This window comes from Mus musculus, chromosome 4 (genome assembly GCF_000001635.26).
Source record: "Mus musculus strain C57BL/6J chromosome 4, GRCm38.p6 C57BL/6J".
Classification (NCBI taxonomy): Eukaryota; Metazoa; Chordata; class Mammalia; order Rodentia; family Muridae; genus Mus; species Mus musculus.
In genome coordinates this window covers 79436578-79724935 of record NC_000070.6, presented here as the reverse complement: position 1 = coordinate 79724935, position 288358 = coordinate 79436578, and positions in this window count along the sequence as shown.

Sequence of the window (288358 nt, the reverse complement as noted above, 5' to 3'; positions counted from 1 at the left end):
ATATAGACGGTACAACTCTGTAGGCTGAGAGCACAGGTAGATAGAATGAAATACAAAAATATTATGGCCAGCTAATTCTGATAGAATTTTCTCCTTCCTCTTTTGACTACTCTTTGTATTTGATTCTCAAACACTTTCTTCAAGCCATGATGTACTTATTTGAAACTTTTGAAATCAAGTCCCAGGATATGTCTACCCATTGAAACTGCTTGTGTGGTATTTGTTACATTAGTAAATATAAATAAATAAATAAATAAATAAATAAATATGAATAGCTTATTTTTCAACTTGATTGGATTAGAAGTTGCGTGCACAATTTTGTACAGATCATTTTTGGTGTGTCTGTGCAAGAGTTGTTTAGGTATTTGTAGGAAAGTGAATGATAGGAAAAGTTCAATCTTGCATGTAGGGCTCTCTGTCCAATAGGCTTAGGTCACAGAAGAGAATGTAGAGAGAAAAATGCACATTTGTATACACACTTGAACTTTTATGAGTGGGTGTGTTTTTGGTATTGTTATAATCCATTGACACTCCACTCCAGTTTCTCTATCCAGTTGAATGGAGTCTTATGTAAGGAACTCTCCAGGGAGCACACATGCGTTCAGCTTTAAGCAGTGATTCATCACTGATGCAATTAAACAGAGGATTCTAGCTTCTTAGAGTCAGCAGCTGCTAGTTTCTTCAATACTATAACCTGCAGATTGGCCATTTGGGGCCTATCAAAATTCTGGTTGTATAAGCAATCTAATTAATCCTGGCTTATAAAGATGCATGAATCCTTATTGGTTGTTCTTTTTAAAAGAGCCTTGAATAATTTAACACATGCATTAAATACCTTCATAATGTTATACAATTATTATCACTACCTATTTTCATCTTTTTAAATGGAAACTATTATATGTATACCCTTTTCCTCTCTTCCAATTCATTGACAATCAAAATGTTTAATGTGTTACTTATTTTGTTTACTCTAACTACCACATGAATGTAAAGTTCTCAGCAAGTCATGGCATAGGAAAAATGTTTCTATCTGATTAAGAATTAATATCCATATTGATATGATTAAGCAATATTCATTGCCTTTAAAACAAACATGTCTTCTGTGACTATTATGGTTAGATTGATGTGATCTCTGTTACTTTCTCTGTAATTTAAGAATGTTTGGAGCATAGTTATGTTACTTAGAGTGATCACTGGTTGCTTGACACTTTAAACACCAAAGTTAAAGACAGCCTTTTTTCATCTGTTTTGATCATGTTGTACCTTATACTTAGAAAATGTTATTAGAATGTCATATGTCTTTGTACTCATCCTTGTGGTGATTTCTCTTTGATTTCATCATGACCATATATGGAAGATTTGTTGTTCACTGGGATTCACTTATGCATTATTTTATCTTCAGCTCTCTGAGTTTTGCATCAATTGTTTTTTGCTCCTGAGATTCACAATGTGTCAGATAACAGAATTCTGTTGTGGACTGGTACACCCAAATCTGAAACAGAAGTCTTATCACTATATTATTCTCAGGTAGATTCTAGTAGAAATGATTTGACCTCTGTCTTAAACAACTATACTGTGTGTGTTAGTGTAATCACACCATTTGAGATGAGATTTATGAACTTACCACTATGCCCTGTGTTCCTGTAAGCAAGTGGCACTTCAGTATCAGAAAGTGTGCTTGCTATACATTGCTTTGAGATAATATCTATGACAATCAATTTATGAAGAAGAAATATTCAAGTCTAATTACAATTTTAATTCTAAGTACCATAGAATTTTATGCCTGTATCAGGGACAGCCCAAAAATATGCTCAATTTATAGATAAAAGGGAATAAGTGTATTGTAGAGGAGATAATGCAGAAGAATAAAACAAGGGAGAAATAAGTGTACTATTTCTAGAAGATTGACCATTGGACTCCAGTTTACAGTTCCTACCATCTCACATTTTGTAGGTATTACATCCTAGACCATGACTATATCACAGGAAACATTGGAAGTTTCCTATGGTACAAATTATAATAGCAGATTTTATTACAAAAAAATGTAAAAAATTGTACTCATTTCTGCCCAGTACCTGTGAGTTATGAGTAAAGGACAGGAGTTATTTCAAGTGTCAGGCTTGGCTATTTTATCAGAATTTTTTCTAGATGAAAAACTACAATGTTCTTTAATAAAAAAGGCTCTTCTTTCTTTCTTTCTTTCTTTCTTTCTTTCTTTCTTTCTTTCTTTCTTTCTTTCTTCGATAGTTTTGCAAAACAGAATAGACATGAGTGGAAACCAAATGATTCAGTGCAGAGCATTTGCCATAAAGAAGGCATCCTAATGACCAAGCGCATTAGTGCTGTCTGTATTTTACTTGAATTTCCATAGAAAATGTATTTGGGATAAATTTATATCAATTAATAAGAATTTGCAAAACCTAATAAACATGGAAAAAGAATTTAGGACTGTATACATTTTACATTTTGGGGATGTGTTGGTCATTTTAATTTATTTTCTTGCATTTCTTTCATTAAATGTGTATTATTTGAAGTACTTGTGGAAGTAAACCATGAATACTGATGATATCAACTTCTCCAAGTACTGCTAGTGACTGAGGCCCATCTCCCCCCACATGCTGTGCTTCTTTATATTTATCCAGTTTAATTGGTACTGCACAAGTGCACACAGATAGGTAGCCATTCACTGAAGTTTGGTAATCTAAAAGTGCTATGTCCACAAATTGATTCTTCCTCCCAAAATAGCTTTCTCTGTGAATAATTTTACCTATAGCCATGTGTCCTCCACATGTAACCCTCCTCAAACCAACCTAGAATCTTAATTGTCTTGATCTTGTACAGATCCTGTGAAAGTAACCTCTCTCCTTGTTAGCTGATATATGTGACAGCCAAGCCATGTCCATGGTTCAGCACTGCACAGCTCTAGCCCTGTCTCCAAGCTCTTATCTCCTTCTTCCACCGTTTTCAATAGGTTCCATATACCTGGAAATGTGGGGGCTAATGTAGATGACACATTTGCAGCTGAGTCATTTATACTCAGAACTTTGACCAGTTACCAAAATCCTCTGTATAAAGCTTACTGGCCAAAGCACATACATTTATGAATACAAATATAAATATTTCAATGACAGTTTGATATCTTTACCATTTAGTCAAACAATGGTAGTCTACAGCCCCACCCATCACACATCTTCCCAGTCTATGTTCTCCCTAATCATGGGCATTTGATCAGGTTTACAGTGGAAGTATGACTCCTTCTGATAATCAATCAGAAAGCTAATATACATTCCCATAACTTCCAGACCTCTATTGAAATAGTGCTCTAACTTTTGCAAGTAGATCAGTACTAGATGAGATCCTTGATTCGTTTTCTGCTCTAGAAGCCTTGATCACACCTTCTGGTACTACATCAGCATCCATAGAGACATATGTTTTGGCTAAGTTCAATATTTGTTTCTTCACATTCTGAATCAAAAGTGAGTGGTGTCTTCAACACCAACACCATGTCATCCAACTAATGGATAACACAAGAGCAATACAAATATTCTGTTGTTTTGAGTATCTCTGGGGACTTCCTAGGAAATAGCTTGTAGGGGATGGTCCATAGCTTGTGCTGAGATTTTTGTTTAACAATTCATTCTTACTGATAGTAACGTGTCCACATGTATAGTGTGCTTATTTTCAAAACCTCTTTTAAAAAAAAAATATTTTTCCCTTCCAGTCTGAGCAGCACCGGAGTAGCTAGGGCGCACAGGCGGCTGACTACAGCCAGCTACCCACAACACCCGCCAAGCGATCTTCAGACTTCTGGTGAGTCCCAGGACTCCGCGGAGGGCAGCCTGTAGACAACCAGCCACCTTCGGGGCCAGAGGACAGGTATCCGCAGGCCTGGGAGGCTTCTGCCTCAGGTTTCCTCGGTAGTCATCTCGGTTCCAGGACTCCTCTGCGGGCAGTCTGCAGGTGAGAGTGAGGAATACAGAGGCTAGCAGCTTCTGGGACAGGCGAGAGCTTCTGAGGCAGCGCCATTTTCGGCTCCAGACAACCAGCCACCTTCGGGGCCAGAGGACAGGTGTCCGCCTGGCCCGAAAGGCTTCTGCCTCAGGTTCCGCGGGAGCCATCTCAGTTCCAGGACTCCACGGCGGGCAGTCTGCCGACAACCAGACACCTTTGGGGCCAGAGGACAGGTGTCCGCCGGCCTGGGAGGCTTCTGCCTCAGGTCTCATGGGAGCCATCTCGGTTCTGGGACTCTGTGATGGGCAGTCTGCAGGTGAGAGTGAGGAATACAGAGACTAGCAGCTTCTGGGACAGGCGAGAGCTTCTGAGGTGGCGCCATTTTCGGCTCCAGACAACCAGCCACCTTTGGGGCCAGAGGACAGGTGTCCGCCCGGCCTAGGGGGCTTCTGCCTCAGGTTCCGCGGGAGCCATCTTGGTTCCTGGACTCTGCAGCGGGCAGTCTGCAGGTGAGAGTGTGGACTACAGAGGCTAGCAGCTTCTGGGACAGGCGAGAGCCACAGAGCTTCTGAGGTGGTGCCATTTTCTGCTCCAGACAACCAGCCACCTTTGGGGCCAGAGGACAGGTGTCCGCCTGGCCCAAGAGGCCTCTGCGGAAAGTAGTCTACACAGGTGAGAGTGTGGACTACTGAAACAACTGCATCTGTGACAGGCCAAAGCAACACAGCTTCTGGGAAAGATCCTGTTTTGGGCCTTCATCTTCGGCCAGGAGGAGGTCCAAAGGCCAGATAACTGTGCACCCTCCCTGAAAGAGGAGAGCTTGCCTGCAGAGACTGCTCTGACCACTGAAACTCAGAGGAGAGAGCCAGTCTCCCAGGTCTGCTGATAGTGGGTAACAAAATCACCAGAGAAATAATCTCTAAACAGAGACAACTATAACAACTAACTCCAGAAATTACCAGAAGGCGAAAGGTAAACGTAAGAATCTTACTAACAGAAAACAGGACCACTCACCATCATCAGAACGCAGCACTCCCACTTTGCCCAGTCCAGGGCACCCCAACACACCCGAAAAGCTAGACATGGATTTAAAAGCATATATCATGATGATGGTAGAGGACATCAAGAAGGACTTAAATAACTCACTAAAAGAAATACAGGAGAACACTGCTAAACAGGTAGAAGACATTAAAGAGGAAGTACAAAAATCCCTTAAAGAATTGCAGGAAAACACAACCAAACAGGTAGAAGACATTAAAGAGGAAGCACAAAAATCGCTTAAAGAATTGCAGGAAAACACAACCAAACCGGTGATGGAATTGAATAAAACCATCCAAGACCTAAAAAGGGAAGTAGACACAATAAAGAAAACCCAAATTGAGGCAATGCTGAGATAGACCCTAGGAAAGAAATCTGGAACCATAGATGTGAGAATCAGCAATAGAATACAAGAGATGGAAGAGAGAATCGCAGGTGCAGAAGACTCCATAGAGAACATTGGCACAACAATCAAAGAAAATGGAAAATGCAAAAAGATCCTAACTCAAAACATCCAGGAAATCCAGGACACAATGCGAAGACCAAACCTGTGAATAATAGGAAGGGATGAGAATGAAGATTTTCAACTCAAAGGACCAGCAAACATCTTCAACAAAATTATAGAAGAAAACTTCCCAAATTTAAAGAAAGTGATGCCCATGAACATACAAGAAGCCTACAGAACTCCAAATAGACTGGACCAGAAAAGAAATTCCTCCGGACACATAATAATCAGAACAACAAATGCACTAAATAAAGAAAGAATACTAAAAGCAGTAAGGGAAAAAGGTCAAGTAACATATAAAGGCAGGCCTATCAGAATTACACCTGACTTCTCACCAGAGACTATAAAAGCCAGAAGAGCCTGGACAGATGTTATACAGACGCTAAGAGAACACAAATTCCAGCCCAGGCTACTATACCCGTCCAAACTTTCAATTACCATAGATGGAGAAACCAAAGTATTCCACGACAAAACCAAATTCACACATTATCTTTCCACGAATCCAGCCCTTCAAAGGATAATAAGAGGAAAAAAAAAAAAAACAGTATGAGGACAGAAACCACGCCCTAGAAAAAGCAAGAAGATAATCCTTCAACAAACCTAAAAGAAGACAGCCACAAGAACAAATTGCCAAATTTAACAACAAAAATAATGGGAAGCAACAACTACTTTTCCTTAATATCTCTGAATATCAATGGACTCAACTCCCCAATAAAAAGATATAGACTAACAAACTGGCTACATAAACAAGACCCAACGTTTTGCTGCCTACAGGAAACTCATCTCAGGGAAAAAGACAGACACTACCTCAGAGTAAAAGGCTGGAAAACAATTTTCCAAGCAAATGGAGTGAAGAAACAAGCGGGAGTAGCCATTCTAATATCTAACAAAATCGACTTCCAACCCAAAGTTATCAAAAAAGACAAGGAGAGGCACTTCATACTCATCAAAGGTAAAATCTTCCAAGAGGAACTCTCAATTCTGAATATCTATGCTCCAAATACAAGGGCAGCCACATTCATTAAAGAAACTTTAGTAAAGCTCAAAGCACACATTGCACCTCACACAATAATAGTGGGAGATTTCAACACACCACTTTCACCAATAGACAAATCAGGGAAACAGAAACTAAACAGGGACACAGTGAAACTAACAGAAGTGATGAAATAAATGGACTTAACAGATATCTTCAGAACATTTTATCCTAAAACAAAAGGATATACCTTCTTCTCAGCACCTCATGGTACCTTCACCAAAATTGACCACATAATTGGTCACAAAACAGGCCTCAACATATACAAAAATATTGAAATAGTCGCATGCATCCTATCAGATCACCATGGACTAAGGCTGATCTTCAATAACAAAATAAATAATAGAAAGCTAACATTCACGTGGAAACTGAACAACACTCTTCTCAATGACACCTCGGTCAAGGAAGGAATAAAGAAAGAAATTAAGGACTTTTTGGAGTTTAATGAAAATGAAACCACAACATACCCAAACTTATGGGACACAATGAAAGCATTCCTAAGAGGAAAACTCATAGCTCAGAGTGCCTCCAAAAAGAAACTAGAGACAGCACACATTAGCAGTTTGACAACACACCTAAAAGCTCTAGAACAAAAGGAAGCAAATTCATTCAAGAGGAGTAGAAGGCAGGAAATAATCAAACTCAGGGGTGAAATCAACCAAGTGGAAACAAGAAGAACTATTCAAAGAATCAACCAATCAAGGAGCTGGTTCTTTGAGAAAATCAACAAGATAGATAAACCCTTAGCCAGACTCACTAGAGGGCACAGGGAAAGCATCCTACTTAACAAAATCAGAAATGAAAAGGGAAACATAACAACAGATCCTGAAGAAATCCAAAACACCATCAGATCCTTCTACAAAAGGCTATACTCAACAAAACTGGAAAACCTGGATGAAATGGACAAGTTTCTAGACAGATACCAGGTACCAAAGCTAAATCAAGATCAGGTTAATGATCTAAACGGTCCTATATCCCCTAAAGAAATAGAAGCAGTTATTAATAGTCTCCCCACCAAAAAATGCCCAAGACCAGATGGGTTTAGTGCAGAGTTCTATAAGACCTTCAAAGAAGATCTAATCCCAGTTCTTCACAAACTATTCCACAAAATAGAAACAGAAGGTACTCTACCCAACTCATTCTATGAAGCCACAATTACTCTGATACCTAAACCACAAAAAGACCCAACAAAGATAGAGAACTTCAGACCAATTTCCCTTATGACTATCGATGCAAAAATCCTCAATAAAGTTCTTGCTAACCAAATCCAGGAACACATCAAAACAATCATCCATCCTGACCAAGTAGGTTTCATCCCAGGGATGCAGAGATGATTCAATATATGGAAATCCCTCAACGCAATCCAGTATATAAACAAACTCAAAGACAAAAACCATGTGATTATCTCGTTAGATGCAGAGAAAACATTTGACACAATCCAACACCCATTCATGATAAAAGTCTTGGAAAGATCAGGAATTCAGGCCCATACCTAAACATAATAAAAGCAATCTACAGCAAACCAGTAGCCAACATCAAAGTAAATGGTGAGAAGCTGGAAGCAATCCCACAAAAATCAGGGACTAGACAAGGCTGTCCACTCTCTCCCTACCTATTCAACATTGTACTTGAAGTCCTAGCCAGAGCAATTAGACAACAAAAGGAGATCAAGGGGAAACAAATTGGAAAGGAAGAAGTCAAAATATCACTCTTTTCAGATGATATGATATTATATATAAGTGACCCTAAAAATTCCACCAGAGAACTCCTAAGCCTGATAAACAGCTTCAGTGAAGTAGCTGGATATAAAATTAACTCAAAGAAGTCAATGGCCTTTCTCTACACAAAGAATAAACAGGCTGAGAAAGAAGTTAGGGAAACAACACCCTTCTCAATAGTCACAAATAATATAAAATACCTTGGCATGACTTTAACTAAGGAAGAGAAAGATCTGTATGATAAGAACTTCAAGTCTCTGAAGAAAGAAATTAAAGAAGATCAGAGAAGATGAAAAGATCTCCCATGCTCATGGATTGACAGGATCAATATAGTAAAAATGGGTATTTTGCCAAAAGCAATCTACAGATTCAATGCAATCCCCATCAAAATTCCAACTCAATTCTTCAACAAATTAGAAAGGGCAATCTGCAAATTCATCTGGAATAACAAAAAACCTAGGATAGCAAAAACTCTTCTCAAGGATAAAAGAACCTCTGGTGGAATCACCATGCCTGACCTAAAGCTGTACTACAGAGCAATTGTGATAAAAACTGCATGGTACTGGTATAGTGACAGACAAGTAGACCAATGGAATAGAATTGAAGACCCAGAAATGAACCCACACACCTATGGTCACTTGATCTTTGACAAGGGAGCTAAAACCATCCAGTGGAAAAAAGACAACATTTTCAACAAATGGTGCTGGCACAACTTGTTGTTATCATGTAGAAGAATTCCAATCGATCCATTCCTATCTCCTTGTACTAAGGTCAAATCTAAGTGGATCAAGGAACTTCACTTAAAACCAGAGACACTGAAACTTATAGAGGAGAAAGTGGGGAAAAGCCTCAAAGATATGGGCACAGGGGAAAAATTCCTGAATAGAACAGCAATGGCTTGTGCTGTAAGATCGAGAATCGATAAATGCATAAAATTGCAAATCTTCTGCAAAGCAAAAGACACTGTCAATAAGACAAAAAGACCACCAACAGATTGGGAAAGGATCTTTACATATCCAAAATCGGATAGGGCACTAATATCCAATATATAAAAAGAACTCAAGAAGGTGGGCTCCAGAAAATCGAATAACCCCATTAAAAATGCGGCTCTGAGCTGAACAAATAATTCTCACCTGAGGAATACCGAATGGCAGAGAAGCACCTGAAAAAATGTTCAACATCCCTAATCATCAGGGAAATGCAAATCAAAACAACCCTGAGATTCCACCTCACACCAGTCAGAATGGCTAAGATCAAAAATTCAGGTGACAGCAGATGCTGGCGAGGATGTGGAGAAAGAGGAACACTCCTCCATTGTTGGTGGGATTGCAAGCTTGTACAATCACTCTGGAAATCAGTCTGGCGGTTCCTCAGAAAATTGGACATAGTACTACTGGAGGATCCCGCAATACCTCTCCTGGGCATATAACCAGAAGATGTCCCAACCGGTAAGAAGGACACATGCTCCACTATGTTCATAGCAGCCTTATTTATAATAGCCAGAAGCTGGAAAGAACCCAGATGCCCCTCAACAGAGTAATGGATACAGAAAATGTGGTACATTTACACAATGGAATACTACTCAGCTATTTAAAAAAATGAATTTATGAAATTCCTAGGCAAATGGATGGACCTGGAGGGTATCATCCTGAGTGAGGTAACCCAATCACAAAGGAACTCGCACAATATGTACTCACTGATAAGTGGATATTAGCCCAGAAACTTTGGATCCACAAGATATAAGATACAATTTGTTAATCTCATGAAACTCAAGAAGAAGGAAGACCAAAGTGTGGACACTTTGCCCCTTCCTAGAAATGGGAACAAAACACCCATGGAAGGAGTTACAGAGACAAAATTTGGAGCTGCGAGGAAAGGATGGACCATCTAGTGATTGCCATATCCAGGGATCCATCCAATAATCAGCTTCCAAACGCTGACACCATTGCATACACTAGCAAGATTTTGCTGAAAGGACCCAGATATAGCTGTGTCTTGTGAGACTATGCCAGGGCCTAGCAAACACAGAAGTGGATGCTCACAGTCAGCTAGTGGATGGGTCACACGGCCTCCAATGGAAGAGCTAGAGAAAGTACCCAAGGAGCTAAGGGGAACTGCAACCCTATAGGTGGAACAACAATATGAACTAACCAGTACCCTGGAGCTCTTGTCTCTAGCTGCATATGTATCAAAAGATGGCCTAGTTGGCCATCACTGGAAAGAGAGGCCCTTTGGACTTACAAACTTTATATGCCCCAGTACAGGGGAACACCAGGGCCAAAAAAGGGGGGGGGAGTGGGAGGGTAGGGGATCGGGGGGGGGTGAGTATGGGGGATTTTTGGGATATCATTGGAAATGTAAACGAGGAAAATACCTAATAAAAAAAATAAATTAAAAAATATATATTTTTATTATAGTCCAGTCATCCACCCTTTCCTGGTCCCCTTTCCCACAATTCCTCATCCTATTACCCCTTCCCCCTGTTGGATGTCTCTCCCCACGCCCTTGTTATCAGGTGTCCACACTCCATGGGGCCTCAAGAGGGTTAGAGGCATCTTCTCACACTAAGGCCAGACCCAGCAGTCCTTTGCTATATATGTGTCATGGGCCTCTGACCAGCTCCTGTATGCTGCCTAGTTGATGGCTCATTGAATAAGACATTTCAGGGGTCTGGGTTAGTTGAGACTGCAAGTCTTCCAATGGGGTTGCCCTTCTCATCAGCTTTTGACAGTCTTACCTTAATTCAGTCACAGGGGTCCACGACTTCAGTTTATTTATTGGGTATAAGTATCAGCTTCTGATTCAGTAAGCTGCTAGGTTGGCCTCTCAGAGGACAGCCATGCTAGGCTCCTGTCTGTAAGCACAACATAGCATCAGTTACAGTGTCAAGCCTTGGAGCCTTCCCTTCAGATGGATCACAAGTTGGGCCTGGACCTCCTTTCCTAAATCTCCTCTCCGTTTTTGTCCTTTCAGACAGGAACAATTTTGAGTCATAGTTTTTGACTGTGGGATGGCAACCACGTTCCTCCACTTAATGCCTTGTCTTTCCACTGGAAGTGGACACTACAAATTTCCTTTCCCCACTATTGGGCATTTCATCTAAGGTCCTTCCATTTGAGTCATAAGAATCTCTCACCTCCCAAGTGTCTGGTACTTTCTAGAGGGTCCCCCAACTCACACTCTCTGGGGTTGCAAATTTCAATTCATTCTTCTGTCCCTCAGGGCTCCTCTCCTGTCACCCTTGGACTCCCCATACCTGATTATGTTTTCCTTTCCCCCTTCCCTTCTCCTTTACCACCCATTTCCCTCCCTCACTCTGTCTCTAGTGATAATTTTCTTCTCCCTCCCAAGTGGGATTAATCATCCTCTCTTAGGCCCTTTTGCTTCTTGAGTTCCATGGATTATATTGTAGGTATTCTCTCCTTTTTGGCTAATATCCACTGATTAGTGAATGCATAACATACAAGTTCTTTGGGGTCTGAATTACATTACTCAGGATGATATTTTCCAGTTACATTCATTTGCCAGCAAAACTCACAATGTACTTTTTTCTTAATATTTGAGTAATATTTCATTGTGTAAATGAACCACATTTTCTGTATCCATTCTTCATTTGAGGGACATCTGTGATTATCATTCTGATTTTAATAAGATAGAGCATCTCAAATTAGCTATAATTTGAGCAGTCTTGATATCTAAACAAAAAACAATTTAAAATGTTTATTTGCCATTTATATTTTCTTTTATGAGAACTTGTTTTTGTCTTACCATTTATTGATTGATAATTTGGGTATTTTCTATGATCAGGTTTTACAATTATTTATGTATATTAGGTATTGATTCCCTGTCTAAAATATAGCTGGTAAATATTGAATTGGGTAAATTGCTTGCTTACTTTACTGATAGTTTCCTTTGAAATGCAGAAATATTTGACAAGGGTAACAAAGAACTAAACTGGAAAAATAAACAGATTATTTAATTCTTGGTGCTTGAAAATCCAAATTGCCATGGGCAGAAAAATAAAATTTAAATGAGTATCTCTCACATTACCAAAAAGTTAAACTAAATATATTTTATGGATCAATGTATTTTTTTTACAATCTTTAAATATGGAATTGAAATCATTATTTAAACATGTACCCAAGATAATTATATCATTCCAGAGCTGTAATTATCATAATTGACACATTAACACATTATTCTTATCAAAACCAATGGAAGATATTCAGAATAGAATAACCTATTCCTTTCCCTGATTTCTTTGATTTTCAAATATTGATGCTTCCAGTATTCTGAAAATCTAATTGTTTAGCTTTTTCTCATTTACTCATGAATTTAAGAGGCACCGATATATTGGGATATATGTAGCTTATACCACTCATGATGAAACTTCAGAGATTAAGGGATATTATTGTGCACATACTCCTTTTTCCATCAAGCTCTCATTTCATCCCCACAGCAAACTATTTAGATTTATGGATTATTATTTGTTACCATCCTCCAATAAAATAGTTGATTGGCAAACAACAGAAACACTTGTCCACTTATTCTACAAAATCATTTTACAGTCAAGTTGTAGGCTGACTTGATTAATCCTGAGGGCCAGCAGAAACAATCTATCCTATGTCTCTGCCATAGTAATTTCTGACTTGCTAGAACAATGTTATCTGAGTACTCTGTATTTGCTTCCTTCCTTCAGTCAAACAAGAATAGAAGACTTTCTGTGACCATGATATGAGGTACTTCAAGATACTTTTGATGTCTGCTCCTATCCTCCCTGAAGCTCCAAAATTGACTTGTTCCATTAGTTTAGTTCTCCATTTCTGCTGCTGACAGAGCTGACATTGTTTTTTTGTTGTTGTTTTGTTTGTTTGTTTGTTTTTGTGTGTGTATGTGGGTAGATCTTTTCAAAATCTTACTGTATCTCTGTGAGAGTTTTTACAATGATGTTCATCCCTGTTTCTGTGCTTAAACAGGATAGTTTAGTTGGACTTTGTATAATTATTTTCTGTTATACACTGTGTAATATTGTTCACTAATTCACTGTTTATTGTTTAATTTACTTTTTAGTAGACACACTGCTTTAAATAAACTAACATCCTCTATACTGTGTGGCTTTTTGATTCATTCATAGTTTGAACTATTAGAGTGAATTGCACTATATATCTTTCAAATTGTAACTAAAAAGAGATTTAATGATTCATAAAAATAAAATTATATAACCAACACTTTCTGTATTAGAATACAAAAAAATATCCTTAGTCATATTTTTCTACAGATACTTTACAACCAAGCCCCCATGCAACTAATTAAACATATTATTATCTAAATTTAGAATCTCTTATGGTAACTCATGAAATAAATAGATTTTTAGGGAAACAGTGAGAGTTACAGGATTTGCATAGATAAATAGTTTAATTTTCAATAATTTTTAGGAGTCATTTGTTATATAAAATTAAATAATAAAAACTGTGACAAATACCTCTATTTTTCTCCCACAACAAACCCAGTTTCTAAAAAATCCTTTGATATCCAGTTTCCATATCGATTATTATTCATTATACTTTCTATGTTGAATTTTCTAACCCTACAAGGCAAATTTCCAATAGACCTTAACATGTTTTCCCTTTCATTTAAGAGGGATAAATGCTCCAGCATGCATGCTGATGGAAATTAATTTCATTTAAATGCTCTCAGGCTAGCTCTCTGCAAGTGTAAATACTCCTACTGCATATTTTGTTGCCAAAGGTTTTTTATCACTAGCAGGGACTCTGACTAGATTATGAGAAAGTACCAAAGCACTAATGAAAAAAAAAAGTAATCTCCTTTCTCTATCACATTATCCAAAGTATCAGCCACACCATCACATTAACAAGAAAATCTATCCACTTTCCAGGAAGGTTTCCTACATAGTGTTGTACTAATGTCAAGTGATGGAAAGATGATCACATCTAATGAGCAAGATTAAGTCCCAGAACAGGTTTGTGAATGATGATTAGTCTTGTGCACACAGCAGGGAATTCATAACTGGAAAGTGAATCCTGAGGCAGCCTTGAAGTCTCTTTCCAAGATACATATAAAATAAGCAATAGATACACTATTTTAACAGTTTAGCCAACTTTCCATTACATCAATAATCTTATTCAATATTTTATATGCTTAATACATAACATTTAGAATTTGAATTTAAAATTTGCCTAAATATCCCACTGATAAATAACTTACACAATGTAGGATACTATAGTTTTCTTGTGAAATTTTAAGAGTTTTATCAAGTGTGTGGATCTGTATAGCCACCATTCTATTTGATGTATAGAAGGAATTTCATAGAGACATCTTATAATGAATCCTGTGTCCCTCTAGCCTACAGTTACACAGAATAGTGATGACCAGTTTCTTTGTTTGTACTTTTTCACTGTTTTATGTAAATGGATGATTATGTACTCTTTTCAACCTGGGCTTTTATATTAGCAGAGCTTTTAAAAAAATTGAGAAAATATTTATTTGAATGAAAATGTCTATTATATCTATTATACTTATTAAAGAAGTATTTCTATAATCACAACCTGATTATAGACACCAATTGAATATAAACACAAATTCTCTTTTGAAATTTATGGCTCTTTTAAATATGGCTTCCAGGAACATTTGGAAATGTATTTTAGAATAGAAAAATATATTCTTTATTGGAGAAATACTAACTAATAAAATTTGTAGCTCATTTAATTTTAAACTTTTGTGACACGAAAAAACATTCTCCAAAAGAAAATCAGCAACTTGTAGCTTAGGTTATTTATATAACTATAACTATGAAACTATAATTATAACTATAGATATATACATGTGCAGGTATATCATAAATACATAGATATAAACATATCAAGCACTTTAAAATGTTAGCCAATCTGGACTGTGTCTACTAGTATTTTTATACACTTGTAATGGTGCTGGTCATTGCTTAATGAGCTTCCTTTGATTTTATTTTATTTTATTTTATTTTATTTTATTTTATTTTATTTTATTTTATTTTTGGCAAATGCTTCAGATCACAATGGCCTAAGGCTGGACTTCAATAACAGCAAAAACAACAGAAAGTCCACATACACATGGTAAATGAACAACTCTCTACTCAATGATAACTGAAAGAAATTAAAGATTTCCAAGAATTTAATGAAAATATTGACACATCATACCTAAACTTATGGGACTAAATGAAATCAGTGCTAAAGGAAATTGCATAGCACTGATTTCCCAGGTAAGGAAACTGGAGAGATCTTACACCAAAAATAGTGCTTATGAATATCTATGCAAAAATACTCAATAAAATTCTTCCAACCCGCATCCAAGAAGACATCAAAACATCATTCATAATGACCAAGTAGGCTTCATCCCAGTGATGCAAGGTTGGTTCAATATAAAAAAATCCATTAATGTAATCCACTATATAAACAAACTCAGAGGATTAAAAAAAATCACATAATCACCTCCTTAGATGCAGAAAAAGCATTTGACAAAACACAACACCCTTTCATGTTAAAATATTGTAGAGATGAAGACTCCAAGGTCCATACATAAACATAATAAAAGCAATACAAAGCAAACCAACAGTCAATATCAAATTAAATAGAAAGATAGTTGAAGAAATCCTACTAAAAACTGGGAAAAGACAAGGATGACCACTCTCACCCTATTTACTCATTATAGTACCCGAAGTGCTAGCTAGAACAATGCCACAACAAAAAGAGATCAGGGGGATAAAAATAGGCAAAGAAGAAATAAAAGTGTCACTGGCTATAAAATTAACTCAAATAAATCAGTAGTCTTCCTCTATACAAATGATAAACAGTCTGAGAAAGAAATTGGAGAAACAATTCCTTTCACAATAGCCACTAATATTATAAAATATCTTGGGGTAACTCTAACTGAACAAGTGAAAGACCTATATGAGAATAAATTCAAGTTTCTCAAGAAAAAAATCAAAGAAGATCTCTGAAAATGGAGTGATCTCCCATGATCAAGGATTGGAAGAATTAACATAGTAAAAATGGCCATCCTACCAAAGGCAATCTATAGATTCAATTCCTATCAAAATCCCAACAAAATTTTTCAAAGACATGGAGAGAGTAATTCCCAAATTCATCTGGAAATGAATTAAAAAATCCAGAATAGAGACAACAATTCTTAGCAATAAAAGAACAGCTGGAGGAATCACCATCCCTGACCTCACACTTTATTACAGAGCAATAGTGACAAAAACTGCACGATATTGGTATACAGACAGATACTTTGATCACTGGAATAGAATTGAAGACCCAGAAATAATACCACACACTTATAGAAACTTGATCTTTGACAAAGATGCCAAAAATATACAATGGAAAAAATAAAGCATCTTCAGCCAATGGTGCTGCTATAACTGGATATCTCTATGTAGAAAAATGAAAATAGACCAATATTTTTCACCTTGCACAAAGCACAAGTCCAAGTGAGTCAAGGACCTCAACATGAAACTAGTTACACTGAATCTAATAGAAGAGAAAGTAGGAAAGAACCTTGAACTCTTGGCACAGGGGAAATTTTCCTAAACAGAATTCCAATGGCTCATGCTCTATGATCAAGAATTGATAAATGGGACCTCATGAAAGTGAAATGTTTCTGTAAGTCAAAGGACGTAGCCAATAAGTCAAATCCACAAACTACAAATTTTTAAGATGTTTTCACCAACCCCATATCTGATAGAGGGTTAATATTCAAAATACATAAGGACCTCAAGAAGCTAATCACCAAAAAAAAAAAAAAAAAAAAAAAAAAAATCAAGCAACACAATCAAAAAATGTGGTATAGAACTAAACCTATAATTCATAACAGAGGAATCTTAAATGACTGAAAAGCAACTAAAGAATTGTTCAAAGTCCTTAGAGGTCAGAGAAATGCAAACTAAATGACCCTGAGTTCTACCCTACACCAATCAGAATGACTAAGAACAAAACCTCAGATGACAACACATGTTGGCAAGGATGTGGAGAAAGAGGAACAGTCATCCAATGCAGTGGGATTGCAAACAGGTACAAGTACTCTGGAAATCTGCCTGGAGATTCCTCAGAATATTGGGAATATATCTATCTGAAGACCCAGCAATGCCACTCTTTGGAGTATACCCAAAAGATGTCCCATAATGCCACAGGAGGAAAGGTCCCACTAAGTTTATAGCAGCCTTATTTTTGATAGCCAGCAGCTGCAAACAACCCAGGTGTCCCAGGACAGAAGAATGGATACAGAAAATTGTTTCATTTACACAGTGGAATACTACTCAGCTTTTAAGAATGAGCACATCCTGAGCTTTGTAGGCAAATGGATGGTACTAGAGCATATCATCCTGAGTGAGGTAAGTCAGAGTCAAAAGGACATGCATGGTATGTACTCAGTAATAAGAGGGTATTAGGGGAAAAAAAAGACAAAATACCCAAAATACAGAACTCAAAATGGTCAACATGCTAAAGGGCTCAAGCGAATGTGCTTCAGTGCCATTTTGGAGGGAGAAGAAAATAATCAAAAATTGGGAGGGAGGGAGGAACCTCAGAGGGAAAGTGGACAGGGGTTGGGTGTTGGAGAGGGGAATTTGATATTGTATTGCGTAAGGCAAAAGAACTGAAGCCCTGAAAGCCAGCCGAAAGAATGAAAACAGGCAACCTTGAGAAGTAGGGTGTTGGGGGAACCCTCCGGAATTTACCAGAGATCTGGGGAGTGAGAGACTCTCAGCACTAAAGGGAGGGGTCATAGGTGAAATGCCGCACAATAGGGAGAGAAAATTTATAGAGCCCACCTCCAGCAGAAAGACAGGGCTTCAAATGATGGAGGATGTTGCCATCCCACAGTCAGTCAAAACTGTCATCCATAATTGTTCCTTTCTTAAAGAACTACAGGGATGGAAATGTAGAGGAGCTTGAGGAAAAGAAGGTTCAGTTACAGGCCCAAAGTGGGATCCAGCTCAAGAGGAGATCCCAAGGCCTGACACTATTTCTGAGGCTATGGAGCCTTCACAAAAAGGGCATGACTGCCTTCCAAAAGAACCAACAAGCACCTGAAAGATTTAGATTTACACCCAACTTATGAAGAGAAGCAGCTAACCACTGTGGTTGAATTATGGAAGGCTGAAAGAAGCTGAGGAGGAGGGCAATCCTGTAGGAGGACCAGCACTCTCAACTAGTCTGGTCCCCCGAGATTTCACAAACACTGGACCACCAAACAGGCAGCATACACTAGCTGATATGAGGACCACCAACACATATACAGCAGAGGACTTCCGTGTCTGTATTCATTCAGAGATGATGCACCTAACTTTCAATAGACTGGAGGCCCCAGGAAGTTTAGAGGTCAGGTGGGGTGGAGGGTGATGGGTAGGGGCAATTTTGTTGAGACAGGGGCGTGGGGAAGAGGTATGGAATTTGGAACAGTTAGAGGGTTGACCGGGAGATGGGGAATAAAATCTGGAGTGTTAAAAAATAAATGAATAAATAAATTAATTAAAAATTTTAATTTGGATTGTTATATTTTTCTGTGTTTTTAAGAGGTCTTTATTTTCATTATGAATTATAGGAATGGCTTTCTATAATATGTAATACTGAAAGTGGGCTCGACCAGTGCCTGACAAATACAGAGGTGGATGCTTGCAGCCTACCATTGGACTGAGCACAGGGTCCCAAATGAAGGAACTAGAGAAAAGACCCAAGGAGCTGAAGGAAATTGTAGCCCCATAGGAGGACAAACAATATGAACTAACTAGTACTACTAGAGCTCCCAGGGACTAAACCACCAGTCAAAGAGTACACATGATGGGACTCATTGTTCAAGCTGCATATGTAGCTGAGGATGGCATAGTCGGTCATCAATGTGGAGAGAGGCACTTTGTCCTGTGAAGGCTCTATGCCCCAGTGTAGAGGATTGGCAGGGAAGTAAGCAGGAGTGAGTGGGTTGGTAAGCAGGGGGAGGTGGACGGGATTGAAGGTTTTCAGAGGGGAAACCAGGAAGGGGATACATTTGAAATGTAAATAAAAAATATCAAATCAATCAATCAATCAATCAGTCAATCAATCAATCGATAAAATTATAAAGTGTACTTAAAAAATACTGGAAATGTAATTGGATTTGTATTGAACCTGTATAATACTTTTGCTGGTATGCTATTTTCTACAGTATTGAGTTTACCAAACTATGAGCATATGATGTTTTTATATCATCTCCTGCCTTCATTTTTTGCCATGACTGTTGAAATTGTTATAATAATTATCATCTTCCTTGTATAGATTTGTCCTAAAATAACTTATTACTATTATGAGGCCATTGTGGGTTGGTTTTATTTACTTGATGTTTTTCCCCAGTATGATTGAAATTGGGGTATAGGGGAGCTAAATATTTTATATTATAATTTTCCTATATGTTTTGGAAATGCTTATTAATTAAAAGTATTTTCTCTTGAAATCTTTATGTTCTCTTATATAGAGAATTGCCCTTTTGAAACTATTATAATTGACTTTTTCATCCCTATATATGTGGAAGAAATATAAACTTTTGTCTTGATTATTATTTCAATGAAATATGTAAATGTTTCCTTTTTCTACAGTGTTTATTGTTATGTTGTAGACAGACTTAATTTTACTGTTTTGTTCCTTTTATTCTGAGTTTTAAGTACTTTTTTATCATGTGGAAATGTTGAATTATATGTATCTTGTTCCTGAGTTCATATGTGATATATTTATATATGTTCATTTGTATGTGATGATTGTGGGATAACAATTTATCTTATTTCAAGTTGTGTTAGAGAGAAATAGTAATATAAAAGGAAGTGACTGGCACAAAATTGACATGAAAACTGATGCTAAAGAATAAAATATATATACATAAGCTCCCACGAGAATAATCTGTCATTGGACAAGATACTGGAACCGCAGCTCCATTTCCCTCTCTTTCCCTGCTTCCTGGATGGTATGAGTCGTAAAAATCCTGGAATTGTAAGACAAGCCAACTCCTGTCCCCAAAATGTTTCATGTTAATAGTATTTTATTCTAGCACCATAAATAAAACTTTCATATGCCATTAATTATTTTTTTCTAACAGCAAATCAGACAAGCACACAGCATCAAGAGTTATTTCTTAATATGCATTTTAGCATACAGTAACAAGCATATTGATAATCCAGGTCAGTTTTATGTTAGTCTCCACTTTTGCTTTGGATCCTAAATAATTTTTAAGTTCTACTTTTAGTTGTCTAGTGTAAGAGAAGTCATCTTTTCTATGTTTTCTTCTGCTGACACCACAGGGTACGAGAAACAACCTGAAGTCACTGATGAAGTAATTCTGTAGTCTGAAAATAGATATGATGCTGCCTATTGTTACTGCTTAAAAGGTTTTGCATCATCCACTTTCACCAGTTGTCTAGTTTTTAACACGAGCATGGCAATTTTAATACCAAAGTCTTTGTTATATCTAGAAGTGGGAAGAATACAATACTTTTTTAAAATAAATAAGTTCATAATGATCCATTTCTAAATTTAAATACAGATGGTGATACAACATTGAAATCTGATGACTTGAAGGTGTCACTTTGTGTTTATTTAATGGAACATTTTCATCTTTATTTATATCACTGTGGGGTATTTTTTTCTCAGTTTGATTCCAATTATAATTTTGATGATAGCATCTTATAATTGTTTATTAAGTTTTTGCATCCTACGGGACACTGATATTTAGAACAGTCTCTTTTTTTATTATTTCAAGTAATAAACACCAAGCTTCCTGGTTTAAAATCAAATAACATATTTGATGTAAATAAGATATGTCTAATAGCACTACATAAGACTTAGTTGGTAGGTCTAAATTTTGAGCTGAAGACAGTTTCACAAATTTTCAACTCAGTATTCGTTTTCCATCTTGTGGATAGATTCAAAATTTGCATAGCGTTTACAAGTCAGAGATTCCAACAAGTCATTCTGCTCAAAGAGCCCCTGCTGTCTAGATTTGACCACCTATCTCAGCAAACAAATTAATGATGAGCAGTGGTGAAATGCAAGAAAATGGGATTGAATCAATTCACACTTTGTATAAGAACAGCAAAGTGTGTTTATTAACTTCCTTTGTTCTTGGAGTGCTGATGTGATATTAAGGTTTAAATAGAGGAAAGACTGAGGCAGGTAGGTAAGAGCTTCCATAATGAAGTGGTCCTGATCAAATTGTTATCTGGGTTTCTTCTCTGGCTCTACAAAGTAGTCTGAAGTTGATTTCTTTCTTTTAGTTATTCTTTTAAGATATATTCTTCTCTCGTATACTACATCCTGCCTCCAGTTTCCCCTTCCTCGACTCTTCCCAGTCCCCTTCCCTACTCTACTTTGCTCTCTCCTCCAGATCATGTGCTTCCATAAGATACAATTTGCAAAGCACATGAAACTCAAGAAGAATGAAGACTTTTGTCCCTTCTTAGAATTGGGAACAAAACACCCATGGAAGGAGTTACAGAGACAAAGTTTGGAGCTGAGACAAAAGGATGGACTATCTAGGGACTGCCATATCCAGGGATCCATCCCATAATCAGCCTCCAAATGCTGACACCATTGCATACACTAGCAAGATTTTGCTGAAAGGACCCTGATATAGCTGTCTCTTGTGAGACTATGCTAGGGCCTAGCAAACACGAAGTGGATGCTCACAGTCAGCTATTGAATGGACCACAGGGCCCCCAATGGAGGAACTAGAGAACTACCCTATAGGTAGATAGGTGGAACAACAATATGAACTAACCAGTCGTCGCCCCACCCCCACCCCCCGGAGCTCGTGTCTCTAGCTGCATATGTATCAGAAGATGGCCTAGTAGGCCATCAGTGAAAAGAGAGGTCCATTGGTCGTGCAAACTTTATCTGCCTCAGTACAGGGGAACGCCAGGGCCAAGAAGTGGGAGTGGGTGGGTAGGAGAGTTGGTGGGGGGGGGGGAGGTATGGGGGACTTTTAGGATAGCACTGGAAATGTAAATTAAGAAAATACCTAATAAAAATAAAATTAAATTAAAAAAAGAAAAGGAAAGGAAAGGAAAGAAAAGAAGAAAAGAAAAGAAAAGAAAAGAAAAGAAAAGAAAAGAAAAGAAAAGAAAAGAAAAGAAAAGAAAAGAAAAGAAAAGAGCAGACCTCCTAGGGATGTTAAGGGAACAGGGTATAACCAGGAGCTAACTGAGACAAATGCAGATACTTACAACATCCCACCATTGGAGAAATTCAGGAGCCCCTACGGAAAAATTAGGGGAAGGTTTGAAGGGGATGGCAACCTCATAGGAAGACCAGCAGTCTCAACTAGCCTAGACCCCTAGGAGCTCCTAGAGACTGAGCCACCAACCAGAGAGTATACTCAGGCTGGTCCAAGGCCTCTGGTGTCTAAAGAGTAGAAGACTGCCTGGTCTGGCCTCAGTGGGAGAAAATGTTCCTAATCAGTAGAAACTTGAGGGCACAGGAAAGGGAGATGTATGTGCCATGTCAGGGGAGGCAGAGAGGGAGGGAACTCTCTTGGAGGCAAGGGAGAGGGTGAATTGGATAAGGAACTGTGGGAGGAGGGACCACCATTTCAGGGAGGCAATGTGTAGAATATAAATAAATAAAATAATTAATTAAAATAAATAAATAAATACATAAATAAAAAGAAAGTACAAGACTAGGTAGAAATTCTCCTATTAAGACTGGATAAGACAACCTAGTAGATGGAAAAGGATCTCAACAGAAAATGAGCCAGAGACATCTCCCATTCCCAATGTTAGGAGTCTCAAGTTACTTGATGGCTCTGAAGAGAGCTTCACAGCTTTGGACAATTGCCCTATATGGAATGTGATCTGTCCAGGAAGGTTCACTGCTTCCTTGAATCCAAAGGAATTTCAGGTTCACTACAATCACTGAAGAGTTTCATGCACACTTCAGGAATCTTAAATACTGTACCAAAATAGACTGACAGTAATATATCTCAGTACATCTAAACTTTGTACCTTTATTCTTAAAGGGAAACGAGTTTGGTTATATACCAGATATTCAACTTGCAATCATATAAAGACAACTGATACTATACATTTCTGTTGAAAAATATTAGTAGATATGATTTTCAGAATACTGAGTAGCATTAGTTGAGTCCTTATTTGACAAATGTGGAGTTAGCTAACTTATAATGCAATATCAAAATCAGTGTGGAAAGGCTTCCAATCTTATATTTCATGATTTATGTTCCTGAAAAATAACAGTTTACATACAAGGACAGATGTTTCTACTCTATGCAGTTATTGATTATCTCTGCAACTCAAACAGCATGAACTGATTGCCATTTTCTTTATATAATGGATTCAAGGATATGGCTTTCTTTTATTTTTAAGGGAAATTTCAAATAAAATACAAATGTAGCTTAGCCTACAACATTACTATTCTAGGTTTAAAAAAAAAACAAAATAAAGCCTACATTTTGTGCCTCAAAATAGTATATATTTTCACAATAATAAAATGTAATTATATTTAATCAGAAAATTTCACATTTCTAAGTGTGCCATTATTCTTTTCAATTGAAATGTATTAAAATGTTACATTATTATTGTAGTCCAAAGCCACAACATCTTGTTTGGTAACATTAGTAACTATTTATTTACAGAAATGACAATGGTATTCTCTGGATGAGGAAGATTATTTATTTAGAATTTTGTATCTAATAAATTCTGTGTATAGACAAGTTAATAAAGATTTTACATAGACAGAGGGCCCACTCTACCACACAGATATTTAGAGATTATTTACTTAAAGAGTAGATAGTCTATTAATGCAACATTGTACAAATTTCACAACATTTACAGTAATGACCCAATATTGTATGTAGATGTGATTTTATTCACTATCAGATATTTTACTTTATTGGAAAAAATACTCTTCAATGTATTTCCATAAACATCATTCTATATAGAGAATTCTCTAAAATTTTTTCTTCTGAAATAAATTTGAAATCTATTTTCACAAACATGAAGCAGTTGCTTCCAATCAACTGACACTGCAGCCATGGCAATTGAAGTAGGAGATGTTTCCTAGTGGATGCATTCTTTAGGATGAAGAAAAGCAATCTGAGACACAGCATCTCACTGTGTACTTTGAAATGAAGCAAAATGTGAAACCGATGTTAAATAGCATTGGAACAGGCCACATACAAAATTGTCTAATGGATGTAGAAAGTTCCTAAAGTTAAAAATGCAAGTGAATTTTAGAACTCACTGCAGACTGCTTGAAGCATAGATAAATAATTAGTCTCACTTAGATTTTTCATTTTGTTTTGCCTTAAGGTATATGTGCATGCATTTTACAAGGCAGGATGTATACATATTTGTAAAAAGTTCTAAAGATTTAGGATGATGCTATTGAATCCAAATGTAATACAGCTATGTGACAAACATAATTATTGTGCCATCCATTGAGATTAATGCAATTTTATTACACTAAAATGCAAATTTTAGAGACAAAGGTTTGTTTATAATTACAAAATACTTGTGTTAGTTGATCATTAAATTTGGGCATACTATCTATAGAATATTATTAATGCAAATATTTTATGCCTTACTCATCAGAGAAACAACTATATTCATAACATAAAGTTATTACCATTATCTATGTGATCATATACAGCCTGCCATGAGAGCATGTGGCAACATTTTAAAATTCCCAGTTACCCAAAAATCAGTGGTCCTTCATGAGAAAAACCCTGTGTCTTAACTTGCACATTTTATTTAGTCTGGGTTAAATTTTAGCCAGCCACTTTCCTTCTGTGGAAACAAATACGCTAAGATCTATAACACCATCCCTATATCTTTCTATATTATACTGATAAGGAAATGTAAAATTTTTATCAGCATGAATTGATGATGAAGAACTTTTACCTATTAAATCTTAAAAACATAATTGCACAAGCAATACTTACACAACGACAATATATAAGCAGAAAATTTCCCAAGACCCCATGTCTCGATAGTTAGCTCTAAGAAATCCATGAAAGAGACTCAGTCTTCTCCAGGATTGAGGCCCTTGATAGTTTAGTGAATACTAAGTGCTCATCCCTAAACACATACACATATGAGACACAAAATGGGATTAGCATGTTATATTTACACACACACACACACACACACACACACACACATGAATATGCATACATACATATGCACATTTAAAATAATTTAAAAATAAGAGAGAATAAGATCATGAGAGTGATAGGGAGTTAGGGAACTAGGAAAGAGATGAGAGAAAGTGTGGGCTGGAAATTGAATAAATATATAAAATATATAAAACTCATCTATAAAATTCTCAAAATAAAATAATAAATGCTTTATATTTTAAAGAATTAGTTGATGACCCCCATTCCATCTTCATTGGTATGAAGAGTATACCTGTTTAAGTAGAAAAAATATCTTATGGCAAACAGGACCCTGAGTTTTTTCTATGAGATGTTGTACCCTGACAATTTTTTCCTGTGGACCCATGACTGGGGTATCTAAGGTAAGCTGTGTAGTGACAGTAGGATCTGTAGATGGACTAGCAAAAAGTCAATTATTCTTCTGTTTTTACTATTTTGTCTTTTCCAAAATTTTTATAGCATTCAATAGTATACTGTTAATTTATAATAAAAATTTACCAAATTTTCTCTAATATACAGTCGTATATGAAACAACTGTTAGAGTATTCATGTCTATTTTGAAAACTAGATATAAAAATATTATCATCAATTTATATTGATAATACATATACTTGTCTTTTAATTGAAAATATTTTTAGTAAAATTTAGGACTGAATGATTTTATGCTTGGACTCACATGTTTGTTTTATCAGTGATACATATAGTGCAAACGTCAAATATGTGTGAAAATTGTGTGTGTAACAATAAGTATTCATGACCATTTGTAGAGAAACATAAGAGAAAAATGTTATAGATTTAAAATGAAAAGAAAATAATCATATAAGCAAATTACTACAAATCTGTGTTGTATCATTACAAACAAAATACTTTGCTTAGTACTGGATTCTATTATCCCAATTCTCATATGTAAATAAAACTCAAGATAATTTACCTCCTATTTAACATTATATTTCTTCTGACTTTATATTTAACATAAGTATTACAAATATGGCAGACAATATGTACAGCAAAAAAAATCTTATATTTTTGCCATGTTTGCTTGCTTAAATATTTCTGTAAGTTAATAAACTCCATATGTTTTCCAGACTGACAAATTATCTATAATGTTCATAAAGAACTTCAAAAATACACATAAATGATTGTTCTGGGCAAACTAAGAGAAAATGAACTTCAGTTTAATGATCATTTTTGTAGTAATTACTATTAAACTTTCTGGATCTGAATTCATCTCAAGGGTAATGTTTTATTTTTTAACTAGCATCTTTCAAGTCCTGACAAGCCCAGTTTTTATAATGTCATGTTAAAAGAACAACAACAACCAAACATTGTCACTCTTTCTGCCTTAAGAAGAACAAGGTGTGTTAAAATACTGCTGTTTGCATCTATTTATACTCCATGGTTTTCAGAGACTTACATTCCCACACACTGTTAAAAAGTTTTGCGGTGCGATTTGGAATATGAGGCCTATGCGTTTGTGCTGAAGAGATAAATTGTCATGGGCCAGCATGCAGAATCTCAGTCCTCAGTTTAGCTGCATAACACGGTGGCAGTGGAGGTCAGCGGGTTTGAGCAGACATTGGTTTCCACTCTGAGATGAAGAGCCTATCAGAGAGCAAATAACGAAACATCTGCCATGCTGACTAATGGCTTTGCCTACTCAGATCCATCACTGTAGCCAAGTAAGATCTACTATTTACCCAGTGGATAGATAAACTAGAGCTAATATATAGTTTCTAAGCAAATAGATCATTAATTTTGTTAAAATGTGGGAGTAGGGGAGCCTAAATCTTACAAACAGCATTCACTGCCTTCAGAGAAAGGATAAAGCAAGCAGAGGTTTACATAGCAATCATACTTTTTGAAAGCAACAAATCTGCTGTCAGATTTTTATTTCAGTCTGCTCTTTGGAATTGTCACTTACTGTTAAATCTTTCACTGGATTTATTAACATGTTAATTAAAATGGCTGAAGAAGATAAGAATTGATGGACTGAGGAGGCAGAAGATTGCTTTTTTTTTTTTTTTAACATTCATTCCTACAGTGAAAATGATGTCTCTATCAGATTTTATGTTCTTGCTTTTCATGAGCTGAAATTTTTAACTTGCAGACATTGAGTTAATTGCATTTTATTATTACTTGGTTTCTAATTAATTGAAAAGCATGCCATGAAATGACTTCTTAATGGCTTACAAATCTAACATTGGTCACCAGTCAGCATGAAAAAAAAAAAAAAAGATGGCTTAAATGTGTATTGTCATTGGGTATTTTGTAACATAATAAACAGAAATGTCAAGGACATTTTTTAGTTAAATCAAATATAACTAAACAGAATAGAAAAGAGGTTTATTTTCAAATATAACTTAGGCTACATTTCTAATCATCAAATTTGAGTCAAAAATGATTTGTTGAAAGTACAGAAAAGAAATCTTAATAGAACTAATGTGTTTAAGTGGACAGAAAATTAGAAGTAATGTTGCCTTATGACAAAATAGCAAATTTAAAAATCATTTTGGTCACAGATATGCAATTAAGATTTAAAATTTATCATATATTAATTTAATATGATATGTTTAAAGTATTTGATAAAAAGGAATGTTAGTAAATGTTTAAATGTGCTTAGCTGATATTAGAATGAATGATTTTGTTCAAAATCTTTTAAAGAGTTCAGAATATATCTTAGTACAGAGTACTTGTGTAAGTATAAGTTTCACAGGTCAAAACTTCAAGAGAGAAATATTTAAATATAAATAATATCATATATAAAATACTAACATATTTAAGTGAAAGTGAAAGTTTATATTGAACAATGAGGGATTCTGTCATTAATAAACATGTACAGGTAAAGATAAAATTCTAGCCCTTACCTTTTGTACACAATAAGTGTAATTGTTCTATCTAGCTCCATTCTATATTGGAATACATTATAAATAAAACATCCGCTGAATCTTGGACATTCATGACATCACACTTTTGGCATTATCTGAAATGTTATTATGCAGAGTTAAAAAGAACAATAAATTTCAGTTTTACTGAAGGAGATATGGGTAAGAAAAACAACTTAAAAGTAATCATCCACCCTAATGAATTGCTATGTTGTAGTAAAGACAGGGAGAATGGCTTTCTATTTCCAACGTTATGGGTTTCTTATATCCAGAACACATTCATAAGTTCAGACATTTTATGTTGATAGCTTGCTGGCTTGTTAAAAATATCTGAGTTTCAATATCTTAGTAATAAGTCATGCTTAAATAGTTCACTGTATTTCAACTTCTTACTGAGTGAATACAAGCAATATGGATGGCAATGAGTACTTGTATCTCTGAATATCAAACTGATGTCTTATCATGAGAATGTGCACTAATTTCTCTTTTATGAATTTGTCCCTGAGAGTTCCATAAGTTTCTATTTTAATTATAAAGACTTGAGTATTCTAGGAAGAAAAGAGGCAGCTAGACAGCAATGAGAATTTTTGGCAACTTACTATAACTGACTTTATAATTGCAGTATGATTCGTTAAGATATTCAGGTAAAATGAGTGAAATCATGGTTGTAGTATTTTGTATCTATTGAATGATCAGTCCACATTCTGAAAACACAGCTTATTTCTTCATTTTTAAAGAATGTATATATTCTTTTTTTTTTTAAAGAAACCCTTTCAAGCATCCACAAGACATTCTAAGTCCTGTATTTCCAAACCAGAACTCAGGATGAATGCTCACATTTCACAGAAGTCTTCTCTCAACATCATGGAACTATGACTTTCATATACCTTGGGGATAGTGCTTTAACTCAACGTGGTACTAGTTCCGATAATGAACCAGAAACATGTGTTCACACTTCTCAAGGGATAACTGTGAAGGTAACATATTGTGGCAAGGCTACTGTGGCTTCAAAATGTCCCATTATATTGGATGGATGCCATCTCCTGTCAATCTGGCTCCCACCAGAAAGGCACTTCTGTAGTCTGTTTCTCATCTATTTAATAGCTCCTGGGACCTATTTTTTAAATGCCTCTGACAAAAGACTCTAGCTCCAGGCAGAAGGAACTTAATGGGACTGGCTGGAAAATAAGTTTTCCTCAGGAGAAAATCTATTGGGCGAAATCAGGGTTCTTTCTGAGCACTTACGATTTTCACTTTCCTGTGTGCCAGTGTTCCAGCATTCTCTCTGCATATTTAATCTAATTCAAATTCGTTCTGCCTTATTGTATAAACACTAACATAAGAGCCTCAGATTCTCTCATATTCACATCCCATCACATAGTTGGTATTCAGCCGGAGTCCACGCAGATTTGAAGCATCAAGACAATGCATATGACTGAGTGAATGAGCCTGCTCACCTCAGTTTATTGCTCAAAACAGAAAGGGACGGAAATGAACGTGAATGGAAGAGAAGGATGAATGCGGGAGTAGAGTCATCCTGGCTCCAGAGAGCCTTAATAAAGGCTGTTAACATTTATTCCTGCCCAATAAAATTATCCTCTCCAAATGATTATTCAGAAGCTTATTGGCAGGTGTATTGCTTCTAGCTTTACTGATCCTGCAGGGAAACCCACTCTCCCACAGCTGGCTTTGTGACTTGTAACATATATTAAATTGCTTGGTTAGAGGGGAAATCAATTGCTATTTTTACAAAACTTCACAAAACGCTTGCAATCTACAATCTAATCAAAATCTAAAAGCCCCTTGCAGATTAGTTTTATTGGCTGTTCTTATATTGCAGAACTGATGACATTTTTCACAGAAGCTCAACTGCTTCATTTCTTCCAAGTGTAGTGCAGCTTCTTCCTGTATGCACCAAGAGGAAATGAAATTTTGGGATGCTATTTCTGTTTTTCTTGCTTATTTTCTTAATCAAAAATTTAAAAGTTCAATAGGCACCATTATATCTTTGTTCTCTTTTGTTTGGCCACTTTTTGCAAATATTCAGGACAGTGGGCAGGAATAGCATATTGCCAATGATGAAAATAACTGCTCACCACTTCATTGTCACATAAAAGAACATTGACTACTCATTCAGTGAACATGTTTTATTAAATACTTAGAAGCACTAATGAAATAGATTTGAGTTACATGGGAGAAAATTAATCATAGACTTTTATAGAGAGAATGATTTCATCAGGTAATGTGTTTTAACATCAAATACATGCGTGTATATATGGAAAATATTTACATATGATAGTATACAATACCATATAAGTACGACATATAATACATAAATAAGAGCATTGTGTGCCATGTACATTTTCTAAATAAATTTAATAATTCTATCTCCTATTGCACAAACTACCATCTAATGTTTCTACACTGAGTGAATGTATGTGATTGGCAAATTTCCTGTGTTGTTCCTCTAGGATCTTTTCTGTTTTTACTGCTGCAAGTATTACTATCCCCACTACATGGAATTTTAGGAGCAGTGTGTATTCCTAATGTGTTAATGGAAAAGTGTTTTGACATAACTTTAAGGACACTTTAGTATCTTGTTTTTAAGACTGGGTGGTATTCTAAGTAATGGGAGATCCATTACAAAGCTTGGTTCTTATTTTAAATGAGCAGAATCAGAACTTTATTATCCTACATTTCAGCACTAACACTTTATATGAAACTGAATTAGAAATGACTGAAGGAAGTGTAGCCATTGTGACTCCCTATTTCTTTCTATTTGGTATATATAAGCCACACATTCCCCAGCAGGCAAAAAAAAAAAAAAACAAAACAAAACAAAACAAAACAAAAAAAAAAAAAACAAAACACTTCAAACCAAAAATTATTAGATTGTTTAACTATTTGGAAATCTTGTTGTGATAAAGTCCAGGACAGCTTTGAGAACAAGGCTTTCTGGTGGTGCCAGCAGCAGTGACAAATGAGCAGGATGAGAGACAATGTATAAGGACCCGAAAGAGTGTCGTCTTGTCAGGTCTCTTATATGAGCCCAGGTTTAGCTTAGGACTTGTTTTCTTATTACTGCTAAACTACTTATTATTTATGTTTTCTAGCCAATCCTTGCAAAGCAAAAGTACTTTGTTGCATTAAAATATTAAATTAAAATGGAAAAGGATAGTACTAAATGTCAGCTTAGTTAAGGCAGGCAGATTCTGTTTTGAGTGTCCTTTGCAGTAGCTGTGTAGCTTTATTCCCAGTAACCCGTCAGACTCAAAGGGAGGGCTTGTTGGTACACATATTCAAAGCCATTTTACGGGTGCTCTCAGAATATAGCATACCATACCATACAGCACAACAGACATGTGAACGTTAAAACATGTACTTATTTTCTATAACTTAAAAATGTAAATTGTAGAGAACTTAAGTATTTCCAAATAAGCCTAATGACTTCATCAACTAAGCCTTCTGCTACTGAAATCTGTTTCTTTACTGAAAGGTATTTGTGCATGCACCGACTTGGGGAGCTTATTTATTAGAGCACACCTGGTCTGGCCCATGTGATGCAGGAATAGCATGCCTTTGGGCGAAAGAGGCCCAAGAACTTTCATTTAGATTGAATGAATTGCCTTTCCCATAAACACTTTTATCTTCATATGACTTTTTTAAACTAAAATTCTAACCCCAAGGTTTGTGTCTGGAAAACAAAACTAAAGCTTCCGTTGACTGTAATAGAAATATGTGGAGGTTGTTCGGATGCTTTTGATTCTAAATTCATATTCCATGGTGGTTGTTTACTCTGCACATCAATGCGCAGCATTTTTTTCATGAGTGTGTTCATAACTGCAGAGTAGAATACACTCATATAATGTAAGAGACATAGTTCTCTTTTTAAATATGAAGCCCTTCAGTCTAAAAGTTCTCTTAGAAATCCAAGATGATAGAGTCCTCTTAAATCTTTGAAGCACTACATAATTTAATTGTATTTTCTTCAACCAATTAAAACTTTTATATTGTACTGTACTTTAGAGAATCATACAAATCTGGAATACAGGTTCTTTTTAATATTAATCAAAATCATGTGTTTCACATGTTACACATCACATTTAATTTAATGACCAATGAAACGGTTGTAACCATTTTGGCAGATGCTGTGTCTGTGTCATTAGGCATTAAATGAATATTGCTCAGCTAATTTTCCCAATACTATATCACTGTACCTAACATTGTCATTCTCTATGACATCTCATATTTTGAAATCACACCCAAATGGCATTCTCTGTATTCATAAATATGATGACTTATTTCATGGGTGTGAAAATGGTTGATAAGCCACGTTTCACTTCTGGTATTTACTGGCCATGTGAATGTAAGTGTAAGTATGTACCTCATTTATCACAATTTAGGTGACCACAATTTGTATTCTAAACCATTCTACTCTTTTTTTTCCCCATTTTGTTATTCCCAACCAGTCCAAAGTGAGCAAGGATTCTGCAACACACAGATTTCTAATATAATATACTAACCTGCTACAGTCCTCAAAACAACAAGGATTTGTGACCATGAACAAATACCTCTAAAACTAAAAGTCAAATCAATGTGTTTTTTCTTTTAGTTGATTGTCTCAAGTGTTTTGTCAAAGAAACATACAGCTAATACAACTTTATTTTAATTGATAATTTATGCGTACATTGAACGTTGTACACAAATCAGCTTAATTAGAACAAAACAATATAGTAATAAACTAAGAAAATACAGAATATTCTTAATTTTAAGTATACCTTGTTGGCCTTTTAACCACTGCGTTATCTACAGTTTTATGTAGAAAGATATCATGTAAGGGTACGACAGGCTATTCAGAGTTAGATTTAATAAAACGTTTCCATTCTAGGCTCACAATCAACACAAGTGGACTTTGCATTGAAAAAGTCTCACCTCTTAATGGTGCTAACAAATATCATTGACATTTTCCAAGACTTAATTGTGTTTATCCTCTTTAAATGAATGGCTTACAAAGATGGATACCTGCCTATGCATGGTCCACTTGAGATCAGTTATATTTCAATGGACTGCTTGGATATTACAACTAACTTTGTAAGTCATATTTATATAAAAAGGATGGAAAATAGAAAAATGGGAAATGTTCAATTGCCGAAGAAAAACCCTCACAAGCCAAGTTTCAAAAGATACCATATCTTTAAGCAATTAAAAGAAGTAGACTCAGTCAAAGTGTTGACTTGGGAGGGAGTAATTTTATTTTATTCAGAGGAAAAACAAAACAGAACAAAACAAAAATGCATCTTAGTTTCTATTCATTTTGGGGCGAGATTTTATCATTCACTTTTATTTTTATTAATTAATTATTTTATTTCTTTACATGCTAAACGTTAGCCACCTCTTTAGGTTAGAGAAATTTCTTCTATGATTTTGTTGAATACATTTTCTGGCTCTTTGAACTGGGAATCTTCATCATCTTCTATTCCTATTTCTTAGGTTTGATCTTTTCATTCTGCCCCAAATTTCTTGGTTAATTGTTTTATGCATTTTTTTTTTTACACTTTGCTTTTCCTTGATCAATGTATTAATTTCTTCTATGGTATCACCTGAGATTAGCTCTTGTTTCTCTGATATTCTGTTAGTGATTCTTTCATCTGTAGTTCCTGTTCTCCTTCCTATATTTTTTATCTCTAGGGTTGCATCAGTTTGTTTTCTTCATTGGTTATATTTCCCTGTTTTAGTTCTTAGACTGTTTTATTCATTTCCTTCACAAACTTGGTTGTATTTTCCTTTATTTCTTTAGGGATTTCTTTCCTCTCTAAGATCTTCTGTATGCTTGACTGTGTTTTTCTTCATTTCTTTAAGGGAATTACTAATATGCCCTTTAAAGACTTCTGTCATCTTCATGGGATGAGATTTAATGTCATAATCTGGCTCTTCACATGTGTTAGACTATCCAGGGCTTGCTATAGTAGGAGAGCTGAATTCTGATGGTGCCATATTTCATTGGCTTCAGTTGGATATGCTCTTCCTATTACCTTTCACCATCTGATGGTCCCTGGTGTTAACTGGACTGGTTGTCCTGGATAGGAGTAGACATCCCAGGAGACAGGCATTGCTCTGTGTTCCAAGTTAGAGCAGACCTCCTGGTAGACAAGCACAACAGTAGGCTTTTAAGGGCAGGCGCACCCTTTCCTTGAGTGTCCAGTTAGAGGTGCATACCAGGAGGGAGATAAGTCTCTATAGAGCAGAACAGAGCCTAGGTATGCTCAGCTCTGTGGGGTCCCAGGTGGCATGGGGGTTGATGCAGGGAGTGGGTGGGTCTCATCTGTGTCCCTATTAGAGCAAGCATCCAGGGAGACAGGCAGGGGTAGGGAGTGTTGGAGGGAGCAGGGAGGATAAGCTGGTCTGCCAGGAATGCATAATATTTATCTTTTAAGTAGCCTTTAAAGACATTGTTTCACAGTCTTCTTCTTTAATAGTATTTATCAATTACTTAAAAGAGTTATTAACATATTTAAACATTATCATATTACTATTGGTTAACTTGTTTTGACTATTGGTTACTTTTAGATTTGTCTTTCCTTTTATCTATGTTTATTTATGTTTGTGTTAATGGTTGATATTGCATGATATAGCTTCCATGTTCTATAAATATTGTTTAAGCTTTGAATGGGATATATTTTCATGTAGCCCTATGTATCCATTTTACAGTGGTCACAGGTTTCACTTCTGTTTATGTTTTACATTAGTAAGTATTTGCTATTTTTATTCCCTGACACGTTTATTTATTTATTATGCTTGTCTTTTCTCCTCTTTGGATGCTTAATTCTTTCAGTGATTCATTTTCTTTAGCTCAAATAAATATAACAATTTTTGGTCTGTTGTTTTTGCATCATCTAAACTACATGGTAGTGGCCTTTAAAAAATTATAGAAACTAATCCAGTTTTTAAAAGAAATTCTTGGTACAAGTCTTGCTGTTCAAACTCACTTTTGACAGGTCCTTGTTACCACCTATTGACACCTTTTTTATTTGAAATTTTCCTTTGTTTTCAGAAGTTTGGTAATATGTTAAACTATGAGACTCATTTCCTTATAATTTTGTATTCATTTAGTTTGTATTTCTTCATATTTTCCATGTCTGCTGTACAATGTATTTTTTTTCCAGGTTGAAAACCGTTCAGGCCTTCTGTGTTTACATCAATTCTGTTAATCTCTCTGATAACCCTTATGCTATTCTGGGATACAATTTCACATATGTTGAATCTATTTACAAATATATTTCTACCCTCTTTTCAATGTGCTATATCTTTTATTTCACCCTCTTTATAATGTTTCTACTAGTTTTTGAGTTTATTTATCTTGTCTACCCAAGTGTCAAATCTGTAATATATAGTTCCTGGAAATTATCCTTATTTAAGCTTTGTTTTCAGCTTTAGTATTCATAGTTTCCTATTGATTCAACTTTCTCTTACAATTTTCCATATGATCTATTTTATAGGTAGTTGCAATTCTTTTATTTTAACATATTCTTAATTATAATTTTATGTACTTGTCTGGCAACTGTTGTGCATAAATTAGTATTTTCCTGGGTGTTTAACTTTGGCATAAAATATTTTCCTAGCTTTTGTGTTCATCCCTTCCATTACAAAAAACAATTCTCACAGACTCCATGGAGCCTGACCCATCCCAGGTTTCTGGTATGTCCTAGGGAGTGACTCTACCCAAGAATTTTACCAGAAGGGGATATTGAGATGGAAGGGACCACCTACTGTAGTCAGTAGGACTCCACAGTGGAGGGATGAGGAGAGAAACCTGCCTACAAACTTCAACTCAAAATATGCACTGAGTACAAGATGTATAGAGACAAAGACAGAGAAGAACATGAGGGTATAGCTAAACACCTACTGGCACAGCATGAGATCCATCCCATGGGTCTCATACCAGTTCCTGACACTAATGGCATTCTGTTAGCATTACCATCCTCTGAGAAGCTCTATCCAGAAGCTGGACTCAAATATGTCCCTGAATTTGTTGCTTGTTTGTAGATCCTGTTCTGCTAACTGGGCCACCTTGTTAGGCCTCAGTGGGAGAGGATGCACCTAGCTCTGCAGTGACTTGATGTGCTAGGGTGGGTTAATACCCATCTCTGGAGGAATAAAAAAATGAATATATAAATAAATTAATAAAAAATTGATTATTGACACTTTTTTCTTTGTGATTCCAGAGCTTTGGGAATATGGAAGAACACTGAACAGTCTCATAGTCCCAATATTTTTTTACCAGTTGTAGATTTCTATGTTATTAATCAACTACTGTCAAAGGAAACTTCTTTGATCAAGCTTGAAAGATGCACTAATTTATGACTGTAACAAGATATCATTAGGAGATGGTTCAATATATTCATTTAGGAGAGTATTAGTGCTATGTTCTGCTATGACTTATGTAACCACTGGTTCTTGGGCCCAGTAAGAGTAGAAAGTGTGCATCTTATAAATTAAGATGAAACACAATAAAGAGATGGTTGGTTATATCCATGACATTCACACTCATGACTACTGCACAAACAAGAATACTTTGCCAGGCTGGTAATTATTATAGTTCAAGAAATTGCAGATACCAGTAAAAAACATTCTCATAAACAATAGTGAAGTTGCACATATGAATCCACAGAGGTTGTAACATTATTTATAATAATAGAAAAAGGACAAAACAGATACAACTATAGCATATAGACACAAAATTCCATTATAGTTGAGAAGCTGCTGAGAGTTGACCATTTTTAGGAGACAGACAAATAGTTTCCTATACAGGTGTAGTCTTTTGTAGGTCACACTTGCTCAAGTAGTTGCACATTTCCAAGTACACATGAAAAAACACCAAGCAAATATAGAACCCCCCCCCAAAAAAAACCCAAAAAACCCAAATTGGACTTATTGAATTTTCAAAAGTGAAATGACAACATAATTCTGTGTGTATGAAACAGGATGTGATCATTGGGAGGAGAATGAATAAGATCAAAATTAATCGCATACAATTCTCATAGGTTCAATAAAACTGTAATTTTTTTTTTAAAAAAATGAGTTTCAAAGGACCTTTTTCAAATTTCATAATTTCTGAGATATTTAATGTTCTATTTTTAAATCTGCTTTTATTTCTCCTTTAAAACAAATATAAAAAATTTAAGGTGTTATTTTCTAATATGAACTGTCCTCTTTATTTTGGGGGAGTTAGCGAAAATAGCAGCAAAGACATCTGAAAATCCCAGGGAATCATACTATTAACAATTTACAAAACATACAGGATAATACATACAATTCTGTGCATGAATACCCATATATAGTGTTAATGAACTTTTCTTATCTAAGCTAATTGTGCTTCCTCCAAGAGCTAAAGAAAAAAAAATACACCACAAAAAAAAAAACAAATAAGACCAAACAAACAAACAACAAATGAAAAACCCTCCAATATCAGACCAATATCAGATAAGAGCATTCTCTTTTAAGTTGTTGGCTAGGGTTATCCAAAAGACTCCAAACACATAGTTTACTTTTGTTGCTTTGGTTACTCTCTAGAGCAGAAGGGTAAGCAGTTATTTTTAAAGACACCTTAGACTTCAGAAACAGGGACCAGAGATTCTAACCTAAGGAAGACCATACTGCCATTACTTAACTAAACCAACAAAATACCTAATAACAAACTATACACATTTGTTTTTATACTCACAAATGAATATTCTCTTCACTATCATCAGATAAAATTATCTTTGTAACGGAGAGAGACCATTATAGAAAGCTGCAACCAATCAATATGCAGAATTGTAGATCCCAGTTGCAAAGTATAGATCAAGAAAACAAATTCCCACCTAAGGCCCATGAAATATTGTGCCTCAAAGACTGTAAGACCCAGAGGATTAGGGAATTTGCTATGAAATGATATCTTCTAGAATCATCACAGGCTACACCTACATAGTGTTACAGACATTACTACTCATGAGTGCACTGAACAAGGATGATATCAGTGAACATGCCAAATGGGAAAGAGAAATGAACACAAGGCCTCAGCCATACACAAACAATTATGAGCAACCGAGGAAAGCTGGAAAGAGCACAGTTAGTCTTTCCCATGAAAGAGAACATTAATTTGTGGTCCAGTGCCTAATGGTCAATCTTGAATACGTAAATGTGGTTAACACTATAGGAACTGAAAAGGTTATACATAGGAAAACAAATGTATATACATATATGAATGTAATAACAATTAGTGAATAAAGCAGCCATGCTTGCAAAGCATGGTGGGAAGACAAATATGGGAAGGTTTGAGGAAGGGAAGAAAACAGAAATAAATTTAATAAAGTTAACAATCTCAAAAATTTTAAAAAGTGAACAAACAAAACCAAACAGACAAACAAACAGAAATGTCTGGTATTTGACTGTAGTTTTGTCTTGCCACGATGATCTGCTCCTTATTGACAAAAAAGGACCACAGGACATTGCATCAAACATCTGAATAAGTCCATATAAACATTTTCTTTGGTTAAGTGATTTGACCCAATATTATATTGAGATCATGAAGAAGTTTCTATAAGATACAGAAAGGGCATGAAAAAATAAAGAAGGTTTTTTTCAATTCGTGCTAGTAAACGGATATTTAGTTATTTTTCTGTGTTTTCAATAAATATCATGACCAAAGGCAATTTAGGAAATAAATTATACTTTGGCTTACAATTCAGAAGGGGGACGTCCATAACAGTGAGGCAAGTGTGGTAGCCAGTGTGCAGAGTAGAAAGATGAGAGATCCCATCTTTAGCTGTAAACCAGAAACAGAAAACTAGTTAGGAACAAAGGCAATGAACTCTCAAAGCCTGCTTACAATGATGCACTTTCTGTTTCCTCCAGTAAGGCTGGACCACCCACCTTAAACACTAGTTCAGTCTTCCAATACTTGAGTATTTGGGAGACATTTCTAACTCAAAGTTCAGAGAGAGAGAGAGAGAGAGAGAGAGAGACTTCTGATTGTATACATCCTATGTCCATTTAATTTAACATGCACATTTTTAGTCATGCTTAGTTATGGTCTCACACATTTCTAAAAGGAATGCTAGCAGACACTCCTTGTACAATTGTGTCTGAAAGGATTATGTGGAAGATTTGACTTGTCTCATAATGATTGTGGGAATATTAAGTAACATGGAGCCAGAGAAAAGATAAGGACACCTTGAGCATCTAGTCTGTAAGAAGCAGGCTCACAGAGACAAGACTCATACAGTGTACTAAAACTAATCTCATCCCCACTCAGAGGTTACTGCAGTCTGACTTCTACTATACCTCTTCCCTATTCTTAAAAACACTTTGCCCAAATTTTTATTTGTGACAAAAGAGAAGTCACGGTTATGAAATTACATGTATGTGTTTTCCAAACTGTCTACTCTGTCACTGCTCACAACTGTTCACTTTAACATCATTTTCTTTGGATAGTATTCCTTCGTATGTGCAGATGTTTAATATAAAGGAAGCAGAAAACTAGAGTATGTAATACTGTCTTTACCTACTACTGACCTAACTAAATAAATGCTTTTCCCTGTCTTATTCACCTTAGGAAACCTTTTTGCTGAGGTATATATCACTAGTACATGCTTGTTTAGTATACACAGAGACATGGATTACATCTATAGCAGCACAATGGATCAAGCAGTTATTCAATAATAGAAAGAGCACTTATACCATCTGTACTCATTTAAGGCTTTGAAACTCCTGCTCAATATGCACTAGCCATCCCAGTGCTAGGGACCATGCATCTACTGGAAATCTAGACACCCTTTAAGAACCTAGGCAAGCCAACTAGTCTAAACAAAACCCTGAAAATTACAAGACTACAGTTACCTCTCTTGTCAAAAATATTTCCGTTACTGGGGAAAATTGCACTAGTCCCCAAGTGTAGCTTTCCTATGTGGCCCCAGAAACAAAACCCCTATTCTTATAAGAAACAAAAGTCTAGAATTTATCTATTCAAGTGGCATTGCTGTGTTCCACCATAAAAAGAATCTTTACATCTTGTAGAATAAGGATGCAATGCCTATTGTGAAAATTACCATTTCCAAATAGATGAATCCCTACGGTATAAGTCAGTTCTGAGATACAGAATTTCTGAGACAATGTATGCAAACACCACAGCTGCATTTCTAAAAGGTCAAGAAACCCTTATCTGCTTCATCATAGAAGCTTTAAAACCATCACTCAAGACTCAACTGGAAAAAAAAAATACTGTAGTGAGCCTCAGGGCATCCGCAGTTTTGCAAGGACTTTGCTTGTAAAATTCTGTCCTGGCCCTCTTTGGCCCCTGCTGACTTCACTTACTTTCTTACAAACTTACAGATCCATCTTTAAAGCCAGAAACATTTTGTCTAGTATTTTAAGGTAGAAAGTTTTCTTCTCTTTGTAGTTTCCTTTCTTCTAAATTAGAAAGAATTTTCAGAATCTGTATTTCTCCTCATTGAGAGAATTGAGGTCTACTGACACATCCTCATCACCATGTTCTATGGATCAAGGGGAGGCAGGTAAGTAGGTGTCACAAATGAGCTCTTCTCTAAAACAAGGCACACTGTGGTATCTGGAAAAAGGGTGGGGCAAGATATACTTCAAAGAATGTGATGCCGCCATACTAAGGTATATCAAATGAACCAAAGAGCTCTATTTTAAATCATTAAAGGGAGAATTTACAAAACAGTGACATACCCTGTTCCTGGACTTATGCACCTTTTTTTTTTTTTTTTTTTTTTTTTTTGTAGAATCATTTGGCTATCTTTAAGACCATGATTCACCACATATATCCTTTTTTTAAAGGACCGTGACCAGACAGACATCTGTCTTCTGGAACATACAGAACAAAAATTGTACCTCATCATTGTTAGCATAAGCTTCATGTCCATGATTCTCTAAGTCATTTTTACCTGTGCATTACACACAAATTGTTGTCTGACTGTAAGTTATTATTATTATTGTTGTTGTTGTTGTCCACATTCAGAACCAAAAATAAAAAATAAATAAAGCTACACTTATCTCTACTAAGAATTTTTATTTTATTACATATAGCCTGAAACAGAATTTTCTGACTACAAACCAAAGGAAAATAACAAAAAGAATATGTCTACACTAGCAGCTTTGAATTGTTTCCATTGTAGTTTAGCAATAAAGTATCTTATGTGTAATATTGTATTTTTTGGACATATGTAAGTTTTCTTGCTCACAAAACTCAATAAAGGGCTTTTGTCCCTGCCATCTGGCATATGTTTCTACCAAAACCTGATTTAATGTGCTCGCTCCTCTACAGAATCATCATTTTTTAATGCACCCTGAAGCTCACTTTTATAACAAGCTTCATTTCCAGGCTTGTTACATTGAAACTATTCACACCAAAAGTGATAATAGAGAAATAGTAATGTAAATACAAATGAAAAAGAAACAAAATGTGCTTGTTTCTAAATTTTTTCCTAATTGGATTTCCAGATATTTATGAATGTTTCAAGTATTGATTTACATCTGGTATGTAAAGGGTAGATAAGTAGTGATACCCCTGAGAAAAAGTATACTTTAATTGTCTAGTTAATATTTCATCTTACTAAATGCAATCTTTTAAAATACCTGTTTGATCTTAGGTATTACACTGAGTTTTATTATATAGTAAAAGTAAATGTAATTTTGCTTAAATAATAAATAAAAATAGTGAACCTAAAATTTGGACTGATGATATAGTTTAGCAGGTAGAGGTGCTTGCACACAGGCTGGACTACTTGAGCTCAGATACCAGATCCCAAAAGGTGGCAGAAGAGAATCAATTCCTAAGACTTGTCTTTTGAGAGTGCTCTCTCTCTCTCTCTCTCTCTCTCTCTCTCTCTCTCTCTCTCTCTCTCTCTCTCTCTCTCTCTTTCTATTTCTCTGTCTCTCTCTCTGTCTCTGTGTGTGTATGTGTGCATGTGTATTTTATTTGAGTGAATGTGGTTGTACACATAATATTTCACTCATGTGAAGGTCAGTGGACAACTTCCCTTCTTGGTTCTCCTGTTCCACCATGTTTAGGAAAGATCTCTTTTGTTTTATTGTATGTACACCAGATTAGCTAGCCTGGACCTTCTAGGCATTCTTATGTGTCTGTCTTGCATGTTCTTGTGTGAGCTTGAAGATTTGGATGCCATACTGCACATATGCATATTCATATGAATATAGGTATCTGAAGTTGGGTCCTATGTTTGTGCTTCAGGTTATTTTGACAACAGAGTTGTCACACCAGTCTGTTGTATAGATTTGAAAAAGACTGAATAGCCATGATTTTAGGATAATCAATGAACTATAATAAATTCTTTTACATGGAAGTGGGAAAAAGACTAATAAGCTTAATTTGTCATTTTACACATAAATATTGCAGGTATTACATGTTGGTCAGCTCATAATATATCATTTTTCAAGGTTCATTTTTTGTTAAGTTGTTAATTTATTATGAAGAGAGTTGACCACATTCATCTTTTCTGGAGAAAGAACTTCAATATATAAATTTCCTTCTTATACTATGTAGTATTCTGAATCCAGTGTTTGTAAAGTCCTTCTTCTGCCTCTATCTTATATACACATATGGAAGGTGAACAAGTAAAACGTTGTCAATGTGAAATCAAATATTATTCCAGTTGCTCCTTAATATTTATTCAGTGGGCCTTTTGGGGACCATGAAAGGTAGCCTGGTTCCTAGTTGAGCTAAGGCTGAAAATCCCAGAGACCCTGAAGGGACAGTAGGAGTTTCACCTGTTCCCAGGTACCAGACTCCTGTCACTAGCCACAGCCCACCCCCCACCCCCCCATAGATTTGTGGCTATCAGTCATTTAAGGGGAATGATCCAAGCCCCTCTACATGTAGAGAATGTGACCTATAGTCACATAGGCTCAAGTTAGATCTCAATTTTAATGAGGTACCTAAAGGCCTGGAAATTTTAGCCAATAAGCTTTCCTTCTTAGACATTCCTCACTGCAAAATGTATTTAATCTCAGGCTCACACTGAGAACTGGAGTATGGTTTTACTCAACTTTCCACCATGACAATAAATGCCTTAAAACCATGGATTGCCTCTTTTCATCGGGATCCACCATGGGAAGCCTTGGAGAAGGCCTTTGCCTATTGATCTGCTGTCTAATCTCCATAGACAGCCCCTCTGTGCTCCCAGCAATGACTGCAAACAAACCCAAGCCAACTGTCATCAAGCCAAACTCTCCCCATTCCCACCCCAGCCACCCCTGCCAGATCAGACCTTTCCCCTTTTTCCTCTGGACTCATCTAGATCCATCCTGTAGGCTGCCACTTGTTTTTTGTTTTTTGGCTCTTCTACAGCTGCCAGTGGCACTAGGATGCCCAGGATGTGAAAGGTCCAGCCTTGTTACAGGCCTGGGGACCCCTGAGCCAGCTTCACTTGTCCTGCACTTCAGACTTTTCTTTTCCACCCTTGGAGAGGTGTCCGGGGTTGCCCTATGGCCCAACACCTGACCGGCAGCAGCATGGAATAAGAAAAGTCACTTCCTGTGTCTTGGCTCCCTGAGTGGCCATGCCTTGTGGCAGAACAGATGCTGGATCCCCGTAACCCTATAGGCCATTGCCTTGGCCTAAGTGGTAAATCTTGTAGATCATGTAGTTTTATATTCATTATTATGTACTATAAATGCATTTTATCATTTAAAATACATAAAAACTAGAGGAAACGTTGAAATATCCAGATCTGTAGAATACTTTAGGTGTAATCCAAATTCATCTTAATTTTCCTGTCTTCCAATGGTCTTCGAAGTCAGGAAGCATCATACATTGGTAAAACAGAGAATACTCTGGCCTCTTCTTTTTCACCTGTTTCTTTTCTCCAACCTTATACAAATGGGACAAAACTGAAATCTCACAAAGATATTTGAGTGTATTAAAATTTTGGATATCTAATTTCTGTTTCGTATGCATATCTAAATTGGCCCATTTTCACCTTGGCTACGTTTTTATTGAAAAACTTTTTAGTGCTGGAACTTTTCCAGTGATGTCTCTGATAGACTGTGTTCCTGCTGCTTCTAACTTTCTTGCTGACTGCTGGCGTCCAGGGCCACCACTTTCTATCTCATTGGAGATCGTTCATCTTTGTAGCGCAATTCTAAGACCAGGAATAGCAAGGACAAGTGTGCTCTCCTACTTCTTGGCCATATGTGCCTCATAAGGAATATCAATAGTGTCCCTTTCCAAAAATAGTGTTTGGCAGATTCACCTGCAGCTGGTTCAGAGAGCTCACAGTCTTTAGAGTTTTCTGCTTGGCTAGACAAGAACTAAATCCTCTCTCTCTTTCTCTCTCTCTCTCTCTCTCTCTCTCTCTCTCTCTCTCTCTCTCTCTCTCTCTCTCTCTCTCTCTCTCCCCCTCCATTTTTCTAACAACTCCAAGTTCTTAACTACAGTCTTAAGATAACATCAGGAGGCTTCTCTACCCTTTTTAGTAATGGGTGCGGGTTCAGCTCTAAAGTCTTCAGTTGATAGATCATTACATCTATGCCCCCCACGTTGTTGAGGTAATGATCATCCAGCTACCTCAGTTATTATTTTACAACAGCTTATTACACTTTTAGGAAACAAATGCTATCATCTTCATCCATCATTAAATCAATAGCTATTTCCAACATTTACTTTTTTCTAGATGAAATAAGGATATCAATAGTTCCCTGTTCTATATTCAATGGAATATTGACCTTCAATATCCTTTGTAATCTAGCATAGTCCAGCAAACTATTACCAGCTCAGGTGGCTGGTAAAGAATTTGCTCATCTTAAAATGTGTGCTCCAAAGAATTTCCAGACTGTGAATCAGAATTCCTACCTGGTGAACATCTGAGAATCTGAGAAATGATCCAGGGATATGTGCATCTGCTACTTCCTCAAAGCCCTGTTTGCATACTTTCCAATGCTTTCTCATCTCTAATTTAGTGGTTCGTGTGTGGTGATGTGACAAAATTTTCTTCGCTGAATCACCTTTTCCCCTAATAGCCTAAAACAATTCTTCCTCAGGAGATTGTTGCAAATATTTAGGATTTTTAAAAAATTGACTTCAACTTTGGCAAATCTTATTAATGTATTTGAGAGTTATAAAAAGAGTTACATGCAGGGACTACTCCTTTTTAAATTGCAGATATTACATGTATTGTGCTTAAGTATATTTATCTTTTAAATTTTACTTAATGTATGCATTTAAAAATATATTACATAAAGTTTATTTTATTGGGTTTAATTTTTGCTGCCTTATAGACTTTCTTGAGACAAAGTCTCAGGAACTGGATGGCCTGAAGCTCCTACAGAACTCCATGTTTCTGCTCCCAAATGCTAGGATTAAAGGTGAGTACCTCTGATTTTGATGATTTATTGTTGTTGTTGTTGTTAAATTTAGAACAAGTTACTAGGATTGATTTCTGCCTTAACCCCATGTCTAGATTAACTTTTTTTCATGAGTTGTTTTGTTTCCATCTTATACCACCCTTTAGATTTATATTCACTTATTTATTATATTTCCTCTTCAGGAGAACTTATAAAAAAAAAAGTACTCATGTTGTTCACTCAGGACAGTACCGATACTGAGCTTATTTTATTGGAGATAAATCCAAAATCACAGATCATCTATAGACATTTCCTTTTCTCCTTTGAAATAGTCAAAAGTGAATTTCTTTTCTTTTCTTTTCTTTTCTTTTCTTTTCTTTTCTTTTCTTTTCTTTTCTTTTTTATTAGACATTTTCTTTATTTACATTTCAAATGCTATCCCTAAAGTTCCCTATACCCTCCCCCGCCCTGTTCCCCAACCCACCTACACTCACTTCTTGGTCCTGGTGTTCCCCTGTACTGGGGCATATAAAGTTTTCAATATCAAGGGGCCTCTCTTCCTAATGATGGTGGATTAGGCCACCTTCTGCTCCATATGCAGCTAGAGATATGAGCTCTGGGGGTGCTTGTTAGTTCATATTGTTGTTCCACCTATAGAGTTGCAGACCCCTTCAGCTCCTTGGGTGCTTGCTCTACCTTCACCATTGGGGGACCTGTGTTCCATTCTATAGATGACTGTGAGCATCCATCAGCTTATTTTGTTATTTAACATATTTAGTGTTATCTCTAGCAATAGGATAGAAGACCAGGAAATAAATAAAAAAGAATTTCTATCTATCTTGTAGAATACAAGGAGCTTATAATTTTGAAAATTACACAGAGTATCAGAGTTTTAACCCCTGACATTATTTAAAGACTTTCTATACTTGGGAGAATTCACTATGGAGGATGTGTGTGGCAGATATTCTGTAATGCTGACATTCAGAGATTATATCACTGTGTATACACATCTTTAAGTACACAGCATGTACAGTTTCAGTGTTCTCAGCAGAACTTTGCAGGGAATTCTAACAGTGTACCTTCTTCACTCCTCTACCTCTAAACTTCTCCTGAAAGTCTTGTGAGTCACCGAGATATGTTAAAAATTACATCACTATGGGGGACTTTTGGGATAGCATTGGAAATGTAAATGAGGAAAATACCTAATTAAAAAAAAAGAAAAAAATTACATCACTAAATAAGGGTTTGGTCAAGATTTATCTTAAAAAGTCATGGTTGGCACAGGAACTGATTGTTATTTACACAGGTGAGGAGGTGATACAGGCAAGTAAGTCAACAAACTCAGAAGATTGCAGGAGAATTATTTGAGTCTGAGGTCTTGGAGATATAAGAATATCAGTAGAGAGAAGGTAGACTTCTGCAGAGAAATGAAGACCATGGGATCAGGTCACCATCTGTCGCTACCACAGCTATTCTTATTGTTCCCATTTATACAAGGTTTGAAGTATGGTACTCCCTTATATTCTTCAGAAAATCTCCAGGAATACTTTGGTTTTACTGGAACAAAGAATAAGAGAGTACCTGTTTCACTCTGAGGATATATTATTTATGCAATAGAAATTTGACTCATAAAATGTTTAAATAGTTGATATTGGATCAATGAAATGTAGTAAAATACAGTGAACTGCAAATTATATTTTTCAAAAATACTTTGAATATTAGTTAAACAGTTGCCAGTAATTAACTTCTATTTTTCTTTATCTTTCACATCTACAAGCTGAAATGCTAGAGATCTTTGTGATCTACCTAAGAAAGAAATGAGATGAAGACTTCAATTATTCATGTCCATGAACTTGTCTTCTGACTGGAGTGAGTACTTGTTGTTTCATTCTTACAAACAAACATGAACAACATTGTGAGACTACTATCCCTTGATAATATTTAACACTTCGTTGTTTCTTCATTCACTGCAATTGATGCTAAGATTAAATTCAATGTTTTTAAGGCTCTAGAGAGCCTTAGTCAGGCTGTCTTCCAAGAATCTCTTTCTTACATGTACAATCTCTTGCTTTCATATGCACTCTAAAAACTTATGGTGTCAACCTGATCTGTTGAGAAAGCTGCCTGGGCAATATTTGTCTGCTACTAATCCTTCTATAGTCTATAAGAATTTAAAGGGGTAGTATAATTTCTCCCTATGACTACATATCAGATTTTTAATAAACTAAAAAAAAATGGAATTACACTAAAAGAACCATTTTGTCACTGCTAAGGTTTGCTTAGCAGTGAACCGATATAAATGGCAAAGTACTTTTCTATATTACACAACACATAAACACCAGTTTGTAGAAAAGCTAGACAGACAGACAGACAGACACACACACACACACACACACACACACACACACACACATCCATATATATGACATTTGTGTCATTTCCTTTTCTCAACTTTATATTACAGATTAAACATTTTCCAATTTTTAAGCTACTTCTAAATACATAAGTTTATGTTCATTTTTTAAAAAGAATTTGCTCCTTTTGAAGTCATTTACTTACAAATATCCCCTCTAAGTATTTCACCTGCTGTGCACTCCATGTTTCCTTCTAGGTTCATGGAGTTGCTACATCTGCACTGCATTCAAAGATTATGTAGTCACTTGCTGCTGGGTTCTTATTGAAGAAACAATCTTTATGCTGAAATGAGTAAATATGTAGTTTTTTATAAGTGTTTTTTTTTTTTTTTATAGCGAGTTTCCCCAATCTTTTTGAGTTGGGGGACCTTTTATTTATTTAATTTTTTAAATTAAATATAAATTCTACAAAGGTCATTTGAAAGAATGGCTTACTGCATAATTAATTTTTATAGAACAAGTATGACATTTACCTCTATACTCTAGATATATCAGAATTATGAGAGGTATGTGAAAGAAGAATTTGTATAAGCTTCAGGTAACATTTAAGATAAAATAATACAGCTCAAGGAAACGGGAAATCAAATGTTTGAAGTGAGTGTTTCACAAAGTTTATATTCAATTACTAATTTTGTTACATTAGTTCTAGACCCTAATAACTTTTGCCTTTTGTGATATATATCTTAATCTTTGTGTAGGTAGGTACGCACCTGTGTTTTATCTTACGTCAAAACCTTGCCATTGATAACTTATCAGTATAATAAATTACTTGAAGTGTTATAAGTAGCTGGAATGGTAAAGAACACAGAGCACAGTCCTCTCATCCTGATTGTCCAACTCCAATATCGTTTGCTACTGATACTATTAGAAAAGGTGTAATTCCCCATCCCCATAACTGATATTTGCTTTGCTATGCTTTATTTGTTTTTCTTACTTTATTTCTTCTTTCTTTCTCCAAAAAATAATAATTGTGATATAAATAGAGACTTCATTGTGTGTTCATTTGAAACTGCTTTCTTCCAGATAGTGTTTTACATTAGCATAAAATACGTATATAAAGAGAAATCTGTATTGATCTTGACTTTTTAGAGACTTTCTGAAGAAAATTTTGATCCCTCTATCTGGCACCTAGTGGGTCAAGAATAACCTCTACCTTTAGACATGTGGATGAGCTTTCATTCCATCAAAAAATAAAGCATACAAGGGTTGAATTTTCTACATAAATGAAAACTTTTATTTATTTATTTTTGCTTTTTGTATGTAAGAATTTATTTAAAGCTCACTCACTCCCTGTATCATAATACACTGTTCAGAATTTTCTAATCATATTTATTACTGACCTTTATGTTAAAATTATTCTGAAATTTATTCTACTGGTAAATAAATATTTTTGGAAATGTTAACAAAAATATTTAGAAGAATATGAGCAGTGTTCTCCTCTGATTTTAGAATTAGGCTTGAAATAATTTTAAAAATATTATATAGCAGGTGGATATCTGTTTTGCTCAGTCATTGAGGACTTTTTTTGGTAATTTATTTCTGTTTTATGAGTATTGTACAGATATAAAGTAAATGAGATCTGGAGAGATGACTTAGCAGAGAAGAGACCATGTTGTTCATGACTTTTGGTGCGTGAGACTCATGTTACCTGTTCATAACAGTCTGTAACTCCAGTTCCAAAGCACACAACAAGCTTTTCAAGCCTCCAGCAGCACCTGTAGGCATGTGAACATACCTATGCATAGACACATAATAGAAAATAAAAGAAAATTAAAAAAATAAAAATAAGAAATAGACTATCTGGCTTTGGAACATATAAACAGCAGCACAAATTTATGATTATAAATTAATTGATAAAATATTTAAAATTAACTCAAAATAATGCATATTAACTTAACCCTCTTTTTTTCAAACTTGGTATTACTGTTTGAGGAAAACTGTGCAGTCTTTGAATGTCAGAGATTGCTGTTGTACAATGCATTTTATCCTAACATTGTAAATAAAATTAAAAATGATATATTTGTTTACCGTAAACTTACTAAATGCATTCTGGGAAAATGAAAGCCTTTTTAAATTTACACATATGGAGAAATTATTTTGCATTTTTTTCTTTTTTTGAGAGAGAAAGAATGTATTAGAATAATTTCAATGTAGGGACACTAAGTTGTTTATATCCTCAGACTCATCTGTGATACATCACAAACCTCTGTATCTGAAATGATGGATATGCCAACCAAAGGTCCCAAAGAGGTGTTAACATTTATAACTTTTCCTTTCTGTGTAGACATGATTTCTCTGTCTTACTCAGGTTTCATTCTAAATTTGATTTGAACTAAGAATAATATGTCAATATTATCAAAAGTATAAAATAAGTAAGTGTTATTTTTTAATCAAATTGGAAAATAATCAGGAAAACAAGCATAACATCTAGTATACATAAACATTTGATAATCTCTGGAATTGACTACAAGTGTACAAGATGAATTATCTTTGTAGGCAAAATTGAATGGACTTAGGTTTCTAAATGATGAATTTTATAAACACATAACATGCTACTATTAATCTTACAGTCAGAATTAATATAAGCACTAAAATTAAAGTTAATTCATAAACATTTTTAGAACTAGATGATAAAAACCTTAGTATATTAGCTGCTATTATACATTTGTATTTTTAAATCTCATTATTTACTTATTCTTCAAAACAATTCTCCTTGTAAACTTGTAATTTATTTTAAAGATTTATTCATTTATTTTCTGTGTATAAAAGTGTTTTACTTCCATATCTGTGTGTGGACCCATGTTCATGTCTCTTGCTGAGGGAGATTAGAAGGGAGTGTCAGATTTCCCTGAACTGGACATTTGAGTGGTTAAGAAACTATGTTAATGTTGGGAACCAGGAATAAATATATATATGTTGGCATATCCATTTTGGTTGGCATATCCATCATTTCAGATACAGAGATTTGTGATGTATCACAGATGAGTCTGAGGATATAAACAACTTAGTGTCCCTACATTGAAATTATTCTAACACATTCTTTCTCTCTCAAAAAAAGAAAAAAATGCAAAATAATTTCTCCATATGTGTAAATTTTAAAAGGCTTTCATTTTTTCAGAATTTAGTAAGTTTATGGTAAACAAATATATCATTTTTAATTTTATTTACAATGTTAGGATAAAATGCATTGTACAACAGCAATCTCTGACACTCAAAGACAACACAGTTTTCCTCAAACAGTGATACCAAGTTTACAAAAAGAGGATTAAGTAAATATGCATTATTTTGAGTTAAGTTTTAATATTTTATCAATTAATTTATAATTATAAGTATGTGCTGTTGTTTATATATTCCGAAGCCAGATAGTCTATTTTTTATTTTTATTTTTTTAATTTTTCTTTTATTTTCTATTATGTGTCTATGCATAGGTTTGATCACAAGCCTGCAGGTGCTGCTGGAGGCTTGAAGAGCTTGTATGCTTTGGAACTGGAGTTAGAGACTGTTGTGAACAGGTAACATGAGTCTCACGCACCAAAAGTCATGAACAGCATGGTCTCTTGTCTGCTAAGTCATCTCCCCAGATCTCATATATTATATATAGTCATTCTTATTAGATATTTTCTTCATTTTCATTTCAAATGCTAGCCCCAAAGCGCCCTATACACTCCCCACACCCTGCTCCCCAACCCACACACCCCTGCTTCCTGGTCCTGGCACTCCTCTGTACTGGGGCATATGATCTTACTCAGTAGATGAATATATTGATCATTTTACATCTAAATTGAATACATTTAGGTAGAAACTAATTAGAGGTTATAGGTCATTGGGCGCATTAACATGTAGGCTATATTTTGTCCCTAAGCCCTCCCTTCATAGTAAAAAGTAGACACTTTGTTCTAGCACACCTTCCCTTCTGTGATGTTCTCTCTTGTCACAGGCTCACAGCTCTGGGTCAAGCAACTACACAATGAGGTGTCTACCATTATGAGCCTAATGAATAATTTTTTATTTTGCTTATTACCCTTAGGTATTTTGTGGTGGTGAGATCAAGATGACTCATAATTATTTTAAGATAGAATAAATTCATCTAGATATATGAAATAACCTTTTACAACTTGCTAGATTCAGAAGAAGAGTTAAGATAGAGCAGAATGAGCCTATGAACATTTCAGAATTGCAAAGTATTAAACATTGTTTTAAAAATGTATTTAATTGCATTACATTCTCTGCAATTGTAAGTTAAGAATTATCTCTCCAAAGTACTAAATTTTTGACATAAACTCACTAAAAATAGAATAAAATATGTTGTAGCTGGTTTAGAAACTTACTAATTTCTTAAATTAACCATAAGCTATTCAATTTTTCCTTAAAAATATGTCCCATTTTTACTGGTGTCAAAGTTCAATAATTGGGCCTATCAGAGAAAAAATTATTTTCCTAATGGGATGATATTTATGCTTAAACTTACTACATCTGGGATCTAATACATTAGAGACTATTTTCCACTGAGTATCTCTTGCAAAAAGAGGTCATCTACAATGCATTAGGGGCTATGATTTAAATTTCTACTTTCAGTTCCAGAAGTATATGTCTGAAATTTCTGAAGCCTCATTTTCTTTCTGTAAATAAGTAAATATTTCTGACCACTTTGCTTCTGTGAATCCAATCTAAGAGCTTGTAATATCACTGATTCTCAATAGTCATTTTTTGGGGGGAGGGTGTTCATGGAAAATAATATGAAGTAAGAATTTCAGTGTCCTAATATGCAGATTTCCAATCATTCTCATGGCCATCAGGCCATCCCTCCTGCTCCTCCCTACACTCAACCAAGAACACCCCCACTCCTCACCTGATCTCCTTTCCCACCTAGTTCCCTCCATCCTTCTGCCTTACAGAACCATTCTATTCTCCCTTGCAAGTAAGACTCAAGCATCCTTGTTTGTGACCTATGGATGCTTTGAATCTCACTTGGAAGGTGAAATGAAATGGTCTTGAAAAGCAGCTGGAGGAATGGGGGCATTCTATGTTGGGTATAGCTTGAGGCAGGGTAGATGGCTAGATGACTATGAAAATGAATGGAAATCTACAACTGCTGTAGGAAGAGGTAGGAGACAGCTCCACGAAGAAATAGAAACTTGGAAGAGGGGAGGCACCTAAGAATCAATGGGGGTGTCATTAGATATTGAGACTGGGGAGGCCAGGGTGGCAGGATACTCAGAGGGTCTCAAGCACCTGCTCAGAGGAGAATGGGAGGTAGATGGGGGAATGGTTGTGAGAGGGGGTGACTAGGAGGTGACAGTGAGCAGAATATAAAGTGAATTAAAGTGTACCTTCACTTCTTGCTTAGCTTTCAAAATAGCCTTAATTAGTTTTTGATATTTAATAAAGGCTTTATTTTACTATTATGGCCTTACATTTTTGCCTACATTCTATTAAGTATTGCAGAAGGTATCTCAGCTAAAAGTAGATTGTTCAAATCATTTTATCCTAGTAATCATTGACTCATAGCAGAATGACAATTCTGAAAAAAAAAAGCCAATTCTTTGGCTCTTCTAATTTTTAAGATTACATTATAACTAAATATATTCCTCCTTCCCATTTTCCCTCAAAACTCTGAAAATTTCTTCCTTTTTCTCTTTTAAATCCATGACCTGTTTTTCATTAATTGTTGATATATATAATATATATATAATATATATATGTATATATATATTATATATATATATATAATATATATATATATATATATATATATATATATAATATATATATATCTTGTATTTATGTTTTCAGAACTGACCATACATCCTTACATGTGGCCTGTCCGTTGTTTTCATTCATCAAATTAAGTTTAAAAAACACAATGAAAACTCAAGGCTGGGTTTTAAGGTTTCTTCTATAGCACATAAACCATGCATATTTATACTTTATGTTGTTGTTGTTGCTGCTGCTGCTGCTGGTGGTGGTGGTGGTGGTCGGTACAGTATTTTTTAAAACAGGGTATTAGCTTAAATCAGGGACTTGCCTATGATTTCTTTCTATCACAACTGAAGAGGGCTATGCTATCATGCTTACTGCACAAGGAATTGTCTCAAGTCATGAATTTTAAAAAGAACTCCTTCAGAGAGTTGAGAACAGATTTATAACCAGCTGGCGCTAGGCTATATTTGGCATATGGAGCCTAGATTTAGTTATCATCTTCAAAGTACAAGAAAACCATTCTAACAGCATCATTGTGCATGTAACATAAATGACTGGGAATTACTTTAAGCAATCTCCAGGTGACCAGAACCAGGTCAGATGCCATGACAATGTGTTGCAGTTTCTTAATTTTATGTGCTTAAGTTGGTTCTCTCAGATAGTCAAAAGTGTCAGAGCTACAGAGGAAGTCACTGTTTAGTTTAATAGGTATATGTACACCAGGTGGTTTTCTGTATTTTGTGTGCTAGTATAGACACATGCATTTGTTAAAAGAAAATATGGATAAGATGTTAAATATGATCACCAGATTGGTAGGGTTGAATGAGGTGACTGTCTTCCCAGAAACAGAAACCCTCACCTTCCCTGTTCCTTGCTCATGAAGGGACATTCATACTCATGCTTGTTATAAACAAATCATTTATCTGTGTCAGCTCCCGTTTATGACTTTATGTCCCAGCAACTTGTGCTGCAAGAAAAAAAAATCTTCTTTGAGGGAATGTTACATGTTTTGTGTTAATTTTCCAGCACTGCCTACCTCTGTAATTCATACAAGGTACTGTGTTATATTTTTCAGAATTGAAACTTATGTCTACAACTGAACCAGGGGTTAGTTTTCATTGGTTGTCTGTGCATAACAGCAAGGGAAGTAAAAATAGCATGTGTTCCCTATAAAAGGATGAATAGATAATGAAAATATGTTACATTTCAAAATTGATTATAATAATCTTTTAAATAAGACGAAATTAGGAATTTCACAGCTAAATAAATGAGATTGAAAAAAACATTCTCAGTAGACTAACAATGACACATAGAAACATACAGAGTTTGTTGTTTTCATTGAAAAGCTCAACTTGAAATGTCAGATACATGTGTCAAATTTGAATATTAATAAAGGTCAGGAATGTGTAAGGGTTAATGATTGTCGGTTTTCAGGGGACAGAAAATATAACTCACTGGTATTAAAAGAACAATGCAATAAATGTGTTAAATGGTAAAAATGAGCAGGCAGAGCAGGTTACAAAATTGAATATAGGAAGTAATAATTAATATTAAAGGCATGTTGAAAGGAAACATGGAAATCTACTACTCTAGACACTAAATATATGTATGAAGAATTTAAATCAAGTTACTTTGTAACAAGGCAGGGATAACAATGTCACTGCTATATCATAGAGGGTAAAAATTTAAAAGTACAGGGCCAAGAATATTAAAATATCCTAGTGAACATACAAATAATTTCAGAGTAAATATTTTATTATACTGAAAACTTTATGAATAAACATGTTTATTTGCTTCTTAATTTGATATCACCACAAATTATAATTAATAAGGTTAATTTATGTAGATACTTTACTCTTCAGCTCTTTTTTTCTCCTAAATTATTTAAAAATTGGCACTAGGATGTTCAATTTCACTTTCTTTACATTTTACACTTCCTATTATTAAAATTTTGTCTTCGTCTCTACATTCACTGAAATTTGTTAAGTCCCCACCATGATATTCTTTCTGAAAGAGCTGCATATGACACCATGATGCAGCACACTTTAACATTCATATTTTCTTGCCTGATACAAGAATAAGAGTAACGTGTACTTTAAGATCAAGGGAAAATATGGATATTTAAGCTCTGCCTGACAGTTGCAAAAATTAACTTGTCATCCCAGAGTGTTTGTATGGCAGTAACAGAGGCTAAATAAATCCCCAAATAATACCTTTTGACAGATAAGGAGTTAGGGAAGGAAACATACTCTCTTAATATAGACTCCGTAACTTTGCAAACACATCAATAAAAGTTTAAAGGGAACATAAACATTGCTTTCAGTTGTAGCTTGTTGAATCATTTAACAAGGCTGTAGATTTATCATTTATGCGTAACTATTAAGATAATTACCCAACACCAAAGCAGTAAGATGAAGGCAGCATTTTCAAACTTTATCTTAAAGGTGAAAAATGAATAAAATTGACCATTATCAACAATACATTCATTTGCATGACTTTTATTTTAAAAACTTTATAAAGGCACATCTCTTAAGAAATATGATCAATGAGAAAAATATAAGTCAACATGATGTTACATATATATCTACACACAACCCTAGGGGGAAGGATCCAAAGTTAAGCAGCAGAGTCAGATAAAGGCCCTGCTCCATTTATAAGGGGATTAACATGAATACCAACCTACTCATCTGTTATAAATGTGTAGGAGGGTCTTTCCAGGCCCCGAATGCTCTTTGGTTAGTGGTTCAGTCTCTTTGACGCCCTCCCTCAGCCCACTGGTGGTTGGTTCTTCTCTGGGATCTATGACTTATAGACCTGGGGAGCTGGCTACATTTCCAATACCAAGGATGCTTCCTTACCTGTTTAGTGGTACCTTGAGTCCATTAGAGAGCTGTTGTTTGCTCCCAAGACAGATGTGTCAACACTGCACCTTAGAGGATTTTTATTTTTGTGTCTGTCATGCTGGTCATTGTGGTGATTTATAGGCATCTTAGATAGCTGGGAGTACTCGATGCTGCCATTGTTTGAAATGTTGTGTGATGCTTTCTGGCATCATAAAAGAAAGTCCACATGGAGGAGACTTTCAGGTTGGCACTAGCTAAGAAGCCTCTGAACCCTCATTTGAACCACAAGATATCATTAGACATAGGGGTTTCCCTTCCAATTTAGAGAGAGAAAAGAAGGAAAGGCAATAGTAATAACCTATAATATTTTAGATGGTTCTAGGACAACTCTGAACCTCAAATCAGAGAGCTTCTCATGTCTTATTTTGCAATTTTTGTTAGATGGTCTTTGGATATTGGAGGGAATATTATCAACCAAGATTATGGAATTTTACTAAAAATATATTGATGTATATTTATTCATGGAATTATATATATATGTTTTAGGGGATATGAATAATTGCATGATTCCTTATAATTTTTTAGACTTCATCACTATTAAGTTATATCCTTTTCTTTCTATGTATCCTTCAGTGTGTCTACATTTTCCGATTTCCCCAATCAGCTCACCTGTAACCCATCCCACAACCCCACATTTTCAAGAGTCTCTTTTTAGTTTCGTAGTTTTGTAGGTACTCCAGGATATATTCTTACATGTGAAAAATTGGATCTGAGTAATACAATATTGTGTTTTCTAGTTAATTTTCTGCATTCCCCTCACTTGAAATGTTCATGTTTTCATTTTTCTTTACAGATGAATACCACGATATATGTGTACTACATATTCATTATGCATCCATTGGCAGAAAGACACTTAAGTAATTTCCATTTGCTAACTATTGTAAATAATGCAGAAATAGATTTTCTCTCTGGGGTCTCTCTGAGGCTGGTCCACACAGTTAAGTGGAGGCCTCAGAAGGAATAGAGCTTGCTGGACATAGTCCTATGGGGCCCTCATCCTCATCCAGGAGGTAGAGTTGATTCTCAGTCCTCTGTGCACCTTCCCTGCCAGAGAAGAGCTTGCCTCCAGGGAGTTCTCTAATGCCCAGTACTCAGGTAAGATCTTGATTTTTCCATCCAGTGTCTCTCTAAGACAGGTCTGTACAGGAGACCACAGGTAACAGAGCTTCTAGGACAGGGTCCTATGAGCCTACATCTGCAGCCAGGAGTTGGAGCTGTTCTGCAGCTCTCTATACACTGATCTTGCAAGGAGAGAGCTGGTCTCCCAGGAGTGGAAACACAGGCTAACAGACTCACAAGAGGAACAAGCTCCAGCCAGAAACAGCTAGAATATCTAACACCAAAGATTAGCATATGGCAAAAGGCAAATGTAAGAATCTTACCAAAAGAAACCAAGACTACTTGGTATCAACGGAGCCCAGTACAACCACCACAGCAAGTCCTAGATGCACCAAAACACCAGAAAAACAAAATTTGGATTTAAAATCATGCCTCATGATGCTGGTAGAGTATTGTTAAAAGGACATTAATAACTCCCTTAAAGAAATACAGGAGAACACTGCTAAACAGGTAGGAGGCCTTAAAGAGGAAACACACACACACACACACACACACACACACACACAATCTTAAAGAATAAAGGAAAACACAACCAAACAAGTGAAGGAGTTGAGCAAAACCATCAAGGATCTAAAAATGGAAGTAGAAATAATAAAGAAATCACAAAGGGAGACAACTCTGGAGATAGAAATAATAGGAAAGAAGTCAGGAGCCATAGATGCAAGCATCACCAACAGAATACAAGAGATGGAAGAGAGAATCTCAGGTGCAGAAGATTCCATAGAAAGCATGGTTACAACAATCAAAGAAAATACAAAATACAAAAAGATCCTAACTCAAAACATTCAGGATATCCAAGACACAATGAGAAGGCCAAACCTACAGATAATAGGAGAAGATGAGAAAGAAGACTGTCAACTTAAAGGGCTAGTAAATGCCTTCAGCAAAATTAAAAAGGTAAAATTTGCTAACCTAAAGAAAGAAATGCCCATGAACAGAGAAGAAACCTACAGAACTGCAAATAGTTTGACCAGAGAAGAAATTCCTCCCATCACATAATAATCAAAACACAAAATGGACTAAATAAAGACAAAATATTAAAAGCAGTAAGGGAAAACGGTCAAGTAACATATAAAGGCAGATCTATCAGAACTACACCAGACTTCTCACCAGAGACTAAGAAAGCCAGAAGATCCTGGACAGATGTTATACAGACCAAATGAGAACACAAATGCCAACTCATGCTACTATAACCAGCAAAACTGTCAATTACCATAGAAGGAGAAACCAAAGTATTCCATGAAAAAACCAAATTCACACAATATCTTTCCATGAATCCAGCCCTTCAAAGGATAATAAAGGGAGAACACTAACACAAGGAGGGAAACTACACCCTAGAAAAAAGCAAGAAAGTAATCCTTTAACAAAGCTAAAAGAAGACAGCTACAAGAACAGAATCCCAACTTTAGAAACAAAAATTACAGGAAGCAATAATAACTTTTCCTTAATATCTCTTAATATCAATGGATTCAATTCCCCAATAAAATGACCTAGACTACCACATGGGCTATATAAACAGAACCAAACATTCTGCTGCAAACAGGAAACCTACCTCAGAGACAAAGACAGAAACTACCTCAGAGTAAAAGGCTGGAAAACAATTTTCTAAGCAAATGATCGCAAGACACAAGCTGGAGTAGCCACTCTAATATCAAAAAAAAAAAAAAAAAATCAACTTTCCACCTAACGATATCAAAAAAGACAAGAAGGGGCACCTCACACTTATCAAAGGTAACATCTACCAAGAGTAATTCTCAATTCTGAACAACTATGCTGCTAAAGCAAGGGCATCCACATTCATTAAGGAAACTTCAGTAAAGTTCAAAGCACACATAGCACTGCACACAAAAATAGTGGGAGACTTCAACACCCCACTCTCATCAATGTACAGATTGTGGAAACAGAAATTAAACAGAGACACAATTAAACTAACAGAAGTTATAAAACAAATGGATTTAACAGATATCTATAGAATAGTTTATCCTAAAACAAAAGAATATACCTTCTTCTCAGGACTTCATGGTGCCTTTGCCAAGATTGATCATATAATTGGTCACAAAACAGGCCTCAACAGATACAAAAATGTTGAAACTACTGCATGCATCTTATCAGATTACTACAGACTGAGGCTGATTATCAATAACAACATAAACAATAGAAAGCCAACATTCATGTGGAAGCTGAACAACACTCTACTCAATGATACCTTGGTCAAGGAAGAAATAAAAAAAGAAATTAAAGACTTTTTAGAGTTTAGTGGAAATGAAGCCACAACATACCCAAACTTATGGGACACAATAAAAGCAGTCAGGAGAGGAAAACTCATAGATCTGAGTGCCCCCAAAAAGAAATAGGAAAGAGCATACACTAGCAGCTTAACAACACATCTAAAAGTTGTAGAACAAAAGAAAGCAAATTCACCCAAGAGGAGTAGAGAGCAGGAAATAATCAAACTCAGGGCTGAATTCAACCAAGTGGAAGCAAAAGGAACTATACAAAGAATGAACCAAACGAGGAGCTGGTTCTTTGAGAATATCAACAAGATAGATTAACCCCTAGCCAGGGAGAGTATCCTAATTAACAAAATCAGAAATCATAAGGAAGACATAACAATAGAATCTGAGGAAATCCAAAAGATCATCAGATCCTACTTCAAAAGCCTATACTCAACAAAACTGGAAAACCTGGATGAAATGGAATAGTTTATGGACAGATAACAGGTCCTAAAGTTATATCAGGAGAAGATTAATGATCTAAACAGTCTTGTATTCCCTAAAGAAATAGAAATATTCATTAATAGTCTCCCAACTAAAAAAAAAAAAAAAAAAAAAAAAAAAACCAGGACCTGATGGGTTTAGTGCAAAGTTCTATCAGACCTTTAAAGAAGACCAAATACCAATACTTCTCAAACTATTCCACAAAATAGAAGCAGAAGGTACTCAACCCAATTTGTTCTATGAAATCATAATTATTCTGAAACCTAAACCATAAAAAGACTCAACCAAGAAAGTGAACTTCAGACCAATTTCCTTTAGGAATATCATTGAAAAAATACTCAGTTAAATCCTCACAAATGGAATCCAAGAACACATTAAAAAGGCATCCATCATGACCAAGTAGGCTTCATCCCAAGGATGCAGGGATGGTTTAATATACGGAAATCCATCAACGTATATAAACAAAGTCAAAGACAAAAACCACATGATCATCTCGTTAGATGCTGAAAAATCATTTGAAAAAATCAGACACCCATTCATGGTAAAAGGATAGATTAGGAATTTGAGGCCCATACCTAAGCATAATAAATGCAATATACAACAAGCCAGTAGCCAACCTCAAAATAAATGGAGTGAAACTTGAGGTAATCCAACAAAAATTAGGAATTGCACAAGGCTAACCACTCTCTCCCTACCTATCCAATATAATATTTTAAGTCTGAGTCAGAGCAATTCAACAACAAAAGGAGATAGAAGAGATACAAACTATAAAGGACGAAGTCAAAATATCACTGTTTGCAGACGATATGATTATAGATTTATAAGTGACTGCAAAAATTCCATCAGAGAACTTCTAAAGCTGATAGACAACTTCAGTGAAATAGCTGGATATAAAGTTAACTCGAATAAATCAGTAGCTTTTCTCAACACAAAGGATAAACAGGTTGAGAAAGGAATTAGGGAAACAACAAACTTCACAATAGTCACACATAATGAAAAATACATTGGTGTGACTCTAAGGATGTGAAAGTTCTGTATGATAAGAACTTCTAGTCTCTGAAGAAAGATATTAAAGAAGATCTAAGAAGATGGAAAGATCTCCCATGCTCATGGATTGGCAGGATTAATATAGTAAAAATGGCCATCTTGCCAAAAGCAATCTATAGGTTCAATGCAATTCTCATCAAAATTCCAACTCAAATTTTCACAGGGTTATAAAGGGAAATTTTCAAATTCATCTGGAATAACAAAAAAACTAGGATAGCAAAAACTATTCTCAATAATAAAAGAAGATCTGGTAGAATCACCATCCCTGACCTCAAGTAGTACAGAGCAATTGTGATTAAAAACTGCATGGTAATTGTATAGAGACAGACAGGTAGATCAATGGAATAGAATTGAAGACCCAGAAATGAACCCACACACCTATGGTCTTTGACAAAGGAGCTAAAACCATCCAGTAGAAAGAAGACAGAATTTTCAACAAATAGCTCTGGCTTAACTGGCAGATATCATGTAGAAGAATGGGAAATGATCCATTCTTATCTCCAAATACAAAGCTCAAGTCTAAGTGGATCAAGGAACTCCACATAAAACTAGAGACACTGAAACTTATAGAGGAGAAAGTGCAGAAGAGCCTTGAAGACATGAGTACAGGGGTAAATTTTCTGAACAGAACAGCAATTGCATGTGCTGTAAGATCAAGAATCAACAAATGGGACCTGATAACATTGCAAAGCTTCTATAAGGGAAAGGACACCATCACTAAGACAAAATGGCAACCAACAGATTGGAAAAAGATCTTTCCCAAACCTAAACCCAATATGGGGCTAATATTCAATATATATAAAGAACTCAAGAAGTTGGACTCCAGAAAACCAAATAACTCTATAAAAAATGGGGTACAGAGCTAAGCAAAGACTTCTTAACTAAGGAATACCTAATGACTGAGAACCACCTGAAACAATGTTCAACATTCTTAATCATCAGGGAAATGCAATTCAAAACAACCCTGAGATTCCACCTTACACCAGTCAGAATGGCTGTCTCAGGTGACAAGAGATGCTGGTGAGGGTGTGGAGAAAGAGGAACACTCCTCCATTGCTGGTGGGATTGCAAGCTGGTATAACAACTCTGGAAATCAGTTTGGCATTTCCTCAGAAAATTGTACATAGTAGTACTCGAAGATCCAGCAATACCACTCCTGGGCATATACCCAGAAGATGCTCTAACTTGTCATAAGGACACATGCTCTGATATGAATATAGCTGCCTTATTGATAATAGCCAGAATCTGGAAAGACCCAGATATCCCTCAACTGAGGAATGAATACAGAAAATGTAGTACATTTACACAATGGAGTACTATGCAGCCATTGAAAACAATGAATTTATGAAATTCTTAGGCAAATGGATGGCTTTGGAGGATATCATCCTGACTGAGGTAACTCAGTCACAAAAGAACACACATCATATGCACTCACTGATAAATGGATATTAGCCCAGAAGCTCAGAATACCCAAGATACAATTTGCAAAATACATGAAATCAAATAGAAGGAAGACCAACGTTCAGACACTTGATCCTTCTTAGAAGGGGGAACAACATCCCCATGGAAGGAGTGATAGAGACAAAGTTTGGATCAGAAACTGCTCCACCTGGGAATCAATCCCATAAAAAATCACCAAACCTAGACACTATTGAAGATGCCAGCAAGAGCTTGCTCACAGGAGCCTGATATGGTTGTCTCCTGAGAGGCTCTACCAGTGCCTGACTAAGTTGATGCTCACAGTCATCCATTAGATGGAGCACAAGGTCCCCAATGAAGGAGTTAGAGAACGTACCCAAGGAGCTGAAGGTGTTTGCAGCCCCATAGGAGGAACAGAACTAACTAGTAACTTGTAACTAGTAACCCTTGCGCTCCCAGGGACTAAACCACCAATCAAAGAAAACACATGGAGTAACTTGTGGCTCTAGCTGCATATATAGCAGAGGATGGCCTAGTTGACCATCAATGTGAGGAGAGGCCTTTGTCCTTTGAAGGTTCTATGCCCCAGTTTAGGGGAATGCCTGGGCCAGGAAGAGGGAGTGGGTGGTTTAGGGAGTATGGGCAGGGGAGTGAGCATAGGGGATTTTCAAAGGGAAAAACAGGAAAAAGGATAACATTTGAAATGTATATAAGGAAAATATAAAATATCTAATTACAAAATCTGATAAAAATTTAAAAAATACAAACAAACATACAAAAAACAACAACAAAAAAGAATTTTGGATTATTTATCATCTTTGGTCTAATAATAGATTCAATAATCTTCCCTTTTGTTGTATTATTTCTATATCCCCCTGTTTTCTTTTTATCTCTTCTCCTCACTTCCCCCTAACCCTAAATAGGAGAGAAAAAAGGATAGATGATAGAAAAAAATAAAAAAGATGTAGAAAATTACAGCCTCCTATGTTTTATTTCCATCCTGTTCAAGAGTAGTAATCTCTTAGATGATGACAAACATCCATCACTCACTGAATGACTAAAAATCATCTACCTTGTTTTTTTGGGGGGAATGGGGCATCATTCTATTAAAATTGCTTCATGCTGATTTGGGGGCATAGTTTTGTTTTGGGAGTACAAAATAGTTGGGAAAATTGTTAAGTCTCAAGAAAGCTAGCTATATCATTGGCTGTCCAGCAGTATCTATCTGGTATATAAATGCAGGCTTAAATGAAGTCCTGATTGGAACAGTCTGAAGGTAGATTTTGATGAAACACCTATTAAGGCAGTCTTAGGTTGGATCAGGTATGATGCTGAAATAAACATGCTTCAATATCTCAGCATCCCTGAGGGTGAATCTTGTCTTGGCTATTCTTCTGGTTGGTTTTCTCTGGTGAACATATAAACTTCCAAAGGTATAATATATATTTCTGCATTAACATAACTTTAGAATGTACAGTATGTGCAATTCACTTAATTATGATTTTTCTGCTCTTTCTTCAAGGAGATTATGAATTTATCTTTCTTTATAAGATAGTTTGCATTGTATAACCAAATTGTAATTTAATTTTCTATTTATACCATTTGAAAGAATGGCATGATAATTTCTGAAGTTTCTGTAGCCAAAGAGAGTTATTGGTTATGCATATATTAAGTTCTAGCTGAAGACATTTTCCCATCTCAGCCAATATCAGAGCTGTTCTCATTTACGGGGCTCAATGATACAAGTTACCTGTTTTGTTGGTCTTCATGTTTTGTTCCTTTTCTGTAGCCATATCTCCCACTGTCAAATGTATTTTTTATTAAGTTAGAAGAAAACCATAGTTTTTTCTATTCTTTTGAAATAAAAGCAAAATATTCCTCCCAACACCACACTAATATCTTCCCTCTATTCTGAGGCTACCATATACATAGGCTGATTAATTCATCAATCCCTTCTAGATTCAAGCATATTTTAGCACTATATCATTGATATATAAAATCTCAGTTAATAAACATTGTTTAATCTATCTATGAGAGATCTGATATCCTCCTTTCATTCTATGATAAAGTCTTGAGATATCACTCTACAATTGTCTTCTAGAATTATAAGATATAATCTATAATACCCCATCATGTCTATAAAATTTCCATGTTCTAATGGATACATGTGGTAAAGCATCGTAATTTTCAATCTGTAAAGGGATCTCTAAGATAGCCATCCATCTCCAATAAATGTGCAATCTCTGAATAGTTTTTTTTTTTTTTCAGAATTCAAGGCAGAAGCAACTTGGAATTCTGAATATGTATCACTTGTATGATGTATTAACATATGTACATATCTTCATTCTCCAAACTTTATAAAATGAAATATAAAATCAATAGTGTGACATGGCGATAGTATCAAACATAGTTTGTATTCTTAATTCAATACATAATATGGTTATGAGTTGCCATTCTAATTCCTCAAGCCTTTTTGGATTTTATTCATCTGTAAGTACCATTGTTGTTGTTGTTGTTATTGTTGTTGTTGTTACTGTTGTTGCTGTTGCTGCTGTTGTTGCTGTTAGTGTATGTTCCATATCCTCTAATTTCTGTTCTATGGCCTGTTACCTAGCACTAAATCTTTCAATCTTTCTTCTTCTTCTTCTTCTTCTTCTTCTTCTTCTTCTTCTTCTTCTTCTTCTTCTTCTTCTTCTTCTTCTTCTTCTTCTTCTTCTTCTTTTTCTTCTTCTTTTTCTTCTTCTTCTTCTTCTTCTTCTTCTTCTTCTTCTTCTTCTTCTTCTTCTTCTTCTTTTTCTTCTTCTTCTTCTTCTTCTTCTTCTTCTTCTTCTTCTTCTTCTTCTTCTTCTTCTTCTTCTTCTTCTTCTTCTTCTTCTTCTTCTTCTTCTTCTTCTTCTTCTTCTTCTTCTTCTTCTTCTTCTTCTTCTTCTTCTTCTTTTTCTTCTTCTTTTTCTTCTTCTTCTTCTTCTTCTTCTTCTTCTTCTTCTTCTTCTTCTTCTTCTTCTTCTTCTTCTTCTTCTTCTTCTACTTCTTCTTCTTCTTCTTCTTCTTCCTCTTCTTCTTCTTCTTCCTCTTCCTCTTCTTCTTCTTCTTCCTCTTCCTCTTCTTCTTCTTCTTCTTCTTCTTCTTCTTCTTCTTCTTCTTCTTCTTCTTCTTCTTCTTCTTCTTCTTCTTCTTCTTCTTCTACCCCTCTCCCCCTCTTCCTCCTCCTCCCCCTCTATCTCCTCCTCCTCCTCCCCCTCTCCCCCTCTTCTTCCTCCTCCCCCTCTTTCTCCTCCTCCTCCTTCTCCCCCTCTCCCCCTCTTCCTCCTCCTCCCCCTCTTTCTCCTCCTCCTCCTTCTCCCCCTCTCCTCCTCTTCCTCCTCCTCCCCCTCTTTCTCCTCCTCCTCCTTCTCCCCCTCTCCCCCTCTTCCTCCTCCTCCCCCTCTTTCTCCTCCTCTTGCTCCTTCTCTTCCTCTTCTTCTTCCTCCTCTTCCTCAATACTACTACTACCACTACTACTGCTGCTGCTACTGCTGCTACTACTACTACTACTACTACTACTACTACTACTACTACTACTACTACTATTTAGCATCTAAGCACATTTTCAAGCTTATTGTTTTACCTGTTGATTCTTCTCAGGGCCTGGTTTTTGTTGTCTATAACCATTTTAAAAGACCAAGCCTTGTGCCATGACCAACTGGAAAGAATAGGGCAATCTCTCTTGCTGGAGCTGCTGGCAGACTTCTCAGGGGGTATATGCAAGCTGCTGCTGCAGTGGGTGATCCAAAATAAATAAATAAACAAATGTCACTGCCCAGAAAGATGTACCTGGACTTGCATGAGGGACTGATGCATAGATAAGGTATGCTACCAGTGAGCCTGCTGCTCAAAGGCCCAATTTAAGTACCCAACAGCCAGCTACAGCCTTGATTCACAGTAGGGACTCTAAAGGAGTAGCTTTAAGTCTATCTGTAGTTTCCAGTCCTCATTGTTTGCTGGCTCATGTGGCCAGTTGGACTGTAAGCTGCTCTGCTCACAGGGCAATCTGTCAACTGCCATAAGGCAGAGTGCAAAATCATCCTTTCCAGTGGCTTTTCAGGCTCTAAGCCTGGATTCTGTACCCAATGTTCAGTGTGTCATTTGTAACTGTGTCCCTTGCCACCAGCATATAGGGTTCACAAAATAATGACTCTGAGATTTCTAATATGTGAATAAATGCTTAGCCCAATAGCTGTGGCTCTGTTACCTGACTACCTCAAATCTTAATTATCCAGTTATTTTATTCTAATTCATGCCACATGGCTGGTTACTTGGTCATCAGTTTCATATGACTTTTTTCTGTTTGTTGACTCTCTTGTCCATGAACTTCCACTTCCCTACTTTCTGCCCAAGCTAATAGACCAACCAGATTTTGTATTGATAGGAAATGCTTCTGTCCACTACAAAAGATTCTTTCTCCAGAGAGTTACTATTCTTCTCTTCTCTATTTGGGGTTTTGTGTGTGTGTTTTATATTCATGGGCATGTCTTTCTTCAGTCTGGGAAGTGTTTTCTATAGTTGTGTTGAAGACCTGCTTTATTTTATTGAATTGGGACTATTTAATTTTTGTTATATCTGTTTATTTTTGCCTAGATCCTCTAGATTATCTTTGAAGCCTGACATTCTATCTTCTGATTGATCTGTTCAAGTTTTAAGGCTTTTCTTTCTTTTTTTTCACTTTTCCATTTGAATTATTGGAATTTTCACTTTTGCATTCATTTCAGATTGAGTCTTCTTCAGTATTTCTTTTTATTGAAATTAGTTTTTAAGTTCTGCATTATCTTTGCCATTTCCAACATCTTTATGTCCATGTTTTCTTGGGCATGGTTCAGGTATTTATTCTCCTTAAGTTCTGCCTTCTTAATTTAAACAAGCTGTTTGTTTTGTTTAAATTTCTTGAACTCTTTGATCAAGTTTATTACTATTCTCTTAAATTCTGGGTCCAGAGTTGTATCATACTATAGAGACACTTGATCTACCATGTTCACTACTATTCATAAAAGTCAGACACTGAAAGTAGTAGAGAGAAAAAAGGAAAAAAAAAAAAGCAGGGCAGTGGTGGCACATGCCTTTAATCCCAGCACTTGGGAGGCAGAGGCAGGTGGATTTCTAAGTTCAAGGCCAGCCTGGTCTACAGAGTGACTTCCAGGACAGCCAGAGCTATATAGAGAAACCCTGTCTCAAAAAACAAAAGAAAAAAAAAACAAAAAGAGAGAAAGAAAGAGAGAAAGAAAGAGAGAAAGAAAGAAAGAAAGAAAGAAAGAAAGAAAGAAAGAAAGAAAGAAAGAAAGAAAGAAAGGATTGATTCAAGGAAGGATGGAAGAAAGGAAGGAAGGAAGGAAGAAAGAAAGAAAGAAAGAAAGAAAGAAAGAAAGAAAGAAAGAAAGAAAATAGTAGAGATATTTGCCAACAGATAAAGAAAATGAGACAATTGGAGTGATGGAATATCACTTGGTTATTAAAATAATGAAATTCACAAATAAATGGACAATAGTAGCAAAAAGTCATCCCAAGTGAGTTCACCCAGTCACAGAAAGTTAAATACATCCCAAGTAAGTTAGAAGAGTCACAGAAAGTTAAATATGCTATATATTCATTCATGTGTAGAAGTTGTTAAGTCTTTAATAAGAAAGTGATAATTCATATAACCATAGAAGTTAGCTATTTTGTAAGGGTCCTGAAGGGAGGAATGGGTCTTCCTAGTTAGGGGTATAACTAATCAAGTTATCAAACAGAGGGTCTACAATGGAAACTGCTATGTTACTGAAGTCTACGTCAAAGTTACTGGTGGCACTCAGCCAACTGACTGACAGTAATGACGGATCCTGTCCTTTATCATTCAGTTTGAGAAGAATGTATGCATGAGACTATCTGGAGACTCATGAAGCTACACTATGACAAATGAATATCAGATCTAGGTTGGCGATGATGTTAGAATCTGTTTGGCAAGGACCTAAAGGTCAATGCAGGCAAGTTGTGTCCTTGTGGATTCCTAAATGTTGATTGATGCACAAGCAAGGGTGGACCAACAAGGATGGCTCACTTGTACTAGAACGTGGACTGTTTCTGGTTGGTTGGTGCATCAAGGAGAGTGCCAGGTAGACTCATGATGTAGACACTGATAATTATGTGCAGGATCTGGCTGCATAGATACATTGGATCTGGTCTATCTCAATTCTTTAATTATATGTTTATCTTCTTTGGGGACTTTGTTTACCTCTTATAAGGTGGAACAACATTATGAACTAACCAGTACCCCGGAGCTCTTGACTCTAGCTGCATATGTATCAAAAGATGGCCTAGTCGGCCATCACTGGAAAGAGAGGCCCATTGGACACGCAAACTTTATATGCCCCAGTACAGGGGAACGCCAGGGCCAAAAAGGGGGAGTGGGTGGGTAGGGGAGTGGGGGTGGGTGGGTATGGGGGACTTTTGCTATAGCATTGGAAATGTAAATGAGCTAAATACCTAATAAAAAATGGGAAAAAAATAGTGTTTTTTTCTTTTTTCTACTTTTTTCTTTTTAGTTTTATGTCTTTTATGTGTAAGTGCATTTTGCCAGCAAAAATAACTGTGCACTCTTTGTGCCTGGCACCCTCATAGATCAAGAAAAGCCATTGGGTCCCCTTGAATAATAGTTACAAAAGGTTATGTGTTTCCATGTGGGTGCTGAGAATATAGCCTGAGTCCACTTCATGAGCAGCCACTGCTCTTAACCATTGACTCATCTCTCAGGTGTATAAAGTAGTTTACACTATGTGACTGGTTCTTTCAAATTAAGCTATGATTTAAAAAGAAACCTTTATCTCGGTTCATTTTGTATCTGCATAACAGACAAGGATTCCATTCTCCTTAAAATTTTTAATATTCTATGTAGTTCTGAAAATGCTTTGATGAATAAAGACACGAAAAGGAAAAGGTGCTTTAATCTCTCACTATTTTGCCCATGATGTATGACACCTGGGTGAAATGAAAAGAATACTAAATTCCATCATTTTTAATTAAATAACAATTTATAGAGAAAAGTCAAAACAATTTATTGTTAAAAATATTAGACAGGTAAGGATTTTTAGATACTGATGAAGTTTCTCATTCAGAAAACTTGATTCCTTGCATTTCTCTTTCTCTCTCTCTCTCTCTCTCTCTCTCTCTCTCTCTCTCTGTCTCTCTCTCTCTCTGTCTCTCTCTCTCTCTGTGTCTTTCTGTCTCCCTGTCTCTCTGTCTCTCTGTCTCTCTGTCTCTCTGTCTCTCTGTCTCTCTGTCTCTCTCTCCAATGTGTGCGTGCATGCAAATGTACTGTGTGTGTGTGTGTGTGTGTGTGTGTGTGTGTGTGTGTGTGTGTGTATGCACACGTGCATGCGGGTATGTTCATAAGAACAGTTGTGGAAGTCAGCAAATGTGCAAAGTGCTAGTGTATAAGTGTAAATGTGCTAGTGGAGGGCACCATTCCATGTCATCATTCATATTTATCTTTGTTTTTGCCAGAATTCTCACTTACCATGCCAGTTGCTATATAGGCCAATCTGGCTCATGACTAAACCTGGGAGGATCCTCATTTTGTTCCATCTCCCACTTAAGAGGTCAAGAGAGTATTATACCACAATAATTTTGATTGTTTGTTTATTTATTTATTTATTTATTTATTTATTTACTTACATGGTCTGGAAATTAAATTCAGGTCTATGTGAGCACAAGCTAAGCACTTTACTGGCAGTGATATTTTGCCAGTACAAGAAATTATAATTATGCAATTACACATATTACAAAAACACACATCACTTAAGGGAATATAGCAGCTTCAACATTCACCAGAAAGATAATAACTATTTTTGTTAATTCCAGTTAAAGGACCATAGCCATCAAAAGAAGTGGAGATTGTCAAATTCAATAGAAATTACACATACATAACTGAACCTATTAAAATAAATGCAACCACATGCAAACATCATTGTTAAGATACGGGTGTTCTATAAAAGCAAATTACCCTTAGATAAATAGAACTGAAAATAAAGAAAATAAACTCATGAAAAATGACAGCACCATGGAATAATAGAATTTTCCTCTATTGTCAGATGTGAGTATATTGACTTTAAATACAGATCCATTCTCTTTGAAATAGGTATTAGAATCCAACTGAGACAACTGAGAAATATACATACAGGCATACATACATGAATATGCACACACACACACACACACACACACACACACACACACACAAATTTAGAGGAGTTAGCGTATACTAGAGTACCAAAGTATACCCTAAAAATAAGGGAATCCCTACCACTTATCAGTCCCTGACAGGGAAACTAGAGCATATTAATTATAGCTTAAATGTAACATTCTTATGGTCAATTCACCTAGTCCTATAATATAAGAAAATTAAGCATAAAGAAATATTACTACTTGTTTTCTTTAGAGGCTCAAGCCTCTTTGAGTAGTTTCAACTGTTGTTTTGAAGGCTGGAAAAGTTTTACCATTCACTAATTCCACGTTCTGGAAAACATTTTCCAATATACGTTTTGGCTATAAACAATAAAACTTATAATTTTCCGAAACAGGAAGTTAACTAGGAAAAGAGCAATAGACATCTGGGAGCACAAATGAGGACTTAGCAATTTCTAAGCCTTTCTCTCTACCTGTTTGCATCTTTACTTCCTTCCTGAGACCACTTCAAGGCATTCCTAGCTCACTAAATAGTGACGCATTGGACATCGTAATTTTCAGTGTTGAGATAGGGGAAGTATTTTAGGTTTTTTAATCTCTGGAAGGGAATGGTTGTAAGGAATTGTGAGTCATCTCACATGATAGAGAACATTGCAGCGATTAAAATATGCATACATAGTTTCCTCCTCAAGAGGAATTCATGCCTGTTATTGCAGTGGAATTGTGGGCCTTGCATTCTCTCTCAACTTCTCTAGGACAATAATTTGGTAAAATATTTCAAACCTTAAATAAGATTTGGGAGACTTTGGGAATCTTCACTTCTAAACCATTCCATTGTTACCTGTGGTTGCTAATGACATTCTCTAGAAGGAATTTGTTCTTCCATCCAGTACTGCAACTTCTGTAGCTTCTCCTCAAATCACTCCTTTCCCTTTCCCCTGATGTTTTTAAATACAAAAATGAAAGGAAAATGGTTGGGCGACCAGAGTTGATATATCTAGGAGAAGTTGGAGGAAGGGGAAGGTTGACTAAAATGTATTGTATGAAAATTTCAAAAAGCAGCTCAGTTTGTCTGGATTTGTGTATTGTTCATATAAACTACAAGTTATTAGAGTTGCCTCATGTAGAATAATCACTCTCAATGATATGTTCATTTATGAAAATATTTCACAGATCCTACTCTATGTTTCTTTTATTTGTTTTAAGTTCCCTCCACAATATTATGGTAAGCTTTCCTTAAAGTATTCTTGAGACAGGTGACACATAAGAAAGGTACTGAAGAAATGATGAGGAATATTAAGTTGTTAAATGAGAGTTTTTGCTCAATTGATTTTCTTTTCATGCCTGAGCACAGATATTTATATCCTACTGTCTTCTTTAAGTGGAGAGAGGATCGACAGATAAAGGGTGCACATTCATTCCAACTGCCTCTTGTGGTCCTGGGTAGATGAATGTCTATTTCTACCTTGTCTTCCCTGTGATAAACGGAATTTCATGAGTGTGAAACCTTTTCCAGTCTCAGTGCTAGATTGCTGAAATGTAGTTGCTTACTACTTTGAGATTTTCTTTTCCCCCCATTTTATTAAAAGTAGATTCTGTATTATTATATCATGACTATAGTTTCCATAAGTTTAAGCAATAACCACCATATTTAATTTAGAGAAGGCAACCCAACAGACAGAAAGAGTCCCAAGAGCAGGCACACAAATCAGAGAACCACACATACTCATACAGGAGTCCCGTAAACATACTGAGCTGACAGCTATGCTATATACACAGAGGACTTTGTATACAGACCTGTGTAGGCCCTCTGCTTATCATTTCAGTCTCTGTGATTTCATACTAAACTTGCTTCATTGGATCAGAGGGGCTTGTTCACCTGTTGTTCAAAAGCAGAAAATAGAAACTTAGCGGTAGATCTTTGCAATACTTGGATAAATAGGCAGATTGTTGAGTGAGATTCCTCAAGCTGAGACAAGTATAATAATCAAACTTGCAATTTATATAAGCATAAATGTTAAGAATTGAAATGGCATCTTGGTGTATATTTCCATTGATGGGTATGTAGTGTTCTTCCCTATTTCTTTGATTAGTTTTAAAGTGTATTTTATTAAAAACATTAAAATGGGTACACTAGCTATTACGTAGGTCTATTTGCTTGAAATATCTTTTCCCAAGCCTTTAAACTGAGGTAATGTATACCCTTGATATTGAGGTGTATTTCTTGGGTGCAGCAAATGGATGAATTTTTTTTCACCATTTTGGTAGTCTGGAACTTTTTATTGAGGAGTAGAGACCACTGACATTGAGAGATATCAATGACAAAGACTGCCAATTCCTGTTATTTTGTTGTTTTGGTGGTGGTAGTGGTGATAGTGTGTGTGAGAGAGAGAGAGAGACTAAGAGGCCAAGAGAAACAGAAACAGAGAGACAGAGAGACAGGGGGTACTTTTGGTACTTTTATAGGCATCCTTTCCTTTAGGTTAAAATAATTTAATTCTATGATTTAAAAAAATATTTTCTAGGCCTTTGAGCTAGAATTATTCTCCTTCCTCCATTCCTGATATTTTAATTTTGGTCATTCTATAATGTCCCCAAATTTCTGGATGGTCTTTGCCAGGTGTTTTTAGACTTAACACTTTCTGTAAACTTTATTGTTACATTTCTATTGTTTCTTTAATGAGTCAGGTTCTCTCTTGCATCCCCCCCCCCCACCTGCCCCATTGGTGAAACTTGTCTCTGTAGTTCTTATTTGAATTACTAAATATTTCATTTCCATAATTCACTCAGTTTGTGTTTACATTATTGATTCTCTTTTCAATTTTATGTCTTGAGATTTTATTCATTTTCTGAAACTGGTTGTGTCTTCTTGCAGTTTTTTTAAAGATATTTATTCATTTTTTCTTCCATTTTCTGTTTGTTTTCATATTTTTTCAGGGATTTATTTATTCCCTCTGAAGTACTTCTATCATTTTCATATAGCTCGTTTTAAAGTCTGTTTTGTGCATGTTTTATCCATGTTTAAATATTCATGGCCTGCTGTGGAAAGATAATTATTATTGATTGTGTTTTTACTCTACCATCTAGGCATCTGTTTGGGGGATGATTATAAATCTAGGTGCTAATTTCTTGGTTTATCTTTGTTTGATGGGTGTTTCGTTCCTTGGTTTGTATTTCTTTATTGTATTTTTTGAGGCATGTGATGCGTGCAGTGGGGTTGGGGGGCATGTTTTCCTGGCCTATTCAGCTGCTGTGTTTACAGAGAGTTTTTGCTTGTGTTGGAGGCTGGGATGCTGGAATGCATTGAGAAAGAGTAGGTTGGAGAAAGTCTTTGTGTCCTGCTGGGGATAGGTTCTAAATCTAAATGTTTCCTGCCATCAGGCTTGTGAGAAGACTTGGGATAAGACTTGGATTCCAGAGCGGTAGGAGAGCTATGGAACTTCCCCTCCTTGCCCTGGAGGATATATCCTAGGGGTAGCAGGGAGTGCCTGCTTTTGTAGGAAGCTGGGACAATACAGCAAGAAGTGAAGGAAGATTAAAAGGGGAAGATCTGTGGAAACCATCTAATATGGGTACAGGCAGCAGAGAAGTTGGTAGAGATGGTCTCTTGCATCATTAGGGATGTAGTTTCAAGATATCTCTATAGATTTCAGATACATGTCTCTAAATATATATATTGTTTTCTGTGTTGCTGGTTTTTTTAAACTGCCTTAACATTATCTTTGGCATATCAGAAGTTTTTCTTCAAAAAGCATTGTTAGTCATTTATCTATTTTCCTGGTTTTTTTATCCTTAATATTGTTGGAAAAGATCATTCCCTAGTTAAAGGTCATCTAGAAAAATTCCTTTTCTTTTTTTTTTTTTAATTTACGTTCATTTTCAGACCCTGTGATCCAGACTTTTTTGTTTTGTTTTTACAAAATGCATTAGACATCCACATGTATTTCTATCATCCTCTCCCTTCTCTTATTGTTCTTAAGTAATTATTCAAATATTAAAATTATATTTATGAAAACATATGTCCTCTGTAGGTAGGGATATATTTTTGGTATGCTTGTAATGTACGGCAATTGGAAAATACATTCAAGAGAAAGAGGCTGAAGGATCAAGATATGAAACCCATTCTTTGCAAAGTATGCAATTAATTGAGTTGCTTCCTGAAGCCCTCTGTCTCAAAACCAGCAAGCAAATGGCTGTTCTTTGTTCTTTACATTTGTCCTTTTAAATGAGGTTTATTGTAATTGATAAATCTCATATTTAAAGGGCCCCATATGGATCATATTATGGGGCAGAGTTTATTATCATTATCCACAAAGACACAATCTATCATTCCTATTATAATTATTACAGAGGCCATAAGTCTTATTACAATTTGAACTTGAAGTTTATTCTCAGGCTGATGGCTTGATGCTTCTTTAATGGGTGAGAAATTATATAGGTTTCTTCTCCATAAAGTATGAATGCCATCATTATGCATTCTATTTTACAAATTGCAATGTGATTCAAAATTATATTTCTCAAGTAGATTATTTTTCATAAATTGGAAAAAGTTTTGTTTTTCAAAATTATGCTTTAAGAATTTTGACCTTTTGTAATTATAGATTTTAATTTTTATAATTAAGGTAATATTCATATTTTGATATTTAAATGTTTATGATTATTACATTTAGCATGTGACTTTAACAACTGTTCGTCCAAACAAAATTTGGAATTCTATGTGTGTATTCTATTTGGATATTATGTGAATATCATATATTCAAAAATTGTATTGTTGAACCTTCTTACTTTTCATAAATCTGTGTGATGGCTCTTCTCTGTCAAAATCAATTGACTGTTTAAATGTACTTACAAAATACAAGTCTTCGTATTCTTCAACAACCAGATGTTGTCCAACACCACATTGATTATTGTATAATTACAGTGTACTCTAAATCAATTTATATTAATATGGTAACATTTTGAAAGTGGGTTAGGATTGAATTTGGGAGTTAGAAATGAGGCCATATAAAGCAGTTTTGAAATGATATAAAGAAGTAGAGACATGAGCTATTTGCTTCTAAATAAACAACATTACCAAATATAAAAAGTGCTATTGATAGAAGTAATGAAAATCAACTATACTAGAGCCCTTTGTTACTATGATAATTAATGTCTGGAAATACATATTCATTCTAATAGTCAATGGCAAACAGATGCTCTTACAAATTCCCATTGTTTATCTTATATGTCAGGATAGATCTTCAATATTATTTTAATAAGCCATTAGAGATGATAAAGAGAAGATTTTAAAATATCTAAGCAGAGGAATTATTAGTTTATACTTTCCAATGCTACAGTATTTAAGACATCCTGTCAAGTTTACAAATCTAACCTAAGATTACTCCACTTACTTGTAAATTGCAGGCCATAAGGATGACATAACAAAGAATTTGCAGGAGTGGAGTACAAATGCATAGTTGTCGATTTCACTCTATTGCTTTATTTTCAAATTTGGATACATACAACTAATAAGTATTGCATGATAAATGAGGAACAAATTGAAGTGTGACTACAGCATGTGAAAATCTTCAGTGCATGAAACTTTCAACATGACACATCCATATTTGCAATTCATTGCATCCAAAATTTAGTTACTCTGGCAAGCATATTCTAAACAGAAGTTTTAAAGAACTTTAAAAGTTCAGTGAATAAGAGAACAAGCACTCACGATTAATAGAGCATAGTTCCGATATGAATAAAAATGGGTTATAACTATTATTTCATAATTATACACAAATAAAATATACTTCAGTTGGGAAATGTGAAAAAAAGTTTCTTAATATGTTAGGTAGTTTTAATACCTAAAAACATGATCTAGTTAAAAATAAGAAAAATGAATTCACAGGAGTATATTCAGAAACATTTTTGAGAACATTTTTTTCTGAATAAGGAAAGAATGTTTATGTATAAAATTATTTAAATGCAATCCAAATGGGTTACAAAAAATACAAATGCCAATTAGTAGCTTATGGGATTCCTGACAGTGGAAACAGAGGTTGTCTCTGACTCTTTTGTCTATTTGTGAGATACTGTTCTTCCTATTGGCTTGTTGCCAGCAGCCTTGACATGATAGTTTGTGCCTGGCCTTATTGTAGCTTGTTATGCTATGTTTGATTGATCTTCCTGGGAAGACAGCTCTTTTCTGAGGGGAGGCAGAGGAGTGATGGATCTGGAGGAAAAGAAAAGTGGTGGGTGATAGACTGAAGAAAAGGAGAAGGAGGAGAAACCATAATTGGGTTGGATATATGAGAAAAATTTTATAATATATCAATTAACATTTTTAAAAAGAAATTTGATAATATAAAATGTAAATAGTTTAGAAGAAGATACTAGCACTCATCAATAACTCTGTAAATGTTAATTTAACCAGTTAAAAGAGCTATTTTAAAGATATAATAATTGGAACATTTGAAAGACTTTATAATTTGTATATGGCCTATATGCAAGATCGAATTCTTATGACAATGTGAATTATAATGGAATTTTTGGCTGCAATATGAAAATATGTGTCAAATATATTGTGCATAGTCTATGGGAGATAGTCTAGAGGAAGAACTTATATCTGAGGGGATAATTATGAAACTGCCTGAAAAATATATTCAAGAAAGTAAATCTGTTTCAGAATTATTTAAAAATGAAGAAAGACATTAAATTGGTGGGGGGGGATTTAAGGAAGAGGTCCTCTGAAAGATTCAGATGTTTTCCTCTAAATAAGAAATACCAATGACTAGGAAAAATTGTTTTTAAAATGTTCAACATCCAGAACCATCAGGGAAATGATTATTAAAACTAATTTGAGATTGCATCTTATGCAGGATATAATAGGTATCATCAAGTAATCAAATGATAATAAATGCTGTTAAGTGAGAGGAAATAAAATAATTTTACCTGCTGTTTTGGGAGTAGAATCAGAAGCAGCCACTATGGAAATCAGTATGAAAATTCCTCAAAAAATTAGGAAGAGAGTTTTAAATAACCCAGATGTTCAGTCTGGAGTATCCTGAAATTATTCTATTTTCATCCATAAAAATCTTGCTTATATATATATATATATATATATATATATATATATATATATATATATATATATATACTTTATTCACAGTTACTAAGAAAGAAAGCTGCCAGCAATTGATTAGTGAATAATGAACATATGCATTACACGTATACAAAGGACTTTTATCTAGCTACTAAAAATGACTTGTAGAAATCACAAACAAGAAAATGTGATTGAGAAAATTATACTGAATCATGTGTCCAAGAAATGAAAAACAAATGAATTATATACCCCTTCATCTTTGACCTTTATATTTTGTTTCTGGATTTCCTATAAACTCCAAGAAATTAGAAATAGACAACTAGGAGATCAGGACATTAAGGTACTGGCATCAGTAGAACATCAGATGAAAGAAAATATAGAAAAGTTATATTTTGGGTAGTAAGTTATATAGAAGTAGAAGATTGCAAGACATCACAGATCAATGAGTATTAAGGAAGGATGATAACTGAGATAATGAAGTAAAAAAAATTGGCACAGGTACCTAATACCTCATAAGGCATATTTAATTCTTTTTACAATAATTTATTTATGTACTTTAAATCATGATTGCAGAACCCCCATTTTTCTTTTCTCTCAAACACATGCTTACTAAACCCTCCTATTACTCTCTCTCTCCTTCACCTGAAAGAAGGGGAAGTCCCCTTGGGTACCACCCTACCCTGGGACATCAAGTCACTAAACTCAGGACTAAACTCACCATCTCCCAATGTGGCCCAACCAGGCAGCCCAGCTAGAGGAAAGGGATACAATGTCATGGAACAGAGACAAAGTCCCTCTCCAACTGTTATGGAACCCACATGAAGACCAAGCTGCACATCTGCTACAAATATGTATGGTGTCGATGTTCAGCTCCTACATGCTCTTTAGTTGGTGGTTAAATCCCTGTGGGACCCCATGGGCCCAGGCTAGCTGGCTGTGTGTCTTTTTGTACTCTGCTTGACCCCTTTGTCTCACTCATTTCTTTTTTTTTTTTTTTTTTTTTTTACATTTTTTTTCCATTTTTTATTAGGTATTTCGCTCATTTACATTTGCAATGCTATACCAAAAGTCCCCCATAGCCACCCACCCCCTCTCCCCTACCCACCCACTCCCCTTTTATGGCCCTGGCGTTCCCCTGTACTGGGGCATATAAAGTTTTTGTGTCCAATGGGCCTCTCTTTCCAGTGATGGCCGACTAGGCATGCATATGGCATATGCAGCTAGAGTCAAGAGCTCCGGGGTACTGGTTAGTTCATAATGTTGTTCCACCTATAGGGTTGCAGATCCCTTTAGCTTCTTTGGTACTTTCTCTAGCTCCTTCATTGGGGGCCATGTGATCCATCCAATAGCCGACTGTGAGCATCCACTTCTATGTTTGCTAGGCCCAGGCATACTCTGACAAGAGACAGCTATATCAGGGTCCTTTCAGCATAATCTTGCTAGTGTTCTCTCCCTCTCCCACAAGACTCCTTGAGCTCTGCCTGATGTTTGGCTGTGGATCTCTCCTTCTGTTTTCATCTGCTGCTGGGTGAAGCCTCTCAGAAGATAATTATGCTAGGTACTTGTCTGAAAGTATAACAGAGCATCATGAAAAGTGTTTGGGCTTGACTCCCTCACATGGGTTTGTCTCAAGTTGGATCAGTTATTGATTGGCTGTTCCTGCAATCTAAGCTCCAACATTGTCACTGTGCATATTATAGACAAGACAAATTTTAAGTTGAACATTTTCTGGGTGAGTTGAAGCCTCTTTTCCTCCACTGAAAATCTGCATGACTATAATGGGTGGCCACTTCTGTCTCCATAATGCCCACTGTAGAAATATCATCATACTTTTCTCCCATAGTCTCCCTGGAGTTCCCTGCCCTGTCCCATATCTTCAGCTTGTCCAAGAGTTGATCCCCACTGTTTTCCAATCTCTTGCCCAGCCCTCTACAGTTTCCCCTCTCCCCACATCTGATCCCCATTCCAATCTTGATTTCACCCTTTCCCTACCCAGTTCCTTCAATACCCAGTGACTATTTTTTTTTCCCTTCTAAGATTCATACATCATACCTTGAGCCTACATTATTACCCAGTTGCATTGGATCTGTGGATTATAACATGGTTATCATGCACTTTATGGCTAATGTTCACTTCAAGTGAGTATATGGCATACATGTTTTTGTGGGTATGAGTTACTTGACTGATATTATCCAGTTCCATCCATTCACATGCTACTTGACAAATAAGCAAACATAATACAATGGAAAATTCAAAGCATTTTCAACAAATGGTACTTGTCTAACTGGATGTCTGAATGTAGAAGAATACAAATAGATCCATATCTATCACACCTCAAAAATGTCAATGCCAAGAGAATCAAGGACATCAACATGAACCTGGACACCGTAATAGAAGAGAAGTTGAGGACCTCCCCTGAACAGATTGACATGGAAACAAATTTCTGCACAAAACAAAAATAGCTAAAGTTGGACCACAAGAAACTGAACAGTTTTTAAAAGATTAAGAACACCATCAATAGGACAAAATGGCAGCCTGGGGAATCTTTAACAATACTACATCTCATAGCCAAAATATAAAAAAAGAGCTCACAAACTTAGACACCAACAAAACCAACTTAAATCTGGGACACAGAGCTAAACAAAATGCTCAAGAGAGTAGTCTCAAATGACAGAGAAGCATTTGAAGGTATATTCAACATTCTTAGTCACAAAGGGAGGGCAAATTAAAATGATTCTGAAATTCCATCTTACACCTGACAGAATGGCTTAGATCAAAAACTCAAGGGACAGCATATGCTGGTGGAGTATGGAATATTTGGACCATGCCTTCACTGCTGTTGAGAGTTCAAACTTGTATAATCAGTTTTCAAATCAATTTGGTGAATTGAGAAAATTGGGAATAGTACTACCCCCAGGACTTAGCTATTTGACTCCTGGACATATACACAAAATCTGCCCTGTAATACCAGAGGGAAACTTGCTTAACTATGTTCATACCAGCTTCGTTTGTAATAGCCAATAATTGGAAACAACCTAGATGTCACTCAATCAAAAAAATGCATAAAAGAGGCATTATGAATTTTTGTTTTTGTTTTTTCAAGACAGGGTTTCTCTGTGTAGCTCTGGCTGTCTTGGAACTCACTTTGTAGACCAGGCTGACCTCAAACTCAGAAATCTGCCTGCCTCTGCCTCCTGAGTGCTGGGATTAAAGGTGTGCACCACCACACCCAGCTTATGAATTTAATTTTTGAAGTGTTTGAATGAATTGTTTTTTGTGCTTTTATTGAGTTATTTATATATTCTTAATATTAATTTTTCTCGGGTATATAGCTGGCAAAGATTCTGTACAATCAGTGGGATTCTTTTTCTTTTCTTTTTTTTTTTACAGAAATGATGGTTTATTACCTATATAGAAGCTTTCTAATTTTATGCAGTTCCACTTGATAATTGTTGACCTTAATTCCTTCACAAATGTTCTAATTAGAAAGTCTTTGCTACATCTGCATCATTATTAGCACCTTGTATGGCTTCTTCTAGAAACTTTCAGAGTTCCAAATCTTCAGAGAAGAGTATACAACACAAAGTAACTAAAGGACCCAAGAGAGTAAAAGGAGCTCAAGAAGGGGTATGATTAGAAAGGAGAATAGCAGAATATAGATTAAGTAAGAGGAACATTGGGAAAACAGGGAGACAGAGATACTTGGGATAATGGGGTTCAATAAATATAAGGAAATAGGTAGAGAAGAGAGAAAAATAACACCAAGAAAGTTGATAAAGCCTTAATGAATCATATTATTTTACATTTACCCAAATTATATGTAGTACACTCACATATTACATATATTCATATATAATATATAAATATCATTATATGTCTATTGATATATACATTGGTATATAATCTGTTTATATGCATACACACACATATGTGTGTGTGTATAGTATTCCTATATATAATGGAATAACATATATAGAGAGGTAAACAATTACAGTTTTCAGTTTCAATCAGATGTATCTCGGGATCCAATGTATGGTAGATATTGCTGAAATTCGTGGTATTCAAGGTAATGGGAGTCAATAAAATAATTTTCCTCCTTAAGTAATAAACATATACGATTTCCTTAAAGACTCAGTGAGCACCAAAGAAGTAGTAAAAAAAGAATATAAGAGCCAGAATATATAGATAAGAGCAACCACATTCCATCATCTAGAAAAAATATAATAAAGCTATCAAAAATGGAACCCACTGCACTGAATCTACAAAGGATTGGATCTGTAACCAGCCAGACATAAATGGCAGAGAAGCTCTATGAGTCTTTACTACAGAAGTGTTTGTCACTCATAGCTTCAGAAATAAAGCAAATATCACTACTTTTAGCCAATCCAGGCTCGAGTTGATACTTATTGAGAATTGAGAATTCATCTTGGAAGATTTTATGTTTGATGAGTAAGAAGCTCCCTCCTTCTCTTTTTTGATAACTTTGGGTTGGAAGTCGATTTTATTAAATATCAGAATGACTACTCCAGCTTGTTTCTTCTGACTGTTTGCTTGGAAAATTGTTTTCCAGATTTTTACTCTGAGGTAGTGTCTGTCTTTGTCCCTGAGGTGGGTTTCCTGTATGCAGCAAATGTTGGGTCCTGTTTATGTAGTGAGTCTGTTAGTCTATGTCTTTTTGTTGGGGAATTTAGTCCATTGATGCTAAGAGATATTAAGGAAAAGTAATTGTTACTTCTTGTTATTTTTGTTGGTAGAGTTAGTAGTCTGTTCTTGAGGCTATCTTTTTAGGTTTGTTTAAAAAATCGAGTACAGAGCTGAACAAAGAACTGAGAAATACAGAATGGCTGAGAAGCACCTGAAAAAAAATGTCCAATATCCTTAATCATCAGGGAAATGAAAATCAAAACAACCCTGAGATTACACCTCACACCAGTCAGGATAGCTAAGATCAAAAATTCAGGTGATAGCAGATGCTAGCAAGGATGTGGAGAAAGAGGACTACTCCTCTATTGCTGGTGGGATTGCAAGCTGGTACAAACATTCTGGAAATCAGTTTGGTGGTTCCTCAGAAAATTGGACATAGTGCTACCAGAAGATCCAGCAATACCTCTCCTGGGCATATACCCAGAAGATATTCCAACTTGTAATAAGGGCACATGTTCCACTGTGCTCATAGCAGCCTTATTTATAATAGCCAGAAGCTGGAAAAACACAGGTGTCCCTCAACAGAAGCATGGATACAGAAAGTGTGGTACATTTACACAATGGAGTACTACACAAGTACTAAAAACAATGAATTTATGAAATTCTTAGGCAAATGGAGGTATCTGGAGTTGAAAGACCCACAACGTGAGGACTCCCCCCACATTCTGACTCAGGAGAGGCAACACCCCAAATCACTCATGAGAAAAGGTCTTGATACAAACTGCAAGAGGACTTTTATTCAAAGAGCGCTATAGGATCCACAGCCATACACCATGTAGTGTTAGAGGACCATGGGTGCTAAGTAGGTAGGTAAGGGGGGATTTAAAGGAAGAAACCAAAACTGAAGGGGGTGTGGAGGGTGTTGTTGGAAAAATACCAAAAATACCAGTTAAGAGTCGTGAGGAAGTGGGAGTCAAGACAGTTTCAATGAGTCTCTAACAGTAGCACATTTGCATAGCAGGTTCCAGGAGTGGTCAGGGTGGGTCAGCATGACTTTCTTTGAATGAATATTCCTCGAACCCAGGAAGCATGTGGGTGGAGGAATTTTACTATTTGTTTTATGATTAGCATGACTTGGAGCATTGAGTCACAAAGGTCACATTCTCAACCCTGGGCCAAAAGGCCTAGTTTTATGGTTTGTGTGTTATACTTTTTCAGAGTATATCATCCTGAGTGTGGGAACTCAATCACAAAAGAACACACATGATATGCAGTCACTGATAAGGGGATATTAGCAATACCCAAGATACCATTTGCAAAACACGTGAAACTCAAGAAGAAGGAAGACCAAAGTGTGGATACTTCATTCCTTCTTAGAATGGGGAACAAAATACCCATGAATGCAATTACAGAGACAACGTTTGGAGCAGACCCTGAAAGAATGACCATTCAGAGACTGCCCCACTTGGAAATCCACCCCTAAACAACCACCAAACACAGACACTAGGGAGATGGCAGCAAGAGCCTGCTGACAGGAGCCTGATATAGTTGTCTTCTGTGAGGCTCTGCCAGTTCCTTGCAAATACAGAAGTAGATGCTCACTGTCATCCATTTGATGGAGCACAAGGTCCCCAATGAAGGATCTAGAAAAATACCCAGGAAGATGAAGGGGACTGAAGCCCCATAGAAGAAACATCAATATGAACTAACCAGTACCCTCATAGCTCCTTGGAACTACACCACCAATCAAAGAAAACACATGGTGGAACTTGTGGCTCTAGCTATATTTGTAGCAGAGGATGGCCTAGGCGTTCATCAATGGGAGGGGAGGCCTTTGGTTCTGTGAAGGTTCTGGGCCCTAGTATAGGGGAATGCCAGGACAGGAATGCCAGTGGGTGGGTTGGGGAGCAGGAGAGGGGAGAGGTGATAGGGGATTTTAAGAGGGGAAACTAGGAAAAGGGATAACATTGAAAATGTAAATAAAGAAAATATCTAATGAAAATACAAACAATCATCATCAACAACAACAAAACCATTAACCCAAGGATTGGGTTATTTACCAAACCTACATAAAAAAAAAAAAAAAAAAAAAATGGACAAGGGCTACATCCACTCCAGTGAAGTATGCTTGACAGGTTTAGAAACCTGGAAGCAATCCGGAAGCAAAGAGTTTCTCAGAAACGTAGCCTCCTGGAACCTTGGCTTTCCCATAGCATGCACACTCAAAACCTGTACCTCTGTTAGTCTGGTGTATGGATCTGTGTGCTTTCTGTCAGTATTGTTTTGTTATAAGTTCTATTAAGGATTGATTTGGACAGAGTGGATTTTCTTTGCTTTGTGTTAAGAACCAGTGTACCTTGATGGATGTATTCGCCTAGCTTTCTTGTTTATGTTCTGTATTATAAGACTGGTGTTTGCTTTGAGAAAATACATCCAGATATACATCCAGATATGGCAATCCCTTGTTTTCATATTTGTTTGTCATTTCTCGCTAACTCCTTGCTTACTTGTAACCAGAACCCCATTTCCTGCAGATTGAGTACCCAAATGAGGATCATCTGCAGCAAAAAAGGAATTAAATGAGTCACAGGTCAAAACCAAAATTCATGAACATAGAAAAGGACAAGTAGGAAGCATAAGGACATAATTAATTAGGGTAGAATTGAGAAAAGAATGGATACACAGGGAATAGTAATCAAAACATGTTATATAGAGAGTAAAAAATAGTAAATACAAATATCAATAAATACTGCTTTTTATCTCAAATATATAATACATTTCAAAAACTGAAAGGAGTGATGTTGAAAACTTTCTCATAAAGAAATGGTAAATATGGGATAAAACTGACATCTTTAACTTGATTTAAACATTGCATATGTGTACATATATAAAAATAGTGTATGTACATTGTATACTGAGAATCCAAATATGAACACATTTATGTTTTGAGCTTTATTTTTGAATCAATTTATATTAAGAAATCTAAATCATCATGAATTCCATTTTGAAATCCCATGTCATTAGAGTAGGTAGTACGTAGAGTAGAACATAGAATATAGGTGGGGCTGAATAGCCAGTATTGATTTGTCAGCGTCATTTTGCAAGTAGCTGTTTTTTGAGCAATGAATGTTCCCTGAGGTACTGTGTCTCTCCATTTGGAAATGACAATTGATTCCCAAGACCAAACTTTTATGGGCTGCACAATTTAGTAATTGGCATCTAGCTTCTGGGTATTGTTCTTAAAGTCATAAATCATACTTTGTGTTTTATTTATTATTTTTGAGTTTCATAAATATGTCAATCTTTTTTGTCTGCATACTAAATAAAGTTTCATTACTTTATATGTTTATGATGTGGGCATTTGAGAACAGTCTGATAACAGAGAAGAAACTTTTTACTTAATGCAGACAACAACTGAAAATCTGCATAAAACATGTATAGAATATGACAAACTCTCTTGACTAATAAAAGGCTATATTTGCTGTCCTAAAATAATCTTTTAAATATTATGAGAAGCTTTCAGTAATGTGTAGTAAAATTAGAGTAGACACTACAGAGAGATCAAGGATCCATGAAAACTCACTGACAGATCCATATCTTTTATCTAAAAAGCTTGTGTTTAACTCAAGTCCTATAAGAAACAGTACTCCTACACTTCAGCATTCTGAGTGAAGAACATAAACAAAACTTAAACACTGGGGTTAGTTCAGTAAGAAGTAAAACTTCATTAAAATTAATAAAAAGTTGAAGAAATAAGCATTACATGATTCTCTTAATCAACAGAAAAGAAAGTCAATCCATACAGACTTTGAATGCGCTTAACTAAGTGGGACATCTTTGTCAATACCTTACATTACTGTCAGGTTTAACGGAAAATAGATGTTGAAGATGTAGGAATAATGTAAGGGGCAAAGGATGAGTAAAGTCTGTGAAATGAGATTTTTCTGGATATGACATAAGGATCACACTCATGAACCCTTGGCAGCTGAGGTTATCTGTAAAACAACAGAAGAAGATGAAGCCAGTCATAAAGTTGCCACCACTAAGAAGCAATTAGTAGCAGATTGCTGTTGGAGGAGGATAAAATCAGTTTGAGGAGTGTGGCCAATGATAGACTACCTATGCTCCAATCAAAAGTCCCAGCACACATGAAGGAATTAATGACATTGAATGGGTTTAGCTGGTTACAAATCAGAGAGGAAGCAGATACGAACATGAAAAGTTACCATGTGGGGAAGAGCCTGAAAGAAAATGAAGGGGGTGAGGGATGGCAATGATCATAATTTCATAAAATATATAGTTCTAAAGAATAAAAAATGAAGTAAGTTCATGTATGACTTCATTACATAGAATGTGTATTAAGAAAAAGAAAGAAAGAAAGAAAGAAAGAAAGAAAGAAAGAAAGAAAGAAAGAAAGAAAGAAAGAAAGAAAAAAAGAAAGAAAGAAAGAAAGAAAATCCAGCTGGGCAGTGGTGGAGCACGCCTTTAATCCCAGCACTTGGGAGGGAGAAGCAGGTGGATTTCTGAGTTCAAGACCAGCCTGGTCTACAAAGTGAGTTCCAGGAAAGCCTGTCTCAAAAAAAAAAAAAAAAAAAAAAAAAAAAAAAAAAAAAAAAGCAGAAACAACAACAACAAAAAAAGCAAAAACAAAAAGAAAAGAAAAGAAAAGAAAAGAAAAAAAGGAAAATCTAACAAGCAAAATGTATATGAAATCCTACATGTTGCATATTTACACAGTGGAGTATTATTCATCTGATAAAAAGTAATGTAATAAAACTTACTATTACACTTCTTCTTCTAATATTGTGTCTCTTATATGTGTGAATGTGTAAATATGGGCCACTCAGCTGAATATCAGGTAATTTGTTACTTCTCCACCTTGTTAGGACCTGGTCACTTACCAGACTAAGAGCTTATCTGATACTAGCCTGGACAGTCAGCAAGCCTCTGAGAGGCACTATCATTGCCTTTTCATAAATGCTAGAAATATATATATATATATTTCTATATATCTATATATATATTCTTAAAGTGTATTTTAATATTTCAAAAAATTCAGTGTGTGTCTTTGTGTGTGTGTGTGTGTGTGTCTTTGTGTGTATATGCATGCATGTGCACACATTCATGTGCCCACTGGCATATCATAGCACACATGTAGTGATCTGAAGACAACTTGTGTGAGTTGATTCTTTCCTTAAACCATGTGACTCCTGGAGATTAAATTCAGATTTCTGAGTCATACTCAAATGTTTTATCTAAATCATCTTGCTAGCCTCTGATTTTTGTTTTAACAATATTAATTTATAATCTTTAAAACATAATTATACTTAAAGTCACTTGTGCTAGACCCTTAGTTTATTTTCTTAGTGCTTGATACTTAAAACTAATTGTGTGACATTTAAATCAAATTATTTTATACAATAACTTTGGTATTTTATTTGGATTCACAGCCACAGTGATGAAAATTTTAATAACCCAAAATGTACTGTCAAGGAATTTGAACTCTTATGAAACTGAATGCAGAGCAGGCCTTAGAACAGGTGATTTTTCTCAATATGCAAATCCATAAAGGTGAAACTGTGAAAGTGTCCCAGAGACCTTTGTCCAATCTTACTGATTCTTTTATCAAGCTGTGTGGCAGAGTGAATGAAATGTGTTCAAGTGCCACAAAGTGGCAAGTCACAGTAATTACAAAATGAATAATCCAGAAAGTCTAGTCACAGTGTATAACACTTGGTACTTATTGAACAGCATACAAAATTATGAAAAAAAAATGATTCTCCAAAGCATTTAAAATATTAAAGATTAAATACACCATTAATGTTCTCATTTATTTAATTTTTGCACTTCTTTATTTTGCTTTTTGTTTCAGAAAGTCTTAAACTTGTTACACTGCATTTATATTCTGACAAGTTTGATTTTGCCCAAAGATTATCGGTTTCTCTTCTTCATTACTGGTTTCTTTTTATCTTTTTTTCTACAGTTCTTTCTAAGATGTTTATACATAAACTTCCTTTTTTCATGTTCCATATTATTTCTTACTATTTTTATGTATTACCTGACAAAAGAGATATACTCTACTCTACTTCTATACCCTAAATTTGAATGAACTTTACATCATATGAAAAGCTTAAAAATAGCATTTCAATCAAACAAGCAAACATTTGTGTGCCTTGGTTTTAAAACTCATGGTTGGAAAAACAGTAATTTTTATTGACATTTTTACTTTATTTACATTTCAAATGTTATCCCCTTTCCCAGTTCTCACCTGTAAACCCTCCTATCCCATCCCCTCTTCCCATTCTACAATGGTGTTCCAATACCCACCCACCTACTCCAGCCTTCCTGCTCTCGCCCTCCCCTAAACTGGAGCATAGAACCTTCACAGGACCAAGGGCTTCTTCTTCCATTGATGCCCAACAAGGCCATCTGCTGCTACATATGTGGCTGGAACCACGAGTCTTTTCATGTGTACTCTTTGGTTTGTGGATTAGTCCCTGGGAGCTCTGGGGGCAGGGGATCTGGTTAGTTCATAACTCTTCTTTCTATGGAGTTGCAAACCCCTTGTTTTTTATTGTTGCTGCTTTTGCTATGTTTGTCAGAATGATTAAAAATTTAGTAGGTCTTTCATTCATTTTTTTAAATGAGTTATCTCCATTAGTATGATCCAAAATTAATGTCTAGCTATATGATTGAGAATAATTATATACATAATTTTGATTTTCAAATCAGTACTATTTGTGATAAAATGATATATTTTTAATGATATACTTTTTTTTTTTTTATTCTTTAAATGTTATATAATCCAGACTTTGTCCCCATCCCGGTCCAACCTCTGACTGTTCCACACCCTACACCTCTTCACCTTGTCTCCAAGAAGATGTCCCCACCCACACCCACCCCAGACCTCCTGCTCCCTAGGGCCCCATGACTCTCAAGACTTAGGTGCATCTTCTTTGAATAATTCCAGAACCAGCAGTCCTCTGCTGTATATGTGTTGGAGGCCTCTTCTCATTTTTGTAAGTTTTAAGATAAATATTTTCAATTCAAAGTTTTATTTACCACTACAATAGTATTATTAAAGTTCTAGAATACTTTAGGTTTCAATAATGAAGTTTAGAATATGTGCAGACTTTCTGTAACCTAGGGACTATTAAATTTGTGTATGTGTGTTTTATATGGATTTGACTCCATTATTTAATGACATATTTAAGTTCTTTACAGATGTGTCTTTCAGTATATTCAGTTTATTAGTGTATATTTACATTACCTTTGAACAAAAAAATAAGTAATATGTATATTTTAATTTTAATGATACTTAGTATTATAATTTAGATTAAATGAAATACTTTCTATAAATTTTCTAATAATTAAAAATTAAACATCCAATATGTAAAAGATATAAAAATATATTTGCTTTTCCTTTAAACTGTATGTATGATCATAAAACATTTTTACAAGTGAAAATACCCTGACAGTTTGAGTTTAGTACAGTTTTTAAATCCTAAGTTCCTCTTGGCCTAAATTATGTCTACTGATATTTTGATAAAAGAAAAATATCTAGATTTAAAAATCTTTATTTTCATAAGACTGAACTATAGTTCTATGATTACTTTTTATTAAAGGTCTATTTTCAATTATTGAGCATATTGATAATTCCTGAAAGTAACAGTCATACAGTTATAACTTTATTAGGAGAGTATGTCAAAGCAAGTATATTTGCTTACTAATATTGTACTTATTCTTTTTTTTTCCATTTTTTATTAGGTATTTAGCTCATTTACATTTCCAATGCTATACCAAAAGTCCCCCATATCCACCCACCCCCACTCCCCTGCCCACCCACTCACCCTTTTTGGCCCTGGCGTTCCCCTGTACTGGGGCATATAAAGTTTGCAAGTCCAATGGGCCACTCTTTCCAGTGATGGCCGACCAGGCCATCTTTTGATATATATGCAGCTAGAGTCAAGAGCTCCGGGGTACTGGTTAGTTCATAATGTTGTTCCACCTATAGGGTTGCAGATCCCTTTAGCTCCTTGGTTACTTTCTCTAGCTCCTCCATTGGGAGCCCTATGATCCATCCATTAGCTGACTGTGAGCATCCACTTCTGTGTTTGCTAGGCCCCGGCATAGTCTCACAAGAGACAGCTACATCTGGGTCCTTTCAATAAAATCTTGCTAGTGTATGCAATGGTGTCAGCGTTTGGATGCTGATTATGGGGTGGATCCCTGGATATGGCAGTCTCTACATGGTCCATCCTTTCATCTCAGCTCCAAACTTTATCTCTGTAACTCCTTCCATGTGTGTTTTGTTCCCAAATCTAAGGAGGGGCATAGTGTCCACACTTCAGTCTTCATTCTTCTTGAGTTTCATGTGTTTAGGAAATTGTATCTTATATCTTGGGTATCCTAGGTTTCTGGGCTAATATCCACTTATCAGTGGTTACATATTGTGTGAATTCCTTTGTGAATGTGTTACCTCACTCAGGATGATGCCCTCCAGGTCCATCCATTTGGCTAGGAATTTCATAAATTCATTCTTTTTAATAGCTGAGTAGTACTCCATTGTGTAGATGTACCACATTTTCTGTATCCATTCCTCTGTTGAGGGGCATCTAGGTTCTTTCCAGCTTCTGGCTATTATAAATAAGGCTGCTATGAACATAGTGGAGCATGTGTCCTTCTTACCAGTTGGGGCATCTTCTGGATATATGCCCAGGAGAGGTATTGCTGGATCCTCCTGTAGTACTATGTCCAATTTTCTGAGGAACCGCCAGACTGATTTCCAGAGTGGTTGTACAAGCCTTCACTCCCACCAACAATGGAGGAGTGTTCCTCTTTCTCCACATCCACGCCAGCATCTGCTGTCACCTGAATTTTTGATCTTAGCCATTCTGACTGGTGTGAGGTGGAATCTCAGGGTTGTTTTGATTTGCATTTCCCTGATGATTAAGGATGTTGAACATTTTTTCAGGTGCTTCTCTGCCATTCGGTATTCCTCAGGTGAGAATTCTTTGTTCAGTTCTGAGCCCCATTTTTTAATAGGGTTATTTGATTTTCTGAAGTCCACCTTCTTGAGTTCTTTATATATGTTGGATATTAGTCCCCTATCTGATTTAGGATAGGTAAAGATCCTTTCCCAATCTGTTGGTGGTCTTTTTGTCTTATTGATGGTGTCTTTTGCCTTGCAGAAACTTTGGAGTTTCATTAGGTCCCATTTGTCAATTCTCGATCTTACAGCACAAGCCATTGCTGTTCTGTTCAGGAATTTTTCCCCTGTGCCCATATCTTCAAGGCTTTTCCCCACTTTCTCCTCTATAAGTTTCAGTGTCTCTGGTTTTATGTGAAGTTCCTTGATCCACTTAGATTTGACCTTAGTACAAGGAGATAAATATGGATCGATTCACATTCTTCTACACGATAACAACCAGTTGTGCCAGCACCAATTGTTGAAAATGCTGTCTTTCTTCCACTGGATGGTTTTAGCTCCCTTGTCGAAGATCAAGTGACCATAGGTGTGTGGGTTCATTTCTGGGTCTTCAATTCTATTCCATTGGTCTACTTGTCTGTCTCAATACCAGTACCATGCAGTTTTTATCACAATTGCTCTGTAGTAAAGCTTTAGGTCTGGCATGGTGATTCCGCCAGAAGTTCTTTTATCCTCGAGAAGACTTTTTGCTATCCTAGGTTTTTTTGTTATTCCAGACAAATTTGCAAATTGCTCCTTCCAATTCTTTGAAGAACTGAGTTGGAATTTTGATGGGGATTGCATTGAATCTGTAGATTGCTTTTGGCAAGATAGCCATTTTTACAATGTTGATCCTGCCAATCCATGAGCATGGGAGATCTTTCCATCTTCTGAGATCTTCCTTAATTTCTTTCTTCAGAGATTTGAAGTTTTTATCATACAGATCTTTCACTTCCTTAGTTAGAGTCACGCCAAGATATTTTATATTATTTGTGACTATTGAGAAGGGTGTTGTTTCCCTAATTTCTTTCTCAGCCTGTTTATTCTTTGTATAGAGAAAGGCCATTGACTTGTTTGAGTTTATTTTATATCCAGCTACTTCACCGAATCTGTTTATCAGGTTTAGGAGTTCTCTGGTGGAATTTTTAGGGTCACTTATATATACTATCATATCATCTGCAAAAAGTGATATTTTGACTTCCTCTTTTCCAATTTGTATCCCCTTGATCTCCTTTTGTTGTCTAATTGCTCTGGCTAATACTTCAAGTACTATGTTGAAAAGGTAGGGAGAAAGTGGGCAGCCTTGTCTAGTCCCTGAATTTAGTGGGATTGCTTCTAGCTTCTCTCCATTTACTTTGATGTTGGCTACTGGTTTGCTGTAGATTGCTTTTATCATGTTTAGGTATGGGCCTGGAATTCCTGATCTTTCCATAACTTTTATCATGAATGGGTGTTGGATCTTGTCAAATGCTTTTTCTGCATCTAACCAGATGATCATGTGGTTTTTGTCTTTGAGTTTGTTTATATAATGGATTACATTGATGGATTTTCGTATATTAAACCATCCCTGCATCCCTGGAATAAAACCTACTTGGTCAGGATGGATGATTGCTTTAATGTGTTCTTGGATTCGGTTAGCGAGAATTTTATTGAGGATTTTTGCATCAATATTCATAAGAGAAATTGGTCTGAAGTTCTCTATCTTTGTTGGGTCTTTCTGTGGTTTAGGTATCAGAGTAATAGTGGCTTCATAAAATGAGTTGGGTAGAGTACCTTCTACTTCTATTTTGTGAAATAGTTTGTGCAGAACTGGAATTAGATCTTCTTTGAAGGTCTGATAGAACTCTGCACTAAACCCATCTGGTCCTGGGCTTTTTTTGGTTGGGAGACTATTAATAACTGCTTCTATTTCTTTCGGTGATATGGGACTGTTTAGATGATCAACTTGATCCTGATTCAACTTTGGTACCTGGTATCTGTCCAGAAATTTGTCCATTTCGTCCAGGTTTTCCAGTTTTGTTGAGTATAACCTTTTGTAGAAGGATCTGATGGTGTTTTGGATTTCTTCAGGATCTGTTGTTATGTCTCCCTTTTCATTTCTGATTTTGTTAATTAGGATTTTGTCCCTGTTCCCTTTAGTGAGTCTAGCTAAGGGTTTATCTATCTTGTTGATTTTCTCAAAGAACCAACTCCTCGTTTGGTTAATTCTTTGAATAGTTCTTCTTGTTTCCACTTGGTTGATTTCACCCCTGAGTTTGATTATTTCCTGCTGTCTACTCCTCTTCGGTGAATTTGCTTCCTTTTTTTCTAGGGCTTTTAGATGTGTTGTCAAGCTGCTAGTATGTGCTGTCTCCCGTTTCTTCTTGGAGGCACTCAGAGCTATGAGTTTCCCTCTTAGAAATGCTTTCATTGTGTCCCATAGGTTTGGGTACGTTGTGGCTTCATTTTCATTAAACTCTAAAAAGTCTTTAATTTCTTTCTTTATTCCTTCCTTGACCAAGGTATCATTGAGAAGAGTGTTATTCAGTTTCCACGTGAATGTTGGCTTTCCATTATTTATGTTGTTATTGAAGATCAGTCTTAGGCCATGGTGGTCTGATAGGATACATGGGACAATTTCAATATTTTTGTATCTATTGAGGCCTTTTTTGTGACCAATTATATGGTCAATTTTGGAGAAGGTCCCGTGAGGTGCTGAGAAGAAGGTATATCCTTTTGTTTTAGGATAAAATGTTCTGTAGATATCTGTCAGGTCCATTTGTTTCATAACTTCTGTTAGTTTCACTGTGTCCCTGTTTAGTTTCTGTTTCCACGATCTGTCCTTTGAAGAAAGTGGTGTGTTGAAGTCTCCCACTATTATTGTGTGAGGTGCAATGTATGCTTTGAGCTTTACTAAAGTGTCTCTAATGAATGTGGCTGCCCTTGCATTTGGTGAGTAGATATTCAGAATTGAGAGTTCCTCTTGGAGGATTTTACCTTTGATGAGTATGAAGTGTCCCTCCTTGTCTTTTTTGATAACTTTGGGTTGGAAGTCGATTTTATCCGATATTAAAATGGCTACTCCAGCTTGTTTCTTCAGTCCATTTGCTTGGAAAATTGTTTTCCAGCCTTTCACTCTGAGGTAGTGTCTGTCTTTTTCCCTGAGATGGGTTTCCTGTAAGCAGCAGAATGTTGGGTCCTGTTTGTGTAGCCAGTCTGTTAGTCTATGTCTTTTTATTGGGGAATTGAGTCCATTGATATTAAGAGATATTAAGGAAAAGTAATTGTTGCTTCCTTTTATTTTTGTTGTTAGTGTTGGCATTCTGTTCTTGTGGCTCTCTTCTTTTTGGTTTGTTGAATGATTACTTTCTTGGTTGTTCTAGGGCGTGATTTCCGTCCTTGTATTGCTTCTTTTTTGTTATTATCCTCTGAAGGGCTGGATTTGTGGAAAGATATTGTGTGAATTTGTTTTTGTCGTGGAATACTTTGGTTTCTCCATCTATGGTAATTGAGAGTTTGGCTGGGTATAGTAGCCTGGGCTGGCATTTGTGTTCTCTTAGTGTCTGTATAACATCTGTCCAGGCTCTTCTGGCTTTCATAGTCTCTGGTGAAATGTCTGGTGTAATTCTGATAGGCCTTCCTTTATATGTTACTTGACCTTTCTCCCTTACTGCTTTTAATATTCTATCTTTATTTAGTGCATTTGTTGTTCTGATTATTATGTGTCGGGAGGAATTTCTTTTCTGGTCCAGTCTATTTGGAGTTCTGTAGGCTTCTTGTATGATCATGGGCATCTCTTTTTTTATGTTTGGGAAGTTTTCTTCTATTATTTTGTTGAAGATATTAGCTGGCCCTTTAAGTTGAAAATCCTCATTCTCATCAACTCCTATTATCCGTAGGTTTGGTCTTCTCATTGTGTCCTGGATTACCTGGATGTTTTGAGTTAGGATCCTTTTGCATTTTGTATTTTCTTTGACTGTTGTGTCGATGTTCTCTATGGAATCTTCTGCACCTGAGATTCTCTCTTCCATTTCTTGTATTCTGTTGCTGATGCTCGCATCTATGGTTCCAGATCTCTTTCCTAGGGTTTCTATCTCCAGCGTTGTTGCCTCGCTTTGGGTTTTCTTTATTGTGTCTACTTCCCCTTTTAGTTCTAATATGGTTTTGTTCATTTCCATCACCTGTTTGGATGTGTTTTCCTGTTTTTCTTTAATGATTTCTACCTGTTTGTCTGTGTTTTCCTGCTTTTCTTTAAGGGCCTGTAACTCTTTAGCAGTGCTCTCCTGTATTTCTTTAAGTGAGTTATGAAATTCCTTCTTGATGTCCTCTACCATCATCATGAAAAATGTTTTTAAATCTGGGTCTAGATTTTCAGTTGTGTTGGGGTGCCCAGGACTAGGTGGGGTGGGAGTGCTGCGTTCTGATGATGGTGAGTGGTCTTGATTTCTGTTAGTAGGATTCTTACGTTTGCCTTTCGCCATCTGGTAATCTCTGAAGCTAGGTGTTTTAGTTGTCACTGTTAAGAGCTTGTTCTTCAGGTGACTCTGTTAGCCTCTATAAGCATACCTGGAGGGTAGCACTCTCCTTAGTTTCAGTGGGCAGAGTATTCTCTGCAGGCAAGCTCTCTTCTTGCAGGGCAGGTACCCAGATATCTGGTGTTCGAACCAGACTCCTGGCAGAAGTTGTGTTCCACTCACTAGAGGTCTTAGGATCTCATGTGGAATCCTGTGTGGGCCCTTGCGGGTGTCAGGCGACTCCGCTGGCAAGGTAGCCTGGGGCTCGAGTGGAGCGGAAGGGGTTTATGCCCCAGATCAAGCCAGGGTAGCCTGCTTCCCTATGTACTGCAGTCTCAGGTTCCGCGCGATTGGATTGGGGCAGGTGCTGTGTTCCACTCACCAGAGGTCTTAGGATCCCGTGGGGAGTCCCGTGTAGGCCCTTGCGGGTGTTGGGCAAGACTCTGCTGGCAAGGTAGCCCGGGGCTCGAGTCGAGCGGAAGGGACTTGTGCCCCAGATCAAGCCCGGGTAGCCTGCTTCCCTATGTACCGCAGTCTCAGGTTCTTCGAGATTGGATTGGGGCAGGCGCTGTGTTCCACTCACCAGAGGTCTTAGGATTCCCGTGGGGAGTCCCGTGTGGGCCCTTGCGGGTGTTGGACAAGACACTGCTGGCCTACTTATTCTTTTTTATTATTAGATATTTTCTGCATTTAGATTTCAAATGCTATCCCGAAAGTCTGCTATATCCTCTCCCACTCTGCTCCCCAATTCTTTTGTAGAGAAACTTAGTTTTTCTATATCTAATCTTGAGTGATCCAAAAGAGTGGTAAATCCACTTTTCAACCAGGAGATATTTTAGATTGCAACCTTTGCCAAAGACAAATGAAGTCATTTTCTATTTCTATGTTGACCCAACATTTAAGTTTCTGATAGTAGAAAAAAATGAATCAAATAAATAAAATCTCATAATATACAATTCTAAAGTTAATTTTCATAGCATCTCTTTCCACTGTTTTGACTTATATTTATTTCAGACAGAATTGTGATTGCATGTAAACATTTCTTAGCCAATATAATATATTCTGACATTAATTTTGTTAGAGCAAAATCTGATAAAATGTATACTCATTTCCCTCAACTGTAGTATACTTAGAAGTATAATTTTCACTTTGGTAATTCTGTTCCTCTTTACACTTTGGTAATTATGTACCCTTTGGAAAGTGTACATAAACATTCAATTTCATTGTGTGAAAGAAAAGGAAATTGAACGGGAAGTCAAAGGTTTACTCTTCTTTTCCAAATGATGAAAATCAGTGGTGCAACTGCTTGTATGCAAAATTGTTTGTATAAGCTTCAAATGGTGCAGTGAGAACAAATTCAGTGCAGCTGCTTTAGAACTCACTGTGCCTGACTGATGCAAATAAAGTCAATCTTACACAGAATCTTTGACTTTCATCTCATTCCTCTAAAATTTTAAATATCTTCTGAATATAATATTTACAATACTCTGTATTGTTTATGGATCAGAGTTATCTTCTTTAAGATAAAACCATCTTGAAAACCAGTGAATATCATTTTCATACCTCCTACACATAGCTAATATAAGATTTGATAATTCTTATCACATTTGTCAGATATAGTCACTGATTTCATCTTATATACCCTCTTCTCTTCAAATGATAATGCTTTTCCATCAATAGTATATAATTGCTATGATACAACCAGTAAATAGCAGTATAAGCTCTAATGAAGATACAACTAAAGAAGTCTCATTACTAAAAATCAACCTATAAGTAAAGAAATGATATAAAATATGCATTACATCGGGTTTATAATTTAATATGCATCAAACAGAGAAAAATCTCATTTATTTAGCAATTTACAGTAAACAGGTTGCTATCGGGCTACCTGATGGCAGTCCAGTTCTCAATTCATACAGCAAATCCTCTTCCAAGACTACAGCATCTTGGCAGATTTCATTCAGAAGTCCTGAAGTGTTGTAGTTGTATTTCAGGAAACAATATAACAAGTTAAATTGACACTGTCTTTCTTCACCTTTCCTTTCAGATACTGGAGTCAACCTGCTGTCCTTTAAACTCAACATTTCAGGACGGCATCTATTGGATCATAGTCTGTTTGCTTGCTAGGATCTCTCTCTCTCTCTCTCTCTCTCTCTCTCTCTCTCTCTCTCTTTCAGAAATACCAATTAAAATGCATCAAACATTCCATTTTCTGCCCCATAATTATTTTGTTTGCATACATGGAGACCTTTTGGCACCAGAGATGACCAGCGAGGTCATCCACCAAGCCCTTGCCTGCTAGGTTCTTGGGACACAACCAAATGTGGTAAACTACAAGCCACTTGTTCTCCTGTTTTCCAACCCATAATATTTCCTGTGTTCCCTGAGGGCTGCTAGTACCAGGAACATTCAAATGAGACCAATTTCCACCCACCAACCCACCCCCAATCCTCTCCCTGCCTGGTCCCCCTGGGGCAATCCTGGCAAACATGAACTACACCCTGTCCCTTGTGTTCTATTTTCTGTTCCAGAGCTCTAAAGGCATTGCTGGAGGCTTGCCAGCAACAGGGACAACCAGATAAGACCCAGTCCCCAATCCTCTGCTTACCAAATATCCCTAAAGCATACAGCTGTAAAGTATACAAGGTCCCCTGCGCTCCACTTTCAGGCCCAATACTCTGCCTACATTCTTTGAGACCTGCTGGCACAGGGAAAAGCAGATGGTTAAAGGTCTTCATAGTATATATTTAAGTACTAGGTCAATTTGGTATCAGCAGAGCCCAGATATCCTATGACAGCAAGCACTGGATATAAAAACACAGCTATAAGACAAGAAAATGACTTTAAATCTAACACCATGAAGACGATAGAGGCCTTTCATGAGGAACTAAATATGGCATCAAAGAATTATAGGAAAATAAAATCAAACAGGTGAAAAAAATAAATAAGACTGTTTAAGACTTGAAAATGGAAATAGGAGCAATAAAGAAAACACAAACTGAGGGAATCCTATAGATAGAAAATCAAGGTAAGAAACAGAAACTACAGATGCAAGCATCACCAACAGAATACAAGAGATAGTAGAGAAAATATCAAACAGAAAGTATATTATAAAAGGAATTGAAACAAGTAAAAAAAAAATGCTATATTTAAAATGTTTTTGACACAAGCACCAAAGAAATTTGGAACACTATTAAAAGACCAAATCTAAAAATTATAGGAATAGAAGAAGGAGAATATTCCCAACTCAGAAGGCCCAGAAAATACTTTCAACAAAATCCTAGAAGAAAATTTCTCTAACCCAAAGTACAAGATGCCCACAAACATACAGGAAGCTTACAGAACAGGAAATAGATTGAGCTAAAAAAGATTATCCTTCCTTCAAATAATAATCAAAATACTAAATATATAAAACAAAGAAAGAATAATAAAAGGTGCAAGGGTAAAAATGTAACATATAAAGGGAAAACTATCTGAATTACACACAAATTCTCATCAGAGACTTTAAAAGTCAGAAGGTACTACACAGATGCTTTGCAGTTTCTAAATTCCACAGATGTTGGGGGACTTAAATAAGGATAGGTTATTACCCAACAGAAAAGTGTGAGAAAAAGAGTTATTGAAGCTATCAGACCCAATAAAAAAGTTGGCATAGCTACAGTTAATATGTAATAAAATAGATTTCTAAAGAAAATCAGTCAAAAGATATGTAGCAGCATACTTCATGTTAGTCAAAGGAAAAAAAAATCCACCAAGATGCCATCTCAGTTCTGAATTTCTATGCCACAATGCAAAGGTACCATATTTGTAAAATTATCAGACCTAAAGCTTAAATCACACATGGAACTCTGCACACTAATTGTAGGATACTCAACATGCCATTGTCACCAATGAACATGTCATCATGTCAAAAACTAAGAGTATAAACAATAGAACTAACAGACATTATAACTCAAATGGACCTAACATATCTACAGAAGATTTCAACATAACACAAAGAATGTGCCTCCTTATCACCTGGTGAAATCTCCAAAATTTGCCATATACTCAGACACAAAGCATATATCAACAGATACAAGAAAATTTAAATGGATTGAAGCTGGATGACAACAAAAAGAAAAACAACAGAAAGTTTACAAACTCATGGAAACTGAACAAAATTCTACTCCATGACCACTAAGTCAAGGAAGAAATAAACAAAGGAATTAAACTTTCTAAAATTCAATGAAAATGAAGGCATAACATACCCAAACTTATGGGGGCATATGGAAATCTGTACAAAGAGGAATGTTCATAGAACTATGTGTCTTAATAAAGATATTACTTAGATCCCATAAAAACAACTTAGCAGCATACCTGCAATCTCTAGAACAAGCAAATACACCCAAGAGGAATAGATGGCAAGAAACAACTGTACTCAGGGCTGAAATCAATTAAATAGAAACAGAGAAGAACACAAAGAATCAGTGAAACAAAGCAATGTTTCATAGAGAAAAACATCAAGATAGACAAATCTATAGAGAAGCTAACTAAAAGGCAGGGAAAGAATATCCAATTTAATGCAATCAGAAATTAAAAGGGGGACACAAGCACAGACACCAAGTAAATCCACAGAAGCCCTAGGTCTTACTTCAAAAATCTCTAATCCAAAACTTTGAGAATTTAAATGAAATGGATGACAAACAGTCCTAAAATTCCTATGTAAATAAAAGTAGTTGTTAAAAGTGTCCCAACCAAAATAGATAGGTAGATAGATAGATAGATAGATAGATAGATAGATAGATAGATAGTTAAATAGGTAAATAGATAAATAAATAGATAAATAGATAAATAGATAAATAGATAGATAGATAAAAATAGATAAATAGATAGAATAGATAAAAATAGATAGATAGATAAATAGATAAATAGATAAATAGATGGAAGTGTGGACAGAAAGACTGACTGAGAAGCCAAACCCAGGGCCTCAAGATTTTAGTGCCAAATTTCACACAACCATCAAATAAAAGCTAATATCAATATTTCAAAAAATGGAAACAGATGGAAAACTGCCAAGTTCATCTTATGAGTCCACAGACACACTCAAATGTGAACAGCCCAAAGATACAACCAAGAAAGAAAATTGTAGACCAAGCTCCCTTGTGAACTTTGACACAAAAATAATCAATAAAATACTTGCAAACCAAATCCAACAACACATCAAAAACATTTTCCAATGTGATTAAATAGGCTTCATTCTAGAGACACAGAGATCTTCAACATATGGCAATTCATCAAAGTAATCTGACATAATAAAGAACTGAAAGCAAACATATAATAAAGGCAATATACAGAAAGAGGATAACCAACATCATATTAATTGGGTAGAAACATAAAGCAATTTCTAAACTCCTGGATAAGGGAAATATCTCTATGATCCCTGTATATATTCAATATACTACTTGAAATTTTAATTAGAGCAATAAGACAGCTAAAGTGATCAAGGGGATATAAATTGGAAGTGAAAAAAGCAGTGTCTCTATTTGCAGATAATATGATACTATATGTAAGTAACAACAATTTTTTTTTTTTTAATCAGGGAACTCCTAATGTTGACAAACATCTTCAGCAAGGAAGGTGTGTGAGTAATGACGTCCTACTGGCAGTTTGTGGAGAGGAACCCACTGAATTAGAAAAGGTCTGTGTTTTTCAGGGATTTCTCTGGGATCCCTTAGCCCAACAACACAATTGAATGTAACCCAGTTCCCATACAGGAAGCCCCGCATGGTGACATAAGATAACCAGTTGAGACTCTTTCTCATATCTCTCAGTAGTAGAACTTATTAGGATCAGATTTATACATTTTAGGAAGCTTCTTCACTACACTTCTATAACAATATTTTAATGCAAATGATAAATAAGACGTATTGTCTTTACTTCAAAGTATTAAATGGCTAGTAGATAGATACTTGCAAATACATAGCTGTCCTTTGAAAAATCTAACAGAGGGATCATCAGCAAGATTTCTCTCTGTGCCAAAAATAAATAAATAAATAAATGGACTGAAGTTTTAAATAAATAAATAAATAAATGGACTGAAATAAATAAATAAATACTTGTAAGTTTTGTACAAAAGAAAAATGAAAACTTTTAGACTTTCTTTTCTCTAATTTTGGGGAAGCAGGGAAAAAAAACACATTTAGAAGACCAGATTGTTTTGTTTTTCAGTGTTTGTCATTAATGGCTATTCCCTATTACACACAGCCTTACTTAGGGTTAATGTCTGCTGTGAGCAGACATTATGACCAAGGCAACCATTATAAAAATAACAATAATTGGACCTGGCTTACAGATTCAGAGATTCTGTCTATTTTCCTCCAGGCAGGAAAATGGCAGCATATAGTTAGGCATGGTGAAGGAGGAGCTGTGAGTTCTACTTCTTCATCTGAAGGTTGCTAGGACAAGACTGGCTCCTGCTTTCTTAGGAGAAGGGTCTCACTGGACACCTTCATAGTCACACACTTCCTCCAAAAGGGCCACACCTACTCCAACAAGACCAAACCTCCAAATAGTGCCACTTGCTACTGGGCTAAGCATGTTCAAACCATCACAGTCTCAAAATCTTTACTTTTGATTCTTCCCGTGGAAGAAGTATTAAATCTCTGTAATCCCAAAGGACACTGAAACATTTGTGATAACTCAGACTCCAAACCAGAAAAGAAATTCTCTTTCCCTCTGATGTGCTGCTAAGAATTTGTCATGATGGGTTTTCACCTCTTCAGTCATACAAAACAAACACAGCTTCACTGTCTTTATGTTATCTGAGTGGTATTTCCAGAAAGAGCATATGTGACAAAAAATAGTGTAGGGTGAGAAGAATAGTTGCTATTTGATAGGACTGAAGTACAGTACTTTAAGCATAATATCAGGTTACACACTTACAGTAATGGGCTAGGGCACAATCTAAAAGTGCTCTAAGTGACAGGTTTCAGAACCTGAGTATTAAATTCTCTAGCTCAAATAAAAGAAAGTTCTACTTGAACTCTTTGTTTTGTTTTCTTTGGGTTGTTCTATAAATTAAGATGTGAAATCTTTAAAAAAAAAAAAAGCTCAGTAAACATAAAATACAAATTTTAGAAATCAGGTTATCTTATTTTAGTTACAATTAGCCTAATTATATTAATAGTATTTCAACATTGGACAACTTTATATTATAGAAGAATAAACATTTTTTATTCTATGGCAAATGAAATATTTTAATATTTGTTTTTCTATTTATATTTCTTTTTTAATTTGAATTTATATTTTCAGAAAATATTGTATGTGAATATTATGTTATATTTCTCTAGAGTATCAAAATCAATAATTAAAGTATTTATATAGCCCAGAAGCTTAGAATACCCAAAATACTATTCATGGACCACATGAAGCTCAAGAAGAGGGAAGACCAAAGTGTGGACACTTCGGTCCTTCTTAGAAGGGAGATCAATATCCATGGGAGGAGATACAGAGACAAGGTGTGGAGCAGAAACTGAAGAAAAGGCCATTTAGAGACTGTCCAGCTGGGGATACATCCCATATACAGTTACCAAACCCAGGTGCTATTGGATGACAATTGCTTGCTGACAGGAGCCTGATATAGCTGTCTCCTGAGAGGCTCTGCAAGTGCCTGACAAATACAGAAGTGGATGCTCACAGCCAACCATTGGACTGATCACAGGGTCCCCAATGGAGGAGCTAGAGAAAGGACCCATGGAGCTGAAGGGTTTTGTAACCCCAAGGGAGGAACAACAATATGAACAACCAGTACCCTCAGAGCTCCCAGGGAGTAACCCACATTGATGGACCCATGGCTTCAGATGCATGGGTAGCAGAGGATGGCCTTGTGGGACATCAATTAGAGGTGAATCTCTAGGTCCTGTGAATACTCGATGCCCCAGTGTAGGAGAATGCCAGGACAGGGAAACAGGAGTGGGTGGGTTGTTGAGCAGAGGGAGGGTATTTGGGTTGGGTTTTTTTTTTTTTTTTTTTTTTGAGGGGAACAAGGAAAGGGGATAAAATTTGAAATTTAAATAAAGAAATAATTATATATTCATGTATAAATATACACATTCATATATATGTTTATATACATATATTATTCACACAGAGACACAGATATATTCTAACTATTGATTTTGTTGCTCTAGAGAAAACTAATAAATATAAAATATATGTATGGTTGCTTGCTTGGGAGTATATATACACATATTTATACATGTAATTAAAAATATTTCATGTTAAAATGGTAACAACTGTCATCTCACTCTCGACACTCTGAAAGCCATGAAGTTGCTAATCCAGAGCACTGGGTGCTCCTGAAGTCCGAATTTTGACAGAAAACCTAGGATATTCCTGAAGAGCCACTGTTTCTTGTTCAGAAATGAAAGTCCAAATAAGCAGTTTTAGGTATCAGTAGAGAAATAAGCAACAGAAGGAACAGGATCAATCAACTTTTCAACCAAAGGCAGTACAATTCTTCAGGTGGGGCTTCTAGTTCAGGTGCTAGGTGACATTAAAACTAACTATCAAAATACAAGTTTGATTTTTCCACTTAATAAACAAGCATGACACTGTAAAACCACAGTATTTTGCAGGCATGGATAACTACACTTAGCACAATTAAAAACAAAAACAAAAAGTAAAGAATCCAATTTACAAACTATATCCTATATAACATAGCTATATGCCCTAAGACTCATGTTTATTTCATATTTAATATATAGTTCATTTAGAAAGATCTTTCAAATCTTTAAATACTGCAGTGTTTCAAAAACCTTAAATATTTTAACTATAATCTATAAAGACTGAAAATAAAAAACATATTTCAAATATATTATAGTACCAAGAAGTCGCCTTTATTTCAAAATGAAAAGCAAACAAAAATACAAGCTCATTACAAATATAAGAACACACAAATATATGAACAAATATATAATGCATAATCAACAGCAGATTAAACATTGAATTTAGTTGCACCAAATATCAGCATCTAATTGTTGAAATCCAATCTTGTAGTATTCACAGTGCTTGGGTAAAATGTTTTCTGAGTTTGTATAGTCTTTAATTTTTCCCAAACTTAAAGGTCATAACAAATTTTAGCATTTAACCACTCTCATTATGTAATATTACATTACATTATGAATAATGGAATAAAAAAAAATTTCAGTCACCTACTTAAAGTGAACACAATGATATAATTACATATAGGGCAAAATATTTATATAATTAATTCTTGTCCCCATATCTGTTTACATGGACTTAGATATTATTTATAACTATCTTTCTCAACTAAGTATTCTATTTTCCTCTACTATCAGGAAACTATTTTAGTGAGTCAGGACTCACTTTCTTTTACCTGTTGGTGTTACCTGTATTTTAATTACTGAAAGGTTTGTACTTTTAGCATCAATCTTCAGTTAAATTGTTGAAATTTCTCACTGAATTTAATCAAGAACCATGGTAAAACCACAGGTGCCCCCCCCCAAAAAAAGACCTCCTACACTAAAGACATATTTCTACTCACTTAAAGTGTGGAGAAACAGCACATTTTTGCTCTGGTGTTTTCGATCAATCCAAGCTCCTAACATTGTTACCTTTTCCTTAGCCAGTTGACATAGGGCATCATGAGCTGAAAATAGCCAGAAGCAAGTCTTAACTTCAAGTTCGATGAAATGTTTGTTTTGCCTTCTGGCAGATTAATTTCTCCATATGGAATAAAAACTTCTAGGCCTGAAGATCATAAGGTTAAGAGAACAAGAAGCAAGTTTTCTTAGTGTGTCATGAGAGGTAATGATGAATGGTGCATTGCTTATTTTTATCTCTTGATTCCTGGACCCATGATTGTTGGTTATAGGAGACATAGTACCATAAATTGGACAAACATGCAAGTCATACACAACAATCTCAAGAATCTTGACCAGGCTGTTTAAAGTAGGACCACTTAAATATCATTTTAGCAATAATATAGTTAAAAAGTTATTTATCAAGGTATACACATATATTTAATATAAATAATATATTATATTTAATATAAATCATTTAAATATATTTTATATATGTGCATATAAAACTTCTGTTTGATGAAAGATTGCTGCTCTGCTAATCCAACCTCAAGGCTAGGTGCTTAAGATAATCCCAGCTCAAAGTTGGCAACTTGGCCAAATGTCAAACATTCAGTTTTAGTTTTCACAAAGGTACAATAACTGGCCAAGACTTTTCTGACAAGAGAATAGTCTTTCAACTACTACACCCTTTATTTTGTCTTCTAATAGAAGCTTCACAGGTATTCAGAGTAGATTTCCTCTATCCTAAATTTTTCATCTGAGAGTCTCTACGCCCAGGTGATTGTGTTTTTAGAAAGTTGATAGTAAAAATCAACAGTCACCATCCAGAAAACCACAACCAATCAAGATGTAGAATAGTGGAGCTGAAGTACAGGGGAATGCCAGGGCCAAGAAGTGGGAGTGGGGGACTAGGGGAGTTGGGGGGAGGGTTTGGGGGACTTATGGGGTAGCATTGGGAAATGTAAATGAAGAAAATACCTAATTAATAATAATAATAAAAAAGAATAGTGGAGCTGATTTCCAATGGATACATCTACAAAATGCTCTTTCACCTAAGGGTCAAGAATATGTAAAAGCCAATAGATTCGTTTTGTTTGTTTGTTTGTTTGTTTGATTGATTGATTAGAGGGCTTGGGTATTTTTGTTTGTTTGTTTTTGATGTGTGATAGTGTTTTCTAGTGTTATCAGAAGATTCACAATAAAGCCTCAAAAAATATACAAAGAGGAATTGAAAAAATTTAACACCAAAGAACATGCCAAATTGAACAGAGAAAACAAAGCCCAGGAAGCCTTAACCAAACACAAAGCACTATAGGGAACTGAGAAAAGCTTGGAAACAGGAGAGGTGGGCTTCCCTAGGGAAATACAAAGCAATTTGTTGTCCAGTATAATATAGTTATTCCTCTAAATGTGCATGTTATAACTATGTTTTAATATCCAAAATAAAATAAAATAAAATAATGTGGCAATCACATCTCTATTTGCTGAAAAAGAGACATCCTTGAAGAAAGATAAGGACTACTAGAGAAAGACTCTAACTGTAGGACTGAATACATTGCTTAGATTAGCTCTGCTCCTTTCCTTGGATCCACATATCCTAACAAGAATTTTGGAACACTATATATCAAAGACAGAAGTTGTCTCAAAGCAGTTGATTATTTCCTTCCACTAAGTCAGTCCTGAGATCAAGCTCAACAACAAATGTGATTCAGACTGATTCAGAATCATCTTCATTGCCTCCTGCTTGAAATTTCTGTCTAATTTAGATATACTTCTATTTACATTTTCAGTTCCATCAATTAAGTAATATTGCAAGCATTATAAAAAGGACACCTAAAATCATAGAGTATTTAATACATTACATTATTTCCTTGTTATTACTTCTACTTGTCTTACAAAGCAAAACAATAGTTTAGTAATGATTCATGTAAATTTTCTTTATCCTTAAATGAAAACTTGGATTTAACATACTATTTTCAATGTTGTTTGTTAAGAAGTCAGTTTAAAATACTGTGTATTTTAGAAAAACTATAAAAGTTGTTTAAATACGGTAGTGTTTTATTATGGAAATATATATTTTCATTACATAATTAAACCATATGTATGTATGCATGTGTGTGTGTTTGCATGTTTGTATGTGTATATGTGTAAATATGCCAATATGTGGATAATATGTAAATATGCAAACATGTGAATATGCAAATATATAAGTATGTAAAAACATAGGTATGGAAATGTGCAAATTTGCAAATATAAAACTATACACTCATGCAACACCCAGAAAAAGGTTGACTTCCAGAAATCTGACAGGATAAGATCTTAGGAGCATGGTCACTCTAGGATTTCAGGATTCCTAGAGGCAGCATGACTCCTAGAAGCTCTGACACACCCAGGATTTCAGAATCATCACAGGATCCCAGAATCACAGGATCCCAGAATCACAGCATCACAGGAACTCCAACAAGTTCTTATACAACCAGGATCACCGGAGGAACAGGCTCCAGTAAGAGACAGCAAGAGTAGTTAGCACTAGAGATAACCAGATGGTGAGAGATGAGCACTAGAGAATGGACGCAAGGAGCTGAAGGGGTTTGCATCCCCATAGGAGGAACAACAATATGAACTAGCCAGTATCCCCAGAGCTCCAAGGGATTAAGACACCAACCAAAGAGCACACATGGTGGGACTTATGTCTACAGCTGCATATGTAGCAGAGTATGGCCTAGTTGGACAACAATGGGAGAAGAGGTCCTTTATCTTACGAAGGCTCTATGCCCCATTGTGGGTTAATGCCAGGGCCAGGAAGTGGGAGTGTGTGGGTTGGAGAACCAGGGGAGGGGGAAGAGGATAGAGGGAGAGTTTTTGGAGGGGAACCCAGGAAAGGAGATAACATTTGAAATGTAAATAAAGAAAATAAATACTAAATAAAATTTAAAAAGAACACAAGCAAAACAAAAAATAAAAGAAACAAACAAACCAAAAACAAACCAATGCTTCCTGAAAACCTCAGAACCCAGTTTTCCCACCAGACCAAGCCCTAAATACCCTAACATACCTGAAAAGCAAGATCCAGAGCTAAAATACCATCTCATGAAAATGATAGAGGAATTTAAGAAGGACACAACTCACTTAAAGAAGTACAGAAGAACATAGGTAAATAAGTAGAAGCCCTTCAATAGGAAACAAATAAATCTCTTAAAGAAATACAGGAAAACACAATCAAACAGGTAAAGGAATTAAAAAAATATATGGGATAAAAAATGGAAATAGAAACATTAAAGAAAACGCAAAGGGAGACAAACTTGGAGATAAAAAACCTAGGAAAAAGATCAGGAGTGACAAATGAAGAGATAGAAGAGAGAATGTCAGGCATAGAAGATACCCAAGAAGACATTGGCACAACAGTTGAAAAAATACAAAAACTAAAAAGCTTCTAACTCAAAACATTCAAGAAATCCAGGATACAATGAAAAGACCGAAACTAAGAATAATAGGTATAGAAGACAGTAAAGATTTCCAACTCAAAGGGCCAGCTAACATCTTCAATGAAATTATAGAAGAAAACTTTCTCAACCTAAAGAAAGAGATGCTCTTAAACATTCAAAAAGTCAACAGAACACCAAACAGATGAGACCATCAAAGAAATTCCTCCTGTCACATACTAATTAAAACACCAAATGCACAGAACAAAGAAAGCATATTGAAAGAGGTAGAGAAAAAAGGCGAAGTAACATATAAAGGCAGACCCATCAGAATTACAACAGACAGAACAGAGATTCTAAAAGCCAGAGGATCTTGAGCAGGTGTCATACAGAACCTAAGAGAAAAAAATTGCCAGCCCAGACTACTACATTCAGCAAAACTCTCAATTACCTTAGAGGAAGAAACCAAGATATTCCATGACAAAACCAAATGTAAATGCTATCTTTCCACCAATCCAGTCCTACAGAGCATAATAGAAGGAAAACTCCAACAAAATGAGGGAAACTATACTAAGAAAAAGCAAGAAGCTAATCTTCTCACAACAAACTCAAAAGAGAACCACACAAGCATAATTCTACCTCTAACAACAAAAGTAACAGGAAGCAGCAATCACTGGTCCTTAATATCTCTGAACATCAATGGACTCAATTCCCCAATAAAAAGACATAGACTAAATTTCCCAATAAAAAGACATAGGCTGGATATATATACAGAATACAGCATTTTTCTGCATACAGGAAACAAACCTCAGTGACAAAGACATAAACTACCTCAAAGTAAATGGCTGGAAAAAATTTTCCAGGAAAATTGTCCCAAGAAACAAGCTAGAGAAGAAATTCTAGTACCCAATAAAATAGACTTTCTACCAAATGTCATTGAAAAATATGGGGAAAGATACTACATACTCATGAAAGGAAAAATTCACCAAGAGAAGCTCTTAATTCTGAACATCTATGCCTCAAATGCAAGGACAATTACATATTTAAAAGAAACATTACTGGAGGTCAAATTACACATTTAACCTCATACAATAATAGTAGGGGACTTTAACACCCCACTCTTACCAATGAACAGAACATGGAGACAGAATCTCAACAGAGAAACAGTGAAAATGATAGAAATTATGAAACAAATGGAATTAAGAGATATCTATAAAACATTTTTCCTAAAACAAAAGGGATATACCTTCTTCTCAGCACCTCACGGTACCTTCTCCAAAACTGAACATATAATTGGAAAGAAGCTTCAACAGATACAAGAAGATTGAAATAATCTCATGCATCCTATCAGGTCACCACTGGACTTAATAACAGCAGAATTATCAGGAAAGCTACATACACATGGAAGCTGAACAATGATCTACTCAATTATACTTTGGTCAGGGAAGAAATAAAGAAAGAAATTAAAGACATATTAGAATGTAATGAAAATGAAGGCACAGCATATCCAAACTTATGAGGCATAATGAAAGCAGTGCTAACAGGAGAACTCATAGCTCTGAGTACTTCCATAAAAAAACTGGAGAGAAAATACACTAGCAGCTTAATAGCACATCTGAAGCTCTACAGCAAAATGAAGCAAATACATCCAAGTAAACAGCAGGAAATAGTTAAAGTCAGAGCTGAAATCAACTAAGTAAAAACAAAGAGAACTATAAAAAGAGTCAAAAACAAACAAACAAACAAACAAACAAAAAACTAGGGTCTGTTTCTTTGAGAAAAGCCACAAGGTAGATAAATCCTTATCCAGACTAACCAGAGGGCACAGGAACAGTATCCAAATTAACAAAATCAGAAATTAAAATGGAGACATAACAACAGACTTAAAAACTTCAAAATATATATATCGGATACTATACAAAAGCCTATACTCAACAAAATTGGAAAATCTAGATGAAATGGATGATTCTCTAGACAGATAACAGGTACCAAAGTTAAATCAGGATCAGACAAACCATCTAAACAATACCATAACCCCTAAGGAAATAGAAGCAGTCATTATAATTCTCCCAACCAAAAAATCCCCAGGATCAGATGGATTTAGTGCATGATTCTATCAGACCTTCAAAGAAGGCCTAATCTCAATACTTCTCAAAGTATTTCATAAAATATAAAGAGAAGAAACACTACCTAATATATTCTATGAAGCCACAGTTACACTAATACCTAAACCACACAAAGACCCAACCAAAAATAGAACTTCAGACCAATTTCCCTCATGAATATTGATGCAAAAGTATTCAATAAAATTCTTGCAAACCAAATCCATGATCAAGTATGCTTCATCCCAAGGATGTGTGGATGGTTCAATATAAGGAAATCCATCAACGTAATCCACACTATACAAACACACTCAAAGAAAAACAATCACATGATCATCTCATTAGATGCTGAAAAAGCTTTTGAGAAAATACAACATCCCTTCATGCTAAAAGTATTGGAGAGAATAGGAATTCAAGGTCCATACTTGATAAAACAAAAGCAATATACAGGAAGCCAATAGCCAACATCAAAGTAAATGGAGAAATAGAAAAATCAGGGAAAAGACAAGACTGCCTATTCTCCCCATATCTATTCAATATAATACTTGAAGTTCTAGCAAGAGCAATTAGACAACAAAAAGAGATCAAAGTGATATACATTGTAAAGTAGGAAATCAAGATATCACTATCTGTAGATAATAAGATAGTATATATACATGACCCAGAAAAAATCCACAAGAAAACTTCTAAAGCTGATAAACAACTTCAGCAAACTGGCTGGATACAAACTTAACCCAAACAAATCAGTAGCTTTCCTCTACTCAAAGGATAAACAGGAAAAGAAAGAAATTAGAGAAACAACAGTTTTTTTTTTTCACAATAGTCACAAACAATATGAAATATCTTGGTGTGATGCTAACCAAACAATTGAAAGATCTGTATGGCATGAACTTCAAGTCTCTGAAGAAAAAAATTGAAGAAGACCTCAGAAGATAGAAAGATCTCCATGTTCATATATCAGCAGGATTCACATAGTAAAATGGATACCTTACCTAAATCAATCGACAGATTCAATGCAATCCTCATCAAATTCCAACTCAATTCTTCAAAGAGATAGACAGAGGAATTCTTATTTTTAATTAGATATTTTCTTTGTTTACATTTCAAATGTTATCCCCTTTTCTAGTTTCCCCTCTGAAAATCTCCTCCTCCCTCCCCTCTACCCCTGCTCCCCAACCCACCATTCCCAGTCTTGGTATTCCCCAATACTGGTGCATAGAACTTCACAGGACCTAGGGCCTCTCCTCCCATTGATGACCAACTAGGCCATCCTCATCTACATATACAGCTAGAGCCACAGGTCCTACCATGGGTTTTCTTTGATTGGTAGTTTAGTTCCAAGGGGCTCTGGTGGTACTGTTTAGTTCATATTGGTGTTCCTTCTGTGGGACTTCCGACCCCTTCGGCTCCTTGGGTAATTTCTCTAGCGCCTCCATTGGGGACCTTGTGCTCTGTCCTATGAATGATTGTGAGCATCCACTTCTGCATTTGCCAGGAACTGACTTTATCTGGAATAACAAAAACTCAGAATAGTATAAACTATTCTCAACAATAAAAGTAATTCTGGGAGAATCTCCATCTCTGACCTCAAGTTATACTACAGAGCAGTAGTGACAGAAAACCACGTGGTATTGGTCCAGAGACAGACAGATAGATGAAAGGGGTAAGACTGAAGTCCTAGTAATGGACCCCCACAGTTATGGTCATTTGAACTTTGACAAAGAGGCCCAAACATTTCAGTGGAAAAGAGACAGCATTTTCAACAAAGGGTGCTGGATATTCTGGTGGTCAGCTTGTATACGAATGCAAATTGACCCATTCTTATCTCCTTTTAACAAAGCTCAAGGCCAAGTGGATCAAGGACCTTCACATAAAACCAGATGCACTCAATCTAATAGAAGTGAAAGTTGGAAAGATACTTGAGCTCATTGGCACAGGAGAAAATTTCCTGAACTGAACACCAATGGCTTATACTCTAAGATCAAGAATTGACAAATGGGACCTCACAAAATTGAGAAGCTTCTGTAAGGGACAGGACACTATCGATAGGACAAAAACAGCAGCACACAGGTTGGTGAAAGGTCTTTACCAACCCTACATCTGATAGAGGGCTAATATCCAAAATATACAAAGAACTCAAAAAGACTCCAGAGAAACAAATAACCTTAATACAAAATGGGATACTGAGGTAAACAGAGAATTCTCAACTGAGGAATACAGAATGGCTGCGAAACACTTTAAGAAATGTTCAACATCTTTACTCGTCAGGGAAATTCAAATGAACACTACCCTGAGATTTCCATCTCACACCTGTCAGAATGACTAAGATCAAAAACTCAGGTGACAGCAGATGCTGGCTAGGATGTAGAGAAAAGGGAACACTCCTCCATTGCTGGAGGTATTGCAAGCTGGTACTATGAATCTGGAAATTAGTCTGGCAGTTCCTCAGAAAACTGGAAATAGATCTTCTTGAGGACCCAGCTATACCACTCCTGGGTATATACACAAAAGATGTTCCAACATATAACAAGGACATATGCTCCACAATGTTCATAGCAGCCTTGTTTGTAATAGCCAGAAACTGGAAAGAACCAAGATGTCCTTCAAGAGAGGAATGGATACAGAAAATGTGGTGCATTTATACAATGGAGTACTACTCAGCTATTAAAAACAATGATTTCATGAAATTTACAGGCAATGGATGAAACTTGAAAAATATCATCCTGAGTGAGGTAACCCAGTCACAAAAGAACACACATGGTTTGTCCTCACTGAAAAGTTGATATTAGGAAAAAAAAAAAAAAGCTCAGAATACCCCCCAATACAACTCACAGACCATATGAAACTCAGTAAGAAAGAAGATCACACTGAAGTCTGGATGTTAGAGTACTACTCATTAGGGGGACGAGACTAATCTGTGGGAAGTAGAGGGGAAAAAGGATCTGAGATGGAGAGCAAAGAGACAAAGGAGGGGGCAGTTCTCAGATATTGGAGGAAATAGGGAAGAAGTACAGAGGGTCAAGTGTTTGAGTGTAGGTGATTAACAGTGGGGGGTGGGGGGGTAGGGATAGGTACTAGAAAGTCCCAGATAAGAGCCAAGAGGGAGAACTTTAACCAAAATATTCAAGACAGGGAAAATAGAACCTGTAGAGACTATATCCTGTGGATAGGCACTGCCCCCAGATGAGGGATGGGAACACCCACCCACCTCAAAATATTAATCCAGAATTCTTCCCGTCGAATGGAAATGCAGAGAGAAAGAGTTGAGCAGAAACCTAAGGAAAGGCCACTCAGAGACTGATGCAGATATATACAGCCAAAGATTGGACTAAGTGTGGGGACTCCAATGGGGAAGGTAGGGCAATGACCTATAGGAGCTGAAGCGGTTTGTAACCTCATAGGAAGAACAACAATACCAAACCACCAGAACCCCCAAAGCTCCCAGAGACTAACCCACCAACCAGAGAGAACAGAGGGGTTACCCATGGCTTCACTGGAGATGTAGCAGAGGATTGCCTTATCTGGCATCACTGGGAGGTGGGCCCCTTCTTCCTGTGGAGGCTTGATTACCCAGGATAGGGAAACACAAAGCAGCTTAGGCAGGAATGGATGGGCAGGTGGGGGAGTACCCTCTTAGTTGCAGGGAGGAGGGAGGAGGGGATAGGGGGCTTGTGGAGGGGAAACTGTGAAGGGGGTAGTATTTGAAATGTAAATAAATGAAATATCCAATAAAATATATGTAAGTAATATGTGTGTATATGATGTACATGAATGTATAAACATATGACATGATGTATGTATGCATGTATGTGCATATGTGTATATACTTATAATCATATATGTATATATACCTATTTATGTGTATCTATCTATCTATGTATCATATATCTATCTATCTATCTATCTATCTATCTATCTATCTGTCTGTCTGTCTGTCTGTCTGTCTGTCTGTCTATCTATCTATCTATCTGTCTATGTGTGTATGCATATAAGTGCATGTATACAAACATATACAAATATATGCATATATACACATATATAGACACACATAAACACATATATATAGAGATAATTGTACACTTATATGTATAGATATATACACATATACACATACACACATACATACATATATGTCTATATACAGCCACATCATGCTTTATCACACTTTTTAAAAGTCATATACATATACATTTATATTATATTTGTGACTATGTATTATATATATGGCTTTTGAAAGTTGTGGTACAAAATATATACATATGCATGAATATGTATTTATATATAAGTACGCATACACACACACACAAGTGGTAAAACATGATGCTGGTATTCATATGATCTCCATTAACAGGGTAGGATGTAGAAATTACCAGGCACACGAACTCTCCACACTGCTTATAAATTAGAAATAAAGGAAACATTAAATTAATATAACTGATGGATGAGACAGTGAATGTGTAGAATTTAATTATCTAAAAAAGCCCTTGTAAACTTAGACTGATATTCCAATCAAGAGCGAACATCCACCACTTAATATATGTGTTCTGTCCTCCCTAAGAAGCAAAGAGGGCACACATGATGAAAGAAATTTTAATCCTGTAAATTTGTTATTTACCTCAGTAAGTCCATGCAGATCTAATGGAAATAGTTTTCCAACGTTTCAGCTGTATTTGTAACACAAGAGTTAATCTTGTTCTGAGGAATAATAAACTAGTATTCTCAAGTGATGTTGTAGAATACCTTACTATAACCTGAAAAAGGTATTTTTAAGGAGCATATTCTCTGCCCCAGTCTCCTACTGAATTGTAATGTCCATAGTGGATATTGACTCTATGTTTTCAAATAACTTTCTCATATTTTCAATATAAGATCTGTATCTGCAACAAAGATAATCCAGTGTCTGTAGCAGACCCTGTGAGTCAATGGCAATGTGCTGTACCATTCGTGGATCACAAGCCAACAGTTGCTTTTATTTTATACAGTAATTCCCATAGAAAACAGGAGCAATGACTGAACAAACAGTATCTCTGGAAGAAATATAGTAAACTACGCCTTCAACATTATTTCAGTGAACAGAAATGATATATTGATGAGTAAACTTAAGAATGAGAAAGAAATGACTTCTGGAATAATTCTATAAGTATTTATGATTTTATGGTAGAATAGAAATTTTTGTAGTTCACTAAGTATATTGTTGATTTTTATTGTTTCCTTATATTTTAAGACATTTGAAAAAATGATTAAATAATGTGATAATATTTATGTTTTAAAACAACCAAACATAATTTTTGTGTTTTATATAAAATCATATTATAGTCTAGCAAACACAAAGTAAATATTTATAATGAAATGATGTTGACCTCAATGTAGTTCTAAATTTCTCTTCATTGTTATACATTCTGTTACTTAGTTACAAGCTGTTAAAAATGTGAACTCATGACATTCTCAGATAAATGGATGGTGCAGGGAAACCCTGATCTCAAATGAGGAACATGTTATGTATTCACTTACAGGTACACATTAGTTTGAAGCATTTGATAGACATGCTACAATATGTATAACAAATGAAGCTAAATAGAGTATAAGTGTCTAGGTTTCAGGGAAAGATTTTTTTTTAATGAAGGCAGATAGAATGCATACTTATGGATAGATAAGGATCAGAATGGACCTGGTAAGAGACAGCATAATCAGAATACTTTGAAGGTAAAACCCAAAGTCTGTGTTCAATTAAAATCAGTCAGAATGATATTTACAAGTGAAGAGACATATTTATTTATTCTGTCCTCCATTCAGTGAACAATTCACTTGCTCCTTTCCCTCTAATGTACCTTTTCGAATCTAAAAGGTCAAATTCCTCTGTTCTTTCTGCCAACTCAACTCTGTGTTTCTTTACATGATAACCTAAATTACATTTCAAAGAGTTCTCTTCTTAGTCACCTGGCAGTTACATCATGATATAACCTTTCTATCTAAGTGTTGGTATATGTAAATTAGATATAGTAAAAGAGATATATAATCTGTATACTACATTTGTTATTTGACAGAATGCATGACTTAATGCAGTATTAGGAAAGTTAAAATAGTAGGTTACATTTTCAATAACTATTAATTATATTTTAATGCTTGTTATTACTACCTTAAAGTATATTATATAGTTTTGGCTTTTAAAATATCTTCTGTATTATTACTAAGACATTAAGTTTTTATTTTTATATATTTTCATTTATTTGTTTTCAGATACAACTTGATATTCTGTGCAAACTTTAGATAAGATTTTCTACTGCCCTTTTGGTAATATGCCATGTGTTATTATTTCCTTTGATGATAATTTCTTCAAAATTAAAATAGAAATATGAGCAATGAAATTCATAGGATCAATTATAAGTTCCCATATATACCAATAATCTGTGAGTTGGTTATCTCTATGAAATGTTTAAATATATATTTTATATGCTTCACAAATACTTCATTTCTTTTTGGTTAACTTTTTGCCTTTCAATTTTTTAAAACAAAATTCTCTCATACTATATTTAAAGTTATTTCCAATACATATTTCATCTTGGTAAAGAGTATAAAATAGAAAGTAGAAATAAAAACAGAGAAAATTTAATATGATTATTATCTGTTTACCTCAATCCATTCCAAGAGGATTTTCCTCTCCGCCCTGCAAAAGGAATTTTGTTGCATATTTAGAGCATGTGACTCTGAAATACTATGTGATGATTACAGTTTCACATTAAAGAAATAAATTTCAGAAAACATATTTTTTCTTTATCCTAATAGGTACAAGTGGTCTAACTGGAAACCTACTTTACTAAGAAAAAGAATTTCCTTTCAGTTCACATACACTTTTTATATATAACAATGATCTGTCAGGTGTCGACATTACTATTGATTAGTTTTTAACATATTAAAAACTCATTTTAATATAAGAAGCCAAAAGGTCATCTATACTACATACTCATCTAGATATTGATGACATCATTTCATGTCCCCCCCCCAAGGATCTTTAGGCAGTATTTCATTGGCTGTATAAGGTTATTGTATAATCGAGCTCCATAGCAATAGGTAATATTTCCAGTCACACACACAGACACACAGACACACACACGCGCACACACACACACACACACACACACACACACACACACACACATATACGCATATCCCGTCCAGCAGGACTTAGTTATTCCATGGGTCGAGAAGGATCAGGGCCTGAAAGAGAAATGAGCGGAGAAAGGGAAGCGAGACCAAGCAAAGAGTTGTCAAGGTCTGTTTAATGAAGGCAAAGAGGCAGATTGTAAGCACACCGTGAGAGAAAATTGGGGAGGGGTCGAGAGGGTATAATAAAACACAGTGAAAGGGATGGACATCTGGGGTGGATGCTGATTCCAGGCTTCTTGCAACTTATCTTGGAATGTCAGCCCTAAAACTGTCCCTGGCGGCCTTCAAACATTCTGCAGTTTATCTTGGAGTGCCAGCCCTGACCTCACAGTCCCAGGAAGCCATCAAACATCTTGTAGCTATCTTGGAGTGCCATAAACAGTCCCGGGCACCAAACGGAGACATGGAGGAGGAGGTGAAGCTGCCTTAATCTAAGTAGTTCTAGGCTCCAAGTGAAGGAGGGAGTGAAGCTGGAAGTCTCAGGCACCAGGTAGAGGCAATGAAGGAGGGGGTGACATAATTCCCTTCAAAGGGTCAGCCAGATCTTTAGGGTGAGAGTAACTGCGGGACCTAGTTTCCCACGGTTTGGTCTCTCACATATATATATATATATATATATATATATATATATATATATATATATATATATATATATTGGGAATGACTGAATGTTCCATTCTCAGATGCTATTAATTGTCTTTATCTCATTACTGTAGAATGAGGTGTTTTAAAATTTCTCCTGACAATGTCAGCCTGCCAACTCTTTTTGATATTGTGCTGGTTTTGGTTAGACAATTGTGATCTTGGTAATTCATGGGTATAGCTTATCTACCTCACAGCAGCAGCTAAGTTCTCTGGCTCTTACACTCTTTCTTTCCTTTCTTTTATTTTTTTAAATTTTATTTTAATTAGGTATTTTCTTCATTTACATTTCCAATGCTATCCCAAAAGTTCCCCATACCCTCCCTCCACTCCCCTACTCACCCACTCCCACTTCTTGGCCCTGGAATTCCCCTATACTGAGGCATATAAAGTTTGCACGACCGATGGGCCTCTCTTTCCACTGATGGCCGACTAGGCCATCTTCTGATACATATGCAGCTAGAGACATGAGGTCCAGGGCTTACTGGTTAGTTCATATTGTCTTAGGTGTAGTGATGTTAGGCACTGCACTATTATCTGTTCTATGCGTTTTCACTAGCTGTGGATTTCTGTAATGGTTAGTCTCTGCTTCAAATTAGGCTTATTTTATGAAGTGTGTGAGATTACACTTATCAATGGGTAAAGAATAAGTGTTTAGAATACAGTTAGAGACATTTTACTAATTTAGAAAAATTACAGTAACTGGATCTTCTTTGGGGTCTGTGATCTAATCAGCCAATATTAGTTGACTAGGTTTATAATAAAAGTAATGGTACCCCCTTTCCTTCATTGAAAAATACCTAAGTCCAACAAGATAACTATTGCTAACCATTTGATATGTAACCCTATTGCATCCTTAGGTATATCATTCTATGCAGATCATTGACATGTTTTGTAGGTGTCACAGGTGGGTAGGACTATTGATTACTTTTTAGAGTAATGCATACACACAATAAGCACATACCCAGACATGTGACTTCATAGAATATAAGATTTTTGGTGCTTCATAAAAAATATTTTTTAAAAAATATTAAACTTAACTTTTGAAGTCACTCATGGTCCAGACACTATTATGAATACACTAAAGAATCTTAGAGACTTTGAAAAACATTATTTCATTGTCATGGAAACAGAGTGATGCCCCATAGTTACCTCAGAAAATCTACCTGATGCAACACTGTAATTTTTTTTTTTTTTTTTTGCTGTTAATTCTAAGAAAAGTAAAGAACTTTAAAATTTCTTTACTTCAAACAGTGGTTCAATTTGTATTCCCTGCATATCAAAATATGAAGAAAATTGATGAAATAGATAATTCACAGAACAGATTTCATCATGCTGCCATCCGTCTCATTAGAAAACACCTGACTTGCCATTTAAGGCTGAGCATAGAAAATAAATCGTGAGCTCTTTCAAGAATGAAAGGGAAATGAAAAGTCACATTTGCTGAAAGGGTTGTATGAGATGCTATTGACAAGCAGGGCATGTTATCTATTTCCACAGACTCCAGAATGGCACATGTGTACCTGTGCCAAAATACATCAAATAAGAACAAATTTAAGTTTTGCTTCCATTATATATGAAAAATACATACATACATACATACATACATACATACATACATACATACATATGAATACACACACACATATACACATTTACACACACACACGCACACACACACACATATATATATACATACATATATATATATGAGAGACCAAACCGTGGAAATGATGTTATAAAATATTAGTAGTAGCATTACACCTATAGATTCATACACACACACACACACACACACACACACACACACACATATTGGTATATTGATATATTGCTATATAACAAACATATGAATACCAGTTACATTTTCATTAAATGGCCTCAGCCGAGTGTTCCCTCCACATTTTATCTACCCCATTCTCTCTCTCTCTCTCTCTCTCTCTCTCTCTCTCTCTCTCTCTCTCTCTCTCTCTCTCTCTCTCTCGTGTGTGTGTGTGTGTGTGTGTGTGTGTGTGTGTGTGTGTATTGCTGTGCTTAACTAAGGACGTGAGAAGAGTATATCAGATATACTGGAGCTAGAGTTCCTGGTAGTGGTACTAGGAATTAAACTTGGATCTTCTGCTAAAGTAATGTGCTCTTAACTGCTGAGATATTACTCTACCTCCTAATACTTAAAAACTATTTTAGGTGGCTGGAGATAGCTCAGCAGTTAAGAGCACTGGCTGTGCTTCCATGGGTCTTGAGTTCAATTGGCTCACAGCCACAGGATCTGAGGAGCTTCTCTGGCATGCAGGTTTACATGCAGCAGAACACTAATAGACAGGTAGATAGACAGCCAGATAGATAGATAGATAAATAGATAGATAGATAGATAGATAGATAGATAGATAGATAGATAGATAGATAGACTTAAAAACTATCTTAAAGAACATTTTGGTTTTGTATATTATCTAGTCTCATTATTTTTTCTAAAGAAATAGACTCAGAAAGATCTCATTACAGTCTTCTTCCAACTTGAAAAATCAGTCAACATGATGAAAAAGAAGAAGAAGAAGAAGAAAAAGAAGAAGAAGAAGAAGAAGAAGGAGAAGAAGAAGAAGAAGAAGAAGAAGAAGAAGAAGAAGAAGAAGAAGAAGAAGAAGAAGAAGAAGAAGAAGAAGAAGAAAACAACTCAACTATCATTTGACACAGCTATACTTTCCCTGGGCCTATATTCAAAGAATTTTACATCTTATATAAAAGACGCTAGTACATCCATGTTCATTGATTTACTAACAAAAGTTAAAAATATTTTCAACTGACATGCCCATCAACTGATGAAAGAGTAAGAAAAATCTGTTATATATATACAATGAAATATTACATAGATGTAAAAGCAATCATGAAACAGATAAATGGATGGAACTGAAAAAGTGTTATACTCAAGTCATCCAAGCTCAGAAAAACAAATGTAGCATCTTCTTTCTCATATGTAAGTTATAGTTTTGAACCCCTGATTTGCATGTTACTGAGAACACTACTGAAAACTGAATGATTAAGAATTGATCATAAAGCACAAATGTGGGAGGAGAGTTTACATTGGGAATAGTGGGAACAGAGGGGTTCAAAGATTGAGGAGGAAAGTGAAGACAGGATACAAAGGGATAGGAGAAGGTATAATCAAAATGAAAACTATATGAAAATTCTATCTGGAAATTGACTTTGAAACAGAGGTAAATATACAATTAGAGAGAATATTAGAGACAGATGATGTTAAATAATATAGGAGTTTAAAAGAATGATCAGGGAAGGGACAGAGAATGTAAGAGCAGATGAAACTGGAACTATTTGAGTCAAAGCTAAGTGTGTATAAAGAAGCCCTGTGAAATTTCATTATCTTGCAAGCTATTAAAATGTGAATTTGCCAGAGGTATTATTCGTGTACAGTACTATTCTCTGAAGTCATCGCTTGTTGAAAGGAAAGTTCACTGCCAAATGTGGGATATATCCCTGCAAATTATTTGTCATGGAGTCCCCAAAGGCTCTCAAAATAGCATAATACATTGTCACTACTCTTGGCTGCTTGTGATAACTCTCTATAAGAACTCTGTTTGTAGGAAATTGTTAAATTAATGGAAAAAGACAAGGAAAAATTCTCATTGTCCCAAGCTAGTGTCTCGCCGGCAAGAACACACGTGGACAACCGGATTCTTCTACAACAAAGCTTTACTGCTTCATCAGAAGGAAGACCCCGAACCCAGAAAATGGTCCTGCTTATATACCCCTCCACGTGGCATGTCAGCACCTGATTTGTTGCTCGCCCATCACCTCATTGCTATGCCCTGGGATGGGCAGTGACTTGGCATGAATTTACTCTTGCACCTACGCACATTACTTGTTCACCAGTTAGGCACAGCGGAGGCCAGCGCCATCTTGTAATGGCGATTGCTCACGGCTCTCCACATCTCATCATTGTCTGACTTTAATATTTCTGAGAGACACTGTGCAGTCTATTTGAGGAGAACTGATATCAGTATTCTTGCTCACCATTGCATGATATAATACTGATCTACTATGGAAGATTTATATAATATTCCAATGGATTTAGTGCCTTCCAGGCCTCACTCCTAAGGAAGAACTATTGGCAGTTGATGGCTGCTGATGAAAGCATAGTCATTTTCCTTTGAAGAAGTGGTCAAGCTCCGCTGGTTGGTCTGACGCTTAGGGACACATATCAGCACTAATTAGACTCAGGTTGTTGCTATTATTATTATTTTTAATAATAGAGTACATGAAGGAGACTGGAAGATGGGTTGGGTGGGTTTTAGGATAAGTAGGTATGATCTATGCAATAGCTGAATTTTTAAAAGGCAAAATTCATTGAAAAAACCAAATAAAAATATTTTAGCAAATCTATACTTTGGAGAAGTATCATCTTCAATCAGAAAAAAATATTAAAAATTAAAATCTGCACCATTTGAACATCTGCTTTCATAAAATAGTCTAGATTATTCTCTAAATGTTCTAAAAGATTTTCAAAACAGAGATATAAAACTGACAAATTTCCTAGAACATGATGATAGTTTGGCCTGCCTTAGGCTCTGGTAATTATATTCCTGCCAAATTTACAAAAGAGAAGGTTGTGTGAAATATCTTGCTAATGGAAAGGATTTTCCAGGTACTTTGAGTTGAAACAATCTTTCATAAATTCCTGTGTAACATTCTTACTCTGTTGGAAGAGTTTTCATGTTTCTTTAATGATATTTTTATTCCTGTAGTCTTTTTCACATTTAGTTTATTTGAAATGTCACCTTCTTCTAGATCATTGGTATTTAGTCTGCACCAAACTTCAGTGAAACTCACGAAAAGATTGGACATAATCTTTAGCATAAGGATGCTCAGCAGTAAAGCAGGCTCTATTTGCAGGTAAGTCATTGATTTATGTTGTAATAGTAAGTGGACATTGCAGTTAATGTACAATGTAAAGTGAAGACAGCAAGCAGAAACTGCTTAATTTTTGTATCTGTCAGATTCTGAACTGATGGATTCTATGCTTTCTAATATACATTTCTTTTATAATTTAAAATTGAAAAAATGTTAGAATGACAAATGCATAGTCTTGAACAGAGAAAGGAATAAAATTAATAAGAGCTATATTCCCAAGGCTATGAATGATAAGCTAGTATATAGATCAAAAATCACCTAAATGAGTGTTGAAAGACAAGAATTAAGGCACAGGGCCTGATTTCTTTTGTTTCTTTTCTTCTTCTTTTTTTCTTTTCTTTTCTTTTCTTTTCTTTTCTTTTCTTTTCTTTTCTTTTCTTTTCTTTTCTTTTCTTTTCCTTCTTTTCTTTTATTTCTTTTCTCTTTCTTTCTTTCTTTCTTTCTTTCTTTCTTTCTTTCTGTCTGTCTGTCTGTCTGTCTGTCTGTCTTTCTTTCTTTCTTTCTTTCTTTCTCTCTCTCTTTCTTCCTTTTTTTGTTTTTTGTTTTTGTTTTTGTTTTTGGGTTTTTTTTTGGTTTTGGGGTGTTTGTTTGTTTGTTTTGAAACAGGGTTTCTCTGTGTAGCCCTGGCTGTCCGGAACTTTCTCTGTAGACCATGCTAACCTCAAACTCAGAAATTTGCCTGCCTCTGCCTCTCAAGTGCTGGGATTAAAGGCATACTCCACCACTGCCCGGCTCAGGGCCTGATTTCTTATAGTTTAAATAAGTTTAAGAATGAGAAGACATTGACATTTTTAGATATATGCATTACAAGGTTATATTATTTGATAAGCAGAGGTTTATCTATTTTAAACCTAAGTGACTTTTTTTATATGTATGTATGTGTATATATTTAGAGCTCTCTCTCTCTCTCTCTCTCTCTCTCTCTCTATATATATATATATATATATATATATATATATATATATATGTAAAATGAGAAAATTAATGTGTAAAATAGTTTTAATCCTAGATTTAAAAAGTAAAAGCTAATTAAGGAACCCATAAGTTAATATTTTCAAAAATGGGAAATCCAACAAGAAGCATACTCTGGGTTTTTGGTAACTGATGACTGTCAAGCCAAAGGTACACAACTTTTACTATATGTAATTTTGATAGATGAAAAGTGTATGTGCTATTTAAATACTGATATTTGGTCTTACCTGCTTAAGAATATTCAAAATAAAAGTAAATAGATATTGTAATTCACAGAGAGTACACAATAAGAAATCTAGTTCACAGGGCCAAAATGTTGACAACATTGGCAATGCCACTTTTATTCCAATACATGTACAAGTCCTGGTTAATTAGGTGTAAGCAACAACATTTCAACTTCAACATGTGGTTGAAGAGAAATAACCACATGAATTATACTGCCAAGTCTAAATATCAATTTAGGGCAGAAAATGACTTTTTGAATTTCATTTCCATTCGTGGCATTAACGGGCAACAAATTCCTTTTGCTTTATCAAGCTCTAAGCTTAAATGTGTGGGCCTTTACCTAAAATCATTCAACAATTTTCCCTAATGTAGAGAAGACCTCTTAATCTGCTTATCTCTTTCAACATAATCTGACTCAAATATTAAATTTCCTTATGATTTTTGTCTCTTCAAACTGAATATTTTGTAAATTTTTTGGCCCTAAAATTCTTTTTTTTTTTTTTTTTTATTTTGTAGGTCTGCATTAGAGTGCGTAGTAATAACCACACCACAGAATCAATATTAGGATGTCGTGGACACTCCTTCACCATTGAAATTCATTAGCTTCTCTTCATAAAATAATTTAGTCGTTTAGACAATTTTACCTTGAAGACAAGGACACTGTTGGAGCCAAGAGGTAGAAGGAGGCTAAATCTGAGAATTATTTTCATAAATACTTCTTGGCTACTACACGGAGCATTTTTGTGCATTATAGAAATGTTTATGCAGCCTGACAATAGGTAAACAAGAACCAACAAATGTTTGTATCCATATAATCCTGGATTGACACTGGCAAATTCCATTTCTCAAAATTCACCAGGTACCTTAACTCCATTATCCTAGAGGAAGAATATCTTTTTTTCATTTACCTGAGTCCATGTTGGGCAACAATATGAAGTGTTGTGAAGTATTTCCTGGTGCCCAGGCAAGCAGAACTGAGGGGAGACAGGGTCCCTATATTTTTGGCAAAAACTGCATTGAGTGCCAAAAAGCATTTAGCAGATTTCACTCCAACACAATTGGTGTGCACATTCTTGTCTGGCACTTTCCAACATCCCTTGTTTTCTTAGTCATTCAAGTCAAAATATAACTTGAGTTTTTCTTGATCTTAGTTAGGGACATATTCATTGAGCACAGTTGGAGGTCAGGACCAGTTGAAAGTTATAGAATGGTTTGGGGGCAGGGTTCTCTAACTGCAGCAGCCTTAACAACCTGATCTACATAATTATTACAATGAGTATGTGGGCTTTTGCCATTATGGAGTCCAGGACAGTTTATTATAACCACTTCAACTGACATCCATATAGCCTCTAGCAACTGACAAATTTCACATTTTTTATGCAATCTTTCCTTCTGACATATGCAAAGACATTTGTTTATGAATATGCCCAAGAAAATAAGCTACGACAAAGGCATATAGGCTGCCAGTGAAAATGTTCGCCTTTTTTTCTTTAGCCCGTCTTAAGGCTTGTGTTAAAGCAAGTGTTTCTATTATTATTTTTTTTTTTTTTAATGATTTTATTTACTTACATTGCAAATGTTATCATTCTTCCTGGTCCCCATCCACAACCCCCCTCCTATCCTCATCCCCTTCCTCTCCCTACTCACTTAATCTCTCCCACCTCACCCCTCTAGCACCCCCTATCTCTGTGGTGTCAAGCCTCTACAGGACCAAAAGCATCCCCTCCCACTGAGGCCAGACAAGGAAGTCCTCTGCTACATATGAGTCAGAGGCCATGGACCAGCCCATGTATGATCTTTGGTTGGTGGCTTAGTTCCTGGAAGCTGGTTAGTTGATACTAGTCTTCTTCCTAGGTGGTTGCAATCCCATTCATCTCCTTCAGTCCTTCCCCTGACTTTCCTTTTGGGGTTCACAGGCTTAGTTCAGTGGTTGGCTATGAGTGCCTTGAATCTGTCTCAGTCAGGCACAGGCAGAGCCACTCAGGGTATAGCAATATCAGGTTCCTGCCTGCAAGGGTATCTTGGCATCAAAAATAGTGTCAAGGTTTGGTGTTTGAGCTAGGGAGGGTTCCCAAGGTGGAACACATTCTGGATGGCCTTTCCTTCAATCTCTGCTCCATTTTGTCCCTGAATTTTCTTTAGACAGGAACAATTCTGGGTTAAAAATTAAAATGGGTGGATGGCCCCATCCCTCAAGTGGGGGCCATGTTTACCCAGTGCAGGTAGTCTCTTCAAGTTGGGTACCTCTCTGATGTTCGGCATTTCAGTGTCATGAATATTGGGGTCCTGAGAGCCTCCCGCATCCCTGGTAAGTTGGACATCCTAGTGCTTCTATCTTTCCCCACCCTTGAAACCTGGATCCTTCCTGATTGAAGCTGCTTCTGTCTATATAGAGATTCATGTCTGCGGTGGTTAGTAGTTAAGTCTCAGGTCAGGCATGAGGGTCTCATGGACTACAGCTGAGACTTGGCACTCTGTGGCAGGGCTGGAATCCCTGAACAGAACCCAGGAAATGCTACTTACTGATGAGAGTGCAGTCCAGTTACAGCTGAAAATTCCAGTGTTTTGGATATGTAAGTGCAATCAGATGGCCACAGAAAGTATCAACAGGAGTGAAGTAAAGCCAGTCTGAGCCTAGAAGATGTCCTGCAGAGGATAAAGCATGAGAAGGGACACAAGCCTTTTTGTGGAGCTCAGAGTACTGCGACTGAATCCAACATGATTGGATGTTGATTTATTTACAATTTTAGAGTTTGTTTTTTCTTTGTTCAAATTTTGACTCTGCCCTGGTCCTTCCCGCTGGATGTAAAAACTATTTAACTTGTCATGAATTATGACTAAATTTTTGTAAAGACTTGTGCATTTTAAAAGAGACTTTGGATTTTTCATGAGATGGAATTTTGAAGTATTTGAATTTGTAAATACTACCGGCATTTTAAAAGTTTGTTAATGTTTTATGCTGTGATGTTGATGCTACTGCATGCTCTTGGGAATGAAAGGGTTAAAAAACAGAGAGAATGGCTTGAACTTAAGCATGATATTTTGTTTCTCTTGCCCTGGCTAATTTCTTTTCAACTTGGCACAAGCTAGTGTTATCTGAAAGGAAAGAAATTCGACTGAGAAAGTACTTACATAAGATGCAGATTTAGGGCATTTGTTTTTATTAGTATGTAGGGAGTGCATTTCTTTTAGTGTCATTAAATATTATTTTTTCAGAGAATAATAGCATTTACTATAAAATTCCTCAAATTATCTTTCTTAAATTTTATGTGTCTGATTATTTTTAGACATTTGCTTTGTAAAGATGCATACATTCTGCTGTGTTAAGTCTTTTGTGATTCTTTCCCATGCACCTAGGCACCTAAAGACCATACCATAATTGACATCACTGGTAAAAAAATACATTCAGTCCATACTGCATGCTGGCAAACATTGCCTTCTGCACCTCTTCTAATTATAGGAATCTGTGTTGATAACTATCTAGTGCAAGAAGAATCTTCTCTGATGTAAGGTGAGCAATACATAGTTTGAATTCCAGCCAAGTGTTGGCTTTGAGTCCCAGCTAGAGGATAACTGTTCTCTTAATTGAAGAGCAGTCAGAGTGTAATGCAGATTGGGTAGAAAGAAAGGTTGAACTGGAGTGTAGAAAGATGTAGGGGAATCATTTTTCCTTACCAAGAGGCAGAATTCCATATAAATTCATGTGGACTGGGTTTAACAAGTGATTTTTAAATGGGACCATAAACTTATAAAATGTCCATAATTAGACTTGGGTACTGGAATATTTGTATGCAAATAGTCAAGAGCTCATATTGTTACTTATAGACAACTTCTGACTGGGTGATTCAGAGGTTTTCCTCAAAACAAACAAACAAACAAACAAACAAATAAATAAATAAATAAAATAAGTTTGCATATACTTAACTAATTTAAAAATGTCTACAATGTTTGGTCAGCTAGATAATAAGCATTCACAGAAGTAAAATTAAATAGATCAAAGCATATCCTAAAATAAAGCCATTGTCAGTAAAGGAAGGCCAATAACAAGAACACTGGCTTCCAAGAAATACATCAAGAAGCCCAGAGTGGGAGATTTGTAGAGCATACTTAAAATGATCATAGCAAGTACACTTATTGTTCTCTACAGGAGAGACACATAAAACCTAATTAAAGTTTATGCTATTTTATAACACATAATGCCTGTAAATTGCCACCTTTTTTTTTTTTTCACTAAATACTATTTATCACACAGAACAATTTGGGATAATTAAAGTAATAGATTTGAACACTAGTATGAGGTAACTGAAGGTTAAAATTCCTGGAGAAATAGTAACATAATTCGACTATTCTTAAGAATACCTATTTTCCAGACCTAGGTGGCTAGTAATCCATAGATGTATTTAACCAAAACAATGAAAACTACATGGGAAAATTGACGCCAATACAAGTATTTCAAGATCATAGAATTGAATAATGCATCGTAAAGTTTCAACACTTCGAAAGAAACCTGTGTTATATACTGCTGTTGTGCAATAAGAACATGCTAGGGAATCTACTATTATATTAAATTGTCTACTTCATAAAATTGAAAAGGAAAGAAAAAGTTAACTAATTAACAATATATTGCAAATAAGCCAATATATCCAAGTATTATTTCCATGTGGATTTGAAATAATTTTTTGGCTAAAATGATTAGGTTTCGATAGTATTGACTTTTGAGATACAGTTTACATTTAGGGCATTTCATTTACGTTTTTATTTAAATTGAATATATTGTATTAAGACCCTACTTGAGACTACAGTGGAAATAAAGATCACAGTACCATTTGACAGAAATAAGAGCAACTACCATAATTGTGACTATTCATTACTGTCAACCGAAGTTCAAACCTGTGTTTACTAAATTAAAAAGCAATGTTAACAGAACTAATATGAAATTGCCTTCAAATTTCTCTTTAGTTTTGCAGCCAGTTTATATATCATTCATTGATTGCAATCATGAAAATATCATTACCGTGTAAAACAAAGCTATCTATATTGTGAAATGTTTTATTTCTACTGGATTTTTCATATCTGCCTAGCTAAGTCAACGTGAGGGGTTTTGTTTTGTTTTGTTTTGTTTGCTTTTACCTCACATACAGCTGTTTCATTAGGATGATCATATCACCATACAAAAGGAAATCATGATAGTATTTTTTCCACTCTGTTCATTAAACCATTCCTCAAGTGGATCACTTCTATAACAGGACAAATTTTAGCAAGAGTAAACATCTCATTAAATTCTTTGAGCAATAGCATTATTAAATCAACGGACCTTTATTTTACAACTCTACAAAAGTGCTATTCATCTCTTCATTGGGTCCTGCTCACTGCAAAAGCTCTTCTAACCAAGATTTTCAGAAGCTAAGGTCCATATGAGAAACTTACATATTTAGAAAACAATTTGACAGCATGATTATTTAATAAAATAACAATAGTAAGTTTTATTGTACAGTATAGACATGAAATTCTTTCCTATGGGCCATGTCTTTAAAAAAAAAAAAAAGTCAGTTGTGATTATCTACCCAATAACAAAAATGGTGCTATTGGATCAGTAAGAATATGTTGCCTGGCAAATCATTTTTCAGTATGCAAGGTCCACTGATGTGTAACCATTGGTATTTTTTCTCCTCTAGTAACCTTAATGACAACTTCCAGCATTATGAATGCTTCTAGGCCGGGAGAAAATTTTCTGGTCGTTTGGAAACTGCTGGCTCTATATCAAATAGCCAAAGTGTGTGATGCCTCCAGCAATAGGATCTTTCCATGGTGTTATGTTGAATAGCAACGGGATATTTCAATATCCTATGCTGCTCTGGAGTACTCTGGTCCCTTCTAACTAACAAGTCACAGCTTGAGAAATCCTTTTGTTTTGCAATTTTCAGTTAGTAGCCTGTATGTTGTTAGTGACATTATGCACTCATCTAGATTATTTCATTGGAACTTTTTTTTTAAAAATAAGATTGTATTTTGAAATTTTACTTGATAACTAGTAGGTTTCCATGGGATTTAAAAAACCAAAACTTTTCTTTTTTTACTGGTAACCAACTTTCTACCACATCCTATTATTCTTCTCCATTTCCCTGTCCTCCAGCCCATAATCCTTTAATCGAACTTTTAGTACTCCTCATTCTTTCTTTTCCATTTCATATTTTTCTACTACACTTCCATTGAAAGCATACTTATTTTTATTATCTATATTTTGTCTCCATGTATACCTGGCACCACGTGTGTGTCAAGTGCATATATTAGCCAGAGAGGGAATCAAATCCCTCTCCAGAGACTGGAGTTACAGTGGATTGAGAATTGGCCTGTGCATGCTGCCTAGTGAACTAGGTTCTTTTGGAAGGACAGTTGTACCCAGCCCTACTCTTCAATGCTTGTTTTTTAGAGTTTTGTTTTACCATGGTTGACTTTGGCATATCTTTTCATTCCCCTTTCCTTTGAGTTAGCTCTCCTGTCATCCCTTTGAACTTTCATAACTCCAATTCATATCTTTATTTAAGTTCCCAGTATTTTAAGACTCTTGGTCCACTATATATTGATATAGGAAGTCCCAGCTCACTCTAGGCAGATCCATTACAGGGCAGAGTCCTGGGTTGAATAAGAAAGCAACATAAGCTAATTTTGAAGAGGAGCAAGCTAAGAAGCAATGTTTCTTCAGGGCCTCGACTTCAGTCCATACCTCAAATTTCTTGTATAGATTTCCTTTAGTGGTGACCTCTTACCTAGAAATATAAGATGAAGTGAATCCTGTCTTCCTCAAGTTACTTTTGATCGATTTTTAATGACAGCAACTGAAATTTCACTGGTACAACTCTGCACAAAAATAGTAACTGTGTGAATAAAGGTGTTCAGGACAATCAGGACAGTACATGGGATGTCATATGAATGCACTTCTCAGGATATGAAACAGAAATGGATGTTTCATAGAAAATAAATTTCAAGCAGAATATGAGTGTCTTAGTCTTCCTGGGACTCAAAGGTAAGCCAGTTTTAATACCCAATTGTGTAATTTACAAACGAATGCTAAAAAGATGATGTAAAATGAATGATAGCATAGAATCCATTAGATGAATATTAAAGCAATATAACTGAGGAACCAGGTAGAGCACGTCGACTTACATGTGATTTAAGGAATTGCAAATATCCCTTGCTAAAACTTTTGGAAATATTTGACTATAAATTTGGTTCAGTCTGGTGATCATGGTATGTTATAGTCTAAGTGAGCAAGTGCTGGCTAGTGATTAAATGACCAATGCAAATGTCTTACATGTGTTAGTGCAAGAATAAAATAGCTAGATTAAAAAATAAATCAACCATCTATATATATTTATATGTATGCAAAGATAATCCATAAGATTGTTTTTTATCATCTTGTACAAAACATAACTCCAAATGGATAAAATTGTTTATATTTCAAAATCAGGTATATAACAATTATTTTTTAAAAAATTCTTTTTCTCACAGAATATATTGGGATTACTGTTTCTCTTCTGTCTGTTCCTCCTAGTTTATCCCTTTCTTTCTACCCACCCAGAATGACCTCATCTCTGTCTCTCATTTAAAAACAAATAGGCTTCTCATATAATATAAAATCATATAATATACTAAAATAAAAACTTAATTATCATATTAAACTATGATGAAACAAACAAACAGAAGGAAAAGAAACCTCCAAATCCATAAGAAGCAGATATAGACTCTGAGACCCCACTTTTTTGCAGACTCAGGAGTCCCATAAAACAATAAACTGGAGATCAAAATATATAACCAAAGGATTTCTAGGGTATACAAAGTCAGAACAACATGTATCAAATATAACAAATAAAAATAGAATTTTAGATAAAGTTTAAAAACCCAGAAACAAAACCACATGTGGGCACTTGATCTTTGACAAACAAGCCAAAATTTTACAATGGAAAAAGAAAGAATCTTCAATAAATGGCCCTTGTCTAACTGGCAGTTTGTATGTATAAAAATAAGAATAGATCCTTGTACTGGCTAGTTTTGTGTCAACATGACATAGCTGCAGTTATCACAGAGAAAGGAGCTTCAATTGAGGAAATGTCTCCATGAGATCCAACTGTAAGGCATTTTCTCAATTAGTGATCAAGGGGGAAAGGCCCCTTGTGGGTGGGACCATCTCTGGGCTGGTAGTCTTGGTTCCTAGCAAACACAGAAGTGGGTGCTCACAGTCAGCTATTGGATGGATCACAGTGCCCCCAGTGGAGGAGCTAGAGAAAGTACCCAAGGAGCTAAATGGGTCTGCAACCCTATAGGTGGAACAACAATATGAACTAACCAGTACCCCCTGGAGCTTGTGTCTCTAGCTGCATATGAATCAGAAGATGGCCTAGTCGGCCATCAGTGGAGAGGCCCATTGGTCCTGCAAACTTTATATGCCTCAGTACAGGGAAACAACAGGGCCAAGAAGTGGGAATGGGTGGGTGGGGGAGTGGGTGGGGGAGCATGTGGGGGACTTTTGGGATAGCATTGGAAATGTAAATGAAATAAATACCCAATAAATAAAATAAAATAAAAAAGAAAGCAAGCTGAGCAAGCCAGTGGAAGCAAGCCAGTAAAGAATATCCTTTCATGGCCTCTGCATCAGCTCCTGCTTCCTGACCTGCTTGAGTTCCAGTCCTGACTTCCTTGGTGATGAACAGCAGTATGGAAGTGTAAGCCGAATAAACCGTTTCCTCCCCAACTTGTTTCTTGGTCATGATGTTTGTGCAGGAATAGAAACCCTGACTATGACAATCCTAAACCTGGAAATTTCCTAAGGCTGGAAAAAAGGAGATCCAGCAACAGTCCCAAAGTGGGATCCAGTTCAAGGGGAGGCACCCAAGACCTGACACTATTACTGCTGCTATGGTGTTCTCACAAAAAGGGTTCTATCATGACTGTTCTCTAAAAGACCCAGCAAGAAGCTTAAATATTCAGATCCAGATATTTATACCCACCGAACAGACAGAAGTTGGTGACCCCTGTAGTTGAACTAGGAAACAGCTGGAAGAAGCTGAGGAAAAGGGTGACCCTGTAAGAGGACCAACCATTTCAATTTTCCTGGACCCCTGAGATCTCTCAGACCTTGGACCATGAACGAGGCATCATACATCAGGTGATATCAGGCCCCAAACACATATACAGCAGAGGACTGCCAAGACTGAGTTTAGTCAGAGAAGATCCATCTAACCCTCAAGAGACTGGAGAACCCAAGGAGTGGGGAGGTCTGATGGAGTGGGAAGTGGGGGACACATCTTGTGGAGATGGGGCTGGGGTAGGCTACGGGGTGTGGAACAGTCAGAGGGTACTGAACTGAATCCAGGGTCTCTTATAGACAATCTAAATGCTCTACAGACACATTTTAGCCCTAGTATTAGTCTCAACAGTTTTGTTTGTTTAGTGAACAAATGAAATTTTGTCAGGAGAATGAGTGAAATTGTGCTTCCTCCAAGTCCCATCCTAAGAAATCTCTACCACACAATACCCCCTCCCTTTCTCCTACTGAGGCCCAACCAGGCTGTACAACTAGGGGGAGAGGATCCAAAGGTCAGCAGCAGAGTCATAGACAGGCACCGCTCTATTTCTAAGGGGACCAACAGGAATACCAACCTACTCATCTGTTACAAATGTGTCCTTTGCCCTACAGAAGCTTTGCCTTTTTGAGGTCCCATTGGTCGATTTTTTTTTATCTTAGAGCATAAGCCCTTGATGTTCTACTCAGGAACTTTTCCCTGTTCGCATGTGTTCGAGGCTCTTCCCCACTTTCTCCTCTGTTAGTTTCAGTAAATGCATAAAGTTCCAACTCTCCAGTGGAAACTTAATACTTCCAGCCTCACCCATGCAATAAGGTTCATGGTGAAAATCAGATATTAAAAATATTGAATCTGGTCTTCCTGTAGAGTGAGTTCTATGACTAATTCTCTCTGTCAAAATGCAACAATGGGTTACAAATTGGTTAAAACATTAAATTCTTAAAAATTGGGAAGTTGGGGTGTTAGGAGAACTTACTCCATAAGGGGCATGAACTAGTACAGACTGTACAGGCTCCTGATAGGCAAAGACAACAGTAAAGTGAAGACATCTCTCACAGTCAGCTATCATTTGTATTATCTATAAGCTCAGAAGCAGTCTAAAACAAAAAATCCTCCAAGTTCAACCATCCTCATAAACTTCATGTGTACATGATGTTGCTCTGAAGCTTCATTATTTTCTGTCTTTTTTATAACACTTCTTTTCTTTCTATAACACTTTCTATGATATTTGAGTCTTAATTTAATTTTTGCTAACTGGTTGATGACTTTAGTTTTACTTCTTTGTTTATTTAATTTATTTCATAATTTACAGTTATCTGTTGTATGTGAATACATACATGTGTTTAGTATGTGTGTGCATGTATTCTGATGTATACATTGAGCTTACAAAAGTTAACTTGGTGGAGTTGATTTTTCCCTTTCTGCTCTCTATGTCCCGGAGAATGAACTGTGTTTGTTAGTCTTGACAGCAATCACCTTTAACTTCTAACACATTTTCTACCCAATCAAATGCTCATGTAATTTTCTTAATGTTTTTCATTAATAAGAAAAAAATATGTATCTGCTGGGACAGATGCAGATACTCACAGCCAAGAATTGAACAGAGGTTGAGGACCCTTATAGCAGAATTAAGGGGAAGATTGAAGGAGCTGAAGGCGATGGCAACCCCAAAGGAAGACAAACTGTCAACCAACCTGGACTCCTGGGTATTTCCAGAGACTGAGCCACCAGCAAATAGCTTACATAGGCTGTTCTGAGCAGCAGCTACCCAGCACATATGTAACAGAGGGCTGCCTTGTCTGGCCTCAGTGTGAAATAATGTATCTAATCTTACAGTCTTGGTGCCAAATAGTAGGAGAATACTACCAGGGGCACCCTCTCATAGGTGATGAGGAGGGGGAAGTAGAGAAGAATTCTGAGAGTGGGTCTGAGAGGGGGAAACATTTGGCATAAAAATAGATAAAATAATTAATAAAAACAGAACAATTAAATTATTTTTATACATTAATATTTCTAAATTCATAACATTTCCATTTTTAAGTTTTATTCAGGTTTATTATTAAAATCACTATGATAATACCTCAAAAATGAAAATAGGAATTACATATGATTCATGAATACTACTTCTGAGTCAGTTCCTATAAGGATTTGAAGTCAATTACCACCAATAAATTTGCCTTACGATGGTATTATAACACTATTTAAAACAAACCTATAGAACCAGCCTAGACTGCCTTCAAGAGATAAACAAATTAAGAACAATGTGAACTATGTATATATTCAAGCTCTATTCACCCATAAAAAGAAATAGAATTCGGTCATTTGAAAGAAGCAGATGGAATTGAATGTCATGAGGTTAACCTAAATAAGATTGAACTAACGTGTGGTAATCACATGCGTGTCCTTGTGACATGAAACTAGAAAGGGATGAGACAGAAGAGCAAATGACCTCAAGAGACACGTGATGAGGGACAAAAGATGATCAAGGAAGGAAGAATGACATAATATTAAAACTCAAAGAAACCTGCCTCTGTCACCTCTTAAGTGATGAAGGTAAAGGCACACAACTTCACAGCCAGATGGCATTTTCTTGCTTATGCCATTGAACAACTTCAAGGAAAGGATGCTCAACTTTAGGGTTGTTTACTAATAGGAGATTTAAGTATTTAATTTTAAAAATGCAGATAAGGAATAAGGTCTTATATTAGATTTCTGTTAAATAGATACTTATTAAATTACAAAGATTTGTAGCTGGTAAAATGGATCAGTGGCTAAAGGCATTTGCCACACCATACAATGCCAGTTTAATTTCATGTACTCATTGAGTATTTTGGTCTCTGGCGGCAGGCTAAGCCTCACAGTCATACATATACGAACACATATATACACAATTAAAGCAAGCTTGCAATAATTTTGCAACACTAGCATTACTATAAATATATTCTTAGAAATGATAAACAAAAGGAGTAGAAGGCAGGAAATAATCAAACTCAGGGGTGAAATCAACCAAGTGGAAACAAGAAGAACTATTCAAAGAATCAACCAATCAAGGAGCTGGTTCTTTGAGAAAATAAACAAGATAGATAAACCCTTAGCTAGACTCACTAGAGGGCACAGGGAAAGCATCCTAATTAACAAAATCTGAAATGAAAAGGAATACAAAAAAACATATCCTGAAGAAATCCAAAACACCATCAGATTCTTCTACAAAAGGCTATACTCAACAAAACTGGAAAACCTGGATGAAATGGACAAGTTTCTAGACAGATACCAGGTACCAAAGCTAAATCAATATCAGGTTAATGATCTAAACAGTCCTATATCCCCTAAAGAAATAGAAGCAGTCATTAATAGTCTCCCAACCAAAAAAAGCCCAGGACCAGATGGGTTTAGTGCAGAGTTCTATCAGAACTTCAAAGAAGACCTAATTCCAGTTCTTCACGAACTATTCCACAAAAGAGAAACGGAAGGTACTCTACCCAACTCATTCTATGAAGCCACAATTACTCTGATACCTAAACCAGAAAAAGACCCAACAAAGATAGAGAACTTCAGACGAATTTCACTTATGAATATCAATGCAAAAATCCTCAATAAAGTTCTTGCTAACCGAATCCAAGAACACATCAAAACAATCATCCATCCTGACCAAGTAGGTTTCATCCCAGAGATGCAGGGATGGTTCAATATACGGAAATCCATCAACGTAAACCAGTATATAAACAAACTCAAAGACAAAAACCACATGATCATCTAGTTAGATGCTGAGAAAGCATTTGACAAAATCCAACATCCATTCATGATAAAAGTCTTGGAAAGATCAGGGATTCAAGGCCCATACCTTAACATGATAAAAGCAATCTACAGCAAACCAGTAGCCAACATCAAAGTAAATGGTGAGAAGCTGGAAGCAATCCCACTAAAAACAGGCACTAGACAAGGCTGTCCACTCTCGCCCTACTTATTCAACTTTGTACTTGAAATCCTAGCCAGAGCAATTAGACAACAAAAGGAGATCAAGGGGATACAAATTGGAAAGGATGGAGTAAAAATATCACTTTTTGCAGATGATATGATAGTATATATAAGTGACCCTAAAAATTCCACCAGAGAACTCCTAAGCCTGATAAACAGCTTCAATGAAGTAGCTGAATATAAAATTAACTCAAACAAGTCAATGGCCTTTCTGTACACAAAGGATAAACAGGCTGAGAAAGAAATTAGGGAAATAACACCCTTCTCAATAGTCACAAATAATATAAAATATCTCGGAGTGACTCTAACTAAGGAAGTGAAAGATCTGTATGATAAGAACTTCAAGTCTCTAAAGAAAGAAATTAAAGATGATCTCAGAAGATGGAAAGATCTCCCATGCTCATGGATTGGCAGGATCAACATTGTAAAAATGGCTATCTTGCCAAAAGCAATCTACAGATTCAATGCAATCCCAATCAAAATTCCAACTCAATTCTTCAACGAATTAGAAAGGGCAATCAGCAGATTCATCTGGAATAACAAAAAACCTAGGATAGCAAAAACTCTTCTCAAGGATAAAAGAACCTCTGGTGGAATCACCATACCTGATCTAAAGCTGTACTACAAAGCAATTGTGATAAAAACTGCATGGTATTGGTATAGTGACAGACAAGTAGACCAATGGAACAGAATTGAAGACCCAGAGATGAATCCACACACCTATGGTCACTTGATCTTTGACAAGGGAGCTAAAACCATTCAGTGGAAAAAAGACAGCATTTTCAACAAATGGTGCTGGCACAACTGGCGGTTATCATGTAGAAGAATGCGAATTGATCCATTCCTATCTCCTTGTACTAAGGTCAAATCTAAGTGGATTAAGGAACTCCACATAAAACCAGAGACACTGAAACTTATAGAGGAGGAAGTAGGGAAAAGCCTCAAAGATATGGGTACAGGGGAAAATTTCCTGAATAGAACAGCAATAGCTTGTGCTGTAAGATTGAGAATCGATAAATGGGACCTCATAAAATTGCAAAGCTTCTGCAAGGCAAAAGACACTGTCAATAAGACAAAAAGGCCAGCAACAGATTGGGAAAGGATCTTTACCAATCCCAAATCTAATAGGGGACTAATATCCAATATATATAAAGAACTCAAGAAGGTGGACTCCAGAAAATAAAATAACCCCATTAAAAATGGGGCTCAGAACTGAACAAAGAATTCTCACCTGAGGAATACCGAATGGCTGAGAAGCACCTGAAAAAATGTTCAACATCCTTAATCATCAGGGAAATGCAATTCAAAACAACACTGAGATTCCACTTCACTCCAGTCAGAATGGCTAAAATCAAAAATTCAGGTGACAGCAGATGCTGTCGAGGATGTGGAGAAAGAGGAACACTCCTCCATTGCTGGTAAGATTGCAAGCTTATACAACCACTCTGGAAATCAGTTGGCGGTTCCTCAGAAAATTGGACATAGTACTACCGGAGGATCCCGCAATACCTCTCCTGGGCATATATCCAGAAGATGTTCCAACTGGTAGGAAGGACACATGCTCCACTATGTTCATAGCAGCCTTATTTATAATATCCAGAAGCTGGAAAGAACCCAGATGCCCCTCAACAGAGGAATGGATACAGAAAATGTGGTACATTTACACAATGGAATACTACTCAGCTATTAAAAAAATGAATTTATGAAATCCCTAGGCAAATGGATGGACCTGGAGGGTATCATCCTGAGTGAAGTAACCCAATCACAAAGGAACTCGCACAATATGTACTCACTGATAAGTGGATATTAGCCCAGAAACTTAGGATACCCAAGATATAAGATACAATTTCCTAAACACATGAAATTCAAGAAGAACGATGACCAAAGTGTGGATACTTTGCCCCTTCTTAGAAATGGGAACAAAACACCCATGGAAGGAGTTACAGAGACAAAATTTGGAGCTGTGATGAAAGGATGGACTATCTAGTGATCGCCATATGCAGGGATCCATCCCATAATCAGCTTCCAAACACTGATGACACCATTGCATACACTAGCAAGATTTTGCTGAAAGGACCCAGATATACCTGTCTCTTGTGAGACTATGCAGGGGCCTAGCAAACACAGAAGTGGATGGTCACAGTCAGCTATTGGATGGGTCACAGGGCCCCCAATGGAGGAGCTAGAGAAAGTGCCGAAGGAGCTAAATGGAACTGCAACCCTATAGGTGGAACAACAATATGAACTTACCAGTACCCCGGAGCTCTTGACTCTAGCTGCATATGTATCAAAAGATGGTCTAGTTGGCCATCACTGCAAAGAGAGGCCTATTGGACTTGCAAACTTTATATGCCCCAGTACAGGGGAACGCCAGGGCCAAAAATGGGGAGTGGGTGGGTAGGGGAGTGGGGGGGCGGTTATGGCGGACTTTTGGGATAGCATTGAAAATGTAAACGAGGAAAATACCTAATTAAAAAAATTTAAAAAAAAGAAATGATAAACAACTTCTTACACACATGACATGTGGTGCTATTTCCCTCTAATGGAGAAGTAAAAACTTCATCTTATGTCCACATTAGCTAATAATGAAGTAAAACTTTGTATATATTTTACTTTACAAAACTCAATGAGTAAAATATTTGTGTTTTTTTTCCATATTGATTTTTTATTTGAAAATGCATTAGCATTCTTGTATTTGCAGCTAATAGTATCAGCCTTAAAAGCTGAAATGCAGCTGGCTCTTGATACCATTCATCAAAGTAAAATGAAAAATATTAGGCAACTCTTTCTACACTTTCTGTACAGTGCTTGCTATAGGTTCACACCTGGAATCATCTTAAAAGTGTGTGTAAACTTGTCAGCCCTCAACTCTCATGAGCATCATTTTATTTTCTCCATGGTAAGGTTTGTATTGAACAGTCTTTAGAAATTAATCATTGTCTGTACATTTCTAAAAGAAAACAGAATAAGACATTGATGAAATGACTATGATTTATGCATAGTATATAAAAATTAGATTATTTAGAAACATACTGAAAGCTTAAATATATTACTGCAGAGAGCCGCTTACTGTAACAAAATTAAAAATGGTGTTCAAGAAGGAAGTAGCTGTTTCTTGGTTTCCTTCATAAACTGCAAAAGGAGCTCTCTGTGAACTTTTCTGTTACACCTTTGAAAAAAAATTGGCTAAGCTAACTGATAGCGTTGTGCAACAGCAGTGTGACTCTCTATTATGCCAAAGGAGACTATTCTGAATAATATGAGAGAGGTTTGTTAACAATTCAGATATGAAGCACTCTATGGAAATAAACAAAGGTAAATTAGCTTTAAAGGGGAACAGTTAAAGAAACATAGATTTATTTGTTTAAAAAGACCCAGTAGGTGATCTATCAAAAAAAAAAAAAAAGTAAGATGCATAGACCTGAGGAATAACACTGACGATTCACACATCATTTTCACATGCGTGTGTACACACATGTAATCACACCACTAACACCTGTGCATATAATGTACACACAAACACACATATACACTCACAACTAATAAGAGAGAGATCTAAATAAAGGACATCTGAACACAATGCTCACTTTACTGTACCCATATTTATCAATATACTTAAAATATAAAGTGTGATACTAAAAACATGGTGATTGTACTTATAGTACAAGTGCCTTAACTAATATGGGAATATGATCTTAAATAGAGGCAGTTTAGAAGCTCCATTTTTAAACAAGCTGTCTTAGCTTTCCTACAAATTTTGGTTTTAGCTCCTTGGTCAAAAATTAGTCATAGTTATGAGCATTTAATTTTTATCATTTTTACTATAGGTCTGTGTTCAAATATGTCTGTGTAGATGTGACTTTGTAGCATAATTTGAGTTTCCCTGGTAATACAGTGTTGTTGTTTATACTTAGGATTGTTTTTATAGCTGCGGTCTGTTTCCAAATAAAATTTTAGATGGTTCCTTTTGGAGATCTGTGAAGAATGTCATTAAAAATTTTGATTAGATTGTTTTGAATTAGTGTACTATTCTTGATACTGTATTAATTATGTATTTATTTTATTGTGAAAGATCACAGCCAAGACAATTTGTAGAACAGTTGACATGGTGTTACAGGTCCAGAGGTTTAGTGTCTGTGAGGACAGAGCAGAAGCAACAGGTGGTACGCATAGCAAATAGAGCGGATCATTAGCATTCAGTCAGGACTTGAACTGTAAGCACAAAATATGGCATGAGCCCTTAATAACTCACAACCTAATACCTGTGGCATACTTCCTCCCACAGGGCCACAAACACTAATGGTTCTCCAAAGAGGCATCAGTAGACTATGAATAGAGATTCTTGATTAATCCAGAGTTCCAGTATGGGTCTGTGTGGGTCGCCATCTGGGGAATGCATCAGGTGGCCATGCCAAAAGTTGTAGGCATCTGATGCTGTTTCTGAGTTTTGACCCTCCTCTGGGATGTGAAATTTGGACTGGGCAGGCAAAATGCTGAAATGCTAGACTACATTGCCTTGCACTGCAATTGGGTGCTTCGCTAGAAGGAAGACCTGACACACTGCTCAGTCTAGAAAGATTTCTGAGGTAGAGTCAAGTGTAGGGATGTTTCTCCTTGAACTCTGAAGAAGATGATCATAAGAATATGAGGTAACTAGTCATGTGGCATGTGGTATGATTTAGACTAGTTTAAATGGGATAATTGAGTCATGAGATAACAGAATTAAAGCAAAGCTATTGGCCAAAATATTTATTCATATATAAGGGATGTCTGAGTCATTATTTCAAGGATCTTAGTCATGGATGGAAATGCCCATGGTTATAACTTACTACTGAATAAACTCAAATTTTCTAGCTCTCTCTCTGAACTCTGACTGGTTAGTTCAACTCAATTCTTCTGGCTCTTCAGCCTATCCAAGCTGACTGATGAAATTAGTATCTTTCAACTTCTGACTGAATTGATCTGCTTGGAAAGACTGACTCTCTGAACTCCAATAACTGAACTGTTCTGAACTGAACTTGACTGGACCAAACTGAACTTAGCTCAACTGTACTGAACTGAATTGGACCAAACTGAACTCTCCAATCTAAATTGACTCAATCCTCTTTCTCCCTTACTGCTCTTAAGTACCCTTTCTTTCCTATCTGTTCTCATTAGATGTGGGCATATTCTATTTATGACTCATACTGTCACATCTTTCTCTGACTCATCACTTTGTCTGCTCCCAATTAAACATCATTGTTTGGAGTAATTTCCAAACTGGTAGACAAGTTTGTATTTCTACAAAAGTATGTAATAAAGGCATGTCTTTATTCCAGCCATAGAGATTATTGCTATGTAGTATATAACGCATCCCAGATGAACCATATCTTTGATTGTCCTGCCTTCCCAGAGCAGCCACATTGCTTGCTTAAAATTCCTCTACATCTAATATTATAACTCATACCAGAGAGGGCCCTGCAGTTCAATCGAATTTCCCAACACTCTCTCACTTTTCCCCCTACACCTCATCTCTCTGAACCAGTCAACTCCCTCCATATATCCTGATATATAATTTATTTGCCTTCTCAAGTGAAGGTCCTCCATGTAACTTTGCTCTCAAAGTCTATGATTTCTAGCATGGTTTTTCTGTATTTTATTATTTAAATCCACTTATAAGTGAGTATATACCATGTTTATCATACTGTTTCTAGGTTCAGGGTGATATTTTAAATTTCTATCCATTTCCTTGCACATTTAATAATGTCACTGTTATTAATAACTGAGTAATTCTCCACTGTGTAAATGTACCACATTTTCTGTATTAATTGTTTGGTTGAGGGACGTCTAGATTATTTCCAGTTTCTGGCTATTACAAATAAACTTGCTCTGAACATAGTCGAAGAAGGGGATGGAGGAAGATGGTCAGATTGCTGTAGGAAGTGAGCAAATTGGGTACAGTTGTTCTGGATGTAAAGTGAATAGAAAAAATAAAATAATAAGGCTCCTTGTTGTATGATAAAGCTTCTTTTGGCTATATGCCTAGGAAGTATAGCTAAATCTTGAGTGAGAATAATTCCCAATTATCTGAAAAACTATACAATTGATTTCCAAGTTGGTATACACATTTATACTCCTACAAACAATGGATGCTCTATCTTCTTCAGCTTAAGCTGTTGCTTGATTTATTTTCTTTTATTTTTTTATTCACTATTTTTACCTTCCAGACTTTATCATAGCCCCAACCCCACGTCCACCCTCCTACTGTTCCACAATCCATTCCTCCTCCCCACCCCCTTGTCTCAATGAAGATATCCTCAACCCCCTAACCTCTTCACCAGCATCTGCTGTCACCTGAGTTTTTAATCTTAGCCATTCTGATTGGTGTAAGGCTGAATCTCAGGGTCATTTTGATTTGCATTTCTCTGATCACTAAGACCTTTGAACATTTCTTTAGGTGCTTCTCAGCCATTCTGGATTCCTCTGTTGTGAATTCTTTTTTTTTTTTTCCATTTTTTATTAGGTATTTAACTCATTTACATTTCCAATGCTATACCAAAAGTCCCCCATATCCACCCACCCCCACTCCCCTGCCCACCCACTCCCCCTTTTTGGCCCTGGTATTCCCCTGTACTGGGGCATATAAAGTTTGCAAGTCCAATGGGCCTCTCTTTCCAGTGATGGCCGACTAGGCCATCTTTTGATATATATGCAGCTAGAGTCAAGAGCTCCGGGGTACTGGTTAGCTCATAATGTTGTTCCACCTATAGGGTTGCAGATCCCTTTAGCTCCTTGGTACTTTCTCTAGCTCCTCCATTGGGAGCCCTATGATCCATCCATTAGCTGACTGTGAGCATCCACTTCTGTGTTTGCTGGGCCCCGGCATAGTCTCACAAGAGACAGCTACATCTGCGTCCTTTCAATAAAATCTTGCTAGTGTATGCAATGGTGTCAGTGTTTGGATGCTGATTATGGGGTGGATCCCTGGCTATGGCAGTCTCTACATGGTCCATCCTTTCATCTCAGCTCCAAACTCCGTCTCTGTAACTCCTTCCATGGGTGTTTTGTTCCCAAATCTAAGGAGGGGCATAGTGTCCACACTTCAGTCTTCATTCTCCTTGAGTTTCATGTGTTTAGCAAATTATATCTTATATCTTGGGTATCCTAGGTTTGGGGCTAATATCCACTTATCAGTGAATACATATTGTGTGAGTTTCTTTGTGAATGTGTTACCTCACTCAGGATGATGCCCTCCAGGTCCATCCATTTGGCTAGGAATTTCATAAATTCATTCTTTTTAATAGCTGAGTAGTACTCCATTGTGTAGATGTACCACATTTTCTGTATCCATTCCTCTGTTGAGGGGCATCTAGGTTCTTTCCAGCTTCTGGCTATTATAAATAAGGCTGCTATGAACATAGTGGAGCATGTGTCCTTCTTACCTGTTGGGGCATCTTCTGGATATATGCCCAGGAGAGGTATTGCTGGATCCTCCGGTAGTACTATGTCCAGTTTTCTGAGGAACCGCCAGACTGATTTCCAGAGTGGTTGTACAAGCCTGCACTCCCACCAACAATGGAGGAGTGTTCCTCTTTCTCCACATCCTCGCCAGCATCTGCTGTCACCTGAATTTTTGATCTTAGCCATTCTGACTGGTGTGAGGTGGAATCTCAGGGTTGTTTTGATTTGCATTTCCCTGATGATTAAGGATGTTGAACATTTTTTCAAGTGCTTCTCTGCCATTCGGTATTCCTCAGGTGAGAATTCTTTGTTCAGTTCTGAGCCCCATTTTTTAATGGGGTTATTTGATTTTCTGAAGTCCACCTTCTTGAGTTCTTTATATATGTTGGATATTAGTCCCCTATCTGATTTAGGATAGGTAAAGATCCTTTCCCAATCTGTTGGTGGTCTTTTTGTCTTCTTGGTTTATTTCTATACCCCATTTTTTGATTGGGTTGTTTGGGTTTTGGTTGTTAGCTTCTTGAGTTCTTTATATATTTTAGATATTAGCTCTCAATCAGATTTGGGGTTAGTGAAGATTTTTCCCCCAATCTGTAGTTTGCTAATTTGCATCATTGACTATGTCCTTTGACCTACAGAAGCTTTCCAGTTTCATGAAGTCCCATTCATCAACTCTTGATCTTAGAGCATGAGCCACTGGAGTTCTATTTAGGAATTTCCCCGTGTGCCAATGAATTTAAGGTTCTTTCCCACTTTCTAATCTACTAGATTCTGGTTTTATGTTTAGGTTTTTGATCCACTTAGACTTGAGCTTTGTTCAAGGTGACAAATTGGGTGTATTTTTTCTTTTTTTGAACAGCACCATTTATTGAAGATGCTTTCTTTTTTTCTATTTTTTTTTTTTTTGGCATCTTTGTCAAAGCTCAAGTGTCTGTATGTGTTTAGTATTATTTCTGGGTCTTCAATTCTATTCCATTGATCAACATGTCTGTCTCTGTACCAACACCATGCAGTTCTTTTCACAAATGCTCAGTAGTAAAGCTTGAGAAAAGGAATGGGGATTCCTGCAGCTGTTCTTTCATTGTTAAGAATTGTTTTTGCTATCCTGTTTTTTGTTTTGTTTGTTTGTTTGTTGACTTTCCAAATGCTTTCTCATTGTTTGTGGGGTAAGATGGATTCTCTCCATTGTTTTGATTTGATTTTTCGTGATGACTATGGATGTTGAACATTTCTATAAGTGCTTCTTGGCCTTTAGAAGATTCATATGTGGTGAATTCACTCTTTATATTTTTATCATGTTTTTTTTTCTTTTTTTCTTTCCATTTTTTATTAGGTATTTAGCTCATTTACATTTCCAATGCTATACCAAAAGTCCCCCATACACACCCACCCCCACTCCCCTACCCGCCCACTCCCCCTTTTTGGCCCTGGCGTTCCCCTGTTCTGGGGCATATAAAGTTTGTGTGTCCAATGGGCCTCTCTTTCCAGTGATGGCCGACTAGGCCATCTTTTGATACATATGCAGCTAGAGTCAAGAGCTCCGGGGTACTGGTTAGTTCATAATGTTGATCCACCTATAGGGTTGCAGATCCCTTTAGCTCCTTGGGTACTTTCTCTAGCTCCTCCATTGAGTGCCCTGTGATCCATCCATTAGCTGACTGTGGGCATCCACTTCTGTGTTTGCTAGGCCCCGGCATAGTCTCACAAGAGACAGCTACATCTGGGTCCTTTCGATAAAATCTTGCTAGTGTATGCAATGGTGTCAGCGTTTGGATGCTGATTATGGGGTGGATCCCTGGATAAGGCAGTCTCTACATGGTCCATCCTTTCATCTCAGCTTCAAACTTTGTCTCTGTAACTCCTTCCAAGGGTGTTTTGTTCCCACTTCTAAGGAGGGGCATAGTGTCCACACTTCAGTCTTCATTTTTCTTGAGTTTCATGTGTTTAGGAAATTGTATCTTATATCTTGGGTATCCTAGGTTTTGGGCTAATATCCACTTATCAGTGAGTACATATTGTGTGAGTTCCTTTGTGAATGTGTTACCTCACTCAGGATGATGCCCTCCAGGTCCATCCATTTGGCTAGGAATTTCATAAATTCATTCTTTTTAATAGCTGAGTAGTACACCATTGTGTAGATGTACCACATTTTCTGTTTCCATTCCTCTGTTGAGGGGCATCTGGGTTCTTTCCAGATTCTGGCTATTATAAATAAGGCTGCTATGAACATAGTGGAGCATGTGTCCTTCTTACCAGTTGGGGCATCTTCTGGATATATGCCCAGGAGAGGTATTGCTGGATCCTCCGGTAGTACTATGTCCAATTTTCTGAGGAACCGCCAGACGGATTTCCAGAGTGGTTGTACAAGCCTGCAATCCCACCAACAATGGAGGAGTGTTCCTCTTTCTCCACATCCTTGCCAGCATCTGCTGTCACCTGAATTTTTGATCTTAGCCATTCTGACTGGTGTGAGGTGGAATCTCAGGGTTGTTTTGATTTGCATTTCCCTGATGATTAAGGATGTTGAACATTTTTTCAGGTGCTTCTCTGCCATTCGGTATTCCTCAGGTGAGAATTCTTTGTTCAGTTCTGAGCCCCATTTTTTAATGGGGTTGTTTGATTTTCTGAAGTCCTCCTTCTTGAGTTCTTTATATATGTTGGATATTAGTCCCCTATCTGATTTAGGATAGGTAAAGATCCTTTCCCAATCTGTTGGTGGTCTCTTTGTCTTATTGACGGTGTCTTTTGCCTTGCAGAAACTTTGGAGTTTCATTAGGTCCCATTTGTCAATTCTCGATCTTACAGCACAAGCCATTGCTGTTCTGTTCAGGAATTTTTCCCCTGTGCCCCTATCTTCAAGGCTTTTCCCCACTTTCTCCTCTATAAGTTTCAGTGTCTCTGGTTTTATGTGAAGTTCTTTGATCCATTTAGATTTGACCTTAGTACAAGGAGATAAGTATGGATCGATTCGCATTCTTCTACATGATAACAACCAGTTGTGCCAGCACCATTTGTTGAAACTGCTGTCTTTCTTCCACTGGATGGTTTTAGCTCCCTTGTCGAAGATCAAGTGACCATAGGTGTGTGGGTTCATTTCTGGGTCTTCAATTCTATTCCATTGGTCTACTTGTCTGTCTCTATACCAGTACCATGCAGTTTTTACCACAATTGCTCTGTAGTAAAGCTTTAGGTCAGGCATGGTGATTCCACCAGAGGTTCTTTTATCCTTGAGAAGAGTTTTTGCTATCCTAGTTTTTTTGTTATTCCAGATGAATTTGCAAATTGCTCCTTCTAATTCGTTGAAGAATTGAGTTGGAATTTTGATGGGGATTGCATTGAATCTGTAGATTGCTTTTGGCAAGATAGCCATTTTTACAATGTTGATCCTGCCAATCCATGAGCATGGGAGATCTTTCCATCTTCTGAGATCTTCTTTAATTTCTTTCTTCAGAGACTTGAAGTTTTTATCATACAGATCTTTCACTTCCTTAGTTAGAGTCACACCGAGATATTTTATATTATTTGTGACTATTGAGAAGGGTGTTGTTTCCCTAATTTCTTTCTCAGCCTGTTTATTCTTTGTGTAGAGAAAGGCCATTGACTTGTTTGAGTTAATTTTATATCCAGCTACTTCACCGAAGCTGTTTATCAGGTTTAGGAGTTCTCTGGTGGAATTTTTAGGGTCACTTATATATACTATCATATCATCTGCAAAAAGTGATATTTTGACTTCCTCCTTTCCAATTTGTATCCCCTTGATCTCCTTTTGTTGTCGAATTGCTCTGGCTAATACTTCAAGTACTATGTTGAAAAGGTAGGGAGAAAGTGGGCAGCCTTATCTAGTCCCTGATTTTAGTGGGATTGCTTCCAGCTTCTCTCCATTTACTTTGATGTTGGCTACTGGTTTGCTGTAGATTGCTTTTATCATGTTTAGGTATGGGCCTTGAATTCCTGATCTTTCCAGAACTTTTATCATGAATGGGTGTTGGATCTTGTCAAATGCTTTTTCTGCATCCAACGAGATGATCATGTGGTTTTTGTCTTTGAGTTTGTTTATATAGTGTATTTGGTTTGATGATGTCGAGTTTCTTCTGTCCTTTATATATTTTGAATTTCAGATGGAACGATGGTGAAAATCATTTTCCATTCTGTAGGTTGACACTTGGTCCTATTGATGATGTGCTTTTTCATATAGAAGCTTTATGAAGTCCAGTTTATTAACTGTTGACATTAGTGCCTGATTTTTTAGTCTCTTGTTCAAGCAAATATTACCTGTGCCAATGTGATCAAGCCTATTCCCCATTATCACTTATACCAGATTTATTATATTCTTTGTTTCAAATTTAGCCCTGAGTTTAGTTGCTGGCATTTATCTTTCTTGGATTTGTTTACTTCTTTTTCTTCTAGCCCTTTCAGGTGTACTTTTTAATTGTTAGTATGAGAATGCTCCAACTTCTTTGTGAAGACTGCTATGAACTTTTCTCTTAACACTGTTTTCATTGGGTTCCATAAGTGTGGATATGCTGTGCCTTCATATTCATTGAATTCTAGAAAGGATTAATTTTTTTTTCTTATTTCTCCCTTGACCCAGTAGTCATTGAATAAAAATTTGTTCAGTTTCCATGAGTCTGTAGGCTTTCTGTTGGTTCTCTTTTTGTTGATGTCCTGCTTTGTCCATGCTGGTCAGATAAGATACAGGGGATTATTTTCAATTGCTTATATCTGTTAATACTTGTTTTGTGACCACAAATACACTCAACTTTGGAGAAGCTTCCATGAGGTTCTGAAAAGAAGTTATATTCTTTTGTGTTGTAGTGAAAAGTTCTGTAGATATATGTTAGGTCCATTTGAGTCAGAAAATCTGTTAGTTCCGTTGTTTCTGTGTTTAGTTTCAGTCTAGACTACCTGCTCTTTCAAGTCGGGTCTTGAAGTCTTCCATTACTAATGTGTAGGATTCAATGTATGATTTAAGTTTTACTAATGTTTGTTTTATAAATGAGGGTATCCTGGCATTTGGAGTATAGATATTGAGAATTTAGATGCCATCATGTTGGATTATTTCATTGATTAGTGTGAAGTGTCCTCCATTTGATTTGATTATTTTTTATTTGAAGTCTATTTTATTGGATATTAGAATGGGCACACCAGCATACTTCTTAGTTACATTTGTTTAGAAAATCTAAACTAATGTTTTCCAGCCCTTTACTCCTCGGTTATGTCTGTCTTTGATGTTGAAGTCTGTTTCTATGTTTCCCAACCCTTTACTCCTTGGTCATTTCCATCTTTGATGTTGAAGTGTGTTTCTTATATGAAACAGAAAGATGGATCCTGTTTTCACTTCCATTATTATATTCTCTATCCTTTCATTAGGGTACTTGAGTCCATTATGTTGAGAGATATTAAAGACCACTCATTGTTAATTCTTGTTCTTATGATGTTTGTTTTGGTACAGTGTGTATGGGGCCAGGGTGTTTTGGTGGTGTGAAATATTTTATTTCCTGTGCTTTTTGGGTGTAGTTAACTTCCTTGGGTTGGAATTTTCTTTCTAGTATCTTCTATAGGGCTGACTTTTCTGGTAGATATTGCTTATACTTCATTTTGTCCTGAAATATTAATTTCTGTTGGGTGTAGTAGTATGGATTAGGATCTGTGATATCTTAGATTCTGTAAGACATATCCCAGGCACTTCTGTGTCTTAGAGACTGTAGAGAATTTGAGTGTGATTCAGATAGGTTTGCCTTTATATGTTACTTGACCTTTTTCCTTGGTGATGCTTTCATATTGTATGTTTCATTTCTTACCTAAGATTTTTATTCTTCAGGAATCCTTTAATTTATATTTTCCTTTTTCAATTTTTTATTAGATATTTTCTTCATTTATGTTTCAAATTCTATCCTGAAAGTCCCCTTATACCCCGCCTCCTCCCCTAATCACACACTCCCACTTCTTGGCCCTGGTGTTCTCCTGTACTGGGGCATATAAAGTTTGCAAGACCAAGGGGCCTCTCTTCCCAATGATGAACAACTAGGCCGTCTTCTGCTACCTATGCACCTAGAGACACGAGCTCCGGGATACTGATTAGTTCATATTGTTGTTCTACCTATAGGATTGCAGACCCCTTCAGCTCCTTGGGTACATTCTCTAGTTCCACCAATGGAGGCCCTGTGTTCCATCCAATAGATGACTGTGAGAACCCACTACTGTATTTGCCAGGCACTGGCATAGTCTCACATGAGACAGCTATATTAGGGTCCTTTCAGCAAAATCTTGCTGGCATATGCAATAGTGTCTGTGTTTGGTGGCTGATTATGGGATGGACTCCTGAGTGGGGCAGTCTCTGGATGGTTGATCCTTTCGTTTTAGTTCCAACCTTTGTCTCTGTAACTCCTTCCATGGGTATTTTATTCCCTATTCTAGGGAGGAATGAAGTATCCACACGTTGGTCTTCTTTCTTCTAGATTTTCTTGTATTTTGCAAATTGTATCTTGGGTATTCTAAGTTTCTGGGCTAATATCCACTTATCAGTGAGTCCATATCAAGTGACTTTTTTGTGATTGGGTTACTTCACTCAGGATGATATTCTGCAGATATGTCCATTTGCCCAAGAATTTCATAAATTCATTTTTTTAATAGCTGAGTAGTACGCCATTGTGTAAATGTACCATATTTTCTGTATCCACTCCTCTGTTGAGGGACATCTAGGTTCTTTCCAGCTTCTGGCTATTATAAATAAGGCTGCTATGAACACAGTGGAGCATGTGTCCTTATTACCAGTTGGAACATCTTCTGGGTATATGCCCAGGAGAGGTATTGCTGGATCTTCCTGTTCTACTATGTCCAATTTTCTGAGGAACCTCCAGTCTGATTTCCAGAGTGGTTGTAAAAGCTTGCAATCCCACCAGCAATGGCAGAGTGTTTCTTTTTCTCCACATCCTTGCCAGAATCTACTGTCACTTGAATTTTGGATCTTAGCCATTCTGACTAATGTTGAGGTGAATATCATGGTTGTTTTGAATTCCATTTCCCTGATGATTAAGGATGTTGAACATTTTTTCAAGTGTTTCTCAGCCCTTCAGTATTCCTCTGTTGAGATTTCTTTTTTAGCTCTGTACCCCATTTTTTAATGGGGTTATTTGAATTTCTGGCGTCCAGCTTCTTGAGCTCTATGTATAATATTGGATATTAGTCCCCTATCAGATTTAGGATTGGTAAAAATCATTTCTCAATCTGTTGGTGACAGATATCCTATTGACAGTATCTTTTGCTTTACAGAAGCTTCACAATTTTATGAGGTCCTATTTGTGTATTCTTGATCTTACAGCACAAGCTATTGCTGTTGTGTTCACAAATTTTTCCCCTGTGCCCATATCTCGAGACTTTTCTCCACTGTCTCCTCTATAAATTTCAGTGTCTCTGGTTTATGTGGAAGTCTTTGATCCACTTAAACTTGAGCTTTTTACAATGATATATGAATGGATCAATTTGCATTTTTCTATATGATACCTGCCAGTTGTGCCAGCACCATTTATTGAAAATGCTGTCTTTTTTTCATTGGATGATTTTAGCTCCCTTGTGAAAGATCAAGTGACCATAGGTGTGTGGGTTCATTTCAGGGTCTTCAATTCTATTCCACTGATCTACCTGTCTTTGCTGTACCAGTACCATTCAGGTTTTTTTGTTTTCTTGTTTTTTTTGTTTTTTTGTTTTTTTTGTTTTTTTTTTTTTCACAGTTGCTTTGTAGTAGTACAGCTTGAGGCCAGACATGGTGATTCCACCAGAGGTTCTTTTATTGTTGAGAATAATTTTTGCTACAATAGGTTTTTGGTTATTCCAGATGAATTTGCAAATTGCCATTTTTATCTCAGTGATGAATTGAGTTGGAATTTTGATGGAGATTGCATTGAATCTGTAGATTGCTTTTGGCTTCTATTTTCATTTTCAGAATTTGAATCCTATTATTTAATTCACCCCGCTCATCTGTAATTTAAAGTCATTTATCCATTTTCTCTTTAAAAGACTCTATCATATTCATTAGATTTGATTTAAGGTAATTTTCTTTTGTTTCAGTTTTATTAGGATATCCCTGGTCTATGGGAGTAGGATAGCTAGATACTGGTGATTCTATATTGGTCTGCCTCTTGTTGATTCTATTATCTTAGCCTTTAGCTATCTGGGTTTTTTAGTGACTGTCAGATTAGATTCTGATCTTTGGGTTTATCTTTGTTGGATGTGTGGCTTTTTTTTAAATGCATTTCTCATTGGTTTCTGCCATCTCTGTCTTCTGGCCTGAGTTTCCAGGGGTGCTGGTAACTTTCAAGTCTTCAAGTGCAGCAGGGTGTCTTTCCTGGGATTTTGTGGTCTACATGGAAGCTAACTTTGTCTATGGAGTCCCTTGAACTAGCATGTCCTGGGTTTCTTACTGCTAGAGTCCTCTCTGGGACTGGAGGCAGAGCTGTGGGTCATGACATGCAGTAGAGTATACAGAGTGCACTGTACTTACGTTGGGTGAGCTTTAGGGTGACATGGAAGGCAGTATGTTGGAGATAGTTTTCCCTTGTGCAGGCAGGTCACAAAGAATGGAGGCAGAGTTGTGGTCTGAAAAGTAGAGGAATGGAAGAGCAATGTTCACAGCTTTACTTTTTTTTAATTGACCATACATTTGTGAATATATTATAAATTCTAATATTTATGTTTCTTTGTTAATTTGGTTTTGAGACATAGGTGTGTTTGTTAGCATGTTTCTTTCTGAGTCTATATGTGTATATGTGTTTCTCATGTTTTTTGTTTTGTTTTGTTTTGTTTTTTATTGTTTTTTTATGTTTTTGTTTTTGTTTTGTTTTGTTTTTTTGCTTTTCTGTTGCTTTTTCTATTTATTTTGTCCCAGTTCTCAAGTTGTTTGGTTTTGTTTTATTTCATATTACCTTTATTCTTTATTCTCTTTGTTTGCTAATGAGAGTCAGAATGTGTATAGACTTGGATGGGAGGGGAGGTAAGGAGTTCCACAGACTAGTGGAGAAGTGGAAACTATAATCATAATTTATTATATGAGAAATAATTTTTCATTAAAGAAAACAAATGTTCTTGGTGGTCTAGTGATTTGGATTTAGGGATCCAAGCTGCTCGTGTTCTCTCTCTCTCTCTCTCTCTCTGTCTCTCTCTCTCTCTCTCAAGAAAATTGGAAAAAAATTGACTTGTTGATATTTCAGCACTAAAACAGACATTATACCAGCCCGTTGAGATCATAGAAAGTTGTGAAAGATGAGGTTGAAGGAGTATAAGAAACAAAAGATAGAAGTAACATATGTGAAATGTCATCTCCATAACCTAAATAAGCCATGGCCACCATGTACTCTCAACAATGATACCTGCTCTAATAGACTTATATAAAGTTGGATCTATGGAACCATCAGATTTCAATGGAGCAGAGATCACTGGGCCTTACCCCATAATTATGAACTCTGGAAAATAAGAAATTCTGGCATAGGTGTAGGCAATATAGAGTTGTATAGCCATTTGCAAACCCAATATAGCTGCAAACCCGTAGTTACATAAATGGCACTAGTTAAACTCTGGAACATAACACAAAACAAAACAACAACAACAACAACAAAAACATAAGTAACTGGAAGAGATTTTTTTGGAAGAAAGTGAGCCTGAAAATGTTGGAAAAGAGAGATGGTTAACTGAGGAAGAAGCTAGGATGCATTAGGAAAAGATGCCCGTCTTAGATATAAATTTCCTGAGATAATTTTATATTAAAACACTAGAAAAGTTAAATAGTAAAGTTAAATTAGTAAACAAGAAAAAATATTTGAATATAGATGCATTTTATTCAAAGACAATGATAACATTTTAATTTCACATAAGTGATATATAGAAGACATCTTTCACCAAAGTTATATGAAGGAGAAATATATTGGCTGAAGTTTCCATGAAACACGGAAAACACTCATTCATGAATCTAATAGTAAGCTTTTAATTTGCATTTACAAAATGGTAAAATTAGCTTGTAACTTAGTTTTATTAAAAACTGTCTCATTAGCACCAAACAAAATGTCTTTTCAGATCATAATATCATTATTTCCATTTGCAGTACAACTATATGGGGGAATTTGTTCTTTCTTTAACTTGGAAAACCAGTCATAAAATTTATTTTAAAAAATAATAAAATTAAATTGTTTATGGGAAGATTTCTGTAACCTTTGTCATTGCATAGTAAATTCTCCCAAGTCAGCACCTCTGTACCACTGATTGGGCCCATTTTTAAATCTGCTTCCATCCCTTTTCCTCAGTCACACTTTAGTTCCTGTATTTATTAGAAGTCAGGATTGGTAGTGATATGTTACTGTACTATAGACAGAGCATGTAAGGCATAATTTGAAATAAACATTCTCAGCTCTGTGCTTATAATGTTCTAAGCAAAAGTTCTTCAACTTCCATTTAAAATTACTGAACTATCTGGGATGCATGCCGACACAGGACTGCTTTAGTGCTAGTTAAATCACCTCAGATACTGAGATGACAATCTACAAAGTACATAGTAATAGAGAAATAAACTCCTTCAGCAGCCCTTCAGCAGCTTAGCTAGCATAGCACTTCTGAGTTGTGATATCTCATTTACTTTAACAGCCACAGGGGATAAGAAAAAATTCCTGGATCGATCCTAAAGAGAAGCAGTTACTGATAAATACCTCACAATTCAAATGGAAGCACTATCTAGTGGTTAGCATGGCCATATCTCTCAAAACACCAATGCACACTTCTCAATGACAAGTTATTCCATATCAGAGCATGTCTGTGTCGTGTTCTTTTTTACTGATATAAGAAAACACCTTTTCACCGATATAGGACTGCACTGGGACTATTAGGCAGAAGCTAGTTGCTGCTTGGTAAGAACCAGTGCTGAAAGATGATCCAAAATTTTCATTCACCCTCCATAAAAACATGGAGTCTAAGATATCATGAAAATATTGTTCGCCCTCTGTATTTATCTGTTTTTTATACTGGGTTCAGTGAAGTTAGCAGCCAGTTACTAAAAGTCAGCTAAAGGGCATTTATAGGTCTGATGCAGGGAGTTATCTTAAGAGTAGATACAGAACTGTTTACAAAAAGCAGAACAGTTGTATTATCTTCACATAATTTTAAATGGCTTAGAAAACACTGGGGCAGATTTTACATGGTATGCTTTCATTCTGCTGAAATCAAAGAAAGGCTGAGTTACATCAGAGAGAATTAACTGTCATCCTAATACATTAAGTTTGTGTCTTTGCCATACCTAATTTGGTTGATATTTGTTTTGATTTAAATTTGTTATATTCTTTTTTTTTTTCCATTTTTTATTAGGTATTTAACTCATTTACATTTCCAATGCTATACCAAAAGTCCCCCATATCCACCCACCCCCACTCCCCTGCCCACACACTCCCCCTTTTTGGCCCTGGTATTCCCCTGTACTGGGGCATATAAAGTTTGCAAGTCCAATGGGCCTCTCTTTCCAGTGATGGCCGATTAGGCCATCTTTTGATATATATGCAGCTATGTTATTAAACGCGTTCTCACGCCCGGCCAGGAAGAACACCACAGACCAGAATCTTCTGCGGCAAAACTTTATTGCTTACATCTTCAGGAGCAAGAGTGTAAGAAGCAAGAGAGAGAGAAAACGAAACCCTGTCCCTATTAAGGAGAATTCTCCTTCGCCTAGGACGTGTCACTCCCTGATTGGCTGCAGCCCATCGGCCGAGTTGACGTCACGGGGAAGGCAGAGCACATGGAGTGGAGAACCACCCTCGGCACATGCGCAGATTATTTGTTTACCACTTAGAACACAGCTGTCAGCGCCATCTTGTAACGGCGAATGTGGGCGCGGCTCCCAACATCTCCCCCTTTCCTTTTAATAAGAGCAAATAGGCCACCCATATTAATGAGAGTGGAGATAGAGGTCAAATCCCCAGTGTGTAGGTAAAGGAGCCATGTACAGGATTAGCTCTTAGGCTCACAGGCTTTTACCCAGAGCAACCCTGACCTGCTCCCGTGTCGTTTTGCCTGGAGAGAAGGACACTTGGACACTCAACCTTCTTGAAAGATGACATGTCTCCCTAGAATAGGCTCATATATGCCGCAGAGCCTTTCTACTGCAGTGCTTAGCCGTGCAACTCTCTCGGGCTGCTGAAGCACACTCACTCTATCCCGTGCAATGAGTCTAGCCTCGTGAGATGTAAGAGCTGAGTGGCCAGCGACCTATTGCCTAAGCATAGATATATCAGGGGAAGCTCCATGTTCTAGTCCTGCAAGCGCCTGGGCAATAACCACCTTGTCTCTCCTAGTTTGGGCCTTAAGCTTACAGACCAATCAAAGAAGCAACACTAATCCACAGCAAAGTGTATCTCCAAATAATATTAATCCCACCCATTTTTTAAAGAAGGAAAATGCTGAGGAGATCCAATTGGGTAATCCTTTGGTCAGGGACAGGTCCAAGCGCGTGGAGTTGACCTGAAGTCTCAATTCCCGAAGGATCTGTTCAAATTCAGCCATCCAATTCTGTAACATATACTGAAAAAGACTTTTTGACAAATTAGCTGCCCTAGTAAATTTAACATACTGAATGGAAATAACACACAATCCCGGAAACTTTTGTTCACATCCCTGCTGAGTTATTTGTCATAATACATCTAGTTGTATCTGGACAAGATCTATGAGTTGATTAACCAGCATGAGACCTCTCTGTATCTTGACATTAGCTGAGGCCTGTTCATCTATGACTGTAGTCACTGAGGCTGACAAAGTGTTAATGGTGTCAGTCGTCTGGACCTGTCCAGACAGAGCCAAGGCTGTCTGAATCAAGGCCAAACCCAGTTCCTAGTTAGTGGTAAAAAAGCAAGAGAATACTTGAGCATTATACATCACCGTCATTGGGAGTGGAAATGTCGACATTATCCCCCAACGCTGCTCTCTCTTTATTATTGACGCCCTGGACATCACCAAGACGAGGGACATTAGTATTCCCTTGGTCAGTCTGGATTTTTCGGGTGAGTCTTTCTGGTATCCAAAATGGGTTGTCTTCATTCTGTGGGAAAACACAGATAGCTCCCCTGGATCTTATCAAAATAGGATCCGGGCCATACCATTTATTATCAAGGACATTTTTCCATTTAACCATCTCATTGGGCCTATCTGGCTCTGAACAATGACGTTCAGCCGCAGTATGGCCATGAGCATCAATATTTAAAAAATTGAGTGTAAAGAGTGCCAAAGACACAGACACTCTTGGTGCTCGGGGTAAAATCTCTTCAATTCCCCTCTTCTGTTTTATAAGATAGGCTTTGAGGGTGCGATGCGCACGCTCAACAATACCCTGTCCTTGAGGGTTGTATGGAAGTCCAGTCAGGTGGGTCACGTCCATCTGACGGCAGAACTGCTGGAATTTTTGAGACGTATAAGCTGGTCCATTATCAGTCTTAAGGAGTCTGGGTTTCCCCCAAGCACTCCATGCCTCAAGACAATGTTGAATCACATGTGAGGCTTTTTCTCCGGTTAACGGAGAAGCAAACATGATGCCAGAACATGTGTCAATGGACACATGGAGATATTGAAGTTTTCCAAAGGAAGAAACATGTGTAACATCCATTTGCCAGACCTGTAGAGGTCGAATACCACGTGGGTTAATTCCCACATGAGGAACTGGCAAGAACTCACAGCAGCTTTGACATTGAGTAACAATGTCACGGGCTTCTTTTCTTGTCAAGGAGAAACGACTGCGTAATGTTTCAGCCGTCACATGAAAATTGTTATGAAAATTTCTTGCAGCCTCTACCGGGGATGATAGGGCAGCAGCCACCACTTTAGTGGCCTTATCTGCCAAATCATTTCCCAGAGCCATGGGGCCAGGTAGGCCTGAATGGGCTCTAACATGAGTAATATAAACAGGAAATCTTCTAGATAACAAAACTAATTGTATCTGCTGAAAAATATTGGCAACTCTACTGGAAGGCTTAATCACTCCAGCCACTTCTAAAAGATTTACTGCATTAACCACATAACAGGAATCTGACACAATATTAAGGGGTTCTAAAAAGGTTTTTAAAACTTCTAAGACCACTAAACATTCTACCACTTGAGGTGAATTTTCATTATATTGTTTGGATACCACTTTACCATTAGCCACATAGGCACCTATGCCAGTTTTTGATCCATCAGTATATACCACAATCCCATTTTTAAGTGGGTTTCTTACTGTTATTTGTGGAAACACAACAGATTGATTTTGGGCAAACTGTAAGATTGGATGTTTTGGATAATGGTTATCTATTTTTCCTGAAAAGGAGGTAACTAAAACTGCCCAATCATTAGATGCGGCTGCCAAGGTTTGAACCTGTGCAGCGGTATAAGGTACAATTAAAAGATATGGACTTTGCCCAAAGTGGGTGATTGCTGCTTTTAGACCTTTAAGGGCAAGCTGTGCAATTGCATCAGGATACCAATCTATTATTTTAGCTGGGGATACGTTTGGATGGATCCACAACAATGGCCCATTCTGCCACAAAACTGCAGTTGGCAATTGTGCTGTCTTAAAGACACACAAACTGAAAGGCTGCGAATCCTCAATACGTTGTAATTGTGCATTCTGTAAGGCTTTTTCCACCTTTTGTAAGGCCTGGTTAGCAGCTAGAGTAAGAGCCCTAGGGGAGGAGATATGAGGATCTCCTTCTAAAATACTAAACAAAGGCCTTAACTCAGCGGAAGGAATCTTTAAAAAAGGTCTGAGCCAATTAATATCTCCCAACAGCTTTTGAAAATCATTTAAGGTATGGAGGTGATCTCTTCTTATCTCTACCTTTTGGGGCACAATCTTATCTGGGGACACCACAGAGCCCAAGAATTGTCCTGTATCAGAAATTTGGACCTTTTCTGTGGCTATCTGTAAACCCCACTGACTTAAAGTTTTAAGTAGAAAAGGATATGCCTTTTGTAGCATGGTAAGGTCTTTATGGCACAGGAGGATGTCATCCATGTAAAGGAGCAAAATTAAAGAGGGGAATTGTTCCCTCACTGGCAAAAGAGCTTCTTGCACATAAAGTTGACACATAGTAGGACTATTGGACATTCCCTGTTCTTGATGTCCTAACCCTTTTCCTTCTTTATAACCCATCTTTGCCATGATATTTTTTGCTTTAGTTGAATACCCTCCCGATGGGGCGTTTTCATTGGACAAAATAAGGCCCAAATGCTGCATAATATCCCTTCCCCAGAGGTTAACCGGGAGTGGGAGCACATAAGGTATGAATTTCCCTTGCTGTCCTTCAGAGGATTCCCACGTCAAGGCAACGGAGCTTATAGTGGGACATGATTGATATCCTAGGCCCTGTAATGAATGAGATGACTCTGTGGTGGGCCATGCTTTGGGCCACCAATGTGTAGAGATTATACTTTTATCTGCTCCGGTATCAAGGATGCCTTCAAACTCTTTTCCGTTGATCTTAAGGCGGAGCTTAGGTCTATCATTTAAAGATACAACCAAATAGGCAGAATCATTTCCTGAGGAGCCCATTTTCTTTATCTCAGGTCCTGCAAATTTCTCCCTGGTATTATCAGGGAGGAGCAGCAGCTGAGCTATCCTATCTCCTTTACTAATAGAAAAAACGCCTTTAGGGCTTGAGCACAGGACCTGTATTTCAGGGGAATGTTGACAATCCATAACTCCAGGGTGGACTACTAAGCCCTGCAAGGTGAGTGAACCCCGGCCGAGAATAAGGCCCATGGTTCCCGGGGGCAAGGATGGTATAGGCTCCACTGGCACCGGCTGAATACTCATTTGAGGCATTAATAGGAAGTCGGAGGCGGCACGCAGGTCCACCCTTGTGGGTCTTCCTGGGTCGCCTCTCTGACTGCTTCCTGGGTCCTGACAAACCGGTTCCCATATCTTTGAGGGCCCTGGGACCGAGGGCCCGATGACCCGTTTTTTGGCACATAAGCTGATTGACTATCAGGTGGGGGAAGGACTCTGCCCTTTATATCCCTCACAGAGCGACACTGGTCAGCTCTATGATAACCCTTGCCACACTTAGAGCAAAGAGTGAGAGTCCCTCCCTGTTTATCTGGAGCTCTGCAATCTTTCTTAAAATGCCCAGGCTTTCCGCAATTAAAACATGTCCTCTGATCATTTCTGCCCATGGAGCGGTTTTGGGATTGAAGGATGGCAGCCGCTAAACCTGCATTGCTGAGAGGTCCCCCAAGCTCTCGACAGACCCTGAGCCAGTCTTGTAAGCCTTTGTTCTTTCTTGGGGCTATGGCCGCTCGGCACTCCTTTGTGGCTTGCTCATAGATTAGCTGTTCTATCAGAGGCGCAGCTTGCTCTGACTCTCCAAAAATACGCTCTGCTGCCTCTGTCATTCTGGCCACAAAATCTGAGAAGGATTCCTGAGGTCCCTGGACAACTTTTGTTAATTGACCAGTGGTTTCACCTGCTCGGGAGAGCGCCTTCCAGGCCCTAATAGCCGTGGAGGAAACTTGGGCATAAGCTCCCCAATGGTAGTTTGTTTGATCAGCAGAATAAGCTCCCTGACCCGTTAACAAGTCAAAAGTCCAATCTCTCTGCTCTGGAGTCAAAGCAGCTGCGTTTGCTCGGGCCTGCGCTTGTGCAGTTTCATGCCAAAGAGCTCTCCATTCCATATATTTGCCCATACTAGGGAGAGCGGCTTTTACAACCGTTTGCCAGTCGGCAGGAGTTAGTGCCATGCCGGCGAGCCTGTCTAACTGCACCAAGGTAAAATTAGCATTGGTTCCATATTTACGGACCGACTCGGCAAGCTCTTTAATCTGTAAGTATTCTACCGGAGCGTGGACACGCCCACCCTCGGCTCCTTCAAAGACTGGAAATGCCTGTTGTATTTTCCTTTGTTCCTCTCTGGGAATGAATGAGTCTGCGCACTGCCTCTCTGCGCATTGTCTCTCTGCGCACTGCCTCTCTGCGCATTGCCTCTCTGCGCATTGCCTCTCTGCGCATTGCTGACGCACTACGCAGGGCGGGGGCTCCGCATAGGGCGGACCTTGAAGCCGACTGCCCTGAGGCCAATCAGCAAACTGGCCTTCGCCAGCCGCTTTTGGCTTCCTTAACTGATTAGCTAGCACTTTACCTGGCTGGTACCCTTTTTTCTCATAATGAGCTGCTTCTTCCTCCCAGTCTGTTTCTTCAGAGGAGAATTCATCATCTGCTTCAGAGCTACTAAGAGCTGGCTTCCTGAGCTCATCTAGTGACGAGTATCTCCTAGAGACCTCCGCTAATCGATCTTTTTTTCTTTTCTTTTTTCTTTTCCTTCCTTCTAATCTCTCCCCAGGTATTCTTACCTGACCTAAACTTTTCCTCGGGTTCAAGACCCTTGGAAAGGCCTGTATACTTATTTTGTGTACCATATTTTCTCTTTGCTCCTACTCTCTCTCCCCGCTTTACTTCTGATAGATTGCCCTGAATTTCATCCAGAATCCGCCCTGCCTTAACCACTTGATAACATGTGAAAAGGAACAAAAGGGCTTCTAACACTAGAGAAAATTCAAGGCCAAACATAACTTGTAAAGCCATTTTCCACTTTACTTCTGATAGACTGTCTTGAATTTCCTTAGAAAGTTCAAGGCCAGGCTTACCTCGTAAAGCTATACTCACTGGTACTCTCGTTCCCCAGCTGAAAAGTTCTGAATTCATACAGTTGAATCCTTCTTAACAGTCTGCTTTACGGGAACCTTTATTACCGCGACCCGCAGTTCTGGTTCTGGAATGAGGGATCTTCCTTGTACCGGTGATGGTAAACTCTCGTCCCGATTTTTTTCTCGTCCCGGGTTTCGGCACCAATTGTTATTAAACGCGTTCTCACGCCCGGCCAGGAAGAACACCACAGACCAGAATCTTCTGCGGCAAAACTTTATTGCTTACATCTTCAGGAGCAAGAGTGTAAGAAGCAAGAGAGAGAGAAAACGAAACCCCGTCCCTATTAAGGAGAATTTTCCTTCGCCTAGGACGTGTCACTCCCTGATTGGCTGCAGCCCATCGGCCGAGTTGACGTCACGGGGAAGGCAGAGCACATGGAGTGGAGAACAACCCTCGGCACATGCGCAGATTATTTGTTTACCACTTAGAACACAGCTGTCAGCGCCATCTTGTAACGGCGAATGTGGGCGCGGCTCCCAACACAGCTAGAGTCAAGAGCTCCGGGGTACTGGTTAGCTCATAATGTTGTTCCACCTATAGGGTTGCAGATCCCTTTAGCTCCTTGGCTACTTTCTCTAGCTCCTCCATTGGGAGCCCTATGATCCATCCATTAGCTGACTGTGAGCATCCACTTCTGTGTTTGCTGGGCCCCGGCATAGTCTCACAAGAGACAGTTACATCTGCGTCCTTTCAATAAAATCTTGCTAGTGTATGCAATGGTGTCAGCGTTTGGATGCTGATTATGGGGTGGATCCCTGGCTATGGCAGTCTCTACATGGTCCATCCTTTCATCTCAGCTCCAAACTCCGTCTCTGTAACTCCTTCCATGGGTGTTTTGTTCCCAAATCTAAGGAGGGGCATAGTGTCCACACTTCAGTCTTCATTCTCCTTGAGTTTCATGTGTTTAGCAAATTATATCTTATATCTTGGGTATCCTAGGTTTGGGGCTAATATCCACTTATCAGTGAATACATATTGTGTGAGTTTCTTTGTGAATGTGTTACCTCACTCAGGATGATGCCCTCCAGGTCCATCCATTTGGCTAGGAATTTCATAAATTCATTCTTTTTAATAGCTGAGTAGTACTCCATTGTGTAGATGTACCACATTTTCTGTATCCATTCCTCTGTTGAGGGGCATCTAGGTTCTTTCCAGCTTCTGGCTATTATAAATAAGGCTGCTATGAACATAGTGGAGCATGTGTCCTTCTTACCTGTTGGGGCATCTTCTGGATATATGCCCAGGAGAGGTATTGCTGGATCCTCCGGTAGTACTATGTCCAGTTTTCTGAGGAACCGCCAGACTGATTTCCAGAGTGGTTGTACAAGCCTGCACTCCCACCAACAATGGAGGAGTGTTCCTCTTTCTCCACATCCTCGCCAGCATCTGCTGTCACCTGAATTTTTGATCTTAGCCATTCTGACTGGTGTGAGGTGGAATCTCAGGGTTGTTTTGATTTGCATTTCCCTGATGATTAAGGATGTTGAACATTTTTTCAAGTGCTTCTCTGCCATTCGGTATTCCTCAGGTGAGAATTCTTTGTTCAGTTCTGAGCCCCATTTTTTAATGGGGTTATTTGATTTTCTGAAGTCCACCTTCTTGAGTTCTTTATATATGTTGGATATTAGTCCCCTATCTGATTTAGGATAGGTAAAGATCCTTTCCCAATCTGTTGGTGGTCTTTTTGTCTTATTGACGGTGTCTTTTGCCTTGCAGAAACTTTGGAGTTTCATTAGGTCCCATTTGTAGATTCTCGATCTTACAGCACAAGCCATTGCTGTTCTGTTCAGGAATTTTTCCCCTGTGCCCATATCTTCAAGGCTTTTCCCCACTTTCTCCTCTATAAGTTTCAGTGTCTCTGGTTTTATGTGAAGTTCCTTGATCCACTTAGATTTGACCTTAGTACAAGGAGATAAGTATGGATCGATTCGCATTCTTCTACACGATAACAACCAGTTGTGCCAGCACCAATTGTTGAAAATGCTGTCTTTCTTCCACTGGATGGTTTTAGCTCCCTTGTCGAAGATCAAGTGACCATAGGTGTGTGGGTTCATTTCTGGATCTTCAATTCTATTCCATTGGTCTACTTGTCTGTCTCTATACCAGTACCATGCAGTTTTTATCACAATTGCTCTGTAGTAAAGCTTTAGGTCTGGCATGGTGATTCCGCCAGAAGTTCTTTTATCCTTGAGAAGACTTTTTGCTATCCTAGGTTTTTTGTTATTCCAGACAAATTTGCAAATTTCTCCTTCCAATTCGTTGAAGAATTGAGTTGGAATTTTGATGGGGATTGCATTGAATCTGTAGATTGCTTTTGGCAAGATAGCCATTTTTACAATGTTGATCCTGCCAATCCATGAGCATGGGAGATCTTTCCATCTTCTGAGATCTTCTTTAATTTCTTTCTTCAGAGATTTGAAGTTTTTATCATACAGATCTTTCACCTCCGTAGTTAGAGTCACGCCAAGATATTTTATATTATTTGTGACTATTGAGAAGGGTGTTGTTTCCCTAATTTCTTTCTCAGCCTGCTTATTCTTTGTATAGAGAAAGGCCATTGACTTGTTTGAGTTTATTTTATATCCAGCTACTTCACCGAAGCTGTTTATCAGGTTTAGGAGTTCTCTGGTAGAATTTTTAGGGTCACTTATATATACTATCATATCATCTGCAAAAAGTGATATTTTGAATTCCTCTTTTCCAATTTGTATCCCCTTGATCTCCTTTTGTTGTCGAATTGCTCTGGCTAATACTTCAAGTACTATGTTGAAATGGTAGGGAGAAAGTGGGCAGCCTTGTCTAGTCCCTGATTTTAGTGGGATTGCTTCCAGCTTCTCTCCATTTACTTTGATGTTGGTTACTGGTTTGCTGTAGATTGCTTTTATCATGTTTAGGTATGGGCCTTCAATTCCTGATCTTTCCAAAACTTTTATCATGAATGGGTGTTGGATCTTGTCAAATGCTTTTTCTGCATCTAACGAGATGATCATGTGGTTTTTGTCTTTGAGTTTGTTTATATAATGGACTACATTGATGGATTTTCGTATATTAAACCATCCCTGCATCCCTGGAATAAAACCTACTTGGTCAGGATGGATGATTGCTTTAATGTGTTCTTGGATTCGGTTAGCGAGAATTTTATTGAGGATTTTTGCATCGATATTCATAAGAGAAATTGGTCTGAAGTTCTCTATCTTTGTTGGATCTTTCTGTGGTTTAGGTATCAGAGTAATAGTGGCTTCATAAAATGAGTTGGGTAGAGTACCTTCTACTTCTATTTTGTGAAATAGTTTGTGCAGAATTGGAATTAGATCTTCTTTGAAGGTCTGATAGAACTCTGCACTAAACCCATCTGGTCCTGGGCTTTTTTTGGTTGGGAGACTATTAATAACTGCTTCTATTTCTTTAGGTGATATGGGACTGTTTAGATGGTCAACTTGATCCTGATTCAACATTGGTACCTGGTATCTGTCCAGAAATTTGTCCATTTCGTCCAGGTTTTCCAGTTTTGTTGAGTATAGCCTTTTGTAGAAGGATCTGATGGTGTTTTGGATTTCTTCAGGATCTGTTGTTATGTCTCCCTTTTCATTTCTGATTTTGTTAATTAGGATTTTGTCCCTGTGCCCTTTAGTGAGTCTAGCTAAGGGTTTATCTATCTTGTTGATTTTCTCAAAGAACCAACTCCTCGTTTGGTTAATTCTTTGAATAGTTCTTCTTGTTTCCACTTGGTTGATTTCACCCCTGAGTTTGATTATTTCCTGCCGTCTACTCCTCTTGGGTGAATTTGCTTTCTTTTTTTCTAGGGCTTTTAGATGTGTTGTCAAGCTGCTAGTATGTGCTGTCTCCCGTTTCTTCTTGGAGGCACTCAGCGCTATGAGTTTCCCTCTTAGAAATGCTTTCATTGTGTCCCATAGGTTTGGGTACGTTGTGGCTTCATTTTCATTAAACTCTAAAAAGTCTTTAATTTCTTTCTTTATTCCTTCCTTGACCAAGGTATCATTGAGAAGAGTGTTATTCAGTTTCCACGTGAATGTTGGCTTTCCATTATTTATGTTGTTATTGAAGATCAGTCTTAGGCCATGGTTTTCTGATAGGATACATGGGACAATTTCAATATTTTTGTATCTATTGAGGCCTGTTTTGTGACCAATTATATGGTCAATTTTGGAGAAGGTCCCGTGAGGTGCTGAGAAGAAGGTATATCCTTTTGTTTTAGGATAAAATGTTCTGTAGATATCTGTCAGGTCCATTTGTTTCATAACTTCTGTTAGTTTCACTGTGTCCCTGTTTAGTTTCTGTTTCCACGATCTGTCCTTTGAAGAAAGTGGTGTGTTGAAGTCTCCCACTATTATTGTGTGAGGTGCAATGTATGCTTTGAGCTTTACTAAAGTGTCTCTAATGAATGTGGCTGCCCTTGCATTTGGAGCGTAGATATTCAGAATTGAGAGTTCCTCTTGGAGGATTTTACCTTTGATGAGTATGAAGTGTCCCTCCTTGTCTTTTTTGATAACTTTGGGTTGGAAGTCGATTTTATCCGATATTAAAATGGCTACTCCAGCTTGTTTCTTCAGTCCATTTGCTTGGAAAATTGTTTTCCAGCCTTTCACTCTGAGGTAGTGTCTGTCTTTTTCCCTGAGATGGGTTTCCTGTAAGCAGCAGAATGTTGGGTCCTGTTTGTGTAGCCAGTCTGTTAGTCTATGTCTTTTTATTGGGGAATTGAGTCCATTGATATTAAGAGATATTAAGGAAAAGTAATTGTTGCTCCCTTTTATTTTTGTTGTTAGAGTTGGCATTCTGTTCTTGTGGCTGTCTTCTTTTTGGTTTGTTGAATGATTACTTTCTTGGTTGTTCTAGGGCGTGATTTCCGTCCTTGTATTGCTTCTTTTCTGTTATTATCCTTTGAAGGGCTGGATTCCTGGAAAGATATTGTGTGAACTTGGTTTTGTCGTGGAATACTTTGGTTTCTCCATCTATGGTAATTGAGAGTTTGGCCGGGTATAGTAGCCTGGGCTGGAATTTGTGTTCTCTTAGTGTCTGTATAACATCTGTCCAGGCTCTTCTGGCTTTCATAGTCTCTGGTGAAAAGTCTGGTGTAATTCTGATAGGCTTGCCTTTATATGTTACTTGACCTTTTTCCCTTACTGCTTTTAGTATTCTATCTTTATTTAGTGCATTTGTTGTTCTGATTATTATGTGTCGGGAGGAATTTCTTTTCTGGTCCAGTCTATTTGGAGTTCTGTAGGCTTCTTGTATGTTCATGGGCATCTCTTTTTTTATGTTTGGGAAGTTTTCTTCTATTATTTTGTTGAAGATATTAGCTGGCCCTTTAAGTTGAAAATCTTCATTCTCATCAATTCCTATTATCCGTAGGTTTGGTCTTCTCATTGTGTCCTGGATTACCTGGATGTTTTGAGTTAGGATCCTTTTGCATTTTGTATTTTCTTTGACTGTTGTGTCGATGTTCTCTATGGAATCTTCTGCACCTGAGATTCTCTCTTCCATTTCTTGTATTCTGTTGCTGATGCTCGCATCTATGGTTCCAGATCTCTTTCCTAGGGTTTCTATCTCCAGCGTTGCCTCGCTTTGGGTTTTCTTTATTGTGTCTACTTCCCCTTTTAGTTCTAGTATGGTTTTGTTCATTTCCATCACCTGTTTGGCTGTGTTTTCCTGCTTTTCTTTAAGAGCCTGTAACTCTTTAGCAGTGCTCTCCTGTAAATCTTTAAGTGACTTATGAAAGTCCTTCTTGATGTCCTCTATCATCATCATGAGAAATGTTTTTAAATCTGAGTCTAGATTTTCGGTTGTGTTGGGGTGCCCAGGACTAGGTGGGGTGGGAGTGCTGCGTTCTGATGATGGTGAGTGGTCTTGATTTCTGTTAGTAGGATTCTTACGTTTGCCTTTCGCCATCTGGTAATCTCTGAAGCTAGCTGTTTTAGTTGTCACTGTTAAGAGCTTGTTCTTCAGGTGACTCTGTTAGCCTCTATGAGCAGACCTGGAGCGTAGCACTCTCCTTAGTTTCAGTGGGCAGAGTATTCTCTGCAGGCAAGCTCTCTTCTTGCAAGGCAGGTACCCAGATATCTGGTGTTCGAACCAGACTCCTGGCAGAAGTTGTGTTCCACTCACTAGAGGTCTTAGGATCACGTGTGGAATCCTGTGTGGGCCCTTGCGGGTGTCAGGCGACTCAGCTGGCAAGGTAGCCGGGGCTCGAGTGGAGTGGAAGGGGTTTGTGCCCCAGATCAAGCCCGGGTAGCCTGCTTCCCTATGTACCGCAGTCTCAAGTTCCAAGCGATTGGATTGGGGTAGGCGCTGTGTTCCACTCACCAGAGGTCTTAGGGTCCCGTGAGGAGTCCCGTTTGGGCCCTTGCGGGTGTTGGGCAAGACTCTGCTGTCAAGGTAGCCCGGGGCTCGAGTCTCGAGTCGAGCGGAAGGGACTTGTGCCCCAGATCAGGCCCGGGTAGCCTGCTTCCCTATGTACCGCAGTCTCAAGTTCCGCGCGATTGGATTGGGGCAGGCACTGTGATCCACTCACCAGAGGTCTTAGGGTCCCGTGGGGAGTCCTGTGTGGACCCTTGCGGGTGTTGGGCAAGACTCTGCTGGCAAGGTAGCCCGGGGCTCGAGTCTCGAGTCGAGCAGAAGGGACTTGTGCTCCAGATCAGGCCCAGGTAGCCTGCTTCCCTATGTACCGCAGTCTCAAGTTCCGCGCGATTGGATTGGGGCAGGCACTGTGATCCACTCACCAGAGGTCTTAGGGTCCCGTGGGGAGTCCCGTGTGGACCCTTGCGGGTGTTGGGCAAGACTCTGCTGGCAAGGTAGCCCAGGGCTCGAGTCTCGAGTCGAGCGGAAGGGACTTGTGCCCCAGATCAGGCCCGGGTAGCCTGCTTCCCTATGTACCGCAGTCTCGAGTTCCGCGCGATTGGATTGGGGCAGGCACTGTGATCCACTCACCAGAGGTCTTAGGGTCCCGTGGGGAGTCCCGTGTGGACCCTTGCGGGTGTTGGGCAAGACTCTGCTGGCAAGGTAGCCCGGGGCTCGAGTCTCGAGTCGAGCGGAAGGGCAATTTGTTATATTCTTGAGACTTTACAGGTAAGTAATGTGTTTACATCAGTTCTGTCTTCCCTATCACCCATAAACAGTTTATCTCTCTTATTTCCTCTCACATTTGTTAATTTTATAATTATTAATTTTATGTAGATTTACAGAATGTATACACACTCACTTAACCACATGAATACTCTTAGTGTTAATATTAGTGCAGGTCATTAGCATTGAATATTTTGAATTGGATAACTTGTCAGGGGATTTGTCCCTAGAGAAGCTGAATGTCTGTCTGTCTGTCTGTCTGTTTCTGTCTCTCTGTCTCTCTGTCTCTCTCTCTTTTGTGTGTGTGTGTGTGTGTGTGTGTGTGTGTGTGTGTGTGTGTGTGTCTCCAGCTGCTTTTTCTTTATTACCTAGGCACGAAATTTCTTTCATCCACACTGGTATATCAACTGGTATTTTCATTATAGACATCTTATTTGACAATTATATTCGTAAAATTTTGTAAGGGTAAAATCTCTGTCATGTCTAGAAGACAACTGCCATGCCCAAGGTTAGTGATGTTCTGACTAATACAATCTTTCATCTCCCTTGTCATCTATGATATAATCTGAGTTTTGTGTGAAAAGGTTATATTGCAGTTGTACGTATTGGAGTTGAGAAATACATGGTTACTGATTATTTGCATTTGACCACTTGTAGATCTGTTTGAGAGCTACACCTATCTAAGTATAATATAGGTATGTATATAGAAATTATGTTAGTTTAGAAGAATGTCATTAATGGAACCTCCACTAAGTTAAGAACCATGCATCCTTATGTTGGTGGATATTTTTATGTTATTAAGCATTAAATCCCTGCTATTGAGTGAATCTTAAGTCTACTTAGGCAAATGTTGATGACCTGTATAATATAAAAGTGATATTACTACATAATGGGGCTACATCATGAGGATGATGCTTGATGTGATCCACAGAATTAGATTTGATTAGAAGCATTATTTGGCAGCTTTCGTAGCCTTTTCTGGTACTATGAAGACTCCTTCTCAGGGAGGAGACTTCCAGATCAGGTCCAGCTCAATTCTGCCAAACTCTGTGTGGAAAGAGAATGGTGTCTTGAACTATATGTCCTTACCTTCAAGTTCTGAGAGTCAAGCAAGATTAATGGTAAATACCATGTACTGCTCTTTGAGTCACTTAGAATTTCCTGGTCAACAAATCAAACATAAGTTTCTCATTTATCCCCTCCTCTCCATGAAATAAAATTCAACTGTGGAGATGTTTCATATTTTAATTATATATTCACAAGTTAATAAATATCTAGGCTATTTATGTTTCCTAGCAATTGTGAATACAATACAAATGAAGAAAAATTAACAAAGAGGATACAAATTCCTTTGAAACATAACAAGGAGTCCTGTAACTGAGTCATTTGGTAGATCTATTTTTAGCTTCCTGAAAATTTTGCTCACTAATTTACATAATATCTCCTCAAGTTGGCAATTATACCAATGTATACAAATTATACAAAGCTTGTAAATATACCATCTTATATTTCCCTTCAAAGACATCTTCATTAGCACTTGTCAGTTGTTTTCTTGATCTTAGTAATTCTGAATGTATAAAATGAAATCTCAAAGTAATTTTCAACTAATACTTCCCTAGTTGCTAATCATCATATACCTTCCCTAAAAGGTTTATTAGACATTTTTACTTCTTTTAAGGATTCTATGTTGACATCTATAACTTAAATTTAATTGTTTAGTTAAAGTACAACTTTATCACTTCTTCCCTTTCCTCCCTCTAAACTTTTTCATGTCCTCTGCATTCCTTCTTATTCTTTTTACTATTGTTACATATATATATATATATATATATATATATATATATATATATATATATACAGATATATATATAAAATCTACTGAGTCTGTTTAGTGTGAGTGGGGCACATAAGATTCATGATTGACCACTTCATATTGGGTAACCAATTAAGACATTCATCTCTAGGAGAGGTTATCTCTCTCTCTTTCTCTCTGTCTGTCTATATCTGTCTCTGTCTCTCTCTCCATCTCTTACTCTTTCAGTTGTTATTGCTCTTTTTGCTATTGGTTAGTTGTATTCTTTTTGTAATTTCTATATTCAGGATATTAATGTTTTTATGTTGTGGATAACTAGCAATGATTCTCTCTTATTTTGTGGAGTTACTCTTCACTTGACTGATGATTTCCTTTGAATTACCTGGTGTCAAAGCAGAAAGGAACCTCAGGATGAATGGAAAAGGAATGAGAAAGACTATAGTCTAATGATGCAGATTTATTGCCAAGTAGAAAGGGACAAAAATGTCTTGTTTGCTGTGATGGTTTGAGTGTGCTTGGCTCAGGAAATGGCCCTATTAGAAGGTATGGCCTTGTTGGCGAAGTACATCATTGTGGGTATGGGCTTTAAGACTGTCATCCTAGCTCCGTGGAAAACAATCTTCTCCTGCTTGCCTTTAGAACGAGATGTAGACCTTTCATCTCCTATACCATGCTGTCATGATCCTGCCTTGATGATAATAAACTAAGCTTCTAAACCTGTAAGCCAGCCTCAATTAAATCTTGTCCTTATAAGAGTAGCCTTAGCCATGTAGTTTGTTCATAGCAGTAAAACACTAAGACAGTTCCATAAAAGAAACAGACTATAGAAGGATTGGGATAAGAAAAGACAAGTAATGGACCTTTGTGTAGAGAGGATGAAGATGAATGTTTATGTTAGGGGCATAGAAAGATAGTATGTGTCATAAGAGAATGTGGTTAAAACAGAGTAAAATCCTGGTGGGACTGATTCAACAGTGTGAGTTGTCCTTGTTTTTATGGCATGCCTAATACTTACTGGGTTGTTTTATTTGGTTGGAAAAATAAGTAATTATCATGAACAGCAGTGAAGTTTTATCTAATTCAGTATTCAGAATTAAAGCATGCAAAATTCTTTGACATGAAAAGAGGTATTTGTCCTAGCTTGTTTTCCTACTCTAGAGAATTTGTAAATAAAGGTCAAACTAGAGGCTGTGTATAGTTAGAGTCTTTGTCCAAGAAAAATGATTCAATATAACTGTAAATACTAACATATGTCCACCAATATATGCTTTTGATGCTCATGGAAATGACTAAGGGAAACCCAGAAGTACCATGTTTGAACATAGTTGCTAAACAGCACCATGTTTCAAATACTAATTGAGCTCTTATTGTATGGAATCCTGGCAATTCCCTTGAAGGTATGTATCCTAGACTACAGCACAGATCATCTTGTTAGATTGATCTAAGAGCTTTTACTGAGCTGTTTAGGAGAACGAGCAAACTGAAGGTCTATTATGAAGTGTTTTCATGTCCTCTCAGATATACTGAGGGTGACATATCAGGGAAGAGGAAATTGAGCTCAACAGTAGCTAGCTGGTGCATTTTATAGGATTAAAGCCTCTTCCCCTTCTTTTGATTTTACTATTGTATTTGATTCACTGGTTTATAGAATGCAGCAAAGGAAACACATGTTTTGCTATTCATCCTGAGAACTTTGCAGAACCATATGTAAAGGTGTTCTTTCTGGCTGGATAAGGAAGGATCACAGAAAACAGAGAAAATCCAACAAACTGCAGGGCTTATGGCTATATCTTCACATAATTATATATGGCAAGAAATCATTTTCAGATCTGAATTTCAATTTTAAAATCATAAAGTCCTGAGAAACATATGTAGACATTATATAAAGTTACTGATTTGGGGTGGTCCTTATATAATAAATGATATGAAAATGAGGCTGAAATTAAAAAAAAACCTTATTATTGTAAAAATAATAAAGTTGAAAATGAGGGGACATATAACCCTGTGTTTGTAAAATTTAAATAGAGGTTTGTTTCAAGAATGTATGGATCAATCAGTTCAATCAAGGAAAATTTATCCAGTAAGATGACAGTTAAAATTCAGCCATTTTTGTCAATGATGAAACTTGACAAAATTTAAACAGAAATCTATGGGGAGATGTATTTTACAAACTACTTATACATTAGTGTATAGTTCACTAATTAGGAACTAGTGTAGTATGTGGATGCAATTGGAAGAAATAATGGGACAATTTACAAAAGAAGAACCAAAGGATCACAGTTTATGGTTAAAATGTGATGTCTTAATATCACAAGAGACTCACACTCTAAGGGTAGTAATTATCAGAGACTCAAAGACTAATGCATTTTTTAAAATGCACAAAAGTTAAAAATTAGGTGCTTTGAACTCTTTCAAATAATGATATTTAGAAGAAAATACATGGATTAGTATGTGAATTTTGAGAGGGACTAAATTATTTTCTATGCTCTAGGGTTAAAAGTAAAATCATGGTACAATCAGCCAAAGCTTTTTGTCACATTGAAAGTGACAATGTATCAAAACATTTTGGTTATTTACACAATAGCTAGAACTTTTCCTTTTACAAAAGAGAAAATAGTAAAAGGAAACCTGGAGCAGGAAGAGAGGAGGAAGTAATGAAAATGTAAGTTAATTTGAATAATGAGGTTTTAAAATATTTGATGATTACAGCAAAAAATTAAATTGCAATTTGATGAAGGCAAGATAATTACGTATGAAATGTGGAGAGAGAAAAAAGAGTTAGCCGGCATTGAGACTCCCATAACTTTCTTGAACTGAAAATCATAAAATTTGTAGGTGAATGAATGGAACTATAAAAATTTATCCTGAGTAAAGTAACCCAAACCAAGAAAGATACATATGGCATGTATCTACTTCAATGTGGATTTTCGCCATTAAATAAATGATAATCAAGCTAAAATTCATAGACCAAGAGAGGTTAGTCACAGCAGAAGGGTTTAGGAGTGGACATATAGATAACCATGGGTGAGGTAAATAAAATAGATTTTTATGGGTGAGATGAAGTAGGGGAAGGGGTATATGATCTGAAGGATCATGCAGGAAAGAGGAGGAGAAATGGTATTGAGAGAAACAATGGAGAGGAGACATCTAGAATTAAAGGACATTGAGTGTGGAGGCTGGGCAGGATGGAAAGACAGTGAAGTTCAAACTTCCCAAGATAGATAAATGCAGTCCTAATGAAGACTCCAAATAATGAGGGAAAGAGAACCTCTGATGGTTATCTCCTGCTCCCACCAAATAATGTTTTTAGGGTTGTGGTCGGACTTCATCCAATAAATTTGTTAGGTTAAAGTATCTGATGGAAATCACCAAATAACCCAGGCTTTTGCCAAGAAAATACACAAACTGACAGCAAGGGCCCATTGCTGAAGACAACATCCACACAACACATTGAACATGGTGAGATCAAGTTGGTGCCGACAAAGGAATTTCAGACAATGTTCTAGTGTCTGAGACATGGAACAGCACTCTGCTGGCTACCAGGAAGAAAAGTAAACAACCTAACCACAAAAAACTTTGAGATACAATCTTTCCTTCCTGTAAATTATGTTAAGACTATGGTGGTACAATATTTTTGAAATAAGCAACTCATATTTGATTTGACTTAAGGTCCATCACATGAAATGGCACACATATTGGAAACTGCTTCTGTGACCAAGAACCAGAGACTAGATAGTCCAGAATCCTAGCATAAAACTAAATATTACTGATCTAAAAAAGAGTTTCAGCAAAATGACTCTTAAAAATATTCTCCTATACTCATAAACTGTTCCCCATTTCAGGCATCATCAGAGAGTCTTCCTCATGCAGCAGAGAGAATGAATGCAGAGAACCACAGCCACACATTACAACCAGGATAACAGACTATAAAATACACTGCTCTAAATGAGAAGTCTCCATCAAATTCCTCCATTCAGATCTCAGGGAACCCTGAAAAAGAGGAGACAAGATTCAAGTTGGATTGTTAGAGGGAAAGAAGCAGACCAGGAGAAGATTTTTTTCCTAAAATACCTGAGCAAAACTTATATGAACCCACAGAAGCTGAAGCAGTAGTCATGAGGTTTACATGGGTAGGCACAAGGTCCTTAGCATGTATACTATAGCTTTCAGTTACTACTGTCACAAAAGTCCTAAATGTGGAAATGAGTAGGTCTCTGATTCCCGTGCCTTCCCTTGAAGCTCTTTTATTGTCTGTAAGAGTTGAATTGTTCAACATCAATATGTTAAAAGTTTTCTTACTATTTTTAATTATTTTATTTTTGTTATTACTTTTATATTAATTTATTTTTTACACCCCATATTTTATTCCACCCTGCAACATCCACCCTCTGACTGTTTCACATCCTATATCTCCTCCCCACTCCACTGTCTCCACATGGATATCCCCATCCCCCACTGATCCTCACCTCTCAACTCCCTGGGGCCTCCAGTCTCTTGAGAGTTAGGTGCATCTTCTCTAAATGAACACAAACCCAGCAGTCCTCTACTGTTTGTGTGTTAGGTGTCCCACATCAGCTGGTGTATGCTGCATGTTTGGTGGCCCAGTGTTTGAGAGATCTTGGGGGTTAATTGAAACTGCTGGTCCTCCTATAGTGTCGATCTTCTCCTCAGCTTTTTTCAGCATTCCCTAATTCAACAACAGGGATCTGCTGCTTCTGTCTGTTGATTGGGTGCCAATATCTGCATCTGACTCTTTCAGCTGCTTGGTGGGTCTTCCATAGTGTGGCCATACTAGGTCCCTTTTTGAGAGCACTTCATAGCCTCAGTAATATTACCAGGCCTTGGGGCCTCCCCTTGAGCTGGATCATACTTTAGGCCTGTCTCTGGACTTTCTTTTCCTCAGGCTTCTCTCTATTTCCACCCCTGTAATTCTTTCAGACAGGAACAATTATGGATTAGAGTTGAGGCTGTAGAATGACAATTCCATTCCTTACTTGATGTCCTGTCTTCCTGCTGCAAGTAGGCTCTATAAGTTCCCTCTACATTGTGGCTGGCATTTCATCTAAGGTTGTTCCCTTTGAGTCCTGAGAGTATTTCACTTCCCAGGCCTCTAGTGGATTTCTGAGGGGTTCCCCAGCCTTCTGTCTTCCAAGGTTGCCTGTTCCATTTTTTTCTGCGGGCCCTCAGGGATTCAGTACTTTTCCCTCACCCAATTCTAGATCTGGTCCCTCCCACTCCCCAGCCTGCTTCCACTTTCCCACTTTCTATCCCAGGTCATTCCCTCCATCTGCACTTGTGATTGCTTTATTCTCTCTGCCAAGTAGGACTGACACATGCTCACTTGGGCATTTCACCTTGTTGACCTTTTAAGTTCTGTGGACTATATCTCCGGTATTCTGGTTTGTTTGGTTTTTTGTTTGTTTGTTTGTTTGTTTGGTTGGTTGGTTGGTTGGTTTTTTTGGCTAATATCCACTTATTAGTGGGTCCAAACTATGCATGCCCCTTTGGGTCTTAGTTACCTCACTCAGGATATTTTCTTGTTCTATCCATTTGCCTGCAAAACTCAAGATGATATCTGAGTAGTATTCCATTGTGCAAATGAACCACATTTTTTGTATTCATTCTTCTGTCACAAGACATCTAGGTTAGTTCCAGCTTCTGGCTATCACAAATATGTACATAGTGTAACACTTGCCCCTGTGGCAGGGTAGGAATCTTTTGGGTACATTCCCACCACAATTCTTCAAGCACATGGAAAGAGCAATTCTCAAATTCATCTGGAAAGGCAAAAACCCAGAATAGCAAAAACAATTTTAAGTATAAAAGAATAGCTGAAGGAATCACCATCCCTGACCTCAAGTTTTACTACAGAGCAATAGTGACTAAAAACTGCATGGTGTTGGTACAGAGACAGACATGCTGATCAATGGAATAGAATTGAAGACCCAGAATGAAAACCACACATTTAAGGTTGTTGAAATTTGACAAAGACCCCCAAAACATACAGCAGAGTGAGAAAAGTATCTTCAATAAATGGTGCTGGCTTAACTGGCTGTCTATATGTAGAAGGATGAAAATAGACCATATTTGTCACCTTATACAAAGCTCAAGTACAAGTGGATCAAGGACCTCAACATAAAACCAGATATACTTACTGAATGTAATAGAAGAGAAAGTGGGAAAGAATCTTGAACTCATTGACACAGGGGGAAGTTCCTAAACAGAACTCCAATGGATTATGCTCTAAGATAAAGAATTGATAAATGGAACCTCATGAAACTGGAAAGCTTCTGTAAGGCAATGGACATAGTCAATAAGACAAATCTCCAACCTACAGATGGGGGAAAAACTTTGCTAATCCCACATCTGTTAGTGGGCTAATATTCAAAATATATCAAGAACTTAAGTTAGGAGAGGCTCTTGGTATTGCAAAGATCATATGCTCCAGTACAGGAGAGTGCCAGGGCCAGGAAGTGGGAATGGGTGGGTTGGGGAGCAGGGCAGGAGGATGGTATAGGGGGCTTTGGGGATAGCATTTGAAATGTAAATGAAGAAAATATCTAATAAAAATGCCAATAAAATAAAACAAAATAAAATAGAAGTTAATCATCAAAAATCCAAAAACCCAATAAAAAACGGGGTACAGAGCTAGACAAAGAATTAACTTAGAAATCTCGAATGGCTGAGTAGCATCTTAAGAAATGTTTGAAATCCTTTGTGGTCAGATAATGAACCAACCAATCCTTTGTGGTCAGAGAATGAACCAACCAAAACGACTCTGAGATTCCACCTTACAACAATCAGATTGGCTATGATCCAAACCTCAAGTCACAAGACATGTTGGAGGGGATGTGTAGAAAGCGAAACACTTCCCCATTGCTAGTGTGATTGCAAACTAGTACAACCAATCTGGAAATCAATCTGGAGGTTTCTCAGAAAATTGGAAACAGATTTAACTGAAGATAAAGCTATACCACTTTTGGAAAGATACTTTCTGTTCTTTACCTTTTATTTATATCTCCTTTGTCTACTTCAGTTATCTTATAGCCAAGTTTTCAATTCCTATATTGAACAAGTGTGGAGAGTTTGGAAACCCTTGCCTTTTGCCTCATTTTAGTGAAAATGTTTTGAATTTCTTTCCATTTAAGCTTGATTTTATTTTGTTGTAAATCACTTCTTTTATTTGGAGATATGCCTCTTTTATTCTTAAGCTGTCTAATATTTTTTTCATAAGAAGGGTTGGATTTTGTCACAGACCCTTTCTACATATAACGAGATGATCATACAGTTTTTGCTTTTTGTTTGGTTATATAACATCCACATTTAACAGACTATAACTTGATCCATTCACTTACTCTACACTGAAATGTATTAATGTTGACCAGGCAACTTAGTGTAAATCCTTAAACCCTGAAATCACTCAAGCAAAATGATGGGTGTATAGAGTCCAATTTTATGAAGAATAGTTTACTATCCCAGGAATTTGTAACAAGTGTTAGAAATTAGTTTTACATCAAATTTTGAAAGCTAAGTCCCAATGAAATAAAACATCAACCCAAACAATGCAAAAAAAAATCTTTGTCAGCTGTTCTTTGGTAGGATATAATGTATAACATATACAATGTTTAAAAAATTTAAAAATGAGAATGCAAATAAATAATAAATGGGCAAAAATTGAGCAGGAATTTTTTGCTACTCAAATAAAGAAGTACAAGTTGCAAAACTGTACATCAAATGTGACTATGAGGGAAATACTCAGAACAGTTTGGTATTATGCTAGTTGCTAGTAGATACTACTCTAAGATCCATGTCTTTTCTAGTCAACAGTAGCTGGCTAATTGTGCAAAAGCACATGTGATTTTCCTGTTGTGCTCAACCCTAAAAACAACAACAACAACAACAACAACAACAACAACAACAACAAAAACAACCAAAAAAAACCGAATTACAGGAAAAAAAATAAATACTGAGAGCAAAAGAAATACAATTTCATTGGAAAAATTCAGCAATTGATTACTCAATGTCAAATGGTCAACTCTGAAACATATGTATATACATACATACATATGTGTTCATGTGTGTAAATATTATATATTTAGGAAAATATTTGAGGGAAAGAAAGGAGAGAATATGTAATTTAATTATAATATCTAATTTAAAAAATAATTTAAATGCATCAATTGTTTTTATATAACTGCAGACATTTTTAGTGTCTTAATTAGGCAAATGCAAATCAAAACTTTGGGGAGGCTTCCTAACTCTAGAAAGAAGAATCATCATTGAATAATCAGTAGGAAGTAAATTTTAGCATTTTCTCAAAGAAAAGAGAACTAATATACACTGGTTAGGGATGCATTTTAATGTAATATCTATGGAAATCCATATAGAGTTTCCTAAAATTAAAAAATAGAACTGCCAAATGACCGAGTTCTACACTTCCTGGTCATATACACAAAAGGTTTCATATTCAGCACATAAGAGAAACACTTAAGTGAGCATGTGTATCATAAAATTATTCATGAGATTCTAGGTAGAGAAAGAGGAAATACTGTATAATAATTTCTCTGTGTATAGGCAACTGAAAGGCAAAAGACCTTTTATGATTAACTAGAATATATATGCAGTTGAATATCACTCCTCTTCTGAGTTGGTTTACTTAAACATCTCTAACATATTAGATTTCAAATAATTTTCCCCAAGGAAATAGTAAATATCGTTTCCTCATCTGTACAACTTCTACATTACTAATTCCATGAAATGCTAATTTATTTCTCTGGAGACTTAGTCCTGTGGAGTTTTCATTATCTCTCCAGTTTAAAATCAACTTCTTGGCTCATATTTTTAACTATGTCCAAGTCCTAACAATTAATTTTTTAAGAAGTTTTAGCTATACAAAAGTACATAAAATATTTCAAAACATTTTTCTCTGACACCATGTCAATTTCAAAGCAACAAATAACACATGTAAATATCACTTAAAATAAAATCATGGTCAGATGTTTTTAGATTTCATTTCTAAAACAAGCAAAATAGAATAACTTATTCTGAGAGTATATAATAAATGTATGTCATCTAATATATTTAATCAGAGTTATTCTAATGATTAATGTAACCTTTAACATTAAGAAACTATAATGCCATGCAATGGGATATTTCTGAATGAGAGAGAGAGAGGGAGAAACGTCATATTCAATTATTGGTTGTAAAAATATATGTTTCTGAAACCATGTAATATTGGTTGTAGAAAACCCTTAAATAAAAATATTTAAAATATTTAAATTAATATAAAATAATAATTATCATAATAGAATATTTATAACACAAATTACAAGAGTGGCTTGATAGTAGTTTTTAAATATTTGAAAATTAATGGAGGGATATTACAATCATATCTTTATGTATAAAATATTCAGTAGCTTTTGTGAGACCCTGACTTAGAGTGTTTCTCCCTGGAAGGTAAGGCCCCTGGACATTCCCCAAGCTTGTTTTCCCTGATCTCTAAAAATACAGCCAGAAAGAAGCTCTTTATTCTCTATAGCCAGCAAAAAGCCTTTTTGTTTCTGTGCCTTACAGCCAGAGATGCGATAATTGTAGGAAGACCTACAAGGACATGGAGGTAGATGCCAGAGAGGAGGCTGCAGCTCACCCCCCCCCCAACTCTCCTCCCAACTCTCCTTCCAACTCCTCCCAACTCCTCTCAATTCCTCAGCTAGCTGTTAAAAGCCCCCTACTGTCACCACTCAGGAAAAACTCCCCTGCCCTGCACAGCAGAGGGATTTTGTCCTCAGCTAGCTGATAATAAAACCTCTTGCAGTTTGCATCAGGCGTGGTTTTCTTTTGGATCATTGGAGTGCTGGCCAGCTCATCCCGGGACTTGAGCTGAGACCCAGCTTCGGGGGTCTTACACTTTTAATCCATTTCTGACATTCAAAATTATCTTCTAAATTCAATCAGAAGTGTATGTGAATTGTTACTGACTTATAGGAGAAACTTTTAACGGGCTAAATCCACAAACAGAAGAATCGGATGGTATCCATAAGAGGTCTATACAACTCCAGGCTGGACAGTGTTGTCAAGCAGGGTCTTTCAAGGGTGTTTTCAAGGTTATGTAATAGATGAGTTATTCTTCAGGGACCAACTGGGAATTTTGAGATTATGATGTAAAAGTCCATGTAACTGTTGTAGGTGACCCTTTATGGATCCAGTTTTTAAAAATTCTTAATTTTAAGTTTTGGAAGAAAATGAAAATGAACAGCAGTATCTTGGCATGGATGACCTGTCTGCAAGGATATGCCTCTCTGCCTTTTAAAAAGCTGTGTGTGAGTTGAGGGAGAGCCTGTAATTGATTAAAACTACTAGTGCAATCTTTTCTTTCTTTTCTTTTATTGTTATTAATCATTCCACTCACTTACATCTCAAATAATACATCACTTCCTGGTTACCCCCTCCACAAACCCCTCATCCCACGAAATCCCACTTTCTCGTTACCCTTCTGCCACCCTCTAACCCACATCTGCCCTCCTCCTTTCATTTTGCCCATATGAAAGTGCTTCTCCACCTGCCCACACTCTTCTGCCCCATTTCTCCACAAACCATACTCTGGTGCATCAAACCTCCCAAGGACCAAGCGCCAACCCTCCCATTGCTCTCAGCCAAGGCCATTCTCTGCTACATATGTTTCTGGAGCCATAGATCTCTCTAGGTATACTCTTTTGTTTAAGGTCTACTCTCTGGGAAAACTGAGTTGTCAGGCCAACCTATGTTCTTCCAATGGAGTTGTAATCCCCCTTTGCATCCCCTGCCCTTCTGCCCGCTCTACCACCAGGTTCCCTGAGTTCAGCTTGATGGTTGGCTCCAAGCATTGGTTACTGTCTACAAGTGTCTCTTGACCACTGTAACAGTGTTGGGGTTTAGTGCCTGCAGACATGATACATCTCCTTCACTCTCTCTTCCATTTTTTGTCCCTATTGTTTCTTTGGACAGGAACATTTCTTCGTTTAAAAAAAATTGAAATGAGTGGCTGGTCCCATCCCTTGATAGGGGATATGTCTATCTACTGGAGTCATCAGGGAAATACAAATCAAAACAACCCTGAGATTTTATCTCACACCAGTCAGAATGACTAAGATAAAAAAAACTCAGGTGACAGCAGATGTTACAGAGGATATGGAGAAAGAGGAACACTCCTCCATTGCAGGTGGGACTGCAAACTAGTAAAACCACTTTGAAAATCAATTTGATGGTTCCTGAGAAAACTGGAACTACTCTACCTGAAGACCCAGCTATACCACTCCTGGGCATATTCCCAAATGATGTGCCAACATATAACAAGAAAACCTGCTCTACTATGTTCAGAGCACTCTTATTTATAATAGCCAAAAGCTGGAAAAAAAAAAAACTCAGATATCCCTCAAAGAAGAAAGGATACAGAAACTGTAGCACATATACACAAAGAAATACTATGCAGTGATGAAAAACAATGACTTGATGAAACTTGTCACCAAATTGATGGAATTAGAAAATATCATCCTGAGTGAGGTAACCCAGACATACGCACATGCGTGCGTGCGCGTGCACACAAACACACACACACACACACACACACACACACACACACAAACACACACACACACAAAACCACACATGGTATACTCAACAATAAGTGGATACTAACACAAAAGCTAACAATGCCTATGATACAACCTACAGGTCATTCAGAGCATAGACGGAAGGAAAACCAGGTGGTGAATGCCTCAATCCTGCACTGAGGGGGGTTGGGTGGGGGACAGGATAATTGTGGGAGATGGAAGACAAGGGAGACAAGGGAGGGTGAATGGAGCAGGAGGAAATAAGTGTGGCAGTATCAGGAACTAAAGGAAATACAAAAGAGGTACAGAGGGTCAGGAAATTGAATAAAAAGAGGTATCAAGGGGATAAGGAACTGGGAATATAGGCCCTGGAGGGTGCCAGACACCAGAAAACCTGTAGGGACCACCTCCTTTTTCGTCTTTTCATGGCAGTGTAATTTTTTCCCATAATCTAAGAGAGAGATGAATTTCTAATATGTGCAAAATTAACTGAAAAAGTCTGTGGTCAAACTCTATTTAAATATATGTGTGTGTGTGTGTGTGTAAATACATACATATATATATATATATATATATATATATACATACATAAATACATATGCCTATATGTATACTTATATGTATACATGTATATATGTATATGTACATATGAGTTGGTGGTCAGGGGAGACCAAGGTAATTCTAGAAAATGTTAGTCTACTGGTATAGCTCATGGTTGCCCCTCAGAGCTTAATGGTAAATCTCTCTCTCTCTCTCTCTCTCCCTTTTTTTTTTGGACTATTTAATTAGTAAGTCTTTATGCAATATTCTTGTTTTGTTTTGTTTGATAGCAGATAGTTTCTTTTCTGTTCTTTTTTTTTAATTAGGTATTTTCCTCGTTTACATTTTCAATGCTATCCCAAAAGTCCCCCATACCCACCCTCCCAATTCCCTACCCACCAACTCCCCCTATTTGGCCCTGGCGTTCCCCTGTACTGGGGCATATAAAGTTTGAAAGTCCAATGGGCCTCTCTTTGCAGTGATGGCCAACTAGGCCATCTTTTGATACATATGCAGCTAGGGTCAAGAGCTCTGGGGTACTGGTTAGTTGATATTGTTGTTCCACCTATAGGGTTGCAGTTCCCTTTAGCTACTTGGGTAATTTCTCTAGCTCTTCCATTGGGGACCAAGTGACCCATACAATAGCTGACTGTGATCATCTACCTCTGTGTTTGCTAGGAACCGGCATAGTCTCACAAGAGACAGCTATAACTGGGTCCTTTCAGCAAAATCTTGCTAGTGTATGCAATGGTGTCAGTGTTTGGAAGCTGATTATGGGATAGATCCCTGCATATGGCAATCACTAGATGGTCCATCCTTTCGTCACAGCTCAAAATTTTGTCTCTGTAACTCCTTCCGTGGGTGTTTTGTTCCCATTTCTAAGAAGGGGCAAAGTGTCCACACTTTGGTCTTCGTTCTTCTTGAATTTCATGCGTTTAGCAAATTGTATCTTATATCTTGGGTATCCTAAGTTTCTGGGCTAATATCCACTTATCAGTGGTTACATATTGTGCCAGTTCCTTTGTGATTGGTTTACCTCACTCAGGATGATGCCCTCCAGGTCCATCCATTTGCCTAGGAATTTCATAAATTCATTTTTTTAATAGCTGGGTAGTACTCCATTGAGTAAATGTACCACATTTTCTGTATCCATTCCTCTGTTGAGGGGCATCTGGGTTCTTTCCAGCTTCTGGATATTATAAATAAGGCTGGTATGAACATAGTGGAGCATGTGTCCTTGTTACCAGTTGGGACATCTTCTGGATATATGCCCAGGAGAGGTAGTGCGGGATCCTCCGGGAGTACCAAGTCCAATTTTCTGAGGAACCGTCAGACTGATTTCCAGAGTGGTTGTTCAAGCTTGCAATCCAACCGACAATGGAGGAGTGTTCCTCTTTCTCCACATCCTTGCCAGCATCTGCTGTCACCTGAATTTTTGATCTTAGCCATTCTGACTGGAGTGAAGTGGAATCTCAGGGTTGTTTTGATTTGCATTTCCCTGATGAATAAGGATGCTGAACATTTTTTCAGGTGCTTCTCAGCCATTCGGTATTCCTCAGGTGAGAATTCTTTGTTCAGCTCTGAGCCCCATTTTTAATGGGGTTATTTTATTTTCTGGAGTCCACCTCCTTGAGTTCTTTATATATATTGGATATTAGTCCCCTATCCGATTTGGGATAGGTAAAGATCCTTTCCCAATCTGTTGGTGGCCTTTTTGTCTTATTGATGGTGTCTTTTTTGAAGGTACCATACATACAGTTTGGACACAAGACCCAGATGATATGAGTTGTATTTAAGAACCTTTATCCTACTATATTCAAGTTCCCCTTTCTTGAACATTCTCCTACTCTCCCATAGCTTTCTGCAACTTGTAGTACTCAAAACAAAACACATATGTCTAAACCTTATAAGTTAGATTTAAGTCATAATTTAAGTATAAGTTATAGTGAAAAAATGCAATGTTTCTCTTCTTGGACTGTTTTACCTCACTTATTTTTATTATTTCTGTGACCCATTGTATACAAATTTCATTTATCTTGATAGCTAAATGATATTCCATTTTGTGAATGTAACACATTTCCATTATCAGTTCATCAGTTGATGGAAAATTAAGCTGTTTCCAATTCATGGGCATTGCCAGTAGAGCAGCAATGATTATGTATGACCCAGTATCTCAGTAGTGAAATGGAAAGTCTTTGGGGATATGCTGGAGAGAGTAGATTCTTTGTGTAGATCAATTTTTAGCTTTCTGGGGATTCTCCACTCTACTATTTAAAGTAGCTGCACCAGTTTGCAAGCTCACCAACCATAGATAATGTCTCCATTTTTCTACAGGTTTTGTTCTTTTTTAATATTAGACATTATTAATGCATTCTTCTTAGCAACTAATCTATAAGTATTATTGCTATAGAAAACAACCTGTATATTGTGGTGGTTTATTCTGTAATAACTCAAAAAAGAGAGTTTTCTAATTTGTCCTGAAAAACATTTAGCTTAAAAATAATAGACAACTAACTAAATATATGGGACAAATTAAACATTCTGCCCAAACATATGACAGAATTTTACTTTTATTTAAAAAAAAAAAAGGTTTCAAGAATATCTAATTTCTATATTGTGAAAGTGAGAGAGGTAGCATTCTTTATAGGCTCCATCCAACAGTTACCCAGCAGCAGTTGGCATCAAAGGGACTGGCTTCTCCTCTCTCTCTGCCCTTCCCTCTCTGACCCATTTCTCGCTACCTTCCCTTCCCCGTTCCCTCCTCTCTCTCTCCACCTGTTCCTGCCCAGTCTCTTCTCTCTCTCTCTCTCTCTCTCTCTCTCTCTCTCTCTCTCTCTCTCTCTCTCTCTCTGCCCCCTCCCTCTCTCCCCTCTTTCTCTGCCTCTACTCCCTTATCAGTCCCCTTCCAGTGTCCCCCAATAAGCTCCATTCTATACTACATCTGCCTTTTGGCTGGTACCTCCAGGGGGAGGGGGGGGCTGTACTTAGCATGGGCTCCCTGAGGTACCTCTTCCCACTACACCATACTATGCTCTACAAAATATTATTGACTTTACAAATCACATCACAAATAATCACAGTTTTCTTCCTTTGATGATAGATTTTTCTATGATTATGTATTCTCATTTTCCACTTTCTCTTTACAAATGATTCAATGGTGTTTTTTCTCCCTTTTCCTGTTTTACAGTTTTAAGAAAACATTAGAAAATTAAAGAATTCATTAAAGTACTTTGCAGAGAACAAACAGTATCACTTTAATCAGAGTAACTTGCCCTGGTATACCAATGGAGGAAAAATGTGAAAAATTAAATTGAGATTTTTTTTTCTGATTGATGGGAATGGAGAGAGTGCTGTCTCTGCCCTATGTCTAGGATGACAATTTTCTGACCTTCTTAAACACTCTACTGGCAATCTCCCTGATATTCTGTCATTTTGCAGGCATGGAAACAAACAGTTACAGAGGCATAATTCTTATCAGGAAATATTTCATTCATTTATTAAATTATTTTAATCTGAATATGAAATGACTTACAGTTTATATTTAAAGCTATAATTTTAAAGTTTGTATTTATGTGTATGGGGTGTATGGGCTTGTCAGCTTGAGGTGTTTTGCTCTTACAATACAACATCATTAAAAATGACATCAACATTTTAGCTGACTGGAGATATTTCTTATTCTTGGTATATAGACCAGTCACTTGACTAGTGAAATTGGTTTCAAAAGGCTTAGAGCAAAATTGCTTTGACAAGATGTCACAGTCTGAAATTTGGGTGACAAGATGGATCTCTGTGAATAGTGCAAAAGAAAGATGACATAAATTAATTTCAAAATAACCCCTTGATTCTGCTGACAAAAAGAAATGAACATTGACTGCTAAAGGCCCATCAGTGATCCCACTACTACACATGTATAAAATAATGAGTCGGGAGGAATTTCAGATCAGTTTTCATTGACAGAATTGTTGAAGTAATGAGGAGAAATGCTTCAAAAAGTACAACTAGAAATATTCACTTGGATTATAACTACAACTGAGTTTTCTCAGGAACCATTAATATAAAAGGAGTAGTAAATCCCTGAGACTTCTAGGTGAAGTGCTTTGTGCCTCTAAGGTGTATAACTCCATGCATTATACTGTAAATGGAAGAGGTTGGTACTTTTTATATTCATGATGCACTTCACATTAAAAATGCGCCTGTTTGTCCAGATTGTCCTCTGTTTTCCACTGGGGAAAGAGCTCCTTTCAAGTTGCTGCTTCATCTCCAAAAAAATCTCTTAAAAACTGTCTTAAAATTTGAAGGAAAAATTCTCATTCCATCTACCTGGCAAAAGACAAGACAACACAAAACAAAATAATGCAGAACCAATAAGGTTATATATATTTATTCCTTTCTTTGAAACCTATTATCTTTAAATAAATATCATACTAAAATTTAAAAAAATTTTTTGAAAAGCTTGTGAGTTCATATAACTGATTGCCATAATTTTCATCCCTTACTGGCCCAGATCACCTTGAAAATTATGTCCCTATTTCTTCTTTTTAGTAAGTTACTAAGGGCAGTTACCATTACCAGTATGCTGAGAGGTATTGGTCCACCCATTGGAAATCATACATCCAAAGAGCACAGACTTCCCCACCCCTAGCAGGCTTGAACTATTAATATATATAACATAACTATATATAGGTAGAGGCTTCTGTGCTACCCACTTTCCTGCCAACTCTTGTCTGACTTCATTGTTGGCAAATCTTATGAAGTAACTAGAACTGCTGTCAATTCATGAACTATGTCCATAAACAGCTGGTTGCTTCCAGTCTTCCTTGATGTCTGACACTTTTAACCTTGCTTTTCTGTCTTCTATAGTGCTCCCTGGACTTTGGCTAGAGTGTACTTACTCCTTCTGGATCAGCCATGGGAAACATGGGATCTGAAAAGAAAGATAATGTTAGGCAGAGACCTAGGATTATAGATTCATTTCAAGAATAAACTTTTTTCCCCCACTGATATTTACATATTGTTTAGCTAGCTAATAAAGATAGCCTTGCGAGCAAAGCTTGAGCAAATATTCGCTTTGATCCCCTTATCTGAGTTCCACTCTCAGCACTTCCATGTCCTTGTGGTCTTGTTTGCTATGGAGGACACACTCTCATAGGTATTATTTTCTGCATGTAGTTTTCTGCACCCATGCAACTACATGTTGGCAGGATTTATGCTTGAGAAAGGAACTATAAGCTATTTGAATCTGGCAAGCATGTAATATAGATACTTCAGTTATGACTGAGTACAACATAGAAGCTTGTTCCCTGCATTGTGACCAGGTATGAGTTTTTCAATTAATATTCATCCACTGTTGGGTATGTGTGGGCACACACACACACACACCCACACACACACACACACACACACATAGAGACAGAAACAGACACAGAGAGAGACACAGAGACAGAGAGACAGATAGAACCAGAAACAGATACAAAGTTTCTCTGATAAAGAAGCAGTTTAAAACACAGCATCAACATTAATATAAATAAAATAAATACATAGTTTGCTAGATGCAGGTTGCAGAGTTCGGTTGTGTCAGGAATATATGGGAGATGTGAGCAATAACTGAAGAATTAGGTTAACACAGGGGATAAGGCCGTTAACACTCAAAACAAGAGGACTTGGTTCACAGTCTTGAGCTGGGACCTCAACTTGCAAGACTGTGAATGAAACACCTGTCCATTTGCAGCATCAGCTAATAACTGTGGGATGCTCCTTAGGATGAAATGTCTTCAGGTTGATGGGCACACCTGGCTCTCAGTTCCTTGCACTTTGACTAATCTCGCAAAGTTTCTTCTTGATTTGCTATTCCTTAGGGCAATTATTTTAGAAAGCTTGTGAATTCTTTCTCTGACCCTGTGAAATTGAAATCCTAACAAATATATATTTTCTGCCAATTTTACCAGCCAGAGTTATAGAACTTCTCAAGGGTCTATAAAATTGTCCCTTTGAAAGCCAATCATCAGGAGAGTTCTTGTCCTAAAGCTTGCTGGGAGATTTGATGGATCAACTACTTTTCGCAATGGTGCAACAGTCATGGGCCACTACAATTCAAGTTTTGCTAGGACTTTAGGAAAGACTGACTGAAAAAAGCTTCCTTCTACTTTAAATCACTGACTCTGTAGTTAGTGGGGATTACATTTCTATGTCCCTACTGTACCATCCTTTAATAAGATTCTCTTGCTTGCTTAAATGTTTCAAACATAGTTTAATATGTGCAGTTTAACTAATATATTTATTAGTTAAATATTTCTAAATATTATTTGTTGTTATAACTCAGATTCTAATCCAGGGTATAAAACCTTATGCACTGTGCCCTAAAGGTCTATATAAAGTTGTGTTATTTCATTTTGTATAAAAATTCTCTAAAATGATTCTTAGCCAATCAAAATTCAACTAAGCTGAGCAAAACACTGAAATGCTGATCAAGCAAATTATGATAATCAATGTATTTTAAAATTGGTATAAATAATATATATTAATAAATAGCAAAATGGGTATGCAATATTGAAATAAGCTTCATTTTTTAGTAATTTGAAAGTAATTGTACCAAAATTTATTCGAAGTAAATTAAGACCAGTATGCAGGTAATTTGATGTATTTGTTTCTAACGAATACTAAAATTTCACCACAATGAAGCTCAGGAAATCTTCATTTCTTTCATGTTAAGTTGGATGAACAACTCATGGAAATCAATGAGTTATTATTAACAGTTCTACTATTCATCTTGGAGAAGAAAAACCTTGTGTTTGTGAGTTCTTTGTGTGTGCATTCTGAGTGTCTGCAGTCACCATGTCTCTAGGGTCTGTGAAGGTCAGAAGGAAACTGCTCCTTCACTTTTCACCTGAACAAGTCTCTGTTTTTCCCCACCTGTATTTTACATGCCAAGCTATGTGGCCCCTCTTCTTGCTATTAGAATGTTGGGAGTATACAGGATTATTTCCATGTTTAGCGTTAGTGGATTTTAAGCATGTGATATTAGGGCCTCACACTTGTACAAGAAGCATTATATTTCCTGAGCCATCTTGTTACATCCCAGAAGATTGCTTTAAAGGACACCACAAATGTATCTCTGAATATTTTCACTCATATTATAAGATGAAAACGTCTTGCGGATAAACCATATAGTCAATAAATTGTCAAATAACCACACAAATAACCATGCACAGCTTTATGAGCTAGGCTTAGATACCTAACATACTCCTTATATTGCTTGCTGCTCACTATTAGTTTTGACTCTTTGAAATATATATATTCTATCATATTATGTAATATATAGATAGATTACATATATATTTTATATGTGTGCATAGTTTGTGTGTGCATTTAAATGTATGTTTATGTGTATGCATGCACTGAGAAAGAGAGAGAGAGAGAGAGAGAGAGAGAGAGAGAGAGAGAGAGAGAGAGAGAGAGAGCAGTAAATGCACACTGTAGCAAAGGGAAGAAACAGCTAAGGAAAACTGCATTACTTTCCTGCTAAGTGCAATGATGAACTCCAGGAAACCGAAGAAGTTATTATTAAAAAATACAAGATAAGCAGTTTTGATAACAAGCAGCTGTGTAAATCTTTAATGCTTTCCCTAGCTTTGCAGGGTGGATTCAGCCTCAGCTCCCAGCAGCGTGGGGGAAGGGTGCCCCAGATTTTCTTCCTTTGTTCAAAATCTGCAGCTCTCTGCACTGAGTGGTGGTGACTCTCAGCTGACAGTAATCTATATATGCACATATCTTACCTCCAAAACGCCAAGTGTGCTACCTCCCCTCAAAGGGAGTGGCTAACTGCTGTAGGAAGGAAAGATGCAGCCAGAAGCACAGGAGAATACACAGAGGATTATTGTCAGTGTCTGAGTTCTGCATCCTATGGTTGAGAAACTTTACTATTTATCTCTGAAAACATGAATTCAGGAATGCCTTCTCCTGGGGGTTTTTAAACTTAGTGATTATTCTCTGATATTCCCAAATGGTCTCATTTTTCACCTGTTCTATATTTTTGGACAGTACTGAACTCTAACAGAGTCATATCAAATAGGGATAGTAGAAAACAGCACCACAATTTTCTTTTGTGCTGTAAAAAGAGCTTAGTGCAAAGGAAGCCTCCCTCTTGTGACTTAGAAAAGATTCTAAATGACACCCTTGACAAATATAGACTCAGTAATTTCAGAAACTGAAATCTTTGCTGTGTAAAGGCTAACTGAATGGTTCTAGTCCTAATCAATTAGGGAAAATGGGTTTTTAATAATTACAATAGCCATGTAGGATGACACACACCTGTCTTCATAGTATATGGAAGACAGAGCTAAGAATACCCCTCGTTCAATTATGTACCTCTCATTTCACTCCTTGAAAAACCCCCTCCGTCTGTCTCTGTCTCAGTCTCTGTTTCATCATTTATTCATCTTTAAGAAACAAAGACTCTTTCTACTTAACCTCCAATGGTTTTGCATATCTCTGTAGTGTAATTATATGTCCCTCTTAGCTCTCTTTCTCTCTCTCTCTCTCTCTCTCTCTCTCTCTCTCTCTCTCTCTCTCTCTCTCTCTCACACACACACACACACACACACACACACACACACACACACACACAAAGCTTTTTATAAATCTTTACCTGAAACTAGCTTTGGCTTTCTTTGATAGTTTGCATATGTAATTATTTCAATAAATCTTAGAATCATAGAATGTTTGCATTTGGAGGAAACCCAGAGTAAATGTAGCTTTGGTTTTTCATATTTTAATATGCATAAGGTCTCTTGGGAGTACTTTTGGATTGGATTCCAGATCAGATTCCCCGTGCAAGCCAGCATAGCATACCAGTACTTGGTTGCATATTAGATGGCATAAGGGTTTCTGAGCAGCTTTCAGGGAGCCCAGCTTGAAAAATGCTGAATGCACAAATGCCTTTTCTTTGTGGATGAATCCGGAACACATAGTCTAATTTAGGAGCATACCACTAATCTGAGAGCCAGGCTTCGAGCAGGACTCTGATTTTCCAACTGCTAAGTGTATCACTGCACAATATTTCCTAAAACGTGAAAATATGAGCTCTATTATTCTAAAAGTCGCAGAGTGATAGATCCACATGACAAGATTATTTCTGAAGACTGTGAAGCCATAAGAGAGCCTCCTGGACATGTGGGAGCACTGGCATTAATTACCAAGTGCTAATTACTTGCATCACACATTGAATCCTGCAGTGGATTATCCTCAAACTGATTATAGAAAATCTTAAAAACCCTTGATTTACATTCTTGGAAAACATTAAGATATCAGCTGTGTTATCTCTATAGAGGACAAAGTATTAGCATAACATTAACGAATGCTACTCTATTCAATTAGTCTTAAAAGAATTTAACATCTGTACTGATACAGGAGCAAAACTGAACTAAATTTTAGAAAATACACATCAGCATAAAAGTAGAGTTCTGTCATTTTGAGGGAGAGAACAAAAATGACAAGTCCCCAGGGTCCAATTAGAAGCATATAATGGTTTAAAAAGATGGAAAGCTATCAGGTACTATGAAATAATGAAAGTTGAGTTTCTATTTTAACACTGTGTATGTGTGTGTGTGTGTGTGTGTGTGTGTGTGTGTGTGTGTGTGTGTGGTGTTTGAGGGACAAAAATTTCCAATTTCTTTCCTAACTTTTTTACATTTCCCACTGTTACCCTTTAAACAATCAATATATATATATAATGCTTTCTGGTGCTCTTAGCTTTGTAAACAAAACACAGTGTTTTGTACAGATACTGTTTGACAAGTTGACAGTGGACATTCATTTTGCAATTGTTACAGCTGTTGACAATGGTAACAACAAGGCAATGATGTTAAAACAGAATGAACAAATGCCATTTTAGTGAAGCAGTCTCTTACCAAAAACTTAAGATCTTAAAGGTTCTATGGTAGTGATTGTCTATAAAATTAGAACATAAGTCAGCATATAACATGAAGCGTTGCTGATATCATTTTTTTTTCAGGATATATGGCAACTGAAAGCAACAAAACACATAAAAATTTTCCCTGAGAACATCTTGCTCTTTTTTTTATATCTTTTAAAATATTGTTATTGTTTTTGAGAATATAATTACTATATTTTCCACTCCTCACTTTCCCATCAAAACCATCCTATGAACACCATTCTAGTCTTTTTCCAATTTATGGCCTATTTCCTGAATCTGTGTATATATGTATGTATTTTGCTTTTTACAAAAGGCCACTCTACTCTGATTTGAAAGTATTACACTATAAAATAGAAATGTAAGTAGTACTCAATATGACTGATAAAATGAGGAGATTCTGCTTTGTTTTCTATTTTACTGGATAATTTGTTTATTTACATTTCATATGTAATCAGCTTTCCCGGTTTCTCCTCAAACACACTTGATATCCAGCATATGGAGAAAAACAATCAAACAAACAAACAAGAACAAAAACAAAAAGAATGAAAAGCCATGATTGAAATTTGTAAATATTATAATATTACATTCTTAGATATTGTATTTTCCTTTCTTTTCTATCATTCATATAAGTCTATGTTTTATATAGTATTAGGAAGAATGAGTTTATCCTTAATTATATTTGAAATACTGTGTTATTTTTTCTTGAGTATTTATGGAAACATATATATATATATGTATATATATATGTATATGTATATATAGTATGTCAAGTTTAATTAGTTATTGTTTTATTCTGGGAGTTATTTATAAACAAAAGATATTTTTGACAGAATTACAAGCATGAGAAAATTTAAAAATTGAATTCTATAGTGGAAAAACCATTATTTTTTCTTGTTTAAGAATTCTGATAAGTATTTCTTTTTTTTTTCTTTTTTTATATACTTTTTATTAGGTATTTTCCTCATTTACATTTCCAATGCTATCTCTAAAGTCCCCCATACCCTCCCACCCACTCCCCTACCCACCCACTCCCACTTTTTGGCCCTGGCATTCCCCTGTACTGGGGCATATAAACTTTACAAGTCCAATGGGCCTCTCTTTCCAGTGATGGCCGACTAGGGCATCTTTTGATACATATGCAGCTAGAGTCAAGAGCTCCAGGGTACTGGTTAGTTCATAATGTTGTTCTACCTATAGGGTTGGAGATCCCTTTAGCTCCTTGGGTACTTTCTCTAGCTCCTCCATTGGGGGTCCTGTGATCCATCCAATAGCTGACTGTGAGCATCCACTTCTGTGTTTGCTAGGCTCCGGCATAGTCTCAAAAGAGACACCTATATCAGGGTCCTTTCAGCAAAATCTTGCTAGTGTATGCAATGGTGTCAGCGTTTGGAAGCTGATTATGGGATGGAACCCTGGATATGGCAGGCTCTAGATGGTCCATCCTTTCTTCACAGCTCCAAACTTTGTCTCTGTAACTCCTTCCATGGGTGTTTTGTTCCCATTTCTAAGAAGGGGCAAAGTGTCCACACTTTGGTCTTCGTTCTTCTTGAGTTTCATGCGTTTAGCAAATTGTATCTTATATCTTGGGTATCCTAAGTTTCTGGGCTAATATCCACTTATCAGTGAGTACATATTGTGATTTCCTTTGTGATTGGGTTACCTCACTCAGGATGATGCCCTCCAGATCCATCCATTTGCCTAGGAATTTCATAAATTCATTATTTTTAATAGCTGAGTAGTACTCCATTGTGTAAATGTACCACATTTTCTGTATCCATTCCTCTGTTGAGGGGCATCTGGGTTCTTTCCAGCTTCTGGATATTATAAAAAAGGCTGCTCTAACGATAGTGGATCATGTGTCCTTCTTACTGGTTGGAACATCTTCTGGATATATGCCCAGGAGAGGTATTGCAGATCCTCCGGTAGTACTATATCCAGTTTTCTGAGGAACCACCAGACTGTGTTGCAGAGTGGTTGTACAAGCTTGCATTCCCACCAACAATGGAGGAGTGTTCCTCTTTCTCCACATCCTTGCCAGCATCTGCTATCACCTGAATTTTTGATCTCAGCCATTCTGACAGGTGTGAGGTAGAATCTCAGGGTTGTTTTGATTTTCATTTCCCTGATGATTAAGGATATTGAACATTTTTCAGGTGCTTCTCTGCCATTCGGTATTCCTCAGGTGAGAATTCTTTGTTCAGCTCTGAGCCCCATTTTTTAATGGCGTTATTAGATTTTCTGGAGTCCACCTTCTTGAGTTCTTTATATATATTGGATATTAGTCCCCTATCTGATTTAAGATAGGTAAAGATCCTTTCCCAATCTGTTGGTGGCCTTTTTGTCTTATTGACGGTGTCTTTTGCCTTGCAGAAGCTTTGCAATTTTATTAGGTCCCATTTGTAGATTCTCCATCTTACAGCACAAGCCATTGCTGTTCTATTCAGGAATTTTTCCCCTGTACCCATATCTTTGAGGGTTTCCCCCACTTTCTCCTCTATACGTTTCAGTGTCTCTGGTTTTATGTGGAGTTCCTTGATCCACTTAGGTTTGACTTTAGTACAGGGAGATAGGAATGGATCAATTTGCATTCTTCTACATGCTAACTGCCAGTTGTGCCAGCACCATTTGTTGAAGATGCTGTCTTTTTTCCCCTGGATGGTTTTTGCTCCCTTGTCAAAGATCAAGTTACCATAGGTGTGTGGGTTCATTTCTGGGTCTTCAATTCTATTCCATTGGTCTACTTGTCTGTCAGTATACCAGTACCATGCAGTTTTTTTTTTTTTTATCACAATTGCTCTGTAGTACAGCTTTAGGTTAGGCATTGTGATTACACCAGAGGTTTTTATTATCCTTGAGAAGAGTTTTTGCTATCCGAGGTTTTTTGTTATTCCAGATGAATTTGCTGATTTCCTTTCTAATTCGTTGAAGAATTTAATTGGAATTTTAATGGGGATTGCATTGAATCTGTAGATTGCTTTTGGCAAGATAGCCATTTTTACTATATTGATCCTGCCAATCCATGATCGTGGGAGATCTTTCCATCTTCTGAGATCTTCTTTAATTTCTTTCTTCAGAGACTTGAAGTTCTTATCATACAGATCTTTCATTTCCTTAGGTAGAGTCAAGCCAAGGTATTTTATATTGTTTGTGACTATTAAGAAGGGTGTTGTTTCTCTAATTTCTTCCTCAGCCTGTTTATCCTTTGTGTACAGGAAGGCCATTGACTTGTTTGAGTTAATTTTATATCCAGGTTCTTCATTGAAGCTGTTTATCAAAGGTAGAGAATTTCAGACCAATTTCCCTTATGAATATCGATGCAAAAATTCCTCAATAAAGTTCTCGCTAACCGAATCCTAGAACACATCAAAACAATCATCCATTCTGACCAAGTAGGCTTCATCCCAAGGATGCAGGGATGGTTCAATATACAGAAATACATCAATGTAATCCAGTATATAAACAAACTCAAAGACAAAAACCACATGATCGTCGTGTTAGATGCAGAGAAAGCATTTGACAAAATCCAACACCCATTCTTGATAAAAGTCTTGGAAAGAGCAGGAATTCAAGACCCATACCTAAACGTGATAAAAGCAATCTACAGCAAACCTGTAGCCAACATCAAAGTAAATGGTGAGAAGCTGGAAGCAATCCCACTAAAATCAGTGACTAGAAAATGCTGCCCACTTACTCCCTACCTATTCAACATTGTACTTGAATTCCTAGCCAGAGCAATTCGGCAACAAAAGGAGATCAAGGGGATACAAATTGGAAAGGAAGAAGTCAAAATATCACTTTTTGCTGATGATATGATAATATATATAAGTGACCCTAAAAATTCCACTAGAGAACTCCTGATATGTATTTCTTGAGACTAAATAAAGTCTACAAAATGAGCAAGGATAGAAAAGCAATACATATTCTTAATTAAAATTAATGGTCAAGAATGGATTCTATTTATATATTCATTTTTAAAACTATAAAACAAATATATATATATATATATTCACTGAATATATATATTCAATGATGATAGAAACATATAGGACTATTTCAGGTTCACTGTGTTGCACTGTTAGTAGTGATCTCAAGCTTATATTATTTTCATATGTGGGAAGGTATCACTGAAAGTTCCATGTGAATTTCATTGTAAGCAAAGTATTATAATATGGATAAATGTATTAGGAGGTAATATTCAATCAGCTTTGTTGATAGTTAAGTATTTTCAAGCTCTTTTAACATACTCATCTCGATTTTAGTGATAAAAATTTGAACAAGCTCAATGACTTGTTTAGGTACTATATTTTTTTAAATCAATGTATAACTATGAATTTTATCAAATATTGCTTAAGAGACCTTAAAATCATTCATTCTCTCTTGGAGCTATTTAACATTTTATAGACAGTGGAACACAATTGACTCTTTGAGTCCTCAGTGGTATGTGTCATGTAAGGAACTTCAGATATGTGAATTATTTTCTATTTGCTATTTATATCCTAGGCTTTACACATATTCAAAATTATAATATGTAGGTCCATGAAAATATATTGAACACTCTTTGCTATTCATCCTTTCTTTTCTTCCCTTCTTTCTTGATAGTCTCATACTCTGGTAGTTATGCTTGCCCAAAACATTGTCTGAAATCCTCTTGCTTAAGACACCAAAGTACTGAGATTAAAATGTGAACCACTATTCCTGGATTTGTAGAGCTTATTTTGAAAAATCTAAAACCAAATTATATCTCAACTTCCTTTGCATACAAGATATTTTAACAGGTTTGAACTCTTAACCCTTATTATTTATTATATTCTAATTATTGATTCAGTGAGCTAGAAAAGTGAACAAAATGAGGAGATGGTTTGGAACTAGATTTTGATCTGAGCCTAAGGTTTTCTTATTCTGTTTTTGGTTTTTGTGTTTATTTTATTTCTTGGCAGGTTGAAAGTCTAATCACATGTTTTAAATTTAGGCAAAGTAATACAAATAAAGAATAATGTGATTTGCGTAAATATAAAAAGAATTTAAATGTATTATGACTATGAATGTTAATGTCAAATTTTTATACACAAGAAAACAAATTCATGGGGCTATAAATCATAAGGACAAAAATAGTTTGTGTTTTAAATGCAAATGCTACTGTGGGAAACATTCGTGATTGATATATAAGTCTTGGACCAATACTTCAATAGGAGCATAGAAAATGATTTAGTTTGTATACTGTATCTGCAAATGTGATGCAAATGAAATAGGTGGATAATAATAAGATTCTATTAAGAAACAAAATGTTTAATTTATTTTCACATAAGGATTGATATAAAGACAGAGAGTTTTACAGTATCCCAGTAGTTACCCATGCTGTAATTATGAAGGCACATTCTTGAGAACATGTTTGAAAACTTTTTAGTGAAAGTTTAATGATGGATTTTTACTTGTAATGATGTTCTCCTTCCTACTGAGACTAAATATGAAGGATAAAATATTTTATTATTCTTGCTGTAAGTGAGTTTTTTTATCAGGCAAAGGTAGTTTGTAAGAACCTGCATAACGTCTCTTATTCTAGATTCTATTATGTCTTCTCCCTTCTCTAAGAAAATTGGCAGATAATGAAGGTCTGTCACATTGCTCTTTTTTTCTAACAAATTACTTCTGTGAAAAACAAAAGATCTTTCTAGAGCTTCACATATTTCAAATATATTTACATATTTCACTATCACTCCTTTTTTGTTCCCTCAACTCTCAGAGAAGCAAAGGTTATAGCAAGAAAGAGGAAATTTGTATAGTTGAGATACCTCAGAGAGGTGAGAGTTCAATAACTCACACTACCTAAAAGTCAGGTAAAAGTTTCCAGAAACAAGTTAGTAATTCTACCAGTATTCGTTTGTGCCACCTTCTTTCAGCTGATATTTTTATGTCAAATGAAGCATCTAAGTAAAAGTGTTGTGCTTCAAAAGTCTCAGCTCCATAAATATCATGGAACATTTTAACAGAGGGGATATTGAGACAACCATGTTTATTAATGTTCTAACAGCAACTTTATGTTGGCTTAATTGGCATTTATTAAAATGTAATCTTAGGCCGACTTAGGGAGTTAGAGAAGTATGGATTTGGTATTCACTTTAGATATTCTCTTATATATTATATTTGTAAACTTTCATTACATTATTTATTTACTTTTTATGTGTGTGTATGATAGAGATAGACATGCTAGTATGCCACTGTGAATATAAAGAAGTCATAAAGCTATTGTGGTTGGTATACTTTTTCCCATAATGTGTGAGGGTAAGAACTATAGTTGTCTGGGTAAAAAGCTTCTTTATCCTCTGAGCTCTCTTATTTACCCTGATTTTTTAACTCTTCTACAATACATACATACTCAGATTCTGATGTTATTTCTATACTGTTGAAATTTTAGATTGGACTTGTTTTTGCCTTGTATATATTGAAGTATCTAAAAGCAATGAATATATTGAAGAGGATGTAGTCTGGATAATTTGTTTTTATTTATAAAGTTGAATTAAGGTACATTTTCTGTTATATAGTCATATCTTTATATATCTATATGTAGTGTCAAGGATAAAACTTTATAAGATCTGAATGTATCTTTGCTCAGTTCTCATACACATTCTTCTTTATTAATTTAATTGTGTGTCCATGTAATGAAAAACAATCTGAACTTTGCATTAATAAAAATTTTATGTGATTGATTCCTCAGTGTTAGTCAGGGTCAACATTATAAATCATTATGAGTGTAAACATGAATTCTAATTTGAAGGCATTCATGAGTGTTACATGTTGATAGTTTAGTGATTTCAAGTTAAAGTCATAAATTAATTATGATAAACATCATTTCTTTCATAATTTAAGAAGATATTTTTTAAATAAATTCTGTACTTCTCTAGACTTAATAAGTTTTGAGAAAGGTATGTATTTAGGAAAGTAACTGGAAAATAAAAGCCTTATAAATTTTCAGACTTTTTGGTTTTAAAAAATAAATTTCACCCAGGACTTCGGTGGGAGAGGGTAGGGGTATGGAAAAGGTGGGGGTGGGGTGGGGAGGGTCAGGTATGGGGAAAGACAGAAGTGAAACACAGAGGATTCATGAAGATGAATGGAAAAACACAGCTGTGGGGTGGGGGCAGGTGGAACCTCTAGAGGTCCCCAAAACCTAGAATATGACAGTCTCACAGGACTCAATGGGCATAACCTTAGCTGACATGCCAAATACTAAGAAGATGGAACCTGAAGAGACCACCTCCAGGGATAGACAGGCTCCCCAGTGAAAAGATCGTGTCATCAATCAACCTTCAAAATATTTGACCCAGAATTGTTCCTAACTAAAAGAAATACAGGGACAAAAATGAATCATAGTTTGAAGGAAAGGACATCCAGTGACTAGCCCAAGGTGGGATTTATCCCATGGGTGGACACCAAACCATGACACCATTACTGATGCCCTGTTGTGCTTGCAGAACATAGCTTAGCATGTCTCTCCTCTGAGAAACTCTACGGGCAGCTGTCTGAGACAGATACAGATACAGCCACCCATTGGACTGGGTTTATGGAACCCCTATGGAAGAATTAGGGCAAGGACTGAAGGACCTGAAAGGGATGGCAAACCCATAGGAAGACCAACATTTTAAATTAACCTGGAACTGTGAGAGCTCCCAGAGACTTAGGCATCCACCAAACAGCATACCTAGGCTGGACTGTGGTCCCAACACACATAACAAAGAGTGCCTTGCCTTCTCAGTGGGAGACATGTGCCTAATCTTGCAGAGATTTGATGCCACAAGCAAGGAAGATGCAGTGGGTGGGTAAAATGTGAGTGTGGTGGGTGGGGGTGAGGGGAGTGGGCAGGTAGAGTGTAGGGTGGGTAGCTTCCTCTCAGAGGCAAAGGAAAGAGAGGATGAGGTGAAGAGTTCTTGGAGAGGGAACCAGGAAAAGGGGGAACATTTGGAATGTAAAAACATGAAACAATAAAACAAAGCACAGTCAGGTTTTGTTGTTGTTGTTGTTTGTTTGTTTTTTGTGTAGATATTTTATGTATTTACATTTCAAATGTTATCCCCTTTCCCGGTTTCCCTTCCAGAAGCTCCCTAAGTCATCTTCCCTCCCCTTGCTTCTCTGAGGGTGCTCCCCTACCACCCACTGATTTCCACCTCACTGCTTTGGCACTTGCCTACACTAGGGAATCCACCTTTCACAGGACTAAGGGCCTCTCCTCCTATTGATACCAGAAAATGCCATCTTCTGCTACCTATAGATCTGGAGTCATGTGTCCCCTCATGTGTACTCTTTGGTTGGTGGTTTAGTCCCTGGGAGCTCTGGGGCAGGGGTCTGGTTTGTTGATATTGGGGTTCTTCCTATGGGGTTGCAAATCCCTTCAGCTCCTTCAGTCCTTTCTCTAACTCCTCCATTGGGGTACCCAGGCTCTAAGTTTCACTAAATCTCTGTCTCTGTATACTCATTCTTCAGTAAATTTTTCTAAGACAGACTTGAGCATATTCTCTTTGATGTCCTTTAATGCTTACATCATGTCTTTCAAAATGGAGCTGTGTTTTTGTTTGTTTGTCTTTTAAGGAGAGAAAAAGATTATACATTTCAATATCAAATATATTCAGCAATGAAATCAAAGCTAATCTATGGGTCATGAATAGGGAACCATTTCCCAACATGTCATCAGCACCTAGGGAAAAAAAAAGAGAAAATGAATGTGGGGAGAGGAAGAATGAAAGAAAAAATTAAATAAATACAGACAGCCAGGGCCAGAGAGAAAGAGAGGCTGGATTATGATACTTGTGGAAAACAGATTCGTGTAAGGAGTGGGAATTATAGGAAGATTTATAATGAATGTTATGACATATTTATTAGAGGACAGTTATGAGGTTGAAGGCTGAATTGTTTATAACCCATCTTTATATGCAGTCTTACTAAGAACATGAATTCCATAAAGTTACATACAAATCATGAATTCTGTAGTTTTCCATAGCAACAGATGATTACAAGTTTTCAGTGATGCAAAATAAAATATCAAATTATTTTAAACACAAATTAAAACATTTTTAAACTGGATATTCAATTCTAGTTATTGATCAGAGCTATGATATCTAAAAATCTTTTTTTTTTTCAGGTAGAGTAAGATTTTGAAGAAATCAAAAAGACAATGAACAGTTCAGCAGCCTCAGTCTCATAACTCAAAAGTGAAAATGTATTCTAATAAACTCATGCAAGATAATAAAATGAGGCATGTATTTTGATTAATTAAAAGGTATCACACAATTTTGAACTAGCTCAACACTACATTTTTCTGGCATTAGCCCATTTACCTAAGTAACTGGAACTAATCAATGAATTTTTAAGTTTTTAGAAATGTACAGCCAGATGTACAATTAGCCTAATTTATGACTAGAAATTGACATGTAGATATATGCATAGTATTAACAGTGCCATTATGGTTATTAATACTTTTAAACCATAATAATATGTATATTTAGGTGTGTACTAAATATATGCCATTATATATATATATATATATATATATATATATGTGTGTGTGTGTGTGTGTGTTTGCATTTGTCCTTATGGTCTTTTACTTTTATTTTATGATATGCTAATTTGTTTTTTTTATTTGATTCGTATGTATGATTATTATTTTTCCTTTCCTTTGTTATTCAGGATTTCTTCTTTGTTTATTTTCTAAGTAGAAAGAGAAACAATTGTATAAACTTGGGTGGGTGGAGAAGTGTGAAGGATCTGGGAGGAGTTTGAAGGCAGAATCAGAATGTACCATATAAATTTTTAAATAAAACTCAAAGGCCACTAGAGCAACGGGGTGCCTTGCCAGCAGAGTCTTCCAACACCCGCAAGGGCCCACAAAGGATTCCCCACGAGATCCTAAGACCTCTGGTGAGTGGAACACAACTTCTGCCAGGAGGCAGGTTCGAACACCAGATATCTGGGCACCTTCCCTGCAAGAAGAGAGCTTGCCTGCAGAGAATACTCTGACCACTGAAACTAAGGAGAGAACTAGCCTCCCAGGTCTGCTTATAGAGGCTAACAGAGTCACCTGAGGAACAAGCTCTAACCAGAGACAACTATAACAGCTAGCCTGTTGTTGTTGATGATGGCGAAAGGCAAACATAAGAATCCTACTAACAGAAACCAAGACCACTCACCATCATCAGAACGCAGCACTCCCACCCCACCTAGTCCTGGGCACCCCAACACAACCGAAAATCTAGACCCAGATTTAAAAACACGTCTCATGATGATGGTAGAGGACATCAAGAAGGACTTTCATAAGTCCCTTAAAGACATACAGGAGAACACTGCTAAAGAGTTACAGGTCCATAAAGAAAAACAGGAAAACACAACCAAACAGTTAGAAGTCCTTAAAGAAAAACAGGAAAACACATCCAAACAGGTGATGGAAATGAACAAAACCATACTAAAACTAAAAAGGGAAGTAGACACAATAAAGAAAACCCAAAGTGAGGCAATACTGGAGATAGAAACCCTAGGAAATAAGATTTAGAACCATAGATGCGAGCATCAGCAACAGAATACAAGAAATGGAAGAGAGAATCTCAGGTGCAGAAGATTCCATAGAGAACATCGGAACAACAATCCAAGAAAATACAAAATGCGAAAGGATCCTGACTCAAAACATCCAGGAAATCAAGGACACAATGAGAAGACCAAACCTACGGATAATAGGAGTTGATGAGAATGAAGATTTTCAACTTAAAGGGCCAGCAAACATCTTCAACAAAATTATTGAAGAAAACTTCCCAAACATAAAGAAAGAGATGCCCATGAACATACAAGAAGCCTAAAGAACTTCAAATAGACTGGACCAGAAAAGAAATTCCTCCAGACACATAATAATCAGAACAACAAATGCACTAAATAAAGATAGAATATTAAAAGCAGTAAGGGAGAAAGGTCAAGTAACATATAAAGGCAGGCCTAGCAGAATTACACCAGACTTTTCACCAGAGACTATGAAAGCCAGAAGATCCTGCACAGATGTTATACAGACACTAAGAGAACACAAATGCCAGCCCAGGCTACTATACCCGGCCAAACTCTCAATTACCATAGATGGAGAAACCAAAGTATTCCACAACAAAACCAAATTCACACATTATCTTTCCAAGAATACAGCCCTTCAAAGGATAATAACAAAAAAAAAAAAAAAAAAAAAAAAAAAAAAAAAAAAAAAAAAAAAAACAATCCAAGGAAAGAAATCAGGCCCTAGAAAAAGCAAGAAAGTAATACCTCAATGAACTAAAAAGAAGAGTACCACAAGAAAAGGATGCCAACTCTAACAACAAAAATAAAAGGAAGCAACAATTACTTTTCCTTAATTTCTCTTAATATCAACGGACTCAATTCCCCAATAAAAAGACATACACTAACAGAATGGCTACACAAACAGGACCAAACATTCTGCTGCTTACAGGAAACCCATCTCAGGGAAAAAGACAGACACTACCTCAGAGTGAAAGGCTGGAAAACAATTTTCCAAGCAAATGGTCTGAAGAAACAAGCTGGAGTAGCCATTTTGATATTGAATAAAATCGACTTCCAACCCAAAGTTATCAAAAAAGACAAGGAGGGGCACTTCATACTCATCAAAAGTAAAATCCTCCAAGAGGAACTCTCAATTCTGAATATCTATGCCACAAATGCAAGGGCAGCCACATTCATTAAAGACACCTTAATAAAGCTCAAAGCACACATTTCACTCACACAATAATAGTGGGAGACGTCGACACACCACTTTCATCAATAGACAGATCATGGAAACAGAAACTAAACAGGGACACAGTGAAACTAACAGAAGTTATGAAACAAATGGACTTAACAGATATCTACAGAACATTTTATCCTAAAACAAAAGGATATAGCTTCTTCTCAACACGTCATGTGACCTTCTCCAAATTGACCATATAATTGGTCATAAAACAGGCCTCAACAGATACAAAAATATTGAAATTGTCCCATGCATCCTATCAGACCACCACGGGCTAAGGCCATGAACAACATAAATAATGGAAAGCCAACTTTCACGTGGAAACTGAATAACACTCTTCTCAATGATACCTTGGTCAAGGATGGAATAAAGAAAGAAATTAAAGACTTTTTAGAGTTTAATGAAAATGAAGCCACAACATACTCAAACCCATGGGACACAATGAAAGCATTTCTAGAGGGAAACTCATAGCTCTGAGTGCCTCCAAGAAGAAACTGGAGAGAGCATACACTAGCAGCTTGACAACACATCTAAAATCTCTAGAAAAAAAAAAAAATGAAGAAAATTCACCCAAGAGGAGTAGACGAAAGGAAATAATCAAACTCTGGGGTGAAATCAACCAAGTGGAAAAAAGAACTATTCAAAGAATTAACCAAAGGAGGAGTTGGTTCTTTGAGAAAATCAACAAGATAGATAAACCCTTAGCTAGACTCACTAGAGGGCACAGGGACAAAATCCTAATTAACAAAAGCAGAAATGAAAAGGGAGATATAACAACAGATCCTGAAGAAATTCAAAACACCATCAGATCCTTCTACAAAAGGCTATACTCAATAAAAATGGAAAACCTGGAAAAAATGGAAAAATTTCTGGACAGATACCAGGTACCAAAGTTAAATCAGGATCAAGTTAATGATCCAAACAGTCCCATATCCCCTAAAGAAACAGAAGCAGTTATTAATACTCTCCCAACCAAAAAAAAGCCCAGGACCAGACAGGTTTAGTGCAGAGTTCTATCAGACCTTCAAAGAAGATCTAATTTCAGTTCTGCACAAACTATTTCACAAAATAGAAGTAGAAGGTACTCTACCCAACTCATTTTATAAAGCACAATTACTCTGATACCTAAACCACAGAAAGATTCAACAAAGACTGAGAACTTCAGACCAATTTCTCTTATGAATATCGATGCAAAAATACTCAATAAAATTCTCGCTAACCGAATCCAAGAACACATTAAAGCAATCATCCATCCTGACCATGTAGGCTTTATTCCAGGGATGCAGGGATGGTTTAATATACAAAAATCCATCAATGTAATCCATTATATAAACAAACTCAAAGACAAAAACCACATGATCATCTCGTTAGATGCAGAAAAACATTTGACAAGATCCAACACCCATTCATGATAAAAGTCTTGGAAAGATCAGGAATTGAAGGCCCATACCTAAACATGATAAAAGCAATCTACAGCAAACCAGTCACCAACATCAAAGTAAATGGAGAGAACTGGAAGCAATCCCACTAAAATCAGGGACTAGACAAGGCTGCCCACTTTTTCCCTACCTTTTCAACATAGTACTTGAAGTATTAGCCAGAGCAATTCGACAACAAAAGGAGATCAAGGGGATACAATTTGGAAAAGAGGAAGTCAAAATATCACTTTTTGCAGATGATATGATAGTATATATAAGTGACCCTAAAAATTCCACCAGAGAACTCCTAATCCTGATAAACAGCTTCGGTGAAGTAGCTGGATATAAAATTAACTCAAAGAAGTCAATGGCCTTTCTCTACGCAAAGAATAAACAGGTTGAGAAAGAAATTAGGGAAACAACACCCTTCTCAATTGTCACAAATAATATAAAATACCTTGGAGTGACTCTAACTAAGGAAGTGAAAGATCTGTATGATAAAAACTTCAAGTCTCTGAAGAAAGAAATTAAAGATGATCTCAGAAGATGGAAAGATCTCCCATGCTCATGGATTGGCAGGATCAACATTGTAAAAATGGCTATCTTGCCAAAAGCAATCTACAGATTCAATGCAATCCCCATCAAAATTCCAACTCAATTCTTCAACAAATTAGAAAGAGCAATCTGCAAATTCATCTGGAATAAAAAAAATCCTAGGATAGCAAAAACTCTTATCAAGGATAAAAGAACCTCTGGTGGAATCACCATACCTGACCTAAAGCTTTACTACAGGGTAATTGTGATAAAAACTGCATGGCATTGGTATACTGACAGACAAGTAGACCAATGGAATAGAATTGAAGACCCAGAAATGAACCCACACACCTATGGTCACTTGATCTTTGACAAGGGAGCTAAAACCATCCAGTGGAAGAAAGGCAGCATTTTCAACAATTGGTGCTGGCACAACTCATTGTTATCATGTAGAAGAATGCGAATCAATCCATACCTATCTCCTTGTACTAATGTCAAATCTAAGTGGATCAAGGAACTTCACATAAAACCAGAGACACTGAAACTTATAGAGGATAAAGTGGGGAAAAGCCTTGAAGATATGGGTACAGGGGAAAAATTCCTGAATAGAACAGCAATGGCTTGTGCTGTAAGATTGAGAATTGACAAATGGGACCTCATGAAACTCCAAAGCTTCTGCAAGGCAGAAGACACCATCAATAAGACAAAAAGACCACCAACAGATTGAGAAAGGATCTTTACCTATCCTAAATCAGATAGGGGACTAATATCCAACATATATAAAGAACTCAAGAAGGTGGACTTCAGAAAATCAAATAACCCCATTAAAAATGGGGCTCAGAACTGAACAAAGAATTCTCACCTGAGGAATACCGAATGTCAGCGAAGCACCTGAAAAAATGTTCAGCATCCTTAATCATCAGGAAAGTGCAAATCAAAACAACCCTGAGATTCCACCTCACTCCAGTCAGAATGGCTAAGTTCAAAAATTCAGGTGACAGCAGATGCTGGCAAGGATGTGGAGAAAGAGGAACACTCCTCCATTGTTGGTGGGATTGCAGGCTTGTACAACCACTCTGGGAATCAGTCTGGCAGTTCCTCAGAAAATTGGACATAGTACTACCGGAGGATCCAGCAATACCTCTCCTGGGCATATATCCAGAAGATGTCCCAACCGGTAAGAAGAACACATGCTCCACTATGTTCATAGCAGCCTTATTTATAATATCCAGAAGCTGGAAAGAACCCAGATGCCCCTCAACAGAGGAATGGATACAGAAAATGTGGTACATTTACACAATGGATTACTACTCAGCTAGTAAAAAGAATGAATTTATGAAATTCCTAGCCAAATGGATGGACCTGGAGGGCATCATCCTGAGTGAGGTAACACAATTTGCGAAACATATGAAACTCAAGAAGAATGAAGAATGAAGTGTGGACACTATGCCCCTCCTTAGAATTGGGAACAAAACACCCATGGAAGGAGTTACAGAGACAAAGTTTGGAGCTGAGACGAAAGGATGGACCATCTAGTGACTGTCATATCCAGGGATCCACCCCATAATCAGTTTCAAAACGCTGACACCATTGCATACACTAGCAAGATTTTATCGAAAGGACCCAGATGTAGCTGTCTCTTTGGAGTCTATGCCGGGGCCTAGCAAACACAGAAGTGGATGCTCACAGTCAGCTATTGGATGGATCACAGGTCTCCCAATGGAGGAGCTAGAGAATGTACCCAAGGAGCTAAAGGGATCTGCAACCCTATATGTGGAACAACAATGTGAACTAACCAGTACCCCGGAGCTCTTGACTCTAGCTGCATATGTATCAAAAGATGGCTTAGTCGGCCATCACTGGAAAGAGAGGCCCATTGGACATGCAAACTGTATATGCCCCAGTATAGGGGAACGCCAGGGCCAAAAAAAATGGGAATGAGGGGGTAGGGAAGTGGGGGGGGGGGTATGGGAGACTTTTGGTCTAGCATTGGAAATGTAATTGAGGAAAATATGTAATAAAAATATTAATAAAAAATCAAATGCCATATAACTTACATTAATATAATCAAGCGGAACTCCCAAATCAGTTGTTCAAAATAATTGAACATTATTTATTGTAAAATGTATAATAAATACTCACTAATAGACATACAGTAACCAGTATTTGGTAACTAAAAAAACAGAAAAGCAATTGTTAAATGAGATAGAAATGTAAGAATGAATGACAAAGAGAAGACAAAGAGCGTTATCTGAAACAAGGGGAATGAAAGAATACAGAAGTTAGAAGAACTAAAGAGTGATTATGTAGTAATAATATTTAACCTAAATAAAGTTCAGCAAGTATGTGTTAAAATATGAAGACAAAATATGATGAAGAGCAATTTGTAGGAATTTTAATTCTATTTGTCTTTTGGGTTGGATTTATCCTGTAGTCTACCATATTTAGCATACAGCTTAAGCATAAAATAAGTTAGGCATTGTATACTAGGAGTTCATAGTCCTGGTTGTGAACTAATTAGATGGGAGATAAGAAAAATTAAGCAGAGAAAGATGATTCGTAATTGTCTTTATAGGTAGATTAATTTGATGGCTATATTTACATATTAAATCAACATCTGTCAAATAATCAGCATGCTTTTCTTTTTGGGGGAGAGGGGAATTTAAGGAAAGCTTTATTAAATACTAAATACTGACCAAGAGATGGACTTTGGTCAGGACCATTACCTAGAATTTCCCAGCTGAGATAGGCTTCGTGCCTTGTGTTTCAGGGACTTAAAAGGACAAGACTATAGACCACAGTACTTTCCCATAAGGCTTTGTTATTTTCCAGAACTGCAATTCTCAGCATTCCAGGATATTACCTGATTCCTGAGCAGGTGGGACTTTCAAGCTATTATCTAAACTTCTCTTTGTTGAGTATTTTGTTACTTGATTTTTTAAAGGTAAAATAAATATTTATATATAATTTGTATTATATTTAGCTTTTATTGAACTGACAGGAAAAAATCAGTGATATTGGGACACTGGAAAAATCTGTTTTTTATTAGACATTTTTTAATTTACATTTCAAATGTTATTCCTTTTCCTGGTTTCCCCTCTGAAAAACCCCTATTCCATCCCCCCTCCCCTGTCACTTCTCACCAACCCACCCAGTCCAGCTTCCTTTTCCTGGCATTCCTCTACACTGGGACACCAAGTCTTCTTAGGAACAAGGGCCTCTCCTCCCATTGATGCCCAACAAGGCCATCCTCTGCTACTTATGCAGCCGGAGCCATGGGTCCTCCATGTGTACTTTTTGAGAAAGGATATAGAAATAATAGTATTGCTAAATTTCAAATGACTGCTTTAAATCAGTTCTAAGTGCTTTAAAAATATCACAGAAAATATATTTTTAAAAGTTAACAAAAATACATTATTGTAATATTATTTATTTTGAGAATATAATATGCCTATATTATGAAGTGAAATAAATCAATACAATATATATTCAAATACCATTCAGTAATTTAGTCAATATTTTATGAGAGCTTCTTTCTGTCAGAAATGGTAAAGAAATAAGAAATTTGAAAGTTAAAGGTGTTGTGTAACGAGACCTTTCTTATTTTGGAGACATGTATTGTGGCAAAAATAATATGGCCCTGTAATATTTCCATTAAATTGAATACTGAAGACATCCCAAGAACTATGAGGATGTATTTTAAAATTTGTATTTGACTATCCTAAAATACATAAAACATATGAACTTACAGATGCATGATTTTCCAAAGTTAAAGAAAAGATGAACTAAATCATTAAAAGCTATTTATAACAAGCAATGAAATAAACAATGTAACAAAGTAATATCTATACTCCTCAAGTTATTGTGAAACTTGAAAAGTTTGCATTTGCAAACTCTTTCACTAAGCTAACACTACACTATCAGTAAGACTAGGTAAGGTCCCAGTGGAAAAAAAATGTCTGTGACAAAATCCAAATTTTGTTCATATTTTAAATCCTAAAGGACCCAGATATGGCTGTCTGTTGTGAGACTATGCCGGGGCCTGGCAAACACAGAAGTGGATGCTCACAGTCAGCTATTGGATGGATCACAGGGCTCCCAATGGAGGAGCTAGAGAAAGTACCCAAGGAGCTGAAGGGATCTGCAATCCTATAGGTGGAAGAACAGTATGAACTAACCAATACCCCGCCAGAGCTTGTGTCTCTAGCTGCATATGAATCAGAAGATGGCCTAGTCGGCCATCAGTGGAAAGAGAGGCCCATTGGTCATGCAAACTTTATATGGCTCAGTACAGAGGAATGCCAGGGCCAAGAAGTGGGAGTGGGTGGGTGGGGGAGTGGGTGGGGGAGCGTGTGATGGACTTTTGGGATAGCATTGGAAATGTAAAAGAAATAAATACCCAATTTTTTAAAAAGAGCTAGGAATAAAACACAATAGCAAAAGCATGATACGGTCATAAAATTAGACACATTAATTAATGGATTCAAATTGAAGCCTCGGTCATAGGTCTACACACTCTGGGATACATATTTAACAACAAAGAAATACAGTCTGAGAAAAAGACAGCATCTATAGCTAAGTGTGCTGGAGAAACTGGATGACTAATATAATAGGTGACCCTGGACTAAACTCAAATCCAAAAGAATCAAAGTCCTCAACCTAAGGCCAAATACCGTGAATCTAGCAGAAGAGAAAGGGGTTAGTCAAACTCATTGGAAAAGGAGAAGACTTTCTAAACAGAACACTAATAACAGAGTCACTAAGACCTTTAATTAATAAATGGGACATCATAATATTAAAAATCTTCTGTATGGCAAAGTTTCAAGATTGCTCGAAATATCACCTTATTACATTCAAGACTTGTTTTGATTGCAAAAAAAAATAACAATTGTTTAGTTCTGTAAATATGGGCAAGGACCAATTACTTGGGGGGTTCATAATCCCCTAAGGTGAACATGTTTCTTTTCTAAGTGGAAAAACTATCAACTGCATTCTACATTAATATCTCTGTATGTATGTATTTGTGCAGTTCTAGGACATTATTATCTTGACATTTTCCATCTCATTTGCTTTGTTTGCTCCTTATATGACAACTTAGATTAAAGGAACTATACTATTGCATTAAATACCTTGAAGCAATGAAGGAATTTACTATTTCTTAAAGTATGGAAAATAAATGACTCAACCACATTTAGTACATTTATATCATATTCCTTACCACTAGACTTAGGAAACATCATGAAAGATGGACCTGGAAGTGTTTAAGAAACATAGTTTAGAGAATAGCATATAGAAATAATGTGTTTTGTACATGACACAGTTACGCATCAATTTACAACAATTAACTCACAGATACAGTAGTTATTTGTAAAAGAATTCACAATACCAAAATATCATTTCGGCTTTGGGGGAGGGAGTTCATAAGTCCTTGATCTTTTTGCATTTTTCCTTATTTTTATTATTTAAATGCATTGTGTACATCAAGCATATTAATAATATTTAATATTTTGAGAATCAAATAATATATAAAAATTGTTCAAATTCTATATTTATATCCTTTCATAACACTAAAATATCATTAATGAATATGTAACACTAACCACAACTGAGGATCCTATATTTAATATTGAATATTAAATTGTTTCAAAAGACACAAAATATTCTTTGGGAATTAAGCATAGTAAAAGAGCATAAAATATTAAAATGCATCATTAAGAAATATGTTAAAAAGCCCTTGTATAGGCCAGTTCGTGTGTCAACTTGACACAGGCTGGAGTTATCACAGAGAAAGGAGTTTCAGTTGGGAAAGTGCCTCCACGAGATGCAGCTGTGGGCCTTTTTCTCAATTAGTGATCAAGTGGGAGATGCCCCTTGTGGGTGGTACCATCTCTGGGTTGTTAATCTTGGGTTCTATTAGAGAGCAGGCTGAGCAAGCCAGGGGAAGCAAGCCAGTAAAGAACATCCCTCCATGGCCTCTGCATCAGTTCCTGCTTCCTGACCTGCTTGAGTTCTAGTCCTGACATCCTTTGGTGATCAACAGCAATGTGGAAAGTGTAAGCTGAATAAACCCTTTCCTCTAAAACTGCTTCTTGGTCATTATGTTTGTGCAGGAATAGAAACCCTGACTAAGACAGCCCTAATAGGATACTACCTGACATAGTAAGAGAATATTGAAAATGCATTATATGTTTATGTACATTGTCTAACAATCAGTTTACTTAAAAATTATTAACAGTGTTTTTAGGAGACAAGATATTTTATCAGTAAGTATATTTTAAGAATTAGAAAGGACAATCTGCAAATTCATCTTGAATAACAAAAAACCTAGGATAGCAAAAGCTCCTTTCAATGATAAAAGAACTTCTGGTTGAAACATCATGCCTGACCTAAAGCTGTACTACAGAGCAATTGTGATAAAAACTGAATGGTACTGGTATAGCCACAGACAAGTAGACCAATGGAATAGAATTGAAAACCCAGAAATGAATCCACACACCTATGGTCTCTTGATCTTCGACAAGGGAGCTAAAACCATCCAATGGAAAAAAGACAGTATTTTCAACAAATAGTGCTGGCACAACAGGCAGTTATCATGTAGAAGAATGTGAATTGATCCATTCCTATCTCTCTGTACTAAGGTCAAATCTAACTGGATCAAGGAACTCTACATAAAACCAGAGACACTGAAACTTATAGAGGAGAAAGTGGGGGAAAGCCTCAAAGATATGGGCACAGGGGAAAAATTCCTGAATAGAACAGAAGTGGCTTGTCCTGTAAGATCGAGAATCGATAAATGGGACCTCATAAAATTGCAAAACTTCTGTAAGGCAAAAAACACCATCAATAAGACAAAAAGGCCACCAACAGATTGGAAAAGAATCTTTACCTATCCTAAATCAGATAGGGGACTAATATCTAATATATATATATATGTATATAGATATAAAGGGGGATATATATATATATATATATATGTATATATATATATATATATATATATATATATATATATATATATATATATATATATATATAAAGAAGGTGGACTCCAGAAAATCATATAACCCCATTAAAAATGGGGCTCAGAGCTAAACAAAGAATTCTCACCTGAGGAATACCGAATGGCTGAGAAGCACCTGAAAAAATGTTCAGCATCCTTAATCATCATGGAAATGAAAATCAAAACAACCCTGAGATTCCACCTCACACCAGTCAGAATGGCTAAGATCAAAAATTCAGGTGACAGCAGATGCTGGCAAGGATGTGGAGAAAGAGGAACACTCCTCCATTGTTGGTGGAATTGCAAGGTTGTACAACCACTCTGGAAATCAGTCTGGCAGTTCCTCAGAAAATTGGACATAGTACTACCGGAGGATCCTGCAATACCTCTCCTGGGCATATATCCAGAAGATGTCCCAACCGGTAAGAAGGACACATGCTCCAATATGTTCATAGCAGCCTTATTTATAATAGCCAGAAGCTGGAAAGAACCCAGATGTCCCTCAACAGAGGAATGGATACAAAAAATGTGGTACATTTACACAATGGAGTACTACTCAATTATTAAAAGGAATGAATTTATGAAATTCCTAGCCAAAGGGATGGACCTGGAGGACATCATCCTGAGTGAGGTAACCTAAGCACAAAAACTTCCATGATATGTACTCACTGATATGTCGATATTAGCCCAAAAACTTAGAATACCCAAGATACAAGATACAATTTGCAAAACACATGAAACTCAAGAAGAACGAAGACCAAAGTGTGGACACTTTGCTCCTTAGAATTGGGAACAAAACACTGATGGAAGGAGTTACAGAGACAAAGTTTGTAGCAGAGATGAAAGGATGGACCATCTAGAGACTGCCATACCTGGGGATCCATCCCATAATCAGCCTCCAAATGCTGACACCATTGCATACACTAGCAAGATTTTGCTGAAAGGACCCTGATATAGCTGTCTCTTATGAGGCTATCTATGATCAGCCTAGCAAACACAGAAGTGGATACTCACAGTCAGCTATTGGATGCATCACAGGGCCCCTATTGGAGGAGCTAGAGAAATTACCCAAGGAGCTAAAGGGGCCTGCAACCCTATAGGTGGAACAACAATATGAACTAATCAGTACTCCCCAGACCTAATGCCTCTAGCTGCATATGTATCAGAAGATGGCCTAGTCGGCCATCATTGGAAAGAGAGGCCCATTGGTCTTGCAAACTTTATATGCCTCAGTACAGGGGAACGCCAGGGCCAAGAAGTGGGAGTGGGGGGAGGGTAGGGGAGTGGGGGGGAGGGTATGGGGGACTTTTGGGATAGCATTGGAAATGTAAATGAAGAAAATACCTCATAAAAAAAGAAAAAAAAAGAATTTCAAAATTAGAAATCTCTTTGAAGTTAAACATGAAGAAAATGCTAATTTCAAGCACAGTGTGAAGAATTATCAATAATATTTCCATGACGGTTTTAGAACACGATTTTAATATTTTCAACTGTTAATTTTCAACAAACATAATAATTATTTTAAGATATATTTGTTGTTGTTATGTCTCCCTTTTTATTTCTAATTTTATTATTTGGATACTGCCTCTATGCCCTGTGGTTAGTTGGCTAAGGGTTTATCTATCTTGTTGATTTTCTCAAAGAATGAGCTCATGGATTTGTTGATACTCTATATAGTCTCTTTTTGTTTCTTTTTCGTTGATTTCAGCCCTGAGTTTGATTTATTTCCTACCCTATACACTACTTTGGTGTATTTGCTATAGAACTTTCAGGTGTGTTGTCAAGCTACTAGTGTTTGCTCTTTCAAGTTTCTTTTTGTAGGCACTCAGAGCTATGAGTTTTCCTATTAGGACTGCTTTCATTGTGTCCCTTAAGTTTTGGTATGATGTGTCTTTTTCACTGAGGTGTGTTTCCTGTATGCAGCAAAAATGATGGGTTCTGTTTAAGTATCCAGTCTGTTAGTCTATGTCTTTTTATTGGGGAATTGAAGTCACTAATATTAAGAGATATTAAGGAAAAGTGATTATTATTTCCTGTTATTTTTGTTGTTAGAAGTAGAATTATGTTTGTGTGGCTATCTTCTTTTGGGGTTTTGAGCCCTTGTGAGTCCAACTAGTGAAAATCTATTGGGTTTGTGAGTCCTTGTGAGTCCAGCTATCTGAAAAGCTATTAAAAGTGGATAATCCTCTGGAGAAGTGTCTGTTTTCATTATGTGTTTGACTCTTGATAGTCTAACTATAGTCTCATAAGTTGTACCATATATTTGAGTATACAGTCAGCACTAATTAGACTTAGAAGATTTCTTTTAAAATAAAATTTAAAAGATGGGTACAATAGTTTTTGATACTCCTATTCTGAGAAGGTGCCCATTTCTAGCTTATTTGTCCAACTTACTTGGTTTGTTTAAGTATCTTGTAAAAGGTTCAGTCTTTAAATATTTAGTTTCAAAATTACACAGACACAACTGAGCATAAGATGTTGTTAATATTGGCATGAAATTGTAGGAGAAATTATAGTCAATGAGAACAAATAGGAAATATTTAAGAGCCTTGGTGAAGAGTGTACATAATTTTATGTAGTTTTCAAGGACATAAAATAGGAAAATGGATTTCCTATTAGAGATTCAAGAAATTCATCCTATCTCTTGAGCATTGTAAGGCCTTTCCAGAGACTCCAGAGCACACAGTAGACTCAATGTCCATGATGTTCATGTGTCTAATGGCATTGTAGGAAACAAAAACAGCTAAAGAAGCATGCCTGGACTGGCTGGATGGTTATGCAAACAAAGCTAGTGTTTACTTGCTTACTTTATTAATGACAGGCAGGTGTGCATTGCATTTTCTCTGTTGCAGAATCAATAGATTCATTTTTATTACACAAGTAAGGAGATACATTCTGTTTCTGCTAGGTAATTTTAATACATTTATAAGTCTATTGTGTACCACCGTTTTGTAGAAAAGCATGCATGTGCATAGTGACTTTGAAAAAGTAACATGTCTAAAACACACAGAAATGGATGACAATAAATGCAGACCATGATATTAATTCTTTATCCTAACCTAAAGGAATGATACTTTTTATAGCTAAGGTTTTCTGAAAGGAAAGTATAAATAAAGCTTCGATTGGGGAAAAATAAAATAAAAATAAAATAAGGATAAAACAGAGAAAAAGAAGAAAGAAAGAAACAAATTATGATAGAAAGGGAAAAGTTTGCTTCTAATTGTTTCTGGTTAACTGTCTTTTATGAACCAAATCATTATAATTCAGATTATTATGTAATATTCATTAGTATTTTGTATACCCAAAAATCCCACCAGAAATTAATTTTGTACTAGTTCTTTTTAATCTAAAAGTTGTTTGTGTATTCCACAATCATTAATATTCAAAGAGATACTCTAGTAATACATTTGATGAGGTGATAATATGTATAAACTGGATGTCTCACCAAGCAATATTTACTCATATTTATAGTTGCTAGCTTTTATGAATATATTGTTATAATCTGATTCATTAGTAATTATGCATATCAAGTTATGCTTGAATATGAGGTGCAAGTATCATCCACCATTATGTGTATATTCTTATTTGTTCTCCTTCCCCACTGCTTTCTTACAAGACTATGCACAGCTTCTGTTGGTACCCTTTGTTCTTCCTGTGTAAATAGTATTCTGATATTTCTTCTTGTTTTTCTGCCCTTACTTTTCTATACTAATTTTATTCTACTCTCATGGTCCCCTTTTTAAATATTCATTATCTACACACACACACACACACACACACATGAGTGTGGTTTGAGTTAGACTGTCTCCCATATGTTCAATATGTTACTGGCAATTTAATTTGTATGTACTTGAATGCATACTTTGTCTCTGTTTCTGTCTCTCTGTCTCTGTCTCTCTCTGTCTCTCTGTCTGCCTCTCTCTCTCTCTCTCTCCCTCTCTCTCTCTCTCTCTCTCTCTCTCTCTGTGTGTGTGTGTGTGTGTGTGTGTGTGCTTGTGCTCAAATATGGAGAAGACAGAGGCTGACATTTGGTGTCTACTTCTATTACTGTACACCGTGTCATTTGAAACAGGCACTCTCACTAAATTAAAGCTTCTAATGTGTCTAGATAGACTGGCCATCAACCTCTGGGGATCTGTACATCTTCACCTTCCCAGTACTGATATAGACATGCATGGCAATGCCTAACTTTCACATGGGTGATGGGAATCTAAATTTAGGTTCTATTGATTGCACAGCAAGGACTTTCTCAATGAGCAATCAGCCCAGCCTCATGTAATTATGTTTTCATACAAAATTCAATGATTTAATATGTAGACCCATCCATTAAATACTTAAAGAGACCATAAAGGATGAATATACACAAAAAAGAAATTTGCCCTCCACTGTTTATGGATACTTCTTTTAACACTGGCAAAATTGTGCTTGACAGTATTAAAATTGCCATCAATTATATGAATCCTGTATCTTACTTGACAGTTCTTAGCCTACATATCCTGGGAGCATCCTCATGGGGCTTCATATTCAAGGAATCTTGAGAGCTATTTTTCAAAGGAATGAAGAAAAGATGACAATGTAAATAGAATTAGAGGTGTGAGGTCTCAGCAGTATTGTATCAGGATTTCTCTTTTTGTTGCTTTGTTGTATGAGTGTGTAAGAGAGGGGAGAGTTGTCAGAGAATACACTTTGGACAACTAAAAGAAGGCTATATCAAGCTAAGCAGAATATCTACTATTTGTCTCATGCCAATACTTTAGGATGTATGTATCCATTAGCTACAAAGCAATGAAAAGTGACTACTTAAGAATAATCTGTGACTATAAAAATTCTACTGTAATCTTAGAGAAATTTTCAAATTTCATTTCATCCATTCTCATTTCACAGGAAACTTGTTACTTGACTATTAGATTGTTCATGATTTTATATTCTCTCCAATTATTGCATTTCTCAATTTATTTACTCCCAGAAATGTATTCAGAATTTATGCTTCAGTTATTATTTTGATTCTATTCCAGGAAAATATACTTTTTTAAAATTTTCACATATTTCCTGTATTTTCTTAGAAGTCATCACAATTCTTAGAGCTCAGATACCCTATTTTTGTTTAGTAGGTTTTCAGTATGGGGTCAGGACATAGAGAATAATTAGTAAGGTTTGGAGCCTCTTAACACATTGTGAGTGCTATTCTCACTAGGAAATAAAAACCAAGTATACATTTCAAATGCTATCCCCTTTCCTATTTTCATCTCTGAAAATCCCCTCCCCTCTCCCCCTTACTCTGCTCCCCTCACTCCCCCCCACTCCCAATTCTTGGCCCTGGCATTCCCCTATACTGGGGCATAAAACCTTCACAAGACCAAGGGCCTCTCTTCCCATTGATGACCGACTAGGCCATCCTCTGCTACATATGCAGCTAGAGACATGAGTCCCACTATGTGTTTTCTTTGGTTGGTGGTTTAATCCCAGGGAGCTCTGGGGGTACTGGTTAGTAAATAGTGTTATTCCACCTATAGGGATGCAGATTTTCAGAAAGGAAAGTTGGAAAGTGGATAACATTTGAAATGTAAATAAAGGAAATATATAATTTTTAAAACAGGAAAAAGAAAAACAACAGAAAAGAAATGTAACATAGTTACCAAAGAATCAAGCAAACACAAACACACACACACACACACACACACACACACACACACACACACACACACACACACACTGGGTATTCTGAATATATGTATTGCCAGTGTGAATCATATCATTTTCTTCCTTTATATGCATATCATATGTAGTGCACAATCTTTAGACGTTATATCTTTGCTCCTTTCGAATTTTTTCTTTAATCATCTTTTATAGTACAGATTTTATCCACCTCCTGGTCCACCCTCCGACTGTTCCACATCCCACAACCCCTTCCAGCCCCTTCCTGCCATCTCCAAGAGGATATCCCCACCCCCCAACCCCCAACCATACCTTCCCACTCCCTGGGTCCTCACGTCTCTCTAGGTTTAGGTATTATCTTTTCTGACTTAGTCCAGACCTGGCAGACCTCTGCTGTATATATGTTGAGGGCCTTATATCAGCTGGTATATGCTGTCTTGTTGGTGGCACAGTGTCTGAGAGATTCTGAGGGGGTGGGGTTGGCAGGTTAATTGAGACTGCTGGTCTTCCTATGGGGTCACCCGTCTCCTAAGCTTTGTCCAGCTTTTCCCTAATTTAACCACAGGGGTCACTAGCTTTTGTCCATTGGTTGGGTGTAAATATTTTCATCTAACTCTTTCAGCTGCTTATTGAGACTTTCAAAAGGCAGTCATGATAGTCCCCTGTTTGTAACAACACCATAGTATCAGCAATAATGTCAGACCTTCAGGCATCCCCCTGAGCTAAATTTCAATTTGAGCCTGTTGCTGGACTTCTTTTTCCTCAGGTTCTTCTCTATTTTTGTTCCTGCAGTTCTTTCAGGCAGAACAATTAGAAGTCGGAGTTTTTAACTGTGGAATGGCAACCCCATCCCTTCACTTAATGCCCTGTCTTTCTACTGGAGGTGTACTCTACAAGTTCCCTCTCCCCACAGTAGTCCATTTCATTTAAGGTCCATTCCTTTGATCTTGAGAGTTTAGTTATGTTCCCCTTTTCCCCTCCCTCTTGCCTTTCCCATTCAGGTCCCTCTTTCCCATCCCCACTGCTATGATTGTGTTCTTCTCCCTCCCAAGTGGGACTGAGGCATCCTCACTTGGGCCCTTCTGCTTGTTAGAGTTCTTGAGTTCTGGGGATTATATCCTGGAAATTCTGTAATTTTTGGCTAATAGTCACTCATTAGTGCATAGATATCATGTATTTCCTTTTGAGTCTGAGTGACCTCACTCAGGATGATATTTTCTAGTTCCATCCACTTACCAGCAAAACTCAGGATACCCCCGTTCTTTTTTTTTTGGGGGGGGGGGCTTTCGAGACAGAGTTTCTCTGTATAGCCCTGGCTGTCCTGGAACTCACTTTGTAGACCAGGCTGGCCTCGAACTCAGAAATCTGCCTGCCTCTGCCTCCTGAGTGCTGGGATTAAAGGCGTGCTCCACCACACCAGGCTGATATCCTCGTTCTTAATGGCTGAGTTCCATTGTGTAAATGAAACAAATTTACTGTATCCATTCTTCTATTGTGGGCCATCTGGGTTGTTTCCAGCTTCTAGCTCTCACAAAAAAAAAAAAAAAAAAAAAAAAAAAAAAAAAAAAAAAAAGCTGCTATGAACATAGTGAAACACAGCCCCTATGGCATGGTGGGGCATCTTTTGGGCATATGCCCAATAGTGGTGTAACTATGTCTTCAGGTAAATCTATTTTATATTTTCTGAGGAATCTCCAGATTGATTTAAAGAGTGGTTGTACCATTTTGCAGTCTCACCAGCAATATGTTCCTCTTTCTCCACATCCTCGACAACATGTGCTGTCCTCTGAGTTTTGATCTTAACAGTTGTGACTGGTGTGAGGTAGAAATCTCATGGGTGGTTTGATTTGCATTCCCTGATGACTAAGAACTTTGAACATTTCTTTAAGTGTTTCTCAGCCATTCAAGATGTCTCTGTTTACTTATATACCCCATCTTTTGATTCCATTATTTGGTTTTTTTGTAATTAGCTTCTGAGTTTGTAATACATTTTGGATATTAATCCTATATCAGATGTGTGGTTAGTGAAGTTTTTTTTTCCAAATCTGTAGGTTGACAATTTGCCCTATTTGCTATGTCCTTTATCTTACAGATGCTTTCTAGTTTCATGAGGTCCCATTTATCAATTCTTGATCTGAAAGCATGAGTCATTAGAGTTCTCTTTAGAAAATTTCCCCCTGTGCCTATGAGTTTGAGGCTCTTTCTCATTTCTTTTCTATTAGATTAACTCTATCTGGCTTTATGTTGAGGTCCTTGATCTTCTTGGAGTTGAGTTTTGGGCAAGGTGACAAATGTGGATCCGTTTTCATTTTTCTATGTACATATTGCCAGTTAGATTAGCACCATTTATTGATGATGCTTTCTTTTTTCCGTTGTATATTATTGGCTTCTTTGTCAAAGATCAGGTGTTGGTAAGTGTGAGGTTTTATTTCTGATTATTTAATTCTATTCCACTGATCAACCTGTCTGTCTCTGTATCAGTACTATAGAGGCTTTTTCACTATTGCTCTGTAGTATAGCTTGAGGTCAGGGATGGTGGTTCCCCCAGAAATTCTTCTATTGTTAAGGATTGTTTTTGCTATTCTGGGATTTTTAATTTTCCAGGTGAATTTGAGAATTGCTCTTTCCATGTTTATGAAGAATTTGTTGGGATTTTGAAGAGAATTGAGTTGAATCTGTAGATTGCTTTTGGTAAGATGGCCACTTTTTACTGTGTTAATTCTGCCAATCTATGAACTTGGGTAATATCTCCATTTCAGAAATCTTCTTCAATTTCTTTCTTGACAGTCTGGAAGTTCTTGTCATATAAATCTTTCACTTGTTTGGTTAGAGTTACCCCAACATATTGTATATTATTTGGGACCATGTGAAGGGTGTTGTTTACCTAATTTCTTTCTCAGCCTATTTATCATTTCTATGAAGGAAGGCTACTGATTTGAGTTAATTTTATGTCCAGTCACTTTGCTGAAGTTGTTTATCAGCTATAGAAGTTCTCTGATATAATTATTGGGGTTTCTTATGTATACTATCATATCATCTGCAAACAGTGATACCTTGACTTCTTTGCCAGTTTGTATCACCTTGATCTCCTTTTGTCTTATTGCTCTAGCTAACACTTTGAGTACTATATTGAATAGATATGGGGACATTGAGCATTCTAGTCTTGTCCCTGATTTTAGTGTGGTTGCTTCAAGTATCTCTCCATTTTATTTGGTATTAGTTGTTGCTTTCCTATAAATTGCTTTTATTGTGTTTAGGTATATGCAACAAATTCCTGATCTCCCCAATACTTTCAACATGAAGGGGCGTTGTATTATCTCAAATGATTTTTCAGCATATATGGAGATGATTATGTGTTTGTTTTTATTTGAGTTTGTTTATATAGTGGATTATGTTAATGGATTATCTTATACTGAACAAACTTTGCATCCCTGGAATGTTGCCTACTTGATCATGGCAAATGACAGTATTGATGTGTTCTTGATTTCAATTTGTGAGAATTTTATTGATATTTGTAAACAAAATTGGTCTGAAGTTCTCTTTTATTGTTGGGTTCTTGTGTGGTTTCGCTATCAGAATAATTGTGGCTTCATAGAATGAATTAGGTAGTGTTCCTTCTCTTTCTATTTTATGGAATATTTTGAGGAATATTGGTAATAGGTCTTCTTTGAAGTTCTGGTAGTATTCAGCACTAAAGCCATCTTGCCCTGAGACATTTTTTGGTTGAAATGGTTTCTTTTTGTTTGTTTGTTTTATTTGTTTTTTTTTTTTTTTTGCTTTTCTATTTCCTTAAGGGATATGTGGTGTATGTCTATACAATCATTCATTTCACCTAGATTTTTTAGTTTTGCTGAATATAAGCTTTTGTAGTAGGATATGATGATTTTTTGAATTTACTCTGTTTCTATTTTATCTCCCTTTTCACTTCTGATTTTGATAATTTGGATACTGTCTCTGGGACCTTTAGTTAATTTGACTAGGGGTTTATCTATCTTGTTGATTTCTTCAAAGACCCACCTTTTTGATTTTGTTGATTCTAGATATTGTTCTCTTTGTTTCTATTTGGCTGATTTCGGCTCTGAGTTTGAGTATTTTCTTCCATCTATTCCTCTTGGGTATGTTTGTTTCTTTTTGTTCTAGAGCTTTCAGGTGTGCTGTTAAGTTGCTAGTATAGGATATCTCCAATTTCTTTTCTCTTATCTCTTCCTCTATAATCTCTACATGGGTCCTAAAATGTATATTTGTGCCAGTGTCTAGCAACTGCACTTCCTTCAATTCTTTCATGCTATTGCACATCCCTGATTAGTATTTGTTGTTCTGAAATATATTTTCAAATTTATTCAATGCATGGCCTCTAGTTAGAGAGATTTTGCTATGTGGATGCACTAATCGATCTGCAGTGTTTTCACACAGTCCCATCCTTCTTAGTTCTTATATTTAACCTACATGGCACTTCTTCCTTCTTCTTATTCTATAATTCTTAGAAAAATTAATATGCCTTCTTGCCGTGCTTTTGTGTGGTACATATATAGGCTTAGAGTTATATTCTTCAATTTGTAACCTTTCATCTCCATGGTCAGCAATATATGCTGCCTAAAGTAGAGTTGTGAATGCCCCCCTTTTTCTTCCCTGTTTTTCACTGATATCCTTGTGAATGAAATACTATCACAACCTCTAGACCATTAAAGAGCAGCCATAGTTACCATTCATCTTGAATCTCCAATAATTGAAGCTTTTTACTGGTGCATACCTTTCTAGTACATGCAGGGTTTGTTTCTTGCATAAGATTTTCGGGATAATTAATAAGTGGTAAAGTATATATTTTACATTTAAGAATGAATTATGTTCTCAAAATTCTAAAAATATAATTTTTCAGTAAAGGATGATAAGGTCCTTCAAAGTATAAAGTTAACCATCAGTTTATTATGAAAACATGTTAAAAAGTGTAACTAAATTTTTGCAACATGTCACATAATGAATTAACTATGTTTTAAGTACAAGATTGCAAATTTCTCAACTAGGAAGAATGATAAATCTTTTGAGTCACTTACACACACACACACACACACACACACACACACACACACATATATATCAGAAATTTTGCTCTTAGACATTCCAGTAAGTCCAACCCATGATGTTTTTGGCTGTCTGGATTTCTACTCCCTTTTATTAAACTGGTTTTTCTACAAAATGTTGTTATTTGTCTACTTTTAAAATAAAAATAGAGTCCAGAGTTTTGATCAAAAATTATGAAGTATTTAAAATATCCTCACCTTAGGAAGATCTGATCCCAATGTGAGAATAATTTGTGTATACATATTTTGAAGTTTATTTTCAGAGGAAAGGGTTAAAAATTCTTATCTCTTCTCAAAGTTAAAATGTTTTCAACTAAAACTAAATCTCTTGCCAAGACAGGTTGGGATTCTTTTGGAGTCAATGAAAAAAAAATAAAGTTAAATATTTTCTTTATGCTACCAAGTAAGAACTTTTAAAAAGTTTATATAACAAGTTGTGATTGATCTGCAGAGAGTGATCACACATTTAGAGATTCCCCTGTGAAATACCAAGCTGTCTGAATGTTATAGGCATCATTGAGTTTTCTTAAAAATAAACAGGATTGAATGTGCCTGTTAGCAGTTGAAAAATGGAGATCAGAATTGTCACAGAAATTCAATACATTGACATATTTTTTTTAATGGAAAGATTACTGTCCGTTCATGAACAATTACTTGTACATTTACCTCTATTCTGCTGATGGAAGCAGAAATGCTATTGGATATAAAGAATGAAGGCAGATTCCCAAACTCTTTTTATTCACATTGACAAAGGGTTTTGTTGTTGTTGTTGTTGTTTTTGTTGTTGTTGTTAGAGATGACTACAGACATGTTATTACTGAACAAAATTTTGTGAACTCATTAGTTCATTTAATTGATTTTTGAGAGTTTTTTAAAATCATTTCACATGTTCTTTTACAAAAGGTAAAAGTTTCTTCAGAGTATCAGTTTAAGTCAAAATATTTTTTTTCAGTTTTATGTTGATGACTATACTCATGGTCTAATTATGTTATGTAAATTGGTAGTTCATGTTGCTCCTTCAAAAAAGGAAAAGGCTAGAATGTGTAGGGTGATCTAAAAAAGGAAACAGTTTTACACATTAAGCAAATGAGAAAAATGATTGAAGTATTTTTATCCATGTTTAGCAATTGTATGGGCATCTGTGTACTCTAAAAAAATGTATGTACAAAAGAAATTTTCATTATTATTTATATATAGTTTTATGTGTCTTACAACTTAAAACATACATACATACATATATATATATATATATATATATATACATATACATGTACATATATAAACACATACATGTATATAATATTACATATATGTGATAAAATAATTCCAGAGAATTGATGTCAACTTTTGCATTGAACTAAGAGGTAGAGAAGCATTTGTAAAAACAAAGTGGAAGTAGAAGTCTAGGACCAAACAACAGTCAGGTGGCTGGAGTAGTCCTGTGTATTGTTGGGAATATTTAGTTTCCTGCACTGCACATTTGTTTCCTGGGAGTGAAGGAATCAAAATCAAACCACACTTGAAAAATTCCTTCCAAGAGCATATGAAAATACCCAATTAATCAGATTATATCCACAATTATTTCCAAAACCCATTTTCTAGTTCACTCCTTAGATATCCCGGGCAAAAGATAGAACAAACTATTCAGCTAAAACCTAAAAGCAAAAAACTAATAGCAGGTTCAGACCCACGAAATAGGGTAGAGAAAGACATATTTAAAATTGTCAGGTCTTAGTTTTTTATACTTTTTGGATTTTTTTTTGATGATAGAATTTTTTCATAAAATATATTCTAATTAAGGCTCCCCTTTCCAGACTCACTGTGATTGTTTATCACCTCTCCTCTCACTGGATCCATGGCCTTTCCATCACTCCATAAAAAACAACCTGCAGCTAAGGAATGCCAATGAAAGAAAATGGAATAAATCAAATTAAATCAAACAAAAACAAGTCAGCCAAGATAGAACAATAAAAATAAAGAAAAAAAAATGATGTACCAAATGAAAAGCATAAGTAACAGAAAATTCATACATGATATTCTATAAAACACAAAGCCAACATGAAAAGTAAAAATACATAAACTGATGATCATCATCTTGTGGATAGATAGATGATAGATAGATAGATAGATAGATAGATAGATAGATAGATAGATAGATAGATAGATAGAGATAAAGATATATAGAGAGATATAGAGAGATAATAGATATGAAAAATTCCCTGACACCATGAGACCAAAACTCTCCTAAGATGTCACTGAGTTGTTTTACTGTTGGCCATCTGCTATTGGACTTGAATTCTTTACTTAAAAGTTTTTTTTTTTCCCAGTAGCACTCTCTTGAAGGAAACTGATGTTCTTTTACAAGTGGTTGTTGCCTGTTGGAGATATCTTCTCGGTTAGGGATGAAGACATGTGTCTACTTCTATTTTCAGTTCAATGAAACAATCTGGTGCAGACTAATGAGGTCATTTGCATAGCCCTACAGTCTCTTTGAGATCATAGGTAGATTGGTCCTGCTATGTTTAGAAGAACTTGTTCCCTTGGTGTCCACTATCATGTCTGGCTGTTACAGTCTTTCTGACTTCTGTTGCTCAAGGGAGAGATTTGATGAAGACATCAATTTTATTTAATTGGTTATATTGTTTATTTACATTTCAAATATTATCCCCTCTCCCAGTTCCCCACTCTGCAAAACTCCACTCCAACCCCTCCCCCTGCCGCCATAAGGGTACTCCCCTATCCATGCACTCCAGCCCCACTGCCCTATCATTCCCCAAGCTTGGGCATCCAGCCTTCACACTACCCAGGGTTTTCCCTCCCATTGATGCCAGGTAAGGATGTTCTTCATCACATATACAGCTAGAATCATGGGTTCCTCCATGTGTATTCTTTGGTTGGTGGTTTAGTGTTGGGGCCAGCCTGTGAGGCTTGTTGGAGGTTACAGTTAGTCCCTGAGAACTCTAGAGGATCTATTTGGTCAATATTGTTGTGTCTCCCATGGGGTTGCAAACTCGTTCAGTCCTCCCCCCAACTCCTCCATTGGGGTTCTCATGCTCAGTCCTATAGTTGGCTGCAAGTTTCCACATCTGCATCCATAATGCTCTTACAGAGCCTCTCAGGAGACATCTACATCATGTTCCTGTCAGCCAGCACTTCCCGGGTTGTGTCTGGGTTTGGTGGCTGTACATGTAATGGAACCCCAGGTAGGGCAGTCCCTGGACAGCCTCTCCCTCAGTCTCTGCTCCACATTTTTGTCCCTATGTTTTCATTAGACAGGAACAATTCTGAGTTACATTTTTGTAAAGGGTGTGACATCCTTTTTAAAGCTGAGGTTTCTAAGGTCTCTTTTAAGAACTATCTGGCTATGGATCAAATTGTTCCCATCTAGCCCAGAATGGAGCTTCTATGATGATAGTTGAGCCAGGCACCAATTTATGATCATAGCAGAATATCTTTAAAGTAATTTTATTGATACATTCTTCTATCAGAGCAGTATAATTTAATTTTACACTAGGTCACTGGTTTATCTAGTCTTAGGCACTTGGTAATCCAAGAAGTGTGGGGTATAGGTTCTACCTCATATAGTCAGCCTTAAACTAAATCTGATATAAATTGGTTACTCCCACAAGCTTTATGGTTCCATTGTGCTAGCATATCTTGAAGGCAAGGCATCATTATAATTTAAAGAATTTGTACCTTTGTTCATGCTTACATGTCTCCTTTGATAGAATCCAGAGTACATTATGGTAAGAACAACAATATCCCAAAATTGTGAACATTCTAGGTAGATACCTGCTCAACTCCTTCATTTTCAATGAGTTGTGGAGAGCAATATATATATATATATATATATATATATATATATATATATATATATATATCATATATGTATGTATATGTGTATTGTATATTTATATGCATATGTATTGAATATGTGTATGTGTATGTATACAATCTTGCCAATATCATGGGTTTTTAGGAATTTCCCATGTGATCTCCTTTGTTGAAGAACTCACTCCTGGTAAAGAAATCTACATTTGGTGACAAGAAATGTTCTGTTTGACTCTGTCTCCCTATTATTTGATGTTTTCATTTAGAATGCCTTCCTATTTGTATATACTGTATTAAGTTTCCAAAAGAATCCTCAATTTTTTTTAAATATTGCAGTCCCTCCTCATATTCCTTCTTTTTATTTCCTTTCTCTGCCTCTTCTCATTGATAATTCCACTCCAGTCTCTGCCCTTTCCATCTATAATTATATATTCCATTTCCCTTTTTCTAGGGAGATCTCTCTCTTCCAGCTAGTCCCTTACTCTATACTAATGTCTACTTCCATGAATTGTAGATTGTTCATCATTGACTTAACAACTATTATCCTCATATAAGCTGACACTAGCTTGCTTTGACTGATTTAATTCAATCATAACCTATGTCAGAAAAGATGGGGGGAAGAAAATTTCACCTCAGGGCATTTAGTATGGGATGATTTCACATGTTTGTAGAAACATGCTACTGAACAAATAAATCTTCAATAAATTACAAAAGAACATTTCCTAGAAAATATCTCCAACATTATATTTTATTTTCTTGATAAACAACCAAGCAAACAACCAAATTACTAATGTTATTTCTGTATGTATTTCTGTATATATATTGGCATTTGAATGAATCCTATGATATGTTTGAAAAACCATAAATTTCTTGTTTTAACTATTTTAAAATTTCCTATAAAGGGGTCGTAGGTGGGGTACACTTCCAATGTTTTGCCCCAAGAACACTTTCTGTATGCTTCATGTTTTTAGTTTGTTTTTTTTTTTTTTTAATATATTTCTCCATTTAAGAGACCTTACACTATGTGGACGCCCAACTCGCCAGCAAGGAAGACACCACAACAGGATTCTTCTGCACACGTTTATTGGAAGAGCTTGATAGTGAAGGCGAAAGACCCCAGCCCCAAAACTGGCGCTGCTTATATAGGCCTAGGAGTGGCGTGACTATACCTGATTGGTTGTGCTTTCAGTGCCTCATTACATTCCCCGGGATGGGGTGTGACTTGGCGGGAAACCCTTATGCACATGCACACATTGATTGTTTACTGGAGGGCGGTGGCCAGCAGTAGCCAGCGCCATCTTGTAATGGCGTATGTGGCTTCCCACAACAATATATGCTTTATATAACTTAAATATTACAAATATGGTTTCACAGATGGATAAATGAACATTGTGTCTAATATATATATATATATATATATATATATATATATATATATATATGTGTGTGTGTGTGTGTGTATATATATATATATATATATATATATATATGTGTGTGTGTGTGTGTGTGTGTGTGTGTGTGTGTGTGTGTGTGTATATATATATATATATATATATATATATATATATATATATATATATATATTAAAGAAAAAGTTACAGAGAAGCAATGAAGCCTGGAAAGCGGTGCTCTCAAAGCTGTGGAAATGTGCTTTAACTAATAAAATAGTCTTCATACTTGACTGAGTAAATCCATGCTCCAGCTCTATCCATGGTGATGATATTATTTCCCTTAGCTCACTAGCCAGAAAATATTTGTGGTGTACCACTTGCCAACAGATAATCATCATGTCTGATTACTTTTCTTTTTTACTGTAGCTAGAATATTGTTCTGCCTACATATACTACATGAACATAGTACTTTGGAAAAGAACCTAAGCTTTAGTTCTACATTCAGCAGCGACATTTCAGTATACTGTGCCAATGAATACTTCCATAGTACTGTACTATGCACAAGAGCATATTTTCATTTTTTTATATTTACATAGACTAATGGGTAGAACTGCAGCTTTACAGAATTTTTTATTCATGTATTTCAGATGCCTCCAGAGAAATACTTTACTTTTAAACCATTTGGTTCTTTGCACAGATCTCCAGCAATGTTTGTTGCACATAGAGGCATGCAGGCAAAATACTCACAATCTCACTAAGTATCTAACTAAAACAAATAAATATATAAATAAATAAAATTGTTAATATATATAATACCTTTAAACATTATATTAACTGTCCCCAGTTGTAACCGTAGCAATTAAATGCTGTCATAATTTGAACTCTACCAACATCTCTTCTTCATTTCTTGACCTTATACCTCTCATCAATGTGGACATAGCTCCAATTTTAAAAAAAGAAATGAAAAAAAAAAAAAGAAAAGAAAAGAAAAGAAAAGAAAAGGAAAGGGAATTGTCCTTAAGGTATTCTATGATGTCTGATGAGAATATGAACTGATTGATACTTACTCTAACATATCTATTGTCTGTCACTCTGTCTGTCTGTCTCTATCTCTGTGTAGATATCTCCTCCCTCTATTCTTTGGAATTTAAGATATTTATAGTGTATACTTCTATTGCCGAAGTTATTCCCTATACATTCTTGTAGGGGACAGCAGAGAACCATGTACTTTTTGGTACAAATTGCTCATGATTCTTACTAGAGTCTCTGGGAATCAGAGCTTGAGGTGCACGTTTCTCAGTATTTTAGACAATTCATAAGAGATTACAAATGCTCAATAATATTTATAGAATTAATACCCTCCCTTTAGTAACAAGCACTGTAAAACAGCCAAACTTTTGAAACACCTTAGCATGTGTGTTGAATAAAAATATGAGAATGACCCTATTGCTGTTTAAACTATGTTTGATAGAATTACCAGCAATGCTACTCCTTTTGGAATGCTGTACCAGTACTTCTTAGCCTGTGTGATTTCACACTTATTTCCAGCAATTGCCAACTGCATTGAAAACCGAGAATAGACCAAAATGTCTAGAATCACATTAAGAATATCTCTGAGTTTTCTTATATGTGTGGATATATTTGTATTACATATATGCATATATATGTACATATGTAATACAAATGTACATATATATGCATACACATGTAATATATGTGTGTGTGTGCATGCACATGTGTTTATGTATGTGTGTACGTGTGTGTGTGTGTAAGTGTAGTACATTTGACAGTCTATTTTTACTGATGTGGTTCCTTTTGAGGAACATTCTCCATATGATCACATGGTACTTGTAACAATGATTGGTGTATAAATCCATGTTAAAAGCTGTGCTAAATACCTGTAACTATTATCTCATTTAATTATAGTTCAAACTTTGTGGTGACCATTATTTTCATTTTATAGAACCAGGATCTGAAATCTAGAGGTTTCATAGAAAACTGTTTAGGTCACAGGTTGTATTAAAGACAGGAGTTGCACTCAGAATGGAAAGTGAAAGGACTCTGTGTAATAAATTACTTATCAAATTTGGTTATTGTAATTACACATAAGTTCAACTGCTATTTATTTTCACAAAGACTCAACAAAACAGGTCAAATATATCTGCAAGGAACATAATATTTCCATTAATAAAGTTACACAAATAGCAGTATACACTGTGCAAATGTGTATTTTGGAATTTGTGTGTGTGTGGGGGGGAGGTGTTGTTGTTTCTTTCTTTCTTTCTTTCTCTCTCTCTCTCTCTCTCTCTCTCTCTCTCTCTCTCTCTCTCTCTCTGTGTTCTTTTCTCATCTTAACATTATGAACAAATACAAAAGGAAATAAAGAAAGTTGATGAAATTGGGTGAGTTAGTCTAGGAAATTTTCCTCATGCAACTGAAGATTAACTGCTGTAGACATAGAGAATGGATAGAGAGTGGCAACTATTTCAGGTGAAGCAATAGGTCTGGCTTAGGAAGAGTTCTACATAGTACTTTCCTATATGGTAGACAGGCACGAGGCTAACAGAAGAAAGCAGGAACAAAGAAAGGAAGAGGAGTCAAGCAATCTTGTGGGAAGCTTTGTTTTTTCTTTCTCATAAAGTATCCCTACATCTGTAAGAAATGTATACAGTATATGAGCAAAAAAATCTACTCGATGAAAATAAACGAGGCTACCCGGGCCTGATCTGGGGCACAAGCCCCTTCCGCTCCACTCAAGCCCCGGGCTACCTTGCCAGCAGAGTCTTGCCCAACACCCGCAAGGGCCCACACAGGACTCCCCACGGGATCCTAAGACCTCTGGTGAGTGGAACACAGCAACTGCCGCAATCCAATCGTGCGGAACCTGAGACTGCGGTACATAGGGAAGCAGGCTACCCAGGCCTGATCTGAGGCACAAGCCCCTTCCACTTCACTCGAGCCCCGGGCTACCTTGCCAGCAGAGTCACCTGACACCCGCAAGAGCCCACACAGGACTCCCCACGGGATCCTAAGACATCTGGTGAGTGGAACACAACTTCTGCCAGGAGTCTGGTTCCAACACCAGATATCTGGGTATCTTCCCTGCAAGAAGAGAGCTTGCCTGCAGAGAATACTCTGCCCACTGAAACTAAGGAGAGTGCTACCCTCCAGGTCTGCTTATAGAGGCTAACAGAGTCACCTGAAGAACAAGCTCTTAACAGTGACAACTAAAACAGCTAGCTTCAGAGATTACCAGATGGTGAAAGGCAAACGTAAGAATCCTACTAACAGAAATCAAGACCACTCACCATCATCAGAACGCAGCACACCCACCCCACCTAGTCCTGGGCAACCCAACACAACCGAAAATCTAGACACAGATTTAAAAACATTTCTCATGATGATGATAGAGGACATCAAGAAGGACTTTCATAAGTCACTTAAAGAATTACAGGAGAGCACTGCTAAAGAGTTACAGGCCCTTAAAGAAAAGCAGGAAAACACAGCCAAACAGGTAGAAATCATTAAAGAAAAACAGGGAAACACATCCAAACAGGTAATGGAAATGAACAAAACCATACTAGAACTAAAAAGGGAAGTAGACACAATAAAGAAAACCCAAAGCGAGGCAACGCTGGAGATAGAAACCCTAGGAAAGAAATCTGGAACCATAGATGCGAGCATCAGCAACAGAATACAAGAAATGGAAGAGAGAATCTCAGGTGCAGAAGATTCCATAGAGAACATCGACACAACAGTCAAAGAAAATACAAAATGCAAAAGGATCCTAACTCAAAACATCCAGGTAATCCAGACACAATGAGAAGACCAAAATTACGGATAATAGGAATTGATGAGAATGAAGATTTTCAACTTAAAGGGCCAGCTAATATCTTCAACAAAATAATAGAAGAAAACTTCCCAAAAATAAAGAAAGAGATGCCCATGATCATACAAGAAGCCTACAGAACTCCAAATAGACTGGACCAAAAAAAGATATTCCTCTCGACACATAATAATCAGAACAACAAATGCACTAAATAAAGATAGAATATTAAAAGCAGTAAGGGAGAAAGGTCAAGTAACATATAAAGGAAGGCCTATCAGAATTACACCAGACTTTTCACCAGAGACTATGAAAGCCAGAAGAGCCTGGACAGATGTTATACAGACACTAAGAGAACACAAATGCCAGCCCAGGCTACTATACCCGGCCAACCTCTCAATTACCATAGATGTAGAAACCAAAGTATTCCACGACAAAACCAAATTCACACAATATCTTTCCACGAATCCAGCCCTTCAAAGGATAATAACAGAAAAGAAGCAATACAAGGACGGAAATCACACCCTAGAACAACCAAGAAAGTAATCACTCAACAAACCAAACAGAAGACAGCCACAAGAACAGAATGCCAACTCTAACAACAAAAATAAAAGGAAGCAACAATTACTTTTCCTTAATATCTCTTAATATCAATGGACTCAATTCCCCAATAAAAAGACATAGACTAACAGAATGGCTACACAAACAGGACCCAACATTTTGCTGCTTACAGGAAACCCATCTCAGGGAAAAAGACAGACACTACCTCACAGTGAAAGGCTGGAAAACAATTTTCCAAGCAAATGGACTGAAGAAACAAGCTGGAGTACCCATTTTAATATCGGATAAAATCGACTTCCAATGCAAAGTTATCAAAAAAGACAAGGAGGGGCACTTCATACTCATCAAAGGTAAAATCCTCCAAGAGGAACTCTCAATTCTGAATATCTACACACCAAATGCAAGGGCAGCCACATTCATTAAAGACACTTTAGTAAAGCTCAAAACACACATTGCACCTCACACAATAATAGTGGGAGACTTCAACACACCACTTTCATCAATGGACAGATCGTGGAAACAGAAACTAAACAGGGACACAGTGAAACTAACAGAAGTTATGAAACAAATGGACCTGACAGATATCTACAGAACATTTTATCCTAAAACAAAAAGATATACCTGCTTCGCAGCACCTCACGGGACTTTCTCCAAAATTGACCATATAATTGGTCACAAAACAGGCCTCAACAAATACAAAAATATTGAAATTGTCCCATGTATCCTATCAGACCACCATGGCCTAAGACTGATCTTCAATAACAACATAAATAATGGAAAGCCAACATTCACGTGGAAACTGAATAACATTCTTCTCAATGATACTTGGTCAAGGAAGGAATAAAGAAGGAAATTAAAGACTTTTTAGAGTTTAATGAAAATGAAGCCACAACATACCCAAACCTATGTGACACAATGAAAGCATTTCTAAGAGGGAAACTCATAGCTCTGAGTGCCTCCAAGAAGAAACGGGAGAGAGCACATACTAGCAGCTTGACAACACAACTAAAAGCCCTAGAAAAAAAAGGAAGCAAATTCACCCAAGAGGAGTAGATGGCAGGAAATAATCAAACTCAGGGGTGAAATCAACCAAGTGGAAACAAGAAGAATTATTCAAAGAATTAACCAAACGAGGAGTTGGTTCTTTGAGAAAATCAACAAGATAGATAAACCCTTAGCTAGACTCACTAAAGGGCACAGGGACAAAATACTAATTAACAAAATCAGAAATGAAAAGGGAGACATAACAACAGATCCTGAAGAAATCCAAAACACCATCAGATCCTTCTACAAAAGGCTATACTCAACAAAACTGGAAAACCTGGACGAAATGGACAAATTTCTGGACAAATACCAGGTACCAAAGTTGAATCAGGATCAAGTTGACCAACTAAACAGTCCCATATCACCTAAATAGATAGAAGCAGTTATTAATAGTCTCCCAACCAAAAAAAGCCCAGGACCAGATGGGTTTAGTGCAGAGGTCTATCAGACCTTCAAAGAAGATCTAATTACAGTTCTGCACAAACTATTTCACAGAATAGAAGTAGAAGGTACTCTACCCAACTCATTTTATGAAGCCACTATTACTCTGATACCTAAACCACAGAAAGACCCAATAAATATAAAGAACTTCAGACCAATTTCTCTTATGAATATCGATGCAAAAATCCTCAATAAAATTCTCGGTAACCGAATCCAAGAACACATTAAAGCAATCATCCCTCCTGACCAAGTAGGTTTTATTCCAGGGATGCAGGGATGGTTTAATATACGAAAATCCATCAATGTAATCCATTATATAAACAAACTCAAAGACAAAAACCACATGATCATCTCGTTAGATGCAGAAAAAGCATTTGACAAGATCCAACACCCATTCATGATAAAAGTTTTGGAAAGATCAGGAATTCAAGGCCCATACCTAAACATGATAAAAGCAGTATACAGCAAACCAGTAGCCAACATCAAAGTAAATGGAGAGAAGCTGGAAGCAATCCCACTAAAATCAGGGACTAGACAAGGCTGCCCACTTTCTCCCTACCTTTTCAACATAGTACTTGAACTATTAGCCAGAGCAATTCGACAACAAAAGGAGATCAAGGGGGTACAAACTGGAAAAGAGGAAGTCAAAATATCACTTTTTGCAGATGATATGATAGTATATATAAGTGACCCTAAAAATTCTACCAGAGAACTCCTAAACCTGATAAACAGCTTCAGTGAACTAGCTGGATATAAAATAAACTCAAACAAGTCAATGGCCTTTCTCTATACAAAAAATAAACAGGCTGAGAAAGAAATTAGGGAAACAACACCCTTCTCAATAGTCACAAATAATATAAAATATCTTGGCGTGACTCTAACTAAGGAAGTGAAAGATCTGTATGATAAAAACTTCAAATCTCTGAAGAAAGAAATTAAAGAAGATCTCAGAAGATGGAAAGATCTCCCATGCTCATGGATTGGCAGAATCAACATTGTGAAAATGGCTATCTTGCCAAAAGCAATCTACAGATTCAATGCAATCCCCATCAAAATTCCAACTCAATTCTTCAACGAATTGAAAGGAGCAATTTGCACATTCGTCTGGAATAACAAAAAACCTAGGATAGCAAAAAGTCTTCTCAAGGATAAAAGAACTTCTGGTGGAATCACCATGCCAGACCTAAAGCTTTACTACAGAGCAATTGTGATAAAAACTGCATGGTACTGGTATAGAGACAGACAAGTAGACCAATGGAATAGAACTGAAGACCCAGAAATGAACCCACACACCTATGGTCACTTGATCTTCGACAAGGGAGCTAAAACCATCCAGTGAAAGAAAGACAGCATTTTTAACAATTGGTGCTGGCACAACTGGTTGTTATCGTGTAGAAGAATGCGAATCGATCCATACTTATCTCCTTGTACTAAGCTCAAATCTAAGTGAATCAAGGAACTTCACATAAAACAAGAGACACTGAAACTTATAGAGGAGAAAGTGGGGAAAAGCCTTGAAGATATGGGCACAGGGGAAAAATTCCTGAACAGAACAGGGGACTAATATCCAACATATATAAAGAACTCAAGAAGGTGGACTTCAGAAAATCAAATAACCCCATTAAAAAATGGGGCTCAGAACTGAACAAAGAACTTTCACCTGAGGCATACCGAATGGCAGAGAAGCACCTGAAAAAATGTTCAACATCCTTAATCATCAGGGAAATGCAAATCAAAACAACCCTGAGATTCTACCTCACACCACTCAGAATGGCTAAGATCAAAAATTCAGGTGACAGCAGATGCTGGCGTGGATGTGGAGAAAGAGGAGCACTCCTCCATTGTTGGTGGGATTGCAGGCTTGTATGACCACTCTGGAAATCAGTCTGGCGTTTCCTCAGAAAATTGGACATAGTACTACCGGAGGATCAAGCAATAACTCTCCTGGGCATATATCCAGAAGATGCCCCAACTGGTAAGAAGGACACATGCTCCACTATGTTCATAGCAGCCTTATTTATAATAGCCAGAAGCTGGAAAGAACCCAGATGCCCCTCAACAGAGGAATGGATACAGAAATTGTGGTACATCTACATAATGGAGTGCTACTCAGCTATTAAAAAGAATGAATTTATGAAATTCCTAGCCAAATGGATGGACCTGGAGGGCATCATCCTGAGTGAGGTAACACATTCACAAAGGAACTCACACAATATGTACTCACAGATAAGTGGATATTAGCCGAAAACCTAGGATACCCAAGATATAAGATACAATTTGCTAAACACATGAAACTCAAGAAGAATGAAGACTGAAGTGTGGACACTATGCCCCTCCTTAGAATTGGGAACAAAACACCCATGGAAGGAGTTACTAAGACAAAGTTTGGAGCTGAGATGAAAGGATGGACCATGTAGAGACTGCCATATCCAGGGATCCACCCCATAATCAGCATCCAAACGCTGATACCATTGCATATACTAGCAAGATTTTGTTGAAAGGACCCAGATGTAGCTGTCTCTTGTGAGACTATGCCGGGGCCTAGCAAACACAGAAGTGGATGCTCACAGTCAGCTAATGGATGGATCACAGGGCTCCCAATGGAGGAGCTAGAGAAAGTAGCCAAGGAGCTAAAGGAATCTGCAACCCTATAGGTGGAACAACATTATGAACTAACCAGTACACCTGAGCTCTTGACTCTAGCTGCATTTGTATCAAAAGATTGCCTAGTCGGCCATCACTGGAAAGAGAGGCCCATTGGACAAGCAAACTTTATATGCCCCAGTACAGGGGAACGCCAGGGCCAAAAAGTGGGGCGGGTGGGTAGGGGAGTGGGGGTGGGTGGGTATGGGGGACTTTTGGTATAGCATTAGAAATGTAAATGAGCTAAATATCTAATAAAAAATGGAAAAAAAAGAAAATAAACATACACAAATAATTAGATAAATATTAGAAACGAGAATATACTTATTTAGCACTTAGTTCTAATTTTTTATTTTGAATGCATGACTTTACGTGATTATTTTAATGCTATGTGATAGACAATACATTTTCATTGCCTCTTCAGATTTTCATTAACCATGAGAAAAGGCTTGAAGTTTGTTTAGAACATTTAGGTACTAGTGGAAATAAAGTTAAATGTGTCCTTCTACACAAATCTTCAGGAAACTCATATTTCTGCTGGCTACATTTTGTGAAATTTCTAAATCCAGTGTAAATCTGAACAATGAGAACAGTGACCACATGATTCAATGAAGACTTGTCTAATGTTTCCCTTGAATTATCATGTGTTGGTTCAGTATTAGGACAATTTTTGAATAGGTAGCTTGTTTTGAAATCTTTAGCTCTGAGTTTGACAGTGGTGGTGTACTGAAACACCATGTCTGAATGTTTATATTGCTGCACCCTTGGCTGTCATACAAACCTTACCACCAATACTACACATAAGCACTCTATTGTACTGGCAATTTGTATATTTTATGTTTTCTACTTCTGAAACTCGCTTAACATATACTGGAAAAAAGTGTATAACAGCATATGTGTTGCTTCTGTTACAGGGACATCTACTGCTTGGGCTAGAGTAAGTGGGATCAGATATATCTAAGTTATGGAATACAGGAGCTTAACAATGAAACCATTTCACTCTGAATAATATCATGTATAATTTTTTTTATCCCACTGATGTTAAAACCTTTGTTCTGGGGAATGTTACACATAGAAAAATACCTTTCTATAGCAGTACATATTTGGGGTACTGCAGGCAGCTAATTAATACAATTAAGTTTTCACCTTTGGCTCTACTATCTGAAGAGCCATCCATCAGACATTTTTATAGCACTCTTGGTCAAAATCTCATATTTGACAGATATTCTGTTAGTGCAAGATTGTGAACTCTTAGCCAATGTTGAGAGAACAAATCAATAATTTTCTTACCTTTTTTTAAACCACCAAACCAAGAGTATGCCTAGACCAAATGAGACAGTTAGTAACTGTCACTTTAAATAATTTTAGATTTCAGAAAAAAATATAAGCTAGACAGATATAGACTTATTTTGAATATAGAAGAAAATAGATGTCTCACAAAGTTAATTTGCAAACATTTATACAATTATTAAGTGGAAACTTGACAAACTTGAATGCAAAACTTTTTGTCTTCTATACAATAGCATTTCAACTATGTTATTTAATAATTCACACATCTTTTCTCTGCTTCTAACAGGCTGTAATGAACATGTAAATATTTGATTTTGATTAAATGACCTGTTCTCTGTTAATGAATCCTATCACATTTGCTGAAAAAAAAAAGTCAACCAGATATAATTTGCCATGCTTTATTTGATGTCCTCTAGTATCCACACATTTTTTTCATTAGATTGTTTTAATGCTTAGCTAAATATCTTGGTCTTCACTGAAACTACATGCATTTTTACTTGTCTCTAAAAATTTAAAATTTAAACTTACTACCTTTTTAGGTGCTCTGTAAATACACAAAAAGGATAATATAAATTTATTGAATATTTAGAATTATACTGAGATAGAAATGCCTAATTAAAATGCAATTAGTCTTGAGAATAGAAAAAAACATAACAGATCCTGATTTGTCTTTTATTTCACATATCTGAATGCATAACATTTTTAGTCATTACTATAGAAAGCTTATTAATCTCTTTCTCAATCTGGACTAACTTCATGTATAGAAGTTCAATTTACAGATTTTAATGACATTCATTTTCAAAACTTTCTGTTATGTACTGGAATTGGAATTAAACTAACAAGGCACTAGTATGCAAAAGCTGATGAGCTCCAATAAACAGATAAGGAAGGGTTGAATTAGCTCATCAATTGCTTGCATGTAAATGATTTCTGGAGTGCTTAAACACCAGAAAATGCTATATTCTTTTTAGTTACTCCAGTCTTCTCTGGATGAATATTCATTGTGAGAGCAAATTCCTTCATTATAGATAAGTCAAAGCTTGGGCCATTTTATTACAGTTTAGCAAATGACATAAACTGATCTGTGTGTATGAATTAGCACTATTCAAATGAACAGAAGTTCACAGGAATAGCCAAAACAAAAATTGTCCTGTGATTTCTTCCCCCTCCAGATATATTTTAGCACTATTCCAAAAGAGTGTAGTTTAGTGCTGACACCATTGTAGTCACTGTATAAATAATAACAATGTATGCTGCTTCTACAGAGAGTGTTATTGCACCTACACTAGAACAAGATCTTGATCTACAGAAGTTTTTGCAAAATAGTGTTCTGGGAAATATAATTATACCAGAGTAAATGTATTATAATAGTAGCTGGACACAGGCACTAAATTCAGGCTATTCCAACATGATATCCTACATTACCATAAAGGTATAGGGATATTGAACCTTATAACTATCCTCTAAAGTTTGGTATTAATATAAATAATGTAAGTGTTTAGGTCAACAGACAAATTGACTGAAAGTACAAAGTCCAATAATGAAATCATATTCCACTTTAGAAGGTGGTATAGTTTGGACATCATGAATAATGAATATAAGCTAATGAAAATAGAGCGAATTTTAGTACACAGTCTGTAACGCTGAAAAGCTGAAACAGAAAATCAGACAAAGAATTCTTCATCTCTTTCTACCACAGTTGAAGGCATGTACCCACAGTCATCAGATAATGTCTATGAACTTCCATTTCCTCAGGTGTAAAGAAAGGACAGGGTCTGCAGTGATAAAGCCAATACTAAACTTGTGCAGGCCCAAACATTTGCAATACAAATATGAATGAATGAATGAATGAATGAATGAATGAACAAATGAGTGACTACTTTAATTCCTTAATAAAAGAAATTTTCAAGTAAAATCATTAGAAATATCTAAATTTTATGTAGACCAAAATTACTTTAATGGTAAATTTTCCCTCCGTTTTGGTGAAATTTTATTTTTTTTATTTTTCAAAATGATTAATGTCCATGAGAGAACTCACTATCACGACCTAGTTAGTGTCAAACCAGGAAAGAAATAAATTTTACTTGGTGACATGTTAAGAAGATAAGGGGGAAGGGACGTGGAATAACTGCTGTAGTGAGGGGAAGGGTATAAGAATATGAAGAATGAGACATCTGACTTTATTTCTGGAGTTTCTATGGACACTGTTTTAAAACCGAATGTGGAATAGTAAAGTTTAGTGCATAAATTAGGCCCTGTATCATGCAAGATTATATTTAAAATGAACATTAGTGAAGTCTCCACACACTTTTTCTCTGTGATTTTTAAAGATGTGGTTTTAAGTATAACACAGAGAAAGTTATATAAAATATAAATTTAAATATACAGAAGGATTAGTGTCTTAGTACCCAAATTACCATCTTACAAGTGTTAAAATAAATGGCAGCAAAATTGAAAGAAATATTGTAAACAATTCCATAAGCCACTTGTATTCTATTCCCCAACTATTTTTTTTCCAATTTTTATTAGGTATTTTCTTCATTTACATTTCAAATGCTATCCCGAAAGTCCCCCATACCCTCCCCCAACCACACTTCCCTACCCATCCACTCCCGCTTCTTAGCCCTGGCATTCTATGTACTGGAGCATATAAAGTTTGCAAGACCAGGTGGCCTCTCTTCTCAATGTTGGCCGACTAGGCCATCTTCTGTTACATATGCAGCTAGAGACACGAGCTCTGGGGGTACTGGTTAGTTCATATTGTTTCTCCACCTATAGGGTTGGAGACCCCTTTAGCTTCTTGGGTACTTTCTCTAGCTCCCCAATTGGGGGTCCTGTGGCAATTGGTAATACAAAGGAAAATTGAGGAACAAATATCTCTGTGATGGGAGGTGAACTTTAGGCAATATACCAACTTAAGAGAATAATATTTGACAAATAAGGGAAAAAATGAAATTTGTCTTTCTGGAACTGTGTTATCTAACTCAGAATGATTATATCTAGTTGCATTCATGAAGCAGCAAGTTACATAATTACATTTGTGTTTACTGAAGAATGAAATTCAACTGTACATAAGTACTACATTTGCATTACCCATCAGCTGATGGACACTTCAGTTGCTTCCAATTCCTGACTATTGGGAATATGAAGGAAAATTGAGAAATGAATATCTCTGTGGTGGGATGTGGACTAGGAGTGGTGTGCCTGAGCATGATGGATTCTAGCTTTTTGAGGAGTTATAACATTAACTTCCATAATGGTTGCACCAGACTGATCACCTGTCAAGAGTGAATGAGGAATTATTTTTCCCACAATATGTGCTAGGATTTATTGCTATTTATATATTATTTATATATCTATATATATTGTATCTTAACCTTTCTGATAGGGATAGTATGAAATCTCACAGTTGCTTCAATTTAATTTTTATTCCTTCAAAGGATACTCAACATAAAAATATATTTCTATGCCATTGTATTTCTTCTTTTGAGAATTCTTTGCTTAGTTCCATGTCTTAAATTTTAATTGAGTTATGTATGGTTTGCTTATGTTTGTTTCTTCTTGCAGTAGATAGAGATAGTAGAGTGTTATAAAATACGTAGTGCTAAGTCCTAAATGGATGTCTATATTACAACTTCTTTCCCTAAGCGTCAGAGATCATGAAAGTGTGTAGTATATAGATCATAAGAATAAGAAACAGTAGACATCTACCATGAAACTGTAATGGCCAAATACATCATGGACTCAGAGAAGATAAGCTTGCAAACACAAGACCTGTGAAAAATCAAACTAGGAAAAAAAATGCAAACTTGGTAGTGGAAGAGCTCATGAAGTTCTAAGACTGTCTGAGTAGCTGTTGGTAATGATGGCATGTGGACAGAGAACCAGTTTTCTTCAGGGCTCCAACCCCTGAGAGGCCACCATGATTTCAGTAGACAGCAATAAATGGACTCATAGGCTTTAAGAAAACAGAGCATGTGAATTTGGGGGAAATATTAATGGTGACTCGATAGGAAAGGGATTAAAGCACAAGAATTGTTTGTTGACTATGATTAAAATCCAGTATATTGATGTATGAATTTCTCAAACAAGACAAACAAATACAGAAAAAAATTAAACCACAGCATTTTGCTTCTTGCTGGACAAATTTATATTTTAATTTTCACTCCCAAATTGATAGAAGTGTCAAATATACAGAAAAGTCAAGCAAGATTTTTATGTTTAAGTCTAGAGAAAATATTATTTCATCTGAAAATAAATAACATCTTTTCTTTTAAGGCTTCAACTATTTGGAAGAAGTGCACAAAAAGAATGGAAAGTAATATGATTTATCCTAAGTGAACTGACTGCAAATGTTAAGTTATAACATACCTTAACAGCATTAATTAATACTTAGTAATTTCCTGTGTCAATATGAAGATTGTGTGTTTTTAACATTAATCATTGAACTAAACATTCTACCATGTTATATTTCTACGTTCTCATTTTATTTATGAGACAAAGGATCATTATATAGTTCAGACTGATCACAAACTCAGGATCAAAATTACTCCTTATGATTGATTTTCTTCAGTATTGAATAATGAGCTTGAGTCTGGAATTTCTTTTATTTTCATCCTTTAAATGTTATTGATTCTTAAGTCTACAAATACTGATTTAGGGTTTTTTTTTCTTTTAATCCTCAGTAGAGAGTATGGTGAATCTTCCCTCTATTTTTTTTTCTTTAAATGTTTTTATGTGTTATATATATATGTGTGTATATATATATATATATATATATATATATATATATATATATACACACACATATATATTATTATTATTATTATTATTATTATTATTATTATTATTATTATAATTAGGTATTTTCCTCGTTTACATTTTCAATGCTATCCCAAAGGTCCCCCATACCCACCCCCCCAATCCCTTACCCACCCACTCCCCCTTTTTGGCCCTGGCATTTCACTGTACTGGGGCATATAAAATTTGCAAGTCCAATGGGCCTCTCTTTGCAGTGATGGCCGACTAGGCCATCTTTTGATACATATGCAGCTAAAGACAAGAGCTCCCAGGTACTGGTTAGTTCATATTGTTGTTCCACCTATAGGGTTGCAGTTCCCTTTAGATCCTTGGGTAATTTCTCTAGCTCCTCCATTGGGGGCCGTGTGACCCATCCAATAGCTGACTGTGATCATCCACTTCTGTGTTTGCTAGGCCCCGGCATAGTCTCACAAGAGAGAGCTATATCTGGGTCCTTTCAGCAAATTCTTGCTAGTGTATGCAATGGTGTCAGCATTTGGAAGCTGATTATGGGATGGATCCCTGCATATGGCAATCACTAGATGGTCCATCCTTTCGTCACAGCTCCAAATTTTGTCTCTGTAACTCCTTCCATGGGTGTTTTGTTCCCATTTCTAAGAAAGGGTAAAGTGTCCACACTTTGGTCTTCGTTCTTCTTGAATTTCATGCGTTTGGCAAGTTGTATCTTATATCTTGGGTATCCTAAGTTTCTGGGCTTATATCCACTTATCAGTGAGTACATATTGTGCAAGTTCCTTTGTGATTGGGTTACCTCACTCAGGATGATACCCTCCAGGTCCATCCATTTGCCTAGGAATTTCATAAATTCTTTCTTTTTAATAGCTGAGTAGTATTCCATTGAGTAAATGTACCACATTTTCTGTATCCATTTCTCTGTTGAGGGGCATCTGGGTTCTTTCCAGCTTCTGGCTATTATAAACAAGGCTGCTATGAACATAGTGGAGCATGTGTTCTTCTTACCGGTTGGGATATCTTCAGGATATATGCCCAGGAGAGGTATTGCTGGATCCTCCGGTAGTATTATGTCCAATTTTCTGAGGAACTGCCAGACTGATTCCCAGAGTGGTTGTACAAGCTTGCAATCCCACCAACAATGGAGGAGTGTTCCCCTTTCTCCACATCCTAGCCAGCATCTGCTGTCACCTGAGTTTTTGATCTTAGCCATTCTGACTGGAGTGAAGTGGAATCTCAGGGTTGTTTTGATTTGCATTTCCCTGATGATTAAGGATGTTGAACATTTTTTCAGGTGCTTCTCTGCCATTCGGTATTCCTCAGGTGAGAATTCTTTGTTCAGCTCTGAGCCCCATTTTTTAATGGGGTTATTTGATTTTCTGGAGACCACCTTCTTGAGTTCTTTATATATATTGGATATTAGTCCCCTATCTGATTAAGGATAGGTAAAGATCCTTTCCCAATCTGTTGGTGGCCTTTTTGTCTTATTGACGGTGTCTTGCTTTGCAGAAGCTTTGCAATTTTATGAGGTCCCATTTATCGATTCTCGATCTTACAGCACAAGCCATTGCTGTTCTATTCAGGAATTTTTCCCCTGTACCGATATCTTCGAGGTTTTTCCCTACTTTCTCCTCTATAAGTTTCAGAGTCTCTGGTTTTATGTGGAGTTCCTTAATCCACTTATATTTAACCTTAGTACAAGGAGATAGAAATGGATCAATTCACATTCTTCTACATGATAACCGCCAGTTTTGGCAACACTAGGTAGGGCGAAACTGGACTGCCTTGTCTAGTCCCTGATTTTAGTGGGATTGCTTCCAGCTTCTCTCCATTTACTTTGATGTTGGCTACTGGTTTGCTGTAGATTGCTTTTATAATGTTTAGGTATGGGCCTTGGATTCCTGATCTTTCCAAGCCTTTTATCATGATTGGGTGTTGGGTTTTGTCAAATGCTTTCTCTGCATCTAACAAGACGATCATATGGTTTTTGCCCTTGATTTTGTTTATATACTGTATTTCATAGATGGATTTCTGTATATTGAACCATCCCTGCATCCCTGGGATGAAACCTACTTGGTCAGGATGGATGATTGTTTTGATGTGTTCTTGGATTCGGTTAGCAAGAACTTTATTGAGGATTTTTGCATCGATATTCATAAGGGAAATTGGTCTGAAGTTCTCTATCTTTGTTGGGTCTTTTTGTGGTTTAGGTATCAGAGTAATTGTGGCTTCATAGAATGAGTTGGGTAGAGTACCTGCAGTTTCTATTTTGTGGAATAGTTTGTGCAGAATTGGGATTAGATCTTCTTTGAAGGTCTGATAGAACTCTGCACTAAACCCATCTGGTCCTGGGCTTTTTTTGGCTGGGAGACTATTAATGACTGCTTTTATTTCTAAGGGGATATAGGACTGTTGAGATCATTCACCTGATCTTGATTTAGCTTTGGTACCTAGTACCTGTCTAGAAACTTGTCCATTTCATCCAGGTTTTCCAGTTTTGTTGAGTATAGCCTTTTGTGGAAGGATCTGATGGTGTTTTGGATTTCTTCAGGATCTGTTGTTATGTCTCCCTTTTCATTTCTGATTTTGTTAATTAGGATTTTGTCCCTGTGCCCTCTAATGAGTCTGGCTAAGGGTTTATCTATCTTGTTGATTTTCTAAAGAACCAGCTCCTTGATTGGTTGATTCTTTGAATAGTTCTTCTTGTTTCCACTTGGTTGATTTCACCCCTGAGTTGATTATTTCCTGACTTCTACTCTTCTTGGGTGAATTTGCTTCCTTTCCTTCTAGACCTTTTAGGTGTGTTGTCAAGCTGTCAAGTTGTGTGCTCTCTCTAGTTTCTTTTTGGAGGCACTCAGAGCTATGAGTTTTCCTCTTAGAAATGCTTTCATTGTGTCCCATGAGTTTGGGAATGTTGTGGCTTCATTTTCATTAAACTCCAAAAAGTCCTCAATTTCTTTCTTCATTCCTTCCTTGACTATGGTGTCATTGAGAAGAGTGTTGTTCAGTTTCCACGTGAATCTTGGCTTTCTATTATTTATTTTGATATTGAAGATCAGCCTTAGTCCATGGTGATCTGATAATATGCATGGGACAATTTCAATATTTTTGTATATGTTGAGGCTTGTTTTGTGACCAATTATGTGGTCAATTTTAGAGAAGGTACGATGAGGTGCTGAGAAGAAGGTATATCCTTTTGTTTTAGGATAAAATATTCTGTAGATATCTGTTAAGTCCATTTGTTTCATCACTTCTGTTAGTTTCACTGTGTCCCTGTTTAGTTTCTGTTTCCATGATCTGTCCATTGGTGAAAGTGGTGTGTTGAAATGTCCCACTATTATTGTGTGAGGTGCAATGTGTGCTTTGAGCTTTACTAAAGTTTCTTTAATGAATGTGGCTGCCCTTGAATTTGGAGCATAGATATTCAGAATTGAGAGTTCCTCTTGGAGGATTTTACCTTTGATGAGTATGAAGTGCCCCTCCTTGTCTTTTTTGATGACTTTGGGTTGGAAGTCAATTTTGTTAGATATTAGAATGGCTACTTCAGCTTGTTTCTTCATACCATTTGCTTGGAAAATTGTTTTCCAGCCTTTCATTCTGAGGTAGTGTCTATCTTTTTCTCTGAGATGATCTTCCTGTAAGCAGCAAAATGTTGGGTCTTGTTTGTGTAGCCAGTTTGTTAGTCTATGTCTTTTTATTGGGGAGTTGAGTCCATTGAAATTACGAGATATTAAGGAAAAGTAATTGTTGCTTCCTGTTATTTTTGTTTTTAAATTTGGCACTCTGTTCTTGTGGCTGTCTTCTTTAAGTTTTGTTGAGGGATTATCTTCTTGTTTTTTCTAGGGCAAGGTTCCCGTCCTTGTATTGTTGTTTTTTTTTTTTTTTTTTTTTTTTTTTTTTTTGTTATTATCCTTTGAAGGGCTGGATTCGTGGAGAGATAATGGGTGAATTTAGTTTTGTCATGGAATACTTTGGTTTCTCCATCTATGGTAATTGAGAGTTTGGCTGGGTATAGTAGCCTGGGCTGGAATTTGTGTTCTCTTAGTGCCTGTATAATATCTGTCCAGGCTCTTCTGGCTTTCATAGTCTCTGGTGAAAAATCTGGTGTAATTCTGATAGGCTTGCCTTTATATGTTACTTGACCTTTTTCCCTTAGTGCTTTTAGTATTCTATCTTTATTTAGTGCATTTGATGTTCTGATTATTATGTGTCAGGAGGAATTTCTTTTCTGGTCCAGTCTATTTGGAGTTCTGTGGGCTTCTTGTATGTTCATGGACATCTTTTTCTTTAGATTTGGGAAGTTTTCTTCAATAATTTTGTTGAAGATGTTTGCTGGTCCTTTGAGTTGAAAATCTTCATTCTCATCCACTCCTATTATCTGTAGGTTTGGTCTTCTCATTGTGTTCTGGAATTCCTGGATGTTTTTAGTTAGGATCTTTTTGCATTTTCCATTTTCTTTGATTTTTGTGCCGATGTTCTCTATGGAATCTTCTGCACCTGAGATTCTCTCTTCCATCTCTTGTATTCTGTTGCTGATGCTGGCATCCATGGTTCCAGATTTCTTTCCTAGGGTTTCTATCTCCAGCGTTGCCTCACTTTGGGTTTTCTTTATTGTGTCTACTTCCGTTTTTAGATCTAGTATGGTTTTGTCCATTTCCATCACCTGTTTGGATGTGTTTTCCTGTTTTTCTATAAGGACTTCTACCTGTTTGGTTTTGTTTTCCTGTTTTTCTTTAATGACTTGTAACTCTTTAGCAGTGTTCTCCTGTATTTCTTTAAGTGAGTTATTAAATTCCTTCTTTATGTCCTCTACCATCATCTTGAGATATGCTTTTAAATCCAGGTCTACCTTTTCAGGTGTGTTAGGGTGCCCTGGACTGGGCGAAGTGGGCGTTCTGGGTTCTGATGATGGTGAGTGGTCCTGGTTTCTGTTAGTAGGATTCTTACGTTTACCTTTCACCATCTGGCAATCTCTGGAGTTAGTTGTTATAGTTGTCTTTGTTTAGAGATTGTTCCTCTGTTGATTTTGTTACCCTCTATCAGCAGACATGGGAGACTAGCTCTCTCCTCTGAGTTTCAGTGGTCAGAGCAGTCTCTGCAGGCAAGCTCTCCTCTTTCAGGGAAGGTGCACAGTTATCTGGTGTTTGGACCTCCTCCTGGCTGAAGATGAAGGCCCAAAACAGAATCTTTCCCAGAAGCTGTGTTGCTTTGGCCAGGAAGGTGGCCAGTTGTCTGGAGCCGAAGATGGCACCGCTTCAGAAGCTCTGTGGCTCTCGCCTGTCCCAGAAACTGCTGGCCTCTGTATTCCACACCCTCACCCGTGCAGCCTGCCCTCCGCGGAGTCCCGGAGCCAAGCCTCTATTTTTTTTTTCTATCTCTTTCATTTGAACATCTTCCAACCCTTTGTCATTTGACTTTTAATATGAATACTCTCTGCTATGCTAAAATCAAAATAGATCCACTCAATGGTTTCTTAATATTGGCTTTTCTATAATTTATAACTGTGATTTCTAGTTAATTCTTTTGAAATTCTGTAATATTATGGTAATATTTTTATCTTATAAATGAGTGGGCTCCCTAATGTTCTTCATCTTTCATTTTTTATACATGCATATGTTTACCATTGTGTCAGCATTTCACTGCTTAAAGTATTCAAATTTTAATATCTTTCAGATTAAGGTCCATCCAGTTTCATGTTTCCCCTCAGGGTTGCTTTTTGCTATTCATGATCTTCTGCAGGTAAGTTTTACATTTTTCATTATGTTGGTATACTAAAATGTCCTTTGAAAAATTGTAGAAATTGCATGAAGTCTGTACATCTCCTTTTGTTGTATGGGCTGTTAATCGTATGGGTCCAATCTGTAATTGTGAAAGAGCATTATCCACTTATTTATAAAAATAGATTTTAAGTTATGTATGTATAAATATTCTGTTTAAACAGATTTCACTTGGAAATGATTTTTTTCATGCCTGATTTTGCTAAAATTGAGAAAAGCCTTCCTTTTTAGGAATATAAACATAATGTATTATACATTGTATATGCAGTGCTGGGCTACATAATATTACAGAAACTGGCAGTGTGCTTTTTAGTGGTCTTGTCATTACCAGAATGTAAAGCATAGCTGTAATATCCCCAACTGTGTTGTCAGTAGGTGATGTGTAATTATGGCACCTCCTTCACATATGTTATCTGGTATTGAATGAAGATAGTTGTGTGGGCATACAGTTAGGAAAGGATTGAAATTTGTGTCAATGACTTTAATACACTATGGAAAATTTCATCCTATTTACTTGATCTTTTTACTATACTTTTTTAAATTTTATTTTATTTTTAATTTATTTTTTACATTCCAGGTTCTATTCCCTGCCACCCCATCCACCCTCTGACTGCTTCACATCCCACACCTCTTCCTCACCCCACCCCTCCATGTGGATGCCCCACCCCCCACCAAAGGTGACTTATATTTTTAATTAGGTATTTATTTCATTTACATTTCCAATGCTATCCCAAAAGTCCCCCACACACTTCCCCACCCACTCCCCCACACACCTCTTCACTTGTCTTTTTTGATGACTTTGGGTTGGAAGTCGATTTTGTTAGATATTAGGGTGGCTACTCCAGCTTGCTTCTTCAGACCATTTGCTTGGAAAATTGTTTTCCAGCCTTTCATTCTGAGGTAGTGTCTGTCTTTTTCCCTGAGATGGGTTTCCTGCAAGCAGCAAAATGTTGGGTCCTGTTTTTGTAGCCAGTCTGTTAGTCTATGTCTTTTTATTGGGGAGTTGAGTCTATTGATATTAAGAGATATTAAAGAAAAGTAATTGTTGTTTCCTATTATTTTTGTTGTTTTGTTGGCATCTTGTTCTTGTGGCTTTCTTCATTTAGGTTTGTTGAAAGATTACTTTCTTGCTTTTTCTAGGATGTGGTTTCCATCCTTGTATTTTTTTTTTCTGTTACTATCCTTTGAAGGGCTGGATTCATGGAAAGATAATGTGTGAATTTGGTTTTCTGTGGAATACTTTTTTTTTTTTCTCCATCTATGTTAATTGAAAGTTTGGCTGGGTATAGTAGCCTGGGGTGGCATTTGTGTTCTCTTAGTGTCTTTATAACATCTGTCCAGGGTCTTCTGGCTTTCATAATCTGTGGTGAAAAATCTGGTTTAATTCTGATAGGCCTGCCTTTATATGTTACTTGACCTTTTTTCCTTACTGCTTTTAATATTCTATCTTTATTTAGTGCATTTGTTGTTCTGATTATTTTGTGTCAGGAGGAATTTTTTTCTGGTCCATTCTATTTGGAATTCTGTAGGCTTCTTTAAGTATTTCTTTAAGTGAGTTATTAAAGTCCTTCTTGATGTCTTCTACCATCATTATGAGATATGCCTTTAAGTCCGTGTGTAGGTTTTTGGGTGTGTTGGGGTGCTGGCTGAGGTGGGAGTGCTGGGTTCTGATGATGGTGAGTGGTCTTGGTTTCTGTTTGTAAGATTCTTCTTTCTGCCTTTCACCATCTGGTAATCTCTGGAGTCAGTTGTTGTAGTTGTCTCTGGTTAGAGCTTGTCCCTCTCATGATTCTGTTATTCTCTACCAGCAGACCTGGAAGACTAGCTCTCTCCTTAGTTTCAGTTGTCAGAGCACTCTCTGTAGGCAGGCTCTCCTCTTTCAGGGAAGGTGCACAGACATCTGGTGTTTGGACTTGACTCCTGGCAGAAGATGAAGGCCCGAAACAGTACCTGTCCCAGAAGCTGTTAGTTTCTGTTGTCCACACTCTCACCTGTGCAGACTAGTCTTTGTGGAATCAGGGAACCAAGATGTTTCCCAAAGATGCTCCGACAACTCCCTCCCGGGCTGGGCAGACACCTCTCCTCTGTCAAGGAAGGTGCCAGGCTGTATAGAGCCCGAAACATGGACTGTTGCAGAAGCTCTGTGGCTCCCCGATGTCCCAGAATCTGTTAGCTTCTGTAGTCCCAAGGTGACTTCGAAACACTCTGGGGCCTCCAGTTTCTTGAGGGTTAGGTGCATCATCTCTGAATGAACACAGACCTGGCAGTTCTCTACTGTATGTGTGTTTGGGGCCTCATATCAGCTGGTATATGCTGCCTGTTTGGTGGTCCAGTATTTGAGTGTTCTCAGGGGTTCAGATTAATTGAGACTGCTAGTCCTCCTACACGGCAGCCCTTTTCCTCAGCTTCTTTCAGTCTTCCCTAATTCAACTACAGGGGTCAGCTGCTTCTGTCCACTGGTTGGGTGCCAATATCTGCATCTGACTCTTTCATCTGCTTGTTGGGTATTTAGGATGGCATGATAGATCCATTTTTGTGAGCTTTCCATAGCCTCAGTAACAGTGCCAGGCCTTGGGACCTCCCAATTAGCTGGATCCCCCTTTGGGACTATCATTGGACCTTCTTTTTCTCAGGTCCCTCTCCATTTCCACCCCTGTAATTCTATCAGACAGGAACAATTATGTGTCAGAGATGTGACTGTGGGATGGCAACCCCACCCCTCACTTAACGTTGTGTCTTCCTGCTGGAGGTGGACTCTAAATTCCCTCTCTCTACTGTCTAGAGATTCACCTAAGGCTCCTCCCTTTGATTCCTGATAGTCTCTCACCTCCCAGGTCTCTGGTGCATTCTGGAGAGAGAAGAAAGCAATTACAAGTGGGGAAGGAGGAAGGGACCTGGAATAATTTTATTCTTAATCCCAATTTGTGTTATTACTTTTTCAATTCATCTCATAACAATTTAAGTTTTATGTTTTTATTAGCATATTTTTTGTTACACGTTTACGAGCTGGAAAAGACTACAAAGGATCCTACTCAGATGCAATCACATAAGCCTCTCTTTATTCAAGCTTGAGGTTGGGCCACACTGCCACCTCTGATGAAGCAGGGCTGGAGGGTGAAACCCTGAGCTCTAAGTGAGACAAAATTGTATAGGAAATGGCAAATAAGCAAGGAGATTTTTAGCCTGGAACACATCTGATTGAGGGCTATTATGAAATTATGTTGCCCTTTAAAATAATTGGCTGATGCTAGGAGCCAAACCATAAACTCAACTTCTGTTTTCCTCCTCATTGGTGGTTGTCAAGAAGTGAAGTGCCATGGGCAGGCTTGTAACCTGGAGGCTCAAGTTTGTTTGGGAGTAACCTGGAAAAGGTGCTAGGGAGTTCAAGCTTAGCTCAGGTTCTCTGAGATGGAGTCTGAACCCAAGATCTGGTCTCTCAATATTAACAATATATGACAGTGGAGTTAATTATGACTATCTCACATTTATATAATGCATTTGATCATAATTATTTATTGTCTTTTACTTTTCTCGGTCATCCCCTCTCACTACCATTGCCCCCTCTTTCTCTTCCCAACCAGTCTACCTTCTATGTCTAAGAATTTTTGATTGTTTTAGTGACCCAATGAATTGAAATAGGGTTTCTTTCATTAGCATGCTAATGGGGTTTATTAGAGGCACCTGGTTGGTACCAATATTATTTTAGAAAATTGTCCTTTGCAATATGCAGAAAAAATTAATTTCCAATAACTTGTGAGGGACATGTGGAGTCTCTTAAGCCTTTCTATTCCAACACATATTATGCCTATAAATTCTCAGCAGAGTTGAAGGAATGTTGGCATATCAAACCTGTGTACCTCTTGTGCTGACAATCACAGCTACATTGAACTTTTGAGTACAAAAGACAGGCCAGAACATGTAGACAGCATTTTATAATACAAACTGCCTCTGTGTCTTACATCTGCTAAGCTCCCTCACTGTTTTGTGCTGCTCCCTGAGGCTTGGAGGAGTTGGTACAGATGTAGAATTTAGGTTGAGCATTTATTAGTCACTAAAACTCAGTGCATTCTCATAAATCTTAAACATAATGAATTACCTAATTTATTTTATAATGGTTGATAGAATTTTAAACCAAAATGCATTATTAGTAAAATAAAATGATTTTTCACTCAGAAAAAAATATGTCACGATTTATTTTTCATGTTTGTAACATTTTATGAATATGTACTTCATTTTTAAATGTTTCATAATTTTTTCATGTGCACATGTTATAGAATACGTGCTAAAAGCCTAATTATTTTGTTAAACAATAATGCTTTGTTTTCTGACTGAATTTCTTTTTAAAACACCCAAATGTTTGAATCATATCTTTAAAAAATAGTGCTCAGAGCAATTATTGCTATTATACAGAATCATTTATAATAGTTATTACATTTACTCTAGATTTTGTACGTACATTAGATTAGGTACATTTATATTAGGAATTGTATATATTTTCTTAATTAAATAAAACAAATTTTGAACTGATTTATTTAATCTTATTTATAAACAGCTTCAGTGAAGTAGCTGGATATAAAATTAACTCAAACAAGTCAATGCCCTTTCTCTACACAAAGGACAAACAGGCTGAGAAAGAAATTAGGGAAACAACACCCTTCTCAATAGACACAAATAACATAAAATACCTAGGCGTGATTCTAACTAAGGAAGAGAAAGACCTCTATGACAAGAACTTCAAGTCTCTGAAGAAAGAAATTAAAGAAGATCTCAGAAGATGGAAAGATCTCCCATGCCCTTGGATCAGAAGGATCAATATAGTAAAAATGGCTATCTTGCCAAAAGCAATCTATAGATTCAATGCAATCCCCATCAAAATTCCAACTCAATTCTTCAACGAATTGGAAGGAGCAATTTGCAAATTTGTCTGGAATAACAAAAAACCTAGGATAGCAAAAAGTCTTCTCAAGGATAAAAGAACTTCTGGCGGAATCACCATGCCAGACCTAAAGCTTTACTACAGAGCAATTGTGATAAAAACTGCATGGTACTGGTATAGAGACAGACAAGTAGACCAATGGAATAGAATTGAAGATCCAGAAATGAACCCACACACCTATGGTCACTTGATCTTCGACAAGGGAGCTAAAACCATCCAGTGGAAGAAAGACAGCATTTTCAACAATTGGTGCTGGCACAACTGGTTGTTATCATGTAGAAGAATGCGAATCGATCCATACTTATCTCCTTGTACTAAGGTCAAATCTAAGTGGATCAAGGAACTTCACATAAAACCAGAGACACTGAAACTTATAGAGGAGAAAGTGGGGAAAAGCCTTGAAGATATGGGCACAGGGGAAAAATTCCTGAACAGAACAGCAATGGCTTGTGCTGTAAGATCGAGAATCGACAAATGGGACCTAATGAAACTCCAAAGTTTCTGCAAGGCAAAAGACACCGTCAATAAGACAAAAAGACCACCAACAGATTGGGAAAGGATCTTTACCTATCCTAAATCAGATAGGGGACTAATATCCAACATATATAAAGAACTCAAGAAGGTGGACTTCAGAAAATCAAATAACCCCATTAAAAAATGGGGCTCAGAACTGAACAAAGAATTCTCACCTGAGGAATACCGAATGGCAGAGAAGCACTTGAAAAAATGTTCAACATCCTTAATCATCAGGGAAATGCAAATCAAAACAACCCTGAGATTCCACCTCACACCAGTCAGAATGGCTAAGATCAAAAATTCAGGTGACAGCAGATGCTGGCGAGGATGTGGAGAAAGAGGAACACTCCTCCATGGTTGGTGGGAGTGCAGGCTTGTACAACCACTCTGGAAATCAGTCTGGCGGTTCCTCAGAAAACTGGACATAGTACTACCGGAGGATCCAGCAATACCTCTCCTGGGCATATATCCAGAAGATGCCCCAACAGGTAAGAAGGACACATGCTCCACTATGTTCATAGCAGCCTTATTTATAATAGCCAGAAGCTGGAAAGAACCCAGATGCCCCTCAACAGAGGAATGGATACAGAAAATGTGGTACATCTACACAATGGAGTACTACTCAGCTATTAAAAAGAATGAATTTATGAAATTCCTAGCCAAATGGATGGACCTGGTGGGCATCATCCTGAGTGAGGTAACACATTCACAAAGAAACTCACACAATATGTATTCACTGATAAGTGGATATTAGCCCCAAACCTAGGATACCCAAGATATAAGATATAATTTGCTAAACACATGAAACTCAAGAAGAATGAAGACTGAAGTGTGGACACTATGCCCCTCCTTAGATTTGAGAAAAAAACACCCATGGAAGGAGTTACAGAGACAAAGTTTGGAGCTGAGATGAAAGGATGGACCATGTAGAGACTGCCATATCCAGGGATCCACCCCATAATCAGCATCCAAACGCTGACACCATTGCATACACTAGCAAGATTTTATTGAAAGGACGCAGATGTAGCTGTCTCTTGTGAGACTATGCCGGGGCCCAGCAAACACAGAAGTGGATGCTCACAGTCAGCTAATGGATGGATCATAGGGCTCCCAATGGAGGAGCTAGAGAAAGTAGCCAAGGAGCTAAAGGGATCTGCAACCCTATAGGTGGAACAACATTATGAGCTAACCAGTACCCCGGAGCTCTTGACTCTAGCTGCATATATATCAAAAGATGGCCTAGTCGGCCATCACTGGAAAGAGAGGCCCATTGGACTTGCAAACTTTATATGCCCCAGTACAGGGGAATACCAGGGCCAAAAAGGGGGAGTGGGTGGGCAGGGGAGTGGGGGTGGGTGGATATGGGGGACTTTTGGTATAGCATTGGAAATGTAAATGAGTTAAATACCTAATAAAAAATGGAAAAAAAAAAAAGAAATCATTTTTTGTTTAAAAAGATATCTAGAGACATAAAACCATGATTGTATATGATCAGAAAATTTTGGATAAATTTTGCCCGTTAGTAGTGGGTAAATTGTTAACATCATAGTATTTATTTGTTGCTAAGTAATATCAAATGTTGCCATTGAACTTGTAATAGAAAACTGAAACTAGGAAAGGGGATACCATTTGAAATGTAAATGAAGAAAATATCTAATAAAAATTAACATTTTTAAAAAAGCAAACTGATTGAGAATTAGAAACAGGGTATTGTATTCAGCTGAGAACTGCAATCCACACCTTCCTTGCAAACAGATGCAATGCAAACAGAAAACTCTGAACTCTCCCCTGGATTTAGAAGCAGAACAAACAAGCAAACTTAATGAAAAAAATACACCATATTACAGATGTAATAAACTATATAATAATCTCATAAAATACTTAAAAGTACAGTCAAGGAATTTTTCATTATGCTTAGTGAATAGCCTACATATGGCTATACATGGACAAAATAAATGACTGTAGTTATCTTTATTCTAGAACTATGGCACATGGTATAATTCTATCCATGAAGTCAGAAAGAAATAGAATCTGGGAATGAAATATAAGTGACTCTTTTGTTTGTTTGTTTGTTTGTTTGTTTGTTTCATTTATTTACATTCCAAAGTTTGCCCATCTTCCTGGTCTCTTTCCAAGAGTTCTTCACTGCATTCCTCTCCTCTTTCCTTCTGAGTGGGTGTTCTCTACCTGCCTAGCTTACCACATGTTCCCACATCACCTTTGTCTAGGGCATTAAGTCTCCACAGAATTAGATACATCTTCTACCATTAAGGTCAGACAAGATAGTCCTCTGCTACATATGTGCCAGGAGTCATAGACCAGCTCAGGTATGCTCTTTGGTTCGTGGCTTAGGCACTGAGGCAGTTGCTGTCCTCTTCAGCTCTTTCAATACTTTCCCTAACTCTTTAGTATAATAGAAAATAGTATCTTGTGTAAAATTCAAGGAACCCATACTTTAACAGCTAAATTACATTGCTAGAATTTGCTGTTCTTCTTATTGGATTATGCTATATCTCATGATTTGGTTCAAGTGCAGTGTTCAAATTTTAGACGAGACTTTTTTTTTCAGCTATTTCTCTGAACTTCCAAGACTGGAATGAACCATATTGCAGTAAAACTAACACAGAACATAACATACATGTATATCAGACTCTAATGGCAAGTAAAGAAATTTTTGTGAGCAACCAGGTACCAATTTAAATTTTGTTTTTCCAAATTGATCTAAATAACAAGATCACTTTTAAAAACAATGCTCTTCCTAGATCTGAATAACATTTTCATAGTCCAGTCATTTCCTTTTTTAAAAATAATTTATTTATTTATTAATTCTTTTACACTCCACTTTTTAATTTCCCCCTCCACCCTCATACTGTTCCACATCCCATAATTCCTCCCCAACCCCTGTCTCCATGTGAATGTCCCCACCCCTGACACCACCTGACTTCTAAACTCCCCAGAAACTCCAGTCTCTTGAGGGTTAGGTCCATCATCTCTGAATAGGCACAGACCCAGCAGTTCTCTGCTGTTTGTGTTTTGGTGGCCTCATATCAGCTGGTGTATGCTGCCTGTTTGGTGGTCCAGTGTTTGAGAGATCTCTGGGGTCCAAATTAATTGAGACTGCTGGTCCTCCTACAGGGTTGCCTTTCTCCTCAGCTTTTTCAGCCTTTCCTAATTCAACCACAGGGGTCAGATGCTTCTGTCCATTGGTTGGGTGCAACTATGAGCCTCTGACTCTTTCAGCTTCTTGTTGGGTCTTCTGGAGGGAATTTAGGCTAGGTTCCTTTTTGTGAGATTCCCATAGCCTCAGTAATAGTGTCAGGCCTTGGGACCTTCCCTTGAGCTGGATCCCTCTTTGGCTCTGTCACTGGACCTTCTTTTCCTCAGGTTCTTCTCCATTTCTATTTAAAATAATTGATAAAATCTTGCACGCGCCCAACTCGACCAGCAAGAACAATGCTGCAACAGGATCCTTGTGCACACGTTTATTGGGAGAGCTTGATTGCAGAGGGGAAGAGACCCCAAGCCCAGAACTGGTGCTCCTTATATAGGCCTAGGAGAGGTGTGTCTCACACCCGGATTGGTTATGCACTAAACCTCATTTGCATGTTCCTCATCTCATTGGCTACTCTCTCTCTCTGTACCTCACAGAGCCTCATTATCATACCTCATTTGCATGTCTCACATCTGATTGGTTATACTCTCAAAGCCTCATTATCATGCCCAGGCCAGGCAGTGTCTTTGCAAAAAACTTTACTGCATATGTACACATTGGTTGTTTGTCCAAACTTATGTGTAGTGGCCAGCAGTAGTCAGCGTCACTCTGCAACAGCACATGTGGCTTCCCATGATAAAAAATTTCAAAATGGCCATTGTTTATTGTTAAGAACTTTACTATAACTGTTTTGGCTATCTCTAGCTTTAGTATGCTTAATTTACATATATATATATATATATATATATATATATATATATATATATATATATATTGCTTCTCAGTTGGAAAGTGTCTATTGAAATGTATGAATTGTCTGCCTTTAGTATGATTCTTCCCTGAAGAAAAATAGATTAGATGCAAAAACATGTTCCTCTGTAAATGCCTAAGCAACACTTTTCTAAAAATTCTTGGAAAATTGCTAAGCTGTTTGTCATCTGCTGACTCTGTGAATGTTGTTGAGTAGGATGTGTGCTGGTGGGATGACTTGGGATGGCAGCAGATGCTGTGATCACACTGATCCAAAACAAAAAACTCAGGGTCATGTTACGGACAAACTCATTATGCACACAGATTCTGAGGCCCAGGAATTAAGATATTGTGTAATAAGAGGTCTTGTCTTTGCTACATATGTTGAGATCCACAGTGAAGAGTATCCAATTAGCTGGAGATGGCATGAACATTTGTGGATGTAATTATATGGGCAATCTTTCTCTCACACATTTTATAAGTGGATTGACATGCTCTGAAGTCTAGTCTTTACTGGGAATGTCAATAATTTACTACTTATGCCTGTTCCATAAGGAATGGGTGTCAATCATGGATCTCACTATGTTCTGAAAGAAATGCTCCATAAAGGCAGACACCTGTGTAACATGAAACAAGACCTCAGAAGTTAAAACATTCTAGTAGCACTTAAATCTCCAAATTCAATAGAAACTCAGAGATTAAATTTTTATCAAACACAAGATAGTGAGGACTATTGAAAAAGAAAATAGGTAGTAGTTAAAACATATACTGTGTGAAAACAGGTCTTCTGTTTGTAAAGGCATGGAGTAACAAGTACTAAGTACATAATAATGAATGGATGCTAGTACATGGGAAGAGAGATGGAATAACTGGGTTTTCACAATGGAAATTGTCAATGATAAAATGACAGATGGTAGACTGTGATAAAAGTGAATTCTGAAGGTCCAGCAAGAAGGCTTACTAAATAAAAGTACTTGCAGTTCAAGTCTGATTACCAGAGTTTGATCCCTGGAACTTTTGGGAGCATGGGGATTTTCTGAGGGGAAATCAAGACAGGGGATAACATTTGAAGTGTAAGTAAAGAAAATATCTAACAACAACAACAACAACAACAACAACAAAAAGAAAATCTTCTCCCAAGCATTGATCACATTCCGCTAGGCTGACTCCATGCAGGCCCAACCATAAACATTATATACACACAAGAATATTGAAGAAAAAGTAAAACAAGGACAAGAATGAGAAATTATTGACCATTTAAATTAGAAAGTATATAACTAAACCTATAAATAAAGCATGTGTTCAATGAAAGAATGGACAATGCATAAATATAGAGATGGCCTAGACAAGTAGATTTCAACTATCATCTAGGTGATTTATCCCAAATGTGAATGTATGCTTTGCTATTATATACAGGACTCTGTTCTTTTTTATCATAAAGATGAATGTGCTATTGAAAACACTCACAAAATAGCTGTGCATATCTATTTACAAAAGTGTTTGATATAGAATTGGGCAGAACTGATATACACAACAAGGGAGTATGTCATGGAGGGAGGAATAGGGAATTCAGATCAAGCACAGCAGAGGTGAACATGTGGGAGAGCATTCATTATTTGTTATAAATGGGAAATGAAAGGTATTTTCAAATGGGCAAGAAAGAATTATTATTATTACCAGCTTAGCTATAAATAAATGATTGAAGGGACAGTCTCAAGAAAGATTTTCCAGCACCTCAAACTCACATAAAAATAAAAAAGTAAAGGTAATTATGTAAGTAGATAGACATTATAAATATATTTTAGCTATAACTCTTTCCATTTCATTTTTCATATAACAAAAGCTACTTTAAAACAAATTGAAAATTTATTGTAGGATTTACTATATAAAGATGAATGGATAACATATAATTTATGTGAGATTAACATCTAAAGAAGGGAATAGGTTCAAGTACTGTTGATTAGTTGTTACTAATCTAATCATATCCAATTATTTCACAAATTAACAAAAATAAAATTTAGGTTATATTGATACCAACTTTACAATAAAATCTCAGAATATATTAGTAAATATATACATTAGAGATGCTTTTATAACATAGCTGTTACAGTTTTGTGGGAATAGCTAAAAATCTCGTGATTACCAAAGCTCCACAGTTAAATGCATTTTTAAAGGTGTAGTAATTACATTGTGTCTTGCATATCTGGACAAACTCAATTACCACTTCTACAATTTTCATCTTTTGCCTTTTATTGCATCACCCCTTTCCTTGCCTCCTCCACAGGGTAGATGTACTCATCCATTTCCCATGTTCATATATAAGATTTCTTCTAGTATGCTCTAGGATCAGGAGTGGAGGAGATGGGGGAAAAGTACAGAAGATCAGGAAATTGAACAGAGGTGCATAGCAGTGGGGCATGCCGAACTAGTGGTAGTGACTAGAAAGTCCCAGATGCCAGGAAAGCAAGAGGTTCCCAGGAACAATGGGAATGACATTAACCAAAATACCCAACACAATGAAGATAGAACCAATGGATAGGCACAGCCCCAGTTGAGGGATTGGGCCACCCACTCTTCTCAAAATTTTAACCCAGAATTGCTCCTGTCTAAAGGAAATGCAGGGACAAAGAGTAGAGGAGAGACTAAAGGAAAGGACATCAAGAGACTGTCCCGACTAGGAATCCATTCTATATACAGATACCAAACCCAGAGATCATTGCTGATGCCAAGAAGTGCTTGCAACAGGAGCCTGGAATGGCTGTCCTCCAAGAGGTTTTGCCAGAACCTCTGATCAATACAGATGCAGATGCTCACAGTCAACCATTAGACTGAGCCCAGGGATCCCAAGGATAGAGTTAGGGGAAGGGCTGAAAGAGATGAAGGTTTGCAACCCCATAGAAATAATGAAATATCAACTAACTGGACCTCCCTCAGTGCTCCCAGGGACTAAACTACCAACCAAAGATTACTCATGGAGGGACCCAATGGCTCTAGCTGCACATGTAGCAGAGGGTGATCTTATCTCGCATAAATGGGAAGAGAGACCCTTGGTCCTGTGGAGGTTCCATGTCCCAGCCTAGGGGGATGGTAGGGTGGTGATGTGGGAGTGGGTGAGTGGGTGGGTGAGGGAGCACCCTCATAGAGGCAGATGGAAGAGGGATGAGATAGAGGGCTTGCAGAGGGTATACCAGGAAGAGCAACAACATTTGAAATGTAAACAAATAAAATAATAAAAAATACATTTAAAAAAGATTTCTAGTATGATGAGCTCCTACATCATTTTTTTACATTTACCAGCTGTGTCATTATAATTAAAAAGAATCCTTTCAGATATTCAGGACACACCTTTCAGAGTAATAGAATTCTAGAGTCTCAGAGTCTGGTTGGCAGGACCAGGTGAAATTTTTATTCTTTGATTACTAGGGCACAGTGTTGATTTCAGTGAAGAATGGCCTACATAGTGATGCTTCTAAACTTTGAGGTAAAAAATATCCAGGACACAGGCACCCTGAGACCTAAGTCCGTAGTACCAAAGTTCCAGAAACTGGCGGGTACAGCATTGTGTATACCAGTTCAGGAGGGGCTGGTTAATATGACTCATTCACAAAAGGCAGACATGGTCTTATAATCCTGGAAAATGGGTGTAGACCCAGGGAAGATGTATGGCTCAGAAGGCAGTGTGTATAGCAATCCAAGATTCTATTACCCTGGAGAGGAGTCAAGTTGGGGCTCTATGTTGACTCAGGTACTGGGTGTAATCTAAGGCTTCTCTGCCATGCAAGGATCCAATTCTCAAGCGATAGATTGCCATATGATATTCTAGAGTCACATCTGCTCCCCTGGTATAATTCCATAGGGTTAAGAGGCTACATCATTGTTAAATTGCTTAGATGTCAAGAAGGTTAGGGGAACCACACCAGTTCTACTCTCTGTAGATTCTGTTAGCCAGAGTATATGTTACTTAAGAGAGTAAGAATATTGGGTATGCTTGGGTTTTGAGGTTGCAGGGGCTACATAGGAGCCAAGTTCCAGTGTCTAGTCGGGGTGGGCATCAGGTTAGTCCAGGCTCTGGAAAACCATAACTGCTTCTTTGAGCATAGATTTCCAGTAGCCAGAGACAGAGCTCAAGAGCTGCTAGGATATAGAACACAGTTTCCAGACCAGAAAGCTTATTTCCAGTGTTGAGGAGCTGTGAGAACTTACCTGGGGAACTGTGGAGTCTGATCAGATAGAGCTGTAGAATTAGCAGTAAGTAAGAAGAGAACAAAGCAATAAATTCAAATTTTGTAGGGGCAATTGATACTATTCATTTGAAAGATTAGCAGCAATTAGAAGAGACCAGAATCATTGGGCTAAAATTTTCTGACATGTTTTCTGTGTCAATATACAAAGGCTGTGCTCTCATGGTTGCAAATGTTTTATGTTGTATTTGTAGCTGAACTTGGTAATGTGTAAGCATCTCCCAGGTGACTGAGGTTTTGAAGTCATGAATAGGTCAGCTGTGGCTTGGCACTGTGAAGGGCCCATTTAGGCAGGCCATTGTGGAAAGTAGAATGACAGTAGCAATTGAAGTGCAGGATTGGAGATGTACTTCTTAGAGGTGAGACTTGGTATGATATTCCAGGAAAGGTTATTAGTGACAATGCATCATAGTTGTACCTGGTGATCTCAGCATTATGGAGACATTAGTACCATGGGATGATGACCAAGGACACCAGTAGCCATGGAGTAGGACCAGGTTATAAGAGAAGCTATGTAAGATGTCCCAAAGCTGTTGGAGTGGCCCAAAAGATAGTGAATGAGTCCCAGAAGTCTGCCACTGATCTTTATACTGTTAGACTTCAGCTTTGCTTTCTACACATTGTGATTTTTGCCCTAGTTCTTCCCTCTAGGAGTAAGAAAAGATTTAACTACTTGTGATGTTACAGTTGGGAGACTTTGAACTTTAAAAGAGATCTGAAAGTTTTATAGATACCAGGTTTTCAGACATGTTGTGGACTTTCAAAGAAGCTGATTTTTTTTTTTGTTATTGTTGGTTTTTTGTTTCTTTGTTTGTTTTGTTTTGGTTTTTTTGTTTGTTTGTTTGTTTGTTTGTTTGAGACAGAGTTTCTCTGTGTATCCCTGGCTGTCCTGGAACTCACTTTGTTGACCAGGCTGGTTTCAAACTCAGAAATCCAGCTGCCTCTGCCTCCCGAGTGCTGGGATTAAAGGTGAGCGACACCACGTCTGGCAGAAGCTGAATTTTTAAAGTGTTTGAATTTTTAAATCTGTGGAACTGGTTAGTTTGCAATGGATTATATATTGTGATATTCATTGATATGAAATCTTGAGAATGAACCAAAAAAGAAAAAGGTTATTTTTAAATAATGTTGTATTGGTGTGTGTGTGTTATGTTGACAAGATTTTAGTTATCCTGTCTAGCTTTTTGCCAAATAGATACAAACTAAAATCATCTGAGGAGAAGGAATCTCAATTGAAAAAGTGACCCTATTAGATCAGGGTGCAGTCAGGGCTATAGAATATTTTCTTAGTTAGCGATTAGTATATGAAGATTCATCCCACTTTGACACCTTGAACTGGTGGTTCTAGATTCCATAAGAAGGCAGGATCAGTAAGTAATGAGGAGACACCCAATAAGCAGTACTCCTCCTCCAAGGCCTCTGCATCAGTCCCTGTTTCTACATTACTGCCTGGCTTGAGTTCCTGCCTTTGTTACCCTCAATGGGCCATGTAAATTGGGATGTATAAACCCTATAAATCTCTTCCTCCCTAAATTTCTTTTGATCATGATATTTTATGAAAGCAAGAAAAACCTTACTATAAACAGTTCTTACAGAGATTATATGATTCTCTTATAGCCAACATATCCTGGGTCCTGGAAAATGAAGGGGATCAATGGGACCTTCTGCTTATCTTTATGAGTATATGGCAAACTCCCTTCTAGCTCTGAGCTATACCAGAAAGAGGATAGTATAGGGGCACTGTGTGCTTCCTCATCCAATGTCATGCTCATACCCTGTCCTGCAATACTGCTGTGCCACTCCTGTCACTTTTCTGAAAATGTACTTGTTTTTTCATGAGTTGGATGTTTTTATTTGGGAAATTTGTTAGAAATCTCTATTGGACATATAATTGATGTCAGTCCCAGAGATAATGTTAACTATAATTTCATTTTAATAGTTTGTTGTCTGGTGACAGTTTGTAAGGCTGGTATGATTACTTAAAGTAATTCTATTCACCACCCAATTGATTGTAATTGTAACATAGTTTAGAATAGCTATTATCTTGAAACCTTATATCTTTGAAAACACTAAGAAAATGACCTTTAAATATTCAGTTATGTTTTAGGATAAATATATATATATTCACTTCATGAATTAGATTAACTGTTGATTATATACTTTAGATTTTAAACCTCTTTCTATAGCATTTTATGTATCTGTATGTTTATATACATAATAGAATACCAAAAATATCTTAGCAACATGACTGGCCAAATGTAAGCTGAACAAAATAAACAAAGAAAGGCTAGGAGTCTTTGATACTACCCAAGGAGCTACAGGCAAGCAAGGAATCCTGAGATCCATGAAATAATCTTACCCAGCACATACCACAATTGGTTATCCAATGCCAACTGGTCAACCCTGAAAGCATACCTATGAGTAACATCATATAGAGAGTAACATGATACAGACTGTGCAAATAAATACCAACAAGCTCCTTTTTCTGTCTCAATTGTCAGAAGTTTCTTGAATCCTAACTGCCTGCAGATGTTATCAGATATCAGTATTTCCATCTGGAGAGTCTCCGTTCACCTGAAGCTTTTGGGTCCTTAACCCTTTAATTCAGACCCTGAGACCATAAAAGAAAAAAAAAATTAGTATCGTGTTCAACTGTTTGTTTCTTGCTGAATAGTAGAAGAGTTGTGGTTTGGGGGTTATGTCCTTAGGGCAAGAGATTTAACTTGGTCTATTAGAAGGAGGAGAGTTTTAATTTGATAGTCTATAATTGTCTTCATTTTTGCCTAGAAACTCTTTGAAAATAAATTATGAAGGCAAGGCACAATTGTAATGTGAGCCTACAGATTAAGCCTATACATATAGTACCAGGCCTAGCCAAAATAGCTGTTGTCCCAATGTGGGCCTAATGATGGCGGTGGTTTGACAGGGACAATATTCTGTAAAAATATAGATGTTGTATGAACATATTGGGAAGAAATATCAATTAAGAGAAGAGACAGTGTTGAATGGTACATGAACCCAAGGAAAAAGGATGACTGTAACTGAACTTTTACTCTAGTTTCTAAGTCTTTGTGCCTAATCCTGAACCAATTTGGATTTATTTGTTGGTGCAGAAGAATCATTGCTCTTACAAGTGAGCACAAATCCCACCAAATTTTCAATATGGAAGAAATCTATTCTTTAATTTTTGAGTACCATAGCAGACAAGTTGATCCTCAAGAATGTTAAGCTGATTTGAAATTGAAGGGTTTCTGGAGAGCTAGTGAAGTCAAGAGGTTTACAGAAGTTCTCAATTCAAGTGTTTTAGTTACTAATCTTTATATAATGTCCAGAGTGGCAGGAAGAGGGTTGAGTTTGATGGCCTATTAGTTCCTGCTACTGTTTTGAGATTACAGATCACTCTAAATATTTTTCAGTTGGCAAAAGGGGTGATATGGATGGGAGGTCACAATAACTCAAAGAAATGTCAATCTAAGGGGCTGATAAAACTTCGTAAATGGAAATGATCCAGAAAATAAAAGAATAATGTGATGACATTATGCTCCTTGGAGTGTGTTATGTGAGTTAGGTAGCCTCCGAAACATATGAAAGTAACTGCTAATATGATAATTACTGAAAGTACAGTTAAAATGTTGTCTGAACAGTTTTGGTCATTTTAGAGGATGAGAACAGGCAAGGAAACCATTAAGGAGGCTCAGCAGGCTTTGCCATAGGTGTTAGCAAGAGAGTTGGATTTTTGTCTCTCTTTTCCGTTATAAGAAGTAATACAATTGGTTTGTAGAAGAGCTTTAAATATTTTTATTTGGCTCACATACATTTTGAATTGACCCTTAGGTCTTCAACCTTGTGGGAGCACTAAGAGAAAAAAAAAATAATGAGAAAAAAATTGTTAACATTATAGTTAAAAATGCACTTTGTTTAGGAAGATAAAATGTAATGTACAAATGGCTGGATCATGTACCAGATCTCTGTGGAAGAACAATGTAACTGTATAATCAGCAATTTGTTGGATCAGACTCCTGCATATGGAGCAAGAACCTGGAGTCTTTGTGAGAGAAGTCAGCTAAAATCAGCATATCATCAATAGTTAAAAAAAAAATGGAATCCTATTTGGTCCTTTTTTTGGACTATCTAATATCAAGGGCACCACTTACATATCCTAAATAATTTCCCAAACCTAATGTTTGATGAAAAATATCTTACAGACTTCTTTACATCAAGAAACATTGGGTATTAGGGTACCAAAGACACAGTACAGCTGGGAGAAGGAATCTTACTGATAGACATAGTTTTGTATAGTTAATAACTGTAGCTTTAAATAATAGGCATCTTTTTTGTTTGTTTGTTTGTTTTGTTTTGTTTTAGTCCTCAGTGGTCATTTGAGATTGTAAAGAATCCCCAACGTCCAGAACCTTTATTTTACCAGCTGTCCATCTTTGTGAACATAAGCCAAAGGCCTTCCTTGGACTGACTTGTTTTCCCCTGGAAGCAATGAGAAAATATTTGCTCTGTGTTTGACCACCATAATCATAAATATAATACTGGTCCAAATTCATTGAGTGAGGTCTTCATAAATTCCCTAAACAAGGTAACAGTTGACTTTTCATAGTTATAGGATATTTTATTTGATATGACCCACAGAGCCCTGGGATTTTATTTAGTATTGATAGGTCAGATAATATTCTATCTGTTAGGTCCCACAAGCATGTAAGAATATATTCTAAGTATGATGTCAAACACACAGAATATCAGTTACATTAGTCTGGTAATTTGAACTATTGTATCATATTTCTACGACCACATTATTTCTGAATAAACTTTATTTAGACATACATTTTTAGCCAGTCATTGTTAACTTATATCATCATCTGCTGTAGCCAGGTCAGGCATATAGAATGAGGGCTCATCACCCTAGTTCTCTCTTTCTGTCTGTCTGTTTGCCTCTCTCTCTTTCTCCTTCTCTCTTTGTTCCCACTTGTTCTCAGTCTGTCTCTCTCTGTTTCTTTCTGTCCTTCTTTTTGTCCTTTGTCCCCACTTCTCTGCCCTCATGACACTGCTTCGGTCTTTCTGCTTCTATCATTTTTTCAGGCCTTCATTCCCTTCACTTGACCCTCAAACTCTCCTTTATACCAGATTTGTTACATAGTATGAATTTACAGAGGCATACATTAGCATGGGACTACCAGATAACACCACCCTTCTAAACTACCTTCACCCCCACCACTGCCCTATTATATTTCATAACAATTGTAATTATTGATCTTTGAACTTAGAGAAACTTTAATATAATATATATTCACCACTATGTCTTCTTATCTGCTGAGTAACTTTAAATTTTTTCTCAGACATTCACTACTTACAAAGTATTTTACTTTCTAGAAACTCCCAGTCATCATAATCTTTATAATATATATTTTCTCTCTTCAAAAGCAATTTATAGAGTTCTAGGAGCTCTGCTTCTGTATGCTGTGAGGCATCCAGAACTTTCAGGCAAGCCTCAAAGATTTGACATGGTGAGATCACCATTTTCTCTTCAGGAACTGTCTAAGGCAGGACCAGCCAGGAGCAGACAAGCCACAGAAGTAGCAGAGCAGCTGGGACTGAGTCCTTCCTGCCCCCATCTGCCACTAGGATGACCAGCTGTTCTGTTGCCCTCTGTGCACTGGTCTTGCCAGGAGAGAGACGGTCTCTCAGGAGTGCTGACATGGAATATAGACCCACTGGAGGAAAAAGCTCCAGGCAGAGAGAGCAAGAACATTTCACACCAGATCACCAGATGGCAAAAGTAATCACAAGAATCTTACCAACAGAAACAAAGACTACTTGGCATCATCAGAACCCAGAACTCCCACCTCAGCAAGTCCTGGATACCCCAACACACTGGAGAAGCAAGATTCAGATTTAAATTCTTATCTCATGATGCTGATAGAGGATTTTAAGAAGGACATAAATAACTCCCTTAAAGAAATACATGAGAACACAGGTAAATGGATAGAAGCCCTTAAAGAGGAAATGCCAAAAACCTCTTAAAAAATTATAGGACAACAAAACCAATCAGGTGAAGGAAACCATCCAGGATCTAAAAATGTAAATAGAAACAATAAAGAATTCACAAAGCAAGACAACTCTGGAGATAGAAAACATAGGGAAGAAGTCAGGAGCCATTGATGCTAGCATGACCAAGAGAATACAAGAGAAAGAGAGAATCTCAGGTGCAGAAGATACCATAGAAAACATTGACACAACAATCAAAGAAAATGCAAAAAGATCCTAACCCAAACATCCAGGAAATCCATGCCACAATGAGAAGACCAAACCAAAGGATAGTAGGCATAGAAGAGAGTAAAGATTTCCAACTTAAAGGGCCAGTAAATATCTTCAACAAAATTGTAGAAGAAAAACTTCACTAACCTAAAGAGACAGATAGATGCTCATGGACATACAAAAAGCCTACAGAATTCTACATAGTCTGGATCAGAAAAGAAATTCCTCCTGTCACATAATAATCAAAACATCAAATGCACATAACAAAGAATGTTAAAAGCAGTAAGGAAAAAAGGTCAAGTAATATATAAAAGCAGACTTATCAGAATTACATCAGACTTCTTGCCAGAGACTATGAAAGCCAGAAGATTCTGGGCAGATGTCATACAGACCCTATGAGAACACAAATGCCAGCCTAGTATACAATACGCAGCAAAACTCTCAATTACCATAGATGGAGAAATCGGGGTATTTCATGACAAAACCAAATTTACATAATATCTTTCCACAAATCCATCCCTTCGAAGGATAATAAAGGGAAAATTCCAACACACGGAGGGAAACTACACCCTAGAAAAACTGAGAAAGTACTCTTTCACAAACCTAAATGAAGATTGCCACATGAATAGAATTCCAACTTAACAACAAAAATAAATTACAGGAAGCAACAATTAATTTTTCTTAATATCTCTTAATATCAATGGATTTAATACCCCAATAAAACGATACAGACTTTTTATTGACAGACTGGTTACATAAACAGGATACAACATTTTGCTGCATACAAGAAACCCACCTCAGTGACAAAGAAATACACTTCCTCTGAGTATAAGGCTGAAAAACAATTTTTTTTATTTAAATGGTCCCAAGAAGCAATCTGGAGTAGCCATTCTACTATCAAATAAAACCAACTTTCAACCTAAAGTTATCATCAAAAATGATAAGGAGGGACACTTTACATTTGTCAAAGGTAAAATCTGCCAAGATGAACTCTCAGTTCTGAAGATCTATGCTCCAAATGCAAGGGCATTCACATTCATTAAAGAAACTTTAATAAAGCTCAAACCACACATTGTATGACACACAGTAGTAGTAGTAGTAGACTTCAACACCCCACTCTACTCAATGGACAGATCATGGAAACAGAAACTAAAGAGAGACACAGTGAAGCTAACAGAAGTTATAAAACAAATGGATTTAGTAGATATCTACAGAACATTTTATCTTAACACAAAAGGATATACCTTCTTCTCAGCACCTTATGGTACCTTCTCCAAAACTGACCATATAGTTGGTCATAAAACAGACCTCAACAGATACAAGAAGTTTGAAACAATCCTATGCATTCTATCACCACAGTCTAAGCTGGTCTTCAAAAACAACATAAACAATAGAAAGCCCACATGCATGTGGAAGCTGAACACTTTATTCAATGGTAACTTGGTCAAGGAAGAAATAAAGAAGAAAATTATAGAGTTTGTTGAATTTAATGAAAATGAAGCCACAACATACCCTAACTTATGGGGCACAATGAAAATAGTCCTAAGAGGAAAAGTCATAGCTCTCAAAGCCTCCAAAAAGAAACAGAAGATAGCATACACTAGCAGCTTGACAGCACATCTGAAATCTCTAGAACAAAAAGAAGCTAATTAATGGAAGAGGAGTAGAGGGCAGGAAAAGATCAAACGCAAGGCTGAAATCAACCAAGTGGAAACAAAAAGAACTATACAAAGAATCAACCAAACCAGAAGCTGGTCCTTCCAGAAGATCAACAAAATATATAAATCCTTAGCCAGACAAACTAGAGGGCACAGAGACAGTATCCTAATAAACAAAATCAGAAATAATAAAAAATGGAGACATAATAACAGATACTGAGGAAATCTGATAAATCATCAGATCCTTCTACAAAAGCCTATATTCAACAAACCTGGAAAATCTGTATGAAATGGACAATTTTCTAGACAGATACCAGGTACCAAAGTTAAATCAGGATTAGATAAACTGTCTAAGCAGTCCCATATTCCCTAAAGAAATATAAACACTCTTTAATAGTCTTCCAAACAAAAAAAGCCTAGTACCAGATTGGTTTAGTGCTGAGTTCTATCGGACCATCATGGAAGAACTAATACTAATACTCCTCAAACAGTTCCATAAAATGGAAACAGAAGATACTCTACACAATTCGTATTATGAAGCCACAATTAGGCTGATATCTAAACCACAAAGACCCAACAAAGAAAGAACTGCAGACCAATTTCTTTTATGAATATCAGTGCAAAAATACTCAATAAAATTCTCATAAACCGAATCCAAGAACACATCAACATGATCATCCATCATGCTCAAGTAGGCTTCATCCCAGGGATGCAGGGATGGTTCAATATACGGAAGTCCATCAATGTAATCCACTATATAAAGAAACTCAAAGAAAAAATCATATGACCATCTCATTAGATGCTGAGAAAGCACTTGAAAAAAATCCAACACCCCTTCATGATAAAAGTCTTGGAAAAATCAAAAATTCAAGGCCCATAGCTAAACATAGTAAAAACAATATAAAGCAAATCAGTAGTCAACATCAAACTAAATGGTGAGAAACTTGAAGCAATCCCACAAAAATTAGGGACTAGACAAGACTGCTCACTCTCTCCCTACCTATTCAATATAGTACTTGAAGTCCTAGCCAGAGCAATTAGAAAAGAAAAGGAGACCAAAGGGATTAAAGATTGGAAAGAAAGAAGTCAAGATACTACCATTTGCAGATGATATGATAGTATGCATAAGTGACCCCAAAAATTCCAACAGAGAACTCTTAAACATGATAAACAACTTCAGCAAAATAGCTGGATAGAAAATTATCACAAACAAATCAGTGGTCTTCCTCTATACAGGCTGAGAAAGAAATTAGGGAAACAACACCCACACACACACACTCCATTCTGGCCCTGGCATAGACCTAAACTGGGGCATAGATCCTTCATAGGATCAAGGGTCTCTCCTCCCATTGATGACCAACGAAGCCATCCTCTGCTACTTATGCAGCTGGAGCCATGAAGGATGGGGGGGGGGCGGGGGATGTAGGGGAAACCAAGAAAGGTGATAACATTTGAAAGGTAAACTAAGAAAATATCTAATAAATTTTTTATACCTTTACATATTTTGTAGAATTTTATAAAAATTAATTTCATGATCATGATAAAATAGTATTTTTTATGTTTTAGACTTTTATTTTCCCTGATGGAGAGGTATTACTGAGTACCATCTATCCTCTGCTTATGGAATCCCAACAACAAATGAAAATTTAGTTTCAGTTTCATCAAGTTCACCCTTAGGAACCAATGAGTTTCCTGGGTTCATGTATGGAGTAGACAAGGCACTATTTATGGGAGTGTGAGCTATCCAGGCAAGACAAACTTGACGTTTTTTCTCAATATGTCTGAGCAGAATTTTTTTTTTTTTTTTTTAGTTTTATGAGACATGGTTTCTCTGTGTAGCCCTGACACTCCTGGAACTCACTCTCTAGACCAGGTTGGTCTCAAATTCAGAAATGTGCCTGACTGCCACTGTCTCTCAAGTGCTGGGATTAAAGGTGCGTGCTACCATTACCAACTGTCTAAGCATCTTTTATAGTCACAATGAAAGAGCTCTCTATTTTTTAGCCTTTGGTATCAATATAAAATTGGCTGGGATTCCTTGAATGCCTCCTGTTATTGTGAACGTATTAACACTCTGATCATTTTAGGATATACCTCAAAGAGAAGTACACATAATTTCAGCCTTTAATATTCAGCAAATATAGAAAAATGTGTATAAAAGTATACACACATTTTCAGCATCATCAAGAAATACTGTTTAAAAAAAACTGGACATCCACATGCAGAATAAAATTTGGCTTGTGTTATACTAAACTAACTCCCAAGTGATTCAAAGATTTAAATATGAAATCTGAAACCCTAAAAATGCTAGCAGGAACCATCCAGTCCTCCATATGATTTAGGTTTATGAAAAGATTTCATAAATGGGACTTCATTTGCCTAAAGGTTGAGGAAAAAAAATTGACAAGTAGAATTCCATAAAATTAAAAAGATTTAATACAGAATAAGAAGATATCAAGCAGGTAAAGAGGAAACCTTTAGAATGAAAGAGAATTTTTGTTAGCTATACATCTGCCAGAGGATTAATATCCATAATTCCCAAAGAACTCAAAACAAAACAAAACAAAACGTATCAAGCCAAGAAACTTACAATTGATAAATGAGCTCAAGTTCTCAAAGAAGTAAAAAAGTGGATAGTATCATGCCCAGTAATTAGAGAAGTGTTAATCAATTCAACATTGAGATACCATTTTACACCAGTTAAGAATGGAAGGGAACAAAGGAATAACCAAGGCAGCACAAGGAAAAGAGAATCTTCATTCACTGTTAGTAGGATTGCACTCTTGTGCAGTCTTCATGGAAATTAGTGTGAAAAACTTTCAAGAAAGTAAAAATTTACTATATTACCAAGGTATGCTACTCCTTGTCATACAACCAACGTGTTGAACATGCTCCTCTACATAACATTGTTCAGCAATGTTCACTGATGCTCTACTCAAAGTGTATAGGGTATAGAAACAATCTGGATTAGTTAATGAAAATGTGGTTCATACATACTATGGGATACTCTTCAGCTGTATGAAAAAATGTAATCATAAACTTTGGAGTAAAATGGATGTAACTGGAGAAGATTTTATTGAGTGAGATAACTGTTCCTAGCAGGGTGATAAAATCCCTTTGACTAAAGACTTCTAGCTTCAAAATCCCTGAATGTGATTATATCCCTTGAAGTAACTACGGAGACCAGGAAATAAAATCAAACAATTGCTAAGATAAGTGGGTTTGGGAATACAACATAAAAAAAAAATAGCAAGGTACACACAATCTAATCAGGGAAAGGTATATCTGTTTTGAGACAATAGGAAGGTAAATACAGAAAAATGTGGAAATCAGGAAAGGACTTAACAGAATACTAGTGATATAATAACAGAAATAGGTGAAATAGAAACAACTTAGGGAGTGGGGAGGGAAGTAAATACAGAACAAGGAAGGAAGAGGATAAAATAATAAATATGTCTGAGAAATACTGAAGTATTCATACTATTAACTATTTTTTATTAATTTACTTGTTTACCTTACATCTCAATTTCAGCACTGTACTTTCCTGCCAGTATGCTTTTACACAGATCCTCCCTGTCTTCTCTGAGAAACAAACTCCCTCAACCCCCAGTGATATCACTCCCTCATTCCCACACATCAAAAAGCTAAATAATACACTTAGTGATTTTTAATGAGCACTTCTTATTTAAATTATTTTATTTTTTTGGCATTTGTCTAAATCAGAAATGCTCAATAGATACTGTGCTTAATCTTATCAGAAATCTGCTAAATGTAATGTTTATTCTCTGACAAAGACTTCTGAAGCCTAACAGTTAACCTCCAAGCAAAGGTCTCTGAGAAGATAATGGGTACAACAACATGATTCTACCTGGATCGTGGTATGATAACCACTGAGAAATACCACTCCAATGCCTTGCCCACTGCCAGGTGGACACTGCAGACAAACAAGATACCCCGAGAGTCAAATGTCTCATATTGCCTAAGTCAAGGCAATTCATTTCTCATTTCACATATATCAGTTTCACAGAAGAAAAGCTTTTCATCTTCTCATCTTGACAGCCAGACTGAATCCACCTAAGTTGCCATGGAGACCACAGGGACCTGGGATCTGTTTAGGTAGTGGACCATAGATGAAAACACTGTCGTTTTAATTAATACATGACTCCTAGATTATAATTTATTCTTCCCATATTTCTGACTACATTGACAGCTAAGATAACTGTAGCTTGACAGCTAGAAAAGAGATCTAGCTCCTTACCTGAAGGTAATCCACCTTATTTCCTCATTAGTAAATTTATTATCTAGCTAAGACTACCAGATATCTTACAGACTTTACAATAAATGATACACAGGTTCAGATCTAAGTTTTCACAGATGTAAACTTCTGTTAGTCCCTTACCTAAACTCATTTAGTCTCCTCTTCTTGCTATGCCAGAGTCCTAACATTACCTGGTATAGTTCTTCTAAGTTAGCATAGCCCTAATAAATCATCTCACTATATGATCTAACTATAAACCACAGATTTAAATTTTAAGTTTTCTTTGATATTCTTTGAAATATAGATTTAAGGATTTTCTCTTGCTAAACTATAGGATCAACTATAACATCCACAAGGTCAAGGTTTTGAACTTCCTTTGTCTTTCAACTCTAAACTTAAAGTTCCTTGTTATGGTAAATTCATGTGTATTCAGTTTTCTAGACAGAAAGAAAAAGCCCTCCTTGCTCCTTCAGTTCCCCAAAAGGTTTTTTTCTTCCCTAAGCTCATCTAAAAAACTATTTATGTTGTTAACAACTCTCTTTTGTAAATTTGTAAGGTACAGGAAACCCACTCAGATCTACCTCTCATCGACCAAATAGACTCAATCCAGATAAGTACACTTGCCAATCAATAGCCTAAGTTATCACTTGCTACCTGTTATTAGGGGTGTGAGTCTTCTCTTGTGCCCTGGAATTGGGACTAACCTTCCCAACAACCACCAAGACCAAAGGGTTTTAAATGTACACATAAGAGTCTTTTATCTCCCAAATGAACTTAACTTATAATATGTGTGTGAGAGACGCAGCATCTTGTCAAGTCCAGGCCTTTACTATACCCAGGACAGCTCCAGAAAGCAACCCACAGATGCTCCAATCCATTCTCACAGACAAAGATGATTCTACCACTGGACCTGTCCTGCCTATCTATCAACAAATGGTTTCACAAATGCTGGCCAGCAAGGAAATAGCCAACTCTCCTAGGACTGGACCAAACTCTCCAAACACAATTTCTTAGGTTTCCTAGAGACACTACATCCCAAAGTGAGCAGGAAGTAGCTAATTATCATGCCAAACCTATTCCAGTTCCACCATCACTTCTTTCTAATTTTTCCTTTTTTAATTAAACCAAAATGGAGGAATGTTGGCATTTCATGAATCTATGCTCTATGAATCTATCCATGACAGCTATGTGGCAACAGCCAGGTATGCCTGACTCACTATAAAATGGGCTGCTTGCCCCCTCCTATCTCTCTTGTTCGCTTCCTCCCTTCTATTCTCTGCTTGCTCCTGCTCCTTACCCTCTCACTTGCCATTCCCCTCCCACCTTTTGCTCCATATGCTCATTGCCAGCCTCTACTCCTCTACTCTGTCTCTGTCTCTCTTTCTCTGTCTCTCTGTCTGTCTCTGTCTGTCTCTGTCTCTCTCTGTCTCTGTCTCTGTCTCTCTGTCTCTCTGTCTCTCTCTCTCCCTTTCTCTCTCCTGCCCTGCATAACTTCACGGGGAAGGAATGACTCAGCATGGGGCTGCAGAGGTACCCCCTTTCCCCATACCATACCATGCCTCCATCAGATATACCCCTTCTTCCATTTCTTTTTATAAAAGAGCATTATTTATTTACATTCAAAACGTGGCACCCCTCAGGGCCCCCCTCCTAGACATCTTCACCCCATGTTCCCTCACCTTTGCCTCTGAGAGGGTGCTCCCTCACCCACCAACACTTAGGTATCCCCCTTCCCTGAACCAAGTCTACAGGATTAGGCACAACTTTCCAACTCAAGCCAGATAAGGCAGTCCTCTGGTACATAAGTGCTAGGGGTTACAGACCAGCCCATGTATATATGCCCTTTCTCTGGTGATTGAGTCTCTGGTAGCTCATAGGGGTCTGCATTACTTGACACTATTGTAATTCCTATCAGGTTGCCATCCTCTTTCCAGCCTTCCCCAATTTCTTCCATAGGGTTTCTCCATCTTAGTCTAATAGTTGGCTGTAAGGATCTGCTTCTGTCTCAGTCAACTGCTGGTAGAACCTCTCATAGCCAGCCATGCCAGGCTCTTTTCTGCAAGCACAACATAGCATCAGTAATAATGTCAGGATTCTGTGCCTGCACATGGGATGAATTCCACATTGGGCCAGTAATTGAATGGCTTTTTCTTCAGTCTCTGCTCCATTTTAATCCCTGAATTTCTTTTGGCAGGAAGAATTCTGTGGCAAAAATAGTAAAGATAGACAAGTGGCCCCATGTCTCAACTGGGGACATGTCTATCTATTGGAGGTTCTTCAGGTTCCATCTCCTCATTGTTGGGCATTTCAGCTAAGGTCATCTTCATTGAGTCCTGGGAGCCTCTAACATCCCAGGTCTCTGGTACTTTCTAGATGTTCCCACTGCTCCTTACCTTGACTGATACTACTCCCTTCAAATTATTATAGATAACTACAAGCCAAATTATAGACATAAGACACACCCCTTTGTGTGGTATTCCACACTGTCCAAGATTCTCCCAAAACGTACAGCCAATTTCTGTTGTCCTTCATTCCCCCTCCCAAGGTGGAAGCTAGAGTTCTATTATATAAGCCATAATGTACTTCTGAAACAAAGATCAGAGACCTCTAAGATTAAACTGACTTGATGCATCCTCCCAGAGTATGAGCTTTAAGGCACCGCGCAAGCTTTCAAAGAAAAAAGGTCACAAATAGTCCTAACAACCTATGTTGCCTATGAACCACATCAAATGACCAGCCTGGCACAATAACCTTAAAGGTACAATAGAAGCACACATAGCTTAGTAGTAAACAAGAGCTCTTTAATGGTTTATAAGACAAGAGAGTAACTAGACCTGTTTCTGGAAACATAGATAACTATTCAGAGTAAGTAAAGTCATGGTTATTGGTGTATTTTCAATTTATCTACTAAACCAGCTAAAGTTCAGGGGGCTTGGCATCTTATAGAGTAGAAAAGGGTACTATGGGCTAGAAGATTCTACCAGTCTATATATATTTCCCTCCCATCTCAAAACTGTATATACTAAAAGAAGTTCAAAGTACATTTAACTTCTTATCAGTTACTTCAAGTATCCTAACTGCCTCCAGGTTTTATCAGAAGTCAACTTTTCTGTTTGGAGTTTTTCAGATCACCTGAGGCTTTTAGGTCATTACTCCACACTGGGAATGGGCCCTACCCTGGAGTGTGGTTGATATACCTATCATTTAAAAATCAGTCTTTCTTTTGAAATGGAGAAATATTTTTATATCACACATTTATTTTAGTAAAATTGCTCTGAAAAGGTTGTAAAAGAGCATTTTTAAAATAAAGAATATTTTCTTGCATGAATGCACTACTGTTTGTATTCTTTGACAGTAGGGGAGGTTCTATTTTTTCAAAGGCTACATTATACCTCTGCTGGGAGAGTGAAATAACCAAACAAATTTTTCAGAGAATGGGAGCAATAGGAAAGAGGTTGTGTTCATTCAAAGCCAGAGAATTCATAGAAAGTATTCATCTCAAGGTGAGCCAAAGGTGGTGTTGTAAGAGTGTGCATTATCTAACCATCCACTGACTTATGCAAACAAAAGGGGGGATTTGCAACATATGTAGGATAATTATCCTTTCTTTACATTTGGTATGCAAAATATTATGAACTCATTTTTCTTTGGGCCCATAGAATGATTGACAGTGTTTGAATAACAATCCAAACATGAAGTGCTTTGCTAATGCATTCCTCTTACATTTATGGTGTTACAAATGGAATTGCTTAACAATGACCCATTTGCCTCCTCTCAGCAAACACACAGATGTTTATCCTTCTAGCAGCTTGGTTTGCTTCCCTGGCAGGATGCAAGAAGCATTTTACAAGCCAAGCTGACATGGAAGCAGATACCCATTCAATATATTTTGCTTTCCTTTTCTTTTCACCTCAACCTACACTCTAAATGAAATAGGCATCCTCTCCCTCAAAATTTGAAAAGTCCTTAATTTGGATATTATCACTATGGCTATCCATGTGTAGGATTTTTATTGCTGCAATGAGATAACATGAACAAGAAGCACGTTTGGAGACACAGAAGGAAGTCTAGACAGGAACTCAAACAGGGCAAGAACCTGGAGGCAGTAGTGGATTCAGAGACTATGCATACTACATGCTCCCTGGGATTGCTCACTGTGACAACCCACAATCAATCACCCATTAAGAAAATACCCTACAGGTCTAACTGTAACCTGATCTTATTGAGGTATTTCCTCTATTGAGGTTCACTTACCTCCAGTAACTCTAGCTTCTGTTGACTACCCACCACAACTTACCCTTACTATTTGATATACAGAGTCATAATTATTAAGCTGCAAACTTTCCTTTCTTATTCATCTCCAAGATCTCACATTAAAAACATAAGTAATTTTTTTTCTTTTCCATTTTGTATTAGGTATTTAGCTCATTTACATTTCCAATGCTATACCAAAAGTCCCCCATAGCCACACACCTCCACTCCCCTACCCACCCACTCCCCCTTTTTGGCCCTGGCGTTCCCCTGTACTGAGGCATATAAAGTTTGCCTGTCCAATGGGCCTCTCTTTCCAGGGATGGCCGACTAGGCCATCTTTTGATACATATGCAGCTAGAGTCAAGAGCTCCGGGGTACTGGTTAGTTAATAATGTTGTTCCACCTATAGGGTTACAGATCCCTTTAGCTCCTTGGGTACTTTCTCTAGCTCCTCCATTGGGAGCCCTGTGATCCATCCATTAGCTGACTGTGAGCATCAACTTCTGAGTTTGCTAGGCCCCGGCATAGTCTCACAAGAGACAGCTACATCTGGGTCCTTTCGATAAAATCTTATTAGTGTATGCAATGGTGTCAGTGTTTGGATGCTGATTATGGGGTGGATCCCTGGATATGGCAGTCTCTACATGGTCCATCCTTTCATCTCAGCTCCAAACTTTGTCTCTGTAACTCCTTCCAAGGGTGTTTTGTTCCCACTTCTAAGGAGGGGCAAAGTGTCCACACTTCAGTCTTCATTTTCTTGAGTTTCATGTGTTTAGGAAATTGTATCTTATATCTTGGGTATCCTAGGTTTTGGGCTAATATCCACTTATCAGTGAGTACATATTGTGTGAGTTCCTTTGTGAATGTGTTACCTCACTCAGGATGATGCCCTCCAGGTCCATTCATCTGGCTAGGAATTTCATAAATTCATTCTTTTTAATAGCTGAGTAGTACTCCATTGTGTAGATGTACCACATTTTCTGTATCCATTCCTCTGTTGAGGGGCATCTGGGTTCTTTCCAGCTTCTGGCTATTATAAATAAGGCTGCTATGAACCTAGTGGAGCATGTGTCCTTCTTACCAGTTGGGGCATCTTCTGGATATATGCCCAGGAGAGGTATTGATGGATCCTCCGGTAGTACTATGTCCAATTTTCTGAGGAACCGCCAGACTGATTTCCAGAGTGGTTGTACAAGCCTGTAATCCCACCAACAATGGAGGAGTGTTCCTCTTTCTTCACATCCATGCCAGCATCTGCTGTCACCTGAATTTTTGATCTTAGCCATTCTGTCTGGTGTAAGTTGGAATCTCAGGGTTGTTTTGATTTGCATTTCCCTGATGATTAAGGATGTTGAACATTTTTTCAGGTGTTTCTCTGCCATTTGGTATTCCTCAGGTGAGAATTCTTTGTTCAGTTCTGAGCCCCATTTTTTAATGGGGTTATTTGATTTTCTGAAGTCCACCTTTTTAAAAAACACCACTGTCTTTACAAATGCAAACACTTTTAAATTCAGTTACCTGTAAAATTCCAAAGTTTGCTTTAAAACTTAAAGTCTGTTTCAAAATTCAGTCTTTCAATTTTTTGATTGTGGACTCTTGTAAAAAAATAATTAAGTTTTTATTTAAAAAAAAAAAACTTCAAAAGGGAAGAAGCAGGACAAAGTAACCATCAAATCACCCCAAATAAAACTCTACCCTTGTAAACATCATAAAGTCTCCTGGTCTGAGATCCACTCAAGGTCTTCTCATCTACTTCAAAGTGCTCTGGTTACTTCTCCTTCAGCACACAGTCCTAGCTTTCTAATGCCCAGATTGGCTCTACTTCACAGCTGCTACTGTTCTTGATAGTCACCTCATGGTATTAGCTGTCAAAAATGCTGGGGTCATCTGCAACTGGGCTTCACTTTCAAAAATAGCTTTTCTTAGACTCCCTTCATGGTGCTAAACCTCATCATCTCTGTATGACATCTTCAATCCTGGGGCTTCAACTGCTACTGAAGCTTCCTTCCCCTTCAGCAATGCTGTTGAATGCTGGCCTCTCAGTTTCCCATGCCTCAGCTGATACCCATGACCCCCTACTTTCAAAATCAGTGCCATTTAGATAAATCTCAAAACGTCTGGCTGCTGTTGAAAGGTACAAACAATGCTACCTCTGGAACACAACTTCCGTGTGTTAACTTTCAGAAAACACTTTTCAGATGATTTTACCTGGGTGATGGTGGTCCCTTCTTCTCGACCGCTATTTTTTTATTACTTATTTTTTACTTGTTCACTTTACATCACGCCCACTGCCACTCTCCCAGTTACCCTCTCCCACAATCTTCTCCATCCTCCCTCACCACATGTTCTGAGCAGTTGGAGTTCTTCTGCATACTCACGCCACCTTGGCACTTCAGGTCTCTTCGAGGCTAGATGCTTCATCTCTGCCTGAGGCCAGACAATGTAGTCCAGCTAGTAGAACATATCCCAAGTATAGGCAACACATTTTAGGATAGCCACAATTCCAGTTGCTTGAGACCCACATGAAGGTCCAGTGCCACATCGTTTTTTTCTTTTTTTTTAAACCTTCTTTTTTTTTTATTAGTTATTTTCTTCATTTACATTTCAAATGCTATCCTGAAAATTCCCTATACCCTCCCCCACCCCGACCCTGCTCCACAACCCACCCACTCCTGCTTCCTGGCCCTGGCATTCCTCTACTACATATGTAACTAGAGACACAAGCTCGGGAGTGGGGGGGAGGGCACTGGTTAGTTCATATTGTTGTTCCTCCTATAGGTTTGCAGACCCCTTTAGCTCCTTGGGTACTTTCTCTAGCTCATTCATTGGGGGCCCTATGTACCATTCAATAGATAACTATGAGCATCCACTTCTGTATTTGCCAGGCACTGGTATAGCCTCACAATAGATAGCTATATCAGGGTCCGGTCAGCAAAATATTGCTGCCACATGCAATAGTGTCTGAGTTTGATAGTTGTTTATGGGATGGATCCCCGGGTGTGGCAGTCTCTGGATGGTCCTTGCTTCTGTCTCAGCTCCGAACTTTGTCTCTGTAACTCAGAGCACCACATCTTCTACATAGATGCCAGGGAGGCTTAGGTTTAGCCCTTGTATGCTTTTGATTGGATGTTCAAACTCTAAGAACCCTAGGGGTCCATGTTAGTTAACTCTGTTGGTCTTCATGTTGAGTTCCTATTCCCGTTGGGGTTAGCAATCCTTCCTCCTATTCTTTTATAAGAGTCCAAAAGATCCATCTACTGTTTGGCTCTGGGTGCCTGTATCTGTCTGAGTCAGCTGATGGGTGGACTTCTCAGAGGAAAACATGCTCCTCTGCATTAAATCAAGACCAACTAAACCACTTTAACAGCCCATAACACCTAAAAACTTAGAAGTAGTTATTAAAAGTCTCCTAATCACTGCTAATTTTCACCAGCATCAATTTTTCTAGTATGACAAGTGTTTTATTTTAGTGGTTCTTATATATCACAGCCAATTTTACAGCCTTAGTTGACCAGACATTGGAGATTACTCACACATTTGGCCTGGTGGAATGCTTGCTTTCCTCTGTAATGTCACCAGGCCTCCAAGCTCCTACAAAGCACCTGACTGAGCCATCAACACTCAATGGCTTTTTTTCCCCTCAAAGTTCCTAAGTCCTTCAACAGTCCTTCCCAAAATAACTTGGTTAGATCTGCAATAGCAATCAATACCTGACTCCTGGTATGTTGTGCTGGCTCATTTTATGTTAACTTAACACAACCTAATGTCACTAGACAGGACAGAACCTCAATTGAGAATATGCCTCAGTAAGATAAGGATATAGATAGGTCTATAGAGTATTTTCTTAATTAGTAATTGATGTTGGAGGGCCCAAGTCATTGTGGGTGCAGCCATCCCTCTACGAGTGTTCTTTGGGTTCTACAAAAAGGCAGGCTGAGAAAGCCATGGGAGCATGGGCTCTGCACAGGCTCTTGACTCCAGGAATTTGCCCCACATGAGTTCCTATCCTGACTTTCTTCCACGAACAGTAATATGGAAGTGTAAGTCAAAGAAACCCATATATCTCCAAAGTTTCTCTCTCTCTCTCTCTCTCTCTCTCTCTCTCTCTCTTTTGTCAAGGTGTTCCATTGCAGTAATAGAAATCCCAACAAAGACACTACAGTGTAGCTGCTCTTTGTTGCTTTGTGTGATCGTCTTTTTCTCACCTTTTATCCCCTGATGCAGGTTTCACCCCACTATCATTAGATAGGAGTAAGAAGAAAATAGGGGACAGAAACTAAGATAGAGATCCCTGAATCTACTTTGTTCCCTTTTGTTTCCTCTTTGGACACATCTAACAAACTGCAACCAAATTTCCTAAATGACCAACAACCAATGACCTAACCTTTCAGGGCCCTAATATATAAATACCCTCTGGAAAAGTTCCCAGAATTCCAAAAATTACATTAGCACACTAATTATCTGCAGCTGTCAAAAAACATGCCTCTGTTAGAGGATGAGACAAATCGACAGTCAGCTGATGTGGATAGACCATGAACACTCCATGGCAGCCCCATGTCCATACACCTAGGATTAAAACAAAAACAGATTCTTATAATATTCCTTATAATAAATATAATATTTAAAGAAACCAAAATTCCATAATTGTCATTACACTACTGTACTATGAATTCATTTTTTCTACCTCCCTTTTTCCCTAAGACATCATATTTTGTCTATATGATACTCTCTTACTGTTTCTATGAAGGAGATTTATGTCCCCTATTTTTATCACCATTTATAAAGACAAATAGATCTTTGCTCTCTTGCGTTCTTTCTACAAACCTGACTTCCTAGATTAATTAGTGGCCTCCATTCTCCTTATAAACCTTATCTTAAAGCTGTATATTATCATGTTAACAGCTATTCTATTTCTTTGCTTAGTCACAATTTGTACCCAAATCCTTTTAAAGAGCTATACATTAATTTTATATAACAGTAGGTAAAATTAATTTCTATAACAATAAGGCTTATAATTTTAATGTTGATGAGTTATTTTGAAGAATTCAAAGAATAAAAAATATTTTTTAATACTTTGATAAAATGTGCTAACTTAATTATCCTACTTTCTTTATTTTTTGTAAAAAACACTAACTGACAACAACTTTGGTCAAAGGAAAAGGTTTCTTTGGTTTACATGTCCAACCACTACCAATCATTAAAGAAGTCAGGCCAGGGACTCTAGGTATGTACCTGGAAGCAGGAACTGAATTAGGGAATATGAAAGAAGGCTGCATACTGGTTTGCTCTCTAAGACTTGCTCAGCTAACATTTCTACAGCTCTAGGCAACATGCTCAAGGCTAAGGCCACCCTTAGTGGGCTCATCCATTCTATGGATTACTAAGATGGAAGTACCTTCTTAGTTAAGATTTCCACTTCCAGATGTTATAATTTATGTCAAACCAGCAACAACAAAATGTAACTATCCCATTGATAAGATACATGTATGAACAAAACTTCCTTTAGTAATACTGCTCAAATTCATTTTAGAAATATTTTAAATTTATTTTGAATAAAGTATGTGTGGTGCTTTGAACAGTAAATAGCCTCCACAGGTCTTATATTTGAATGCTTATTTCAGGGAGTGTAGCTATTTGAAAAGAATAGAAGGATTAGGATATATAGCCTTGTTGAAGTAAGTGTATCACTGGAGGTTTTTTGTTTGTTTGTTTGTTTGTTATGTTCAAAGGCACATGATAAGCTCAGATTCTGTCTCTGTTTTCCCTGTGTGTGTGTGTGTGTGTGTGTGTGTGTGTGTATGTGTCTTTCTGCTCTCTCTTTCTCTCTCTCTTTGTGTCTGTCTGTCTGTCTGTTTCTCTCTCTTTCTCTTTTGTGATTGCTATAAACTCTTTAAAAATCTAGAAAATAGAATGACCCCACTCTGCTGCTAACTCCCTTTTGAGGCAGAACACTCCAATCTCTCTTCTGAATGCTAAATAAACTAATACTTAAACTGTGGCTTTTGGTATAATTTTTCCTTTGTTGTACAAAAGCCAAGACAGATCCATGACATTGCAATATATCATCAAGTTTGGCATAGATAGATAGATAGATAGATAGATAGATAGATAGATAGATGATAGATAGGCAGACAGATAATAAATTGATGATAGACAAATGATATTCAGGTAGAAAGATGGTAATATAGTGGGTATACATTATATCATACTTGTATACATGTTATGGATAGATAGATGATGGGTAAGTAGATTGGGAGGTATTTGATTGACAGAATCTATATAGGTAGATAATAGATAGGTAGACAGAAATTAGATAGATGATACATAGATAAATAGAATTATAGATAGATAGAAGATAATGATAGATATGTACTACAAACAAATCATTAAATAGTAAGCTTTCAGTAACATACTTATTCCTCATTGCTTTTTACTTTTAATTTATTGTTTATAACATCATATCTCTAAAATCGTTTCGAATTGTAATTAATATTATCCACCTTTAATAGCACCCCATTTTTTAAAGGCTAGCAGAGATGGATTCTGTTCAATATACACATATTTTTATTAGCGGTGTGGCTCTTAACAATTTCAGAGAATTTTAAACTTTCAACATAGGAGTATTTCATCGCATAATAAAGAAATAAAGTACAAAATATTGGGTTATATATTAAGATGAAATGTGGGAGTGACTATTCACATTACAATATAAA